Here is a 201,884-nt window from a genome sequence, read left to right on the forward strand (position 1 = left end):
TTTTATATTGTATTTTGAAATATTTCATTTGATTATCGATGAACCAATTATGCAAATTATATAAATACACATAAAGAATAATAAGTAAATACTTGCATAATAAATGCAACAAAATTGTAAGCAAATATATTCTAAAATAATAAAACATAAGACATTTTATATGTATTAATATTACATCAATTACAATATCAAAAAACTTTTTGCACACAATTTCTAAAAATGTTCCTAAATTTATCATATTATTGTCAAAAAATGATATATTAAAATGAGTTCATGTAGCAATTCAAAGTAGGTGTTTTATAAATATAATTTAAATACCTTATTATATATATTTGTTTGCAATTTCTTATAGAAATCTTTTATTATATGCCATATATATAGGCAGCAATGATCTAGCTCTCACTAAGATTTGCCAAGAGAACTTTACTCCAAACATGATATTCAGGTATTCAAGCCAGCTCTTAAGGGCCGAAGTTTATTCCCTCTTTTTGTTAAACTCACCTTATTGAGGCTTTTTTATAGTTACGCACTTTGAGTAAATCTTAGTTTACCACGCAGCTAATCTACCCACTTAGGGCGTTTTATTTATGCACAGTGTATGGAAAAAAGCAAGCAAACTGACAGCAGCTCCAAGGGTAGCTGTCGGATTTTTTCTTCGTTTGCTTGTTGTCGCATCTACGATAGAGAGCGAGAGCGAGAGAGGGAGAGAAAGAGAGAGCGAGAGAGATAGAGATAGAGAGACAGATCTGATGCCCTGTCAGCCCTTTGTGACCTGCTTGTGGGTCGGCACTTTAACTATTTATCTGCCAGACGGCAACTGCAAATTGAAGGCTGTGTTGTTGCCGCGTCCCCGTAAACAAATCAGTCCCTTTAACTGTTTATCTTAGCAAGGATGCAAATTGAAAATTGTATCTGAGAGCCTAATCGACTGGCTACCACCCACTGAGTGATTTGTAATCGTAGCTTGTAGCTAGTAACTAGTAGCTAGTAACTGCCGCTTGTGCTTATGCTCCTTCTCTGCCTTATCTGCTGCTGCTTCCTGCGCCCACACCTGGTTCACTGGATTGGATGGCTTTTTTAACGCCTCGTTGCTTGGCGACGCCTTTGTGGCAGGACAGTGAAGAAGAATAGAAGAGCGGGACCGCCCGTCGACAAGTAAAATGCTGCTCGTTGTTCTTGCGCAGAGTTGACATGCTCACCGACGACTAGTTTCTAAACTTTTCTTGCCCATTGTTCAAAAGTTTGTGCTGGCGAATTCAGAGATTAGTCTTCCACTTGGCTAAATTTGCAGCAGTGGGCTAAAGTTATGGCCATGGCAGGCACCGTCGCCTGTTATGGCAGAAAGCAAGCGACCAGTCGACCAGTCGACCAGCGATACCTGCGCAGTACTCTCCCCAACCCCCCGTTTTCTCACAGTGTCTCACTCTGCCTCTATGTCTGTGTCTGCCTGTGCCGGGCTTTGCCTTTGGGCCTTGCCTGTATTTGTGTCACTTTATTTGTATTAATGGCACTTGCGCATCCTGCGGCGTGGTTACAATAAGTAATATGATCGAGTGCCGAATGGGGCAACACGCAATGCGCCGTGTCCTGGAATTCGCTACCAGCCAGCCAACAATCCCACAATCCCCTCTCTCCCCTCTCTCGCTCGCCCGCCCTCCCAACTACCTGGCGCTGGTTTTATCAGTTGGCGATTGCATCGCCTTTGCATTGTGCAGCGAGCTGGACCAGACAACGAAATGAATTTTTAGAAAATTGAAACTAAAGCAACAACGATTGGCGAATACACTGCAAGAAGCTCTATACATATATTGATTACAAAATAAAATTCGTTTTATTTTTACAGTTTCATTTAGCTTTGAATTCATTTTAATATGTTTTTAACTTTTATACAGACCTGAAGACGAATCGAAACAGGATCCGAAATACATTGGAGTATATACTAAATAAGACACACTTGATCTGGATCCAGCATAAAACCTATTTAAATTGTAAAAAGCGCTCACAAACCAATAAACAATCTTTAAATTCATATTTGGTCTAGTAATAAATGCTACATTTATAAATACTAACAACTCTAAAAATAATAATAATAATAACAATAATATTAATCACAGCCATGATCACAACATATCAATTTAAGTAACATTTAACTCTTACCATATCCATAAAAATGGAAATATGCCATCGCATTCTGCTGTGAATAGTTCATACGCCCCATCGGCACAAAGTACCACGAATACCACCATCGAAAATTGCTAACGATGCCCAAGCAATGGATTCAAAGTGCCAGCTGGTAACTGTGACTGCAACTGCTCCTGCTCCTGCTCCTGCGACTGCAACAGGATCTGTGCACAAAGGGGTACAGCCGTTGTTGGATAAGGTAGAACGGCAGTCGAGCGCAAGGGATTAAACACTCTAGATTTTATTAGATAAAGGCGAGTGAGCAGCAAACGAACAAAACGTTGTTGTTTTCATTCCTATTGCCCCGCTTCTTATGCCCATTTCGACTTCCTTTTCCATTTCCACTGCCACTCCCCCTACACTGCACTTATATAATAAATTTGCTGACAAATGCAGGTAGAAAGTTTTGTCAGCCAGAGTTGAGAGCGTGGCATTACTTGTCGAGGCTATCGAAAAGCCCACAGGCTAATTGCAAACTTTAAGCCTGCTCGTATGTCGTCCCTAATGCCAATTGATTCGACACGGATACATTTGCATTAAGTTGTCCGGCATTTCGGGGACAGTTGATTAGACATCATTATCTGGCTTTAATGCAGACACGAATGTCACATTGTCTTGTGCTATGTTGTGTTGTGTTGTGCAGGGATCCCGGGTGGATGGAAAGCATCGTTTGCTCAATTTCCTGTCTTGTTTGTGCCTGCATAATATTTTCAGTTAAGTGCGTCAGTTGTGAGAACAAGTGGCTTGAGCTAGTTTTGTTATTGAAATGAGCGATTCTCATATGCAGTGAAAGCGACTTACATTCATAGAGACAAGTGCAGATAGCTACATACACACACATACACACACATACACACACACGCACACACACAGATTTATACACGACCAACACTTGCACGCATGCATAAGTAAACAAACATAAACATTTGCTCCAGCACGCTGGTTATAAAATGGCATAACAAGCAACAGCCACAAATGCAAAAACAAGTATAACAAGGATCCCAAAAAAGGGCACTACCATCGTATACCCTGGAAATCGAAATTGGAATACGCTTGCTTAGAAAACATAACACACTCTTAAGAATATAAAGCGAAAATTAAGAAGTCGCAAGTGTACCCTTAAATTTTTACCAAAAAAAGTAATTATTATAATTACCAAGTTTCAAAACATAAACTTTGATTATTTTTGTAGACTACAAAACATTGATGTGCTACAGGTGCACAAAAGCTAACTTAATTACACATTAATTTAAGTAATTGTACAAACAAGCTTAACAAATAAAACATGACAACAATCAAGTAAATAATTTCATTGCTCGACATAAGTTGCGATGTCAAACACTCCAGAGGTTACTCTGGTGAGGACACGCTTAGCCTTTTCTGAACCGAATTCATTTTGGACTTCTTAAATAGTATTCGAGGTCGTATTATTCTAGCAAAGACAAAAAACATATTTCTGGTAAACAATTCAAATAAATAAACAGAAAAAATCGCTATTGGTTTTTTGTAATGTGTCGACAAGTTTGCCTTTATGCAGCCATTGTACTGAAAGGGTTAAATGCAATAAATATTGTTACATAATTTATCTCGCTTATCATTTAAACCACCCGCATGCACAGCCAAAATAATATATAGGATATCAGGACCGCAACAAATTCTGCAGCTGCATTTTGCTAAAGCTCCTGCTGTTGGTATTTGGCGTTGCTGCTGGGGCTGCGGCTGCGGCTGCGGCTGTGGCTGTGGCTGCCATCATCTTTGTCTTATTACAGCAGCTCTACTTTTGTGAACCGTTGTTCGCACCTTAACGAGCTGTTGCGAGTTGCACGAATCTTCTACGCGGCAGCAACAACTCGAAAATAAAGGAAACCTAACACGATCTTTTCTTTTTGGCTGGGCATGCAATTAAATTGCAAGTTGCGCATTTCGAGGTTGGCGTTCAGCAATTGACAAGCTGCCACTTGAAGGTTGACATGTAACACGTATACTAAATTCACAGACATATGCATACATACACACACACACACACACACACTCACACAGAGAAATACAGTTGAGTGCACATGCAATCAATTAAATTCGTTGTAAATTCACTGGCTTATCTGCCGTAATCAATCTTAATTTTCCACTTGACATGCAGCGCCGAGGCAAAGGCAACAGAAAACTTGCTACCCCCGATATGCCCGCACACGCACCCGCACCCGCACCCACACCCTCCCCTCTTGGCGCTACAGCACCTTCGAGACGTTCGCATACTCCCTTACTTACTTACTTACATATTTGGCTCACATTACGTATACGCAATGCGAACGCTTTACGCATTTTAAATCAAAATGCATTTCCGCTTGACCCACAAAAAGTACACAAAATTCAATTTATTGGCAAAGTAAAAGCATCGAGGCACCTTTAATTCACTGTGGTAAGAGAGTATGCTGAATCCGTTGTGCAATCTGCCACTGCATTGTGCAACATTCTGTATTGAGCTGCACGAAATATGTATATGCCACAAACAGAAATGTTCTGAGTATTATTCAAAGAAATGTTCTCCTTTCATGGAGGTAGATATAATAAGTAGTTCGAGCTCATTTTTTTAATTTTCAGTTTTGTTTAGGTAAATGTGTTTTGTTATTAATAAATTATTTCAATAAATAAATAAAATAAATATAATAGACTTCACGTAAAGTTATGAGTTGCGGGCCATATTGAAGACACCATTACTTCAAGACCTAAGCTCAAGTTCTAATTATTTGCATACAAATATTAGGCATATATATTCACATTTACAGTTATGCTAAGTAAATATTATACAAAACACAGATGCAACATTTGAATATAGTCCGCAATTTCTTGGGCACTAGTTCAAATATGACTTCATGCATTCAACGTTGATATGAGCGCAATAATCGCTTATGCAAATGAGGCCATTGAATCCTTTGCTGAGCTAAGCAAGGGATATGTTATTGCAATTTGTCTAGTTAGTGCTAGCGTTGACCGCTGCACACTTATCACACACATACAAGCACACATGTCTACTGTTACCGGTAGTATTACTTAATATGTGTAAATTGTGTGGCATCAACTATTATGCATCGTATGTTATCTGTAGCTATCAGAACTACTGTTCCATCTTCAGCTTGCAACATGCTAATGCACACCCTGCCTTCTACACTGAGAGAATATGCATTTCAGTTTTAGGAAACAACGACAAAATAAATTATAAATTCTTGAGAAGCTGAGGGATCTATTAACACAGCCTCACTTATGAATTTAAGTCAACAATTTGATTTTTGGAATCTTCCTTGAATGGGAAACGATCAATAAAGAAATAAATGTTCATTTGAAATTGTTGCTGCTGATTTTTGAAAATATTGGTGTTTCAGTGTACTACTTACGCTGCTGCATACTTCAGTAACTTTGCCTGCCCGCCAGGTCATGCCTTGAACAATTTATCATTTGAGCATGACGCACGCACAACGAATACGCACACACACCAACACACACACCAATATACACACACACACACAGTTATACACACCAGTGCGTTTTGCCATTGAGCTCATCAGAGTTTGCCGCAGGCTAGGGAATTTACCATGCAGTTTATGTTTGCCACAAGATCTATTACAGGAAATTCACATATGCCGAGTACGCAATGGCATGTTGAGGCGTTGGCCAGCCACGCCCCTTCACACCCCCTTCAACACAATCGAGCGGGGTTGGAGGTGGAAGGCGCACAAATTGCTGTTTGTGGGCATGGCCGCATGCGGCACATCTAAATCGAGCAACAAAACAAAACTTGATTATTTTGTGCGGTCTGTGCGGTCTGAGGTCAGAGTGTTGAACGTGGAGCGTGAGCGTTGATGGGTTGAGGTTAAGGTTTTCCGACCTCGATGCATAGCCAATGCATTAAATATTGCAAGCCCGAAAGCCGCACACTTAACAAATATGACGCCTGCGAATTATGAATGCAGCAGCATTTGGCTCCTTGCACACTACTCTGCTTAGTTTATTGATCGGCCGAGCTTAGTTTAATATCTCGGGCCGCCCAACAATCCAATCGTTTTCTATAAATGTAATTATGCATCTATAAGTAATTATTTTGAATGAATATGCATTTGTATATATATATAATAAAAATATGTATCACATATTATGTTGATCAAATTCTTTGTGCAGCAATAAGAAGAATGAAATAGATATGTTAATTACTTCCAGATCTCTGTCAATTTTATTATTAATTAATTTGTTTTAAGTTATAAAACATAATTTAAATATATAATTATACATACGATCATTTTTTTAGATCATTCACAACAAATAGTCGGAACTATTAAATAAATTGCTTAATGAAAGGAGGGAGTAACTAAATCTTATTGTTTTTCAAATTATAATTACTTCTTTAAGCTCTATTTTTTGGTTTTAATACATGTACATATTTAAAACAACTAGCTTGTGTACAACAATCTGCATATAAATTTCATTTGAAATAACTTTAATTACTATTAGTGCTGCCAACTAAACACAAACAAAGAGCACAATCAACAACAGCAACAACATCAGCAATATCACTTGGCAATTAACTGGGTAACAGGACGCTGGGCGGTTTAGGCTGGAGGCGTGGTAAGTGTGGGGAAGGGGATAGGGTTTGCAGGGAATGACACCCTCAAAATCAGCTCTCAATATAATGCGGCGGAAGCTTTTGTGAAATCCTTACGTCCAACTTTTTAATACGAAAACTTTTGCCGAGTTTAGTATAAAGGCAACAGCACCAACATGGACAACAACAAAAGCATTTGCAACAGTCACTTGGTGGACTTGTTGTGGGCAAACGACAGCCACAGCTGAAGCCAAAGACCCGGGTCCACTCGCCAGCATATTGCATGTCCTCAACTCCCGGCCACAATTCCAGCTCCAACTCCAGCTGCAGATCCCAACTGCAGGCGACCAAAGCCACTTGAGCAGCACAGAAAACTAACTTAATCTTGTTTACATTCTATGACGAGTTATGAAAATGAAAGGATTAAGCCAGCCACAAACAAACGCACCAACAAACCAAGCAACCAACCAACTAATACACACACACACACACACACACCTTATCACACACACACACACACCCAGTAAGACGTACACTGGGCTGCCACACATGCTTAAGCGTAGCTTGTACAAACAAAACTTACGCATGGAAAACGCTGGAAGAGAACAGTGCTAACAACAACAGCAGCAACAACAACAACAAGAGGCCAGAGTGTAATTTGGCAAGTTCAGAAGCCGAAGCCAATAATGCTCTAGGAAAGGCTTTCATTTCAATCTCTGCGGTAGCCAAGTGAAATCAGAGTCGAGCAACAGCTAACGATAATTCCAAACTAATAAAGATAAAAGAATATTGGTTGCCTGGAGCAAGTAGTTTGCTTATTTAAACTCGACTAGATATTCCACTTTTAGGACAATGCTTGCCAGAAATAGCAAATATATATCAAATTTCAAGGCTTAAAGCTTATTGAGGATACATCGTGCCAAATTATAATTATGTAAAGAATAATCGCCTGCAAGCAAAATTTGAAATCATAAATGAAAAGATTAAGATTATTTTGAAAAGATCTCATTCCAAATATCCAGCAGATGTATTTTGGCAGTTCGTTAAAATAATGGATGCCATCGTTCAGTAATTAGTCATATGTGAGTCGTAGCTGGAACTCCACGAACTTCTCGGTTGATCAAAGGCCAGCAACTGTACAAAATGCGATCCAATTTCCTGGCAAATTTTAACGTTGTTGCACGTTGTATATTTTTTGAGTGATGGCAGACTTGGCAGTATCGCGTTCAATGGGTTGAACCATGTTTAATGTTCTATATATAAATGTTTCTCAATGTGTTTTGTTTGATGAAACTGATGCTGAATTTAACTTTTACTATGCGAACTTTGTGAAGTATAATTCCAATACCAACATTGTTGACTTTATGAGTGTGTTTTAGCACACCCCATTTTGCTAGGGTATATAAGTAGCTAAAATCAACAGGACAAGTAAAGCCACATTTAACTGTAACTGTAAGTGTAACAGTGACTATAGCCACACCCAGTCACAGTTATTACCGCCTCCTTTTGTCCTTGCAAATTAGTTGCATTTGGAGTTTTATTTCTGGTTTAAGTTGCTACGCATTGTATTCATTTCATAAAAAGCCAAACGAATAACCACAACAACCCCCAAACCATAAACCCTAACTCCCAACCAAAGAATTCCACTGTGCACTGGGTGGCGCCACAGTTTTTACGTTTGTTTATACATTTCTCATTTGTGTGTCAGCCACAATGTTCCGTTAGCTCGGTTTGTTTATTTGTTTACCCTGTTGTCGCCGTCAGTTGTTTCCCCGTAATTTGGAGGTGTAAAAAATATTTAGCATTGCGGTCGTCGACACGTGCGCAGCGCATCCATCAATGCTGCTGCCTCGCAATCCAAAACAACAACCTCGCCCGCCCCCCAACTGCACAGCGACCACTGTCCACTTCAAATTTAATTTGCCCACCGTTGATAAACAGTCGGCGCTTTTGCAGAGGAGTGGCCTGATCGACCAGCGGCCACCATTCGCCTGACAACGTGCGAGGCATGTTTAAAATATCTGTGTGTGTGTGTGTGTGTGTGGTCAGATCCTGGTCCAAGTACTAACTAAAGTTCGTAAAAACTGCATATGAATATTGAATACGTTCCAGTGCATTTTTCAGCTAGCAAAGTCTATTTTTTGGCTCTATTATGGAAGCTGACATGCAACTTGTTTAAGTCTGCTTAGCGATGCCAAATTTTTCATGCAACTAAGTCTTCAGGCTTGCGCGGAACTCTGAATATTTGTAGCTGATTTTCAGAACTATTTCAATATCGAAACCAGGCAAATTATTTTCTTAAGCTTAATTTTTTACTGGCTTGTGCAATTATTCAAATACATTCAATAATTTGCAGTGTGCAGTGTCCAACTTTAAGTCATTAAAAATTGAACAGCTTAGCTGCAGCAGATTTGTAGGTAAATATAAAGTTTAGATCTAAGAAAATCGTAAGTATTTCCCTTTGAATTTTCATTTTGTTCACTACAAAATAAATAGCAACCAAGCCGATATATAAATTAGAATAATTGGCGTTTGTCTCATCATTTTTCCAAGTAAAACAAAAAGTATTAAAATAAATATTAACTTTTCTCTAACAAACTCACCAAAAGTCAAATTAATTTCATTATTAGTTAAAGATATTTAAGATGTTCCCGGGACCAGTTTGACTTTCTCATTCATATACAATTTGTAAAAGCTATTTCGTAATCTTGTTGATTCTTGCGATCTTTAATAATTTATTTTGAATTTCTGAAAATTAGTAAGTGACTTTTTGCATTATTCAGCTTTATGCAAAGCATATGCATAAATTGTAGTAAGTATTAATTGTTGTTAAATTAAATTTGCCACTTGGCAAGTGCAAAGAGGCACGCAAGGGCCACGTGTTGCATCTACGAGTCAAACAAGGGCATGCGGCATGTTTATGTTTATATCTATCCACTTGCCAATGGTGGTTGCTGTTGGACAAGTTTGTGGTTAATAAGGTTTGCAGATGAAACTATGATAAAATTGTATTTTATCTATAATAGTTAATTTGCTAGATGATAATAGTTAATTTGCTAGATGAAAAATATTAACTTATAGTATTTTAATAATAACAAATAAATTGATATATTTCGATTGTTCAAAGTGTTTAGCTAAAAAAATAAATTAAGTTTAATCCAAAAAACATGTCGGCCTTAATCTATGCAGTAAGTCGATCCTAAGATCATTATGTATTTATATAGTGGGAGTAAGAGAGGCGAAGTACTTTATACAGGTATAACAAATGTTTCATTGACCTAAAATTTGTGATTCAATAAAAAATGTAAATGAATTACCTGTGTATATGGAAATATGTCCATTAAAAATAGATGTGCGGCCGTTATGAAAATTGCGACAGTATCGTTGTTCACACATATATTCCGGATAAGCTGTACCAACTGCCAACAGCCACGCCCACACGGCCAGCATACCCTTTGCCCATTCTCGCCAGGCACATTTGCGGTTCATAATTTGCATGCCATTTTTGTTTGTTGATGGACAAAATCAACACAGACCACACCAACAAAAGCATCATACAGATAGGCAGTGTCGAGGCGGGAGGGTTCGACGCAAAGATACCTCGTGCGAGATCTTAAGGGTCTTTTTTTTATTCATGTGCTAAAAAAATGTATTTGAAATATATATGATAAAAAGGATTTATATTGTATATGCAATTTTTTATATATTAATCTGATTTAGTGATTATGATCGAATGTGCTTCATTCTGCATTTGAATAATCCTTTTTGTAGTTGTTTTTTAATGGGTGCTGGGTATTAAAAATGCAGTTTTCAACTTGAATTTAAATTAACATGCAAACGCGTTGACGGCAAATTATAATAAATAAATATACAAGTATACATAGACGGACATAAATGTTTAAGTGTGTATAAATATAAAGTATGCATTTGTGCATACATATATGCATGAACTTTATATAGACGATAAATATTGATTGTACGGTCACGTTAATTTCTGCCAATTATGACCTCTTCACACAAACACACTAACACTCAATCACACATATGGTCACACCTACTTGCACACACTTATGCTTTAACAAGTATTTATATGAGTGCACGAGGCACATGTGGCCAACTGACTGTCGAGCTTTTATTATTTGCTATATTATTATATATACATGCATATGTTCCGATAATTATCGAGCTGTTGCCAGCCAGATGTTCAAATGGCTACCGGGGGAAAACTTCTCAAACCGCTCGCAGATATCTTTTAAGTCAGTAGATTAATTAAAAGAAACATGAGTTTAAATATTAATTGTTATATTTAAATTAACGGAACTGTATACAAGTCATCGTAACTAATTGATTTAAGATCAGCTATGATATATTAAGAAACATTATCAGGAATGTATATATTATTAACTTTCTTCCAACCTCTGATCCTTTACGTAATTTTAGTTCGGGAATTATTAAAATTTATTTATAAAATTAAACTGTGGTAAGTGAATAAATACTATGTGCATTGAAATATTGATTTCCGAAGCATCAGAAATAATACATCTTTTTCAAAAGTCATAATTATTCCGATGCTATTTAAAAGTGTGAAACTGACAGAATCCCAACCCATCGATTCGCAACTCGGTGCGCTTTTTACCCATCTTCACTCTTTCCACTCTCTTGCAGCATTCAGTATGTTATCTTTAATGTGGCATATGTGAAGTAGTCTCTCTCGGTGTCTGTATCTTATGTGGCAAAAAGCTTGTTTTCGTATCTGGGCTGCGTTTCCGTAAGCTTTCCGTTGGCATCCGACTCTGGCAACGGGATGCTCTCGGCTTGCTTGGCTGGCAATTATGAAAGACAAAATATAAATAGCATTTTTAGCGCTCTGCTGCAACTTTCTTCTTCCAGCATAAACTTTGCCAAAAAAAAAAAAAAATAAATTTTAAAAATATATATATGTCAAAGTGAAATAGAAAATTAAGGAAACCTAAAAGGAGAAAGGAAGGGAAAATATAGTGTCTATAGATTTTGTGTACGTTGTAAGTTGGGTTACTTGGGGATGGTGGCGCCGTTTTGCAAATGACAAAAATTTTTTAGTGTAATTATCTTTTGAATAATTAAAGAAAAACGTTGGCAAAGCTTAACAAGAAGCAAAGACCTGCAAAAATAGCACAAAAAATTGTGCCAGCAACAGGACCAACACGAGGACGACAAAAACAACATACACCGACACTCACACACACACACACACACACACAGCATCAGGCGTGGTAGCTGATAACTAAAGCTGGAGTTGCTTGTGCCTTGCCCACCCACAGTCTGAACATATTTTTAAGTTTCTCGCATCTCCGCCGTGTCTCCTTTGCCCAACGCTTTAAGCCACCAGAGGGCCACGCCCAGTCACCCAGCCGCCCAGTCGCCCAGATGCCTGGCGTTCGAAGCACACGCTCTGTAATTTGCTTCAAGTTATGCTCATTATGCGCCAATTATTTATGTCAAATAAGAAAAAACGATGCCAAATTTGAATGTACCACGAAAAGCGCAAAGTTTTTGTAGGTCGATTGTAGAAGGGAACCCTAAGTGCAGGTGCATTTGTAAAGTGAAGCACTTGACAATGGATTTCATATTTAATATAATTAAAATATAAAAAATATACTATTTAATAAGATAGAAATATATTTTTAATTTACTTAAGACAATACTTACTTTTTCTATAAGGAAACCCAAAATGCAAGTGCTTAGTTAAAAAAATAGAACAAGAATTCGATACCTGAGTTAGTCAGCTTAGTTAAATATAAGAAAGGCTTCTATAATATTAAATAAAGAAATATCTTCAATTTATTTAAGCAATAATACCTCACATAAATGTATTGTTAGAGAATATAAATATATTCCTTCATTTTATGTATGCAGTAGTACTAAAAACTTAATCATTTTAGAATGTTTGGTAATAATATTCTATGTATGTTATCTGTATGATAAACTAAAAAAAATAAAAAATAAATGTTTTTTTTAGTAAATTGGAAAGCTTCTTTGCTGCAGATTTTAGCACGGCTAAAAATTAAAAACGGTCTTCACAGAAATACATGAATTACAGCATAATTTCCTTTAACTTAATAGCAACGGTTTAAAATTTCACACGATATAGTAGTTAAATTGAAAATATTAAAAAGAAAATAAATGCATATACACGAAATACTTGTAAAGAATTTCTGAAGCACTTCAAAGGAATTTCGCCAACTTATATCTGAGAAGTGTTTTAAGTGCTTAAGAAATGAAAGGATAGGAAACTTTGATGCTTGGTATGCTTAAAAGCTTAATACATATTTTCTTAATATTGCTCCTTCCACTGTTTATAGTTTGTGTTTAATTTCTCACTGAGTAAAATGGGTTAAGATGGGCATGGCATATCTTAGAGTCTGAGTTCGAGTCTGAGGAATTGCCGCCTGTCTCCAGTTACACTCCAGCAGCTGCTGTCGCTGTTTTTGGGTCCAGGCAGCCTGCAAGTTGATGCCTTCGCGCGGCCCTGTTGACATGCCATTACTGCAGCTAATTAGAGGAGCGACCCGGCAAGAGAAAAAGCGAGAAAGGGAGACAGAGCGAAAGAGAGAGAGAGAGAGAGAGCCAGTGCCGAATGAAGAGCGACACGCGACTGTAACTGTCTGGTGTTGTGTCGACCTGTTATGTGACATTGTTGACGCCTCGCACGTTACCGCGTTGCTCTGGGTGTGTCAGTCTCCCAGTCAGTTACCCTACCCTGTCAACTTCCTTCCACTTCCAGGTCTCATTTGTGCGGCATTTCCGGTACAATGGCGGCACACAATGGCGGGAAGCGCGCACTCGACTTGTTTGTTGGCGACATTTCGCTTTCCGACGCAACTAAATCATTTGTGGAGAAACTGTCGCCGTTGCCATCACCAGTCACATAGAGTCTAGAGTCCCATAGCCACTTAACCCCTTGGCCCACATCCCCTTGGTCCCAGCAGAAGCCCATGTCCCTGCTCTGTTGACTGCAATTGCAATTGTCTTTCTTTTCAAATAGTTTCGTGTGCTAGCCAGGAGCCAAAAGTTGTCACAGTTAATTCATGAGATTTCACGGTTTATCTCGCCGCGCTACTAAAAACCATTCCTCAACTCCCACCCACTCTCTCTCTTACACTCTCTCCCTCTCTCTCTCTCTCTCTCTCTCTCTCTCTCTCTCTTTATCTATATTTTTCTTTCTCTCTCGCCGTCTCTTGGTACTTCTATGTGTTGTTGTGCGTCTTTTCTGTGCTGCGCATAGTTCACAGTTAATTAGAAAACTATTCCGCGCTCGGCGCTTTGTCAACTTTTGAACTATCCACTCGACTCGACTAGACGCGAGTCGCGAAGTCAACTCGATAAAGGAGCATCGTTTAATTATATTTTACGAGAAAGTTATGTTTTTCCTTAATATATGCATAGAATTGGTCACTTTGTGCAGCGCGAGGCTTCAGCTTGCCTTTCTATGCGCTTTTTGCTGGCTTTGTTCACTTTTAACCATTCTTTCTGGTTTGTACTTTTCATTCAAAATATATGTGGAAAAGGGATTAAAGAGGATTCAAATATATCTCTCCAATTTTGTGAGGTGAATCTGGTGACACTGTGTTGCATCTAAAATTTGAGTAAGATCGTAATTTAATCAATTTTGATTGGGATCTCCACATGGATCTTAAGCTCGATTTACAGCCGGAAAACGATGGTTGAATGATCTATATCAATATGTTTCCTACTGTCAAAAATACGATTACGATTTAGGTAACTCTTCTTTTAATATTATATTGCCTTTTGAGTTCTTCACGTACATATTAAATTTGTTGTTGATAAGCAGTCTTCAGCAATTTGTGTTGAGTGCTTAAACTATTTACAAAACGCTTAAAAGTTGCCTGATTTAAAATAATCATATTTACATGATAGACTAAAAACTTGTTTTAAAACGCAGTCACGCCACTTGTACGTAATGCCCCCGTTTCACTTTGGGTATTTTATGAAACTTGAACAATTTGTAAACAAATTTTACACGCACTACACAGAGAGTCGCCCAATCAATTTTGTTGTTTGTCGCTTCAGCCGCAAAGTGTTTTCTGTTGCTTTTGTTGTTGTTGTTGTTGTTGTTTATTTCAAGTTGGAATTTATTGCATGCAGCAACTGATTTGATTAGAAACGCCCAATGCTGGTTCGCAGGCCATTCCTGTCCACCGCGCTCGCTCCGCTCAGATCTGATGTGCCCATTGGCTTAGCCATCAGTATAACGCTTTTGAGGGCCGCCTGCCCAAAAGCAATCTCTTAATTTGTTTACAAGCTTTGCTTTTGGCTTTCTATACCGTCCGTCCGTGCACCGTCCGTCTGTTCACCCCTCGCAACCGCCCAGCTGTGTGCTAGTTTTACCGCACTTCTGAAAACCTCAAAAAATATGTAAAAAGCCAAAGACTCGATGTCGACGTTGACTCGTTTGCAACATTTGCAGGCAACGTCGAGGCTGGCTGCGTCTGATAGAGATCTTGCTTTTATTTGTTACTTAGCATATTTTCACCTTGAGGGCAAACAATCTCCCACTAGACACAGGCACACCAACCCACACACACACACACACACACACACACACACACCTAGCGCCTGGCAGAGTAATAAATATTTTTTGCAGCGCTCTGCATGGGCGCCTTGGCTTAAAACATTTTCCTCGTTTTTTTTTTTTTGTTTTTTTTTTTTTTTAACCCACCGCAACGCAGCTAAGATTTTGCCCTCTCGATGCACTCGCAATGTGAGGCAAGGTACTATAACTTCAATGTGAGACTGGCAACAGTTTTTTTTAAAGCGGTAAATTGGATTTTCAAATATTTGAAATCAGTAGCTGATCGAGTCACAACTATTACAAAGACTTGATAGACTTAAGTTACAATTTTTTTTGTCAATAAATAAGCCTAAGAAATTAAAAAGACTATAGATATGTACTGGCAATTAGAAGCTAATCCTATTACTATAAAATATTATATAAATTGCATACTAAATTGTATTCAATTCATAAGCTAGAAATCTAATCCCATAAGTACTCAGTAATATTTTCTCAAAGCTCTTTTCTTGCTTTTCAAAAACTCCTCATCTGTCAGTACTTATATTAATGCGACAATTCTAACACTTGCGAGCAGCCCCACTCAATGCTATTTACAAGCATACAACCGTTTTCTTAAGCTCTGCACCCTAGGGTATTTACAGTCTTCTTTGCTTTAGAAAATGCTTATAGATAATATTTTGCTTATAAAATCGTGGGCCGTTCTTTTGGCACACAATATAGAAGTATCTTTAGAAAAATATATATATCTATTTTTATTTTTGTGCTTTTCATATAAGTATATTTATGTATATTTTGAATTGAAACCACCGAATACTCGTAAGCGGGGCGCACAGATAATCAGAAAGAGAGAGAGGACATCGTAGACACATAGAGAGAGCAGAGAGAGAGAGAGAGAGAGAGAGATAGATAGATAGAGAGTACTGTCAGCCATTTGTAAAAATATGAAAATTACCTTTAATATGAAAAGGCAGACAGAAAGTCAAACATTTTTTTCACATTGCCAGGCACTTCCATCTAGATAGGCCCTCTGCAGAGGGATATGCTGGACAGATAGCGAGGGGGGAGGGAGGGAGGAGGAGACACAGTCAGACAGACAGTGAGACAAGCAGGCGTTCTATTTTATTTTGCTTTATGCCTTTATATTCTGTTTTGTGTTTACATAAAAGTGAAGTGAGGCAGATTGCGCTCGAGTGCGTTAATCAGCGCTTCTGGGCAGGGATACGGACCACGGACACGGATAAGCACGCCGAACAGTGTGGGTAGTGCGGGCCAAAGGGGAGGCAGGAGGTGGCAGGTGGGACGCGCGTTTTAAATCAACTTCAGCTGGCAACTTTGGGTTGACTTTTTCTCTGTTGGTGTTGCTGTTTTGCTGCTGCTGCTGCTGCTGCTGTTGCTGTTGCTGTTGGTCAGGGTACTGACAAAACAGATTATACTGATTTCATGCTGGCAAAATCAAAAAATGAACGTGCGGCAATTTACATACTTAAGTTTAGCAGCACCCTCCACCACCCACCTGTCATGCCACGCGACCCTGCGGCACGGGATGCTCACGAATTTATTGGCCACATGTTTTGTGCTACCTTCGTGAGTTGTACAATTTGCCTTTTGACAATATGTATAAGCATTATACAGAATTTCGTTTTGGTTTTTCTTCTTTTTTCCTTTTTTTTTGTGGAGGGGTTTGAGATTACAAGGAATTTCCGGGGATTCCATTTTAATTGAATTTCTTTCGGCTGTTTGTTGTCATTGTTGTTGCTGTTGTTGTTGTTGTTGTTGTTATAGCTACTTTGCATTTTAGTATTTTGTGTACCCCACCGACAGATAATTAAAATGACCGTAGGCGAGTCGACAACAAAAAAAAATCGTAGCATAAATTTTGAGGCTGTGAAAAAGTTATATTTTTCTTGTCGATTGTTTTGATTGTTGAGCGCAACGAACTGACTGTTTACACTCGATAATTTTCATAATAAGGCGCAAGCAAAGCAACATTAATAATCACATTATAAGAAGCCGTTCCCCTGCCAGCTGCCACCCCGCAGCAGCAGCAGTTCCTCAAGTGGAGCAAGAAGATGGAGGAGAAAAACGAATGAATGAACGAATAAGAGTTACTGCCAAGGAGACCGAGTTACATTAGAACACTTAAACACTTTGCTGCGCCGAATGCATTTTACCAGCAGCAAACAGCATCAGCAGCAGCAACAGCAGCAGCAGCAGCAGCACGGGAAATGATTGCTTACCTCACTCTTTCCACACCCCGACACAGTCCTCCTTTCACTCCAATCGGCTTCTGTAGCTTTTTGTCTGAATTGCTGTTATTCGAGGCACAATCCAGAAATCAATTTCTCGGCGTTTCAAGTTACGTTTCGTTATGTCCTTTTGCCCATGAATGGATCAATATTAATTTGATTTTCATGAAATTTTAGCACATTTTTTACGAAACATATTAATAAGCGTAATTGGAAGAAAAATTCATTTTCTTTAATGACAAAAAAATTGTAGCTTTGAATAAATTCATTAATTCTGGGTAAAAAGATAAGCCAACAAAACGAAGACATATTAATAACCTCTTATTAATTTTTAAACTTGATTAGCATTTAATGAAGCTTTTATAATTAAATTAGTTATTATATTTACAATATGACTCCACATCATTTTATATTTAGATATTTAAATATTGTCATAGAAATATATATTATCCGAAAAAAAAACACAAATTTACTGCTTATTAGTGCGAAAAAAAAGAAAAAGAAATTGCGTTTTAATTTACTTTTGCAGTATTTTCATTATGTAGAATTCTTTTATTTATTTATTTATTTTATAAATGGAAACATTTTGTTAACAAGGCAAAAATTGTATAAGATTTGATTCAGTCAAAATAACTATTTAAATTATGATTATTCGTCTAAATATGATACAATTTTCATGGTATTTTTCAAGATGATTTTATATTTTTTTAGTTTTAAAAATATCTATTGTATTTTTAAAGTGTGTTTAAGTATATATTTAAAAAGAATTAAGCTCGATGTTTATGCCCACATATCTCAAACATTATCTCAAACTCCAAATTGAAAGTTTTAATAGCTTTTGTAATTTCGGGAACAGTTGCCAAGGAACATGTATATGAGAGCTGCAGTTGGTTCTGTCTCTGTGTGTGCACTGCAGATTTCTTGTATACTCAGCATGTCTACTGACTTGTCAGTGTACATGTACGCGTGTGTGTGTGTGTGTGTGTGTGTGTGTATGTGCTGCTATATGCACTCTTGTTATTTTTATTGTAACTCTGATTCGCGCTTTATTGCATTATAATTGAATCTTGAAGCGCACAACTAACGCAGGAAACGTTGCCTGACTGCCCGCCTCATCCGTTTCTCATTTTGTCGCCCCCCGCTGCCCCCGTTTGCCCCACTTCGATGATGCCTTGCGGCAGCTGCTATCCCCGCCGTTTCGCTTGCCCACAGCTGCTGCACTTAATGCCAAGTGTTTAAAAAGAAAAAAAAATGAAAGAAACGAAGTAATATTTACTTACCACCCCGCCCCTTACCCCTTTCACTCTTTGCCCAGCTCATCGCCTGCTGCCAGCTGGCCATCTATCCGAGCAGCGAGTCATTGCACCACCCACCGTTCAGCATTCACAATTCACCATTACCATTCACCATTCAACCCGTCCTCATCGCAGTCTCCGTCCCTGCCCCGCTCGCTGTTCACCGCTCATTTTGCTCATTGCCAGCGAAATGCAATAAAAATTGTTTTCCCATAGACGGCGACGAGCTGGCTAAGCAAATGTTGTTGGAAATGAGCTATAAAAACGGGAAATTGTATTTTACAGTAAATTTTGTGCTGCACACAAACTAGCTAAAGTCCTCGATGCCACCACATTCCTTCCCCTGCACCTGCCCCTTTCCCATGCCCCTCCACACTATGGGCGTTCCTCCACTTGCACGTCAACGCCTTTCAGCCTTTCATGGGGCTGTCGCAGATAATCCGTTGCTGAGTTGGCTTGTCTTGACTTGGCTTGACATTGGCTTTGAGTCGACGTTCCCTTCCGTTCTCGTCCCCACCCCTCTATTGGCCACTGCCTATCTAGTCTGAGCCAGCTCGCCCTTGTTTTGGTCTCGGCTACGTCTAACGTGGCTTATAAGCTGCCAATATTAAAATGATGACAAGTTTACTGCAAGAAAGAAAATGGAAGGGAAGGGAAGGGGCACTGGCAGCATATACAAAAATGCAATTCATGGCAAAACTGATGTCGCCGAATGCGGCTTTATTTTTTCTTGACTCGCTGTACACAAAATTGAAGCAATGCGAATACTAAATTATTTCCTTGCTTGCCTCAAATGATAAGGGATGAGAGAGAGAGAGAGTCAGAGAAAGAGATAGAGAGAGAGAGTGAGAGAGAGAGAGAAAGAGATGAAGAAATGGCCACGACAAATTGGCCAACTCAATACAGTTGCATTCAGATAGATAGAAATTCTTTAGCATGAATTTGCAATATAATATGATAAATATTTTGTTCGAGTTCAATAAGTCAAGAAAGGTTTTTTGAGCTATGCCAAAAATCAAATACAAAAATTAAATATAAGATATTTGATTTTACGCAAAAGTCTCTAAAGCCAAATATTACTCGGAGTCCTGGTTTTAGTTTAGTTTAATTGACTAAGCTTTAGCAGTCTACGAAATAAAGAATGGAGAAATATAGGACTTAACTAAGACACGATTTAAATATATATTTTCTTAAGACGCTTGAGGATGTTGATCCTTACACTATGAACATTTTTATTGTATTAATAAACTTTTTTTTATCCATTCAGACAAAATATTTGTTATACCGAAGGACCAAATTTTGAAGGAAACTCCTCCGATCTGTCAATGGGCAAATTGAAATTGTAGTAAAAAGTTAATAAATATTAAAAACCTGCTATAAACATAAAACAAAAGCTGGCAAGTGTCTTCAAGTAGTTTGTTTAGCTCCAGTTCATGTTTGTTGACTCTCCTAAATCGTTGATATGTGAAAAAAATGTTGTACCTTTATTTGAATTCCACAACATCAAATACCTTTTGCTCCACTTGCCACAATGGCAAGCCCCATTTTGCAGCCCTGGCTGAGTGAGACGAAAAAAAAAACATAAATAACTTTGCAGTGTTTGTGCCATTTTGGTTGCCACATTTGAATAAAATATGAATAAAAACCGAAATGCATTTAGTTGGGAAAAAGACCAAGAAGGGATTGAGGGTTTGGCGGGTACTTGGAAAGCATCAGTTGTGCATAGGGTTGGGCACATCATTCGTTTAACTCCAGAGTTGCCTCTGTTCCTGCCCCCCTCCCCACACCGCACCGTTTCGGCCAGTTTGTCACCTTTTCGCATTTGAAAAAGTCTCCTCCTTTTCGCTCTCGCATATAGATACGATAATATTTGCATTCAGTTGTGCCTGAAGTCAGCCTTGATGCAGTAGCTTCTTGAGAAAAAGAAATGTTTATTTTTACAGAGGGTCTTATAATTTTGTCTCCAATTGTGTAACACTTTGCAGCACTTCCTTGAAGACACACAGTACCTTACTACTATCCCATGAAGAACATTTCTTAGTTAGAAGGGTTACCATATTTTGGCTGAAAAAAAATCCCAATCAATCATTGAAATAAATATTGCACTATTTTACATTTTAATAACACAAAATGATTTATTAAATCCTTTATTTTTTTTTTTCTATAAATTAAAATTATAAACTTAACGGCTATCAATTAGTTTTCTATAATTTATTTCGCAACTTTAATTAAAAATTTTTTTTTTAACAATCGACTAGTTTTGTCTACATTAAGTAAATAAATATAAACACGTTGGACTCCCTTCTGCAAAGGGTATTTAATCTACAACATGTCAAAGTTTTCTGTTGATCCTTGTTTTTATTTTGTCGTCAAAATGTCAGCGGCAACGGTGGCATAGATGTCCTGGTTATCCTGGGTGTCCTGGTTCTCCCCGTCTGGAGTTCGGTCCTGTGCAGCGTTCGCTTGGCTTAATTTTGGGCTACAGAAATGTGCATAAAAAATCGGCGGCGAATTTGCAATTTGAATTCGACTGTGTTTGCTGTCAGTCCTGCTGCGACGACTCCTGCTCCTGTTCCTGCTCCTGCTAGTGTGCCTCTGTCGCCTTTATTGGGCCCAGAACATGAATTGAGCTTCGCTCTGCTCTCTGCCCTTCCATCTCTCTCTCCCTCTCTCTATATATCTGTCTCTATCTGTCTCTATCTCTCACTCTTTGCCTGCTCCATTTTGGCAGCGTCTTGACAGCCAGTCAGGCGGCTATTTAGGAAGTAATTTTCGCGCTTTCATCGCAACTTCTTTTTTCTTATTTTTTCTTCTCATTTTTTTTTGGTTTTGTGCTTGTCTGTTTATCTGCCTGTCTTTGGCTGCTTTTTGGGCACGTTATTCACGTTAGCCCTGCTATTTGAGCGACTTCCTGCTGCACGCGCCTTTAATGCATTTTTTAAAAGCCAAATGCGCAAATTGAATGCGTCTCATCCCGACATTTCTGCGGTATTCTGGCTAGCTTCTGGCGCACGTCCGCTACCCAGGACACTTCCCAGTATGCCAGTAGTAACCATATTTGTGGCTTGGCCGCAGGACGACACGCAGGCATAATTTCTGCACGCTGCACTCAGGCCTAATGAATATTTCAACAGTAATACTCTCTCTCGTCCGTATACAAATACATAATACACATGCTTTACTCATACTCATCCTCATACTCAGACTCATCCCCAAACTCATCCTCTTTCTCATACATGTGTGTGGATATAGTTCCTTACTGACTGTAGCATCAGTTAAATGTCAAAACTTTGACTTTTTTTTTGCCTCTGAAGTTTAATGATGAAAGTGACGCAGTGACACGAAAACTAAATGCTCTAAATATAACATTTAAAAGAAACAACTAATTCCCCTACCCATTTTCCAAAAAAATCATTTGCGCATTTGTAACCACATTTTGTGGTTGGTATTTAGTTTGGTGTGTTCTTTATTAAGTTTAATTTTTAATTTTCTTAACTTGGCAAAATATTTATAAGAACAACTTTTATCGTATAACAACTTTGAGTTGGTTTTCATTATTTGTTTGCATTTAATTAGATATATAGAATATATGTTCATAATCAGCATAAAAACAATTAATAAAATAAAATAAAATACAATTATTAAAAGTCAGACTACCATATAATATAGTTTCGTTTATATATAGTTTAGTTTATTTTTAATGAAATTTAGATGACAGCAGGCAGACTTCGTCAAAGTGTCTAAACTTCTTTATATAATGGAAAATAATATAGTAATTGCCAAGAGTATGTAACTTAGACCAAAATATATATAGAAATATATATTTTCGATTTGTTCTCGTATTTCATTTGCTTGACGCCAACTTGTAATTAAAATTGCATCCCACGTCAAAAGATGCCCCTGCGTTGGAGTGCTCAGAACAACTGACCCAAAACGAACTCTTTCGCCGCTACTCGAACAACGAATCTCCCCAAGCCCGCCCTTTAATACTCAGCTCTCCCACCCCCTCAAAGCACCCCAGTGACTGGCAACCACAATTTAATCTCTGTGGCATTATGCACCAGCCTCCCCCCACTGCATCCCTTCCCCAAAAATGCTCAATTCACTGAAGAACTGTATGTCTTGAAACCTGCTCAGAGGTCTTTCCCATCGTCTTCTTCTGCCCCAATCCCCTCATTATCACTGTGTGTGTGCGTGTGTGTGTATTATTTTTTTTCTGTGCTCCTTTGTGTTTGTTAATAAACTCGCAGGCAGACTAAATTCAAATTACGCACACATCTTAAGAGAAGGCAACTGAGATGGAGATGGAGACGGACATGGAGATGGCGATGGCGATGACGATGAAGATGGAGATGGAGACTGGGACATAGACGAATACGACGACGCCGACAGTCATTTCACTTATAGGCGGCTCATTATGTCAGGTCTATATTCATATACGCCTCATCCTCCCCCGCCCACATCGCTGCCACCACCACATTTGCCGTATGCGTGAGTGCGTTCGAGAAGCTGCTGCGAGTGGAGCTTCGACTGGATGACTCCGCCTTTTGACTTGGCCCTGTCGTAACATTTCATCTTTATTTCGGCATTATTCCCATGGCAGCGCTTATTGTTTTGCCGTGAAAATGGCAACAGCAACAGCAACGGCAACGGCTACGTCAATGGCAACAAATTAGAAGCGTGCTCAACGCCCGAAACGAACTTAGCAGCAAGCAGCCAGTTGGCCTAGTCTAATTGGGAATAGTAAGCAGTCCGTTCTCTGGGATTTCTAGAGTGCCCTGCCAAACTCCAATTAACAAATGGACACAGGAGTAAGGTAAGCCCACTATGTCCAGAAACTGTACAATTCCCACTACTTTTGGAATGTTTTCGAATGAATTAAGTTATAAAACTGCAATATATCTTAAGATTCCTGAAATTTGAAAACTGAAGTCAGCCAACTTAGGGGATATGCCATTTTTCATCTGGTATTACATTAGCTTTATTTATTTTATTATTAAGCTTGTGGAATGAGGAGCATTAGCCAAAACCCAACAATAATCATCGTTGCGGTTATGTTAATGGTATGTGTCCCAGCTAAAAACCATGATATACATGTATGTATGTATTTTTAGCAAATTTCGTTCCCACTTTCTTGTGGAAGCCATTAATCTAATATCACAACCAATTAAAAGACAAGCAACGCATTGGTTCAAATGGTGCGTGACACAGCTAACTGAGCAGTGTTGCATAATTTACAAACAAAGTAATATAAAAATATCTGAGTAACATTTTTAAAGACATGTATTGTCCTTAAAACTTTAGTTACTTTCGATAAATTATGCTGTTATAACGATTTACGCAGAAAAAACTTTAAGGACTAACAACCATTTTCGATTAGTTAAAGCTCCTGCCTGCTTCTCAGCTTTGCATAGGGTTAATAAAATAATCATTATTATATGCGCAATAAGCAATATATATAATAATAATAATAAAATAAAAGTAATTTGCGAAGCTTGAACAAAATATGAACATTTTTGAATTTAGATCATTTATTAAAATTTGATAAATTTGTTCAATTTTAATTTCTCTAGGATCACCCGAATTGAAGCTTGTATAAAACCAGTATAATAAAAGCCTGTAAAAAAACTTAATTTGAATTTAAAGATTCCCAACAAATCTACAAGGACATCCATTTAAAATACATATTTGTGTTTCATTGCTTTCTTTCTTGTTTATTATTCAGTATAGGCAACGTAATCAAAGGATTCAGCTTTACATAAATTCATCATACAACAGTTGAAACAGTTTTGTTTTTTTTTCCTATTTTTCTTTCATTATTTTTAGTTTATGCATTCCGTTCTGCTTACAATCATTTTGGTATATCCATCAGCCAATTTCTTAACGTTTCGCCAACTATGCAGTTGTGCCTTCAGGCTCGTTTTAAAAGAAAGAAAATGAAATTCTTTGCTTAAACGTTGCAAAATGTGTGTCTTGCGTGTATTGTCAAGTATAAACGGATTAACTGTTGTGGGCACCAGCTCCTGCTACTTCTTGATTCCCCAGACATTGTTGCTGGGCACCGGGACGCGACGCTGACCGGACTCGCGGGCCAGGACATCCATGACGCTAGTGGCGGGCAACCAGCACTGAATACAAAATTAATTACAATCTATTAATTATTTTAAATGGCTTGCTTGTGTGTTACTTACGCGTTCCTTGTGCGCGGTGGCGACCACGTTGCGATTGGGCTCCTTGTCGTAGGAGACGGACTCAACGCCAAACACTTCGCACAGCTCGTGCACCATTTGACGCTTCTCGCGATTCATCGTGGGGAACGAGTGACTGCGCGACTTTTGCTTGCTCTCCTTGGCCAGCTTGACCAGATCGCTGAGCGTTTCGTAGACGCTCTTGGTTAGTACCGGATTGCGTTTGGCAAAGCCGCGCAAGAATTCCGAGTACTTCGTCAGCGACTTCAGCTGCGACTCCGGATTCCGAGACTGCAGTCCAATGGCCAAGCGGCGATTGCGCTCCAGCAGACGACACTCCTCATTGCAGTCCAAACTGTAATGGAACGAGTGGGTTATCAGTATATATATATACATTATACATCAGGCACGATTTGAATTGCAAATAAATTTTTGTTTTTGCTTTAAAAAAATAGCAAAGACTATATACATATATATATATATATAGCGATATATAAAAGGGTATCTCTCTAGTCTTTTCTAACCTTTGATAGCCAATTATATATGTATTTTATGTGTGAACTTACGTTTTGTTGGATTTGTTGTTTTTGGTGGGTGCAAGTATTTCGCTGAGCTCCATGTAATTGCCGCGCGACATCTCCGCCATGGAGGAGGCCAGCTGGGCGGTGGCAATGCGACTGTGCTCCCGGGCAAGTTCCTGGCAGCTGCGGCTCTGCTTGCGATTGCCGCACTCGCACTGCACCTCGACGAGCTCCTTGCACGGCGTCTCTGGACAGGCGCCATCGTGGCAGACAGCGGCACACTTGTGGCCGCACAACAGACGAGGCTTGGTACAGCTCTGACGGCACAGCTCGCCCGGCTGCGGACACTCGCCCTCGTGGCACGGCCGTATGCATTTATGGCGGCCACACGCGAGCGGCTTGGCGCAGGGAAAGCCACAGCTGAAGCTGGCCTGCGAGCAGGGTATCGTCTTGCGCTGCTCGTGATTGCCGTGGCACCACTTCGTGGTGAACATCATGCAGGGCGGGCAGCTGGCCGCCGCATGGCAACTGTGCTGCGGCACATGCTCGCAGCCGTGGGTGCGCGAACAGGGCCGTTTGCAGGGCGGCCGTTTGGTGCCACACGGCACCGGTGGATATATCACTTCGGCGCCGCACTCACAGTAGAGCTCCTCGAAGCTGCTGCGATAGCAGGGCGGACAATTGCCCCGATGGCAGGGCTGATCGCACTTGTGTTTGCCGCAGCTCAGTGTTCGGTTGCAGGGCAGCGGGCAGGCATGGTCGATGTCGATGCAACATTCCGCGTTGCATTTGTGCTTTCCACAGCTGCGTTTCTTCGTGCAACGGCGCTTGCAGCGTGCATCATCCGCCCGGGTCGATAGCTGGCGGCACTTGATCAGCTGATCCATGTGGCCGCAACGGCATTTGACGGCCGTCTGTTTGGGGCACGGCGGACACTGCCCCAAATGGCATTTGCTGGCGCACTGATGCGGATGCGCCGGCTTGCCACAGCGCAGCGTCTTGCTGCACGCGCCCTCGCACGTCGGCACCGGGTCCAGACAGCTGCTGCGCTGCGTCGGAGGCACTGCCAACTTGCCACAGGGGCAACTGGTGATCTGCTGCGGACTCAGCTTGCAGGGACGACAGGCGCCGGCGTGGCACGAATCCTTGCACTTGTGATTGCCGCAGGGCAACGGCTTGCCGCAGCACTCCTTGCACGAATAGCTGCGCCTATCCTGACTCTCCTTGGTGCAGAGCACCTCGCGCTGCTGCTTGCCACAGTGGCAGTGTTGCTCCACCTGTTCCGCACACGGCTCACATTTGCCCGCATGGCACAACTGCTGGCAACGATGCTCGGCGCAGTTGAGTGGCTTGTCGCAGGTGGCCTCGCACTGCAGTTGCTGCTTCATGGCGCACTGCATCAGCTTGGAAGTGCGTCCGCAGCCACAGCTGCGCAACACGTTCGCCTGGCACGGCGGACACGGGCCCGGATGACAGAGCAGGGTGCACGCATGACTGCAGCCCTCAACGCGACAGCAGAGTTCGCCGCAAGTATGGGCCAGCTCGTTACGTGTGAGCGGCGGATTCTTCAGCTTGCCACAGAAGCAGAGATATTCGCGCGGCAACTCTTGCAGCACATTCTGGCAGGCTGGACAGCGCCAGCCCTCCGCCGACTTGGAACTGCTAGCCCAGGTGATGGTGCACTTGAGATGCAGCACATGATAGCAGTTCTGGCACGACCATGTGCCATGATGCGCCTTGATCTGCTCCACGCACACTAAGCACTCCAGTCGACGTTGCTCGATGTCACGCATCAGCTTCTCCCGCTGCGACAGCTTCTCATTGTCGGGCGCTCGGCGAGGGGAGACTTGGTGTGGCAGTTGCTTCTCGGGCGAGGGCTGCGCACTGTCGTTGCTGTTGCTGGTGTCCAGTTCGTCAGCGGCGCGCGGATAGCCATTGATGCGATCACGATTGCGATTCCAGTCGTCGCGTCTTTTGTTGCTGCGATGATTGTCATAGCGCTGCTGCTTCTGCGGCTTCTTGCCACGTTCATAGCGATCCTCGTGGCGATCTTCGCGATAGTCCTGGCGTCGCTGCTGCTGCCGAGTATTATTGCCGCCAGCCAGCGGCTTCGCCAAGCCTCGTTGAGCATTGCTGCTAGCTGCCTCATGTGGCGTCTGCTGTGTTGTGGCAGTGTTGCTGTTGTTGCTATTATTATTATTATTGCTATTACTGCTGCTGCTGTTGGTTTTGCTCGTCGACAGGCTGAGCTTGGCGAAGTTGGGCACAAATTCGGGTGCCGTCGCCTGCAGCTTGGAAGCGCTAAAATCGAAAGCGGCGCCGGCGGCAGCAGGCGCAGCAAATGGATTATTGCCAAAAGCTGAGTACAAATTGGGACAATTTTGGCCAGCGCCATCGCCATTCTGGTAGCCGAAAATAGGCGCCGCATATTGCTGCAACATGAAGCGTAATTAGAAACAATTCAAATGTAATTAATTTAAATATCCTTGCAGAAATTTGACAGACCAAAATTCTAATATTTTACTTAATAATTTTTTAAATGCCACTATTTTATGGATAGGTTAGATAATTATTTGTATTTTAATTAAATAATTGGAATTGCGTGCAACTCTTGCACAGAATTGTTAAATTTTAAAATATTTATTTAAAAAAAAACTGACACACTTTCACAGTCCCTTTTTCCAAACTGACTTTAAGGAGAACATATTGATATGGACACGTCTGTTCTGACTGATCATTTTCCACTTTAAAAAACTGCAAAGGTATTTAAAAGAAATCATGAGGGGATTCACTTACGCCGACGCCAAAGCTGGAGTTGTTGGCAGCGCTACCGCTGCTGCTGGCGGGCGTGAGGCCAAAGGCACCGCCGCTGCCGACGCCGCCGCTGCTGTAGCCAAGATTGGAGCTGTGTAAATTATGCTGCGTGATGAACTGATTGAAGTTAACATAGTTGTTGTTGTTGTTACTCTGCCCATTGCAGTCAGCGACTGAGGCAGCGATAGAGGCAGCGGCGACTGAGTCATTATGAGCTGCTGCTCCATTTGTTAGCTGCTGTTGCTGCGTTGGCGGCTGCTGCTGCTGCTGTTGTAGCTGCTGTTGTTGTTGCTGCTGTTGCCAATATTCGGCCATGGCAAAGGCTTGATTTGCGCTTTGCTCGGCGTCTGGCAGCGTGTTTCTCTTCCCTTCTCTTCCCTTCTCTTCTCTTCTATCCTCTTCTTTTCGTTTCTTTTCTTTTCTTTTAGCTGTTCCTACCACGCTGGCGAAAAGTTGATCCGATTTGTTTCGTGTGTTTGTTGTGTGTGCGCCTGCAAGTGAATGCGATGTGAATTTTCAGAGATGAATGCGTTAGTCACATTCAATATTTGGATTTCACAATAAATAATAATTACCTGAATTTTGTTAATTTGTCCCCGCTCGAAAATGAAAAAAAACAACAACTGCACGGCACACTTAGCGCGTGTGTGCGAATGTGACGGCTATATGTGTGGTGTGAGTGTTGCTGACGTGCAATGTTAACTTTCACAGGTATTATCACGCAAGTAACGAGTCATCCTCTGTTAAGTGTGGAGTAAGTCTATTTACCTTGGCGAGTGAGATATATGAATTGGTGGAGTGGGCCGCTAGCGTGGTTAGCTCTCTGTTATGGGCTGTTAACAGAGTCAAATTCTATTAGTCTTGCATATTAAACTATGTGGTAAGCGTTTTATCGATGGGTTATGTGCCTATCGATATTTTCAATAGAACAATGTAATACAGCCATGTGCGCGCTTTTTGAATAAATGCAAATGTAATTGGATTAACATTTTTATTGTATTCTGATTAATTAAATATCCTTCGTATACAGATAGATGGCGACAATCATGCCATATAGGCCCAGCACCTCCGCAAATATAAGAATGAGAATCATGCCGATAAACAGTCGGGGCTGCTGAGCCGTATTTCGAACTCCGACGTCGCCCACAATGCCGATCGCATAGCCGGATGCCAATCCACAAAAACCCACCGACAATCCGGCCGCTAGATGCACATATCCCTTGATCACCGAGTACGTCTCGGCCGAGTCCAAAATGCCAGCGATTAGCACCGACACAACCAGTCCGTAAATGGCAATGATGCCCGCCATGACAACGGGTATAATCGACTTCATGATGAGCTCCGGGCGCATCACGGCAGTTGCGGCTATCCCAGTACCGGAGACAGCCGTTCCATAAGCGGCGCCAATCGAAGAGAACACTATAGAGGCGACCACGCCCATAACACCGTAGAATGGGCCGTATGCTGGAAAATAGATGAGCTCATTGATTTCATTCTTCAGCGAGTCCTTTCCGGTCTTCTCAACTGTCATTGCATTTGCTATTATTATTATTTTATTAGATCTTTTTTTTTCGTAAATATGTTTCTTTTATTTAACTTAAATCACATACAAATGCAAAGATAACTTTATATTTATAGACTACATTTCCAATTTATGTACAGGGTGTGCTACGTTTTCGATAAATCTGATTGAAACATGATATATATATATATATTTATTATTATTTTAAATCACAAAATTATATACTAACAAACAAAGTTGATTCTAATAACCAAAATGCAAATCTTGTTTCAAGAATTATTCAGTTTTTATATGGAACGGAAAATCTTAATTAAGAATATGAGTTTGAAAATGTAGATGGAAAATCGTGGATTAAGAATATTAATTTTTAATTTTAAATATTTTTAAAACATCTGAATAACAATTTTAAATAAACAGAGTAAACGGACTCAATATAATAATATATTCTTAGCTTAAGATCTTAGTTAACGTCTTCACTTTGAATAAGTTGTCTATAAAAATATGTGTTTGATTTAAAGTAGCTGTTGGGTTAATTCTAGTACATCATTTAATACTCATGCTTGGACATGCACCTCACTCCTCTGTAATCCCCGTAAGGTTAATCTCTGGCAGATCTCCCATTCAGATCGCTTGGAATGTTCTCAAATTGCTGAGGAGCGTTTGCTGGGCCGGCGGAAAAGTGATTGCGGCTGCAACAGGAGCAAATGTTGCCGGTGGCATAACAAAACTTGCAGCTGTTGGCAACGCCAGCGATTGTTGCTGCTGTTGTGGTTGCTGCAGCTGCTGCTGCTTGTGTGGCATCGGGAATGGCTGAGCGCCGTCTAGCGGTCGGTATTGGCACTTCTTGGCATGGGTGCGCATATTGCTGGACTGGGTAAAGGCCTGATTGCAATTGGGATGTGGACAGACGTACGGCTTGCAGCCAGTGTGATAATTGAGATGAGTCTTCAGGTGATGCTTCTTGGTGAATGCCTTGGGGCACAGCGGGCAGCTAAATGGCTTAATGCCCGAGTGCAGCCGATGATGGAGCGTCATATTGCTGCGATCCGCAAAGGACTTGCCACAAACGGAGCACTGATACGGCTTCTCGCCGCTGTGCGTGCGCATGTGCTGCTTAAGCAGCATCTTGCGGGAGAATCGCTTGCCGCATTCGGCACACTTGTGCGGCTTGACGCCCGTGTGGATGCGTACGTGCATGTTGAAGGCGACACGCTGATTGAAGGACTTCGGACAGTAGGGACACTCGTACTCCTTTCGGTTGCGATGGATCTTCATGTGGCTGCTCAGATAGCCCTTATCGTTGAAGGTCTTGCCGCACTCCGGACACTCGGCAGCAAACTCCTTCGTGCCACGATGCACAGACAGATGATATTTATAGTTGCGCAGTTGCGAGAATCCTTTGCCACAATCCGAGCACTCGTAGCGCGGCGATTTGTGCGTCTTCTCGTGCGCCTGCAAGGACATAGGGAAAGACGAAAGGAAAGCGATATTTATATTTATATTTATATGGATATTTTCATAATGATGCAAGCCTAAGTTTATTATCTAAGGGATTTCTTAGCTTAATTAAATAAGAGATAATTATAAAATGTACATATCTTAATTACAATATTCTCATTGGTTTCATAGGTTATTAAATGTAAGATTCCTAATATTACCGATTATTAAGTATTACTTCAAAATTTAATATTCGTATTATGCTTTATTATTGCATTTTTTCTAAATCCAATGTTATTTATTACTATTTTTCAATTGTTATAAACTTAATTATTTCAAATTTTATCTTTTCTTTTTATTGTTTTCATTTACGTATTTTAATTCAGCAGAGCTTTTAATTTGCAGCTTCCAATAGATACAGTATCTGATTACCGATCCAAACAGCCTTATGAAGATAATATTGTCTACTCTTCTGGCTAAGTGGAAGAAAGAGATGAAAACTGTGACTGCCTATTGGCTGGCGGCCATTTTGTACAGCCGCGCTCTCAACTGCGCTCTCTTTCTAATGCTACACTTGTGTGTGTGTTTGTGTTCGTGTTGCTCTCTGTGGCTGGCAGCCTGCACCCATGCGTAAAACCAGTTCTCATCTCGCTTCTGTTTTGGGCGCCACCATTTTTAACGATCTTCAGCTACCTTCGGCTACCTTATCAGCATTTGCATAAGCAGCTAAGCCCCCTTCTCTCTCTTTCCGTCTCTCTCTCTCTCTCTCTCTCTCTCTCTCTTTGCCTCATTCTGTCTCTTAAGAGTTTATGTGACTCAAGCTCCGCCTGTTTACTTTGGACTCCGCCCATAAAATGCCTTGCTTTGGACCACAATAAAAACATGTTTGCATTGAAACTTGTTAAATATATTTGAAATAAAAAGCTGCCTTTTGCCGATTATCGAGTGCCTTTGACTATATGTATCATATTTATTGTCATTGAAGGCACTATAAGGGTCGAATTACCTTACTGAGAGTTAAATACTTCATGTATTTAAATAGTAATTGTTATGTTATGTTAACTAAATATATTGTTAAACGATTTTGAGCAACTTTCATTTATTTTTTTAAGTCATTGTGTTCGGCTAAAAATTTATAAGTGAGCGGTTTTTTCTTATGTTTTTTTCTGTGCAAATCTGATATAGAAAATTTTTTAAATATTTTTAATAAAATTTGAATAATTCAAGCGTATTTGTGTAGATCAGTTTGAAGAGTATTTTCAAGATGCTCTACTCAATTAAATCACAATGAATTTGAGGTATTTCCAATTTAATTTCTTATGAGTTTGTTAACTCATGTATCTGAATGAACTTTCTGATCTTAATTGAGTGATTTGTCAACTACAAACATATTTTAGTCATTGGTCAGGACGACTAGATCAATTTGTTCATTATTCTCTGTTTGTAGACCAACAAATCTTTTACTTTTGAAGCTTTCGTTACAATAATGTAGGCTTATTTACAGCCTATGCTACCAATTTAATAATAAATAAGAAACCAAAACAGACTGAAATATATAATAATAAAATAATATATCATATAGCTTCCATTTTAACAATCAGTCTGCTTATATCATATATCATTTTCTTATCTTCGTATCATATTAAATTGTGATTTGTAAATTTCTTTCTTCTCTTTTGGTGTCCTTTGGTCTACAATTTAAGGATCTAAATTCATATGTATAGATGACTTTTTGTATTTCTCAATTCTAACCATATAATTATATAACATAGAAAGTCCGTTAGGTCTTTGGGATATCTCATCTGAAGTTAAGTCTTATACATCCGATTTTCTTACACCTTTCCCCTAAAAGATGGAGAAGGACCCCTTACGCTGCACCCTTGTCTGCAGATATCTATTCCATCTCTCGATCACACCTGAAGTGCTTCACTTGCCAACACCTTTCAACTCAACGCCTTTCAACTCACCTGCAGTGTTTCGGAGCATCCAAAGACCTTGTCGCAGATGTGACACTTGTAGCTGATCTCCTCAGCCGTCGTTGTGTTGTTGTTGTTGTTGGCAACTAAATTGGGTAGTGCTGGTGTTGTTGTTGCTGATGTCATTGTTGTTGTTGCTGTCGTGCTCAGATTCAGATTGGTCACCGTGGTGAATGAGATGTTGGTGGTGCTGCTGTCTGCCCGGCCGAGCCTCGAACTGCTCGCACTGCTGACCGAAGAAGCCGCCGGCGAAATCAATGGCGTCGGCTTGTAGCCCGCTCCAAATTGCCTATAGTAGTCCAGGCATTCCACGCAATCCGCACGGGTGCAGACACTGGGTGCACTCGGTTTGGCCCGTGTCGAACTTTGTCCGTTGATCACATAGGGGGCAAAGTAACGCTTCTGCTGCTGATGGTGATGCTGCTGGTGTTGCTGCTGCTGTTGGTGTTGCTGATAGGGCGATGTGGGTGGCGTTGTGAAGCCGGCGGCAGCTGCTGCTGCCGCATAGGCAGGCAGCAAGTGTGGAAAGAACTGTGCATAGAATTTGGTTGCACTGGCCATGGCCAGCAAATCCGGTGGCAACATGGCATAGCCATAGCTTGCCGTTGCATTTTGAAAGGACTGCACTGCCTGAGGCTGCTGTTGACTGCTCTTCGAGAGATCGAGAATGTTGCCAGCTGCAGCACTCGCTGCTGTCTTCTTCTTCGCTGGAGTATCCTTGCCAACGTTGCCAAGGATGCGGCTGATGCTAAAATCCGTAACTTGCTGAGGCGCCTCTGCTGGGGCAGGAGATGCGGCGAGATCGTAGCTGCGTTGCAGCATCGCATGCTTAAAGCCCATGCCACTGCTGCTTCTTCTTCGTGCTGTTGTTGTGGTGTGCGTTGCGGGTGCGTTGCTCATAGACCTAACTGTTGTTTGTGTGGACAACTGTCGCGTTGCGCGTCGAAACACGAAATGTGAGCCAACAAGTGCTGCCAACGGCCCACAACGTCTTTCGGCCAACAGTTTAGCTACAGCATTTAATTGGTCAAGAAACGGGTTTTTTTCGAGCTGCGATCTCAGCACTTCTCTCTCTCTCTCTTTCTCTCTCGTGAGAGAGACTCTTGCTCGCTCTCTGCAGGGATGCGGAGCCAATTAAGCCGCCCTGGCTGTCAGAGTCGCGCCTCCAATTACGAGCGAACCTGCTGGCCAGGAGAACTATTTGGTAGTAGTAGCATTTAACTAGTCACATCTATCATAACGTTTATCAGCAAACATCTTGGCTCATTCTCTCTTCCCATCTCTCTCTCTCTCTCGCTCTCTCTGCCCCGACTGTCTTTCTCTCTGAGTGTATCTTGCTCTAACTCAGATTCCAGCAACTTGGGGAGATTTCTTTGTGTGCGTTGTTTTTGTAATTAATTGCGGTAATAAAATGTGCGCATCGTTAAATTTTCAAAATGTATTTCTTCTTTTATTCTTCAAGCTGTTGTTGTTGTTCGTTGTTTGTTGTTTGTTGTTATTGTGTTGGGCATGTGTGAATCTTACGCTTAAGCACATCCATATCACCTGGACCCCCTTAAAGGCGCTTGCCTGTAGCTCAGCTCATTATGGGCTTGTTAAGGGAGTGAGAGAGTAGGGAAGCAGGGAATGGGAGGAGGTAGAGGCACAGAGAACTAGGCAACAATGACATAATCAGTTGTCCAGGCTTATGTAATGGCCCCAGCAGGAGCTACTGTGCGTGGCAGTTCAGGTTAGACTAATCGTAACTAAGATTTGAAATTTATAGTTTTGGATAGACTGTAGAATGTTACCTCAAGAATTTCCTAGATGTTTGGTTTGGTTAGCTTCGACGATTGTTGGCCAATAAAGTCAGCTCACTTAGGCCAGAACTGAACTAATTCATTTACCTAACTCTAGGTGCAAAACAACGAGATTCAAATTGATTCCAACCCGAAGCTTTAATAAATTTCTCATAATCCTAGATTTGATAGATTGGCTAGAAAGGATCTTCCCAGGGTACTTAATCTCTTACAGGCTAGTGCTCGTCAGAAGCAGAAGAAGTATTCCGGAGAGTCTTCTTCATCCATCTATTTGCAACTTCTGCCGAAATCATGAATAGATGAATAATAATATAAAAATAAGAAGGAACTCGTTTATTATCAAAGTTCAGATTTTTCTTTATAATTTAATGAAATTCAGAATATATGTATATATTCAACATGACCGTTATCGGACTGATCTTGCTATGGAATAAAAGATAATTTTTCTGAACCAACTACTTGAGAATTAATTGTCACATTTTCACCTTGCTTTTGTTTAAGTCCGGCAACTATTTAGGCAACTGTTGCAAGTTACTCAACAGGCTGCAGTCCATATATATAATATATATATATATATATACATATATCCAGCTTAGCATCGGTCTGCATAGCATCAGTAGCGCCCATAAAAATTTGCAAAACAAAACGCCCAACTTGATTTGTATGAAACGAAAGGCACATAAATCTTAAGGACATACAAACAAAATTCAAGGAACCGCTCGATATATTTGTATGTATAAATGTAAATGAAGTGGTGTACATTTACAGCGAGAGAGAGAGAGAGGGTGAGAGAGAGCGAGGAAGAGCAGCCAATTGCAGAGCATCCAATTAGAGTAGAGCTAGCAGGTCTTCCATCGAATGGAAGCAGATCTCGTACACGATTTGTCTGGGCTCACTTACAAAGCGATCCAAATCGGTGACCAACGGTGGCAGTTGAACGTTAACCGATCTGAGGCGATCCTAGACTGATGGATGGGATTGTGCTGTCGACAAGCGTGAGTGAGTGCCCTGATCTGCATAAATTATAATTATCTAAACGAAAACTATGTGCTTCCACGCGAGAGGCGAGTGCAGAGAATGAAACGAAAACTTGTTCATTTATTTCGTGGAATTCCGCACACACAATGATGATCATTTACATATGCGAGCGAAAGAAACTTTAAATTTTAATTACACTCACTAAATCATCGAGACGACCCAAGCCAAGGTTCTCCAGTTGTTGTATTTTTTGGTCGCATGACTAATGTTTATTAGCTGCTAATGGTTTGTTTTACAAAAGCTACGTGGCTCGTTCCGAGCCTGAAGCCGGCCGAGCCTGGAGTATGGAGTATGGAGGATGGAGTCTGGAGTCGCCCCAACACACACAGAGACAAGACAACAAACTGTTTCACCCGTTGACATTTTGACAAATTCCCAGCTGCTCACTACCGTCATTTCGGGGGGGTTAACGGAAAGGGGAGGGTTGCCTCAAACGGGGCTCCAATGTAAGCTGATACCTATCTCAGATGCTTATTTCTTTTCGTGTGTGCGAGTGTGCGTGCGAGTGTGTGTGTGAGTGTGTGTGTGTCTGCCTTACTGCCATCATCCTTCTCGCTCGCTCTCTCCTTGTTCTTTATGCTGTTCTGCGTTCACACTATTAATTTTCCGCTCGTTTTTCGCCTCACCTGTGTTGTTGGGTTTGATGTGGTCATTGTCATCGCTGCTGCTGCTGCTGCTCCTCCTCTTCTTCTTGCTGTTGCTGTTGTTTTTGTTGTTGTAGATCCATGGGGTGGTCGGCATTTATCAGATTTTGTGTGCGCTTAAACTCTTTTCACTTTGTTTGAACCTTTAATGTGATGTGTTATCGGTTAATGATCAGCCGTTGCCAAGTGATTTTATGTCAGCGGGTGATCACCGATCACCCATTCGCTTGTATTGTTCTTCTTTTGTTCTCTGTCTCTCTCTCTCTCTCTTCCTCTCCCTCTCTCTCGCTGTCTTTTGGATTTTAATGTGTAGCTTGACAAATGTGCTGATTTGCGAAAAGGCTTTTGAACGTGGTTGCCTTTAATTTAATGGGCAGCTTTCAGCATTAACCAGAATACCTTGACGATTATTATGCAAAGAAAGCCCGAAAGAAATATAAGGCTATTATATTTACACTATTCATAAAATCACATATTCCGACCTTAGAGATTGGTTTTAAACAGAACTCTATTATTCTCACATATATTTCGATATAATTTTAAAAATAACGAAACAACTTGCATTGCAATGTAATACAAAGAAGTCTGAACAATTTTAAAAATAACATCTAATCATTTTAAGATATATTTCACATGAATATTATATTTTATTTTTCTATTTCCTGGAAAAAAAAACGATCTTTTAATAATATGTCTTTACTTAAAGACAATATTTAATCTTTACGCTGTGTTTAGTGTCAGCTGTGTGATAGATGCGATCTTCATTTAAAAGATTTCGATTAAAAGATCTTAATTTAGTTTACTCTTCCAGCGGAGAACTTCAAATGGCTGCCACTTTCCCAAAACGGTAAAGTGGCATTCCTTAAAACCCATGCAAATTCCCCAAACGCCCACAACAGGCAAACAGATTTCTATGTTGTTGTCAACACTGCCATAAAACATAAAAATAATCAAAACATACATCACCCTGCAAGTTCGAAGTGTATCTGGCAATGCGTGCGGAACCATTTAGGAGGTGTTATACTATTGTGTGTGACGTATAATTTATACACATCTAAAAGAAAAAATACAGACAAAGACACGTGAACATTAACATACCGACCAAACAAAGCGATATTCATAAATTATATGGATTTATATATATATATACAGTTTCAACTATATATAGGTGTGTGTATAGTATGCTCGGCGAGTCATGTTGTAGATCACAATCATTTCAATTAATTCGAATATAAAATACGAAAATACGCTCGAAATGAGGCAGACGGACGGCTTCGCAAAATCAACGGAGTGCTCAAATATATCAAATTTCAATATAAATGAGCCACAAGCATAAATCAAGAGGAACCTCCCAAAGACAGAAACGATCCACGTTCCGACCGAACGAAAGTGTATAAAAACACACACGCACAACGCACTGAAATGGACCGAACACCAAACACAGAAACCGACCCGTCTAAACTAAATTTTAATGCGTCCTAAAAGCAACACCCAACATTTAACGATCTGACGAATAGCTGTCAATTCTTCCACTACTTCATGCCACGCAACCTGCCTTCCCTTCAACACTCAACACGCTCGCCAAGCAACTTTCTTTGCCTGTAAAATGTGATTTATTTTATTTTTACAATTCCACCAAAAAAAAAAACAAAAATAAATAATACTAACATTAATTCGACGTTAATTATGCTAATGAAAACACATTTAGAATGCAAGAATTAAAATCAAATTTTTCAATTTAAATTCGATCGCATCGCATGGACCATTTTTATCGAAAAACACATTTCATTGGAATCGCGAGCGACACACTGAACACATGCGAGTGCAAGAGAGCTGGCATGCGAGTTAGGATCTTGTTTGCTTATTGAGAAATTTAATGGAGCGCCCCATAAATCCCCCACATACAATGTATGTTAAGATGTCGACAAACGTATGCAAGGTTTTTAGTATTCCAGTTGTGATTGTTGTTGTTGTTGTTGGTGCTCTTGTTGCTTGTGCGCCAGAAAATGAGCGATTAACTACAAATTTTTATTTACATAAAACCTCATGCAGCACTGGAAAAAATCGTAGTTTCTGACAAAAGTTTGTAAATATTAAGTGAGTTGCAATTTTAGATTGTAAACGTAATTTCTGAGCACAACTATAAAGTCTTAGTCACATAATATTTCTCTTAAGTCACATCTGACCTACAAAATGTATACCTCTGTCTAAACCCGACGAGGAAACTAGCTAAAATTATATATAATTAATTTATAAAATAATCGTAGCTTTAGAATTAATTAATGAAATGGGAAAGAACAGCCTTAGGATACTTAGCGGTCTATCGACAGGACACTGTACACTAAGAAGTCACCTAACTAAACTAGGTACATATAGTAGCGATCTGTGCAGGTTTTGTGAAAGAGAGGAGGAATCCTCGATGCACATCCTAGCAGAATGTGTCGCCTTAACTAGGAGAAGACGCAGCATCCTAGGGGTGCATGTTTTGAATTGCAGAAGCATAGAAGACCTCAACCCAACAAAGATCGTCACATTCGTGCGGGAGCTGAGGCTGATGGGAGAGCTATAGGCTCAGAAGGGGCACAATAGATCACAATAGATCGCTGTGCAGTTTCCCCCAATGATAATAATAATAATAATTGTAATAATAATAACAATAATAACTAATGCAATAGCTTATAAGTCTCAAATTTGTAGCGCTCCGATGAATAAATAAATAAATATGGAATTATATATTCAATTAAATTTGAAATAATGTCAATCGAGATGGAGGAAGACAAAAAAATTATATTTCCAAGCAATTTTTGTTCAATTTATTCATATATTTCATTGATTCATTCTACATATATTTATTTTCTTTATTGATTTTATTTATTAATAGTTTTTAATTTTTATCATTTGTGTTTAAATTTGTAAGTATTTGACAACACATATCAATTGTTCTCAGTGTATTACATCTGATGTGTCGACGTAACGTCTCTTGAATACTTATGAAGCAAGGTAAGGCAAAGCAAGGTAAAAGGCTACCCAAAACTTTTTGCTTTGCGACACTTGAATCGTTTTAATGCTCGGCACATTTAAATGCGCTACGTTCTCATTAAGATCTTGTATGAACATTGAGTATATATGTTTGTTTATATGAGCCAGCTGTTTGTTTGTCCTCCTGCCTGCTGCTGTTGCTGCTGCAGCTGCTGAGCAAAATCAATCAAATTTAATGATGTGGTGACTTGGCATGCCCCTGCCCCCGACTCCAACTCTTCAGTGGAGCTACACATTAAGTGATGCTTTTGGTGTCGGTTTATTGTCTTACGTGTTGACTTTGAAGATGCCGCCTGAGCGAACTCGCAAATTTGCATAATTTTATTATGAGTTCTTTCTCTCTATCTGCATGTGTGTGGCAACTATTTGGGTGGCTCAATCGCGATAAGATGTATGGCCATTTCTAGGCGATTTATGGATTTTGTATTGTCATACACCGGGAAGTTTTTGATGCCGTTGTCTCCCTAACATTTCTGAGTAATACGCTCGTTCCCCTTTATCTCCTTCCCCACATTTACGGGTATCCCAAATAGATGCTCTCATCTAGATGAAATACAGAATTTTCACACAATTAAGGCCAGATTGTATTTTTCATTCATAACAAACTTTTACGATCGGATTTTACGAGTTGCTGCCTGTAAAAGGATGCTCTGTGTGCACTGTGTGATCTTCACTTACCAATTTTCACTTTCTTTCGTCTGCTAATCGGCGCTCATAAATCTTTAGAGGAACCCATTTGGCTTTTTCATAACTTTTCATTTAATAAACTCTAGCGACCGTCGGCCAAGCCACATACTTACCAGCAAATCCCAAGCGGCCAGTTAACTAATTATCTAAATGACAATTATTATTAAAGTGCGAGTGTAGAGGAGCATAAAACAAACAAAAAAAAACAGTTCCTCAAGACATGACACAATGGCCCACAATTATCGCAAATGACCATAATTATTATCAACAGATTATAAAAAAAATAGTAGTAAATGGCAGTAAAAGGATCATAAAAAGACTGTCTTCTCAGTAGTATCGGATATGTCTTTAATGATGCCCAGGAAGTGCACACACTCGGAAAAGCAAAAGAAAAAAAAGAGTCAAGTTTGTATTGTCTGTAAGAGGTAGTTTAAGTGTAAGCACAAACCAAAATTAATTGAAATTGCAGCGTACACTCGAAAAAAAATTGTTATACAGCAGAACAAAATTTGAAGAACTTTAATTTAAAAACTGAATTTTCATTTAATTAAATAATATGCTCAGAAAAATACATTGAAATAAAAGTGGAAATTTGGTAAATGTTGAAAGTCCTTAAGAACACTGAAGTTATTAAATTGCATGTTAATTTAAATATATTTTATTTATTATTAATTTTGATGAGTAAGTAAGTCAAAAATCGCCAAGTTTTATATTACTTTTATTCTTTTCTTTATCACAATAATATATTTATTTAACCTGACCTTATATATGCTTATATATATGTAAAGAAACCAAACTTAGTAAATATTAAAGAAATAAGCCCAAGTCATTTTGCACACCTAAAAGAAAAACAACTTTTTAAGCAATTATATACGAGCTGTGTTATTTTGAAGTTCCACTGCGATGGCAGCTTAGCCTTGCCAAGTGATTGACGTGAAAATGCTTAAAGTTTACCTTAAAACAATGATAGAAATGTTGCTTGGATGTGCGCTGTATTTGGTTGGGATTAGAGTTGGGCACAGTCAGGTTGAAGCGGACCAACCAACACCTGTCTTCCATTGCGGCGGCGTTTGGTTGTTGTTAGCTTGTTCATTAAAAGCTCGGCTTCTGTGTAAAACATTTTTTAATAAATATTATAAAATGGGAGCTGCACAAAAACCAAAATCGTTCACGAGAAAAACAATTAAACTAAACAAAGAAAAAACCAGAGCTACGCAGTTAAAGACCCTAAAAAATGTCAACTGCCGCTCACCGCTCAACTGGCAACGGGCAACCGGCGACCGGCAATAGTTGGGAGTCTGTGGCCTGGGTGCCACATCGGCTACACAGACCTAGAAATCTCGCATCTCGGGGCACACACATTTTTCCAGCGGCGGTCCCAACTCTTGTCGGCTGTCATAAAACAATTAAGTTTAATTTTGTCACCGTGCCCAGTGGACCAGTGGCCCCCAGCTGAGCCCATGGCTCAAATCAGCGAGGCTGTGAGGCATCAGGCTCCGTGTGCTGCACGTAATTAACGCATGCTTTTTAGTTGTCCGCTGTCGCTGTCGCTGTCACTGTTGCTGTTGGTTAATTGTGCACCTGTTGCCGCCTTTTCTGTCCATTGAAGTCACATAGACAACAAATTGCATGCCACAGATGCCCAGAACTGCTTGCGAAATCGGCTAATGGGTTTTACTTGAATTTTTATGCAGCCCAAAGACAATGCAATATTTTAATCTATTTATAGAGATTTTAAGTGACGATTTCACTATTCAGCTACTCAGTACGAATACTTTAATATCTTTTTTAATCAAGCTCATTTTCTTTTAAATATCTTGTGAGTTTTTGCAATTAAATCTTTTGCTTTTTCATATTTATTCACTATTTCTTTCGATCTCATTTGTTAATAGTATTTGAAACTGAAATCCTTTAGCAATATATAATGCGGTTTCGATCATGAATGTGAGCTAATGGAAGTCACAAGTTGTGCTATAATTTTTATAGCTATGCCAAGTCTATTGATATCCAAAATGACCACAATTCCACAACACTTCCAACTGACCCACGCTTTGCATGATTGAAACCTGAAAATCTGGGGAATTCGAGCTTAATACAGATGGTAGCTTTAGTTCCGGCTACTCATGCGGCTCATCTTAAATAACTAAGTCAAACAAATTGAATCATAAAACACAGCACTCGAATATGGTGCTAATTATACGTCACTCGGGCTCCAGAAAACCCCAACTCAACAACGAAACCGCATTGTCTACAAACAGACCATGGGCTATGTTTATGAGAAAGAAAGAGACAGAGAGATAGAGAGAGAGGGAGACAGAGAGAGGAGGGGCTATAACAGCACCCACAACAAACGGTAGCCTCTTCGATCAAATGAAATATTGCTACACAATATACGTTTTGTGGTCTTTTTTATGGTCACGCTAATGAAAATATCTGGCAAGTGGTGAAAGGGGGGAGGGGATGGGAGTGTGCTGCCAATACAACGCATTGTTGAGCCAACTAAGTCCGCTGGGGCTGTAAAACATAAATAAATAAATTCAAGACTCGTGACATTTGTAAATTGTTTTAGCAAATCAATAAACCCAATTTCACGGCTAGCACTTCAATCGCATCGCGGCGAGTTATGTGATAATTGACAACTAATTGCGCAAGTCCATTCTCCAACCCGCCAGACATACCCAGGACAGGAGCCGCTGACGTTCGTCCATCATCAACAATTTCTTGCCCTTTACCTTTACCTTTATTTTTTTATTTTTTTTTTGTCTGTTCCGCATTTTTGCGCAGGCGCCCGCGTTTTATTGCGTCGCGTTGCGGTTCGGGTTTGGATTCTCCCCAGTTGCTGGCCGTCGCCTCTTTGATTGATGGCGAAAATGTAACCGTCACTGGTTACATGTGGCTGCTGACTACTGACTACTGGCTGGAGAACTCACCTGGGTACTGCTCTGGTCACACACAGACGAACGGTGGTCCATTCCGGATGTGGTGTGCCGTGAGGATGTTGACGTTTAACTGTTTGTCGCTAATTGGCCGATTTTTGCTTTATCCTACCTTTTGACAAATGACAAACCATCCAATGAGATATTGTCGTACATTTAACTGGCATTTGAACACCGACCGCAAGTCTAATAAACGCTCTGTGGTGGGGCCAACTATTATCCAGTTGCACTTCCTATATTCCACATAGCGGTAAAAGAGGTAAAACTGCATTTTGTAAATTCCAAAAACTCTCTTATCTGAATGCTTATCGATGGAAATTGTGGGTCACATTATGCAATAGAAATATACAAGCAAATGTATGTTATAAATAAGTTTAATTAACTAAATTTTCAATTATATAATAAATATGTATAAAAATAAAGAATATGAATATTATGTGTTCAATTAATATACGATCAAATTTGTATGTTCTCCTTATTTCAAGTATTCAAATGTTGTTCGAAATTCGACTGCCAAATGAAAACTGACAGCAAACATTTGTTCAAAGACAAATCATGACTGTACCCATGCCTGTAAGCAAATGGGTATTTGGTATTATAGCATTAATAATCCACTGATTTATGTATCCATTCCCACAACTGGAAACGACTTTTCAAACGCTGTGAGTAAAATGGAACTTGTTTGACTTAAAGTCTAAAAAGCTAGAATAAAGAATGCTTTTATGTGTAATTAAAGTTAATTGAATTAAATAGTCACACACAAAAACCCCACCATAGAAAAAGCAAATACTCACATTGATAAGTACAAGTCAAGACCTGTTCTTAGCTCTAAATAGTTGAACACTCATCTAGCGACAATTTATGATACACTTTTCGTTTACATTTTGCTTTATACTCTTTTCGAGGTACTATTATTTCAATACAAAATATATCACAAATATAAAAATAAAAAGAAAATGTTTTTAATTTATATTAATAGTAGTTCATGCAATAACTCTTGTTTAATAATATTTATTTATAATAAATAGTTGATTTCACAATTTTTACCTTTTCATATCCTTTACTAATAATTTTAATTTTATTTTGTCGATTTTATTCAATTTATTGTGAAAATGTGAGTGAGAATTGAAATAAAATTAATAGAAACTAAAATTTATTTAGCAGCTTGCAAATAAGGGTAGTTAATATTCGTCAGATAAGCACTAAAACTGTTGTTTCTGGTTATTATTATTTTGTGTGGCATTCGTATAACCAAAACGTCTGTTTAGCTGAGTTAAGATCTTCATTTGAAAAGCGCACGCTGAAAATTGTTAGCAATTTTGATGAAAATAATTGGCCAGATGTGAGCTGTGGGCGACAGCCGGTGGGACGATGCTACGATGGGGCGATTGGACGATGACGATCCAATTAAGGCGGCGACAAAATGCGTACGTGTTCATAAATATTGTCAATTAGCGGTGCTTGAGCCCAACGATGGCAGCCGAACGGCTAATTGCGAACGAACCTTGGCTAACAAACAAACATACGCACAAACACACAGGAACAACAAGTTACGCAACGTTGATCAGAGCCACAGGTCGAAGCGACTTCGACAGCGACTCATCAATGGATGGATGGGGATTGAGTTACATTTACGAGCTCCAGTTGTGGCACAGTTTGCCCCGTTGGCGGCAGTTTGATTGATCAAACGGTGACAATATGGCACTTACGGGTGCGATCAACCAGCAACAGCTGCTCCCCCTCTCAGCCTCCCCCTCCTCACCCTCTCTGCCACTCTGCGTCTCGCTCATTATTTTATAAAGCGTGCGGACTGCATAGCAAAGCGTTGCCATTACCAGCATGCCGCTTGATTAGACCAGAGCATGTCGTCTTCCCTCAAGTGGCCAAGTGGCCACTCTTTGCAATTTTGATGGTCTCCTTAATTCACAGGCATTTTCCATTGGGTGTCGTTTTGTTATTGTGTAATCCTTTAGTTAATTAAATTAATTAAATGAGCGCATTGGCACTTCAGGGATTTCGACAGCGTGTGAGTTATATATGTGCAGAGTGCATAAAGTGGTCAGCACTTCTACTATTGTTGTTGGGCTAAAAAGTTAAGAGATTTCTCTAGATTTAGTTGCTTTCAAGTCGTTGAATTTCAGGCAATTCTCTTATGTGTTCATTTAAGAGAATACCTCAAATGCAAAAGATATTGAGCAATATTACAATCGACATGAAATTAGTTCTAGATAGTAGATAGGATAAGGGATTGCGTAAGCTTCCTTTTGGATGATTATAGGAAGCATTTTTTCATCTTATCATACGAACGGGCTAAATAAAACTCAAAGTACAATTTTATTAAAAATACTTTAACATTTTTTTAAAATCGAAACCCTTCGTTGAAAAACATAGTGAAAGTTAAATTTTAATGAAAAACCCAGCGGCAAGCTGAGTATCACTTTTATATAAACTATATTTTAAACGTAAGTTGTTTGTTGGTTAAGGGATGCGATGATATATAAAATATAGTAACGAAAAAATGTAATAAAGCTTTTTTAGTTTACTTAATGTGGACTAAAAACATTACAGTGTTTTAAAGGGATTTCAACAAATAAAAATTTAGTGTAGGTTTATCTCGTCTTTTAAAAACAACAGATTTCGTTGTTGCTGATTAATACCAGTAGTAGTTTATATACTGGCTGACCTTAATAACGTGGACCTGATCAAATCTGCTGGTTTCATTTGCTGGGCAGCAACTAATTGTTGCCTAATTAGAGCACACCCAAGACGCCAAGACACTTGGATCTCTAGGCCAAATCTTGGGGAGCGGCAACAAGTTCAAATCACGCAGAGCTTCCGTTTAATTTGCTTACACGAGTAACGTATCGATCTCTTTTGGCCGACAATGTGAACCTGGGCCTGGGAACGGGTGCCCTAAGTACATTTCGTTTGAAATTCAATTAAAAGATCTCATTTGACCTTTAAACGTTTCATTCTCGAACGGTAGACACAATCCACAGGTGGCACATTAAAGCGATTTCTCAGCTACTTTTCGGCTACTGCATGGGCATGGACAGGCAGTCAGTCAGTCAGTTTGTCGGTTTTATGATCGCTGCGGATGAACGAAAATTTAAATTATAAAGCAATTAAAGAGCACAAATAACCAAAAAAAAAAAAAAAAACAAATAAGACAATCGAGAAAGAACTTATAAGAATATTAGATACCCTTTATTTAACTTGAAAATAGATTTACTTTTTCTATTTGTTGTCTGATCTACCAGAAATGCTACTTACTTCCTTTAAAATTACAGTGGAGCAAATGTGTATTTTTGTTCAACTGGTCTATGTGTGTATATAAAGACTCTGTAACAAATCTGTTGATTTTGGAGCTCAAGAAGATCTCAAATGGGTGCTCTGACCACTGAGAGACTTTTCTACGATTTTGTATACCTTTTTCATAAGCTGTTAATGGGTACAGGATATTAAAATACAACAAACAAAGGCAACAATTGCCGTCGAAACGGCAACTTGTATGGCCGAGCTCGCATGGGGTGGGGTGGTTGGTTAGGAAGGTAATTAAATGTAATTAATTTTCACATGCCACAAAATTAAATGCATTTAAATCCGATCTCAAATGCGGAGAGTGTGAGCTTTATAAATAGCGAATGGCTTAATGGCCCGACGTTTGTTAAATGCGATTTAAAAAGTTTCATTAAATTAAAAAACAAAGCAACAACAATAATAAGATAAACGATCCGTGTATGAGCAATATAACAACAACAGTAAGAAAGAAAGAGTTATTGCAATTTTAATTTTTAATTTTTATTTCAAGTTGACTATGACGACAGGTGAATAAACCATGGGTCAAGACGGCCAACAAACGATGAGCAAAAGCAAAAATTACTTTAAAACAGCATTTGGGCCATTTACCGTTGCGCCCTCGAGGCGTGGCCATGTTTCATTTTTGAGGGCAACATTCGTTGAAAGTTTGCTGTTGCTGTTGCTGTTGTTGTGTTTGCTACTGAAGCTAATGCTATAGCTTTAGCTGATGCTGATGCTGTGGCTCTGTACGATCACCATCATTGCTATCTCACTCGCTCGCTTAATGACCACAAAATTCAACGGAAAAAATGGCGTTTAACTGTAACTGGGCAATGTGAAACATTTTCGGGTCAGGTGCTGCCAACGAGATTTCACCAAACAGCCAACGCCCCACAGTTTTCATTATCTTACGGTAATATCGCTCATAAAGCTCTGACTTTAGTTGCTTTTGATGTTTCATCATCAGCACCATCATTATCATCATCATGATCATGAGCATGATGATGATCATTTGGTCAGCCTTCGGTCATCATGTGCTGATCTCTAGACCCATATGTATGTACATTCATATAGCAACGTCAGCTCGTTATGGTTTCCTACATGGCTTGTCATTGCTTTGTTGGCCTGCTTGGTAATATCTACACGGTCGCCTTTTGCTGTTTCTTTATTTTATTTTTGGTGTTACTTTTCGTTTGGTTATTGCGCAGATTTATCTTAGAGTTTGCTCTTTTGATTGGCCCGTTGTGTATAGTTTTTATTTTTATTTGTGTATAGTTTTTTTTTCTTTTCTTTTTATTGCCGGTCGTTTGTTTTTGGTGGGTCAACCGTTTGTTGCAATTTCCGGTGAACTTAAAATGAATTTGCCATTTGTGTCGGCTTAAATCAAATTAAATACAGAGCCGCTGGGAGAACGTAAAGCTTTGGCATTTAAGTCAAAGCAATACGAACTTTTGAAAGGCAGCAATTGTAAAAGTATTATTGGAATAGTTACTAGTCATATAGGACCGTAATGGTTCCTTATAATTTTAAATGGCATTTCTTGAGTGGAAATTCGCCTTCACTTTTTGTAATATTAGTAATACTAAACTTCACATTGATATATACGAATGTGAAAGTCTCTATAGATTTTTAAAAATTATATATATTTTATAAGCACATACTTTAAAAACTGAAATTTAAACATAACTTTGCTTTCTGAGTTCAGTACCCAGAGCAAAAGTAAATCTATTGATGGCTCTGATGTGTCTTGGACCTGATGTAAAATTCCGATGCACAAACGGACAACTATTTTTAATTATCAACTCAAGGAGATAGAACTGTGAATAACGACAACTTATAAAAATGAGGCATTGTACGTTGAAGCATCCATGGGTCAAGGATAATTACTGTGGGCCAGTTGAAAGTTTTCCAGGCCGTAGCAGCAACATGGAATTGATTACACACGCATTACGGCAACGGTTTAATCATTACGTTTAAATCTAATAGAGCATTCATCGTATCGTAGTACGAGTGCATATGTCTGAACAAGTGTTTATTTATTATCTACTTGCTGTTTTTATTATTTTTGTGCAACAACATTTCTCATTTTGTTTTATAGTCAAGCAGAATATGCTTCAGGTGGGGTGGGGAGGTGAATGCGAACACAGGGGTCAAACTTGCACACTTGAAGCACTCTCATCAACAGGAACATCAACAGCAACAGCAACACATGTCATTGTTACAGGTGAGTTGTCCGCCTGCCTGCTGATTTAAATATGTTGATAACACAACGCAAGTCTCTGCTGCTGCCCGTTGAGTGCCAGGCAATGCCCCCAGATCCAGTCACAGTGCCCGATCCCAGCTCCGGGCTGATTCCACTTTGAGCGCCTAACCAAACACACTCCGCACGTACCGCTAATTAGCTCGCGCTTTAAAGCCCCCAACAGCCAGGCGGGCAAGCGCACGAGTCGACGTCCATTAAAAAAAAAATACATATATATATATATATATATATATCTGTATATGTAGTGGTAAGTACAATGCACATTACGGGATGAGTTAGTGCGTCCACTGAGTGGTTGACTCAATGGCATGCTTGTTCTATCTGTGACAGATTCGTGCCACATGCGCTGTTAATTTTGGTTTTAAAAACTTTTGGAGAATAATCTATGATCATTGGCAGACAATAAATAAACACGTTAAATAGACTAAAAAGTGACTACATGAAAATTCGGATATTTTGGGTACTGAGAGCATCTTTTACAACGAAAAGAATCCCCACATAAGCTGAAATTTACTTTTAACAGCACTGCCAGCTGCATCTATAATGTACTTTTGTTACTCAGCACTCATTTTAATGCGTAAAATACCATATATACCCGCCGGTAAATGTATTTGTGTGACAAACTAAAATTTTCATCATGTTCTGAAAAGATTTTATTTATGCTGTGTGCTTTGGAATCTATTACCAGGAACTATAAGAAAGATTGTCAATAAAACGCATTTCTGGCCTTTTCCAAAATGATTAAATATCTTGAGGTGATGGAATTATGATTCTTTAGGGATATTTAACATAATTCAAATTAAACTAATAATGAATTGTTACTATTAATTTCAAGAAAAAAATGTTTAAATTGTTTATTAAGAATATTCATAATTGTAATTTTATAATTTATTTTAAATGACATTGTAACTTGCGTATTAAATAACAAGTGTATACTTGAAGCATAAATAAGAAAAAGTTAAAAATTGATAAAAAAGCAATATTAAAAAATATCATTACTCGATTTGAATCATTTATTTATATTTCTTGCTTTCTTTATATGTAATTTTATCTTAAATTGTATTTTCATTTCATATACAAATAATAATATCGTCTTCCATAGACACATTTCTTATGATCCAATTTCCTGTTCATCGTTATTCGACTTGAATCACCAATGCTTCAACAATATCTCGATTTTACTTTAGCTTGGAATTTTATTTAAAAGTTTTCCCTAGTCTTAGCCTCGTTGATTACTCATTCATTATAACTTTATTTAAGCTAAAGAATTTCATTTTCATGTGTAATGCGTACTTATTAAAACCTATTTTGTAATTCTGTCATATCTTTGTAGTATTAGCGCCTCCCCAAAATATACTACTGTTTCCTGAGTTGATTAGCTGTTCTGTAAGATAAATACCCAGCCGAAAAGAAGACCACATAAAAAAGTTGTTTCAAGTATTTTGTCAAATATATTACTTAATTATTTTTTTTTTCGTTTCCAACACAAAGTCATATATAATTTTAATTATTTTGTATTTTTTGTAAATTTCTCGTTGACACTTAAATGCTAAATATTATGTACAAATATCCATCGGTAGAGTTTTGTGTGTGTTTGTGTGTGTGTGTGGTTGTCCTTTTGTATGTGTACAGCCTAAATATTATAAATACTCGTGATTTGCTCAAGCAGTAAACAAATTAAAAATAGTTATACAAAGCAAATATGCAACATTTTTTACTGTATTCGAATTCTTGTAAATATAGTTTTATTTCCATTTTGAAGCGAGTGCGTCGATTTATCCTTGTAACATTTCGGACTAATTCTCTCCTCTCACTTTGTCTGTCTTTTGTAAATATTTATATAGATGGAAGGAACAATGGACGACATATGCGAACACAGTTTGTCGTTGTATAAGTGAGTGTGTGTGTGTGTGTGTGTGTGTGTGTGTGTGTGTGTGTCTGTCTCTGAATTTCTTAAAATACGAAAGACTACTGCAATGGGTGCCGAAACTGAATTGTGAAAAGCGTGCTTTTAATAATGATTAGCATTAGGAATCATATTAAACTAAGAAAATACTCATTGCAGCTTACTGTTAAGTACGTATGTCATTATTTTAAATATCAGTAATACGTAATCACTTACTGGCAACATAAATGCAAAACGTAACATCAACTTTTAACAAATTGCTTTTTTTCTTTTGATTTTGTTGATAATTTTTTAGCTCTACGCTAATAACATTAACTACTCAAAAAACATTTAACGACTAAAACGCTAAACAAAATTCGTTTTATATTTCATTTGACTAACATTTATGCGATTTGCGAGTTTGATGAAGACAACATTTGAAGCGACTCAAGTCACTTGCCGATTTGTGATTGGGATTGTGATTTTAGCCATTTAATGAAGTATTTTTGTTTTTGGTTTTTTTCATTTTCGGTAATTAGTTGTTATTGTGAGTGAGTATTACTAAATATGTATAGGTTATTTAGTTGCTTCCAACTCTGGACAAGACACACATTCAGCAAATTGCTCATATCATCAATTAAGGTTATGGTTCTGTTTAGTTTTCTTTATATAAAGATCATTTAAAACTGGACCAGATGAGGTTGTGCATAGAAAAAACTATTTACAATGTGCGCTGGGGTTAGATACGTTTATGTTTTAGTTTTTTTTTTTTTGTTGCTTTGAGTTAAGTTTAGTTATCCGTGTGATAATGCTGCTGTTGCTGTTGTTGTTGCTGTTGCTGCTGCTGTTGCTGCTGTTGATGATGATACAGAGAAGAAGTAGCTTGTGCCGATGAGGTCGATGTTGTTGCTGTTGTTGCAGCCTTGATCGCTGGCATTATATCCTCAATTTGAATTAGGTGTTCGATGGGTATTAAGGATAATTCACCGCCCACGGGCTGGGGCATGGGCAGCTTAGCCAGAGCCTGAATAATGCAAAGAAATTAAGTATAGGGTATATTGAAGTCGTGTCAAATCATCTCGTCTACCTTGGCGTGCTCGACGGCAATTGTCGCCGCCTTTTCAGCCTCGCGCTGTCTTCGCTCCTTCAGCTTGAGTGAGAATATGGCCACAGAGCGTGCACTTTTGACCAGCTTCTGTTTAAGCCGCGATTTCTTGGCCGCCAATTCAGCAGCTGTAAGGCAAATATTTGTCAAATTAATTAAAAGTTTTTTCTGTTTGCCCAATTTGTTGGACTCACCCTTTGTCTCGTCGTCTGCACTGCCGGATGCAGCCGAAGTGGATGCAGTGACTGCAGCAGCAGCTGCTTGTGCCTGTTCCTGCTCTCGTTCCCGTTCCCGTTCTCGTTCCCGTTCTCGTTCCTCCTTCGCCAGCTTCTGCTGCTGCTTGTGTGATGAGCCTGATGAGGAATTCGATAGAGCGCCCACGCTGGGTCGAGACTGTGAATTGCTGATGCCGCTGCCGCTGGCTGTGGGGCCGGCGCCGCTAGGACTAAAAACGCTGCCCCCGCCGCCCGATGAGGATGATGATGAGGCAACAATATGATGTTGTTGTTGTTGCTGCTGCTGCTGGGAGGCTGGCGGTGTCGCCAACATCAAGCTGCTTGTTGCGCCCGTCTTAAGCGCCACATTGCTCCACGAGGGCGCTGGCTTTAAAATATCGGTGTTATCTGCTGCACTGCTGCCGAGTTCCTTGTGATTGGATATTGGGAGGATGTACAGAATTAAGTTAATCGACCTGCTTATTATCTGTATGCAAACTACGCACAAACACACACTTAAAGCTTGTTACATGCACATGTTAATAATGAGTTTGTGGGTGTGTTTGAAGCCAGCGTGAAATTGGTTATACATATGTGTGAGATCAAGCAATTGCCATGCCAAGAAGTTTGAGCCTTTAAGATGATTGTTATTAAGTACATTTCAGTTGCCTCAAAAGATCTTAACTACGTACAGAACGCAGCCTCAATTGCAACGCAAACATTTTAATTGAATACATTGAGAATATTATAGATCAATATATGTATATGTATATCTATATATGGTGGGTATATCAAAACCCCCATCGAGCACACATCGATTAACACATATTTAATAGGGGTTTATGTCAGTTATCTCTCGACTACCTTGGCAATACAATCTATGCTTCTATGCAGGCTCGTATTATCGTTGACCTTTAAGCGGGACATCCATTCAGGTCCGTGGAGTTTAATCTGTAGTTTATCCTTTAAACAGGAGAATGATGTTAGAGTAGCTTCTGGATTGTTTTGATTAAGTGTATGCACTGTTTAATGTATTATCTATATAGCCTATACAATGAATATAGTTCAAACGTTTTTAAGTTTTATTTTTCATTTTTTGTGTAAATTTTTCCATCCAGTTGAAAATCGAAGTTAAATTAAATTATGCAAAATTTTGAAAAATTATTTAAATTATTAATATTTCATAACCTGTACCCATTGCAAATATTCAATAAGAGTCAAGGTTGGAAGGAAACATTTTCGCCGTTCATTTTTGTATTTTTTAAATGTTTTTCCGGTTTTTTATTTATATGTTTTGTGCATTTACCATTCATTCTAAGATCGACAAAAATAGAATAGGTGATCTTTTAGCGGAATAGCTCAGTTTTAATGTAGAGGTGTGACGTAAATTTGGCAAAATTTTAAAAATTAAAAGTCTACGAAACTACTCACAGAGGATGCCACAAATGTTGTACTTGGTATTTTGTGGTAAACGTGTCATAGTAGTACCTACTAGCTAGGTTTGTATTTAAGCACCAAGGGTTTCAACTACACAGTAATGTTCAATCAGTATGTCGACTTTTTTATGTTTGTGTTTATATATCTAGAGAAATTATGAAATACAAATGTTGATCTATGTCTTACGCTCATCTGCAATTGTGTTGCACTCTCCGCGGATATTTTACGCGTCTTGTTGTACGGCGGAATCTCAGGGATTTTAGATGTTTGTTGGTGCTGTTGTTGTTGCTGCTGCTGCTGCTGTTGCTGGTGGGCTGACTGTTGTTGTAGTTGTTGAAGTTGCAACTGACGCATCGAGGCACGCTGTGGACTGCTGCCTGTGCTGCTGCCAGTGTGATCGGCCGAATCACTAGATTTCTTACGGAACGGCGGTATATCTTGTATAAGCATCGATTGCATTCGCATCTGAGCGTAGCTGGCAGCGGCAGAGTTTAGAGCTAGTGTGCTAGCTGAAGCGCTGTAAAGTGCCATATGAGCAAGCGAGACATAAAATAGATCAAAATAGAGTGTGAATTTGTTTAAAATGTTGGAGAAAAGTAGCGGGTATTCCAGTGATCGAATTAACTCTTTCATTCGATTTCTTAAGCTCCGGCATATTTTTGAAAGTTTTTAATTGTGAAAGTCATTAAAAATATTTAGCGAGCTTTTGTTACAATATTTTACAATTCAAAAATGAACAAAACTTTAGTTATTCGATTTGCTGGAAAACCGCTACTTGTCATAATATTTACATTATATTAAGAAAAAAAAGATATATATAGATAGAAGCGACTTGTAAAGTTAGCGAGCTGTGCCAATCGGAGAAAAGTTTTACATCACAAATTTTGAATTTCGGAAAGCGAAAAGAACAACAACACACAGCAAAAACGAGAACAAATATCGGTTTTATATTCAGATACATGTGTACATATGCCCAAATGTGTACAATATATACAAATGTCTGTATATACAGTGTTTGAATTTACTACCACCATAGCAGAAAGAGCAATCACGTCAGCTCTCTACTATTGCTCCATTCAGTAAAAGTAAAGCGCAAAAATTAAAAAATGGAGAGTAGCATTTTCAAAAACACTGTGTTTTCTAAGTACTGCAACTATAGATTGGTATAGACTAGATTTACCCGCTTAGCAGCTGTTGTTGTTGCATTCTTTGGCTGTGAGATGACAGAGCGCTCAAATTGCGCACCGAACATCCAAGAAATGGCGGTATTTCCGGTATGAAGAATAGCGATTTTTGTCTACAACTTTTACAAGCACTGCACAAGATTTTTTATTGGGAAAAATATAAATGCAATTTGTGTGGGCAAAGTAAATATACATATAAGTAATAAAAAACAGTGCCCATTATTAAATAAATTAAATAAGAATGAGAATATTTACATAAACAAGACTTGTTGGAAATTATTACGAGAACTTTGAACGTGCCTCCGAGGTGCACATATGTGAGTATGATTGTGTGAGTGTGGCATGTGTGTGTGCTTATGTATTTAGTGTGTGTGTGTGTGTGTGTGTGTGTGTGTGTTGTTACTTAATTGAGTTGGCGTGTGCAAAATAACTTAGGCTGTCCTATATTAATATTTTATATAGTAATTTGCTGCCTCACCCATTCCCATCCAGATGCAAGCTGGTCAGCGAGGCGCCACCGTGCGGCGGCGTCGATTCATGCAGCGGACGTATGAGTATTGTGCTCGTCTGCAATATTTAAATAAAATGTGTAAATTAATCACTTTCATTTTAAATTGATGCATACGCTTAACACGCACCTGCGATGGTGGCGAATCCGGCGAGGAGTCGCGACTCTCATAAATATTAACATCCGCCTCGATGCTACTCCGCCCATAGCTGGCAGCCAACTCGTGGCCATAAAGCAGCATATTCTCGGCCAGCTGACTCTCCATGGACTGATCGTGTGTGGTGTTCGAGCCCCCCGTGCCCTCTTGCTCCGGCTGAGTGGATGTGGTTGATGGCGGTGTCGGCGGGGTAGGACGTGGCGAGGTGCCCTTGCATTGCATCTCACGACGACAGTGCTCGGCCCGAGCTATCTCCGCTGCCAGCCAGGAGGGCAGCTCCGGCAGCAGCCATGTCAACGCCTGCCGCAGTCCCAGCATGATGTGCTGTGAACAAAAAAGAAAAACAGGAAACAATGGCTATTTTAGGCAATCCAAACACTTATAATATCCTCTGGCTAATGCGTAGATTCCAGAGATCACACTTACCTCCAGTGTAACTATCAATATAATAGTCTGTGCAGTTGACAGACCGGGCCACAGGCGAGACACCTGACCGGACAAACCAATCAGCGCACAGTTCACAATTACCGCGGCCAGCGACAGGATACTCAACGCATTCTGCCAGGTGCCAATGTTGGCCACACGCTGCCCAAATGGACGCTGGTGCACATGGGCCAGCTTGAATGCGTCCGACCGTATCTCCATTAGGTTGTTTATGAGCGCACAAATGCCAGCCAGGGGAAATGCAGCCGAGAAGAGGACCACGTAACCCATCTGCACCAGCATCTCTAAATGATCCGAGAAGGTGCCATCGTACTGCAAAACACAAAACATCACTTTCAATATACACGTAGTTTCCAATAGAATAAATTATAAGAATCTAAGAATCTAACTTATGCTAAAATGGTATGCTTTTTATTGTATACGTAAAATAGACAATTAGCTATTTAGATTGACTCAAAACTACGTCTATTTTCATACATATGCAACGTTTTTAACTCAAATTACATTTATTTGGCACGTGTTAAAGAAACCATTTCGAATATTATATTTTATCACAATTTATTTATTTGATTCTCAGCCAACTTCCATTTGAACTAAAAATTTGCTTTTTATCTAAAGTGTTTTTGGCATTGTTGAAGAAACCATTTTGAATTTTTTATTTTCGTTAATGTTTTTAACAGATTTACTGATTTGTTAATATTTTTCTATAGCACTAACCTTATAAAATGAGCTCTCAATCTCAGCCTGGCCAATGTTGCGTTTGCTTGTCGCATGCTGCTGCTGCTGATGCTGCTGCTGTTGCTCCTCCTGTTGGCCCTGCGTTGTGGACGTGGCAGCAGCTGCATCATCCTTAAGTTTCTGCTCGGCGGTGGCCAGTTCATCTGCCAGACTGCGGTTCACAGTCTGTGTGGGACTGAGGGCGCCCCACATATTGAAGCTCAGTTTGGCCAGCTTCCATTGCTCCAAGAAATAGGGAATGGCCGATTCGCGTAAGTTGCCAATGATTTGGCGAGAGATTAGCAGGCCAGCAAGTTGCTGAAAAAGTGCAGAGAGTTTAAATAATGGTAATCAAATGCATAAAATATGTTGGGCAAACCTCTTTAAGCTTATCCTCATCGCGCAAATAAAAGGCAATGTAGAAGAGCGATAGAAACGAGTTGACAAATTGAAAGAGGGCCACTTTAGCAATCAAATGGTTCTCATACTTCGATTGCAGTCGATAATTTTCTGTGGAGCATATAAATGTTTATAGATTAATTATCCAAAGCTGTTGTTCGATTATGTCTCACCTCGATCGTTAAGCCAAACTGCCAATTTGAAATATGCCTCATCCATCAAGGTAATAGCACCAGCCAAAAGCACTTTGGGTATCACACTCAGACAGCACAGAACACTCTCCTCCGGCAACTTGGAGTCCCACCAATCCTAGAACGCACAAAAACAAAAACAAATAAAATTAATGAGTGCATATTTACACAAATTAACTGATATAATATACAGAAATTAGAGAAAGAGAGTGGTAATAAAGAAGTGGCAACTTGTCAATCGAGCACATTAACCAAACATAGTTTTTCTGGCTGCCCCCAACACTAGCTATTTAATAGCATTTGATTTTGCCAGCAAGTCAATTACTATACACGCACTTCATTTACTACATTGCAGCTCTGATTACATTAAGATATTTCCGGTGTGAAGTGGTTGAATAAAAGCCCACAGTGATGGGGGAGTTGAATGGTTATTAAACGTTTTGTGTACAATGGCTGAGAACTCAAACTGGCATATGCAGTCTCTGGAGTAAACTCGAAGCATTTAAGGGATATTTTAATTTCAAACCAAAATCAAACAATTACCAGACTATGAAATACCTCCTAACTCGCAAACAGCAGCCTTCTGAATTGATCTAATTACCAATTTTTTTGACTTATCCCTAATCCTTACTAGAAATATTTTACTTTTGTATTAATTTCATTGTATATAATTTGTTTATTGTAACTTCCATTTTAATTTTTTTAATACCTTTATTAAAAATTGTGGAGTTTTAATAAAAAGTCATATTTATTTCTGAATAGCAGAGACTAAAATACCATAATTTGGTATGGACACCATACTTTATCAAATATTCCATAATTTTTTTTCCATAATTAATTTTAGGTGATAAAAGATTACTTTCATGCATTTCATTGAATAGCATAGCACAATTTTAAGTTTTTTTTTATTCTCTCAGCATGCCAAAAATATTCCTTTGTTTAAAATGTATTCATGCCATAGGAATATGCCGCGCAGCCTGCCACTTTTGCTGGGTATTGTAACAACAATAAACTCATTGCCTACCAGCAGGCGCCCATTTTGTGGCACACAATAACAAAAGCAGTTTGCGCTTTTTAATCTGCCACTGCTGCAGCGAGAGTCTGTGTGTTTGTATATATATATACGTGTGTGTGGGTCCCTTTTGTGTTATTGCATCATTTTCAACTTAATTAGCAGCTTGTGTTGGGCTAAGGTAGTCGGCTCAACTGCAAGCTGAATTTCATCATTTCCGCAACTCGTTGGCATAAGCAGCACAGCGTTAAGAACAGGATATTATGAATGATTATGATTGCATAGTGTTTGCAGCATTATAATTATGGGGCATATGGGATTAACTAACATTGTACGCGAAAACAGCTATTGTTTAGCCAAATATTACTGTGTTCAATCAGAATATATATATTTTTTTCTGTATCTATATCTGTAAGATTTTGAATAAAGAAATAAACATATACAATGTATAAATTTGTATTTTTTGAAGAACATATAATAATCAAATAATTAACTATGGCTTAAAACCCCTTTTAATTTGATTTGATGAATTTGTATTTTTCAATTTGTTTTAGTTTAATTTAAAATATACTGTGTAAAACATTTAAAATTAAGGTAAAGTTTCATATTTCTTAAATTTAAAAATCTTTATGATGCCTTAAAAATGTTTATCCTTGCAAATAAAGTAAAATGCTTAGTCATTTTTATTGTAATAATTTTTTTATAGGTGCTTTTGATGTGCTACTATATATATATATATATATATATATTATATATTATATTTTAAGCTCTTGCCATTAGAAGCTCAAGAGCGGCGCACTAAAACTAGAAGCACAATTTAGTTAGCTTGACTTGACACGAGTACTTAACTCTTTTACTACACTGAGCAATTGACTGACTTGCTGAACGTGACACATAAACACCGACACACACATACACAAACACAAACACATACACAAGCACACACACATACACAAACACACACACACACATACACAAACACACACGAGCGCAGCAGTCTGCTCTGTCACATGTAAGCGCTTTTAAACCAAAATGCATTGTTTGTGTTCCAGTTTTTAGGTTCTCTTTTAATACCCTGAACTCCTTAAAAATGAGTAAAACGGGTATAATGGTTTTGTGCATGAGTACGTAAAAGGCAGAAGGAAACATCTGCCACATCATATATATTCTTGATCAATATCAGCAGCCGAATACAAATGGCAATTTCCGCCTGTCCGTCTGCATCAACATGCCAATCTCGCAGACTTCAACTGTGGAATATGCTATATATATATTATATCTTATACCCACTGCAGACAAAGCTTATTTAATTCTTATCGATAATTGCCCTCGTTTCGCGAATACTACATGAAATGTTATTCATCAGGCGAAAGCATTTCTTGTCAGTTAGTTTTACTTTTGTAGTCTCCAGTAACTGTGCCGGGGAAAAATAGTTAATTTGACAATAAAACCGCATTAAAAAACAATTATATTCAGGGTATATATTAGTCGAGCTCACTCGAAAACAGCATTCTTATTTAGTTCTATTAAGACGGGGTATACGCAGTGCATAAAAGAATGCATGAGACAAGACAGCAGCATAATAATGTCATTGTCAGATTATGGATAGTCCGAGTTGGTCGGATTTAGTACTTGAACTAACGGGAAATGAAATGCATCCACAAAGTGATAGCTCCATTACACAATTCAGTAATTGTTAATAACGCAATTTCTATTCAGTCTGCTCTACAGACAGAAGCGAACTTATGTAAGACCAACGAGATTTAAATCAGAAGAGGATAAGTTGAAGCACTAATTGTGATAAAACAATTTGAGCACAACCTTGTCTGTTTCATTGTTATTAAGCAGCTTAAACAATTTGTGATACAGTCTCGGTTACCCAAGGATTTTCAACAATGATAGTAAAACTATACATAAGCCGGCCAAAATATTGATATAAAACAATGTGTTACATTGAAAATGTTGCTTGGTTTCTACTAAAGAGATTTGTTCTTTTGAGTGTCTTTAATTGTTTCATTGTTAGAAATTGCTCCTAAATTAGGAGGTGGAAATGGGGGGATGCCTAAATAATTGCTATACCACTTTGTTGGCATTACCTTTTGTTGTAGCTGTGCCTATTGTTGATTCTTGTTGTCGGTTGTTTCTATTCTTAGTATTCAATCATGCGTAAAATATGGCGAGTGTCAAGCAAGGCGTTGCCCATTTTATCAATGTACGCTTTTGGTTTCTATTTCGCTTTTCTTTCGGCCTCCTTAACTTTGGGACTCCCACTGAAAACTGTAACAATGCCAACGCCGCTGGCCACTTTCGGAGCATTTTAATCAACGCCAGTTAAGAATTCTCTTTCGACATTTTGGTTGTGTGTATGTGTATTTGCCTTAAAAAGTTCCAATGTAAATTGTTGGCCAAAAGGCATTGCAGAAATGCGCCGCGAGTGCGTATGGATAAAGTTTTAATTAAAACTCGCACAGCCAAGCACAAGTTGAAAGCGACGAAGCTTCTTGTTTTTAACTCACTTGCAGTAAGTTGTTCAGCACTAACGTGTTACGTGAAACTTTCACCTTTTATTATATAACTCAATAGTTTATCGTTCATTTTAAATTATTTTTTTGTACATTCGTTTGATTTAATACTTAATACCTAATCTAAAAAGGCTTTAACTCAGTTCATAGATAATAAATTATTTCAAATACATTAAAAAATAATTGTAAACATCTATTTTAAATCGATTAAATAAAATTAAATAATCTTAACTATTTTAAAAAAAAACTTTAAGCGATTAAGACTTGGTATATTTATTTACGATTCCATTTTTAAATCTACAAAAAATCAGTTCTTTATCTAATAATAACCACAAACATCACAGTGCTTGAAAGACAGACTGACATGAATAAGATGACTTATCAATTGATACCTTATGAAGATGCTAACAAGTCGATTGGTATTATACAGGACGCCCTTCTTATCGTAGCTCAAAAGAGTTTTAGATTCAGATTTAAGAAAAAATTACAATTCGCCCCTCACACCTTTTATGAAAAGCAGGGTATGCCTTTGGTATTGTTGCGAGTGGTGAGTGGTAAGTACGAGACATGGATGATATGATAGCTAGTTTTATAGATCGTCGAAGTGTGAGCATAAAAAATACATTTATATATATATACTAGTACGAGTAATTATAATAATAAAAGTTAAAAATGAATAAAAACCTTGTGCAAATTATACATGCATTGAGCAATTCCTTTATCGGGTATGTTATGATGATCCAGCCAATCCTGCGGAAAAGAAACAACAAACAAACGAAGAAAGAACGGAAAGAAGGAAAATAATTCAATGAGGCGTGATGTATGATAAATAACGTTTTCATTTCATTTGACTTTGTTGTATTTGTATTTGCCTTTGCACTGCAAACGAAACGTAAAATCAACAAAAATAAAAGGAAAAAGAAAACGAGCCAAAAAAGAAAGAAAAACAAAGAGGTGCGCATAAGAAAGCCAAATGCAGCAGAGCAAGCGTCAACCGGAAAATGAGCGTGAATGGTGGGTGTGCGAGTGTGTGTGTGTGTGTGTGTGTGTGTGTGTCTGTGTGTGTGTGTGTGTGGCAGTTAATGTGTCTACGTGCTTGTGGAAGTGTGCGTGTGCTCTAATGAGTGTGAAGCGCAACAACAGCAGCAGCAACGGCAACAACAAGCACGCTAACGAATTGCGAATGGATACCCCTAAGCAAATTGATAAACACACCTCACACACACATTAAAAGGCGTTAAACTTAACACACACACACACACACAGAGACACACACACTCGTTTCTCAAATTATGACAGACATCGTGGGAATTTCGGATGGGTTTGGGTATCATTTGTCATAAAAAACCATATTAATTATACGCACTGTGTGATAATCATGCAATTCCCCAAGGGAATACTAAATTTGTAATACGCTTGCCATTAGATTTAGCATATGGACTGTTACTTGATGATGATGTTACCCGATACTTGAAGTAAGTCTATTGACCTTAATTTGAAGCTAGCTCCAAACTTGAACATTGTTAAGAACATATTTATGAGTACAGGTCGAAAAGTGAATCTCTTTAGTTCCAAAATTGAATAATTCATATATATAATCATGAAGCCTGTACATCAATCATCTAATAGATTTCTCTAAGCAAAAAAATTAAAACAAATAATAACTCAATTATAAGTATGATATTTTGAATTAATTGACTACTGCAGAGCAACGTCATAGGAATTCCATTATATAATGAAGGATTATAATGAAAATGTTCTCCAAAATACATTTATCTAATTTCTGAACATAAACTTAAATATTTAATTTCATTTTTAATATTGTTTCTATATAGATTTTTGTATTTTTCTGTGTTGACTGATAATAATCAACATGAAATTAATAAATTCAGAACTTCAGAGCCATAACATCATCAACAAGTAAATACGTTCGAATTGAGGTCTTAATTTATTTAATCGTTGGCATTAAAAACAAAGTTACCGAAAATGTAAACATGCTAAAAATAAAAGAACAAACTTGTCTCTCTTCTTTGCAGGGACACACAGTAGTCAATAAACCAAAGATGTTGCTAATTTGAACTCACCTGGAATCGCAGCATGAGAAACATCACAGCAAACACCACGCAGAGGCAGAGTCCAATCACTGGAAAACTGACCAAATAACGAAAGGCACGACGCTGCCAGGCGGGTGCCTCTTTGGGCTCTAATCGACCCGTCACATTGTTCTCCTCCAGCGGACCCTGTTCACAATAAACAGCAGATTGAAATGTTAGCCAAGTTAATCAGAATTGAGTGTCGATGGGGGACTACTCACTTTATAGAGCGGCCTGGGCGGTTCGAGTAGCTCTGGGGGCGTGGATAATGTGCCCCAACGAAAGGCCAACTCCACGGAGTACCGCTTCCATGCCTCCAAATACAGCGACGCCCAGGCTACATTAAACAGCGAGAACAGCACATGGCCCATATCCTGAGCGGTTTGGCCCTTGCCCCACAGTATGCAGTAGAGTATGGTGCCAAAGACAGCCGGCACGCCCAGAGCACAAGTGTAGTGGCCCAGCCAGGCAAAGTAGAGCGCGACCTTAACGCCAAAGTATGCGGCAATATCATCTGAAAATCGCACAGAACACATATCTAGTAAAAAAAGATATATCTTACGGGGCTGACATGGAAATCTCGCAAATGTATCTTTGGTTGCCTAAAGCTCTTTAGTATTTCAATAATTAATTATTTAACACCTTCATGTAGCTACAAATTTATTCTTTTTTAGAATTTAGATGAATATTACAGTTCATTATTCATTGCCAGCATGCTCAAGTAGAGTATTTCTAAGAATATTTTGGGGCTCCAATAAAGCTTAACAACTTGCGGAGCAAGAAATGTATAAAGCTTAAACTTTTCTTTTAGGCCTTCAGTCAATCTTATCTCTAATTGGGTAACCTTTGCAGAATAAATGTAAAAAATTCAAAAATCGTCCAAAAGTCTCGAGAGATTTGTATGCCAACCCAAATCAATTTGTGAATTAATGTAGAAGTGCAGACACTCACCGAGCGGCTGTGGGGCAAAGATCCGCTTGACCCAATGCGTTTGCAGCTGTGTCAGTGAGCGTGTCTCGTGCAGCGGAAAAACCTGTGTGATTAGACCCGACTCCTGCCAAGCGGCCACAATGCTCTGACCCTCGGCGACAGCGGCGCGTCCCTGCAGTGCATCAATATCGCTGCAGCCGGCGCGTAGTCCCTGCAACACCTGCAACACCAGCCACTGGCGCTCCTGTGAGGTGAACAATGCCGTGCTGCCCACATCGCCACGCAGCTGCTGGAAGCAGTGGCTCTCACGGGTGGTAAACTCACGCAGTGCCCCGCCCAGATCTGGACGCAAGCGTTTCGGCAGGCGGGCTTCCTCAGCGGCTTTGAAGAGGCTGCAAGAAATTCATTTTCTTGAAATTATATCTATACTATGTGCAACATACAAAGTAAAGTTGACAAAGTAATTTTGCATTACTTACACATTAACTGGCGCACTGACATAGAAGGCATTGCGTCTGGAACTCTCGTGCGCCTTAACTTGAACTAGGAGACCCAGACCGGCTGGTGGCTGACATCGTATGCGGGCCAGAAGCCAGCGAAGCGCCTCATCTGGCGCATCCTCGGGGAACTCAATGACCACATCGCATTGTGTCGGTATTTTGTTGAGCCAAAGGCGACGCGGCGTCATCAAATGACCAGCGTAGGGCACTTTGCGGCGTAGGTGGCGGGAAGCTTCAAATACAAATTCAGAATCAATATTTTTAGACAAAAACCAAAAGCATTTTAAATTTTAGAAGTGGATTAAAGTGTCGATTAAAGTGTTGCATTGATTAATTTACTATAATCTCTCCTAATTAGAATTGTTGAACTAACTTCGATGATTAAATCGGAACAATCAATTTTGACATTTATTAGTTACTCAGAAAAATAAGTAATACTAATTAGTAAGAATAAAGTAAAAATTCCGAAGAGTACTTAGCTGAAATTGTTTTTGTATAGATTCTAATTTATCTTTATGGACCTTGTAATTGGGAACACATATACAATATCTATATTCAAGCATTTTAAAGAGTTTTAGTAAGATATTATCAATTTTTTCAAGCAGAGCTAAATGACAACAAATGCAGAAGAATCTTAAGCTTGGGTTCTAACAGAATCAGCACATTTAAAACGATCAAATGGTTTACCATTAGGAAAATAGTTATTTAAAAAGATTTAAGATATATTTAAGATATAAGATATAATAAATTTAATTGGCAAACTATACATTCGCTTAGCCAATTTCAATGCATATAGAGTCTAACCAATTTCATGCCATGGAAAATTTGAAACCGCATAGAAAATGAAAAAATAAATGCAAATTTACGTATACATATATTTCTTTTTCTATTTTCTGCAGGTTTTTTTCCGTCATTTGCACATAAATTTTGTAGATGTTGTTTTTGGGCCGAATGCATATTTATGGTCTGCTGTCGACGGAGGATAAAAAAGACGGCAAAGCTGACAATGCCATCCGCTGGCGGAGAAGAATTATGGAGTCAGCAAGGAAAATTGGCGCTAACACAAACTGCTCGTAGAGCAAGTATCAAAAATTCCATAAGACCATCAGGTACAGATGCAGATACACAATAAAGCTGCAGATACAGATATATAAATATACGTTGGATATTTAAAATATTTCAACAGTTTAGCTAGTTTATAAAGGTATATAAACTTTTTTTGTGATATCAGGTTAGTTTGAGTGAGACAGAAAGAGAGAGAGAGAAAGAGAGAGAGAGAGAAAGAGAGAGAAAGCGAATAAGGTAGAAGCCAGTTAACACCATCTGTGCATTTGTTCTGATAAATGGCTTGTATGAGAGAAATCTCTTACAAGCAACAAATGCGAAAATCACTTTTAATTATTTATGGCAAAGCTCTCGAGATTATGTGCCAAGCAACGGTTAGCATCCACCTGACGTACTTAGTTCAAATGCAGCACAAAAAGCCGCAAAACCTGCAGCTTTATGTTGCAAAATTGTGTTGCATAACCAACAGTCAGATACATGAAAAGGAATAGCGCGCTGCAAACAAACAAGCAAACACAAGGGTAAATGACAAACCGTAAAAATTTACCACAACTTTTAATTAGAGGTGGTGGCAACCTGCAGCAATGACAAAACGACAACAAAACAAACACAAAAACTGGGCAGGAAACTTGAATACTGCCGCCCACTCAGGAAAATGTGAAAAGCGATGATAAGAACACACACAAAAAGAAAACAGCACAAAAATTGACTAATGACAGGAGCCAAAGTCGCAACACGCAAATGCCAAATACTATAGTGAAGAAAGGTGACTTTAGGCCTCTGATATCTGCACGACCATTTGGCCGATACACGAGGCCGCAATTAATTATGAAGGTAAGTCAAGGACTGCTCTGCTACTGATAGCAAACGGGCAACTTGCAATTCTCCTTCAATTCCCTTATCAGCAGCCATTATTGTACATTAAACTAATGGCTAATGCAAGTTACACGTTCTGATTTCTATGCCGCCACTTTTTATGGTTTATTTTTATATGAGAAACAAGTAAAATACATAATTAATTGGCAATTATTCTTAGATTAGGTTGCCTTTAAAATGGAAAATTCAATTAGAAGAGCTTTCATTTAAAACTTTTACCCCAACGGAAATCTGCACAAAAACGAGCCCAAAATAAGCCCAACATAAAAGATTAAAACCTTATTAAAGGCCGGCGGCAGTCAGTTAATGTAAACTTCCATCTCAATTGCAACATTGCAGATATTTATACAACAAACTGAGAAATAGATTAAAATATTTTACAAAAGGACTTTGCCGCTAATATCTAAATATATTTATAGCTCATTAGGCAAGCCTAGAGAGAGCGTGAGAGAGAACTGGAGAGAGGGAGAGAGAGGGGCGAGAGAGAGTGCTTATTTATGTTCACAAAATCTGTAGCTTGGCAATTAATTCCATAAATAAAATCGGATGCACAGACAGATTAACAGATATACATATATATATATATTTATTTATCTTTTTGTGTATAGAATGTGTAATGCCAGTTGGCAAATAAGTACGAGATGGAAATTGTATAATTTTATTGCTAGCAGCATAACAAATGAGCTGTAAATTTGTGGTGTAAGCCAGTGCGCAAATTGTTGATGCAAATTTTAGCCAATAAATCCCCAAACATACCATTTTAATATGCTGTTCGCATAGGGTCCCGTAACCCATAGGGAGCCACCATTTCATTGGCGACACGAGCCACACGCTTCGCGCATAAAATCCAGACAATGAATAAAGGCATCACACACCACACACACACACACACCACACACACACAAGCACACCTAAGGCCATATCCCTTGGAAAGGAGCATACGCATAGTAAATAGTGAGATACTTTATTGCATATCCTGCGACGGTATAATACAGGGCTTAAAGGGCAAAACGGCTTTAAGCTGCCCAAGCATATGGTAATGGGATTAGGCAATATGCATAAATGTTTCATGGGTTGGCCAATTGAATAGTTTCATAAGATATAATTCCTTACTACTGCTCAGAACGTAGCAGTTAATTAAATACAAACAAAGAAGATTATGCGGTCTTTAAACATTTGCAGTCCGGAGTATAAATTTCACTATAAATATTTATTTATATTTATATTGATATTTATATGCTATATGATTTAGTAATGAGATCCGGCCATATCTGGTATATAAGCTGAAAACATAAATATTTAAAGTTTTCTAAAGAAAGTTTCAGAACTAATGATCTATTGTAGATTGCATAGAAACAGACAGACGGACGGAGGAACATGGGTATTGGTGCTAATCAAGAATATATAATAATAATATATTAATTTATTTATCTACTTTTTTACTTATAAATTTCGTAATTTATTTTATGTAATTAACATTTACTAAAGTGCATTTGTTTTGCTATTAGCAGAATAGCTTGAACCTAATTAAACTATAAATTAATTAAACTTTAATAAAACTATGAATTCAATAAGAAGAATAAAGAAAGAGTAATTTGAAATGGATCAATACTGATTAGGAGACCAATGCATTGTTATATAATTGAATCTAGTAAAACATATCCAATACAAAAACTGCACAATTCATTAAGCTACAGTCATTACCAGGTACAATTGAAATTTCGTGCTGCTGTTAAATCAGCACCAGCTGGATCTGTCCTACATCACAAATAGGAAAAAGTGGGAAAAAATGCGAGCTGAAAGCTGTGTCCTGAATAGTTAATGAAATCATTGAAGCAGAAGCCCTCCCGGCTGGCAATCGGGAGTGAGCATCGTAATTTGTAAGACTTACGTAACCCCGAAAGCCAGCGATTAACCAGGAGCCCAAGCACCACCCAACCCACCCAGAAAGGCCAGCAAATGACTCAAATTTAATCAGTTGCTACAGCAACAATCAACTTCGGTTCCTGTAATTGCGTGAGTCGTGAGCACATTATAGCTACTTGAGACCGTTTATGTTTTAATTAGACTGTGTTGATGACATTGACAAGCAGCCAAAATGGGCAAAAGAAACTCATTAGAAATCGTGCACTTAACGCAATGTGGCCCCAAATGCGTTTAATTGAAATCAAATTATGTTAAGACTGGATTTCGTGTAGTGACACAAGAATTAATAAACGTTTTTCTCCTTTTTCTTTGACATTTATTGATCTTAGATAAGATGACTTGACAACATGAAGTTAAATTCAGTTGCCTATAAAGTGTAGCCATCGGAATAAACTTATTCTACACAACAGCACATTTAGGCCAGTATAGACATATGACATTCACCTCTGGGGCACGTGACAATTATACAAAAATTCCAGAACAATGTCGCCACTAAAGAGGAAATATGTGAAATATATTTACTGCTGACGTTTTATGGGACATGACTGTAACGACGATCAGTAAGCAAATAACAGCTAATCGATAACAATGCGTTTGCAACTCTGACATCACAGCAACCGTGCGTAGCGAATCTGATTAAGGGATAATTCAATTAATTGAAAGAAATAAATACTTCGAACAGTGCAAAGTAGGTTCAGGCCAATTAATTATATATTATAAAATTGCTTTTATAATCTGTGATTTTCGTGTATAGGCGACAGAGTCTTCCCAAAACGTGGCGACTACCAAAACAATTAAATTGTGATTGCCCTCGTTGCTGCACAGATTGCATTCTCTAACAGAAATGAATATTGCAACATACATGTTAAGTACAACCCATAAAATGAATATCATGAAATGATGGAAATACTTCATTCGAGCTCCTCGCTAAGCCTCATTAAGATGGTCACATCAGGTATTCAAATATCAACTGTGTCTGGGCCAAGCCAGATAAATTCAGCTGTCGTCAAAAATTATACAGTGATATTCATATTCATTGGCAACACTCAAGTACACTATTCAGAGCTTAACATTTATGACATTCCATTCTCATATTTATCATTGAAAAGACACTGGATAGTCCGCATATGAGTTTGTAAGCTTCTTATAACAGCCAGTTCTTAATAGAATGTGTAATCTTTAACCAACCAATTATGCATTATATGGCAGTTAAAGAGACTAAACTACATTCCCGACATCCACAAATGTGCCACAAATTCAACGATCCACACACACATTCACGCCCACCGAGACTCTCAGAGTATGATGTTGAATACTCGACATTGTCAGCCTTAACTGTCGCTCTATTCTGTTCCTCTGTACTGTCCCATACACAAATGTAATTAATTTTTGCTGACCAAGCATTAGTCCTTGCTGGTCTTCGTTGTTTACTGTATAGAACTGTGGGTGTATACCCACAAGAGTCGTGAAGTGCAGGTTACTGTCGAAGGTAGCCTAGACACACAATGAGGGAATTACACATTAATCTTTTGTAGAGTTCAGTGCATCAATAAAAATGTGCCATTAAAGGCCAACTATGCTGATGGTGGTAGGTCACAGGCACAGGACTCCGCTTGACTGGACAGTCGACATCAATTTGCCAATCGGCTTTATGAGGCCCCCGTGTAAAGAATGTCGTAAAGGATTGTTTCGGTATTTATTTAATATATATTTAATAGGTTCTTGCTATCATTTAAAGGACTTACGGCAATGGATGAGTACCCACAGAATACATATTTAATGCTCCCAGTTAGTTCCATGGCTCAAGACTACTCAAGAATAACATAATACTAAAAGTTAAATTTTAAGATAATTTCAAAATTTCTTAATAATTTATTCCTTTCCACCAGACGACAACTCTTTGTGCTTTTACCATGCTGCCATTTAAAAACATCAGTCTGGATTTCAGCTAAATCCTTTAAATATTTTATGTCCTCCCCACTGCCAATTTTAACTGTTCGCAATCAGCTCACTTGCCAATAACATTTTCTAGCTTAAAATTCCCCAAGCAGGAGAAAACTTTGCCGCCGTTCACCCGACAATTTTGCATTTTATGCAAAGAATATTCATCCACGTTCAACGCTCTGACAACTAATACCACTCAAAGTGTCAAAGTGCCCAGCAGTTAGACACCAGATACTGAAGAGTGTAGTGGGAGTAAGGGTGGAAGGTCATCATACATTTGAAAGAGATGGTGGCGGCTCTTGAGCAAACGCTGTCTATTTATTGATTGAATCTGAATATATAATTGAAGTGCACAATTGAAAATCAAAGTGAAAGCAACGATGATGTCTAAGTCTCGGAGAAAATAATTCAAAAAGGACATAAATTCAATTTATGATAATGACCCAACTATAAATATATTTAGTGCAAGAGATTTACCAATATTATGATGCTAAGATTTGAGCAACAAATATTTTACTTATTTATTTATCAGAAAGATGTTTAATAAGTAAAGTATATCGTAGCAATAAAAACAAGAACTTTGGACAGCCAGTACTGGATGTTAATTGAAAAAATACTGTGTTAAGATTTTTAAATAATTTAATAAGATTATTATTTGCCATCTAATCTATTAATTAATTTGTATTCATGTACATCTGTATACAAAGTGACTATGTTTCAATTTGAATATTTGAATAGCTAGTTTGGCTTTTTAAGGTTAATTACATTTTTAAAGTAATTCCAAAGGAATAAGAATTCAAATACATAGTAAACCCCAAATACAAACTAAACTTCAGACCTTTTGGTAACGCGGAGTTGAGATATATGTGGCTCGATGTTTTAATTTTGGAATAAACATTTTAAGCAATTAAAAATTAAACAATCCCGTCAGTAAATCTGGCAGAGTATTGAGCCAAGACAGATGGAAAGCGCTCAACAGAAATGTCAAACGATGCTGAACTGAAGTCCACCCCAAGAGCGCTTGAAAAGCTTAATGAGCGTTGACGTCAGCAGATTGCAAAAGTTGTTGCAATAAGCAAGCAGGCACTGCCGCAGGGGCAGGGGGCAGCTAAGTCGGTGCATTTGAGCTATACTAGCTATAGTAAAGCACAAAGGCAGGCTGCTTGCAAAAAACTTAAACGACTTTGGCAGCAGTTCTTTTCATTACGGCTGGCAGAAATATCAAAAGAATGGTTGGGTAAATAAATGAGAAAGATATAAACTCTATAAAAGGACACTTGAGCATTGAACTTGAATTTGAAATAAATTATTAATTCAAATAATCTATATGGAATTGAATTTTGGTGTTTTTCTATTCGATTCTTTGATTTTTAAATAACGAACTCAAACTTTTGCCAAGCAATCTTAAGAATAAAATTATAAAGTTCATTTTCATCATCAAGTCGAATAGAAGCAGCTGTTAGCTTGAAAAATATATTAATAATAAGCAAAAAAAGTCAGTTGTTAATAAAGTTAAACGGTTTATAACAGGGATAAATTTAAACATGCATTTTATTTCCTAGGAATCAAATATTTCATCATATCCCTATCAAATGCAATAATCAATCAAGCCGCATAAATACTGTCAATTGATTGGAATCACAAATTGTGTCATATCTCTATTAAATGCAGTAATCACTAAGCCTCTGGCAGAGATACTGTCAATTGATTCATCTATCGCCACATAATTCGTTGATTTGGTTGCTCGCTAAGCGTGTACAAGTACAGTTATGTTTGTCAACTGTTCACAAAGTTGGCTTTTTGGCTACAGCCTGTCATGAAAGACTAACAGCCACTTAACTGTCAGTTTTCGCCTATGTAAAACAGAACGCAAAGCATTTGAGTGACGCGCCAAGCGTTGCCTACTTTTCACATAGCTGTCACATTAAGTATACGCACAACAAAACGTATACGCCGCAGGGACGCGTGTCTATGCGTGTGCGTGTGTGTGTGTGTGGTCGTTGAACCACAAGTTTGTCGGCTCAGTCGTCAACGCGTCTTGTTCTGCACACCTTAAGGCATAATAACGCCAAATTAAATTGATGTTTATATAATTTGTTTAAGGCAAGTTAAAATATAAGAGACTGAAACTTTTGTTGATTTCATGTTTAATTCGATTAAAATGCCAAAGCTCGCAACTAAATAATCTTCGACACACACACACACACACACACGCACACCTACAAACTCTCTCTTCCTCTCCTGCTGCTTCATGCATGTCCTTGGCTCGTGCGCTGTCTGTTGTTTCCTGTTGGCATCGCCCTTGCACTAAGTGGATTTTCATTATACAGAAAATATAGGGCAAGATTTATTATTTAATTTGCGCGCATAATTTGTAATTATGTCTCAACATTTACTTAACCTGACAGCTCAACCTGCTGCACGGTTCTCCGTCCCAACTCAGCCAACAATGGCATTATGCCCATTAGCACGTCAGCGTGTTTAAACAGCGATAAGATCGGAAATACATGAACGACAAAACAAGATTTTCAGTTGGCCTTAATTGAGATTATAAGTTATATAATATTGAGAGGTTCACGGATTATTAAAATTATGTATATTCGATATTAAGCCAAACTTAAATTGAAAATACTGTCAACATCGAAAACGTATGTGTTTATTAGGCTTTTAATCGAATTTCCCCAATAATATTTATCTTATTTTATATTAATGAATAGCTGTCGCTTACGCAATAAACATAAATCACAGCTGTGACATATTCTTTGGGAGTGTTATTAAATGAAAAACTGGAAATTATGTTGCTTGAATAATGAATAATAACGAATAATGTCAATTTTTTTTTTAAATAGGTAAACAGTGGTGTGTAAAACATAGATAGACAAAGCATTAAGAGCCTACAATGTTGTCTCAAAGTAGAGTAAGAGAAGTACTGGCAGGCTTCTAAGTGAGGTAGACGTAGCAAAATAATACTAAGCAGATATGACATGAAATGTAAAACTGTCTGTCAGAATGTGAGTAAAAACTAGAATAATAACAGACATCCTGACAAGACATTGCATCTACACAAGCTAAAAATGGTGGAGGATGTTGCGTGTAGTCTCTGAAGTTGACGAGACCCCACAACATATTCTAGCAGATTGCCCAGCCAAAAGTAGACTGAGATACGCTTGTACCCTAAATGCCAGTAAAAGGAGGACCAAGTGCAAGCAGTGCAATGATCAATAACTTTAACTCAATTAAAAGGGAGAGACTCAGTACAGTCTTTACTGTAATAACAAGCAAATCGAACCGAGTCTATAAATTACGACAAATATTAAAATATACACATTAACATCAATCTTTCTCTGGGCATCTGCTTTATCTGTATATCCTATCTTCATATCCTACCATCTGAGAACACTAGAGATAGACAACTCTTTTACACTTTGTCTAGCAGCCAGCTCAATTACCAAGCCTCCTTAATTGCTTTTACAAGCCATTCAACACAGCTTCCCCAAAATGGAGCAAATTGTTAGGCTCACAGTTATGAGCTTGTAAGCAGCTCCCACATACAGCAAACGAGACAAAAACAACAACAACAATAACGTGATTGATTGCCACTTTTAATGGCCACTCAGAGTGACAACAGTAACAAAAACAGCAACAACAACAACAATGAAAGGAGCTGAACAGCAGTAAAATTAGTTGACCGGATAGAAAAGTTATGTTGAGGCCCAGCCACAAAACTGCTGTACGCAAATCACATTTAGGCCTCATTAGTGTGCCACACGTACAACATGGCCACTCCAAGACCGCCTCTCCGGAAATGGCACTGCTGGAAGGTTCGACAGTTAAATCTGTGCGGTCAATGCTACAGGCATTTGAATATCTCATAATTTGCGTGGCTTCTCGTCGCAGCAACGATAAAGGATGCTCCAGATTGGATGATTTGTTGGCGGATAACGAGTCTAGCTGGCTGTAGTCAAGCTTAACATGCAATACATACACACACACACACCTCATACAAGGATGTACACAATTGATTTGCTGACACTCGTACATGTGTGAAGGCAGCTAGGCTATGTGCAAACATTAGGAGAAAGCAAAGCAACTGAGTGTAAAGGGATATGTTTTGACTACGGGGAACAAAGTGACTGAAGTACACGCAACAGCAAACAGCACTTAAGGACCAGTCTCCTAAGTATGTACATATGTATATTCGTACACATTGGTGCAATTGTACAGTGGAGACAAATTAAAAAAAATACTTAACATTTTTAATAAAAATGCAGTAGAGTTGCATTACAGCTTGATTCCATCATTAGCATTACTTACATTCGCAGTGCATTTCAGAAATTCTCACTGATTATTTTGTATATTTTGCGATTATTTTTCGAATTTTCAATTAATGTTATGAAAAGCGACAGCAGTTGATTTATCAAGAAAGGCAATCGATTGTTTTTTAATTTTATTTTAATTGATTAAAATTTAATGCTGAAAGCAAAATAGAAAAGAAAACTCTCTTTTTGTGTATTTGTTGAATATTTTTATTTAGTTAGTCCGTTCAACAATTAATAAACCACGCTTCATAATCAGATAAAAAAAAACTATTTTTCTATTTACAGAGTAACCATTTTTATTACAAAAGTAAATTTAGTTATTATTATAAAATTAAATTATAAGCAAAAAAGTTAATAGTGAGATAAAAGAGTTTTTTTACAAATTGTCTTTTTCCTTATTCGTTGAAATTCAAGATTATAAATCATTTCTATCCATTGTATAAAAATCGCATTAAAACTATCCGTCAACGGAGTGTGTAAACATTATGACATGTTCTTGTTTTATGGGTGTCTACTTGAAAATTGATTTCATGCAACACAAATTAATTTAAGAATTTAACGTTCTTTAGTATCGATTCAAAAGTGGGTGACATCAATTGCAATCCGGCTGATGGGAAATGATAAGCTGCATGCGCAAATGTATGGTATGAAATTTGTCAGAAAAAGCGACCAAAATTCAATTGAATTAATGGTATGGACCACAAGGACAATCATGATGATAATAATGATGATGATGATGATGATGGTGACAACGTCAACGCTGTCGCGTGGAGTGTATGATGAATGTCAAAGCATTTTGCAGTGCAAGGAGGCGTATCGAGTGTGCGGTTGTGGCAATGCCATTTTTACGTCTTGCTCAGCGCAAGTAAAATATAACAAAATAAATTAAATTGATAGCCTGCTATTAGGAGCAAAGTGCACAGCTTGTAATCAATTTTAATTTTTAACATAAACATTTAGACGACTGACATCACTCCATTTCTCAAACTTAATTAAATACCCAGAAAGTGCCATCTTAATTTGAAGACTATGAAAGCAAAAAATATTAGACTTAATGATTAAATATAACTGTACGTGCTTTAATAAAGAACATTTGGGCAGGCAAAAATACTTGATGCTAATATCTATACAATTAATCAGACTTGAACAACAAAATCAAAATATGTGAATAGAAATTAAAGCCAGAATTCGAAAGCTCTCTAGCTCCTATAGTCTTCGATTTTGACACATTCACTAGACTGACAAACAAACTGAAAATATATATTTTTATGAGAAGATGCCTTCATCTGCCTGTTGAATACATTCACACACACACCCTTTTCACATATTTCCAATGATTTCAGGGTATGGTAACTAAAAATTCCCTGGGCTTGGATATACTTTAAGATGTAACAGCTTTGCCCTTTCGCATTGATTTTTCCATTTGCCCCAACATTGCAAGTGCAATTGAGGCGCCACATTGAGTGGTGAGGGGTAAGAAGTTGCCAGTTTTTGGCTGACTGCCAAGACTAAAAACGAGGCACATGCTGCCTTGTATTCATATACCACTTCAGGGCATATCTGTTTCTTTTCTTTTTTCCTTTCTTGTTTTTATTATTTTTTTATTTTTGTTTTGTTTTTGGCAATTTTCGGGCCAACTGCAATGGATGTGGACGGCCATGTGGGAGGGGCAACATGTGGAGAACGCAGCAACGGTAACTTCCTTTGGTACTTTCTTTTGTCCGCCGGACATGGGCATGCATATAAGGACAACAACATGAATATGCCCATGGAAAATGCAGATTGATCGTCGTAGATTGGATTGCAGCCACAACAACAAGCAGAACAAAAGATTATTTTTACTTTACTTGAAATAAAATGGGGTTAGGCTGATTCTCAGCTCTGCAGTGGTTTACTTGAGCCACATACCCAAATAGTTTGAGGGCACCCAATTAACATATGAATAGATGAACAGATAGCTGAATAAATGAAAATTTGGGGCACACGAGGGTGCAACAAAAATACTTACAAGAAATGAATACCCCATAACAGTCGAATTTTAATAGTAAAACAATTAAGAAAGTAACAACTATAGGTTAATTTATTTTATATAATATTACATATTTTTTAAAAATTAAAAATTGGATGAGCCTAACTTGTAAATCTCGCAAAGCGTACTTTTGTATTTTACGTATTTCCTTCGTTTATCTTCTGTTTTTGACTGTTTTAGCTATAAGTAGTGCTGGTGAAAATATTCAAAAATATATATATTTAACTTTATAGTTTTTAATAATAGCCAAAAGTTCCCTTTTGCTAGTTCATTTTATAGTTAGATGTATTATATTGAAAGTTATTTAAAACCCAAGGATGTAAAATTACTTTTATTGAGCTGTTTCTCTTGGAAATATTATAATAAAAAATTACAAAATAAATCCAATAAATGAATAATATATATTCTAAGCAACTTTAAGGTTAAATAAAAATTGAGTTACATGCGCGGATTGCATTTGCTGTAATGGTAATCAGTGGGGAATTCAAACAGGACACATGCACACTCGAAAAGGGTCGACATAATCCAATTACCAGCCAATTAGAAGTGTTAGCCAAAGCACACACAGACACACTAATAGCCATTTAATAGGGGATATGCTGTTTGCTAGTGAAAAAGAAACCTGCTTTCAGGATGCACGTTTGAACAACTAATTACAAACAAGTATTAAAATACATATAACATACATATATAACATATAACATAGTCATACAATAAAAAATAGTAATAGAAAAGAATTATATTAAAATGTTCTTCTTTTATGTGCCGGTTCTTCACACAGAATAAATGGAAATTTTTATGCTATACTTGTTTTGATAATTAATTGAAAAAAAAGATATAAAAACACTCTTTAAAAATATATAAAAATGAAAATGCATGTCGCAACAAAATATAATATTAATATTAGCCAACATTTTATGCATCGTTAAATATTAATTGTAGTCTGACTAGTCTGAACTAAAAACTGTTGATTGAAGTTGTTGGTATTTTAAAGCTGTCTCTAATTATATGAGCACCACTGTATATACGAATGTATGTATTTCTTTACATATTGAACACAAGCTAAACGGAAATTAAGCTGCACTCAATGCCACAAACTGATGCTGCTGATGAAGATGATCCCGATGATGATTTAAGCGGGAAACGCATTTGAGCTCGTTATGATTATCATATATTGCATATGTGTGGGTCGAGAATGGATATGAAAACAATATTACAGCTACGAACAGTTTATTGAGCACCTGAGTGAGCAGATTGACACAGTAACTGCCAGGGAAAAAGTTTTGTACATCAAATTTCACAGTAGCTAAGCAAGAAAAAAGAAGAATAAAAAGAGGACCACAGAACACAGGGAGCAGCTGCAGACTAACCACAGACTAAATTTGGATAGGCATTTGCATATCTTAAATATTTTACCGGTTCCTTGTAGCTTGTGGGCAACAACGAGCAAAACTTTTTATTGACTACACAGTTGCGGTCTTTGTTTAAATATTTTCATCAAATTGAGTTGAGCAAAGACATTTTACCTGAGCGCTGCGTGTGGGTGTAGATATATACATATAATATAAATCAAATTTAAATTAAATTATATATTTACATGTCTGTGAAATCCTAAATGAAATCTTAAATAATATAATAATATAAGCATTAAAAAAGCTAATTTTGCAATTTTGTTTACGCATATAATTTATAGATCAATTTACCACATAATTAAAAAAATACAACCATTGGTTTTCATATAGACACAACTTATTATTTTAAAATTATATTTCCTGAATAATAAGGTAAGTCAAAAGTATGACCATTTTCGAAAAGTCAGATCTTTGAAAGTAAGTTGCCCAAATAAAGATTCATTCTAAGCCATTCCACATATTTTCCAACTTCATGGGTAGTTTCAATTGGCAATCAATATGAGATGGATTTTATATGTACATTTTTAATATGAAATTATGCAAAGTTCTCGTCTGATTTGATAACTGATAAGAAATTGACTTTATCAGACAGGTGAAAAGCAAACAGCTTTTTTAAAAAGTTACCCATGCCAAAGTGAATCATTGGCTTCATTTGCATTATTTGCGACCTTGGCTACATTTTTAAGTTTGTCAGAGTTTTGCTTTTCATACATTTAACATATTTTCATAAGCGAAAAGACGATTATGTACGCTTCATAATGAAGGAATGTCTGCGAATTATTTATGTATGTGAATGCGAGCTGAAAGCCGAACTCCCTCAGCATGGAAAAATATTTGCATACAAAATTTTGTCTGGCATTTGCTGGCTGAGACTGGGTGAAGGAAAAATCGTTTAGCTATGGAAATTTTTGCATTTTAAATATTTTGTTAGTATTCGTAATCAGGTCTAGGGCAAAAATCACACAAAATGTGCAATGGGGAAACAAAGCAATTTATTGAAGTTAATGTTTAAATGAGACTTGACTAGATTCTAAGCTTTAGACTGCATTTTGCAGAGTCCAAATTCTGATCACAATCTAATTGCTTAAATATTTATTATAATATTAACTATTCATTTTGTTGGCTGCAACAGCAAAGAAATTTAATTGATTATGAATTGTTAACATGTTTGAATTTGGAGCCCTGCGTGGCTTTATATAAATATCTTATTGCTAGTCTTAATTACATATCCACATTATGTTAGCTTATCGATCGGTTTTAGTTATTCTCGTTGTGAGAAAGTTTAGCAAGTGGCTTCAAACCTTTAATAAACAAAGTGTTGTTGAAAATACTAAGCTCCGGCTTCAATTTCAAATATATTAAATAAAGTTTATAACGTGTAAATAACTTGTTATTATTAATTGGAAAATAAAGCTATCAGAAAGCTAATAGCGCAAACACATTTTTTTATATATTAGAAACTTCAGCTAGAAAGTAGACTATCATATACCTGACCTTTTTTTAAGAATATAGAATGTTCGTTTAGAACAAAGAAACAACATGAAAGGACACCAAATTCAGATGGGTATTTTCTTTACTTTGGCTGTAACCCAAAGGTTGAAATATAAATCGAGACGACGTCAAGTGCAAACATTTTGTTTTGACTCGTAAAAAGGGCAACAAATATGAGAGCACTAAAAAGGAAATATGTTGCGCATATGTACAAAAAAAATAGATTACATGTTATATGTATGTGTCTTACATATGTGTGTGTGTCTGTGTGTGCACCTTGTTGCCATTAATCAAAACCAAAGGGCGTCTATATAAACATGGCTTATGCGCAATTTGTCATATTTTGGCTGGCAGTCAAGTGAAAGTGACCCAAAGTGAAATTTAAAATTTAAAAAAATAAACTCCAAAACAAGTTTATACAAGTCTGAATCCATAAAGAAAGTCTTTAAATCATAGCTCTGTCAAAAATGTCAAATATGATCCCTAATCTTAAAAAAAAAAAGTATTATAATCAAGTTTTATCATTGTTCGCAATAAATCAGACTTAAAAATTTATAGAGCAATCACTGAAATGTAATAAAAACAAAAATAAACTCAATTATACAGCAAAGTAATTGAAGAAATCAAGAGCTGCAGACAAATAAGCTATTATATAATATATAGATAATAACAGAAAGAAATGATTGGCAGACATCGTACAAATGCAATCAGAAATAAGGCCAAGAGTTTAGCGATAATAATGGAGGAGCTCAAAAGCAATCTATAGAGCGACCATTCCCCAGCCCGCAGCCATAAATGCCTGTGGGCGACGCCTCGATTGATGACTAGGACGGCTGACAACACAAACAATCAACATAAGGGCAAAAGTAAACAAGCGATAGTTGGACAATCAACCAGACAGGGGTCGGGGGACGGGGGACGGGGTACCGCAATGACAGTGATGGCAAATGGAGTTCATGTTAATCAGAACGAAAAGTAGAACACGGAATGGACTACTGGTTAGAGAAGTCCTTTAAAGGCAGCAGACATCATGGCAGCCATAAAATCGATAAAATCCTCCCACCACACACTTTTCAAACACCCACGTTTGCCCAATTCCAAGCCAAAACTTTGAATATTTCACGCCACGTCGACGCACGCGATGCAATTCCTTTTCCTCGACAGGCGAGTAAAGCTTAAAGGGCAGGCCCACCTTTTTTAAAATTCCGCACACTTCCGAAAATAGCATCCAAGATATACAGAATATATAAAGTACTCAAAATATATACATACACTCGTAAATCGCATTGAAAACTAGTTACTTGATTTTTAGAAATAATTTCTACATATACAAAAAAAATTCTTAAATATTAATAGGCTTTTTTCGAACTTTCAGAAATATTAAAATTACAAAATAGTAATAAAGTTAGCTCTGTCTAATGCTATATTGGAGTTTAACTTAAAGGGAAGTCCCTCCACGAACGAAGGGTCTCGGCTTAAAATCTCTGTAAAATTATTCATTTTTCAAATTCAATTTAAAAACTTTCTAAACTGTTTGTAAATGTAAGCAACAAAAAACTAATATTCAAGTTATGTGTACAAATACAAAAAAAGCACCATGAAAATTATATTTATTATTTGTCACGATTTTTTTTATTAGTGTACAATACTGGCAGAAAAAACTGATATTTATTAAAAAGCGCTTCTGTCTTTGTTATCGGAGCTTTGCTTTAATGTTTTATACCACAGAAAAGGCTGTTGTGCTAATGAATGAATAGAATGAAGCCCATTTTTGGCAAAAAGAAAATTAAAAAATATCATTTTCGGTACACAATCCTTAGCATTTGATTATTATTATTATTTAATTTATTTAATATTCAAATAATTAAGTTTGTTTCATTAGCAAACAGTGCGTAAATTTTACATTTAAGATATAATGGCAGTGTCTATATGAAAATTAAAAATAAAAATAAGACTAAGAGAAAGCTTGAACCCAAGTCTTAAAACTATGAGTTTGGATGTTGTATGTGTGTTTGTATGTACATAGAATTCTTGCCCAGTTCGGGATTATTGGATGTGGGTGTTGTCTTTAGCAAGGATGGTGATGATTCCACTTCACAGGTTTCACCGGTTGCGAAGCCAGGGTAGGGGTAAGCAAGTAGATACTACCGAAGATTGTGTTCCACATTCAGATAGTATTCTATATGCGACTTCAGAGATCGAATTTACCGATTGAAATTTAGAATCGGAATCGAAGTAAGTATATAAATCCAGCTTTCTTTCAAGAATTAATTGATAGTTGAACTGAAATTAGTTCCGAAACAAAGTAGAAAAATAACACTTGTTTTTCATAATTATTCACGTTCATATCGGAATCTTTACCAACATTTTTATGCTTTTCTTATTCGTATCACCATTGGAATCGGATCGAAAATTCGTTTCGGCTTGACACCCTGTCCACAATACCTATTATTTTAATTCTTACACATTTTGATCATTAGTGAATGTGCTTACCAATGATGGTTACCAATATTTGAACAACTAGATGACTATGCAAATAAGCGATAGGGACGACAGTCGAACACGCACAGCGACTACGAACAAAAAAAAAACCACCCTAATTTCCAGCACTCATTTAGTTAAAGCCGCGTAGTAATATAATATAATGGCCAACCCTTAAGCCGGCACAACTTCAGCCAAGTCGTAAATTTCATATGGGCAATTCAAAGCAAAGATATTGTATTCGTATGACACAAACAGAAAACAAAAACTGGCGAAGCAGTCACAACCTTGACCCATAAAAGGCAAATGAAATTAATTAACTAACTGTCAGTGAGCGGGGAAAAATAACATTGGAACTAGAGCTAATCAAACGTCTGACGAAGCTACTTTAATAGGGCGTAAATCAATTAATATGGGAGCCGCCAAGTGGTAAAAGTGCATCTGGAATGCACCCATTAGACGTAAGGATGCCAGGATGCCAGGTTATCAAGCGAAGAGGCGACGACGCACATAAATTATTCAAAGGCAGCTTTCAGTGGCAACTTTCGTGTGGCGACGACAGCCACTGCTGCAACACAATGGGGCAGGCAGACGGCTACGGCACAAAAGCAGCAGAAAGAATAGCAGATGAGGCTGCAGAGCACAGTTGGCTTTATTTGTCCAACATTCTGACAGCAACAACTGCAATCAAGCCGACAGACAGATAGAGTAAAGGAAGCCCGTCAATCTAAAAACCATTTTAGGGTAATTTGATAGTTGCTGCAGAAGCCCAAAGCAAACACAAGGAAAAGAATATTCTCAGCGGCATGCCAAAGTTAAAATATCCTCGCTGACCTGTTCACATTCAAATTGCATTGTCAATTTCAAAGTCAACCGGTCGAACCTGTGACTACATGATGCTGATTAGATGAATTTTGAAGCTCATTACTACACTCAGAAAAAAGATCATACAGCATATTATTATTTAGCAGCTATATTTATCAAACGAAAGGTTTTGTCTTTCCTTTTCTTCATTTTAGAGTACTTTTTATTCAACATTATAAAAAAATTATGTAATTTACAGATTGTTTTTTTTATATGTGTATACAAAATTAGAATATTTGCTTTTTTTGTTACTTATATTCTATTTAAACATTAGTACTGTGAGCTAACTCTAAGCAGCTAATTTCAATAATAATTGCTTAACACACTAATTAATCAGTTAAATCAACAATAAATTAATATAAAGAATTATGAATATCTCGAACTTGACTGTTGAAAAGCTTAAAGCTTTGACTGGTTCAATAAACTTAAGCCTCATTAGAGTCCATCAAGTCCCCAATAATAATTGCTTTACAATCTTATAAGTCAATTAAGTGAAGCAGGCAAATTTTTCAAATTAAATATCTCGAAATTTGCTATTAAAAGTTAAAGCTTTCTAAGCTCTAAATCCTTCGATAAGCTTTAGCCTCGTTTGAATAAAAAGCCTGCCGGCAATTCGGTCGTGGTTAAATTTAAGTAATATTAAACCATTTTGCAATTGCCAACTGTGAATGGGATTGCCCAAAAGTTATTGACAATTCAGGTGGCAAATAGCTACGCCTATGCTTTTAGTTGCTTTGGCAATTGAATGCATAAAATTCGATAGGGCCAAAAGTCGTTTTATGTTTACAAACAATTTTCATCTACTTTGAAGACAAACAGACAACACACATATGTATATAAAGAGAGTACATTATATGTCTTCTATATATGTACATTTATCTATATGGCTTACCGTTCTCAATGGTCTCCTTGGCACAGGATATTATTTTGCCTTTGCGTCGTCGCAAATTCGATTCGAAATTGTTATCCTCGCTGAAGTCATCGTCTCGTGCCGCAGCTTCTGCGCCCGTTGGAAGAGTGGATCCTCCCTCGTTATTGCCGGTTATTGTTGTTGTAGACTCTGGCACATCCTCAGAGGACTGACGCTCAGCATATCCTCGGCCTCCCGCACCGCTGCCGTGCATTAAACTATCGAAACTTTGGCTCATTGTGTGCCAAAATAAAAAAAATCGGATTTTCTTTTTTTGCTTTGCTTCTTTTATTTGAAAGTGTTTTGCTTTCCGTTTGTTTTCGGTTCACTTTAGTTATTAGTTTTGTTGATAAATTGCTTTTTTAAAAATACTTAGAAATGCATTGTTAAATTACGTCGTAAAATCGGAAGCCTGCGAAATGCAATTATTTATTGAACTATTATTTTTAACTATCACTGATATCAAATTATTAATCAATAATTGTAAAATATATAACAATAATAATAACAACATTTGAAGAAATATGTCAATTAAAAAATAGCGATTCCAATTACTCATTTCCAACAAATAAAATTTTTAAATATTATATTACTCAGTAATAATAAAATATACAATAATAATAATACAAATTAACGATTTTGATAAAAATGTAATGTAAAAAAATAGCGATTCAAATTACTCATTTCCAACAAAAAATAAATAAAAATAATAATACAATAATACTCAGTAATAATAACAATAGTAAAAAAAATACTAACTTTAACAACAAATTTCACGTAAAAAGGGGCAATTCCAATTACTCATTTCCAACAACTAAAAAGAAAAATAATAAAACTATGAAAATGGTAGAGTTTTGCCGGCCAGTCAGGCAGTGGTTTGATTTGACGGGGGTAATAGTGGATCCTTAAGACCAGCACACACACCCCCAAACCACCCCTTCCTCATCATCCCCACGAAACGGGTTCAATGTGCGTGGGCGTCACAATTTTTTCTTTCATCTTTTTTTGCTGAGCTAGTTGCTTGCTTTGTTTTTATTTGTCTGCAGTTCTGAGCCGCGTTAAAACAGTAGCAGCCAAGCAATAACAACAACAACAACAACTGGATTCACTGAAAGAGCGTCGACTTATTTCATAATCGCTAAGTAGCGATTTAGGTTAGGCCAATTCCACAAAACATGCGATTAACACATCATATTTAATTTGTAAGGCATACTTTTGAGCGCGTCAACGTTAAATGAACGCATGTGCCAAATTGGATAATTTAAATTCAATTAAAATATTTAATACCCCAAAAATGGTTATAACAATTAATTAATTGCGTACTCGATTCGAAAGCGTTTGCACATTGGAAAATGCCGTCAGAGACTAAAATGTCACGCAAGTGTTCAACTGAGTGCAGACGAAGTTCAACATAGCTGCCGAGAGAGCGTGGTGAGTTTCTCATTTATCGATTTTGTAGTGCGCGTGTGCGTGCGTGTGTTAAGCGACAAAAACACTAAAACGTTACACTTTTTGTTTCTTGTTGTTTGTTGTTTTCATACGCTCCTTTCGAAACTTGCTGCGTAGCATGGCTGAACTGAGCTGAGCTGAGCAGAGCGTCGCGTTAAGGGAGCGGTGCAGGACAAGAAACAGCATGCTGGCAGGCAGGCAGGCAGGCAGGCTTGCAAAAAGCCGGCAGATAATGACGCAGAGAGCAGAAACAGAAAGAGCAGAGCAACACACAAACGCACAATAAAAATGGCAAGCATTTGAATTGCAGACGGCAGTTAAAAGAGCAGAAAGATGATTCTGTTTTTAAAGGTTATTTGTTTCTTTTTCTGCTTAAGCCTAATTATAGAGACATTAAATGCTAATCAGAGAAGTGCAACAACAACTCTGTATTTTCCACATCTTAATGAAAACAAACTGCAATCAGAAAAATTTGCATTGCATTTCTTTCTTTACAAATTGATAATGTCATAGATTTTTTTGATTTATTAATAATTGATATTGATTATTGATAATAATTAAACAAAATTCAATTACGTTTATGGAAAGTAAAAGTTGGAATGCATTGCATTGCATTGCAAAAGAAATATGGAAATATGGACGCATATATTCGAATTTAATCACTCCAACTCTCCTCTTTCTCCAAATTATCTGCAATTGCGGCACAAGACTACGGACAAAAAGAGGGCAAGAAGCAGTTATGTAAACAACTATCGATTACCAAATACAGTAGTCGCTCGAGAAGAAGAATCAATGATTGAAATAACAATAGTATGCTTAAAAGTTCATAATATTTATAAACTTATTTCATAGTTTTGAAAAAAAAAAAAACCAGTCTCTTGAAATTGAGTTTTCCAATTTCTGTAAGTTCTACTAATCGAGCGACCATTGTAATTATTTATATATATTTTCAATAAACTTACATTAGCGCGAACATCAACGCCGCCAACTGGGAGTCGGAATAGCTGCCGCCGCCGCCCATTTCCTGTAGGAAATCTGGTACCACTTGAGAGGAGCCCTGCAAGACTTTTATTAAATCGGCGGCAATGCCACGATCTTGATTGGGATCAAAGAAGGAGGTGGCACGACCCCTATTGCCCACACGTCCGGTGCGTCCAATGCGATGCACATAATCATCCACAGTCTTTGGCATGTCATAGTTAATCACATGCTTAACATTCTTTATATCTGGTGGAGTGGTGGAGATACAACAATAAGTTGGTGCATTTATATTGGATTAGAGAATACAATGTGAACTAACCAAGACCACGGGCAGCCACCGAGGTGGCAATGAGCACCTTCATGTGGCCAGTCTTGAAGTCGCGCAAGGCCTGCTCACGCTGACTCTGCAGACGATCGCCATGGATGGAGGTGGTCGGGAACTTCGTTTCCGACAGGATCGAGGCGAGAAAATCAGCGCCACGCTTTGTCTCCACAAAGACAATGGTGCCATCGGCGCCCTCTTGTAATATATCCTAAAAAAAAAAACAAAACAAAACTCAAATATATTAGTTTATAGAAATTAAAATAAAGCAAAAGTAAGAGATTATAACATGATATATAACAAAAAATTGGCAGCAGATCGTGTATGTATATTCTTTACTATCATTTACATAAAAACACATAATTTCTCAAAAATAATAATGAATTTGCATTCAATTGGAAGAAAAAAAAAAACAACTCAATGGTCTGTCTAATTATATGTATTAGCAGATCGAAACAGACAGCTAAATTATATTGCTGCTATAGGAACAATAGTTCGAAAGACGAGTTCTAAATTCTGATCTCCAAACAGACATAGACATCCATGTCACCTATGGCAAACAGCAAACATGTTAAGTATCAAATTATTATCACAAAATAAATATTTAAGATTTTATCTTGAAGTCTGAACTAAACTAAACATATAAATATAGAAATAGGGGATTATTGCGATAATAGTTTGAGCCGGAATACAGAAAAAAAAAACCGGAAGAGTAATAAATTCAATGAATTTAGTCCTACCATTAGCTTGGAGCGTTTGTCAAATTTCTTGAGCTCGTGAAAGGTCTGCTGGACATCGGAGCAAGCACCGCCGACAACGCCAATGGCGACGAATATGTAATTGTTTAGAAATTCACCGGCCATGCGCTGTATCTCCTCCGGGAATGTGGCGGAGAACATAAGAGTCTGATGTTCCGGACGCATCGTCTGATGTTGCATAATCTTGCGCATACTATCCGCAAAGCCCATGTCCAGCATGCGATCGGCCTCGTCAAGGACGACGAAGCGCGTCGCCTCGAACGTGATGAATGTGCGGTCCACAAAGTCGAGCAGGCGACCCGGTGTGGCAATCAGCAGATGGCAGCCTTTGGTGATGCACTCGTTTTGATATTTAACTGAAGTGCCGCCGTAAACGATGCTTATCTTCAGATATGAGGTGAACGCAAACTTTCTGGCCTCGTGGAAGATCTGGATAGCGAGCTCACGAGTCGGTGACACAATCACCGCCTGCGGCTTACCTATCTCCACGTTGTCAACCTCGTCCAGCAGTTTGCAGATCATCGGCAGCAGAAAGGCGGCCGTTTTGCCCGAGCCAGTCTGGGCACAGGCCATCAGATCACGTCCCTCGCTAATCACAGGCATTGACACCTTCTGAATCGGCGTGGGCACTTTGTAGCCCGACTTGATCACATTGTTCAGCACAATGCTACGCAATTGGGCGCCCTCAAAGCTTCTAATCGGCTTCGGAACATTATCGCCAGTCACCTGCACAAGAAATTTGTTACTGTAACCGCTATTGGATTTAGTTGTTATGCGCTCACCTTAATAGGGATATTATCGTACTTTGAGAAGTTGATGCCCGATGAAATGGCGGTGCTAAACATCTCGGTCTCATCGTTGGTCGGTTCAGGCGGTATATAGAACTCCCTTGCTTTTTTCTCACCATTCTCGCCGCCGTCATCATTGTGGTTATTGTTCAAATCGTTATCGTCGCAACGGTGACGTTCACCACCCTTAAAGCCATCGTTGCGTCCTCCACCACGACGGTGATCACCTGTTGGATTTGGACTCGAGATATGAGATAGAATATAAAAAAATAATGTTTCAAAAGTGTCTAGCTCCTAAAGTGTCTAGATTCTAATTTTTTCCATTTTTTTATATCCACTTAAATTTTTTGGGTTTGGAATTATACTCCAACATACAAGCAACAGAAATATGTAATTCAAAATTGATTTCAACACAATACACAGTTTAAGACAGTTAAGACTCCATAACAATCACAATCGATATAAAATGCGACAAAAATAATTTATTATTATAATATGTATGAGATGAGATATATAAATAAACGCAAAAATTCATTGAAATAAATGTACATAAAAGTGTAACATAAAATTAAAATATAATTTTAACAAATTCACATTTAGTTAACAGTTCTTGAAACTATTTTTCATATATATAAATTCACAAAAATAAATATTCCATAAAATTTCAAGTATTCCAGATAAATGCTTTCTACAAAAATTAGTTGGATACACAAATCTCTAAAAATATGAGAATCAAAGGGAATTAAATGATTAAATTTAAATTATTAGATTGAAACATTTTAAGCATATATTTAAACTAATATTGTTAGTAGCTGCGAGAATTATTTTTTAAAGAAATTAATTCTGACGTGAAATATATTCCAAAGCATTGGCAGCTGGTTCAAATTCATGTTTTCTATAAAATATTATAAATTATAATTATATAGAAGTTATGGAAACAGAAGAAAATACAAATTATTATAATTATTCATTGAAATCATTAAAAAAAATCATGTTATTCTCCAATTATGTTTAAATCGATTACAAATTATTAAAAAAAAAAAACACTTTAAAACTTGTTTTCAAAAGTTACATTAAAGTTATTGGATTGAAAGATACTAATACTACTACAATACTAAATCAAATATTGATGGCAAAAACTATTTATAAAAGAAATCAATTCCGCAGAGAAAGATATCCCATAAGGTGCCATAAGGCACGTGGTTCGAATAAATGTTTTCTACAAATTATAGATTAAGAAACTATGGAAAACTGAAGAATATACAAAATATTTTTTATACTTAAGTAGACAATTAATATTTAATAATGCTAAGTTTCTAAATATGAGAAAAAAGTCGATTAAAAACTAAAATAAAAAAGAAAAATTAAATCGATTTTAAAAGTATTTCAACCAGAGGTAAGCTTAAAGAAGCGATGCAAATCGAGCATCAGCGCTAAGACTAACAATGTTGGCCGCCTTCAAATCGAGCAGCACTCGAAATGCAATTGCCGCCTCCATGCGAGTCTTGATAAAGTCATTGGAACGCATGTCTACTGTTGGCTGCATGATGATGGCAGCCATCAGGTCATGGATGACGCGTCGCTTCATCTCGGGCATATTCAATATAATTTGCGGATCATACGTATATTGGGCAGGCATTGAACGAAATTGAGTGTTGCTCTCCTCCGTATTGCTATTATTTGAATCGTCTTCGGTGTTATCATGATTGCAACAATTGCGTTGGCGATCTTCCTGCTGCTGCTCATCGCTTAGTTGCTTCTGGTGGTCGACCATCAGTCGCAGCATGTGCTTGTGCTGCACTATATAGCTGAGATCTTCCGATAAGCGATTAGATTGATCAATAATCTGCTGCTGCTGTTGCTGTGTCTGCTGCAACAGCTGTTCCTCCTCCTCCATCGAGCTGGGCTGACCAACGTTTGTGGTTGTTATTATTGGTGAATTTTGAAATTCGATGGGCGTAGTATTTGCTGCTGGTTGCGCGGCGAGATGGTACTGAGCTGCCATTCCTGGTTGGTAAATGTATTCAATTGACGTCACTATGGGCCTTTCCGGTAGCTCATTTGGGCTCATCATGGGCAATGCTACAACTGATTCCCTCATTTGTGTCGCCTCTGGTACATCTTCGACTACGGCGGCCGTCGCTTGTTGCATTAGTGTTGGTGGCTCTGCCTGTTCCCAGGCGGTCTGGAAAAGATTGGACAAAAATTCGATCGCAATTTCATCATTGCTCGGTGGCTCGGTAGCCTCTATGTGCTCGAGAGTAGTCCGTGCTGTTGCTGCCGCTCCTTCGGCTTCTGCTGTTGCTCCCCCACCTGCCGCTCGACGTCTGCGTCGACGTCTGCGACCTGGTTGCTGCTCGGCATAATTTGGAATTGCTTCGCGTGGTCGAAAAATAGAGGCCCAATCACGCGGCAAGGGTGGAAGAATTATTGATGCTGTTCCAATTGCATCTTCCTGTAACTCTTGGATCAAGTCAGGCATACGTCCCATTGTCGGAGTCCCGGCACCTTGTCGCTGCAGTTGGTGCGGCTCCTCATCGATGGCCGGCAATTGGATGCGATACGATGTCAGTGGCGTCGATGCCTGCAGCGCACGTGACCTCCACATCAGCGACATAGATACATTGTGTTCCAGAGCACTTTGCTCATCTGATGCCGTAATTGGCATTGGCATTGAAATTGGCATTGGTCCATTGGGCTCCGCATCCGGTGACAATGGTGGCAGCGGCGGCATTGTAGCCATCCGGAAATCTTCGTCTGTTAAATTGTGTTCCTGATTACCGGCAGACGTTAGCGGCATCGATGGTAGGCTGTAAATTGTGTGAGTGTTATGTGAGTGTTCTGTGAGTGTTCTGTGAGTGTTTTGCGAGTGTTTTGTGAGTGTTCTGTGAGTGTTTTGTGACAATTGTCGTCATCAGCAGAGAGAATCGGGAAAAGCAAAGGTTTCCAATTAGTTAATAAAAAAACAAGTTTGATGAGTCAAGCTTTTATGCAGTTTTATCGATTTAGAGACGGGAGTGGGAGTGGCTTGAAATATACATCGATACATGAAGGCGGTTCCAGTTTGATTACTTGAGCTCAAAAACTGTGATAGGCATTATCGATTTTCAGGTTCTTTCACGAAGATCGCCAACAAGACTCTAGCTTTAAAATGCAACAGTTATATACAGTTCTCGTCGATTGGCGCTTATTGATTATATTGATTTTCTAGCTCACAGACATGTGCATATTCAGCGAATTGCATAAAATTCAGAAAGATATCGAATAATTTAACATGGGCCAAGGCCATTACTAGACGGATGAGGATGACAGGTAGAGTGTAATAATAATATTTAATAAGATCAAGGAAAAAATTAACAATTATATAGCCAGCCATATCGATATCGACGGTCTCAGGACTACATTACAAATGCTCTTAAGTCAGAAATGAACTTGAAAGGATTAAAAACAACTTCATCATTATTTGCGATAAGTGATACCCAAGCAAACATATTGATTGACTGAAAGATTGCACATGATTGATTGATTTTGATTGAAGCTTCACAGCAAGTCAAAAGCGAATATAACTCATTTGTTGTATATAGTAGCTGCTTATCAATGTTTCGAATAAGTGTCAAAATAAAATTAATAAGTTTAAACAAAACGTGTTTGTATTTGTGGTGTGTGTGAACAAAAAAAAAAGAAAGTGCCAACAAATCGAATGCCGGCAACAGAAGACGCCTCATAAGGTAAGATAGATGAGTTAGGGAGTAGAGATATGATTATAGGGCATATATATATATATAGAGGGACAGTTGTGCATACTCATCACTGGTGTTGTGTTGCCTGTTGCCGAGAGCAGGTGTGATATTGTCGGCATTGATGCTATTCAGTGGCGTTGCAGCAGCTCCAACACTGGCATTCGAGTTAAACGGCAACATCCTCGGCTTATCTGGTGTAATCTGGCGCAGTGGATTTTGGAACAAGCTGCTTGTTGCCTGATGCTGCTCCTGCTGCTGTTGCTCTTGCCTATCGACTGTTGCCAGAAATGATAATTCCATTGCTTGTGGTTGTCTGGCACACAACAACAAATCCGCCAATCCGCTGGTGTTAGGCAATTGCAACTCTTGGTGTAGTTCACTGACCATATAAGGGCGCATTCCACGCATTTCGTGCAAACGCATAAAATTCTCGGATAGAAAACGTACCGGAAATTGTTGTTGCTCTCGTGGAGTTGCTGTTGGTGTTTCCATTGAAGGTGTCATCACAATGCCACCATTTAGCACATAATTATTAGCCGCAGTTCTCACCAGATTTAGAATACGTTCAACATTTGCTATTATTGGCGGCGATAAGTCATCATTAAAAGCTTCTCTTTGATGTCGTATTGAAATTCTCGATATTTTTGTTCCTGTTGCTGTTGTTGTTTTTGGTGTTGTTGTTGTTGCTGTTGTTGCTGTTGTAGTTGTGTTTGTTGTCAGTTCTGGGCCTGGCACCACACATGTGTCATTAGTGAAGCGTAGTTGTCGAGGTGAGTCGAGTCGCTGGATTTGCGCATGTGCCTGCTGCAGTTCACCATCAATCTCGGCGAGAAATTGATTCATCTCTGCCAAGACACGATCCGAGCTATCAACAGCCTGTCGCATTGCCGTCAACCTTTGCTGACGCTGCTTACGGTCCGTCTCCATTTGTGACTCCCACTCGCTGGTCACCAGCTGATGAAAGGAGGTCATCAGATAGTCGCGTTGTTCCCGCAACTTGACCAGCGGCTGCTCGCACATTTTATGGGGGTCGTCAAGTTGCTCAACAAATGCCAGCACTGTTTCCGCATCGTGGCTCTTCGGCACTCGCAGTCCGCAGCATTGTAGCTGTTGTAGCACTGCTCACTCGCGTCGTTGTTAAATAATTGTGTGTGGGACGGGGGGAGGGCGATACAAGAAGTAGAACGACATACACTCACATATATACTTATAGTTACATGGCATGCAGAGGAGGAGCTGAACAGTACATGGCACAATGTACAATATACAAACAATAAAGTTGACCCTCGTCCTTGATTACAACTTAAGATTAACTACAAAACAACATATAAACTAAAACGTTATTTCGATTGCTTAACAATTTCAAATCTGATTTTAGTTTCCGGAACTTGATGGAAAAGCGAAGGATTAGATATGTACCCTCCTAGAGCTAGACCAAAGTCCATCTGCTCACGTCTAAATTGTATTCCTATTTATAAAATACTACGTTTTTGATCATTTATCAAAATGCTCAAGATTTTATTACTTTTCTGCTTTCGAAATTTCTCCAATGACGTGTAAATAGATTATTTTTTATTAATGAAAGCTTACCGTTCTCTTTGATGTCACCCCTGCCACCTTCATCATCGTCGCGACGTCCGCGATAGCCACCGCCTTCTCCTCCACCACGGCGTCCACGATAGCCACCACCACCGCCATCTCCTCCGTCATTCTCACGACGGCCGCGATGAAAGCCACCGCCACTGCCATCTCCTCCGTCATCGCGAGGTTCGCGATACCCACCGCCGCCAACTGTGGCTTCTTCTGCTTCGTCAAGATGTCCACCAACTAGGTTGCCATCACCATCGATCTGTGGTTCAAAATCGTTTGTAGGCGACTCAAGCTAACAAACTACGTTAATTAAATTATAGCTTACCTCATTTTCAAAGTCAGACATGGTGTTCCCGTAATTAGGTGTTTACTGCAAATAGGAAAACGAATGTGTGAAAATCGGTACACTAAAAAGCATTTTAGTGCTTACAAATTTAAAAAATAACGCTTAAGCAGCAACTCTGGCAGTGCACTAAAAACAGTGCCATTCGCAGCGAACGGCCAAAAGACGCAAAACGAGCACGAGCACGCACGCATGTTAATTTTGCGGCGCAACAACTCTGTTAATGCGAAAAACGTGAGTTGCTCTGTTCTGTGTATGTATACACAGCATGCTTGCCTGCTTGTGCTTGGTTTTTTCGCCTTGCCTTCTCTGGTAGTAGAACACATGTGCGCTTGAGTAGTATATGTATATGTATATGTATATGTGCATGTTTGTGTGTAGCAGCCAAAGCAGAAACGCAGAAAATTAAGGTTAGAGCGCAGCCAGGCAACCACACGACGAAAAAATAGCAAAAAGCAAAGACTAAAAAAAAAAACGTATTTCTATTCCCACTCACACGCACGCACGCATACACTCGCTCATACACACACACACACACACGCACGCATACACCAACAAAAATACAGGCGCAGCAGCAGCGACGAAAACACACGAGTTTTTTTTCTGACAGAAACTCTGTGAAATTCTGTGTGTGATTTTCGCATAGAAACCGTCGTGTGTGGAAAAATCAATTTGGTAAATAAATTGTTGTAAAAAGAGGCGGAGGAGCAGCAGCAGCAGCAACATGGATAGTGCCGGTAAAAATCGTTATGAACTTTTGTTCATGGAAGACGATGTTAGCGATCCATTAGATAATCTTGTCGCGGCCAAGAAGAAGCAGCAGCCAGCGACGGTCGCCGCAGCAGCGGCAGCGACCACAAAAACGGCGCCAACTGCAAAGGTACCAAAAGCGGCAGCAGCAGCCACAACCACGAAGAAGCCAAATCAAGCCGAAAAGGAAAACAAACCAGGTGCGCTCAACAAGAATGATGGCAAGAAAAATAGTGCAACTGGCGGTGGCAACAACAATGACAAATTCAACAACAACAAGCAAGGTGGGGCTGCTGTCGCTGCGCGCAATGCTGGCGGAGCCGCTGCTGGCAAAACACGTGAAACTGGTCAAGGGCAGCAGCAGCAGCAACAACAACAACGCAATGTCAATTTTCGTCAACAGAACGTTGGCGGCGGTAGCAGCGGTGGGGAGGTAACGCGCGAGCAGCGCAACAATCGCCGCAACGTGCGCGAAAATGGCGCTCCAGGTGGCAACTCTGGCAACGCTGCCGATGGCAATCCTCGACCATATCGCAACACAGGCGGCAGCGGCGGCGGCTTTGGCAATAACGGTGATCGTCCACCGCGTCAGAATCGCAATTTTGAGGGAGGCAATCGCAAACGTGAATTTGATCGTCAATCTGGCTCAGACAAAACTGGTGAGTATATATATAACGAGATATACCCTAACCCCAAAAACAACTGGCTAAGCAATAACAAAAATAAATAACTTTTACAAATGCTGTTGAAATTTACATTCTCTAAATGATATCGAGAAAACATTAAAAAAAAAAAAACAGGCAAAAACGAGGCACAAACTAAATTAAACGCACATTTCTATTTTTCTCAATATGTTGTATAGAAATATGTTTAAAAATAGTTTGCTTCTTCTTCAGAGCCACCCCCCTCCCACCGGCCCCCCCATTTTATGTATATATATATATGTATGTGTGTGTGGAGGCCCACTCAGTTTTCCACGCCATGGAACAACATTATTATGATGATAATGACGGAGGGCACATTGTGTATGAGTGTATGTATGTATAAGTGTGTGTGTGTGTGTCTGTTCCGATTACTACTTATCTATAATTCTTGTGTGGTTACCAAGAAAGCCACAAAAGTTTCAAAGTTGCAGTAGATATTTCTTTTTAACTTGAAAAACACTCACGCCAAAAACGTATTTTGCATTCGAGATCTTTCGAAAATTCCCTCAAACTGTATGCATAAAAAAGCGTACATTTTCAATTGATAACATTAAAGTCTTCTCGATATCTAAATCTTAACTTGCACAATCTACGAAAACTGATTAGTTTCATTTGCAACTTACCTTTGTGGGTTGCCCGAAAATAAAGTTACAAGATTTTTCTTTTGTTGCCGTAAGAATAATCAAAATGTAAGTAATTTTTTTTCTGTTGCAATTCGCATATAGTTAAAACTGTCAAAGTTTTAGTTGTTGTGCGTCTTCTGAAAAAGTAGGCTGAAATATGGATAAAAATTTAGAACTGCATTAAATATGTATATATAACAATTAAAACGAATAATTAATTAAAATATTAAAAATGCAAACACAGGTGTTAAGGCTGTTGACAAACGCGACGGAGCTGGCGCCCACAACTGGGGATCCGTTAAGGAGGCCATCGATGATGTGAACAAGAGCAGCGAGGCCGGCGGTGGCGAGACAAATGCGACTAACAACAACAATACTACTACTACTGAGGGTGGCAACAAGGCCGACGAATCTGGAAATGAGCAATCGGGCGAGCAGCAGCCACCGGCAGAGGAGGAGACCAAAGAGCTGACCCTGGATGAATGGAAAGCGCAGCAGCAACAGCGCATTAAGCCCAAGTTCAACATACGCAAAGCGGGCGAAGGTGGGTACAAATAGAAGATTTAAGAGAGATCAATTTGAGTAATCACACAATCTGGCAATGCTTTCTTTCAGGCGAGGACACATCGCAATGGAAGAAAATGATTGTGCTGAACAACACCAAGAAGAAGGAGAACGAAAGCGAAGAGGAACTTGAATACGATCCTGCCATGTATCCGCAGCGCGTTGGCCGCCAGCAGCGCGTCCTTGACATTCAATTCAATTTCAATGATGGTCGTCGCGGCGGCGGTGGTGGTTTCGGTGGACGCGGACGTGGCGGACCCCGTGGTGGTGGTGGCGGACCACGCAACGAGGGCAATCGCGGACAACAAGGTGGTGGACAACAAGGCGGCGGCGGCAGCGGTGGTGGCGCCACCCATGCCAATGCCGAAGGTGGCAGCAATGCTGTTGGCGGCGGTGGACCATCCGTTCGTGCCGAGGGCGGCAATCGGCCGCCAATTGAGCGTCGTGGAATGGGCGGTGGCATCGGTGGTGGACATGCTGGCAAGCGTTTTGGCAATGAGCGGCAACAGAATGCTGCACCCAAGGTCAACGATGAACGCCAATTCCCCACGCTCGCCTAAGCAGACAGAGGAAAAAGGATAGATGGGGGAGAAGGGATGAGGAGGGGCGCTTCGCTGCTGCTGCTGTTTGTTGCAGGCGCCGGGAAGTGCATTCAATTTTAGAGTTTGGTGTCTGTATTAGAAGAGGAATCAGGTTACCAATATCACCCACACACAAGCATACTCACACCCACACATCAATTGAGAACTGTAAGCGGTTGCAGCGCAGCCAAAGCCAAAAGCAACAAAAACAAAATTCAACAACAATAACAGACAACATTAAAAAAAAAAGCAGATGGCAAATGAGAAAATAATAATTATAAACATACATATAATAAATAATATTAAAAAAAGATAACGAGAGAAAAACAAAAAAAAACCAAACTGTAAATCTAAGCAAAGCAATTTAGAGCAAAAAACATAAAAGAAAAAAAACTGAAGAGCAAAGTTTCTATTTCTAAAAAATAACACATTGTAAAAATTTGTTGGTTCTCTCTTTTAATTTCTTCCTTCATTTACTATCTTAACAAGTCAATCAAGTCATTTAAAATCACACACATATACAAATATATATGTACATATACATATAAACATAAAAAAATTACAGTCCGCTAGTGACAAAATGAGATATCAGAAATATAAAATCAAAAAAAAAACATCACGAACTGTGGCCTGAGTTTCTCATTTATGGAGGCAGTTTTTAAAAGAGCATTTTCATTAACTACACACACTCACACACACACGCATACTAAACTTACATATATTTTTGTTGAACATTTTTATATGCATAGCCTCATATAAAAATTGATTTTTTTTAATTTTTACTGTGTTACAATTGTATTTTAAAAATTAATAAATGAACAAAAGGAAAAAACAACAAAAAAAATGTATACACAAAGGCAAAAAACTCAGTAGAGAAGAAAAATACAAAAGGAATATTAAGTGTTGAAATCTTGTAATTGTGTTTCTTACAAAAAAAAAAACTATATATATATAATAAATATATATACATATATCGCTTTGATGCAAACTCTATTACATTAATTATAAAGCAAATTATGTGCATCATTTATAATAAATTTAATCGCAACACACACACACAAACACACACACACACTGAAAAAGAAACAATTTAAATTTAAGCCTTATTAAAAAAGAGAAATAAAAAATTTAAATTAACTATTGGAGCAAAAATATATATATGAAAACCTTAATAAGTAGAGTTATACAAACACACACACACAGGCGCGACTTATGATAAAATCAGTTGGGAAAATAGCTTACAAAAAATACAAACGAGAAATATTCAGCAGTAATTCAAGAAAACCAAAATCCTGTAAGACCTGTAAAATTAAATGCTTTTACAATTAAATATGTATATTATATACAAACATACATAAGTATGAGTAAAAACGTTGGTATTGATGAACAAACAAAACTTATATGAAATGGCAAAAAAAATTTTACGACTAAACACTTAGAAAAGAACAAATCCAAAAACAAAACAAACGGGATAAAAAAAAAAAACAAATACAAGATACATTTTTTGACTAATATTGTATTGTATTTTGACCCCAAAGAATGGAACAAAACAAACCCAATTCAACAAAACGTTGGGCAAAAAATCGTTTAAAACAAGGAAAAAAAATATTTAAAATAAAAAAAAATTATTTGATAAAAATAAAAAAAACACACAAAAACTTTCTAGTCGTGTTTCATTTAGAGAATAATAGTACTATAATTAATTGGCCAATTAGCCATCATTTTATCTAATTTTCTTTTTTATGAGTTTGATCCATATACCAAATTAACTTTTAATTTTACTATCCAGGTGATTTCTATAAGAAAACGACGCAGTCTACTTTTCAAACATATTTTTATAAAATATTTAAATATCTGAATGCATACAAGTATAATTCACAGTTTTAGAGGCACATTTAGGAGTCAAATTCATTAAAATTCTAAATGGGCCATTATTGTATTGTATATATGTAATCATATACACATAAATATCTACATATATAAACAACTTTCTTATATGCACATGCATCCACATCCTAAAATATTAATTTGGCCGCCTATTTTTTGACTTTTGGCACAAGCCAGTGTGACCGCCGTAGAAATTCCCAAATTGTACATAAAATATACTAAAATGTTATAATCGGCATTTAACATAATATGAAAATGCTGTTGAAATCAAAACAATAGAATAAAATAGAAAAATTAAACCAAGTTTCTTGAAATGTTGATGAAAATAATAAAGACAATTTAAAACAAACATTTTATATATATAATATTTTCACAACATGCTTATTTAAAATGAACTGTTAAAATTGCTACGACAGATATACGGATAAATTTAAATCTATAACCTTGCAGTCTTTGACATTAAGTTCATATAGTATTAAGATCTGTTTTTAGTTTATCGCTAGTTTTATTTATGAAAACGACTGAGCACAAGAAAAACGAAACAAAATTTGTCAATGAGCAACACAAAATACAAAAAGAAGGTAAAAATAATTGCATTTTTAACATTTGATACACTGGCTATTAAGATTTTGGGTCACTTTTCGAAAATGGAATGTTTTTATTTAAAATTGCTGTTATTGTTTGTCACTCGCCTTTAAATGTGTTATATCGGCACTTCTTACACTAAAAGCCGTAAGCTCGATGACTGAAAAATCGGAATGAAAGAGTTACAAAATTACGAAAGAATGGAACAGAAAAGAATCGAGGAACATTTTCGTTTTGCAGTGATTCCAGGGTTGTCACTTATTATCGTTACATACTAAATTAAAATTTTGCAGCAAACACAGCCAATTGGTGGGTCTGCTGACAATCCTAAAGTTTAACGGTGAATTGCAAGTCGGAAGCGACGCGAAAAGTGGGGAAAAAAGGATATGAAGAGATCTCATCGAAAACTCATTTGTGAACTGCATTTTATGAAGTGAAATGCACATTATTATACACACATACATACTCATTAATTAACGTATTAAGTGCACATATATACTTTTACATTTATCTATTCACACTGCAAGCTCTTTAAATTAGCTTTGATTAAATTGATTAAAAATGAAGTGATTTTAGTTCACATCGCACAAGAACACTTTGTCTACTCACCGAAAAGGCAACTGTTAATTATTATTTTCCGAAAAAACACGAGAAAAGTCGAATTAAGTAACAAACTTCGCTACACTCGACGTTTAAAACACAACGTGGTTAATGACTACCGGTAAATGTCAGAGCGTGTTAATGTGACCGTAGGCTTGAGCAGCAAAAATACACAAAATGTTAAACGCCAAATGACACTGTTGCGTTAAGAATCATTAACTAGAACTAGATCCAGAACTGAACGACGCAACTCTTGGGAATACATAAAAGAAAAATTAGTAAACAACATTTATTGGAGGGAAATCAATGTAATAGTCCATTTATGCCAAATATATTCTAGTAACCGCCTAAAACTCAAAATCAAAACGTACTCAAAAGTCAGCAAACATAACCTCTGTGTTCTCTCACTGTTCCCCACTCAGCGAGCGGCTGTCAAAATGAGCGTCGAGGACGAAGTGTTCCGCATCCAAAAGAAAATCGGCAAAATATCCACGTCCAGCGATGGAGCCGTGAGTAAAATAATGAAATAGATCAATTGAAATGAATAATTTTGTGTGTTTATTTTGTATAGGGACAGGAGCAGGCGCTGGACTTGCTGAAAGCGCTGCAAACGCTGAACATTAATCTGGAGATATTGACAAAGACGCGCATCGGGATGACGGTGAATGAGCTGCGGAAGAGCAGCAAAGATGACGAGGTCATCGCACTGGCCAAGACGCTCATCAAGAACTGGAAGCGATTCCTGGCTAGCCCAGCGCCACCCGCCGCCGCCGGTAACCAAACGCCCAAAGAGAGCGGAGGTACCGCCGCCAAGGAGAGTGGAGGCGCCTCGAACAAGGAGAGTGGCGGCGCCGCCAGCAACAACAATAAATCCTCAAGTGCCGGCAAATCAAATTCATTGGCCAACAAGGAGAAATCATCGAGTGGCAGCAACTCCTCATCAACGGTAAAGGATAAGCGTGAGGAGAAAAAATCCTCATCGTCATCGTCGTCGACGTCATCGTCGTCGGCATCCTCGGCACAGACCACATTCCCATCGGGTGGCGGTGGTGGCATGAAAGATGCAGTGCGTCTCAAATGCCGCGAAATGTTGGCGACGGCCCTAAAGATGGGCGAGGTGCCCGACGGCTGTGCGGAACCGGAGGAAATGGCCGCCGAACTGGAGGATGCCATCTACATGGAGTTCAAGAATACGGATATGAAGTACAAGAATCGGATTCGATCGCGTGTCGCCAATCTGAAGGATCCAAAGAATCCCGGGCTGCGCGGCAATTTCATGTGCGGTGCCGTCTCTGCCAAGCAGCTAGCCAAAATGACGCCCGAGGAGATGGCCAGCGATGAGATGAAGAAGCTCCGGGAGAAGTTCGTCAAGGAAGCGATCAACGATGCCCAACTAGCCACAGTGCAAGGCACCAAGACCGATCTCCTAAAGTGTGGCAAGTGCAAAAAGCGCAACTGCACCTACAACCAGCTCCAGACCAGATCCGCCGACGAACCGATGACCACCTTCGTCATGTGCAACGAGTGCGGCAATCGTTGGAAATTCTGCTAAAAAAGAAGGAAAAAGAAAAACTATTCCCCTTTATCCCATCCACACAAGCAAACACACACACACATTTAAGCAATACATTTTGTATTTGTATACATGCATTCACACACTGACCACCTAAATTACAAATAAATTTCAATAATAAAACGAAAAGAAAAATAGAAAAAAAAATGTTTCATCTCATCAGTTTCTGATAAAGTTGCTGTTGTTGTTGTTTTTGTGCCACTGTAAGCTGGTACAGTATGCACGCACAACAGTGTTGCCAACTACTCGCAATATATTTAGAACTACAAAAGTGCAATTAAAATGTAGTAACTAAAATATATATAATTTGGTGCCAATTAATTGTTATTTCAAATAGTTTTTGTTTTTTTTTGTTTTAATATAAAATAAAGAATTTTGATTATTACAATTTGTTACTTTTAAGAAGTTGGCAGTTCCCATAATGAAATCACCTGCGTGACGTCAGAAACAATGGTAGTTAAGAGTTTGGTCACATTTTGCCAGAAGTAGTGTGATTTGAACGCATTCGGTCACACTGCCGGCAGTCCACAATTTTTGCTTGCGACGATCGGTTGTGTTCGGCTGTTATTTTGGTTGTTGAGGTAACTACCGTTAAAAGAAGCAGTGAGAAAAAGAAAAAAAATCAAACCAGCTAGCAACAAATTAGCCTGTTTAGTTTGCCAACCGCCAATGTGTACTTAACGGCTGACGCGTCTCCAAAGTGGCAAAATAATTAATGTTCAAGTTAAAAGTCCAAACGGCCATTGTCAGTTAACCTGTTGCGCGCTGCACTCGATGGTGCGTGACCTATTTATGTAACCTGTTTTTAAATAATATACCGCTTCAGTCTCGCTCCCAAGCTACAAGTTTCGGGACTTGGACTGGAACTTGAACTGGAACCGAAACTGAGACGGGGCTGAGACTGGGACTTGAACTGACTGGATGCGAGCAAAGTGTTAATCAAATGTTAGCAGCTAAATTGAATGCCGCAAAAAAGTGTATTTATTATCGAGCGCTGTTAAAAAAGTCAAAAACACTCTGCTAACTAGAAAAATGAGTGCATTCACCCTGCAAGCCACCATCTGTCTGTGTGTGTGTGAAACTAGAAAAGTGCGCTGAAAATCTAATAAGAGAATCATCGTTAGCCAAGGGCGTAGTTATTTTTTGTTTGAAAGGGTCACAAGTGAAACTGACACCCTTCTTTTTTATTATTATTATTTTTATTTATTGCTTTGTGTGTGTGTGTGTCAACAGATGAGCTGAAACGTGGCTGCATTGTGGCTAAAACCTCTCTGACCAAATAATGTTTAGCTACGCTTCAGGTTTCGTTGTCTAGAACGGTACTAATACACACACATACAAGCGCACCTGTTAAAGAGAGAACGAGAGGGAGAGAGAGAAAGAGAGAGAGAGAGAGCGAGCGTTATTTGTGGAGAGCGGCTCAAATTGCATTCATATTCCCCCTCTCTCTCTCTCTCGCTCTCTCTCCCTGTATTCGGCCTGTTCGCACACATTCAATTCATAGACAGAGATAAAAAAGCCTTGAGCTTGCGCTTGAGCCGCTGTTAGAATTCTATTCAGCAATAGAAACAACACTTGTTCAGCCGGTTTGTTGCACAACGGGATATTTTGTAGCTTTTGCTGCAGCCAAAGAACCCTTTTCAATAAAAGCTTCACATTGTGTCTGTGTGTGTGTGTGTTTTTTTTTTGCGTCTGTTAACATAGTTATTGTTGTTGTTGTGCAGCTTTCGCGACTTTTCAGCCGCAGACGCAGCCAAAGCGACGGCGACTTTCTGTTTGTTTGGTGAAACTTTTTTTAAGGTCGGCATCGGCATGATAATAAAAAATAAATAAAAAAAGAAGCTGAAAAAACAACAACAAACTGAAAACTGAACGCGCTCAGTTTATATCTATGATATTTAAGAAGATTTTAAAAGAGCAGCTAAAAGTGCTCTCTTAACACACACACACAAAGGCGCTCTCTTAATGTCAAAGTGGAAGAAGACGAAGAAGAAGAAAAAAGGAAATCATTTATGAAATATGCAGATACATAGATATTATATTTAACGCGTAATTTACGTGGCAACGCTGCACGAACTTTCACTAATGACTCTAGGTGAACTCTCACATACACACAACGCGCACACACACACGCGCACACACACACACAAGGCACACATACAGTTGCACGTGCGAAAATGCGTCGATCCAAATTCGCAAACAGATTTGTGCAGATTTAACTGATGTTTAATTTTTGCATGGCTGTTGTCTCAAATGTCCAAACAGACAGAAATCTCCAATTGGAACGTGCCTAAAATGAGTAATCCAGACATCAGCTGTAATGATGATAATGTTAATTTTTAACATTTTGTTGATTTTTGGTCGCTGCTTATCAGCGCTGTTTACTGATAACATTATTAGGCAACACGTATTTTAAATACGATTGGGCAGAACTCTAACTAATTACACTCATTCTCTCTCTCGCTCTTATTATAACGTGTGTGTGTGTGTTTGTGTTTGTGTGTAGATGGGGGAAGGGGGTGCTGTTGGGTGCATTGTATTTTGATCGACAGAGCGGAACCACGCTGTTAAATGTGCTTATATATCTGTATATACATATATCTAAATAGAAGCATATATATATATATATGTATGTGTTGTGTGTGTTTGTGTGTGTGCTGCTTTTGTTGTTCCGTCTGTCTGCAATTACACACTTACATACACACATACATACACACACAAATTACATATGTGCTTGTATCTTAGTTGCCAGAGACGCCTCCAACTTGGTTAGCTAAACGCATGCAACAGATTTTATTTTCTCATACAATCAAATTGATACCCTTAAATAATACAAATATTATTTGTAAATATATTTAAATAATTTATTATTTACAGCAATCACTTGAGAACTCAAATTGAGTATTTATGTCCTGTATATTATTTACAGGCGATATGCAATTTCAAATGATTTCAAAATATCTAATTCCAAACAATTCGAAAAACTTTCAGTTAATAGTAATAAGTTCGATATGTGAATTCGTTTTCGACTATAATTTGGCTGTGATCTGAATGCAGTTTGTGCAATCGTTCAATAATATGTCAATTTATATTATATTTCAATTGGAAAGCACTGCCTTTAAAACTGTAGCTTTTATTGCTATCGAAAATCGATTTATATCGACATTAGCGAAACGGTGGCAGTTATCGATAAAATCGAATAATTTTTACATATATTCTACATTCTAAATTTTTTCAATGGATTTATGGTATAAGAATCGGAATCAAAATTAGAAAATGCCTGATTCCTATAATATATATGTTATACACTATTATACTCTATATAACAATTTAATTTAATTTATAACAATTTCAATAACAAAGAAAAAGAGTTTCTTCCATCCATTTTCCGATCGATTTATCGCTCAGCTTTCTATGTATCTGTTCTCTGATTTGAAGTCCTCGAATACAATTTTGATAAATAAATAATGAGTATACTAAATATAAATATTAAAAACATTAAGTATGAATTGACTTAAGATACCCCTTGTGCGATTGCTTGACATGGTAATGCTTTCCATATGCATTTGGGCCAAAAAAAATTTCTATGGCCTAATCGAAGCTCTCAGTTCGCCGTATAAGCAATGAAAGTAAATATTTTCAATGAAAACAAATTGCAAAATGAGAAGAAAACAAAAACATTTCATTTGCATAACAAACGCAATGTTGAACCAAGTTCTGATTGGAAGGCACAAAAAAAAAATTGAGGTATTAACAATAGTTATTAAAAGTGAAATTGTGCGTTTGCCTTTTTTTGCATGTGAAAAGGTTTTTGGCTTTGTTTTCGATTCGGTATTCGAATCAATGAAGTTTTTGGTGTTGGATTTTAAATTTTGGTTTCCGCTTAACAGCAACGAAAGTACAAAAAAAGAAAAAGAAAAAAGAAACAGACACAATGACGAACTTGTCGCAGTAAAGTGTTAAATGGTTGCCAAAAAAAAAAGAAGAAAAATAAATGAGGAAATGGGGAGCTGAAGACGATAACAAACAAACAAAAGGAGATGGCGACAACTTGTAGATTCTTTCCATTTACCGTAAACTTCACCTTAATTTTTTTCTCCACTTCTTTTTTAATAGTTGTTTTCTACAGCCGGTTTTAAGCGCCTGCAGCAACATGTTGATGTTGATGTTGATAATGTTGTTGTTGTTGTTGCTGCTGCTATTGCTGCTGCTGTTTGCTTGTTGTGACTTATAAAGAGCGTCTACTCTTCTTCTTATTCTCCCTCAACAGCTTGACGAGCCTTGATATTGGATGCCAGAGAGCCAGGAACAGTAAATGAAGGAGGACGAATATGGTGATTGTAACACGTGTAAGTAAAGAGCACATCCGATAAGCGTAAAAGAACGAGAGAGAGCGTAAGAGAGAACTAGTTATATATATGTATGTATGTAAATTATGCATATATGCATGCGATCTCTTGCGAGAGCCATGAACACTTTGTAGCGATAAAAAACGCCGATCGGAAGTTCACACACGTTTATAAATATATATATATATATATATATATGTGTATATATATGTATGTATGTATCGTCTTGCTGAATACCCTGTATACTCTTCCATAAGGTATAATAAACTTGCAGAATTTTACACCATTTTTATTCTTGAATATTATTACTTTTGAGTATAACACAATTAGCACTTATCAATAATTTCATTTATTACTAATTTTCACAATTCTTCTTCAGTTTTTGATTATCAATTAGCACTGAAATGACTTAAGAATATACAAATAATATTCAATATCCAATGAGTATCTGTCGGTTGGGCACTCTAACTTCTTCTACTCATACATTGAATCATTGAAATGTATGTGTGGATAGCTCCCATGTCTCGTATATCTATCTGGGGTCTGTCCCTGGTGGGTTTTTTTTTTTTTTTTGTGTTACGCTCAACTGATTCTTACACACCAAAAAAAGACAACAACAAAAAGCAACGCAAAGCTTTATGGCAGTCGTGAAAACGTCCATGGCAACCCCATGACTCGTAAACTGGAATGTCAAATTGTAACCACTTGTTTTCCCATTCACACACACACACACAATTGCATTTGACAGGGTGACTACATCTGGATAGAACCCGCATCGGGACGGGAATTCGATGTGGCCATTGGAGCACGTGTCATCTCCGCGGAGGGTCGTCGCATCCAGGTGCGAGACGATGATGGCGACGAAGTGTGGCTGGCGCCAGAGCGTCGCATCAAGGCGATGCATGCCTCATCCGTACAGGGTGTCGAGGATATGATATCGCTGGGTGATCTGCACGAGGCGGGCATCTTACGTAATCTGCTCATACGTTACAAGGAGAATCTGATATATGTACGTAAACTTGGAATAAATAAATTTGTAATTAAAGTATTTGCATTTGAAAGTATTTTTGCAATTCAACTCAACACAGAGGAAAACTATCTTTAAATTACATACTTTTAAAAATATTTATTTGAGTTTTTGCTTAAAACTTAAAGTCTACAGCATTTCCAACGTATACTTTTAAATAACTATTTATTTTATTATATTTTTAAAGCACATTAAATTGACTTCATCTCTCCAATAAAGATGATGTAAAACTCATGATTATTGCGAAATTTTACCAGCCATTTAATAATGTAAATTGAAGTCTGACTGCTTAGTTAAATACCATCTATTTTTTGTATAGAATTTATAAGGGTTACTTTCATTTGCACATTTAGACGTACACTGGGTCCATATTGGTCGCCGTCAATCCGTATCAGATACTGCCCATCTATACGGGTGATCAGATCAAGCTGTACAAGGAGCGCAAAATTGGTGAGCTGCCGCCGCACATTTTTGCAATTGGGGACAATGCGTATGCGCATATGAAACGCTATCGCCAGGATCAGTGCATTGTGATATCTGGCGAATCGGGCGCTGGCAAAACGGAGAGCACAAAACTGATTTTGCAATATTTGGCTGCGATCAGCGGCAAGCACTCGTGGATCGAGCAGCAAATCCTGGAGGCGAATCCCATTTTAGAGGCCTTCGGCAATGCAAAAACGATACGCAACGATAACTCATCGCGGTAATTAAACTGACAGCTATTTTTCTAGCAGCTAATTCAAATAATTTCTAATTTATTCCATTGCAGTTTTGGCAAATACATTGATATACACTTCAGCGCCAATGGGGTGATCGAGGGCGCCAAGATCGAGCAATATCTGTTGGAGAAGTCGCGCATTGTGTCGCAGAATCACAGCGAGCGCAATTATCATGTCTTCTACTGCATACTGGCAGGCCTGTCCGCCGATGAGAAGAGTCGTCTCGACCTGGGCGCAGCTGCCGACTACAAGTGAGTTCGGTTGAAATCTGTTTTTCCTGAGTTTAGTTTTAAACATTCTTCTCTGATCTTAACTTTTTCGAATTGGCCGCATATACCTTATGGGACTGGAGACATGTTCTTCTGTCCCTTACACACTTTTGCTTAACTTCATTTTACCCTTTTTATAATTTGATAGTTTTTTCTGTTCAAGCCATCTGCTAATGACTGGTTTTCCACTGGTATTTCACAGTGTATTCCGTAGTCGGTTCTCACTTATTTTTGTGAAAAGTGGATGGTTTGAAAGAAGTTGCTTAACACAAAATTGAAAATAGAAAACAAATTTCTTATTTTGCTGCTGTTAGATATGAAAATACGAAATTTTGAGTTGTGTTTAGCCAAGGAAAACTTCGATTATGCTTCTTCATATTTATTATCTTTACTTAATCCTTTCATTTCACATAAATATTAATTATTATTCGAGTTTAAATCTTTTGGTATACAAAAAATAAATTCAGTTTAGCTAAAATTGTACTAATAAATATGTAAATAAATATTTATCAAAATTGTTCTACAGATACTTGACTGGCGGGAATAGCATAACGTGTGAGGGACGTGACGATGCCGCTGAATTCTCTGATATACGATCGGCGATGAAGGTGTTGCTCTTCTCGGATCAGGAGATTTGGGAGATAATCAAGCTGCTGGCGGCGCTATTGCATTGCGGCAATATTAAATATAAGGCGACCGTTGTCGATAATTTGGATGCAACGGAAATACCGGAGCACATCAATGTGGAGCGTGTCGCCGGACTGCTCGGCCTGCCCATACAGCCGCTGATCGATGCTTTGACACGTCGCACACTGTTCGCCCATGGTGAGACTGTCGTCTCGACACTGTCCCGCGATCAGTCTGTCGATGTGCGCGACGCATTCGTCAAGGGCATCTATGGGCGTTTGTTTGTGCATATTGTGCGTAAAATCAATACGGCCATATTTAAGCCGAGAGCGACATCCCGCAATGCGATCGGTGTGCTGGATATCTTTGGGTTTGAGAACTTTGATCAGAATAGCTTTGAGCAGTTCTGCATCAACTATGCGAACGAGAATCTGCAGCAGTTCTTTGTGCAGCACATCTTCAAGCTGGAGCAGGAGGAATACAATCACGAGGCAATCAACTGGCAGCACATTGAGTTTGTCGACAATCAAGATGCACTCGATTTGATAGCCATCAAGCAGCTAAATATAATGGCACTGATCGATGAGGAGGCACGCTTCCCCAAGGGCACCGACCAGACAATGCTCGCCAAGCTGCACAAGACGCACGGCGCGCACAAGAACTATCTGAAGCCAAAATCGGATATCAATACCAGTTTCGGACTCAATCATTTTGCCGGTGTCGTTTTCTACGATACACGCGGCTTTCTCGACAAGAATCGCGACACATTCAGTCCGGATTTATTGCATTTGGTTAGCCAGAGTGGCAATAAGTTCTTGCGTCAAATCTTTGCCCAGGACATTGAGATGGGTGCGGAGACGCGCAAACGCACCCCAACACTCTCGACACAATTCCGCAAGAGTCTCGACGCACTGATGAAGACGCTGAGCAGCTGCCAGCCGTTCTTTATACGCTGCATCAAGCCCAACGAGCTGAAGAAACCGATGATGTTTGATCGTGGTCTATGCTGTCGGCAGCTGCGCTACTCCGGCATGATGGAGACCATACGGATACGACGTGCCGGCTATCCAATACGTCATGGCTTTCGTGAGTTTGTCGAACGATATCGTTTCCTCATTGCCGGTGTGCCGCCGGCACATCGCACCGATTGCTTGGCGGCCACAACTCGCATTTGCGCAATGGTCTTGGGCAAATCCGATTATCAGCTGGGCCACACCAAGGTCTTTCTAAAGGATGCCCACGATCTGTATTTGGAGCAAGAGCGCGATCGTGTCCTCACACGCAAAATCCTAATACTGCAGCGCAGCATACGCGGCTGGGTGTACAGGCGTCGCTATCTGCGTCTCCGTGCCGCCGCCATCAGTGTGCAGCGCGTGTGGAAGGGCTATGCGCAACGCAAGCGTTATCGCAGCATGCGTGTGGGCTATATGCGGCTGCAGGCGCTCATCCGATCGCGTGTCCTCTCGCATCGCTTTCGCCATTTGCGCGGCCATATTGTGGGGCTGCAGGCGCACGCGCGTGGCTATTTGGTGCGCCGTGAATACGGCCACAAGATGTGGGCGGTGATCAAGATACAGTCGCATGTGCGACGCATGATCGCTGTGCGGCGTTATCGCAAACTGCGGCTGGAGCATAAACAGTTTGCCGAAGTGTTGCAGCTGCGCAAACTGGAGGAGCAGGAGCTGTTGCATCGCGGCAATAAGCATGCCCGTGAAATTGCCGAACAGCATTATCGGGATCGTTTGCATGAGCTGGAGCGACGGGAGCTGCAGGAACAGCTGGAGGATAGACGGCGTGTCGAGGTCAAAATGAATATTATTAATGATGCGGCCAGAAAACAGGAGGAGCCCGTCGACGATGGCAAACTGGTGGAGGCCATGTTCGATTTTCTGCCCGATTCTAGCAGTGATGCACCGACACCACATGGCGGACGTGAGACGTCCGTATTTAATGATTTGCCGCATGCACAGGCCGTTAATCAGGAGGATATCATTGCGCCGATGCACATCTCGGAGGATGAGGAGGATCTATCCGAATATAAATTTCAAAAATTTGCGGCCACCTATTTTCAGGGCAATGTCAATCATCAGTATGCCAAGAAGGCGCTGAAGCATCCACTGTTGCCGCTCCATACACAAGGCGATCAGCTGGCCGCCCAGGCGCTCTGGATAACCATATTACGTTTCACTGGCGATATGCAGGAGCCCAAATATCACACCATGGATCGCATGGACACCACATCCGTCATGTCGAAGGTGACGGCAACGCTCGGACGCAATTTCATCCGGAGCAAGGTGAGTTCAAACTCCAAATAAAAGAAAATACAAACGGCAAGTGTAAAATAATAAACAAATTGACTTTGGTACGACTTTGATATAGGAATTCCAGGAGGCTCAACTGATGGGTCTCGACCCAGAGGCGTTTCTCAAGCAAAAGCCGCGCTCGATACGCCACAAGCTCGTCTCGTTGACGCTGAAGCGAAAGAACAAACTGGGCGAGGATGTTCGACGGCGACTGCAGGATGATGAGTACACCGCCGATAGCTATCAGTCGTGGCTGCAATCGCGTCCGACATCGAATCTGGAGAAGCTGCACTTCATCATTGGCCATGGCATATTGCGGGCAGAGTTGCGCGACGAGATCTACTGCCAGATATGCAAGCAGCTAACAAATAATCCATTAAAATCATCGCATGCCCGCGGCTGGATATTGTTATCGCTGTGCGTCGGCTGCTTTGCCCCATCGGAGAAGTTTGTCAATTATCTGAGGGCATTCATTCGAGAGGGGCCGCCCGGCTATGCGCCGTATTGTGAGGAGCGTCTGAAGCGTACATTCAACAATGGTACACGGAATCAGCCGCCGTCATGGCTGGAATTGCAGGCGACCAAATCGAAGAAGCCCATTATGCTGCCCATCACATTTATGGATGGCAATACGAAAACGTTGCTGGCTGATTCGGCGACAACGGCTCGCGAATTGTGCAATCAGCTATCGGATAAGATAACGCTCAAGGATCAATTTGGCTTCTCGCTATATATTGCGCTATTCGATAAGGTTAGCTCGCTGGGCAGCGGCGGTGATCATGTGATGGATGCGATATCACAGTGTGAACAATATGCGAAGGAGCAAGGCGCCCAGGAGCGCAATGCACCGTGGCGTCTCTTCTTTCGTAAGGAGATATTTGCGCCATGGCATGAGCCAACCAACGATCAAGTGGCCACAAATCTCATCTATCAGCAGGTTGTGCGTGGCGTTAAATTCGGCGAGTATCGTTGCGACAAGGAGGAGGATCTGGCCATGATAGCGGCCCAACAATATTTTATCGAATACGGCACGGATATGTCCATGGAGCGATTGTTTACGCTGTTGCCCAACTTTATACCCGACTTCTGTCTCAGCGGCATCGATAAGGCCATCGAGCGATGGGCAGCTCTTGTTCTGCAGGCGTACAAGAAGTCCTATTATGTGAAGGATAAGATAGCACCGCTCAAGATCAAAGAGGACATTGTCAGCTATGCCAAATATAAGTGGCCGCTGCTCTTCTCACGCTTCTATGAAGCGTATCGCAATTCGGGTCCTAATTTGCCCAAGAACGATGTCATCATAGCAGTCAATTGGACGGGCGTTTACGTTGTGGACGATCAGGAGCAGGTGCTGCTCGAGCTCAGCTTTCCGGAGATTACAGCCGTTTCCAGCCAGAAGACCAACAAAGTGTTCACCCAGACATTTAGCCTGTCCACGGTACGTGGCGAGGAGTTCACATTCCAAAGTCCCAATGCGGAGGATATACGTGACCTGGTCGTCTACTTTTTGGATGGCCTAAAGAAACGGTAAGTGGCATCCCAAGCCGATCCACATTAATTTGAATTTTGAGCTTGTGATATTTATGTGTGGAGTGTGTATAATCCGCTAATCTATATTTACAATTTTGCAGATCAAAATATGTGATTGCCCTGCAGGATTATCGTGCGCCGTCGGACGGCACAAGTTTTCTATCATTTTTTAAGGGCGATCTGATCATACTGGAGGATGAATCATGCGGCGAATCGGTGCTGAACAATGGCTGGTGCATTGGACGCTGCGATAGGTCGCAGGAACGCGGCGATTTTCCCGCCGAAACGGTGTATGTGTTGCCAACGTTGAGTAAACCGCCTCAGGACATATTGGCCTTGTTTAACATTGAGGAGGCGCATCATGGCCGGCGCCTCAGCATGGCATCCAATGGAGGCGCTGTAGAGCCGCGCGATCGTCCGCACACGCTCATGGAATATGCCCTGGATCATTTCCGTTTGCCGCCCAAGCGCACCATGTCCAAGACACTGACGCTCAGCTCAAAACGCAGCGAGGAATTGTGGCGGTATGCGAGGGATCCGATTAAGGCACCGCTGCTGCGCAAGCTGCAGAGCAAAGAGGAGCTGGTCGAGGAGGCGTGCTTCGCCTTTGCTGCCATACTTAAATATATGGGCGATCTGCCATCGAAGCGTCCGCGCATGGGCAATGAGATAACCGATCACATCTTCGACGGTCCGCTCAAGCATGAGATATTGCGAGACGAGATCTATTGCCAGCTGATGAAGCAGCTAACTGACAATCGCAATCGAATGTCCGAGGAGCGTGGCTGGGAGCTGATGTGGCTGGCTACGGGTCTGTTTGCCTGCTCGCAGGGCCTGCTCAAGGAGCTGTTAATGTTTCTACGGACGCGTCGTCATCCCATCTCACAGGATTCAATGCATCGTTTGCAAAAGACCATACGGCATGGACAGCGCAAATATCCGCCGCATCAAGTGGAGGTCGAGGCCATACAGCACAAGACAACGCAAATCTTTCACAAGGTCTACTTTCCGGACGACACTGACGAAGCGTTCGAAGTGGACTCGTCCACGCGGGCCAAGGACTTTTGCAACAACATCTCGCAGCGCCTTTCGCTGCGCACAAGCGAAGGCTTCTCGCTCTTTGTGAAGATCGCCGATAAGGTCATTTCAGTGCCGGAGGGCGATTTCTTCTTTGACTTTGTCCGCCATCTGACCGACTGGATAAAGAAGGCGCGACCGATACGCGACGGCGCCAATCCGCAGTTCACCTATCAGGTGTTCTTCATGAAGAAACTGTGGACGAATACGGTGCCAGGCAAGGATCGCAATGCCGATCTCATCTTTCACTATCACCAGGAGCTGCCCAAGCTATTGCGCGGCTATCACAAATGCTCTCGCGAGGAGGCCGCCAAGCTGGCCGCTCTCGTCTTTCGCGTTCGCTTTGGCGAGAATAAACAGGAGCTGCAGGCCATACCGTAAGTGTTGCAATGTCCAATCTTCAATTGTTCATCTTGTATACATTAAACATTATCGTTGTTATCCCATTGTCCCATTATCACATTCAGGCAAATGCTGCGCGAGCTGATACCGTCTGACATTATGAAGATGCAGAGCACAAGCGAATGGAAGCGTTCCATTGTTGCATCTTATAATCAGGATGGTGGCATGACCTCCGAGGATGCCAAAGTGGCATTTCTGAAGATCGTATACAGGTGTGTGTGTTTGTGTTTGGAAGTCTGCGTGCGCAAGTGTAATTAATTTTGTTCTACTTTCAAATCTACATATGTATATAAATAGATGGCCAACCTTTGGCTCTGCATTCTTTGAGGTGAAGCAAACCACCGAGCCAAACTATCCGGAAATGCTGCTTATTGCCATTAACAAGCATGGCGTGAGTCTCATACATCCAGTAACAAAGGTAAGTCAAACAATGTGCATATTATATATATATATATATATATATATATCACAATTAATGCCATTGCAGGATATACTGGTTACGCATCCTTTTACGCGCATCTCAAACTGGTCATCGGGCAACACGTATTTCCACATGACCATCGGGAATCTGGTGCGTGGCTCGAAGCTGCTGTGCGAGACATCGCTGGGTTATAAGATGGACGATCTGCTGACATCATATATATCGTTAATGCTGACCAATATGAACAAGAATCGAACCATACGAGCCAACTAGTAAACATATCTACATATATATATAAACGGACACACACACACACACACACACATATACTTATAATTATAAAATATAAATGCAATAATTATATAACTAGTACTCATAGTTAATTACCTATTGTGCATTCCACGACCACACCGCTCTCCCCCCACCCCGCACGGTTACCCTTCCCCAACCATTTTCATATTTATATTATGCCTTTCTTTTGTAAAAATTCGCAAACTTTTGTTTTTAGTATTTTATGGCACATTCCGTTTATTTAAATTATTAATTAAACACGTCAATTAGAAAGTCTTACATATGAGTAAATAATTGTATAACTTTCTGTATATCTCAACTGCATATCTGTACTGATGACTTTTTGTATCAAATACATAGAAATGTTCAATTATTTAATAAATTATATATATACTTATATAAAATGTTTATTTTCAACTATCGTATTAACTCTTTTCGAATCATTTGTAGAATATCTGTTGTGTTTTTTTCTTTTTCTTTTTTTACCGATTAATGTGAAATCAATGAATAAATGACAAAATGAAAAAACCCAAATCCAAATAGTGTTTTTTTTTTAAATTAACTTCTTACTGATTAAATGTTGGTTTTATCAAGATAAACTGATTTATGAACTGGTGTATAGCAATTCACATTGTATTTTTATAATACAGACAACTCAAACATATGTATCTTTATGTGTACAAGTACGAATGTTTTCTAAAGCAATTTTCAAAGTCGGACATTCTCGGATTGCGCACTTTTAGTTCTTTGTTTAAAATTTATAGCACCTTACATTTTTTGCTGGGAGACACTGTAGATTGTTTTCTCAACCTGTCCGCAATATCTTGCATAGAAGGTCGTTTATCGCAATCTTTATCCCAGCACTCCCGTATCAGTTGCCGAATGTCTTTGGGGATTGCAGCATCAATAGGGGGCCGCAGATCTATACAAAAAATGATTATTATTGAACTGTATGTATTAAGATGTACATACCCTCCGTATCAATTTTTTTTAAGAGTTCGGTAAGTCTAATTTCTTTGATAATATCTTCGTATGGCATCTTACGCATGAAAACTTCCCAGATTGTAATGCCAAAGCTGTACACATCACATTTCTCATCATATTTCTTGCCATTTAAAACCTGTGCGTTTGTAAATCGTTATAAGTAACAAAATTTATACGATAATATGGAGATATAGTTACCTCGGGTGCCATATAAATTGCAGTGCCCACATAGCTTGTCATGTTGGTTTTCACATTTCGCATAAGGCCATAATCACATATTTTCAAAGTCTTTCTGTCACCGTCTAGTAACATATTGGAGGGTTTAACGTCCCGATGAATGTAGCCTCTCACTGAATGCGCACGAAGATAAGCCAATGCCTAGAACCAAAAATAGAACATTAATCACCATTATTTTGCTCCCCACTACATATAAATGTATGTAGGTATAAATTTATGTATATATACCTGCGCTCCCTGGCATAACCACCCAATGCCCTCCGCATAGCTGTATGGGATGCTGGTCTTATGCATAAGATGCCACAAGGATCCACCAGCCATATACTCCATTACCAAGTAGGTGTTGCCTTCGAAAGTCGAATAACCAAACAATTTGACGCAGTTCTCATGACCATTGACCATTTCCTGATACGTGGCCTCTTTCCGAATTGCTTCCTCCTTGTCAATGTGCCCTATTAGTTGTTTAATAGCCACCTTCTCGCCCATATATTTTCCACTGTAGACAACTCCAAAGCCACCCTCTCCAATTTTATCCTAAAATGTCATTCGTTTTAATTGAAAGACTTATAAGACAAAACTACTTACTTCATCCATGATAAGTTCATCATACTGGATTATCTGCATTTCTAGTCAGTATAATAATTTACCAAAGAACAGAAATATATAAAATATAGAACACGTTTTCACGCCAGTGACTAATCCAGCACGTAAAAGAAAAATGAATTCAAAAGTGTTATCTATCAAAAGTGAGCGGTGATCGCCACTGGTTCCGATAGGCAAAATGTAACATAACTTAATCAAAGAATTTGGAATCTGGAAAATGTAGTATTTCATTGCATATATTTTAATCAATAGTATTTAAGCCTAGTTCAGATCGACAACAAGTTTGCGTCTGTGAAAAATTAATTTAATTCATTAAATGAAAAAAATTGTGCCAAGATCGAAAAAAAAATTACCTAATATTGAACAAAATATATATGGTATTTTTATTCTGTTGAAAAATGTAAGTCAAATGAAAACAACAAATTTAATGCAGAAAATGTAATAATTTTTAATTATTTATTAAATAATAATATATTGCAGCTTCTCATTGAATTAACCCCCGCACACTTCCGGCGATTTGCGGTGGTATTTTATGTCACTATCTATAATATATAGTATTCAAATATGTTTATGTATTATTTCTTATACTAGATAACGTGAAATTTATGAAAAATTAAATGATGAATAATAATGGACATCGAACGGCCGTTGCCAATATTTGATATTTTTGGCTTTAATAATGTACAGTCAAATGTGTTTTTCTGTTCTTTATTTGTTTTTAAGCCACTCAATGGACATTGCACCAAAATTGTAATACTTTGTTTGGTGCAGACAAAAAAAAGTATATGCTCCAAGTTTCAAATCAATAAGGGTGTGAAGAATATTGAGCTCACAAGGACGGAAAGGCAGCGAGATGGATATTGTACTCTGATACCGAAGGCTTAAGATAAAATTCTACTTGCCGCTTGCGTATCAAAATAATTCGGCATTACCGAATAATTCTCATTTCAGCAAGTCATTTCAGAACAAGTTTATTTTGTTTTTATCAATAACTTTATCGATTTCCGATTGGAATTTTTAAGGTTCATTTACACATAACATTCCCTGACATATTATTGATCAACTGCATAAATTTCATTAAGATCGGATATAGTTATATTATATTCTTAATTCTTCTATTACTCGCTTTTCTATCAGTAGGCGCAATGAAGGACGAAGGACGCTGTGCCGTATAGTGATTCCAACCATTTGTAATCAAGTGTCCTTTAAAGCTGTAATGCAATTTTCTGATATCACTCATGTCTGGTCGTTCAGCTGCAAGAGTTACAATTTTGAAAATACTTGTGTTAGAATGCGGACAGTTTTCGCACTTCCACCGATTTTTTCTAGCAACAATTTAAGGCGATGTTTTATACCAAGCAAGAAGTTATGCAGTGAGTAATCCGACAGTAAATATGTTGATTTTCCATCCATAACAATGCCGTATATTTTTACAGTGTGTTCGTTTTTCTGTAATGATGGGCGTATCAACAGCTCGATAACTTGATTCTCGAATAGCGAGTTTAAAATGCATTGTTCTGTGATCAATTTAAATTGATTTTATTTCAGCTAAATCTTTACAAAGCCACGTTGCACTGAAGGTCTCGCCAAAGGCACCTTCTCCGACTTTCTGCGGCATCCATAAGTAAATATAAAATTAATCTTACATAAAGTACAATATGATACAGATATGATATGATAATACCTCGTGTATCCCAATGTTTTCCCAGTCAACAACGACTCCGGTATCAGCTCTTTAGACTTTTAGTAATTTTGAAGTCTGCAATTTAAGCGAACCAGTAATTATACGAACTTCAATCATTTAGTTTCGTTTTACTTAATTATCCTTGATGTGGCATAAGCAATTCTCTTATCTGGATCAGAACGCAAACAATTTTCATTTAATTTTTTTTATTGGATCGTCGTCGAAGAATTAGTTGCAAACACACAGTGCCGGGCATTAACCGGGATTTTTTAACCGAAATATACGGTTAAAATGCAGTCCCGGGGCAAGTAAGAAGGGCCCTTAACAGCAACCGATCACGTGTTGGTTTAAATATTACTCTCTTATTAACTGTACCATGTAGAAACAAGGAATCAATACGGAACCAAATACCGCGAATACATTTAAAGAAATTCATAATCTTTACCGGAACATTCTGTACACACTTTGTACTTTAATACCTGCTATTACACCGAGAGTGATGGTAGAACAACTTCTTGCGGGTCATCATCTCCCAAATCTGTATGTTGAGAAAAGATGAGAATTAGAAAGGTAATTGCATTGAAAGTTATTGCTAGTTGCGGACTGGCAATACGGAAAATAATGGAAAGGCTACACAAAGTTGGAAACCACCAGATTAGCCCACATTAAATAATTTAGTAAAAATAATTAAAATATTCAGAGGTTCCTCGTATTTGAAGAATCTTCATAGGAGATTCCTAAAATCTACCATCCATTTAGTAACTATAGCTTTAAAATTTTAAGCGATATACACCCAAATCTATATGCTGTCTGATGCGTCCATAGATGAATACATATTCCAGGTTTCAAGTCTCCAGCGAAAAGTGTATGATGAAGTTGAGAAAAGAAGAAGGAAGTATAAAGTGCATAAATATATATTCTTCATTAGCTTAGTCTCTTAGTTCCTCCTTAGAGAACAATTTAGCCGTTTATTATATAAATAAATTAAGTTAAATTTTTATATAAGCAGATGCAATTCGGTGTCTATAACCGTTTTCAAGGCTAAGATAGAATTTCCTTGTGGTTATTATCACATTTCAACACATTTAGAGAGAAGTACCGAAATGTTGAGATTAAAATGAAAAATTGCAAGTTGCTATAACAAAACCAGACGGGTTGGAAAACATTTCATGTTTTTGAAGATATTTGTAGAGCTTGAAAGCAATTGGATAAATTATATATATGTGTTTTTATTAATATAATAAAGCGTTTGATAGTTGGACTATAATTGCATGCAAACCCTTTAGACTCCCACACAACCGGCTGGCGATTCCCACGCATTGTGTGGCTAGAATTTTTAAAGCGTGTGAAAATCGGCAGCCGGCTTAAAAGTCAAGACTCCGATTTTTTTTAAAAGATAATTTGTGCAGTGGGAGCTCCTGAGAACTTTTTGAAAATATTCACTCCCCCTCTTTCACCCATGGAGTGTAACGACCACAATTACCAAGACACCCAACACAAGTCACCTGTCCAACCAGACACAGCGAGGGACAAGAATTATGCTCTCGAAATTGTGAATGTTCATTAAAAATGCAACTAATTTCAAATTCAGCTTCTTATAAGATGCGGCCTTAAGAAGTCGCAGTTCCAATTACAAAACTTGGTGGTGGTTTTCTTCTTCTTGTTGTTTTTACTACTCTGACCCCTCTGGTTTTGCGCATCTTGCACGCAACGCAAAAGGCGACGACGCCGCCAAGTTTGTCGTTTGTGTCTTTCGTTTGCCATCTAAATATTCCCATCAACTTGGGGGTGAGTTGCACTTGTTGCTTGCCTGCTTCGCTGACTCTGATAAGACTTAAGTCTCAGCCTCACAAATTCTAATAACAAAAAAAAACCCTCTCAGAGCATTCATGTCGGTTGTGCTGAACTAGAAAACGCCCTGTAATCAATGTTTGTAGAATAAATGTGATGAAATATATAAATATATATTACATTTAAACGTTTTCTCTGCTCTTTTTCATTTAAAGGTACATTTTTTAAAAAGATTTTTGTGTTTTTTTTAACTGGTTTGCTATTCAGTTTTGTTGTTTTGTTGAATTCTTCAATTTTATTATTTTACAAGTTTTAGAGCTTGAATATAAAGTTTGTTATAAGCAACGTTTATATTTGTATTAATAAAGCCCTCAATAACCTATATAAAAATATATAACCTATATATACATTATATAGTTCATTATATACTTCAAATGGTAGTTTTTCAGTTTATTTTTAAATTAAATTAAAATTTTCTTTTAGTCAATCTAGAAAAAAATCATATTTTATAGAAATAATTTTACCTTATTAAAATTTTAGAAATGTCTTATACAAATTGCATAAAACAGTATATGAACACGTTGTTAAATGACCGTGCATATATTTTAAGTAAGTTTAGCACAAATTAATGCCAGCTTTAGCCAATTTTATGGATGTAGGGTATCAAGAGAAATTCTCAAGTTCGACGCTGTCATTAGTTTGGCAATCCAAACGGAAGCGCTATAATTAATGCAAAGCTGCGATTGTTAATTTGTAAATCTGTAAAACAACAATAACAGCAGTCTGACAAATAATGCATAAATATTAAACAAAGATAGTTAAAAACGAAAAAAAAAGAAAAACAGTTCACAGCTTTGGCAGCTTGCTGTCGCCGCTTTTTGGGGCTGTGTGAATATTCTGTTCCTTTAGCTCCAAACGGAAACAATGCGGCATACATATATGTATATGGTATACATATATCTTGACTTTGCGTTTTTCGTAATGGCAACTAAAAATTCAAATCGACCAACCAACTGTAATTAAAGTTGGAGAGGCAGCCCACCGTGGGAAGTACTGCACTTGTTTTGTTTTGTCTCAAAATTTTTCACACGACATGGCAACATTTTCTCATGCCGATTTAAATGGACTATTCGCCTTGACAAGGGGTTGGTGGTGGGTGAGAGTTTCGTCTTCTTCTTTTCCAGCAGGTAGGTCATTTAAAGTCAAGAAAAAGTAAATGTTAAAAATCATACTAAAATTATGGTCTGACATATTTTGTATTTATTTACGTTTAGTGTTTATCTTAGGCTTAAAAAACTTTTGCTTATTCTGTTATCTTACAAAATTATACGATCATACATACATGAATACATATATATGTATATATATATATATATATATATATATATATATATATAGTCTAGGGCTGCACTTCTGTCCTCACTCACCTCAAGTGAATTCAGCTTGAACATTTTTTAAATCTGTCAATTTACCAGATAGTTTGCCATGAATTGTAGCTTTATGAAGTGGAATGTTTTACAAGATATTTGGCCAACTTTTGCAAAATATACATATAAATTTATATTTATTTATATATATATGTGATTCACTTAAGGCAGGGGTACACATAGGCCACAGCACACACATTAAATGTTCCATATACTATATACATATTCAACTAGATAACTAGAGTTATAGTTAAATTTTTTTAATGTCAGTGAGCTCTTTCGAGTTATGTACAATTATGTCTTGGATTTATACATCTATTGGTACTGGCTAGCACTAAGAAAAGAAATATTGGTCAACTTGGAATTGGGATTCGTTTTGTTCGCCTCGCATTTAGCGAGTTGGCTTCTACAAAAAATGCGTGTTGGGTGAGATTTGGGTGTATGTTTAGAATAATGCACATCTTACAAACTAAGGATGTAGTATGTTCAAACTAAATATGTGCTAGAAGAGCTTTAAATTACTTGGCATAAATAAATGTATGTGGAATTGCAAATAAAAGCCATAATGCCGCACTCAAGACAAGCCGCTCCCATGACTATTCCATTGCACTTCCGAGATGGAGGGCAGTGTTTGATGCGACTGCTGCTGTTGCAAGCTCTGCTGTAAACTGGAACCGCTTGCTGGCGAGTTGCTGTTGTTGTTGTTGTTGCTATTATTGTTATTATTACTATTATTGTTGTTGCTGATGCTTGTGATGTTGTTGTTGTTGTGACGCGTACGCATTACATCCTCAGCCTGATTACAATGCGACCGCGGCCCCGGCTCAGGCGTATAGGTGAATGTGAGGCCAGTAGCATAAATGATGCCATCATTACGCACCAGCGATATTGGCACCTGCGTTGGCTGACGCACCTGTACCAAATTGAGCAACAAAGTTAAACACACTTTTGCACAGAACGTATATCGGTGTCCAACAACTCACCCAGAGCCATTCGCCGCGAAACTGTGAGATTTCGGGCACCACACAGAGCAGCGTTTCCGTGCATCGATACATGGTCTCCGCTTCGACATCGCCAAACCATACCTGTAAATGTGGCGTAAAATTATCGCCACTCAGCTCCAGCATGGCCACATCACCGCCTCCATTCAGATTCAGTGAGTTCACAATCGGCACTGGTGTAACCGGTGAGCTAAAGATATATCTGATTAATAATAAAAGGTTATTATTTGTAATTTCTTGGGGCACTTACGCAACGGGTCCCATGCCCTCGTAGAACTGATATTCGGCTTTGTCCGTCGATATGATTGTCCAGCAGGCACCATCGTTGATCATTTCCTTGTTGGGCTCCTTGGGACAGGGTGTGGCCTGAAACTGTATGATCTTCTCTTGTGACAGGCACAAGTACATGCGATCCGTGTCCTTCATGTAAAAGGCACACTTGTGCAGCTGCGAGACCGGATCATCGGCCTCCAGCAGTGCCATCTGCTTGTCCACCTTTCGTATGATTAGGCGCGGGAGTGCCATGCCCGTTACGGAGCACACCAGCTTAACGGTGGCGCCATAGTGTATATAACCATCGCGCACTTGAAACTCCTCCGACTCCGATTCGTTGTCGTCGAGCAGATGTATCGTGAAGGCGCCCCATTGTGTCGATGAAGCATGAAAATGTCCATTCTCCACATGCAGATAACGGGTGGATACGGTTTGGGAGCGCAGGCGATTGAAGAGGGCGACATTTGTGCCGCTGGCTATGCACAGATCAGCGTTCTTCAGCGATTGCTTCTTTTTGGACGGCTTCGAGATGACTTTAATGCGCTTGGAGTTGAAAACGCCAATGTCGTGGCCATTGCCATAGAACATTTTCACCGATAGCATGAAATGCTTGCGCTTATCCGAATCGGATATGAAGAGCGTCTTTGCGGCACAATACTGCTTCCCATTGAGATCCAGCTGCTGCATATCCTGATCGCTGCTGCCAATGCCAATGAATGCGCACAATTGTGCCCCCTGCTCGCCCTCGCCCTGCTGCAGCATCTCCTCGTACCGTCGCCGCCAGCCGCTGCCAAATAGATAGATGCAGGGCGGTGGGCAAAAGAAACGCTTCTCATTGCCATATGATTTCTGGGCAACCTGAAAGTAAAGTAAAGTATTATGTACTCAAATTGATATATACTAATAATAATAATAATAATAATTAGAAATAATCATTGCATCGATTATCGACAACAGATAAATCGTAACAAATTGTAACCGCAGCAGGGCAGCTGTTAAATTTTCATATAATTAATTTCAATTATTTTATTGTGGCCGCCGTTTGCTTAATTTGCGTGCACTCAAGTGTGAAGGATGCGATGCCTGGACGGCGGCCGCCGCTTGAAGATAGCCGCGACAAACCGCAGCGAACGCCCCACTGGAGCTGGAGCAGCAATTGGCAATTGGAATTGGAATTGTGAACGGAGCCCACACATTGATTGATCTATAATGCCACATGTCTCAACATACAAAATGTATATAAAATTACATATTCGATGTGCAGCACATACATTTGTACATTTGCATTAAACATGGAAAATTTATTTAAATATATATTTATAAATTTATAAACTATTTTTAAAATTGTATAAGGTAGGTTTAATTTTGTTTATTTTTTAATTGAATTTGGAATCTTATTCATTTGCGAATTTCGATTTGTGTAGCATTTTATTAAACCTGCTAATACTTAAAATTAGTTTAATTCAAAATAAATCAATTTTTTAATTGTTTATAATTTTGGAAATATATTTTTAATGACCTCTATTTATATGTTAATTAGGTTTTTACTGGCTCCAGGACAAGGGTTATATTTAATTTTTTTTTTTATAGAGTTAATTGATTCAATACATATTGGAGAATAAAAAACATATTAAAAAAAAACCGACATTTACATATATCCTTGCAGATATAATAATAATAATTTATTTCAGCAACGTTGTTTTGCCAAAAACCATATTGCGAACGAGATTGCTGTAATATGATATACTCGTACTATTCCGATTAATATGCACCACAAGTATCATAAGAGTTTGCCAAGGATATCAGCGAAAATATAGCAAATTTTTCGACAGCTATAACAGGATATATTGGGGCAATAATGTGAAAAGTGTGCAGCTTAAGCGATTCAAGAACTAAAAATATATACTTGATGTCCTTTGCTACAAGTGCTGAATGTTGTTGAAATACACCGCAGCAGTATTTCGATATAAATATTTGAGCGCCTTCATTAAAATTTGAGTGTTTTATAGTTGTCGACAATAGATGACACACATATATATATACATATATATTTATATTGATTGATTGTCGATTAAATATATTTCTTGTTATTTTGCTGTTAGTTGATGTGTGTTTATAGTTTACCTTGGCGTGCAGTATAACGATGACCATATCGTTGCGTTCTCGCATGTATTTCTCCATGGCATCGCGCGTCAGCTTCTTCTCCTCGATGTGAGACCGGTATGGACCTGGACCTGGGACAGCAACCGGCAGCATGGATAGCTGCATTTGTTGTTGTTGTTGTTGCTGCTGCTGTTGTTGTTGTTGTTGATGGTGCACTTGTAGCTGTTGCTGTTGTTGTTGCTGTGGCGGCGGCGCACTGCCCAGTCCAAAGTGCGGCATATCCTGACTGTGACTGTGTCCGTGCAGCTGACTGCTGAGCTCTAAGGAGTTGATATTGTTATTGCTTGCTGCTGCTGCTGCGACTGCGTTCTCGTAGACAATGGCGGGCGGTGCGGCGGCAACGGCGTTTAAATTAAATTGGCTGTAGCTCTTCATTTATGCACATGCTGTTTAAATGCATAGGCGCTGTTTATTTTTCTGTTTTCTGATTTCAATTTTGTTTTTTTTTTTTATTATTTGGCAATTTGTTTAACACTTTGGCACTTCTTCTTGTCCCGCTTGTAGTTTGTGTGTGTGTGTATTTTATTTGAAGTCTTTGTATCCTGGCACACAGCAGAAGAGAAGAGCACAACACGCAGCAGCAGCTGTCGTTTCTCACGGATTCGCTTGCGATGTTGATGTTTTGAGTGTGTTTTTCTTTTTTTTCGGTCCGTCAGAGTGTCCGGCTGGCCACTATTAACATGTGCAGATTGGGGAACGCGACTGCGAATACGACTGAAGCGCGCTGCGGCTAGCTGTTGTTTAAACTGGCAACTAAACTCTGCTAACCGATTTATAAAATAAATAAAACCAAACCGACCGACCCCACTAGCAGCAGCTACCAAACAAACTAGGGTTGTTGTTATCATATCGATATGACCAGCTATGCAACTATCGATGTTTTATTTTGTGCCAAACGATATATTTGCATGGAAAGACTATAGAAGATAACATTGCCACACTCAACTTCGATAGTTCAAGTGACGTCGGTCGGAAATCTGCACTGGTAATTCAACACAAGATTTGTGCTAATTATTTAAAGGTGTTATTCAATATATTTAACATATTTTCATGTCTGTCTTCTTCAAAATTTAACGCATTGGGCAAACTCATGAAATGATTTTGTGGGTAGGTGAATTCTGAATCTGGCATCGCCAAGTAAGTTGGCAGCTCGCAATCAGTTTAAAATCGAGTTGGCAGTCAACTGCACACTGTGTGCGTGCGCTTTAAAATTGTTAAGAAATTCTAGAATCAACTGCAGTAATGGAACAATTCAAAGACTTGCAAAAGTCTCTGTACATATGGACTGACAGCGGTGAGCTGGACAAGCGCGTCCAAACAATAAAAGAAGCCACCGGCGGCGAGGTGGCTGTTGAAAATGTCCATCGCCTTTCGTTTTGTAAGTTTCGTTTTAGGGCGAAGAGTGAGTCAGCATGTTAATTACCAATTGCTCGCATTTTAGCCTCCTACGCCAACTCTAGCTTCGACCTGATTGTGATCGAATGCGCCCAGTTGACCGACAATTACGTAAAACTGCTGCACATGCTGAAGCCAAGCGGCAAACTCCATCTAATTGCCTACATAGGGACCCCAGCGAGTCTGTTGCAGGAAATCAAGTTGTCCGGTTTCATTAATTGCGGCGAGGATACCGCAGCCAATACACTGACTGCCGAGAAGCCTGGCTACGAGACGGGCTCCGCGGCCCGATTGTCTTTTGCAAAGAAAGCAGCTGGCGTCAATGTATGGAAGATCAGCGGCGACGATGAGGAGCTTATCGACGAGGAGGATCTGCTCGATGAGGCGGACAAACAAAAACCAGATCCGTCCGGTCTGCGTGTCTGCAGCACCACTGGCAAGCGTAAGGCGTGCAAAAACTGCTCCTGCGGCCTGGCCGAGGAGCTCGAAAGTGAGAGGACAACCAGTTCGGCGAACACCGAGAACGCTAAATCCAGTTGTGGCAATGTATGTGTGACGTCTTTCTTTAATACTCTACTATCTAACCAATTACCATCGAAAATGTCAAGATAACCTTTACCAGTGCCAAATGATAAGGTTATAAAATCACCATATATATGCTTCTTCTCAGTTCTAAACATATTTGGAAAAATCTTTAAGAAAAACTACAATTCATCTAGAAGTTTTTCAAAAGCATTTCATTGTGCTTGTTGCATAATTAAAATAGGAGCAGTACGATTTCGATCAGCTAGTTTTTGTTATGTGGAAGAATTAGAATTAATTACAAAATCAAATGAAATCTAAATCAAAATTCAAGCGACCCACGTTAAATTTAGATGCTGTATCTCATGTATCTTGTTTGTTTTATGTATTTGCAGTGCTATTTGGGCGATGCGTTCAGATGCTCGACTTGTCCCTATCTGGGCATGCCGGCCTTCAAGCCGGGCGAGAAGGTTCAGCTGGCTAACAATCTGCTGAAATCGGATATTTAGATTAGAGAACACACAATAATCACGCAAACCGGATAGACTTTTACACTTTTATTGGGGGTGAAAATAATAGTTTCATATATGTAAATAGCAAATGCATTAAAAACAATAAATTGCGCACAATTAACGCCTCACAGTTCGCATGGTGTGCCCCGGACAAGATCACGATTCTTGCCAGTCAATATGCGATAGTTGACGGCCGCGTGATCCAGCTCCTTGTACAGATACGTGGGCATTCTATCGGACAGCACCCAGAGGGAGCCGGTGGTGTCCATTTTCAGGTCATTGGGAAATATCAAAGTGTGCGAATCGGAATCGATTAGTCCCTGTGTATCGGCCATATACGGACGCTTCACATTCCAGCAGGCGATGGCATCCTTGTTGACCTGCGTATAGAATAATACGCCTGTCTCCTTGTCGTACACCTCGGCCGTTGACTGTCCGTTCATGCCGCGATCGCCGACGAGCTTGAAATCATAATAGGATTCGCCGCCATTCACATGACTCTGGTTTTGCAGAACCCGATTGGAGACCTTAAACTCTTTGGTACTGGCCAGTGCATGGAAATAGATGTCCTTGGTGTTATCGGGCTGCAATGGGCCAACGGCCATGCCGAAAACACCATCGGTCCACTGGAAATTGACGCCGCCAACATTAAAGTCACCTTGCAGCGGATCAAAGTGGAAATAGTTGTGCTTGACGCGATACGACTTATTGTCGCGCAGGGAATAGACAACCACACCATAGGCACCCAGATCTGGCACATAGGCAAACGCATCATTGCACTGATCCCGCTCCACATCGACAATCTGAAATATGTATATATATATATATGGAGATATGTAAGAAATGCAACTCAATTGTGTAAGCCAAATAAACGCACTATGTTCGCATAGAAAGTGTCCTCCTTGCTCTGATCGGCGGGTATGGCATAGCGAAGCAGTAGCCGATCGGTTTTCAGATCGAACACCAATATGGAACTGGGCGTTATCTGCTTGGGATTGCCCAGAATGTCGGCGAGTCCGGTGTCCAGCACCCACAGGCGATCGCAGCTATCGACATGAATGCGGAACGTGGATATTATGGTTGCATTATCCATTAGCTGTACGCTCTCATCCTTTGCTTTATCCGCATCCAGGCGGCCACCGGCGGGTGTTTTGTGGTCTTGAGGCTTCACATCAATTGGCAGCTTGTTGGCCTCCCAGCTGGGATAGGGACGCAGCTTTGGTGATTTCTCCGTGGTCGACAGATCAATGTAGTTCAATGTCGCCGCAACGCCAGCCTTCCATCTATGCATGAGATGGGGAATTGATATAAAGGATTTTATACAGTTGCTTATATGTAAGCTAGTCTATCAGCTTTGTCAATTGTCTGGCTTTAAACCGGAACTTATCGGTCTCGCTCCGATCACTATATATCATATAGCTAGCTGCCTTTTTTTTCTACAAAAGTAACCAGTTTTGAGTATTGTTTCGCTTCTAGCAAGCAAACATCGAATTCATAACAGACGGACCACTATACCATATAATAAATATAATAGATGACTCAAAAATCGAGTTATAGCCAGTGATTAATTTAAAAACATATGTAAATAAATAATTCAATAAGTCGGAACTTTGGTGGACTTATTTCTGTCAGCACCGATATTAATAAAGTTCATCTATTATTTTGACAGGTAAATTACCAAGCATCAATGACGTCATACATTTGATGTCGCTTTGAAATAGCCGAAATTCAGATTTAAATATTTTGCAACAAGTAAAACGTAAATAAGATTATTAAAAAATAAAATTGATATATGGATTCTTGGGTAGTTTTCCATGTAACTGTTTTGTCAAGGCATTAATCCATTGGTTGTCAAATTTGAATAACAGTAATTAAAAATTATAATTTAATTGTGCACTGAGAGCGAAAGAGAGCAACGCCCGTGAATAACCATTGATTAACCGGTTTTACTCTTGGCTACAATGGGTTTTTCGCAAGCCCCGCTTACACTATTCAAAATAATTAACTACGAAATTGTCGAAGCCAATTGCAATTTTTGGCTGCTGCTGCCTCGTCGCCTTACCTTGGCACAGTGACAAAGAGTTTGTTTTCCCACCGCTCCAAGCCGAGCGGCAGATTGTTCCCCTCAATGTAGTGGCCGGTGCGTTTGGCATCCGCTTCGGCCTCGGCGCTGGGCCAGTCGAAGGTCAGCTGCTTCCACGAGAATCGTTCCTCCAGTTTGGCATCAATGGTTAAGCAGCAGCAGCAGCTGATAAGGCACAAAGCCAATAATTTAATTGAGCGCATATTGTTATTTGATCTCTTTCCGTTACTATAACACCGTTCGTTCCGTTCGAGCTGAGCTCGTCTACTGCTTGACTTGAGCTTTGTTCGAAGCTTAATATGCTGACGAAAGCTAAAAGCTTTGAAAAGCTTTCACAGGGCAAACGGCGAAGCTCCAGGCAGCTGTTTTTTTTTTCTGTGGGTGGTCAGCTAAATTAGCATAGCCGGAAGGGAAAAACGGTCAGGTATAAATACAATGTTATGGAGCGCTTAAAAAAAAATGTATATATTTACTGCATTTATTTATCATCCACTGATTGAAAGTTCGGCGCAGAGACCATTTGGGATGTGAGTATGCAGCGAATCCAATTGCAAACTAGTTTACGGCTTAAACAAGTTGGAAACATGGAAAACTACGAGTAAAAGTTAACAGAAAGCCGGTTCCGCTGTATCTGTTAAATGTGTTAAGCTCCAATCGAAGCGTCAACATTCTAGCTATAGCTTTTGTGATTATAGCTGTAGCTAGGCGACTTTCAATTCTACTCATAACTGTTGGGCAATTAGGCCATTATAGGTGCAAGCGGCAGCTAATCGAATTGGAATAGGTTCATTGAATTAAAGCGGAATGCACTCGTGCATGTCACTCGAAAAATTTAAATGCTAATTATAAAAAAGACAACAAATTCATTAAAAATAAACTAAATTATTCAGGAGCAAAGAGAGGAGTTAATAATTCCATAAATCAGTGTTTAAGACTAATGTTAATCTCGCATATAAAGTTATATGCATATGGATGAGTTTAAGGGTGCCGGTTTCAAAGCTATGTAAATTGTTACAAAAACGAGATTTGGTGTTCTCATTTTTATGCCACACAATTAAATATGTTCTGTTTTTTTTTTTGGTTTATTCAGTAAAATTCTCATATTCCGTTAATTAGACTTTAAATTAATTCGTTAATGTTACTTTCATAAGAACATACCGAGTTTTTTTTTTGCTTCATATTGCTACATTTTTTTTACCTTTTTTGTTTTTCGTTTTTCGACTTCATTAACAATATGTTTTGGGAAATCAATTTGAATCTGGTTTATTTACTCGTATTTATACAACAATTAGCTTTGCTAAAGTGTTACTTAATTTACCTATTTACTTCTCTCGGTTGTGGGTTGTAGATTAGTTTAGTTATTAGTTGTGGTTGTGATTTTGACAAGAAAGCAAAAAGAACGGAATTACTTAATTAAACATTTGACTTTTTTCATTTTTTTCTTCTGCTTTTTTGTTTTTGTTGAATAAAAGTTGCAATTGTCGCTTAGTTGTTAGCTTAACACGCTATATACAATATAAGTACATGTTTTAAGTTACATCTACCCTAACAGCATTCCCTATATGAATTACAATCCAATTAAACTACAAATTCCAACGATCCTTAACAATATCAATGTGTTTGTTTGTTTGTTTTTGTTTTTATTTGTATTTTTATTTTCCGTCATGTTTTATTTACTAGAGATGTCATTTTTGCAATGTGTAAATTTACTTATGTCCTTCATCCATTCATTATAGATTTATATTTAAATATGTAGCTGTGTACATGTATGCTATGAATATATGTTTAAGTATGTCTGTATGTGTGTGTGTGTGTGCGAGTGAGTGAGTGTGTGTGTATAGTTTTATTTCATTTAACGGCTTAGATTTTAAAGTCTTTCATTTCGTAGGAATTTGATGTTGTCTTTGTGTTTTTATTACTTCATCTTTATAGCACTTTTCGTGATGGATTAGAGTGATTGAATTTAAAAATGGTTTGAATTCGATTTATTATATAAATGTAAGTGTACGAGAATGCTCTTCAATAGTTTTTAAGTTTTCGTTTTCGTTTACATTAGTTTTTTATTTTTATTTCTGTTTTTTGTTGTTGTGATTTTCCTCATTTTAATCATTTCAATTCCTATTTAAATAACGACGCATTTGGTTCACAATATGCACTATTTTCCGTTTGTTTTGCTTTGTGTATATATGTCTGTATATATTTATAATTTTATAAATGCAATTTTAGAACTTACAGTGTGTTCAAAAATTTTCCTTTGCTTTCAAATGTATCTCTCATCATTTGTATAACAGTACATAAAAAATTAAAATGTTGCTTGAGCACGTAAGCCCCCGGCCCATACCCCCACAAAATATAATAATACATATACATATTATATATATTAACTTTTGATACTACACTAGACTATGCTATGTTTATTATTTATCTAAGATTTGCTATGCTTTCCATTCGATTTGTGCTACTTACGACTCACAGAAATTTAAACTATTAAAACATTACTTTCGAGTGCATAATATATATGTATGTATGTATGTATGTGTGTTTGTATGTGTGTAAGTATGAGAAGTATTGGACATGACTCCAAAAATGTATACACACACGTACACACTCGGTCTATACAAAATCTAACACTAACTTAGGCTAAACTACGTGTTAAAGAGGCCAAACTTTATAGGAGTCTGGTACTGGAGTCTAGGAGCTCGTATTGCCACGGCATTGGTCAGGATCCGAGTCCTGGGTTAAACGAAATAAAGTGAGATAAAACTAAATATATATGAAATGGGAAAGGCCGCCTTGGGAAAACATTTCTGTGTTCGTGTCTGTGTGTGTGCTTTAGCTTTAGGAGATAGAGCTGAGCAAAATAGGTTTATGGAAAATACTCGTTATACAAGAAGAACATATGTACTAACACAACAATTTGTTTTGCTTTTCATTTTAAAAATTACGAACTTTAACATGATTTCTTTCATAATTTGCTATTTGTTTTTCTTCATAATGACTTGAGTATGTGTGGTTTTTGTGTTCAACTTTAAAGCCTAACATTTTTGTTTAGTTCACATTCTAATTTTGTTTATTAATTAATTGTAGTAAGTTAAAAGTATTTCGTTTTATTAATTTAAGTACTTGCTAAACACGTTTAAGGTACAATACATATTTCAGTTAATCTACAAAATTGCTGCTACCAATTCTCGTATTTAGCTCAGCTTAAAGTTGATACAAAGTTTATTAAGTACATACAATATTTATTAAGTTTTTATTTAGCATAATCATTTTTGTATAATTCACCTATCACGCAAAGGAAATTGACAAGTTTTTTCATGTACGGTGCTCATGAGTATCTGAAAGAAAATCAATTTTGTGAATTTCGTCAATTAAATGTATAAATATTTTCAAATCAGAACAATTCACTTTTAGATAAGTTGACAGCCCTAAGCGATATGCTTTCAATGGATCGATAACGATTCGCAGTGAGTATCGAGATTTTAGCGATGATCGTTTGTTCTATTGTGATCGCATACCTTAGCGGCAAAAAACAATCGATGAGAATGTGTATGTTATGGCTGTGTTACGGCTCTGTTAAATGTAAGGACCGTTACTGTGCAGATGAGTGCGCGTTTTCGTGCTTATGAAAATAAAAGATACATTTTGAGTACAGACAAATTCCTTTGAAAAACAAAAAACATTTGAGTAAACACATAAATGGAAATAACCTTTTAACTCCAAAATGCTCAATCGAATTTCTCAATGCCCGCAAAAATTGCTAAAATCTCTAATAAAAATAAATAGTTTGGGTTAAATGAATACACTATAAAAGGCTTAGAGCAACAAATGTTGCTCTATATCTATGCTAACGGACGAACTCACCTTGTGTGATTGCGAGTGAGGCCACAGGCGTCGTATGCGCAGAGGTGTTTGCGTTAATGATAGAAGCAGTCTGCTGCTGGACTGCCAGCGAAGTTGTTGCTGTGCCGACGGCACCGGCCCCAGATGCTCCATTCAGTTCTGTGCTTTTGGTGTTGACATCCCGCTCGACCAGTCGTTGCCGTAGAACTCGTATCTTTTCTTCTTTCTGTTCAGTGAATAAAACAAAAATATAATAAGAGGTGCAACTTATATTACCTTCTTATACAATTGCAGAGAATATTGCAATTTAGCCTATTCATATATTGATAGGGACTATCTTTGTTTTTGGGTGAACTAATCTCTTAGGTAATAATATGTTTAGTTTTATGTGAGACTCGATGGAATCGGACCACTGAATGATATACAGCTGCCATAGAAAATATCTGTCAAAAGATGACTTCTTATTTGAATAACTTTTTGCTCAATATTTACACATGTTCTTATCAGTTTCAGAAATCGAAATTTCTAAATTTTGAATTATGGTCTGCAAAGGTGTGTTCTTCCTTGTTACCTGTGTTATCAATCGTTGTAGTTCCTCGTTTTCGGTTACTAGTTTTTGATAGCGTTCCTCATCCTCCTTCGATATGGCCGAGTCCGGATTGTACTTTGATTCGGCCTTATCCTTTGGATGTCGTATGACCTCAATGACCTAAGATCAATTGATATATTAGTACAAGCTCTATGATATGATATGAGACTTATGCATTTACCTTTGGCACAAATATCAGCAGCATGCTTAGGAAACAACAGAATATCACAGCTAGTGCAACAAAGGCGAAAGACGCGTCCTGCTGCGATGCAATGACCATGCCCACCGGCGCCGTTATCAGGCAGAGCACAACCACATTATAGATGCTCATGCCCACATAGCGTGAGTCATTGATCTGTTTGACTTTAATGGAACGCGTCTCGTATGCCAAGAACAGTCCGAATACAAGTATTAGACCCTTCACGCCATAAACGAGTCCTGAAAGAACGAAACGAACATAACACTATTAAACCAAAATAAACACAAATACTTCTGAGTATATAAAATCTATATCAATAGCTAATTTATTTAAAACAAATTTTAAATTGAATTTACTTAAAATTTTTCCGATATTATTAAATTTATAAAATGATAAAGTTTAAGCTGTTAAAATTACGTGAACATCAGTTAACACATGTCCTTCATAAGATAGTTACTCAAGTTGTATTTACTATATAGAAATGTATTTTGATTCATACCTAACCACATGGAATTGCGTTCACTTTCACAATGCTCAAGCTCTGGACGTATTTTAATATCATCAGTTGTAGATACTGGATCTTCGAGTGGGAATGTTTCGAGTATACGCTGCAGCGGATCAAAGATCTGCCAAGACAGTAATATCACTAAATCTATTGATAAGAGCCCCGAAACCATGGTGTATAGCTTCCAAGGTTCCACTTTTTTCTGTAGAAAACATGAAAGATACTCGAAATAATTTTTGAACCGGATTAAGAGAGATTGGATGAGAGATTGTTACCTTTGGGTCAGTTTTCGCTTTTGTTGTAAATCGATGCACACGCCAGACTTTGCTGAACATAGCACCATATGCTAGTGTAAAACCGGTGGATAATAGCCAAGCTCGTGCCTGACAAATCTGTGTGAAATTAATATAAATATATATATATATGTATATATATATTGCAGAAGAATTATATATATAAGCATTTAATACCTTTGGATATTCGTCCGGACTGACAAAGCGTCCGTCCATTCCCAGTAAGATGACTGATATAAGGCAGATGATGACGCCAATTAGCATGATGGTATTGCAAACAGGATGTGAGGATTGTATTACTCTAGGAAAGACATAACGCACATTTAAATCTTGCTACAGATTTGTGTATTTTTATTATGGGTCACTTTTAGTTACTCACCTTCTATGCTTGTTCCATATGTTGAAGATGATCAGAGCAAAGGCCACGAAAATGCCGCAGCTGGAGATTGTGCACATGCAGACGAATAACGGTAAAGATACAGTGCGAAGCACATGGGTAACAATTGTTCGATCCTGCGGCACCTGATTTTTGAAAGAAAGTTAAACACCAAAATGATTCGCAATTAGCAATGAGCCCAGCAAAAATAATTAACGATTCTTTGTGTAAAATATGTTGGAGCATAATAATTTTATATATTGAATAGAGAAACTGTTGCATATGCATTTATTTTCGACAATCTATAACTAATACTGAAAGTGGTTTGATATTTCGTAAAGATTTACGAATCTATTAAGTAAAAACTACATATATGTACATATATGTATATACAGCTCTCACATTTCAGATAGAGTACGTACTCGCCCTATTATACATTAATCCCCTGATTTTTATCCAAAATCGAATTTGTCTTTTTGATTCGAATATAGAAGTGAACCTGCCCGACATGTGAATGAGAGTGTCCTATATTAAATGCCCACATTTTGCAGTTGAAGCGATTATTTTCATTCAGCTGCAGATGTTTTATTTTGAGTGCCACTAGGCGATTCATATCGCTTTTGCCTTGAAATGTGATTTTCTCATTGTACAATTTGATATCGGTAAACTGATCCGCATCAACGTATCTCGTTTTAAAAGCCGGCTCCGGATAGTACTCAACTACGGCACGCTTATTTGGCCAAGATGTGCACGTTAACCAAATGCGATCCTTACGCTCCGTCTCATTTACTCTAATTCTTAGCAACATATCGAGGCTTGCATAATCATTATGAGCTAACTTATCTCTAATCACGTCTTCGCTATGCTTATATGGTTTTGTGTGAAAGCCAAGCAAACGATTGACTTTGAGGAAAACACACGGCTGCTGCGTATCATAGCCAAAATTATTGTCCTCCTGGCAGGGCCCAAAGCGTTTAATTTGACCTTTTGCACGGCCGTGTTTTAACAGAAAATCATGTAGTTTCTTGCGCATGGTCTGGATATCTGTGGCATTATCTGGATTATATTCAATCAGTTTGTGGGCGGGCTTTGTGCCGACTGGTGCAAAACTTAGATATGGCTGCGACATTTTAATCACTGGTGTTGCCATGTTAAGCCGATCCGCTAGATGGTGAAACATTGTCATGTTAACGGTAAGAAAAAATAGTAAGAAACCGGCAAGATAAATTGCCAGGCAGCGCCAATTTTTGGCCTGGCGCGAAAAGTATTTGTTCTGAATACCATCGTATACCATCCTTTGCCAAGGTCTAGTAAATGGAAAATGATATTCGCAATCTGGATAATATCGTCGATGTTGGCCTTCCAGCGTATAATTCTCTCCATTTTGTGGCATTCTCACAATACCCTTGTACTCAGTCTGTTGGGACTCTCGATTTAGCATTAATAACTCATCAGTCTCAACGATCATATTGATTCGCACTGGTTGCTCGCTCTTTATGTTCTTTTTATGTTTCCGACGCGCAGAAGTAGCTACATCTCGACTGGGTGCTGGACTCTCGGATCTGGAATCTTTGTTATATTTATTGAATGAGGTTTGAGAGTTTTTTGGTTTTGCACTGCCCGTTGGCGTCTCATCGTTGGACGACATGTTGAAAGAATTCTTTTTTCTTAATTCCGTTTAAATCGTGCTGCTTCTAAGTTAAATTACAATACGAATATGGAAATGCCTATTATGTTTACCTTGCCACCAATCCATTGCTCCGTATTTAGCCAGGTTAGATTATCCAGCTGGGTGTCGTAATAGCCGAGCTTCTCGTATTTTCCCTTCACCATTTGTTCGATTTGTGTTAGCGCAATACGATCACCCTGTGAGCTGAATGCAACAACGCCCTGTAAATATATATATATATATATATATATATACCTTATATTGTTTTATATGACATCAACATGATTTGCTTTGATCTTACCGATACGCCCAAGAACTGTGTTGAATTCATGGCCGAATAGATATCATCGGCGATTTCTTTGTCCGTATAGGTGAAATCTCGTAGCGATTTCTTGCGTGATGTTAAACGTTCCATTGTCTTGTTGAATGCCAATGCTACGCTCCAGACAGCATCATAGGCCAGCGGCGCCTCCTGATAGCCCTCGGGATAGCGATCGTGATTAATGTCATAGCCCTCCTCGATTAGTGCATGATTCAGTCGATGTCTGTTTGCAAATATATGATTAATAATGTAATTTGAAGAGCTAAGTATTTGAATTGTGCTTACCGAAACTCTTCAGCCGTCATTCCGGATATTGTTGTCTGATTGTTTTGATTCCACATGAGCGCCTCTGTGGTTAAATGGCCCTCGGCAGCTATACGCATTTGCTCCACTGTGCAGGTAATGCCCTCGTTCTCCAGATTCGCCTCATACCAATTGTCCTCGTACCAGCCTGTCCATTGAGTTCATTAAAGTTTTTAGATTATATATCTTAATACTATTAGTTATTATCATTCATTCTAAATTTGTTTTGCCATTTTTAATTGAACTGCTCTTTTAGTCCTTACGCATTTTCTAACTAACTACTAAAATTTATAAATAAAAAGGATAAGGAAAAATATAAAAGTTTGTTAAAGCTTTTCCTATATGCGTAAAAAAAAGGAAGAATATTTAAAAATTATTTTTAAATAAAATATTATTGGCATTTTTTGGGCTATTCTTGAAAATGATAGGTCATATTTATTTCTAATTGTAGCTCAACAGTAACTCTTTTTAGAATTTCGAAATGATGACTGTGTTTGAGGATAAGAAAAACATTACCAATAAAGAACCAGACATGGGCACGTCCATAGAGCTGCTGTTTGTACATCTCGCAGAGAACCCGTCTCGCTGCTACCACATAGAAGAGTCCCACAATAATCCGGGCATCCTGGCGTCTTAAATTGCGTACGGCGTCTGTTGGATCGGATAGAAATGATTGTCTAGTTACGATTTCGACGCCAGCCTCCATACAGCGATTTTCGAGATCTTCCACAGTCTACAAAGTGAATAAGTGCATTATTTGAAATGGGGATTTTGTGGGATTACGAATAGAGTAATGCGTACCGATATGAATACCTCCTCGGCCTGCTGTAGAATGGCCACGCGAGACCAGCCGAACTTCTTCATCAGTTTGATGCGCGTTGGATTGTGCACTGTGGCCGAGGGATGTGTGCGAAATAGTGTTGGAAAACGCTTGCGATCCGATAAAGCTGGACTTGAAGCGCCATAACATAGCTACAGTGAGACCAAATCCAATTAAATAAATGCATATTCATACATTATTATGATATATTTTATGTTTTCCACTTTGCTTACCACAATTAAGTTCCACATTTTGGCTGCCTCTGCCACAGTGGTGCACACAGTGCTGCAACCCGCAAGTAGCATCAACTTTTGTGGCTTATTATATAGTAGATTGTACATCACACTGGCGCCCAAACCGGGCTCGCACTGTACCATGAAATGAGAAAGTGAATTATAAACGTGTACAAAAGCCATTTGGCAAACGGCATGACCCAGTTTGTCTACTGCCAGCAAACGACTCTTCAATGCTGGTTTACATAATAATATTAAGATATTGTTAGCAACGTAAATCTTGCCACAAAATACGCATTAGTCAGCCTAAAGACTCTATATTAAACTAATATGTATTGATTGGTAAGCTTTTTTCGGAAACACACAAAATTAAACTTCATTAATAGATTACATTTTCTGGTTTCGTAATGTTTTAGTAATCTTTACAAACATTATATAACAAAGGAAATGCGATACAAGTATGAATAATAAAAAATGTAAGAATATTGTTTGTAATTTGCTTTTAATTATACCAACAATAAACTATATATTAAATGGAATGAATCATATTAAGTAATTTATGCAGTTATCGAGAAGGTGACTTTTAAAGGATATACAAAACGTACTTAAATTAAAAATTTAAGTTTTAGGCCTTAAAATAATTTGGACTTTATTTGGATTGAAATACAATTCAACATTTCAAGTATCTGATGATATAGAAAGCCGTTTACATTCGTTCATAGACTTCTGTATCTTTGTGATACAACTACTTTGATGAAAGTTGAAATATTACTTCGTATCGAACAAATATATTGTTTAGCTGTGATAAGAACAACGGTTGAAGAATAAGTTTCTGAGCAGGCTGACTAAAATTCTACTTTTTTAAATATTGGAACAAATATATAAATTTCAGATTACCGTAAGAAATAACTGCCATTGGACATAGCATTCGAAAGCTGACTTATTGTTTGAACAATTTTTTTGCTGCCTAGAAAATAATCTTTCGATTGAACAAGATTTTAAATTTAAGAAGTTGAGCGCAGGATTTTTTCAAAGATAGAATGAAACTGCAAGTTTCGCAATTAAAAAGTAATTTAAAATATTATAACGAGTCAAGTTTTCAGTTATTACTTATCTTTCAATGAATAATTAATGTGCTTAGATGAATTGCCGGGCGTTTGTCAGTATCAACTGGTACTCATAAAGCATGCACTCATTTGCATTCACTTCATGATGATTCATTAATTTTTGCCTCTAATGAAAAACTCATTTACGCTTTGTTTAAGTTGACTTTGCGTGTAAACAACTTTTGTAATTGCTTGGCTTCGTGTCCAGTCGCATTGTTTTCTCTTTTATATATACATATTTTGTTTTTTTTTTTTTGTTTTTGTGTTTAGTCTTTTATATTTTCCTGTACAGGGCATTACCAGTTGTAATATTGCAGTATATAAATCCGGGGCTCACCGCATTATGAGCGCACTTATTTAATCGTTTCGGTGTGTGTGCGAGCGCCTTTCTAGGGACAATTCACACATCAAAGTAGGTCAAGCAAGAGGCAAAGGCAAAGGCAACTGCAAAAGCAAATCCAAAGCCAGCGGCAAGAATTGCGTGCGACCTCTGCCTCTGCCTCTGCCTCTGCCTCTGTAGCTTGTTGCCATTTTGTCATGAGATAGATGATAATGATGGGCATGTGGCACGTAGGTGGTGCATAGAGATGTCAACTAATTATGCAGCATTTAACGGAAGCTGTTTGCCTAAGCCAGCGACGCTCACCAGCATAGTCCCCAGTTGTTAGTTGGAGTCCATGTTCTCAAACTGAACTCAATTCAAGCTGCTCTCAACACGCTCCCCATATACCATAAAAATGTATACACACACATGTGCAGGCATGAGTGTGCCTGGTCAGGTTTATCTGTCAGCCTTGAATGGAAATAAACTCAAATGATGGTCTGAGCGCGACAAAGTGACCTCATTCAAAACTCAAAACAAGTTGTTAAGTTTCGCTCACTTAAAACTAATGAGCTACGCCTATAAATAGACACTACTTCAGATACAGACAAACATCTACACGCACAGTAAATGGAAATGTAACTGTAACTGTGTCTGTAACTGTAAATGTAAATGTAACTGTAACTGTAAATGGAAGTCTAGGGTTAGTCCTTTCCCTTTCTAAATTCATAAGTATAACAGCTCGGTCGCCAGGAGCATTGATAAAATTTCGTGCGAGCCTGCGACTAGCCATTAATTATGACATATGACATTTATGCGAGTAAATAAACATACATATACATATATACACATATATCGTCAAATTATTGTGGCATTCCCAAAATCATTTTCACCCAAATGCAAACCGATTTGAGGAACTTAAAAACTGTTTTCAAAAGTAGAGGCAACTTACAGAAAATAATCGGATAATTTTTAATACGAATTAAATGAAACAACAAGTTCATATATATTCATATATATATTATGGATATAGTTTTTTTATGCCATTATAAATTAGTGTAAAATAAAAAAAATTGAAAATATTATTGAATGTAATTGAATTCGCCCATAAATTGTTAAAATTACTTTAAGAAATTCTGCATGGCTGAAAATTAGTGTCAATAGTGCCAAATTGCAGAGAAATATTAAAGGTAAAAATATATGAAGTGAATGAAGGAATGAAGACATGAAGACAAATGCCGACTGGATTCAAATTATATTATATAGATAAAATATTATAACGCAATATTTAAGATAGCAAAAAAGATATATATTAAAATATATATTGTAAAAAGAGTTCACAAAATAATAAACAATTTGAGTCTATGTTTTATAAGAATAATAATAAAATACACTGAAATATGCTGTAAATAATATATATGATAAAATCCTATACAAACAGCACAGAATAAATAATTCTACTCTCGGAATGCATGCAAGAATAAGTTTTAATCGTGTGTCATGAATTCGATTGAGAATGTTCCATATTCAAAGCAATGCCAAATGAAGGACACATCTTTAAGATTCAAGATACAATTCTTATTTGAACTTATTTCTTATATCAGCACAACCAAGCAATACATATGAGTTTTAGGTTGAGTATTAAATAAACCATATTCAGATTTATTAGGAGACTTAATGAAAATGGAATGCGTTGATAACAATAAAAAGTTGTTCGAAATTGAGTTGAAATTGATTTGAAGAACAGTTACGACTAATACCCTTTATGCGCAATATAACAAAAGCATAATAAAACGCTACTGTGTGTCACCCCCTAGAGAAATATGCTAATGAATGCCAAGTTACACCCCCACACCCACCCCAACCCCCGAAACAACGTAGCAACCGACGAAAGCGACAAAACGAAAAACGCTCGCAAAAACAAAACGCAAAAGCGAAACAAAATAAGTGGCACCCAAGGGGTCGAAACTAGTCGCACTTACAACAACGTACGACGTATCAACGTATCAACGTAGTTACTGGGTTGCTGGTACGGGCTGTTACTGGCTGCTACAGTATCATGCCTCTCTGTCTGTCTGTCTGTCTGACTGTCTGGGTCAGCTTATCATATAAATAGTGACATTTGATACTGAACGTGTATGAACGAATATGAACTCACCTCGCTGTCATTGCTGTGCAGGATGAGCTTGAAGCCTGGCAGCAGATTTGGCTCCTTGTTGACATCATCCAATGCCAGTCTTGCTGCCGGCATGCACGCCTGCCCACCCTGCCATCCTCCCTTGCCGGCAATTGGAAATATGCCGCCAATGTGCAGCTCATCCGGTTTGCCGGCCTCGCTGCCCTCCAGCTGCGGTGTGCCGATCAAACAAAGCAAAAATATCCAAAACGTAACAGCACCATCACTTGTCATATCCTGCAGAAAAATGTTCAAATGTGATTACCGCATCACAAATCCAAATTTCATATACAAATACAAATACAAATACAAATAGAAAATCAAACAAAACGACAAAAAGGCGAAACGGCGAAACGGCGACACGGGAAACGGATAACGGGAAATGAGAAACCGAAACGTGCCTTAAGCACCGTTTTATGTGTCCAGCGCAATTTTTTTTATGACTCGCTTTGGTTATGTTTTTAGCCAACGCGAGCAATTTTCCACACTCCTCGCTTGAAAGGTTGGGCCTCATTCGAAACGTTCATGTTTCCACCAGATTTGTTGTCATCCTTATTCGTTTAAGTCCTGTACAAGGATATCTGTGTTCGTTTGCCGTGCTAAGATATGCAACTGTGTTAGCACATTTCATATTAACTAAGGTATAATTTGAACTTGACTAATACAAATTTGCATCTTAGTAAATAATAAATGCCTTTTAGTATGTCTAAATTCAGAAGTAGAAGTCAATCACTATCGAGATGATTAACATTTGTAAACTAAGCATTTTTAATGTGATCTTAATTTAATTCATTTGTAATTTCTCAATATTCTTTCATAAATATTTTAATTGACTATTCTGTTTGTTTAGTTTTCAAATTAATGCTGTATCTAGTGTCAACATTTACGTCTCTGCCGGAGGCTGCATAAAATGTTTTATTGCAAATAACTTAATAGCAAGTATTTTAAGCAAGATTGAAATCTTTTAAAGTCAGAGCTCGACACAGGTACAAATTATCTGCAGTGTTATAGAATATCACATATTGTTTGTATATGTGTGTAAGCACTTAAGCTAGATTGATTTATATGCAAGCAAGCTTGTTCAAAGTTTAGTAGAAGTTCCTTGAAAGTGACAGCACCGCAAAACATTCTTTTCTTTAGAAATTGACGTACGTGATAGCAAGCAAATGACTGCTAGAACCTATTGACCCAAATCAATTTGAACATTTTAAATAGATTCAGGTGTAACCGAAAATGTTTTGTAACTCAAGTGCCATTAAACATAGATTCATATCTATATATTTTTTTTTTAATATACTATTACCATGAACTCCAACTATGAATATAATGAAAATATACTGCGTTGTACAATTATTTTGAATAAATTCGTCGAATCAAAAAGTATTCTATTCAACAATCTTGGCAGCCACGTTTTATTCGATTATGTTTATCTATTTTCTACTATTTTCTACTATTTTCTACTGTCTTTTCTTTTCTTTTGCTGCCGTTATGCTCTAGTTTATTTAAAGGTCAACGTAAGTAAAGACAAAATTTGGTTTGCCCTTAAATAGTTCTGATTTGATTGCCAGTATACTATTTTCGTGTTGATGTAGAAGCTTTTAAGCTCTTGTTCAACTGACAGTTGTGACAACAAATAAATAAATAATTAGATTCTATTTCGTTTTCACATATTTTTCTTTCCCTTTGTGTCTTGTGCACGCTCTTCTCCCCACATTCTCCCCACATTTAGCAAGGTCATTTTGTTTGGCGTTTCGTTTTTATAGCTTTAACCTCAGCGCAGGCACCGCACTACACAATCAGCTCGTTCTAAACTTCAGACAAACGATTGCTTATGAGAACCAAAAAAAAAAAATAAAACGAAAAAAAGCAGAATAACTGTTTTTTCCACAGTCGGCTGCTGTCGATTCAGTTTTGCGAGGCTACGCTCATTGTGCGCTCGTCTGCGTGTGTGCGTCTCCGTGTGTGTGCGTGTGTCTGTGTGTTCGAGGTAGATACAGATAGGCGTACAAATACGCGTGTAGGAAATATAAGCGTTGTGGTTATTGAATGACAGTGCGCTCAAAGGTAGGCAACATTAATTTGCACGGCTCGAGTTCAATGCTTGCCCTCAAATGTAGGCAATACTTTTTTGCACAGCTCGAGTTCAATGCCTGCCCTCAAATGTAGGCAACATAATTTAGCTGCGCATTCAAAGTCTTCTTTCTGTTGTTCTCCATTCATAACTGCTGCAGCGAGAAAGAGCGACAACGAGAAGAGAGAGAAAGAGAGAGAGAGAGAGAGAGAAAGAGGGGAGTTTGAAGTGTGTTGTCGAGTGTACAAAGCGTGACAGCACATATTATTGTAACAGACACAGAGACAGATACCTGCCCACAAATGTAGGCAGTATTTGTTATGCGCAGCATTTAACGCGTGCCTCCAAAAGCAGGCAGCATATTAATTTGCGTGACGATTATCGCCACTGCTGCGACTAAAGCGTTCATCAAGCAGCAATCTGTGGCAGCCGCATCACTGTGACACCTTTCGCGAAAAAGGGAGCGAGTTGCTGTTTTTGCTGCTGTTGTTGTTGTTGCTATTTTGTGCCTGGCTGGCTGCTGGTGGGCAACTTCCGCTGACCTAGTTTCAGGCCCACACACACGCGTTAAATAATTACGCGAGCAGTGCGCGTATGTGTAGACTGTGAGACCGCTTTTTTGCCACTTAACCACTTCAGTGCACCAACCAACCAAACCAGCCAGGCTCATCCGCAATCCACCCCTGCCCCGCCCGTCTGCCCCATGCTTCACATCAGTCCACTTTACAGTTAAGTTGATTTCGTATTTCAGTTACTTACTTTGCGTATGCCGTACAAAAATGTGATGCGATTTGGTTGATTGCTGCTGATGCTGCCTGGGCCGGCGCTTCGATTGTTTCATAAGACACTGACTAAAACTGTTTTGGGGCCAATACTCAATGTTTGTTGTTGCTGCGTTGCTGTTGTTGTTGTTGTAGTTGTTGTTGCTGCTGCTGTTGTTGTTGTTGTTGTTGTATTGTTTGATGACTGCGCATTACAATCGATAATCCCATGCACAAATGCAGCTCAGCGCAACGGCATTCGCGCAAATCCATTTTAATGAAATGCCGTAAGCCGCACAGATTATCCCTTAAATGCTGATTATTTGTTTCTCTAGCACAATTTGTTGCTGCTGCTGCTGCACTTCAAAATAACACAACAACAACAGCCGAAAAGGCGTGGAGCTTTACAAAAAAAAAAAAAAATAAAAGAAAAGAAAAGAATAAAACTAAAAGCTTTAAATAGAATTTTTAATTTTTATCAGCTGCGTTTTTTTAATCCACTTTCTTCAGACTTTTTTTCTTCAGCCTTTACTCTTGCTTTGAGCTGTATTTCTTTTTTTTTTCTTCACGTTGGTCTTAGTTGTATTTTGTATATAATATTTGTTATATGCTTCGATTTTTTTTTTTGTTTAACTTTTTCAGTGAATCTGCACGTGTTTAGCAAACATTTTGTAATTTATCGTACACACGCACACACAAACACAAACATTTGGTTGTAATAGGCTTGGCTTGTTTTATACACAAAATTTTTGTAAAAAACTTTTTCGCATTGTATTTGGGGGCGAGGCGCGCTGCTTTGTGTTCGGTGCGTTCCACATGTATCCGACGACTGGAACTCCATGACTGACATTCGCACACACCGACGACATTGGCTTGAGCTAGCGCCAAACACAGAAAACAGGCAGTCAGCCAGCCAGCCAGCCAGGCAGAGTGAGCTTTTTCTTTTCTGAGCACAAGCTTTTCGTATGGAGCGACTGGAAAGCGTCGCTGCCTGATGTCTGCTGCCTGCTGCATGCTGCCTGATGTCTACCGCCTGCCTTCCAGCTGGGCAAATGCGTGAGTGTTGGTAAAGTTTGATTTTTAGTGGGCGCGAAGTTGATAACTGTCAATTGTGTGTGTGCACCGTAATTATGACTTAAGGCCACTCTTGGCCACACGACGCCAAGCATTGGCCGGCATTTTGCGCTCTTGGCTTAAGTTGAGTTTTTCAAATGGCCGCAAAAAATAAAAAAAAAAAAACAAAAAAAATAAAACAAATAATAATAAAAAAAAGGCATTGAAAAAAAAATGTTGTACAGCCAAGGACGATTGGCTTCAGCTTATGGCCAATGTCAGGCGGTGTTTGTTTTGAAAGCGAAAGCCATTATTATTGGCCTGGCCTGGCCTGCCCTGGGCCTGGCATTGCATGCCAAAGTTTTTGGGGTCGTAATACAGTCAAACATGCAAACACGCACGGGGGCCACACAAATGCTGCCGCTGCCAGGCACACACACGAACATGGGGCAAGGTGAGGTCCTTGTCATTTAACTCACTTGCCGAGTTGACCTTTTGTCGTGTGTGCAATTTACAACAAAAACAAAAACACAAAAAAACAGCAACAGCAACAACAACGACGACGACGACGACAGCGAACGGAGACGGAACAATATGAAAACAAGAAAACAACTTTATGGGTTGCCAGCTAATACCCGCAAATGCCACGCCTTGAGCCAAAACGAAAAGGACCCTCAAATCGGTCGGATCTCACCCTGTGCGCGGCCACTTGAATGTTTGGCGAGCTTATCAAGGCTCAAACTTATTGAATTTTAAATCAATACATTTCCGGCTAAGCCAATTATTTTACCTAATTGCACTGAATAAATCATGGCCAGTTGCGCAACTACAGTGCACACATTTACTATATAAATAAACGCACACAAATGCACTGCAAGTAAATTACGAAAATTGAATTCAATTCCAAAATACATATCAGCATAGCAAATAAATAAAATTGCTAATCAAGCCATGCATTATTTAGATTAAATATTTTGAAGAGTCAGATTCAAGCTTATTTGCCAGATTGCATTTGCAAAAGTAAACTATTTCTGCAGAGGGCATTACAATGCTGGCGAAGAGTTTGTAACGTTTATATATGTATATATATAAATGACTGTCTCTAGCTATGCAAACTAGTTTTGAAACTATCTGGATGCATTTTTGGCATTTATTCGTGTTTTTACTGCTGGCAGTTCATTGCTCGCAGCTGAGGAACATTCGGTCGACAGACTCCACTCTTTCAATGCGTAATATTTAGTTCACAGTCGCAATAAATTGTTTAGAACTTATAAAAACATAACAATATTTCGAAATCGAGATTAAAATTTAAATGTCAGCAGATTAACTTAAAAATGTAAGCTATAATTATTGTTTCAGACATTGTTCATTTCATTGTTTCTATTTGGTAAATTGTATTTTTTTTGTAGAGATTTCGCACTATGAAAGGATATGAAGAAAGCCAAAGTTGAGCTATTCATGGTCTGCTTAGAGTATGAGAACTAGGAACTTAAAAGGATTTTGTGTGTTTGTACATTATTTTAAAATTATTGTAGATGAAAATACTTTGCTCAAATATAGATTGAGTGTGCTCTTTGAAACTTAAATTACTTCGGGCGGAACTTTGGAAATTCGACCCGGACATGGGAGAAAACTGTGGAAAACAGATGTACAAAACTTTCGTTTACCCCGCCCACTTGAAAGAACAACAAATTTTCGTTTGATTGGTTTTAAGCTCAGTTTCAAATAGTTATCTATTGAACACATTATTAGAAGTTCAAACAAAGTTCAGTCAGTGGGCCAGAAATAAATAGTAAAATTAGAATCATAGCTTGAAGGGGGTAAATTTAATTCATTTAATTTTTACTTATGATATCATAACTCTTAGAATAACTCATTTGGTTATTGATAATTTTCGGGAATTTGCTGTTATTGTTGTTGTTGTTGTTGCGTATGTCCATCATTCATATCAATCATGAATAGAACGAATCACTCATGAGCATTGGCAGGCAAAGTTCAAGTTGTCTTTTGGTCAAGAAGCACAAAAGATTAACATGCGCTCAGCTCGAATCGGCTTATTCTTCTAGTCCTTGTACACACACACACACACACACACACACACAATCGCATATCTTTTTAAATTGTTGCACGCCTCTTGCCAGCACAGCGCCCCCTTGAGCGCTCACCCTGGGGGCAATCCTTGTTAAGAGTTTAGCATAGCGTAAGGGGGCCAATGCGGGGTGTACACACGGGTAGGGAGGAAGGGGCTTTGGCGGTACAACAAAGGCAAATGCCTGGCATGCGTTTTTCACATTGTTCCATGCGGTTGAATAAACACAAGCCGTTACAAACACACACAATCACTTATGCATTTTATGAGCTGCACACACACACACACACAGAGACACTTTTTCGCTCGCTTGCCTCGACAGGCTTACAAAATAAACATTGCGGTATGTATTTTGTTTGTACACGCTGCGTATACGTAATGTAAGGCCACTCTTTTTGCCTACCCACCTGGCTGACTGTCAGTGGCCAACGACACACACAAAGGATATATAACTACACATACACACACACTCACATACACATTCATACACACACACACACACTGCACGTCACGTAGTCTATGCAGCAGAGCTCAGCAGCCCGTCAAACCATTGTGGCAAAATGATTTAACCCGTATCCCGCTTGCTGTCAACTATAGTTAAGCTATCTTTTTCTTCATGGAAGATATTAACTTAAAAAACTCAAAGCTCAAAAAGAGCAGAACTCCATTAACCTAATCAAAAGGTAAAAATCTAAATTCAAGAACTTTTCTCAAGTCCATTCACTACATTGAAAATTATTGCTTTGCATATAAAATGTTTCTTTTAACACTAATTTGCATCTCTTATTGGTGGAATTTGTTAATGTTAAATGTTCAACGCTTTAACTTTTTTTTTATTAATAATTTGTGATTATAGTAATTTTTGATTTTAAAATATACAAATTTTAAGCTTGAAATAATTTTATTTGCATTTTTTTTTTAATTTTCTTCGAGGGAGGCGAAAACTTAATTTACTCGTTTCGAATTGCAGACAAATTCCATCAAAGTTTATGAAATACCAAAATGTGTTGTTATTAACAGCTTGAGCTTTTCATTTCGGTGAAAATGTTGATGTGTGTGGTTAGCAGTTGGGTTAAAAGTGAACTAATTTGCATAGACCGCATGGAACAATGCGCAGCCAGCTGCACGAGAAGGTAACAAAAAGATTCATTAGGGCCAATCAGTGCAAAGCGCGTCGGGCCGAGGGGTAGCAGGTGGCAGGGCGGCAAGAAGGGGGTTGAACACGCTGCGACACGAGTCGAGGCGAGTCCGCTACGTATGTATATGTGTGTGTGTGTGTGTGAGTGTATTTGTAAACAGTTTTGTTGTTTGCCTTCTAAATACGCACGTTCTACTTTAAACAAAGCGTGGCTCACACAAACACACACAAGCAAGCACACACACGTGCTGGTCTGTTGTAAACAACTTACGTGTTTGGGCATATATATATATATATATATATATATGTGTGTGTGCGTGTGTGTGTGTGTGTGTGTGCAAAACAAATTTCAACTTTACGCCCAAAGTTTATTTTTATGAGCAAAACTTTAAATAATGAAATTATCTGACAAGAACTTGAAGATGGGCAAAGCATAACACAAAGAGCAACAAACGGACGGAGAGACAACGGCAGAGAGAGAGATAGAGAGAGAGAGACAGAGAGAGCGAGAGAGAAAGAGAGCGTGTGCAAAAAGGAGCAGAGCCAGAGCAAGAGAAAGTTATGCGTCTGTGTGAGATCTTTGTCTCTATCTCTCTCACATACATACAGACATATAAAAGTTTATGTTTCGCTGGCTTTGCCAAAAAAAAGAGCCAATCATTGGGCGTAACTTATGCCTTAATTTTCCCAAATACTCCCATCATTTGTACCTACGCGTTGCGTTACCAAATATTTATTTACACTTGAGCTATAATAATTCATTGATGCATTGAATGCCAGGCACAGGCTCGCACACTTGCTTTAATCGGTCTTGGGCACGACCCGGCAACGTAAGCGTCAGGACTAACCTTTGCCCGTTGTCCTTCAACGGCGCCGTCGCTGTGAAAGCAACAGCTGTGCGCGCTCTCTCACGCTCGCTCTCCCTCTTTCCCTCTCTTTCTCTCGCTTTCCCTCTCTCTCTCTCGCTCTCTCTCTTTCTCTCTCTACACATTCCTTGTCCTTCCACAGAGCTTTCGACTTCCAGTTTCGAATTCGTTGGCAGAAAGCTTCGTTATCAAAGCTGCACAACGTCAAGAGAATTTTGAAGGTATTGTCAAAATTGAGAGGGTTGCACGACAAATTCCTCTTTCTTAAGAAAACTACAACAATTGTACATGGAAACTAATAAGGCAGAGCCAAAATAAGATTGATAAAAGCGTTTATCAAGATAAGTATATATTTATTTTTGTTGACAAATGGTAGTAAAGGATATTTTTTGAATCAGGCAATTTTTGTTTTTCTTAATGCATAATCTTAAGGAACATCTTAAGGAAAACCATGACCAACATAGTATTCTAAACAAGAAAGAACGGTTAGGCACGCCGGAGATCATATAATATAAAAGAGTTAAATCGCTGTCCTGAAAATATTCCTATAAATCAAATATCCGGACCGATGGTTTGTATATATATAATAAATATATATATATAGTATTACGATTCTAATCTTTTGTCAAGGTGTAAGTTGGGCTACGATAAATGATTACAAAAAAAGGAATTATATAAGAACTCATCTTTCAACTGATTAATCATTTACGAGCTATGTGATATAGTAGTCCAATGTCAAAAATTTAATATTTGTATGTTATGAGCACAATAATACATTTATTGTGTAAGTTTGATTTGGATAAAGAATAATAATATTTTTTTTATAAAAACGCATCTTTTATATGATCATATATATATATATGGATAGATCCGTCTCCGACATATGTACTGCATGCTGCTCAAAGACGGATATGTGCCAAGTTAAATCAGTATTACTTGGAGCAACACTTTGCATAGAAACAGACGGACAAAAAAAGATCAGAATTTGTAGAAATAATCTTGAAACTACAATTCTTGTTTTCCCAAATTTTTTATATCAACGTTAAAAGCTTCTTAATAAATACACTTTTCAACTTAACAAAAAAAATGTTTTGATCATGCAAAGTATGTTGTAAAGAAATTGTTTAAGAATCAGTTATTTGAACAAAATTTAAGCAATTGGGGATGTCTATATATGTTTATCTATATTATAAGATATGCGTAGATTTGAATGGAGCATCAGTCATTGAACTCGAAGATCGGCTTGCCATTGGCGTCCCAGCTATTTTTGCACTTCTTGAAGGCACAAACCAGATAAAGTGCTGCAAAATATATTTGAGGAGAATAGGTTAAAACGTGGCAGTGATGGTGAAAATTTCAGTGACCGTTCAAAGTACAACATTTAGAATACATAAAATTAATGAGATGAATAATGTTTTAACAAAAGTTTTTTAAAAATAAGAATTTCGAATTCAAAGCATCTAAATTGAATTATAATTAATAATAATAGTTGAATTACAAATTGAATTATAAATGTCTGCAAATTGTAATTATCGAGCGATCACTGTACCTAGACTTATACTCACTTGTTGCCTCCCATTCGGATTTGGAAAGCGTGCCCAATGGTCGGCCGCGCTGTGCACCAAATGCCTTTGCAACATGCTTAAACTGCTCATCGTTGGCACAACGATTGGCCTGGACAGACTCCAGGCCAGACATGCGCTGGAGCAGCTGGCGGCCCTGGGGCATCGTCTCCTTGTAATAATCGGCAAATGTGCTGCGCCGGATCAGCTGCAGGCCGTGCTTGCGACCCAGTTTAACCAGCGTGGGGAAATGCACCAGAAACTCGGGACAGTCGACAACGCCCTCCAGATGAAACTGATACTTGGCACCGAACAGCGGCGGCGCCTCTGTCATCATATCGTCCTCAAACTCAATGCTGTAGACATCATTGCCAAAACGCCGGGCATCGGGGCCGGCAGCTTTCAATCTCCTCATGATCTCATATGCATCCGGTATGGTGGCTATAAAATAGCCACCCGGTTCCAGGCACTCGGCGGCATTGCGCATCATGCAGTCGGCCTGGCTGAGGGACTCGAAGCAGTAGTGGAACGCAAACTGGCACGACACCAAATTCAGTTGCAGCGAGGCATCCTTGTAACGTTCGCGCAGACGCACCATTGTCGAATCGCAAGCAAAGAATTCGGCAGTGAATTTGTGGCCATATTTCGATTTCTCAGCACGCTGCAGTATATCCTGATAGCGACGCTGGCATTGCTCCACCGACACATCCGCAATGTCAGTGCATATCAGATGCGAAATGAGCGCCTTGTCCCACTTGAGCAGATCGCCCCCCTTCCCACAGCACATGTCCAGCACACGGAGAGCATCGCCGACGCGCTTCTGATTCTTAATTAACGCCATATACTCATTGATCAGCTGGCTCTTGATCCAGTTGTTGAAGTTGCGCATAAAATAGATTTTCGACTTGTGTCGCTCCCTCCGCCCGGCCTCCTTCAGCTCGTTGTAATGATGAGCCACCACATGTGTGTTGGCAGCACCGCTGCCCTCAGGTTCTGCATCAGCTTCTGCGTCAGCCTCTGCGTCTCTATCAGGCTGGACATTTGCTGCAAGTGATTGGTCTCTTTTTCTTGTGACATTGTCTTCGCTCTCCTCGTCGTCGGATAGTTTAGCTCGTGCATAATCTTCATCCGCTGAATTTGTTTCAAATTGTATGCTCATTTCTTTTACTTGTACGAAATGCGATTAAATGCGTCCGCCGCTTAATTGTGAAAAGTCTGGCCGCGGCACTGTCCAAACAGCTGTTTATAAATCATTGTCTTGCTTATCGATAACACAACTCTGCACGATTGTTGAACAATAAATACACGGCTCATTTAGATGAGCCGAGAGAAAATGTGACGTCAGTGGAAACAGCAGGCATTCGCGTGAGTAACCTTTTCCCACACACCTGTTTCGCATGTGGTAAAAGGAAGAATTTAAATGCATATTCGAGCATTAAATAGCGTTCTTTTCAAGCATTTCTTTAAAAATAAATACAACAGACGCAGCATGGCCTGCAGCAGATACGAGTATGTTAAAGGCTACGAACAGGACGACAGAATCTTGCCAAATGTGTGGATTGTGATACGCATCGATGGCAAAAAGTTTCACAAATTTGCCAATACGCACAAATTTGAAAAACCCAACGATGAAAATGGTAAAGTATACCAAATTAATCACAAATAAAATGTAATAAGATGCTTATTCCAACGAGTGCAGCGCTACATGTGATGAATGTCGCTGGCATTGGCGTAATGCAGGAGTTCCGGGATATTGTGCTGGGCTATGGCCAGAGCGATGAGTACTCATTTGTGTTCCGCAAGGATACGGATGCATTTAAGCGACGCGCTGCCAAACTGTTAACGTATGTGACGAGCCTCTTTTCCACCAGCTATGTGATGAGTTGGCCCAAGTGGATGCAACAGCCACTGGCCTATGCGCCCTGTTTCGATGGCAGGATCATCCTCTATCCATCGGACGAGAATCTGCGCGATTATCTTAGCTGGCGCCAGGCAGATGTGCATGTCAACAATCTGTACAATACGGCCTTTTGGAAACTGGTGCTTGAGTCCGGCCTGAGCAATCAGCAGGCCGAGCAGCGGCTGCGTGGCACACTCTCCGCCGATAAGAATGAGCTGCTATATCAGCAGTTTGGCATCAACTACAACAATATGCCGGCCATGTATCGCAAGGGCACCATTCTGCTGCGCAAGCGTGTGCTCCAGTTTGGGCAGGATGAACAGGATAAGGGCAGGCAGGCAATAGTACCACTGCATGAGGATCTGATTGGCGCTGAATTCTGGCGGAAGCACCCAGAAATTCTGGGCAAATATGTGCCGGGCAAGCAGCAGTTATTGGATGAGAAAAGTTTACCCAAATTGCTGGAGCAGCAGCTGACGGATCACATGGAGGAGAAGGCCAGAATCAGCTGAGGGTTTTTTTTTTTTACTTATGACAATAGTTTAATTAGAATTACTACAAAATTACATTACGCCCAAATGAAAATTGAGCCCGTTGAACTATATATCGATCAGTAGTCATCGTCGTCATCATCATCGTCATCCTCACTGGGTTTGCTCACAGAGCTGCCCTCTGGCTTCAGCTGCTGCTGATGTTGTTGATTTTGGGGTCGCTGTTGGATTAGGGCATTACTCTGTTGGACGGCTGCTGCCTGCATGCTCATCCATTGTTGTTGCTCCTCGCGTGCTTGCTCTTCACGTGCGCGGGCAAAAAGCTCCTGTTGCTGGCGCAGCAGCTCCTCCTCGGGAATGCCCAAATTCTCCAGGCGTGTACTTTGGCGTCGTCGTTTCGCAGCGACCTCTTTGCAATCGTTGAGCACCGCCTCCGCTTCCTGTTTGTAGTCGTGGAAGTCGAGGCGATCGAGTGCCTCGAGCACATGCTCAGCATTGATTGTCTTCTTGCTGCGCTCATTGCATACCTCGTTCGCCTCGGAGCTGATCAGGTGGATGAATTCGGAGCAGCAGTTGAGGATCAGTTCCCGACTTTCGTTCGCAACGCGCACCGTGGGCACCAGTTCTTTGATTATTTTGTTGATGCTGGCGCGTGGCAGTGTTAGCTCATCGTCCTCGGCACTGGGCGGCAGCAGCTCCTCTTGGGGATTTGACATTGCGCGCACGAAAACGTAAACAAAACGCAAGAAACGAAACGAAAATAATAAACAACGATGCTGCTAGGGCTGATCAACCAATAGCGATATATCGATGAGCACACTTACTTTGTAAATATCGGTATTTTATGCGATGTTTAAAGCACACCCAGCAGCTGCTGTTAAGTTTTGTAGTGATAGTAAACGCCAAAAACAATCGATAGACATAATTTGTTAATTGCAAAGTAAACAAACATTATAATATTGCAAAAGTTATTTAGCATTATGGGCGATTTTGATTCGGATGATGAAAACTCACAGGTGGAGAAACTGCGCAACGTGAAGGTGCCGCGCGGCATGTTTGTCAGCGGCTGGGATGACGACGCCGACGAACTCATCGAGGAGGACAAAAATCCACAGGGTAAAAAGTTGACTTTAAATAATTTAAATAATAACTAAATATTGTAATTGTAGCTAGCCTCGATCGCATGATATTATGGGCAGTCAACGAGAATCGCATCAGCGAGGTGCGTGAAATACTCCAGCTGGATGCGGACATGGTGAATGCCAGGGACAACGATGGATATTCTCCACTGCATCGCGCCTGCTACAACAATTTCGTGGACATAGCCAGGCTGCTGCTGCAGCATCAGGCAAATCCTAATGCACGCACAGAGCTCGGCTGGACACCGTTGCATTCTGCCTGCAAGTGGAACAATGCCGACTGCGCCCAGCTGCTGCTGCAATTTGGCGCCGACATTAATGCCGAATCCGATGGCCAACAAACACCGTTGCACATCACGGCGACTGTTTCCAATTGCCGCAATACGGCAACTGTGCTGCTCATGGACCGGAATATTAAGGCACGCAAGGAGAACAACTCGGAGGAGACAGCAGATGTCATTGCTCGTCGCACCGGCCTGAGCTATGTAATCTTTGAGATCGGCCACGAGGCCTTCGACTGTGCGACTGGACTGATTGATTAGTTGACAAGTCTTTTGTTTTTCGCATTTAATAATAATACTTAATGTTAGTTAAATTATTGCGGTTCCCATTTGCTCAACTGGCTGGCGCTGGGGTGCGCAAAAAGTGTTCGTAGAATGACTTTGTATAGTTGACCATCTCGTCCTGCATGGCTGCGGGCACAAAGTAAGGATTGCCCTGTCCACCCTCAATGCTGCCCTTTGCCGTATATCGCATATAGCTGGACACAGTTGTCTCCGGCGGCAGCACAGCCCCATCCTCGATAACACAGCAATCCTTCAAAGTGCAGCGACGACCCTAAGAAATTAAATGACGATTAATAATTTGGATGTCTGTAGAAACTGGTTACACTCACAATAATGGCATTCTTGCCAATGTAGACAAAGGAGCCAATTATGGCCGCCGAGACGACGGCGCCCTCGCCAATGAAAACATGATCGCCAATGTGCATGGGAAAGAAGGCGATGCCTTTGCTGAATTGCTTGTAGGGCGGTCTTATTACAGAATTTTTGCTTATCACACAATATCGGCCCGTACGCACATTGGCCAGATCGCCACGAATGATGGCGCCACTCTGCACAATCACCTTGCCGTTGAGCACAATGTTCTGGGAGCCACAGAGAACGGTTTGACGGCTCACCTTGTTCCCGGAGGCCTGTAAACAAATAAGTGGAAAGTGAATCAGTGATGAGGTCATTGCATGCAATTAGTAGCAAAGCGACTAGAGAATAAGAGTATTTGACACTACGCACCGTTTCCACATATTCATCTTTGCTGTAATACGTGTCTACAATTTCCATTATAATAATAATAATTTTAATTATAAATCGAATTTCTTTATTTCTGTCAATTTAGCTGCTGTTTTCAGCTCAGCTGTTTCGATAATTATGCTATCGATTCTTATGTTGGCATTTGGCGCTGCCAACTACGTTTGGCTAACCTGCTGCTGCTAACAAAAAGCTGACTGCTGTATGACCCTGTGCAATTGCATTGCACAAATTTCATATGCATTTCTGCATATTTAAATTAGTAATTGCTCAGTTAATTAGGCGCAATCTATTGCTTGCTTATTGCTTACTTTGTGGTTATTATATGCGGGTGCTCTTCGCAATTGCAGGTGTTTAGCCCATGTTAACCCTGAACTTTGCATGCGGTTGGCAACCGTCAGCGTTGATTGGACCAACAATTATGCTGTACATTCTAGTTGTTGTTGTTGTTGCTGTTAGCTACAGCTGCTGCAATTTGATTAGATCGTCTCTTAATAATAATGCAAAGTAGAAGAATGCATATAAAAACAACTGACTGCTGAATTGACCACAGTTCTGTGCTGCAATTGTACACTAGTTATTACACTTATTATACATTCTTACATTTGGTACACTTTTATTTTAATGGTACACTTTTCACAATTTTTTAATTTTGGATATTTTGTTTTATTATTTTTTATATTATCATATATTATTATTTTTATTATTTATATTATCAACTTTTTATATATTTGTATCTTATCAAAACTAAATTACGACATAATATTTTGCAGTTGTTTAAAAAGAAAATCGTTCTTCTCATAAGAAGATTTTTAGTGGAAAAAATGCTTTAATTTGTGTTGTTTTTTATAGTGATGTTAAAGTTATTTGAAGGCACATACAAATTGGTGCACTTTAATAACATTGAAATTTTGTTTTAAGAAATATCATACAAAACTATTTAGTATATTTTCAATTAAATTGTTATTTTTTTTATAATCGGGTCTGCCCGGCTTGTTGGTGGGTTGGCCTTCGACTCGGGCTCGGCACGCTCGAGTGCCCAAGGGCCTCCTCCTCTTGGCCACATTCGCTAATTGGCAGGCAGGCAGGCAGCCTTTAATGTCTGGTTCTGTGCATGCACAGAACACTCATAACCATATTTATGGTAATTCATTATTATGATGTGCCCAACTCAACTAATACTACATACAACTTATTGTTTGTTGCGCATGCGGCTAGCATGTAAATGAATTTGTAGCTTTCCATTTTTGTTTCAAGCCATTAGATATTCAACTTGGTCGACCTTACCAATAATTCATTTGACCAAATGGTCAGTTGACCATCTGAACTTTTTGGCCAATTTATTACAAAGAAAAAAACGAAAAACACCAAGCAATTACCAACTGAAATTGAAACTAAATCTTGGCAATCTTTGTAGAAAAGCCGCCAGTTGAAGGCTTTGGGGTGTTGCACCTTTAGCCTAAGGTTAATAAACTTCAACTTGAAACCACCAACTAAAGGTTAGAAGATCTGCTAATGTTCAGTTATTAATTGAAAAATGTATACGCAGCAACAACAGCAGTTAAAGCACATGCAATACAAACAAGCAAACAAACAAATAATTGAACAAATGATCAAACAAACAATCAAATGATTCAAATTTGTTTGTCGCTCAATTCAGTTGTTGTTTTTTTGCGATGTTAAGTAAAGAATTTCATATATATTCATATTTCATTTATTGTATATATATTGTATGTTTGTTCATATTTTATATAACAAAATTTTTGTACACAAAAAAGATTTATTGAAAATGAATAAATTACTTAATTTAAATATGTCATGTAAAATTCCAAGAATTTTTAAGTAATGAAATTTATAGAAATGTCAAAGGCTGGTAAAATATTTGAATTTAATTTAATTAATTTATTTTAGTACCCATTTTTTGTTTATCAAAGACAAAAATAAATACACATATTAATTAAGACAATATTTAACATGTAATAAGATAATAACATAATAGTGGAAAGCGAGAGAGAGAGAGATATTGATACTAATATATACAACAAGGAAAAAGACAAACAGAGAATGAGTAACTTAGATGAAATATTAGTTAAATCAGAATTTCACTCTTCTTTCAACTTTATTCAATGTTATATTAAGACCAATTGTGGCTCATCGACAGCTCATGGGTTTAACAATACAAAATCAATAGTTGTTATATGGCTGCCACACGCTGACCTTGACCATGCCGTACCAAGCATTGATAGATGAGAATCTCCATCTGGTGGCATCTATGTAAATATTTACAATGCTACCTCATCGATGGCCTTGATGATAGTGCTGGTTTTTGTTGTTATTGCTTTTGTTGCCGGTGCTGCTGATATTCATATTATTGAATGCCCAAAAAGCTAATCAAGATTTAAATACACGCAGTGCACATCCGCCTGGGCAGACCGTCCAATTCTTACAATCTCACGATCTGTTTGCCAGATTGTTATTATTATTATTGTTGTTGTTGTTGTAGCGAGCGTGTGCGTAGCTTCAGTTTGTTTATTGTTATTGTTTTAGTTGTTGATTTTGAGCGTTTTAATCGTTTCTCAAGTTGTGGTGAGGCGAAAACTCAAGTGCGCCCAGGGGCGAATAAAATACAATAAAAAAAATTCCAGAAATGAAATAAGCACATAATTAATAAAGACGGCAAGTGAAACAATGCTTTAGAGATATCTTTATATATAACGACATCAGCCGATGTCGTTTTGCGAACAAATCAATTTTATTTTACGTAATTGCAATTAAAAATTTAGAAAAATGTTTCATTGAATTCTATTGCGCACAAGGTGAGGTGGGAAAGTGGTCGGGAGGAGGGGGGGGGGATGGGGAAGGGGCGGACGAGGCAGACAACAATTGCATAATATTTTCACTTTTTTGCATGCAAGCAAACAAGTTTTTTGCTCAAGTCTTTTGTTTCAATGCAGCAGCGAAATTCAATAAATCGTCGATGTTATTGACAGAAGCCAATTGTCCGAATATTGACTTGGCATAAGAAAAACAGCAGCAGATAGAGCTCTTCATGATTCGTAGGAAATATTTAAAGGCTTTAAGATTTACAAAATTATAAAAGTTATTACTAAAATGTTTCAGTAGAGTTGAAAGTTGAAAAAATTGTAATTGCTGATGCCTTTAACAATTGCTTAATTTAGTTCTGTATTGTGCAAAATGTAAAGTGATAATATCAAATTTAATTAAGGAAAATGCAAGCTATCTTTCACTATGTAAAATAGACTCTGTGTATTATTTTTTTATATTGTTCCAAATTGTGTTTATATATAATTATTTAAGGAACTGTGTACCTGAACATTTGGCATGCTAATTGAAATCAACGTTTTATGCCAGTTTGTGTTATGAAACGAACTAATAAACTAGATTAGCAACTGGTAATCACATAACTCCATCATGGCCACATTTCCGACGCCCCACAAGTGCCACACAATTTCAAAGCTCAGAGGGGGCAATTAGCCGAGAACCTCCCAAGTTGCGTGCCGCTTGTCACAATCAACAAAAGTCAACAGCGAATGAAAAACATAAAAAAATAAACAAAAAGAGTGAAGCGAGTGAATATTAAAAATTAATTAAACAAAAAGTTGCTACTAATGTAAGAAACAATATAAAACACATTTAGCGTGCACTTGACCTTGGTCGGGCGTTGAGCGACCAGGCAAAACAAGCGCAAACAAAACCAAAACAAGAAGGGAAAGTCAACCGCCGAACAGCGAATCATGCATACTCTAAGACACATTTGAAAATCGCCTCAGATTTGCAAAATATCATTTAAGAATATAGTTTTTGAATTCACTTAATTAAATTTGCGATTTTCCTTTTAATTTTTATAATAAATATATATAATTTATATTATTATAATACTATTGTTTGTGTGCTAGTTAACAATTGACATTAATTGGTTTTACTTCGTTTTATATTTAATAATAAAAAACATTGAAATATATTAAATAAAAAAATATCCCAAAGAATTTTGATTGACTGCTTCCACATTTTTTATGTGAACATCAAAACTATATTAAGAACTTCAAGAAAATAAATGGTTATTTGTGGATATTCTTAGTAATTAATATATATATTAATTTATTACTGTTTACTACATAAAAGTAATGCTAAAAATAAATAAATATTTAAAATATGCTTAAAATATCCTCGTCAATTCTATACAGACTTCAATTAAGCCTAACAACATTTATTAGCTATGTTTATAAGCGTATTATTGTGTAGCATAAAGAGCATGCTCTTTGGGACGGCCAGTCTCAAGGGGTACATGCGATGGTGGGGAAGTGATGGTGGTAGTGGGAGGGGGGCACAAGATTGTAGACTGTCCTCGTCGCATGCATGCCGCGTAATTCGCTGGCAATAACAGTTGATTTTGATTTCGATTTTGATTTCGATTGCCAGTTTTATTTACTGTCGCTACTTGAACTTCATGAATTTAATGTGTGCGTAGTAGTCGACAATATTTAACGAGCTGGGGCCCAAGGCGATCTCGACACGACGCCGCTTACATCGCGTATACGTAATCATTTATATATTTATGACGTGGCACGTTGCGTGTAATTGACATTCGCACCGATTACTTCCTTATTCGGTGGCCGCAACTGACGCATAGGCTGATCAACTTTGTTGGTTTGGTTTTGTTTTTGTTTTAGTTTTTACGTTTTTCGGCAAAAAAAACTCGAAACTAGCAATCTATATTTTGGCTTGGAGTTCGCTTAACTAAAAATATATATATATTATATTGAATTATTCTTTTTAATATTTCTTACAAATGTTGAAGGGTTATATTTTTCATTATTTTGTAAGTGGATATATCAGCTGTTGTGTAGTAACCTAAACTCGAAAAACCACTGTATTCTTTCAAATCATACCCCTTCTTTTTTATTTTAGTTTAATTCGCTGAATATATAGTAAAGTTCAAATAAATCATATACACAATTGAAATCTTTGAATTGCTAAATTAAATTAAAATAATTATCAGTTATTCCAGCCATAACTGCTCTAAGATTCTTATCGTTTTTCAAGTTAGTTCCTATATTATTATAAAACGTAGATTGGGAATAAATTGACCCATTGATAATAAATATGGTTCGCTAGTCGAAGCTCGTTGACCTTCATCAAATTTTTTCTGCCCTCGCTTAAAGCGCACGGAATGAGCAAAGAAATCTCATGAATATTTAATAGATAGTAATTTTTATGTTCGTAGTGCTCTTATCCGAGTGATATCGGAAGACACGCGTCGTATTGCAAAATTGTTTTCCAATTAAGCACCCACAATGGGCAAGTAACTAACAACTTCCTAGCCAAATGCGGTGCACACTTTGGGCCAACCTTCGGGCCAGTTGGCCATAATAAGCCGGGCCAATGCTCCACATAAATGGTAGCTATTTTATGAGCTACCAACCGAAGCAAGTGTGTGTCTGCGTGTGTGTGTCTGAGAGTGTGTTTTTATTATAAAACCTGACACATTTGCAACTTCATTGTCAATCATTGTCAATCAGATATTCGGCCACCCAGGCAACCACAAACATCATTTCGACAATGACACTGAGAGCGCCAAAGAAACCTTTAAAGTTCACTCAACTTCATAACTCAAGAGATTTAATTGATGTAGATATTGGGCTTATTTAGCACATACATAAAACAGTTGACAACTTATACCCTGGGATAATTAAAAATCTACCATTGATAGATAAAAATGAACTCAAATACAATTTCCTCATTATCGTAAATTATAAAATAAAGCCTACTTTTTTGTGGGCTTATTAATATATTTTGAAAATTTAATTATGTTAGCTAAAAATAGTTCTAAATTATACAAATAATATGTCATCTTGTTTGCAGCAATTTCGAAAATGCTGTAACAATAAATATTATTCAACACCACGAATATATATTTCACTCTTCTTATAAATGCTCACAGGGTAACTGCTAATCAATCAATTGCGACTGGCCAATTCTAATTTGTTAATTAATGCTTATCAAAGTCGTTGAAATGGCCAAGGCAAGGAAGTCAAAACTTTAACCTATTTAATCTTACAATTTGCAATGGGTTCAATTGACGGCCTGCCAAAACAGAAACGAGACCCTGCCCAAAAAAAAAAAAAATTGCGAAACACCCTCTTCGTCTCGCCATTTCCAACTCGAGGCTGTTCATCAGTCTTGCCCCTGGCATACAAATGCCAAAAAACAAAAAAAAAATAACAAATACTATTTTCAGGTTCAAAACTATTAGCGTCCGCTTGCAAAGGCGATAAACCGATCAAAATTGGAACAATCTGCATGCGCGTTAAACAAATGAAATAATCAATAAACAATTGACTCGCTTTAGTGTTGTTGTTTTTGTTGTCGTGTGTCGATAGTTGATTTTTTGTTTCATTTTGCTTTAATACACTTGCCAAGAGTTGTAAAATTGTTTATATTTTTTTTATGGACTATCTTAAAAACATTAATTATGCTTTTATATATATGTAAGTTCTTTTGCATATTGTAACAAAGTGCAGATAACATTTTCCATAGATATTTTATAAATATTTTTCTCTTTCGCCTCTTATTTTTTAATTTATAAGTCAACCTTAAAATTGATTCCAACTTGTTTAGGTAAATATGTCATTAGTTCATTTTGATCATCATTTGTCATCGAATATAGGTAATCAAATCTGCAAGGGTATTAAAACTTCGTCAGTTTCTAGTTAACAGTTATATGCCATTTGTTGTTGTTTTTGTTTCTGTTTTTTATGACAGCTGACAACTGTTGCCTACCGTTTTATACACGATGTAGTTTTTTTTTCTTCTTTTGTTTGCTTTTTGGGGCCACTTGTCTGTCTGTAGGTTTGGGGCTTCTATCGATCGATTCGCATTCGCATTCGCATTCGTCGATGCCGCATGCAAAGTCAGCCTCGGGGCATGGTTAGTGGCAATAATGTTTTAATTAGCAGTGCGAAACACGGACTGGAGCTGAGGTCGCCTCAGCTGAGTTAATTCTAAAAGGCGGCCACGCCCCGTTGAGCAGCACATTATGATACGTACACGGCTATTTTCATTATTACTATTATAATAATTATAATCAGCCAGTTGGATGTGCATTCAATTCAAGTCTCACACAATAGCTCTGCGCATTTATTATTAGTTTTAATTTGTAGTTGTGCGACGTTAAGCGCGCACATTAACAATAAACCAAATGAAAGGAAAATCTTAACTAACAGCCGCCGCACAGCAGTCTAATGGAACGCCTCAGTGCGCAGTTACTCATCTGCACCCCCCACCCATCACACTGTTGTTATACTAGTGATGAATGCGTGACACGAGATTCTAACAATGAAAACTCAATTAATCGTTCCATAAAAACCTTTGTTCAATTATTTGAAATTCCACTATAATATAATTTTGTAATATTTTTCTATTTATTTATTTAATGTGGACTAAAATCAGTTCACAATTTTTAATTTTATATATTTTTCGAAACTTCTTGGAAATTGCAAAACGAAAATTAATAAATTCATTTTTGATTTGCAAAACGAAAATTAATAAATTCATTTTTGATTTAATTTGAGTATTCAATATTATAATAATTTATACTCTGTTTTTGAATTAAACTTTTAGAAGTATGTCATTTCTTCTCTCTTGAACAGAATCATTCTATTTAGGGACATCAAATCAATTATCTAATCTTAAATCAAATTTACACATTCAAGATTATTATTTCTTTTGTAATATAGAATATGAGAAATCGCTTTGAAATTGCTGAGTATAAATCATGTTTAAATGAATAATTAACAAACTTTGGTTAAATATGTAAATAAAACTGTTTTTCATTGGGTCAAGGTCAATTGTGTTTTTGTTTTTTTATATATTCCTAAATATTTCGAAACCTGTCGAAAAAAAACACTCGAAAAACAGATTTAAAATGTAAATATATCTTTCTAATATTAGAATCTTAAGAAGAACAAGTTTTTTACGTTGCTAAATAGAACAAACCAAAAAACGACAATATTTTTAGTTAATCAGTATAAAAACACGCGCTCATCGCTAATGGCAACCATAGAAATCTCGTATATATTGTCATTGTTTGGTTCTGTGAAGATCTCCAGCTTGCAATGCAATAATACAATCGTTAGTTAGTTCTTGAACCCGGGGGCTTGAACGGAGCACACAGCCATAACTAATCTGTGCTACTCGATTCGTATATTTGTGTAGAATCTTGACATGAGGAAGCCATTTGGGTCGCTTTTGTGTAATGGCGGTAATTAGTGGAGTCATATTAAATGGCATTAGTGCGAGGGAGATGGCATTTCTGATCATTAAATATATACAAATTGTGAAGATGTGGAGATTAGAATTCACACCAGCTGTTGGGTAGTTGGGGGATCTGAAATACATCCCGCGAGCTATAATTACTTGACGAGAATAAACCTTGAACAACGATAAGGGAAATATTTATAGCTAGTAATTATGATTTTTTATAGAAACTCAAAGCCTAAAAATACATAATATATTTTATTAAAGATGCGAGCTGTTATTTTCTGTGCCTAAGGCACTTTTATATTTGTAAAAACTATTTTTAGATTGCGGATTTAGCTTGTATATTTTTTGTAAAGAGCATCTTCTCTGTTTTTTATTCTGACAGAATTTACAGATTGAAAATTCTACAGATCATACCGGTTCCATTCGATTCTCAGACTCGACTGCGCAGCTAAAATATATTTCTTTTTATGTATCTTGCTATTTTATACAAAATCAGCAATATGCCAATCAATAAATACCTAAAGTCATTACATTATATTTGCATATATATCGATAACACTCATTTCAGATCACTTATAAAACATTAACACAATCACCAACTTCTTCGCATGGTTATTATTATTTTCATTACAATTACACGTTGCCCTTCCCCAAGTGCCCCGGTGTCCGGTTCGACATTCACCTTGAACTTGAGTAAAGTGCATTCGTCACTCCGAAATATAATTAAGTGGCTTGATTCCCTTTCCCTTTTGTTTCCAGTGCTCTGTTTCTTTGATTCGCAGCTGTTGTTGCTGAGTTGTGTGTGTGTGTGTTTCATTCAGTTGAGCTTCTGGATATAAGTTGTCTGAGTCAGTCGGAACAGTTGGCGCGTGTGATGAATGCTGAAATTAAACACGTATCTTAATTTGTATACGCATTGTATATTCCATATCTCGTTTTTTGGCTATTAGTTTTGGGTTCGGTCCGGTGGACCAACGACCGTCCTCGGCAGGTTTTGTGCGGATTCCCAGTTACCAAAACACTGGCGACACTTCTCTGTTTTTTTATCGGCTTATATTAAAGTCCGGGTGCAGATTTTGCGTAGCTCAGAAGTTTCTTTTTTATTTAATGTTTGCTTAATTAATTTGATTTGATTTGATTTATGCACATAACAACAATAACAATTTTAGCAATTTTTATAAAAGGGCATTCTGCGGTTAAGTTGCTTTTGCATCAATCCAATAAACTGGGCCCAGCTCCCATCCAGTTCGTCCAGTCACTCCATTTGCGCTTCTGCTTCTGCTGAGTCAGTCACTGACCGTCACGACCTTGTGCGCCAATTTAGTTAAATTATATTTTGTGGTAGCAGCTGCTAACTTCTTTTTTAATTTTTATTTCTTTTTTTTTGGACTTGGGCTGCCGTCTTTTATTATTGATTATTGGAGTTCAATAAGTTTTATGCTGTCTCAAGGTGATAATTTGGCATGAAAATGGTGCTAGAACAAAAGACTTAGGCAACGAACTTGACGCCATCCATTCGCTACTTTTATGATGGGCACATTTAGTTCTTGTCTTCCAATTTAAGTTATTAATATAAATTCTGTAGAGCACGGCTATAAATTGAGTTAGCTGACATCTGTATATAATCAGATTCTATTTTAAGATGCACAATCAGCGATAGTCAGCTTAAAATAAAATCATTTAACAGAAATTATCAGCTGATAAAGATTTGTTTATTTACATATTTTATTATTATTATTACTTTAAAATAAATTAATAAATATAAATAATATACTTCAAGTAAATATAAAACCAATAAATAAAATAGAAATATATCACTTTACCTAGAGCCAGCGAAAAAATCATATATTAAATTATAAAAAAGAGGTCATCAAACAGTAAACAATAAGCAAAATTATTAAATTATGATAAAATTAAAAAAAAAAAATTTGATTTTGGAAATTAAGAATTTGTCTCAAGTAATGTATTGTATTGTATTGAATTACAAATACTATAAATATTTTAAGATCGATATATAAAAACTGATAATTAAAGCCTTAATGTCAATGCTTTTAGCTTTTTTAATTAACACATATATTTGCTCATCTTAAATACATGTATATGTGGGATCAGCAACTACTCATAGACTAAAGCTATCATAGTAGTTAATGCACTATACGATTTGTGTGTTTTATGGCTAATTTGGCACATCATAAAAATTGCATCACACAGCTCGACTATAGTGGCTGTTCTGGCTGCTTTCGTGTTTGCCTGCCAAATTTGTGATTGTTGTCAAGATCTTTAACGACTTATGTACATACATCCATCTATAGATCCGAGCACAGATTAAAGAATACTGTTTTGGCGGCGTTGCACGGTAGTCGGCACTAAAAATTCAAATAGTAAATTAAATATTAATTACATGCAATACACACATGCAGCGGTCATTTCGATGCTAATTCAATTAGCAGCCATCTACGACTTATGAACGAAAGTCATCGTTATTTATTTATTAACTTTTTTAAAAATTTTTTAATGTGACAGCTGCTGGGCGATGTTTTTCTTTGTATTTGTATTTTATTTATTTTTAATTAATTGCAAATTTTTGCCTTGCTTATAAAGTTTTGTATTGAGTGTAAGGTCGTCGCCTCAAAGTGAGCGAGTTTTTCTAGCTGTCACCCAAATGGTTAAATAGGCTGGCAAGGTCCAAGCACCAGGAGCAGCCCTCGTGTCTGGTCCAGTTTTTATTTGTAATTTTTTTCTCTAGTATAAGGCTAGATCATAAATTCACACTCACTTTGGATGGCTGCAGTGCTGAAAGCTTTTTGAGTTGCCAAAAGCTTTTGGCACCGCTCTCCACAAAATTGGATCTCTCGTGCTCGTGCTGGTATTCGCTCTCTGCGCGTGTTTTGTCTTGCGCTCAACGCTTAACGACACTCAGTTAGCCAACGACAGGCGTTCGATGCGGACGCGAACCGAGCAAGTAAAAACGGCAACGTGACGCGAACGCTGTGCACAGGCGCAGCCAACAGTTACGTATTACGTACAACATTAACAGAGTGCTTTTTTCGCCATGCGTTGGTCGTAAAGCTAAATTTCAAATAGCAAATACAAAATAGCCAATAAACTTGCAGCAAAATTCGGTAAACAAAACTAGAAAAAGCTTGCTTTTATCTAAAACAAACAAAAAATCGACTGCAATATAACGGTACAACAAACTGTGCTCCTCTTTCTAGTTATTTGTATTTATGTCTTCCACTTCGTCTCCGTTTTTTCGTTTTTCGCTCTGGGTTTTTGGTTAACATAAATGCCTCATATTAAATTAAATAAATGTGCGTGAAAATTATTGGGCACAAAAATGTGTGCAATGGCAATTAACAGCAATAAAATAAAATATATGTATAATCGGTGCTAACAAAAAAGTTGTGCAAATTGTTCGTCTAATAATATATGTATAATCGGTGCTAACAAAAAAGTTGTGCAAATTGTTCGTCTAATAATGTCAAAAATAAATACAAAAATTCATTGAAGTGTATTTTGTAATTGTTGCTGCTCTTTTGTAATTTTGCTTGCACAAGTTTATAGTGTATTATTTAATTTTTATAAATTGTAATAAAAAATGTAACTAAAAATCGTACTGCTTACGAAAATAATAAAAATGCAGTAACGATTCGTAATTTATTTATTTATTCTTAAACAATGCATCAAACCTGTCAAGAATTATAAAATTAAAAACTTATACAAATAAAAGGAATAAACGCGAGAATTTTTAAGCTACTGGTTCCCTCTCTCTCTCCCGCTTATACAATTGTAAACTTTACATGAATTTTTTTCGTATGCACGTTTTCCCTCTGCCTTTGTGTCATTGTCGCTTACTCAACGCGCGTTCATTTGTTTATTTTGAGAGGCGGTGGGGGAGGGACGCGTCTGCGTTTTGTGTACTTTACCGTTTTGTTTTTTGGCTCTCTCTTTGTGCATATGTTTATAAAGAGCTTGCCGACAGACGCGCATTTCTGTTGTTGTTGTTGTTTTTTGTTTTCTTCACTTTACGTTATTTCGAGGTGTAATTTTCGGTTACTTCATCTGGTGTTTATTTCCTATATGCTGCGATCGCACATGTAACTGTAACTGACCCACGCCAAAACTGACCAGCGCAAAAAGTGCAGCAAAGCGAAAAGCCAAAAACTATCCGTACAACCAACAAAAATCGCACAAAAAGCCGGTTGAAGGCGACTCTTACATATTTACACGCACCAGCGCTCATTGAACACACACATACAGCAACAGCAATAGCAACGACAAAAACAACATAAAGAAACAAGCAGCAAACAGAAAGCAAAAGCAGCACGACACAAAAACCTGTAACGCTGGCAGCGACGTCGACAGACATTTGCACTACGTCGCGTTGATTATGTCAATTTCATGTTTACTTCATTTCCTCAACCATAAGAGCGGCAGCAGCCAGAAGGGGAGAGCAAACAGTAATTTCACTTTCGTTGGACTTGAAAAGCTGCAGCGCTACGAGAGTGTGAGGGAGAGCGACACAGGTTGGCTATCAACTGCATTGGAAGCTGCTGCTGCTGCTGTTGGTGTCTTACTGGGGCGTTGCTGATGCTTTTTTGTTGTTGTTTTTTCGCTTTTGCTTTGCTCTGGCGTCGCATAGTTTCGGTTTCATTTTGTAACTGTAATGCTTGTGGCATTGTTGTAGTTGTAGTCTGCTGTTTGACAGACGCATGCAAAGCTTTTTTTTGTTGGTTTCTTTGTTAAGTCGTTGTGTAGTAAATAACGTAATAACGTAATGTGCTTTACGATTTCCACATGCAATGCGCCGACGCGTTTAACGTTTTGGTGCCAAGTCCAGCGTCGACGTCAGCAGCCGAGCAATTGCATTGTTGTGGTTGTTGTTGCTGTTATTGTTGTTGTTGGGCAATCAAGTTAATAATAACAGCTCCTGCAGCAACTATGCGAAGGTCAGCAGCAGCAGCAACAACCACAACAACAACAACAACAACAAATTAGGCGCCCCAATAAGATTTTTGATTTCAAGTTTTTACATATGTTTCGTTTATGTTTTGCAAATAATATTTTCGTGCTTTGCTCGCTGTCAGTCTGTGAAAATTCTAATTATAAATGAAACAATTTATTACCGGGTTTTAAAAATAAAATGCACTTTATGTGTAAAGTCAGGCGGCGCTGGCTACAAATCAAACCGGTTTACAGCACCACCATAAACAGCACCAACAACAATAATAGCCATTCGGTGGGTGCAACAAAAACAACAACCAAAAAACAACAACAAATTTTAACGAATCAAATAAAATGTTTTCAAATCTTAAATAGGAAAAATATATATAAAAAAGACGGTGCTTTCGCAAACATATGTTAAAAGCTGTGAAAACAATGAGTTAAACTTACAAAAAATAAAATAAAAAATAAATATATAAAAAAATTATTAAAGAAATATGAGCACAACAAATGAATAATTTTGTATGCATCATTTTGCAATTTGTGTTACTCTCCCCTGTGTGTGTTTACACATGTGTTTGTCCGTGTGTGTGTGTGTGAAGTGCTTCATTAATCAAATTTAATCAATTAATCAATTTTTAATAATAAATGCTAATTTTATTGGTCATTGCTTAGCGGCTGCTGCTTTTTTAAACTGCACTCAAAATTGAACGACATTCTAAATTGGATTTAAAAACAACAATTTAAACAAAACTAACAAGCAGAAACAAAATTATATGCAGTTTTTTTTTTTGACAAGTTTGGTAAGTGAATTTTGCTAATATTTAATAAACTAAGCCAGATTAGCAATATATTATTTTTCACATGATACATTTATTAAGCCAAGAGTAGCCTAAAACTAAGTAAGAACAATTAAATGTTGCTTGGCATAGAATTCATATAATTCTTTTCCTAAATGTCATTCAGTCAAGATATTGCTTCATTAAATCTCTCTTGCGGTATACACAGGCACTGATTACCCCTTGGGCCATGTTGACTTTCACAAAGCCAGAACTTGTATTCACTGCTTGGGAAAAACCCCGTTGCGCAGATACACTTAAATACACTTCAATAATGCCCAAAGACTGACTTCACTCACTTACATCCGCGTGCCAATGTGTTTCAACACATAGCGTATGCGCAATTCTAATTTGGTATACCCTGTACAGTCCTTGGGTAATAGGGTGTGATACAAAAATCTCTATGAATTTGTTTTAAGTATTTGACAAATTTTTTTCTCAAATATCTTCTTTTATTTTTAATGGTCTAACAAAGTGAATTAATTAAATAAATAAATATAAATAAAAATAGATATTGTATACATATATTTGTGTGCTCTAACAACCTTACAACAAACAACTGATATGGAAATTTGTAACAGATCTTTGTAAGTTAACCGCTTCTTAAACTTCCATAGATTTCAATCTTAACTCTGAATAAAGTCTTTTTTTTTTAATATTTATAGCAGTCAAAAGAACTTAAGCTTATTTAAATACAAATTTATTATATATATACAATAACATAACGAAATTCGATTTTTTTTAAAACTTGAACTTGAACCGGCTAGCTACACAAATTAGTATTTGACTCTTTTGACTTTGTCTGTGACTTTCTCTAACTACCATCTTAAAAGTTTTGGCTTAGCAACATAATTAACACGCTGTCGGTTCCCTCTTTCTAACTTAAGCTTAAGTTTGGCTTCGTACTTTAATATACTGAATTTGAATATGTTTTATTTGTTTCATATCCAATAAATAGCATTTGAGAAACTTTAATTTGTTTGGTCTTTAAGCTTTAAATTTAATACAAGTTTGTTGAATCTTTAGTATCGTTTTCTTAGACATCTGGTTTATTGAATTTAACGAAACAACGCCTTGTCGTTAACATTTTAATGGCTCTAATGCGATAAACTTAAAAACCGGTTTGTTAAAACTCGATTATCTTCAAGTTTCAGTTAGTCAGCTGTTGCAGGTTATAAACCTACTAATCAGCTTTTCAATGCACGCGTTGTGGTTAGGGTATTTACATATTCGTCACGCTAAGGCTATTATTAATTTTCAGTTATTTTATTTGATCGACACTTAATTATAACTTTTGACTACGTCATTTGAGCAACAGCTGACGATTATTTCCATTTGTTTCTGTTGTTGCTCACCCCCTCCCCCGGCGAGTTTTGTTTTGTTTCGAATCCGGTTCTAAATCTTAAGTATTTCTGGTTTTTTTTATTTTCATTTTTTTCTAACCCGAATCTCTAATTTTTAACAAGTTGTGTCGAGTGCTGAAAATCAAATTCCTTTGTTCAACTTCTTATTTTTTTTGCTAGCTTGTTTAATTAATGTTTTTATTTTTTTAGGTTTTATCTGCACACTTCCGGTTAGGTGGGGGTATTTAAATCAGTCTAAGTTTTGGGTTGCTCGCTGTTTATCCAACTAATTAAGCGCTCGGTTCGGTTGCATTGAGCTGCCTTCTGCTGGCTGCCATTTGCCAGCTGCCAGTTGTCTGCTGCCTGCCTGCCTGCCACTTGTCTATAATTCAGTCTCACAGTCTTCATTTCGGCATCTGGAGCGCAAACGCTTAGTCACGAACCGAACCTAACTGAACTGAACCGATTCGCAAAATTGCAAACCTACTTGGCAGCTGCAAACTGGCAGCTAGCATCTTTGTCTTATGCATACTCTTTCTATAATAAATATCAAACCTTCTTTTCTTAAATATATCTTGACGATAAAGGAGTTCCTTTAGGTATTGAACTAAAAACTGATAAAAATCATACTAATACGTTAGCCAACTGACATATTGCCGTAAACTTATCAGTATTTAAGGATGAAATTATTTATTTTAATATATTATATAGCATGTATCAGTATTTAAGGATAAAAGTATTTATTTTATTATATTATATAGCATGTATGTCTATTGCAAGAGTATTTAAAGTTCGGCATCACACATGAAACTGTTCTTTCAGTTTCATTTATAATATAATCATTTTTTTCGAAAAGTAGTTAATCGTCTCTGCCCACGATGAGCTCGGTTGCGTTTCATTAGTTTTTGGTATTGGCTTAACTAAGCATCGTTTTCCAAGCACGCATATGAAGTATGCAAATATAAATATTTATATATTTTATTTTTATTTTAATTGAGTCTCACAGCCATCAAATAATATTGCGAAAATCTGCGCAGACATTTCAATTCATGTAGTATTTTTTTGTTTAACATTTTTTTTTTTCAGATACCGCCTGCATATATTACATATATATATATATAAATCTAGCATGAAGGGCTGGTTCGACGCATTTCGAGACGATGGCGGTCCAACGCTTTATTCCTTCTCAAATCGCACACCCGTCACCGGCGATGTGTCTATTGTGGCCGTATCTGTTCTATTTGCCACATTCTATGTGGCATTTCTGGTCATATTTCCGGGTGTACGAAAGCAGGTGAGTTTAATAAATTTGAACGAGTTATGCCCGAATTATTACTTTTTATTGTGCATTTCAGTACAAATTAATTGATCAGAATTTAGATTTAATAAATCTACTTGACAGCTGGTTTGAAAACTGTGAATATCAGTTTGTAACCGTTGACCAGAAAAAAATGTTGCAGATACAGTCAAAGCCGGCATTCGTGTACTACTTGATTTTAGAAAATTGTAATTTCTAAGCGACTACATTAATTGAATTAATCGCACTAATTGCTTTATTTATTAAACCTGTTCTGCAGGAAATTCACTCAAGTTTTTAACTGTCTGAACTTTTTTGGACCTATAAGAAACTTGGCTATATCAACTACTGATTCCTCCAACCAGTTAATATGCTTATGTCAAGGATTTTAAGCATTGTTAAAAAGTTGAGCTTTACAATGTTAAAAGAACCTGTTCTAAACGCTCGTATAGCATTTGTATGTGCTCGCTTAATGCTTCTATTTCACTTATCAAATTACGTTTTAATTAACTTGGTAATGGTATCTTGGGCTAGTCTAGTCTCTGGATTGTGGAACGTGTTTCTAGTTGAGTTCTCACGCTGCTGCCGCTTTGTCTGCGTCTCGTTATTAGACTGTAATCAACTGTAATCATAATCGCCGGCACGTATTCAATAGATGTCAGATATAAATCTATAACCGGTTTGTTGGGCGCGCCCTTTTTCCCCCTCTCTCTCTCTCTCTCTCTCTCTTTCTCTCTGTCTCTCACACACATATACAGTCTCTTTCTCTCTGTCAGTTATTGAGCCACCTAGCTTGGCCAATTGAGTGGCTTATTCAATTAGCGCACAACGTCTTTGGCCATAACTGGCTTTATAATACTTACGTCTTATATAATTGGAATTACCAATTGACTACACACACACACACACAAATGCAGTGCCAAGGCAAACAAATAAGTTAAGCATATCATTATAATCATCCATCATAATTTATTTAAATTTACATTTCAATTTCATTTTCAATTCACAGAAGTTCACAACATTCTCAACGGTCACACTCAGCCTCTTTGTGGGTCTAGTCATACTGAGTGAGTACCCGCTGGCCTTATACATATAAATATATATACTATTTGCATAGTGCCATAAGATTTTAATTCGTTTTCGTTTTCGTTCTCAACTTGCAGTCACCCGATTGGGCTCCGCGTGGCATGTGGCACATGCAACCATCATTGCACCATACAAAGCCTTCTCACGTGAGAAGCTGCCCGCCCGCATTGGCACCCACATTGGCCTCATGCACGTCAATGTAACACTCACAGGTGAGTTCACAGCTGAATATTTTTATTTTTTAATTATATATTTATATATATTATATTTGCGCGCGCACTTTGATTGCTTCAGTTATCTGATCGATTTATCTAATCGTTTTGGACAATGTATGAAACAGACGCATCTCCGACCCCATAATAACTCTATGATTTTTGACTTTGACACATATTTGTAATTATATATATTTATTTTATGTTGTTAACTTTCTGAACTGAACTCTTTTTGAGTTTCTCGTAGTTGTTGAATCATACATCCGTATATAAAGCAACTGCAACAATTAAAGTAACAACAACAACAACAACAACCCCTATCTTACGACTTCCAAGCGATCCGCCCTCTTTTCGTGCTGTTGATTGAAAAGCGGTTTTGGCCCGTTGACTGTTTTATGATTATGCATCTACATAATATCAAAAAGAGTTTTTTTTATGTCTGCTTTGCTGAGGCTGCTGCTGCAGTTGTTGTTGTTGTCGTGCCCCTTTGCCAGCTGATGCCAAGCGGAAGATAAGCGACTCCAAAGAGCGGCTTGAAAATGTCGCAAGCTTCAGCGATTGAGCAATTTTCGTTAAAGATTTTGATCGGCAGTCAAAAAGATTTTAATTAAATTTTCGGTTAGGGAATCGAGCAACTGAGTTGCAGTTGCAGTTTGGCCTTTTGTCTGGGGCCGGCTAATTGATTTGCCTCTGTGGAAGTCGTAAAAACAATGAATGTATGTGTGTATTTAAAACAGACTTTATCTATTGGGGAGGTGAGTGACGTCAGCAGTGCGCCTTTTGAATTTGTGTGCTGTTTGGCCAAGTGGCAAATGGCAAGTCAAGCTGCATGTCACGATTCCCTCACAGACAATACCAATAACAACAAAGAGCAAACAACTACCAACAACAACCACAACAATCGAATGAAATGCCACTCAACACCTGCGGAAATATTCGTACAAGTGACTGCTGACGCGCTGCCTCTCAACTGTGTCTATACTTAGACACAAATACACACACACACACATGTATATTATTATATATATATATAAACATATATGTATATGTATGTACTACATAGTACTCAATACGTACTCGTATTTGTTTGTTTGCTTCCCTCACTCAATCGCACATTTGTTCATTCATTCATTGATGCATGCACTCGACACGGCAAAACAAAAAATAAAAAAAGCAAGCAAGAAATTACAATAGAAAAGGTGAAATGTGCTTGCGTTGTTCGAGCTGCCGCAGTAAATCAATTGAAATGCCAAGCCAGTCGAGGCATTCGGTGTAATCCTAGCCAAATGTTACACCAACAAGTCAGCCAAGAGCTGCCACAGCTTAAACTTCACTTATAACAATAAACTTACGGACATAATGTGCAGTTGTTCAGTTAACCGAATCCTAAATGCGCTATTCAACTTTTGACATGGATCTGAATATCTCATAAGGATATAGTTTAGTTGCTACTGTTATGCATATATATAATAAAAAATATATATATATTTATACAGCTGTGATCAAAATAATAGTCGTGAATAAAAACAAATACATACAAAATGCATTCATATGTTTGCATAATATGATTGCTTAAGATGGCTTACAAATTCGATATTTAAAAGATATTTAAAGTATAAAGCATAATTGTAAAATTGTATTTTAAACGTTTGAAATCAAAAATTAGACGAATACCAACTTTACACGAATTCGGTTGGACTCTTTTGCATTTACTCTTAACTGCTTGTCTGTGTTTTTTTTTACGCGAGACGAAAAGCTCTTTGGCTCATAACTGCAAGCAATCTGGCTGGCTAGCGATTATGTCGGTTACCATATTGGCTTTTGGCTATTACAGACATTACCCCTATCCCCTGCTCCTAACAACGAGCTCCTCTTCGCTCTTTGATGTTTCAGTAGCAGTTTTACAAACTGACGCTGCCAAAACTGCTTCATGTTCATTTGAAATTGCTTCAACGATTTCCATTGTTGTTGCGCTCGTTGTAGCTTTTGTTGCTGTTGATGTTGTGTTTATGTGTGTGTGTGTGTGTGTGTACGGTGTACTTGTGGGCGTGTGTCAGTTTGTGGGCGTTGCTTGCCAAAAGGGTAAACATAGTTGCTTAAATTGACTGGCAAAAGGCACCAAAATCTGATGATGTATTTTTTTTTCGTAGTTTTTATCATATTTTGCTGTATACCTTTTTGGAATATTTGAATATGATAATTACGTGTGTCAATTTGTGGCAGGATGATTGTATTGAGTAGTTCAGCATAGACCAACACTGACAACTTAATTGTTACCCCTCGATTTGAATTCAAATTCAAACTTGTAATTGAAGCGTTTTGAGTCAATGTCAAATCAACGTTTTTATTCACACCAAATATCAAATGTCTTGGGTGTAATAATTGGGACTGCTGCTCAATCACTATTATTACCATTATAATAATCACTATACGAATAATGATGATGATAATTATTACGCTATTGTTAATGATGATGATGATGTTGTTGGTATTTATAATGATTGTGCGGCCAATTTGTTTGGCACTTTGCCAAAAGTTTTATTTCAAACTGCACTCTATGCTATTTGTTCATGATATTGAAGCTCCATGGTTATACCATATATAATTGCATTGCACTTCGTGCTGGGCGTGTGTCACGCTCCATATGTTGCCACTTTTAGCGGCATTCATTTTGTTAGGGGGAGTCTCAGCACTCGAATTTAATAGCGCACCTGGCTTTAATGCTGCTGCTGCTGCTGTGGCTGCAATCAGGCGCCGGGGAATTTATCAGACCTTATATAGCCAGCCAGCTATTGGTATTGCGCTGTGTGATGCCAAACACCAATCAAATGACTAAGCAAACAAGTTTATATATTTTTTTATTTGAACCCAAGCTGATAAATTACAATGCATTAAAATGTGCAATGGACGTTGGCTGATGTTAATGAAACTTTATGCAACTTTGATTGAAGTCAATTTAAAAATAAAATACTGCTGTACTAAAGATTTTATAATTAAAAAATAAAAGATTCTTTTAAAGTATTTTTCTATAAAATTGTTATCTTAATTGTCAGGTCTTTTAACTATTTGCCGTTGAATTTATATCTTTTTAGTTTGTTTCACGTAAATTGAATTAAAATGAACAATAAATATGACCCATATATCAAGCTTTTTTAAAATAATTTATAACATATTTAATAAACTAAAAGATATATATATATATATATATATATATATATATATATATATATATATATATATGTGATTAAAGCTTACTTTTAGGACTTAAGAGAGCAATAAGTCGAGGTTTTGGAATAAATATAATATATTTATATTTAAATTATATTATTAAGTTGATTTATATGGCAATTGATTAAATGGAAGTAACCCTTTGTATGGAAGTTGTTATGATCTTTGGTTTTTGCTCTTTTACTGATTAAACAAAATTTATCCGACTAATTTGCAATACACTTTTTTCGTTACGTTTATACAATTACGAGACACTACCTACAGCTGGACCACGCCCACTTAACGTGTGTCCACCTGAAATCTATTTTAAATTATTCAAATTTAGTGTTCACAAATTTATTTGTGTATTGCATTTATTTCGACATTTTGTAAACTTATTTTTGATATGCGTCAAGCTCTATTTGCGAGTTTGTATTGTGATTTTGTGATTTTGGACATGCGACACTCGAAAGTTGTCAAAATGATGACAGATGCGGAACATTCATTTATTTCTACACACAACGGTGTGACGGGTTAAACAATTTTAGTGTTTGTTGTTGGTGTGTCGTGTGCCTTTTGATATATTGTCAAAATGATTATTAATTCATATTTGCCGCTGCTGCCAAATTATGTGAATTGCGAGTGAAATACGGCACCGCTTACCTCTCTGCCCCCTCTGTGTTCCTTTCCAAAACCATTTGCTTGTCACTTTGCGTGGCTGAAATCAGCATAATCATCACTTAAAATTATGAAAAGTCATAGCTTAAAAAAATAGACATATATTTATTCAACCTTTTTGTTACTAAGCGTACGTCATTGTTGTCATTGTTATTGTTGTTGTACTGTACTTAAGCGCGAGCTGCTTCGTTGTCTGTGCTTTAAGCATCAAGTAGGAAAATATTCATTTTATTGCCGCAGATATAGTAATTTTTTTTTTGTTATCCTACTTAATGTTGTCTTGTTATTCTTATTGTTGTGACTGTCGTTATTCTCTTTATTTTGTTGTATTATCTGTTTAATTTTTGTACGCTCAAGTTTCAGGAAGTTTTTTTATTCGTATTTGGGATTTTTAATTTGTTAATGATAATGATTCAAGTATACGAGATGACGTTGTTCTTTTCATCATAGAAGGGAATTTACTGCATGTTCTCAAAAGTGAAGACGAATTTTGCCACAGTAAAAAATCTTAAGAATTCTCTATTAGTGATAAAGGTGAGAAGCGAATTAACTTTATCTAGATATTTGTAAAAAATCTTAATTAATGTGAAAAATTAATTATAAAAATAGCATATATTAAAAGATTAGATTAGACAAAATAATTTTGGCTCTCTACTTACAACGTATTAAATATTACAATTTAGTTAAGATTACTAAATTATCAATTTAAGAAATGTATACGTCGCAAGAATTCTAGAATTGAATTAGTAGAGGGGATAAAGGTAAATAATGATCTTGAGATATTATCTAAATGTCAATATTCTAAATAACAAAATATGAAATGCTTGAATTATGAATTAAAAAAATATATTCGTTAAGACTTAGGCACAATTTAATATATTATCACACCTTTTCTCAAATTTAACACAATACGAGTATATACGAAGATTGAATCACTCTGCGCTAAAATTTTAGCATATTGCGCTGATAAATTTGAAAAATGTTCAGAAATTCCCACGGGCTGAAGAGTGTATTTTCCCACACGACTCATACTGGCGTATGAGTAATCAGCTTATAAAACGTCTCAAATTTATGCCCAATATTTAATACAGACCGAAATGAGCTTACGAATTAATTGAGTATCAACATGTGAATGGCATACGCCGAAGTTCAATAGTTTTTTTATTTGCCATATAGGTATATTATTTTTTTCTTGTTCCCATTGACAATTACATAAATTGTCAAATCAGCAGCTCCAAAAATGTTAACGACACTTTAAAAATGGCCTTAAACTCGGCACAAGGTTGAGCTTCAAACACGAAAAAAATGCGTCCAAAGAGGAAAAACCAAAAAAAGAATGAATTAAAATCGAATCGGAACAAGAATGCGTTGAGTGTCTATGCAGCGTATGCGATCGATCATAAAAAGTCATTAAACTGTTGACTTGATATGATTTCCCAGTTGGTGGCTGATTGAAAATCAACACATTTGTTTTGTGTCTTTTGTTTACGCATGTGTTTTGTGCGTGGAACCGGTTCAATTTGCTGAGCGATTTAGAATGCTTATTATTGGCTCGTAGGCTGCGGATTAAAGCTTTGATAATGCAGATATTGATCAGTTATGAAGGGCAAGTCAATAATATAGCGAATGTGAAAGGTATATAAGAAAGGCTACGGATACCGTTTGGAAAGAGTTTGTAATAAGTAAAGAAAAGAAACGGATTGCTCGACTTGGTGTTACTCTATAGATCCAGTTCCAGAGTAACACCAATTTATTCGATTTCAGAACAAAATTCGCTCTTTCACGGATATCTTTTCGATAAATTCTATTACTGCTACTACACAAGCAAGCGATGGTGAAGCTATCGTCTATGCTAATCTCTTCCGTATAGTGCTCAAATATTATTTCCACGGTTTTGTGAACAATTAAGTTACTATTACAAATCTTGGCCACTCGTGAGCTGTTTGCATCTCTTAGTATGATTTTCTGTGTGTGTTTCAATAATACCCCTTAGCCCTTATTTCTTATAATACATGTATTTCCATCACGTAGTTATGGAAAATATTGTACAACTAAATGGAGAGCATTGACCCATTTAATGCAATAATGAACAAATATTATATATTTCTATACAATATCTTTGTGCTTTTTATAGCATATTAAAAAAAAGTCATGTTGTACATAGGAGTTAAGAGAAGCGTATGCATTTAAAATGGGTATTTTAATTCAAATGTTAAGTAATAGCTAAAAAAAAAACTAAAAAAGTTAAAGTAAGTAAGCAAAGTCTCGAGGGACGGAGAGAGAGACGGACTGCAGGTATCCAAAGCAAAGAATTGAGTAATAGCTGTCGTTTTCATTTCAATCAAACAAAATTTACATACTTTAACGACAATTTTAACTTTCTTACTTTCAAGCTATTATTAAATTTAAAAATTGCTACAAAAATATTGAATCACATTCTTTTTTTTATTTATTATCGAATTTTCTTTCACTAAATTTGAATTAATCATGTGTTGCACAACACACAATGAGACTGAAATCTAAGCGGCTGCAGCCTCTTGACAAGCATCCAATTCAACGGTTCATTTGACAGGCGCCCAGGCCACAACGCCTTGCAACTACTTAGTAGTAGCAACAACAACAATTTTCAACACTTTGCCTCAAGAGCAACAGCAATAACAAATTGTGCAACCTTCGCAGTTATTTAATGCAATTGAAAAATCACTTCCTGTCGCAGCCGGAAATTGTTGCAGCTGCTGCAAATGCGTCAAAGTGACGGCCACGCGGCGTATGCGTAACGTATGTGTGCGCAATGCACACCGCTCCTCCTCCTCCTTCTCCTTGCAGCCCACGTTGCACGCTGTTCGCACTTGCAATTCATTGTCAATGGCTCGACGTTAACGCGAGCTAACCTTACATAACTGCAGCAACAACAACAACAACAACAACTATTACTAAACACCAAGTCAAGTCAAGAGTGAGCGGCTCTTAAACTGCAACAACAGCAACAACAGCAAAATCGCATAATCAATTGCAGTCGGTGGGCAACAAAAATAACAAAAACAAAATCAGCAACTGTTTGCATATTTTGTTAACATTCGTCAACATTTTCCGGTTTACCACACAGCACACGCGCTTTTGGGCCCGCTGCCAATCTTGTATGTGTGTCTCTGCGTGTATCTATTGCGAGGGTCAATGCGCAAGTTCTAGGAACTCAACAAATATTGTGATTATATATCTATATTACTGCTTTTAAAATTGGTTTTATTTTTTAATACATTTTAAGGAAAATAAAGATTTAAGCTTTTCGAATACATAAAAGTGAAAATTCGATCGTTTGAAATATGTAAACTTAGGAATAACTCAATCTTAATTTTCCAGTTGAAAGTTGAAGAAATCTATAAAAAATAATAGCATAATAACATCAACAGTATATTTACCCATTCAAATATTATTATTATTATTATTTAACGCAATTAATTAATAAACTAATTAAGCCATCCTCTTAACTATGTTTTCATTTTGATATTTTTTCAACTAACTAGTTTGGCACACAATTTGCATAATTTATCGACATTATTTTTGTTTGCTTTGTACGACCAAACAACTTGAGCAAAAAGATTCCGCATTTGCGAGGCGCTCCTCTACAAAATCAAGCACTCAATAGTCGTTCAAAATATTTATCAAATTTGCAACGCTTATATATTTTATATCAGCAAATGCGAAAGACATAATTTAAATGCGACCTTTCAGAGCGACATATTTAATATTTTTGTTGCTCCTCAAAACCTACGCTTTTCTCATTCTCATCCGATATTGGTATTAATTCTGATAGCATTTTAGCTTATGCAAACCATTAATCTTCTTGTTTCTAATTTTCGGCTTGATTTTGTTGTTTGTGTTAATTTTTTAACAGTTAAATAGGGTCTGCTTCATCAAAAGCTAGCATGATATATTATTATTGAGTTTGTTGTTTCGTTTCTTATTCGCAGCGATGGCGCGCATGTTGCCAAAGTGTCTGCCACCGACTGGCAAAATATGCACAAAAAGACAAACTTAAAACAACACAAACAAAGAATGATCCAAGAAAAAAATAAAATAAAATAAAATAAAAAAAGCAACAATGAATAACAAACATAGGCATGATGAGAGACGATCTCTTTTGGCGGCGTTTTAAAGTAAAAGGCAGGGAATTCTTCTTCTTTTTTTTTATTATTTGAAAGTCAACAAGAAAACGTAAGAGAATGCTTCATTGGGCATGAATACCGTAGAAAATATATATAAAAGATGACTCAAGTGAGTTCAAAGCAAGAATTCGCGTTAATCTTAGTCATATATGCAAAGTAGGTTTGCATCTAAATATGACAAAATTATGAAGTAAATTTCCATTCATTTTAATTGTGTCAATCACAATTTGGAATTAAATTGGGAACTACTTAATTTGAACACAAAGTCAAATAACACTTCCACAAACATTCTGATCATGGGTTTCTCTCTTCTTCAATTTGCCTCTTAATGTTATTTATTTGTTTTTAAATATACAATGGTTGGAATTTACCATTATTTTAAATGCTTATACTTCCGTCAAATCTACATTGATTTGACATTTTGTTGTTTCGAATTGTTTATCATGGTTATCTTCCTTCTCAGCTTTGCGTCCATATTTAATTTTAATTTAAAATTTATATTGAATTGTAAAGTTTTTTTTTGAAAGAATGAAGTAATCGAAACGGAGAAATGCATTGTAAAATATAGGAAGGGACTTTATTTTAATATCGAATATTTATTTCACTTCAAATATTATTTAACAATGGAACAAGAGATACCAACGAAGTAAGTTCGATTTAGTGTATCTGCAAATTGACTCCACTCGAGAGTTATACTAAAAGGAACTGTTAAAATTCTAAATGTTATTATGGCTCACTGTTAGCCACTGAATGTTATTTTTACATCAACATAACATAAGCTTATGAATTGGATGTAGATGTAGAAATGTTATTGTGACTTAACAGGCCATGCAATAGGGTACTGTTATAGATTTAATTACACCACTGTTAACTGCTAAACGTTATTAACTTAACATCAACATAATATTAATTTGTTCACTCTCGATCCATATTTCACAGCCATTCCGATTGGTAACTGGACACCGCCTGATATTGACTACAACGAACGATTCACTTGGGAGGGCGCCAACGATATGAGCGCTAACTATCGACTGGCCTTACAGCGGGGTCTGCCCTTCCCCATTCTCACCGTGGCCGAGTATTTTAGTCTGGGCCGCGAAGGTTTCTCCTGGGGTGGTCAATATCGCGCCGCCGGCTATTTTGCCAGCATTATGCTGTGGGCCTCGCTGGCCTCCTGGCTGCTGATGAACCTGCTGCTGCTGGCGGTGCCGCGCTACGGCGCCTACCTCAAAGCCCTAACCGGTGCCCTGCTTGTCTGCACCGCCATTGGCTACCACTGCCTGTTGCCACAGCGACCGCTCTGCATATTCCTAGAAGGTGGTCGCCTCGAGTTCCACTTTGGCTGGTGCTACTGGCTGGTCCTTGTCGCGGGTGAGTTAATGGGATGAAATGGCCATGTTATAAATATACCAAGCTGATATGGAGTCGTCTTTAATGTCATATATATTCGATTTGTTTTCTGTTCTAATAGGTATTCTGTGTTTTATTGTCGGCGTGCTGATCTCGATAATTGACCTGGTGTGGCCGCACACGTTCTCCACAGTGCTGGAGGTGTATTATGGTACACCCTACGATCGCCACGTTATCCTGGAAGAGTCAAGCGATGTGCGCTATCGCAAGCCGCGCAATAGTCGCGGCTTGGAGGATCCACCCGGATTGGGATCACGGATTTTGCGACGCCTCAGCTCCAAGGCGCGCGACATGCAGGGCGGCACAGTGCCGCGTCGTGGCAGTCCCGCTGGCGTCTCGAGCAGCGGCGTCGAGAATAAGGCCTTCCAGGGCGATGCGCCCAAGAGTCCGTGGCGTCATCCCTTCCGCCGTTCGCAACAGCTACAGCAACAGCCTCAACATTCGCAATCGCACACGTTGCGCAATGCACATTCGCAGCTGCAACTGCATCAGCAGCAGACACAGCAGCCGCACCAGCATCATCATCAGCAGCAGCTGCAGTTTGTGGGCGGCGGCGGTCCGATTGTGACGCATCCCATGCATCACATGCAGCGCACCCTGTCGCAGGACTCCGGCTCCAGTATTGCCTCGGCGACGGTCCAAATTTCGCCGTTGCATAAACATGCGATGGCTCGAATGTTGCCGTGAGTTAAATACACACATATCAAAGTGTAAATATTAAATTGACTCTTTATTTTTGCATAGTAATCCGCCAGTGGAACGCATACGCGACATGGATCACTGGTAGAGATCAGCGTCTGCGTGGCAGTAATGAAAGCCTTGAGGGCTTCCCAGTGAATTCTTGACAATTCAGCAAACTCTTATTGACAACAACAAGCAAACAAACAAACCAACAAAAACAAAAAAAGAATGCTACAAAACAATTTGTGATAATTTTTTAATTTAAAAAAAGAAAAATACGAAAGAGAACTTAAATTTGTTTTTAAAATAATTGACATCATCGCGTAATTTACCTGACGTACTTATACAAATTTGCTAAATGTAATTCACTTAAGTTAATTAAATTATTTTAAATGTTTAAGTTAAACAAAATTTGTTGTAAACTGTGACGTCATGTTCTCACTTGTGATACGATTAATCTACCACACGACGAACACAGATTAGGGTGATCATTTTAGATATTGATTTGAATTAATTCTATTTAATCCTAATATGAATTCCATGCCAGTTTATGTAACGATTAGCTTAACGATCTATTGTATAATGCGTATAAGCTATGTTTTTTTTTAAGCTGTGACGATGTTCTAAATATATATTGCAACAAGTGCAACAATTCCGGACTTTATCTGAATATAATCCAACAAATAAATTTGCATCTATAATATTTAACAAGGAATACGTTTTGGTTAAGTTGAATTGATTCCTCTGTTTTGAATTTCAGACTGAACCAATTTGGGAAAATGTTCATATTTTTATCACTGTTAGATGCAGAGGGGGTTTTTGAGGCAAGCATGAAACTTCGAATCTCGGCCTCTAAGGCAGACGCCAGCTAATCTTTTGCATAGCAGTAAAGATTGAAAATTTCATTACTTTTCCCCTTTTCAGAAATACTTGTAAAGATTTATATTTTTGGAAAATAAAAAGGACTTACCAATTTTTAGAATTATTTTATTGTATATTAAGAAATTATTTCTAAAACCTAGAACATTTTTCTAAGAGTAAGTTTTTTTTTTGTTGAAGCTTGTAGATTTCAAAGATCTTAAAAACTGGAAAGTTATTGTGACTAGAGAAATAAAAAGATATTCTTAATAACGGTCAATCAATGCAAATCTCCCCATTTCTCTCTCTTTCTCTCTCTCTCTCTCTCTCTGTCTTTGTCTCTTGGAGAAGAGCAGCATGATTTCGTGCAGAATTTGGCTCTCCGACGTGTTTCGAATTTTCTGGGTATATAAATCAATTATGTTTAAGCGTGTGCAAATAAATAAAAGCAAATAAAATGTACTTCATATGCACAACTATAAATAGACAGTTATATTGCCAGAGACACACAAACACACACACACATATATATATATATATACATCTACAGCTTTGCTGGTTTTGCACGCTTTTTGCTTTAGACTCAGAAATCAAGATTTATGACATTTTTATTATAAAAACGAGCGTCGTTTGTTGTGGGCGGCTGTAAAAATAATATGCAGGACTAAAAAAGAGAGTGGCAGACAGCTGCAGCAGCAGCAGCAGCAGGGTAGGGAAGGGAAGGGAGTCGAGGGGTAGGTAGGTATTCCCTGCTGACTTCAAAAATATGCAGCCAGGCGCATCATGGCATTATTGCGAAAACGAAATGGAGGCTGAGAAAGTCGACTCCTTCGGCTCCGGTTGCTGAGCTGATGCAACGCCGCATGCAACGGAAGGCGCATAATTCAAACAAAACAGCAGGCCAGGCATTAGTCGGTGGCCGGGGGTTGATAAGGGGGCGAGGGGCAGACGGATTGGGGTTTGGGGGTTGTGTTTGTACTTATTGTTGTTGGCAGTTAGCATTCGGCATTTGGAATGCTGAAATCTGAGTGCAGGACCTTTGGGCGCGTTTTTGATATAAACAAATTGCAGCGCCTCTTATTTATGATATTTATTTATTTATTTTTGTTTTTTTGTTTTTTTTTTTATGTTCTTGCTGCTGGCTGTTGTTATGGGATTCTGTCGTTTTGTCGTTTGTTCTGTTATTTGCCAACAACTGCTGCACTTTTTGGCCCGTTTGTTGTTTCTGATTGTTGTTGTTGTTGTTCTCGTCAGCTTCAATAAATCTGTTGAAAAATATGCCAAAAATAAGAAAAAAATATATTTATTTTTATATTTATTCCTTTTGCGCTTTAGAACTGAAGTGGAGACTCACATTTTTGATTTCAAGTATCGCGTTTTCTACTTATTTATTTTAATTACTAAATAATAGACAAATTTATTTTAATTGCGATCCATATTATAAGCTGATAATAAAGTTGTGCAAAGGTGTGTAACAGGCAGAAGAAGAAGAAAGCATTGAAACAAAATATTGTAAATATTTTTTATTTTTCAAATTTAAATTAAAAATAATATGTAATATTTTGTTTTAATTTTGTATTTTTCTGTTACGACTAATAGTAGTCGGCATCAAGTTTATTTAATTTTCAACGAGATATTATCAGCTGGACTGATAAGTCTCGGTTCAGTGCATCTCCCAGTCGAGCTATCTCGACTAGAACATTCCAATTAATTTCTATGTAGAAGAACAAAGATCGATAAGATCTATAAGTGCACATCGATAAACACACAGATATCCCATATCTTAAATGCTTGAATCGAAACCAAAACCAGAAAAACCAAATTTAGTTGATTTTAAATATTATGAGATTACTGTTAATGTTGCTTAGGAGATGGTTGATAAATCCCGTACAACATTATTTTATTCAGTCAGACTTTGGGTTACTTTCTGAGTCCCATTAAGAATACGGCATCAATTTGCATCGATCACTTGACTGGCAATATGTCCAAAGGCGAAAGGAAAAAGCGAGACAAGAAAGGGACAAGAAATAATAAATAAATGGGAGATAAGCAAAAGAAGTACAGAATAAAAAGGCGAATGTCATGGAAAATAAGATAAATTTCAAAGGCAGCTGCGCTAACGAGCGTCTTCTTCTTCTTCTCTTTCTTAGCAGCAGCTGACGAGTTGGACGAGTGAAGAGTAAGAACCAGGGGAGGGTGGAGGGGAGGAGGGAGGTTTAGTGCAAGCTGCAATTTTTTGCCTTGTTTAGCATTGTTGTCGAAATTCTGCTGAGTAATGCGAGAGCGAGAGAGGGAGATTGGCTGGTGAAAAGTTGACGGCACTTTTGGCTTTTCGCTTAATACAAATGAAAATGGATGAGCTACTAAATGTTGCCGGCGTTGTTGCATGCAGCGCATTGACTGCATCAAATGAAATGCGACTTGCTGCAAACAAACTAACAAGCAAGCAACCGCCCACTTCCCCTCACTTAACCTGCTTAACCTCCTCCATCTTTCTTAGCTGTAAATTGTCTTTTGCATTCTGCTTTCCAGCTTGCTGTGTGCTTGTCCATTCCCGAGACTCTCTCCCCCCCGCACACCCCTAACATCATGTGTTTGCCATTGTTTTTATGCCATTTATTTATTTAAGTCAATTTTGTTGAGTGTGTTTGAGCATTTTGTTGCAATTCGTTTTCACAGCTACTTTCTTTGGAATACCCTGTAATTGACGCAATATTGGCGTGTGTCTGTTTCGCTTAATGTCTTATGGGTTTTTAGCTGGAATGCAGGGAATATTCGTAAAAATACTAATAAGAATAATAATGATAATAATAATAAAAATAATGACAATTATATATAATTTTAATAATAATAATATTAATAACAATAGTAATAGTCTTACTAATTCTAACAATGATAATAATAGTATTAATATTAGTAAATTTAATTCCAAAACAGGGTATTCGGCAGCCGGGCAATCTCAGTAACATAATTTATAGTTTGAGTTTGTTTTATTTGTTGTTGCCATTTCTTCTTTTTAGCAGCTTCTTTGACAAACTTGATGACAATTTGTACTTTGAGTGATTGCATTGACTGCTTGGAGAGTGACAGAGAGAGTGAGAGCAAGGCAATAAGCAGCTCACTTGATGGACGTACACACACACACACATAGACACGCACACATGCATGCATTGATACATGTGATTGTGTAATATGTCAGCAAATGCAAATATTTATGCATTTGAGTGTGTGTGTGTGTGTGTGTTCAGTGTTGAGCAATATTCTAGTTAATTGCACAACAATTGAGTGGAAGCCACTTTGGAAGCATATCCCAGTTAATATGCGAGTCGTGTTGGAAGCAACAATCAATGAATAATGTGCAGATTTTAAAATATAAATCTGACAAACATGTTAAATAATATTATAAATATAATATAATATACTATATGTAGTCAATGTGTATTAAACTAAAACTATTATGATTGAAAATATATAATTATTAAACAATGAATTATTATATTTTACTTGTTATTTTTTATTAATATTGCAATATAAACATAATTGTTGAGTTATTTAACAGCACTTGTTAACATATCCATAACCGAGACACAAACCATTTATACCTATTTGAAGTACTCTCTTATACATGCAAAACTCACAAGTAGGTGGCGCTAATGGTGTCTCTTTAGCAGCGCAACAAGCGCGAATAGAAGAAATATCTCTTTCTCACTCTTTTTCGATATTATTGAAAATATATCAAAGCACCGATCAGCCTAAATAAATAACTATATAAATTGTTTTAATTAAAATATATTATGTCTTATCTCTGTTTGCGCTACTCTTATATGATGCTCTTATATTCCAATGTTTACATAATTTTTGCGAATTTCCGTTATTTGATTTTCAGCTGATTGATCTCCTGTTGCTGCTGCTGTTGTTCTGTTAAAAAGCCGAAAGCTTTCGCTGCTCACAGCTCTCTCTCTCTCTCTCTTCCTCTCGTGCTGCACTCATTCGTATTCAGCAAAGCAAAATGCTCGGCTTCGACTTCGTTTTCGTTTTCGTGTCTCGATTGCCATCGTCGTTGTCCTTCGTGTAGCGTCGCTGCCTGGCGAATGGCAAACGAAGCGTTCGCTGAGCATTGCAGCTTTAGTTGAAGCTCAGCCGTCGGAGTGTTTTGTACATATGCAAAAATGCAGACGCTTGCCTCGCGCACAAATCGCGTTCGGTAATTCGGCGAAACGACGTTAAATGCTTAAATCAAGTCAAAATAGAATCAAACAGAATTCGTATCGATTTCAACAAATACAAAGTGTTAAATAAAGCACAAAACTCAGAGCAGCTAACACAAAAAAATAAAAAATAAAAACCACTATGTTGTTAAACAAAACACATATAAAAAGCGACTGACAAAATTTTGCGATTTCGATTTCGATTTTCAAGTTTAAAACGCGCGTGGTGAACAAACGCTAAGAACGGTGAATGTGTGCGTTGAGCGCTTTTTTTCTACGCATTGCTTGAGTATTTCTAACGCCCTCTGTTGACGGTTGGAGTAAAGTCAAAAAGTCGCAGCGCCTCCTCTCCCCTCTCCCCTGTGTCCCTTTGTTCCTCTGTCCCTTTCCCCGCAACACACACACAGTGGTTTTAATTGCTTTGCTCTCCTTTTTTGGCATACATTAGACGTGTACACAACAACAACAGCAACAACAACAACAGCAACTATTGCAAGTGATTTTAGTGACTTGCAAGTGTTTGTGTGTGTCTGTGTGTCAGTTAGTGTGTTTGTGTGTGTGCTCGTTGGTCACGTGGCCAAAATGTTGCTTGTGGTCATGTTTTGTGAACACCCAAACCACTGTGCGTGACACAGTTCAGCAAAAACAACCAAAAACAACTAAAACAAAATATAATAAAAACAACAACAACAACAAATTAAGGATTATCACTGTGACCAGGTCAAAAACTCACAATTTGTTCGCCAGGTGAGTTTTTTTTTCTACTCTTATTCTTCCACTTCTTCTTCTTCTTTAAAGCGTCGCTTTTATTATTTTTCCAGTAGTCGTAAAATTCTTGCGGTTTTAAGCTCTTGTCTCGCTGCGCCAGTCCCCCAGTCTCCCCACCCCAGCCTCCTTCTTCCAAAGTTACCCCCAGCACTCCTCCCCCACCCGCTCTTGCTCGCGTCGATTGCCGTAACTTAAAATGCGGCAACTGACTACCAGAAAGTTGGCAAAACTTTTGCCTAAAGTTTATTTTGTTGTTTTATTATTTGTTTTTTTTTCTCCCATTTTTTGTTTCTGTTTTTGTCCTCTACACTTCTGCTGGCCAGTGTTTGGCAAGACGAAACGGGCAAATTTCTTGGCTTCAAACATTATTCAAATACCCTTTTGCTAACCATTATTATTATCTACTCAGTTTAAAAACTAGAAAAATCTTTTGGATCGGTTTGATTTATTCAACAGGGGTTTCTTCTGGTCGCCGACTATTTTTTGGTATTTGGTATATATATTTTAATGATGATAATATTAATTAACTTGGTCGTCAAACTTTGACACTTTTTAACCTTTCTATAGGCCTGGTTAAGCATTAAATAATCCTGTTTTTATTATTAATCCATAAAATAACATAAATCTGGGAAATTTTCGGAAGCATTAGCTATAATAAATTAAACATAAATAACTTCAGAAATGTTGCAATTTCATCTCTTTTTTCTCTGTCTCGTTCTCTCTCTCTCTCTCTCTCTCTCTCTCTCTCTCTTCTTAACGTTTAATTCACTGTTATCTTTAGTATTTTATGGCGAGTGTTTTTTATTTTCTGGTTTCGCCAATCTTTGGAACAATTGTTGAACCATTTTGGCATTTTATATATTTTGTTATATTTAATTTTTATATTACATATTCGAATTATAATCAATGTGTAATTTTTAGTGTTCCAAATTTATTTTTTAAATTTTACATTTCATATTCTTTGTTTATTTATTTTAGGGTAACTGTAATTTCCGTACTTTGGAATTACGGCTTTTTACCTGCAATCTGACATCACCAGCAAGAAACACGTCAATTCAGTGATTTATGTTTATTTCCAAAATTACCTCTATTAAATTATTAAGTCATTACAAAAAAATACATCAAATTGTTTGTTTATGAACGCTATTAAATTATAATGTCATTACAAAATATTATGTTTGTGAACTTTAATTAGAATATTAAATTTATTATTATATTATTATTTAAAAAAAAGGAAAAATAATATTTGTGAACTGTATTCAGACCATATTATAAAATTAAAGCAATTATCATGAATTAAAAAGAAAACAATGTTGGTTTTTGTGTTTTGGGTTTCAATTTAAAATAAATATTACAACTTATAAAACATTGTTTTTATTATTTTGAATCCATGCTTGAATTTTCTTGCCCAACTTTTGTTGCCGACTCTTTTAAGGTATCCAAAAATTTGTGGAGCGTGGCAGCTGTGCCAACAGATGCCCATTCTGTATCTGCTGTTAGCTGTTAGCTGTTAGCCTTGCCTTACTTTGCGCATAGTTAAAGTTAATGTAAATAAATTAGTTAAATAAATAGAAAAGACAACAGCAGCAACAGCAGCAGTAGCAGCAGAAGTCTGCTCAAAAATTTGACAATTGAAATATGCAAATGAGGCTAAAGCTAAAAAGCAGTTGGACAGTTTGTTGGATACAAATGGCCAAGTATCCAGACAGTCAACCAATTGGCCAAAGCACGCACGAACAGGCCAAAAACATGAGCGCATGTTGCACAGCGCAGAGGAGGGCAGGATGGAAGGAATGGAGATTGGGGGTTGAGAGCTGAGTGGGGTGGGGTGGGGTGGGGTGGTTTAGATACAGTTACAAAATTCGTATGCTGCATTTTTGATAAGCCGCTTGTGTCGCCAAATGTCCACAAAATTTTGACAATTTACCCCTCCCCCATTACACACACACACACATATACACACGACTTAAGCCCGCTCCCTGGGGAGGCAAGTTGTGGAGTGGAGGAAGGGGAAGGGGGAGGGGGAGGGGGGTTGGGTTGATTGTGGTGCGTTTTGCGTGATGTGTGCCAAACAATTGTTGAAATTTATAGCGAAAAGCCAATTATGCCTGGCAGCTGATACAACAGACAGCTAGTTGAGGGTTGCCAAAGGATTTTCGAACTGAAAATGAGGAGTTGTATATATATATATATATATGTATGTATACCTATATGTATATGTTTGTCATTGGCTTATCGGAGTGCTGAGCAAACTGAAAAACCAATTTGCGTGAGTTCGTACTTCAAAAAGGGCATTAAGCAACAAAACGCATAAACAAAAGTTGCGTATACGCAGCGTTAACCGTTGACGGGTTAATGTGATTTTAATGTACTTTTTAGAACACCCGCCCAACACCCACAACACCCTCTACCCAGCAGCAATTCTTGTGTGTGTTTTTATGTGTGCATACTCTGGATATTTGTGGTGTGTCTGTGTGTGTGTGTTTGCTGGTGTGTGTGTGTGTGTGTGTACATTACTCTATCAAAGTTTGCCGCAATTTCATATTAATGCTGGATTGTGCATTCATTTTTTGCTCCCCTTTTAATAACCTTTGCAAATATGAAGTCATATTTGAATAGCAGTGAGAAGTGAGAAAAAGAGATTCGTTTCTGTATTTGCTCCATATTTAATTTATATTCCATTAGTTTCAGTATAGAAATTGAAGTTTGCAAAGCACGAAATTAGTTTGGGCATATTTTTTAGTCGGAGAATAAAATAATATTTATGTTAGATAAATTTAAATTTGTAAGACTTACAATTCCGCTTTAACTGCATTTATTTTAATTTTATTTTGTGAAATTAGTTAACATTGATACAAAGAAATTACAAATAAATACTAATTAAGATTAAAATATATTTTGTATATTTTTAAATTCAGTTTTGATTCCACAAATTAAGCAAAATGATGTAACTAAGCTTCGGACACATTATTTCTATATAACTAAATCAAATGCGTCTTATGATATATATTTAATATCATCAGGAAACCATAATCTTTGTTTTTTATTGCGACCTCATTTGATATGAAAGGAATTAAAATTGTGTTTAGCTGGCCAGGAAAATATAATAAAAAGAAACCTAACTGCAAATATAATCAAAATGATCTCTTGACAGAACAAAAAACCCGCAACAAACACAACAAATCCGAGGGCGGCGAAGAGACAGGTGTTTTTGGTGTTTGCGTGCTGTGTATAAATATATATATATATATATGTGCGTGTGTGTGTGTGTGTGTTGTTGCCTCAACAACAATGGTGGACATAATATTGTTCGCTTTTGAAATCAATCTTACTAATGACAGACAGCCAGTCAGGCAGGCAGTCAGGCAGGCAACAACAGTAACCGAGGTGTGGGGCAGGTGGCGAGTGTAAGGGGTGGGTTGGGGGCGGTACTTGGCGGGGTAGAGTAGTGGCTGTAGACACGTGCGCTTGCGTTTTTACGCTCAAGTATCTGGCACTTGTAACGGTAATCGATCTGAGCAACACCCACAACAACAACAACAACAACAAGAAGAGTAGCATGAGTTGGCGAAAAACATAACAACTACAACAATAAGGGGAAAAATCAGCAAACAACAAACAAAAGCAAAAATCCGTCAGGCCACATTAAACTTGAGCAGTCTGTGCAGTGAATTATATATATATATATATATATATATATTATTTTATTTTTATATTTTACAAAGCTTGCCTCCATTTCAGAAAATGCCAATAAACAGAGCACTTCAGCTGCAATTGGGTTGAATTCAATTGTTATTGTGCTGAAATTTTTAATACTCGTTTCAATTTTATAACATAAAGTGTGAGTTATAAAAGCGCGAAAATATCAACACAGTTTCAATAATTGTTTGTACAACAAATATTTGTTGGGCACGTTGTGAATACTTCTCCATTTTCCTGATATTGGATGGAAACAACCGGGTCCAACCGGATGCGTTAATAAATTTTACAATGTTCATTAGTCCCAGATTGGCCAACTGAGTTAGTTGGTTTAGAAGGGCTGCATCCCATGGTTAATCTTAATCGCTTAGAGAGATTGTTCTACTAGCTCATCCTTGCAACTTCAGCAGAAGTCTTCATAGGGGACTTTCAGTCAATTGTCATGAGTGCCGACTAATTAATGGCCAGCTAAAACGCGTGTGAACTATTAACTGTTTGTGCTTATTTCCGGCCAGGTTTGGCGTGCTTTAAGACAGCGCGGGCTGCACTGCACAATTTGTTAGTTGAAATGCATTACTTATGCTGTTTGCATATATATCATATACAAACTTTAGGCTAGCTCAACCCAGAGACTTCTGATTTCCATTATGCTTATTGGGAAGTAGGGGTACTGTAATGCCTTATTTTTGTCTGCAGAGATTTGCGACACAAGCTGTCTAATTTCGAGTTTGTTCATATCGTGCGAACAAATTTCATAAATTAATAATTATTAATAGCCGTTAAAGTTCTGTGTACTTCAATTAGTATTCGTGTGCCTTTTTCCTACTCCTCACAGTCTAACTCTCTCATTCCCATATCCAAATATACTCTTTCTAAATTATTAAATAATTAACGTTTTACATTTTTGGGACTGGCTTTTTTCTTTGGGCCATTTTTCATTTTCATTCTCCGTTACACTCTTAAATGTTAATTTGAATATTCCTTTTTAATTTCAAACCATTTAATTTGAAACTTTATATTTAATTTTACATTAATTGGTACAATTTTTATTTTTTAAAGTCTTTTAAAATGTTGTTTTATTTATTATCTAACTAAAAACAGTCCACAGTTTAAAAAAAAGGTAATAAAAATATATAATTTAATTTGAAACATTGTATTAATCTCTAATATTAAATTCTGTGCTGTTAGTTGTAAATTTAAGAAGCAGAATAAAGATTTTATCAGTTTCAAATTTACTCTTAATGCTTAATATGTATTTGATTGGTATAAAATACATTTTTGATTGAAAGTAGTGAAATAAGTAACAAAATAAGAAAAATATTTATACAAAAAAAATGTATAAAAATATAAGTTAAAGTTAGAAAAATTCAGTGTCTGCACACGCTTTGAAGAGACTAAGAGACTCGGGCTCTTTTGGCCATAATGTAACAAATGTAATTTGCCACAGTCATCAGTTTACCGTTACTTTTATATGACACTAGCACATTTCAGTTACTTGATCCGTTGGGTTGTTTGTTCTCCTGTGTGCTTCTGTGCCTCAATGTTTCTTGTGCATTTAGCACATTTGCAGGGACGAGCGCCTGTTATATTAACGAAATGAAACATTATGCTTCCGAATCTACTCATTGGGTGCCCCTTTTATGAGGTAAGTTTGTTCAACTGGAACTGCTGCTCGGTTGAGAGAGGCGGGAAAGTGTGGCGTGTTCGGGGAGTGCGGAGAGTGTTGCCCACAGCTTGGAATTCATCTCGTATTTTGGCTTATCTGCAAGTTTGATGGATCCTTATCCTTTTGGCCTGTCGCTCGGTTTTGGGGCTGCCTGCCCCCCGTTTGCCACCCATTTGCCCACCGTTTGCCTCTGCTTGCTTATGTATTTTTATTATTATGCTTCTCTCTTTCGCTCGCTCTTTCTACTTAATGTTTGTGCTGTGTTGCTTTGCTGCATTTATATAGATATATATATATATATGTATTTTTTTTTGGTTTTTGTATTTGTATTTTTGTGTGTCTGTGTGTGTGTGTTTTTATTATGGCAGCAGATACACGCAGTATATTTATTGTGCTTGTATTTTCGTTTTGGCCATTCTGCGTCTCTGTCTCTGTCTCTGCCTGTATCACTATCTCTTTCTGCTTCTTGTCTTCAGCTGTGGCATTTATTTATATTCGTTTCCTGTGTTTTCGCCGTTTCTCGTTGTCGGCGCATTTATAAATATAAATGAGTTTTGCTCGATGAAGGTTAAATTGAAATTTACTTTGTGCACAGCAATGGGTTCCTTTTAAAGAAGCTGCCACGACACGCATTCATATTAATATGTGTGTGTGTGTGTGTGTGTGTGTGTGTGTGTGTAGGTGTATGTGTGTGGGTGAGTGCCGCATGATGGAAACCTGCTGAAAACTTTTAGACCTCTGCATTTCCGCTTTTATGACTTTCCCCTCTGCTCACACTCAGAATCTTCCACTCTCTCTCTCTTCATTTCTCTCTCTTTCTTACTCTTTCTTTTTTGTGGTTTCATTTTAATTTTGATAAGAAAATGCGGCACATCCCTTTTTCCAGCGACTGCTGTGGCTTCTTCGTCTTCTTTATCATTTTCTGGGTGTGAAAAGTTTGTTTGCCTGGCTGCTTTTTGTTTGGCCTCATCATTTGTCAAAAAAGGCAAAACGAATTCTTCAAATTGAATATTTGCATAAGTTTATTGAAACAGGCAGACAGACAAACTCTTGGCTAACCTCATATTAAATCATGATTGCGGCAGCGGGGAAGTTAGCTGCTGATGGGTGGATGGGGAAGGGGTGCAACTCTCATTCTGTGTGGCATCTGTTTGATTTGCTGTACTCGATACCCAAAGCTTTCCTCTGATTGATTCCATTCGTTACGTTTTTATTTATATTTTTATTATTTAATTGAATATTCCGATAAGTGATTTTGCTTCAAACAATTTGGGGGAGAGAGAAATTTGGAAAGAGAATCTGAAAGTTGAGTTTAAACAGATTCAAAGAGTAACTAGAATCCAAGTCCTGATCAAAGTCTGTTGCACATATTTATATTAATGATAATATTATACATAATAAATATGTTATCTGATATTATATTAGGGCTCGTAAAGGCGTTTTGCAACCTTTCAACTATTTATATTTATACTTAAATTAATAGTTGTGGTAAATTATTATGAGTTATTTCCCTTAATAGATTTCCCTTTATAAATGTGAATCTGCCCACTTTTGCTGGCTGTCATTTTGCATGTTTATGCGATATTTGGTTGCATAATAAAAACGCTTTCATATCATTTGGCCAAGACCGCGATTGCTCAAACATACTTACAATAAGTAAGGTCAATAAATAAGCCAGTACTCATCCAATAGCAATTGCTTACCCCTCCCATAGGAACATTAGCTGAATGGATATGTGTCTGTGATGCATGTGTGTGATGTATGTGTGTGATGCATGTGTGTGATGTATGTGTGTTTACAGCATATGTATAAAGTCGGCGGCTTAAGCGCTGGCTATAAGTCAAGCTTGCGTCCAGATTGTGCAGTGTCCACGGTTCGAATGGGACGATAAATCTCATCGACACTAAAAATCAGATATGCGTTATAAGTCCAGACACCATGCGGCAAGTTATGCCAAGGGGAGTAAAGTGGTGCAGGAATGGAGGGGTAGACTGGTGGTTGTAATGCCATTTATATGTCGCCATTAATGTCGTGTTATGAAAGTAATTTTCTTAAATTCGCATATTAAACGTTTTGGCCATTAATAATGGGCAGCCACCGAGAGAAGTTGTAGAAGGGCAGAGTGTGTGTGTGTATGGTAGCAATAATAAAAGCAGCAAAGTGGAAGGAGCTGAAGAGGGAGAGAGAAGCGAAAATAACAAACATGAAAATGCTGTGCATGTTCCAAATGATCGCTTCAATAACCACAAAAACCATAAGAAACAGCCAGAAACGAGCCAGCAGCGAGTGAATGAATAAATGAATAACGCCCCTAGAATGATGTTACCAAACTGCATGGATGCCATGATGGACTACAAAACAGGGCAGACACACACACACACACACACCGCCGCTTTAGCACATGATAAAAATTTATTTAGACCAAATAGAAAAGAATGAGACTAGCGGGAATAATAAACTACAACTGAGTTGTGCTTCAGCTTTAGCCTCTGTTTCTGCTTCTGCTGCTGCTTCTGCTTTAGCTTCAGCTTCGGTTGAGTTAAGTTTTTGGCGAGCAGCAGGAAATGCCGTGGCAGATATTGACGGGCCATTGTCCAGAGTAGAGTGGTAATACAAAACAACCACACACACACAAACACACACACATACACAGTCATGTATGTGCATAGCATATGAGTGCATGTCAGTTGCGATTCTTAGATTAGAGTCCTTCCCAGAAGCTGACTGACTGACGTCCTGGGTTTGCCTTCATGCAATAAAATGTGTCTGTCAAATGTTGCCTATTTTCATTTCACTTTATGCCTTGTGGGTCAACGCAAAGGGTAGAACAGGATTAATGCATGTGCTGCTTAAGTTTTGCATAGCAAATAAGAAATAGTTTACATTTCTTGCATTAATTTTTGATACAAATATACATTTGAATATCTAAATATTTCAGTTAGTTATCCCCACGCAAAAACCCTAAATAATTATATTATTTCTTAATTCAAATACTAAATTTTATGTTTAATTTGTAGAAGTTTAATTTTTCTAGTTTTCTGTGTCGATTGATTTTATTGGAAATTAAATAAATAAATAAAAAAATGCTCTTTTTTTCTAGAAAGTATTTCTCTGATCTTACTATCTATTTAATATCTCTTGTAATATTTTATGCAAGATCTCTATGTTTTTGTGCGTTGGTTTAAAGGGCATCTACAGATCGTTCATAGCCATTGGTGCAGTAATTTTGCATTGCTCTGGACGTGGTCCCCTTTCCTGTTGCTGTTTGAATGTTTGTCTATTGGTCGTTGGGTCTGCTGGTCGCTCGCTCGGCCGACGTTTCCGTTTCCGGCGCCTGTACGCCATGTTGATTTTGCCTGGCTTTTTTTTTTGCTGCTGCTGCTGCTGCTGCTGTTGTTGCTGTGTTTGTTTTGTGCTTTTTGTGTGTTTGTTCTCTGGGTTAATGTGCGCACTCGACTGTGCGCAAATTGCTCAAGTGTTGCTGAAGTTGTCCATTCAGTTTTTTTTTTTTTTATCCTCATATTGTGCGATATTTAAAAACCTAAACAAATTTCTCATAATTGCCGTCGCACCATTAGTTTTATCATCATCATCATTATTATTATTATCATTATTATCTGGGGCATTATTATTGTTCTCACATTGTCACCTTCCCATTGTTCGCCATTGCCTTCGCTTATCTGCCGGCCATTTGGTCGCTTATTGCGATGTCTTACATTGTTATCATTATTAACGCCTCCCCCTACACCCATCATTCCCGACGCTTCTATTCGCCATATCACAAACCCAACCCCAACTCAACCCCAATATCAACATCCTTACATCCCCACCCCATTCTATTTCAGTGACGACACTCGGCGGGCACGTTGACAAAACGACAATAGAAACAGAAGTGGCAGCAACTAAAAAACCCGTTTTGAGCGTTTCGAATTCGAGATGCTCTTTGGGTCAACAGATAAATGGGGGTTTTAATCTACTTCATTTGTTTAATTTTTTAAAGGCATTTGCCATTTGCTATCCTTGAATATAATTTAAATTCACAAATCTCCTAAAAAATAATCAATTATCTGGTCTAAAATTGGTTCTAATTTGTGTTGAATTTAACAAAATGTATGCCTCATCTGATACTTCAAATATTTTAAGTTGTAATTCATTTAAATACTTTAACTTATAGTTTTTCTTTAACATTCTGCACCTCTTGGCAAGCTCGTATGGCCTGAAGCTGTTAGAGTAAGCGAAAGATAGAAAAAAAGGTCAGGTAAAACTTAAAATTGCCCATGTTGCGTTTCTATTGATTTGCCGGCGACTTTTCTTATTTCTTTGCCTTCTGCCAGCCATCCAGCCATCCAGCCACACAACTCATTCAGAATTTTATCTTTTTGCCTAGACTGTGAACCTTTTGGCCCCTTTGGCGTCAGATGTATCTGTTGCAAGCTGCTTTTGGTATCAGCTTTTGTGTATATTTATTAGCGCTACCTTTCTCTTGTCAACATTTCTTTTACCTTTCTTTACATTTACCTTTAACTTTACCTTTTACATTTCCTCTTTCTATTTTTGTTGTTGTCATATTTGTTGTCAGCTTCATTTTGTATTTCCAAATCATCATTATTATTTGCATCTGAGCATTTTTATAGATTCCTCTTTTTTTTTTGTCCTATCTCAAAAAAGATATGAAGTGCGTTTTGCCTTTACTTCACGAATTTTTGTCTCTTCTTATGCTGATTGAAAATGTGTAAATAGAGTATAATGAAGTTGTGCAAAAGTGTGTTTCAAGCAGAGGGAAACATCTTCGAAAATATAAGATAAATATCGGATAGCAATAAAATCATAAATGTTAAAGATTGAACTATCTCATCGGGTCTGTAGATATCTTGACTTAATATTGATCAACTGTCAGATCTGTTGAGGTAGCAGTAAGAAATACGCAGATTTTGTAGGGTGTTTGCTTGAATATCTCAGAAATATGTAGATACATGGGTATCTCGCAGTCGAGCACCATTTGCACTTGTCTTTTTGTTGTGTCGTGTGCCAAATTTTGTACCTTAATTTTTATGTTAGTTATTTTCATATTCTTTTTTTTTATTCTGGATATTTTTTGTGGACACATTCACAGCATCCCCTTAGAATTTCCTTAGCTAACGGCAACATTTTTTATCGAACGATGGCAATCTACTGGTGTTGGTGGGGGCTGAAGGGAGTTAAGGGACTCGCCGGAAATTGTAAATTTTTGTTTGTTGCCACTGCCGCTGCTGCTGTTGCTGCTGCTGCGTCGTAGCTTTATCTGTGTAGCTGCGACTGTAGAATTGTGAATGGCATTGAATTCCATACAAAGAGCTGCTGCTTCTACTGCTGCTGCTGCTGCTGCTGCTGCTGCTGCTGCTGCTGCTGCTGCTGCTGCTGCCGCTGCTGCTGCTGCTGACTGCTGACTGCGAGTTTTAAGTTACATTGAATACTCGCAAACCCCTGTGGAAATATCGCTGAGCTTATTGTGTGCGTTGGATATGGAAACGACGAGTGAAATTCACTGTGCACATCACTCAATGGTAAACTGAATTCGGCGCAACTTGGATATAACAAATGTCTATAAGGTTCGGCTCAATTGTGATAGAAATGTCTGGCATGGGAAATTATGAATATTTGATGTTGACGTAGCAAACGATGTGACAATGTTTTTTAACTGCTCCTTCACTATTGATATTGGAATTTCATGTTGTATATAAATTGATTGATTTTGACAATTGATTTGCGATACATTCCAATATTTTGCTACCAAAATGGTTTATTTTTAGGTTAGTCGAGAGCCTAGAACAAGTCTTAATGAACCATAAATTTGTTATGCCAAATGCTCATGCATAAAAAATTATATTTATTAAAGAACAATTTTCCAATAAAATGCCTTCAGATTTAAAATATTGGTTCTTATTTATTTTAATTTAAAGTTAAATATTTAATTTGATTAAACATTAAATGTCAATTCTTTTTTTTGTCACATTCAGCTTCCAATTTGCCTCTGCTGTGATGAATTTCTGAGTTAGATGCAAAATTCAGAATACTTTTCTAGCATAAGCCGCAATTGGATTTTTATCTACTATCTGGCCGTATATGCCAGCTGAGACACATCACTTTTATCAAGCTATAAATAAATAATTAGACCTTTGACATACACTTTCCAAGACATGAACAAAAAGCTGATAGCCTCTTGGAATAGGAATG

At 37.9% G+C, this 201,884-nt stretch overlaps 21 protein-coding genes across 23 annotated transcripts; 7 read left to right on the forward strand and 14 right to left on the reverse strand.

The window, feature by feature from the left end:
- Positions 1-24,583: 24,583 nt before the first annotated feature.
- LOC6561723 (protein shuttle craft) lies at positions 24,584-29,102 on the reverse strand. The gene is made up of 5 exons (XM_001987946.3): positions 28,984-29,102; positions 28,391-28,899; positions 25,640-28,026; positions 25,077-25,428; positions 24,584-25,013 (listed from the first exon to the last, which is right to left on the reverse strand). The coding sequence occupies exons 2-5, from the start codon at positions 28,721-28,723 to the stop codon at positions 24,912-24,914; spliced, it is 3,174 nt and encodes a 1,057-aa protein (XP_001987982.1). The 5' UTR covers positions 28,724-28,899; positions 28,984-29,102; the 3' UTR covers positions 24,584-24,911.
- Positions 29,103-29,385: 283 nt separating this feature from the next.
- LOC6561819 (V-type proton ATPase 16 kDa proteolipid subunit) lies at positions 29,386-29,978 on the reverse strand. The gene has a single exon (XM_001987945.2). The coding sequence runs from the start codon at positions 29,937-29,939 to the stop codon at positions 29,418-29,420; it is 522 nt and encodes a 173-aa protein (XP_001987981.1). The 5' UTR covers positions 29,940-29,978; the 3' UTR covers positions 29,386-29,417.
- Positions 29,979-30,551: 573 nt separating this feature from the next.
- On the reverse strand, positions 30,552-34,243 carry LOC6562642 (zinc finger protein 79). The gene is made up of 2 exons (XM_001987944.1): positions 33,335-34,243; positions 30,552-31,382 (listed from the first exon to the last, which is right to left on the reverse strand). The coding sequence occupies exons 1-2, from the start codon at positions 34,241-34,243 to the stop codon at positions 30,552-30,554; spliced, it is 1,740 nt and encodes a 579-aa protein (XP_001987980.1).
- A 16,515-nt stretch (positions 34,244-50,758) lies between these two features.
- LOC6562208 (anoctamin-8) lies at positions 50,759-85,032 on the reverse strand. 2 transcript variants are annotated; one of them, XM_032736556.2, is made up of 18 exons: positions 84,953-84,988; positions 83,648-84,077; positions 64,328-64,580; positions 63,870-64,240; positions 63,140-63,432; positions 62,910-63,065; positions 57,274-57,409; positions 57,081-57,211; positions 56,702-57,019; positions 55,967-56,296; positions 55,514-55,864; positions 55,354-55,442; positions 54,872-55,006; positions 53,878-54,208; positions 53,119-53,217; positions 52,234-52,684; positions 52,022-52,167; positions 50,759-51,958 (listed from the first exon to the last, which is right to left on the reverse strand). In XM_032736556.2, the coding sequence occupies exons 2-18, from the start codon at positions 83,901-83,903 to the stop codon at positions 51,725-51,727; spliced, it is 4,080 nt and encodes a 1,359-aa protein (XP_032592447.2). In that variant the 5' UTR covers positions 83,904-84,077; positions 84,953-84,988; the 3' UTR covers positions 50,759-51,724. The 2 variants fall into 2 exon arrangements, with proteins under 2 accessions (XP_032592447.2, XP_032592446.2); XM_032736555.2 differs by lacking the exons at positions 53,119-53,217; positions 54,872-55,006; positions 84,953-84,988 and adding an exon at positions 84,989-85,032.
- A 569-nt stretch (positions 85,033-85,601) lies between these two features.
- On the reverse strand, positions 85,602-100,054 carry LOC116805337 (ATP-dependent RNA helicase vasa). Its single transcript, XM_032736635.1, has 9 exons — positions 99,940-100,054; positions 95,714-95,863; positions 93,619-93,663; positions 93,294-93,552; positions 87,958-88,190; positions 87,158-87,901; positions 86,415-86,628; positions 86,077-86,341; positions 85,602-85,823 (listed from the first exon to the last, which is right to left on the reverse strand). Exons 3-9 carry the CDS (start codon positions 93,637-93,639, stop codon positions 85,622-85,624), a joined length of 1,938 nt encoding a protein of 645 aa, XP_032592526.1. The 5' UTR covers positions 93,640-93,663; positions 95,714-95,863; positions 99,940-100,054; the 3' UTR covers positions 85,602-85,621.
- Positions 89,302-91,049, reverse strand: LOC116805338 (sister chromatid cohesion protein solo). The gene has a single exon (XM_032736636.2). The coding sequence runs from the start codon at positions 90,761-90,763 to the stop codon at positions 89,366-89,368; it is 1,398 nt and encodes a 465-aa protein (XP_032592527.1). The 5' UTR covers positions 90,764-91,049; the 3' UTR covers positions 89,302-89,365.
- On the forward strand, positions 93,968-98,478 carry LOC6562207 (RNA-binding protein cabeza). Its single transcript, XM_001987942.3, has 4 exons — positions 93,968-94,046; positions 94,203-95,045; positions 95,958-96,257; positions 96,329-98,478. Exons 2-4 carry the CDS (start codon positions 94,361-94,363, stop codon positions 96,835-96,837), a joined length of 1,494 nt encoding a protein of 497 aa, XP_001987978.1. The 5' UTR covers positions 93,968-94,046; positions 94,203-94,360; the 3' UTR covers positions 96,838-98,478.
- A 103-nt stretch (positions 100,055-100,157) lies between the features above and the next one.
- On the forward strand, positions 100,158-101,496 carry LOC6562904 (transcription elongation factor S-II). The gene is made up of 3 exons (XM_001987941.3): positions 100,158-100,238; positions 100,353-100,439; positions 100,502-101,496. The coding sequence occupies exons 2-3, from the start codon at positions 100,368-100,370 to the stop codon at positions 101,480-101,482; spliced, it is 1,053 nt and encodes a 350-aa protein (XP_001987977.1). The 5' UTR covers positions 100,158-100,238; positions 100,353-100,367; the 3' UTR covers positions 101,483-101,496.
- Positions 101,497-102,030: 534 nt separating this feature from the next.
- On the forward strand, positions 102,031-114,727 carry LOC6562853 (myosin-VIIa). Its single transcript, XM_001987940.3, has 11 exons — positions 102,031-102,084; positions 105,774-105,852; positions 106,601-106,861; positions 107,233-107,582; positions 107,649-107,849; positions 108,394-110,788; positions 110,874-112,324; positions 112,429-113,781; positions 113,872-114,018; positions 114,104-114,224; positions 114,294-114,727. The coding sequence occupies exons 2-11, from the start codon at positions 105,835-105,837 to the stop codon at positions 114,498-114,500; spliced, it is 6,504 nt and encodes a 2,167-aa protein (XP_001987976.1). The 5' UTR covers positions 102,031-102,084; positions 105,774-105,834; the 3' UTR covers positions 114,501-114,727.
- Positions 114,728-115,099: 372 nt separating this feature from the next.
- Positions 115,100-116,464, reverse strand: LOC6562852 (mitogen-activated protein kinase kinase kinase 7). The gene is made up of 5 exons (XM_001987939.2): positions 116,325-116,464; positions 115,968-116,273; positions 115,701-115,880; positions 115,491-115,638; positions 115,100-115,440 (listed from the first exon to the last, which is right to left on the reverse strand). The coding sequence occupies exons 1-5, from the start codon at positions 116,361-116,363 to the stop codon at positions 115,277-115,279; spliced, it is 837 nt and encodes a 278-aa protein (XP_001987975.1). The 5' UTR covers positions 116,364-116,464; the 3' UTR covers positions 115,100-115,276.
- Positions 116,465-121,191: 4,727 nt separating this feature from the next.
- Positions 121,192-125,462, reverse strand: LOC6561879 (suppressor of hairless protein). The gene is made up of 4 exons (XM_001987938.3): positions 124,643-125,462; positions 122,496-123,376; positions 122,228-122,435; positions 121,192-122,157 (listed from the first exon to the last, which is right to left on the reverse strand). Exons 1-4 carry the CDS (start codon positions 125,054-125,056, stop codon positions 121,819-121,821), a joined length of 1,842 nt encoding a protein of 613 aa, XP_001987974.1. The 5' UTR covers positions 125,057-125,462; the 3' UTR covers positions 121,192-121,818.
- Positions 125,463-125,844: 382 nt separating this feature from the next.
- LOC6562919 (anamorsin homolog) lies at positions 125,845-127,231 on the forward strand. Its single transcript, XM_001987937.2, has 3 exons — positions 125,845-126,059; positions 126,123-126,622; positions 126,994-127,231. Exons 1-3 carry the CDS (start codon positions 125,924-125,926, stop codon positions 127,105-127,107), a joined length of 750 nt encoding a protein of 249 aa, XP_001987973.1. The 5' UTR covers positions 125,845-125,923; the 3' UTR covers positions 127,108-127,231.
- LOC6561948 (protein yellow) lies at positions 127,141-129,461 on the reverse strand. The gene is made up of 3 exons (XM_001987936.2): positions 129,173-129,461; positions 127,988-128,393; positions 127,141-127,913 (listed from the first exon to the last, which is right to left on the reverse strand). The coding sequence occupies exons 1-3, from the start codon at positions 129,394-129,396 to the stop codon at positions 127,236-127,238; spliced, it is 1,308 nt and encodes a 435-aa protein (XP_001987972.1). The 5' UTR covers positions 129,397-129,461; the 3' UTR covers positions 127,141-127,235.
- Positions 129,462-131,271: 1,810 nt separating this feature from the next.
- On the reverse strand, positions 131,272-145,154 carry LOC6561947 (gamma-aminobutyric acid type B receptor subunit 1). Of its 2 annotated transcripts, XM_001987935.2 has the most exons (17): positions 144,780-145,154; positions 141,932-142,186; positions 138,346-138,480; positions 138,094-138,264; positions 137,809-138,025; positions 137,275-137,440; positions 136,969-137,212; positions 136,739-136,888; positions 135,002-135,144; positions 134,800-134,923; positions 134,605-134,721; positions 134,324-134,531; positions 133,807-134,063; positions 133,608-133,745; positions 133,058-133,262; positions 132,904-132,962; positions 131,272-132,531 (listed from the first exon to the last, which is right to left on the reverse strand). In XM_001987935.2, exons 2-16 carry the CDS (start codon positions 142,181-142,183, stop codon positions 132,922-132,924), a joined length of 2,568 nt encoding a protein of 855 aa, XP_001987971.1. In that variant the 5' UTR covers positions 142,184-142,186; positions 144,780-145,154; the 3' UTR covers positions 131,272-132,531; positions 132,904-132,921. The 2 variants fall into 2 exon arrangements, with proteins under 2 accessions (XP_001987971.1, XP_043070573.1); XM_043214638.1 differs by lacking the exon at positions 132,904-132,962.
- LOC116805324 (sodium/potassium-transporting ATPase subunit beta-1) lies at positions 135,397-136,716 on the reverse strand. Its single transcript, XM_032736552.1, has one exon. It carries the CDS (start codon positions 136,644-136,646, stop codon positions 135,429-135,431), a length of 1,218 nt encoding a protein of 405 aa, XP_032592443.1. The 5' UTR covers positions 136,647-136,716; the 3' UTR covers positions 135,397-135,428.
- A 5,798-nt stretch (positions 145,155-150,952) lies between the features above and the next one.
- LOC6561979 (mRNA cap guanine-N7 methyltransferase) lies at positions 150,953-152,697 on the reverse strand. The gene is made up of 2 exons (XM_001987934.3): positions 151,493-152,697; positions 150,953-151,228 (listed from the first exon to the last, which is right to left on the reverse strand). The coding sequence occupies exons 1-2, from the start codon at positions 152,646-152,648 to the stop codon at positions 151,146-151,148; spliced, it is 1,239 nt and encodes a 412-aa protein (XP_001987970.1). The 5' UTR covers positions 152,649-152,697; the 3' UTR covers positions 150,953-151,145.
- A 181-nt stretch (positions 152,698-152,878) lies between these two features.
- On the forward strand, positions 152,879-153,973 carry LOC6561978 (probable tRNA(His) guanylyltransferase). Its single transcript, XM_001987933.3, has 2 exons — positions 152,879-153,126; positions 153,189-153,973. Exons 1-2 carry the CDS (start codon positions 152,910-152,912, stop codon positions 153,899-153,901), a joined length of 930 nt encoding a protein of 309 aa, XP_001987969.2. The 5' UTR covers positions 152,879-152,909; the 3' UTR covers positions 153,902-153,973.
- LOC6561771 (protein Dr1) lies at positions 153,894-154,648 on the reverse strand. The gene has a single exon (XM_001987932.3). The coding sequence runs from the start codon at positions 154,594-154,596 to the stop codon at positions 154,000-154,002; it is 597 nt and encodes a 198-aa protein (XP_001987968.1). The 5' UTR covers positions 154,597-154,648; the 3' UTR covers positions 153,894-153,999.
- Positions 154,649-154,771: 123 nt separating this feature from the next.
- On the forward strand, positions 154,772-155,614 carry LOC6561770 (ankyrin repeat domain-containing protein 49). The gene is made up of 2 exons (XM_001987931.2): positions 154,772-154,996; positions 155,050-155,614. Exons 1-2 carry the CDS (start codon positions 154,861-154,863, stop codon positions 155,559-155,561), a joined length of 648 nt encoding a protein of 215 aa, XP_001987967.1. The 5' UTR covers positions 154,772-154,860; the 3' UTR covers positions 155,562-155,614.
- LOC6561573 (dynactin subunit 5) lies at positions 155,570-156,398 on the reverse strand. Its single transcript, XM_001987930.3, has 3 exons — positions 156,312-156,398; positions 155,915-156,214; positions 155,570-155,856 (listed from the first exon to the last, which is right to left on the reverse strand). The coding sequence occupies exons 1-3, from the start codon at positions 156,357-156,359 to the stop codon at positions 155,635-155,637; spliced, it is 570 nt and encodes a 189-aa protein (XP_001987966.1). The 5' UTR covers positions 156,360-156,398; the 3' UTR covers positions 155,570-155,634.
- An 11,139-nt stretch (positions 156,399-167,537) lies between these two features.
- LOC6561572 (dual oxidase maturation factor 1) lies at positions 167,538-185,180 on the forward strand. The gene is made up of 8 exons (XM_001987929.3): positions 167,538-167,731; positions 170,229-170,356; positions 172,822-173,029; positions 174,042-174,099; positions 174,196-174,330; positions 183,321-183,752; positions 183,853-184,474; positions 184,536-185,180. The coding sequence occupies exons 3-8, from the start codon at positions 172,865-172,867 to the stop codon at positions 184,576-184,578; spliced, it is 1,455 nt and encodes a 484-aa protein (XP_001987965.1). The 5' UTR covers positions 167,538-167,731; positions 170,229-170,356; positions 172,822-172,864; the 3' UTR covers positions 184,579-185,180.
- The last annotated feature ends 16,704 nt before the right edge of the window (positions 185,181-201,884 follow it).

The sequence above is a fragment of the Drosophila grimshawi genome, unplaced genomic scaffold, assembly GCF_018153295.1.
Source record: "Drosophila grimshawi isolate 15287-2541.00 unplaced genomic scaffold, ASM1815329v1 contig_1377, whole genome shotgun sequence".
Classification (NCBI taxonomy): domain Eukaryota; kingdom Metazoa; phylum Arthropoda; class Insecta; order Diptera; family Drosophilidae; genus Drosophila; species Drosophila grimshawi.

Bases quoted from the DNA above. Each gene is read 5' to 3' on its own strand.
- LOC6562853 (XM_001987940.3), top strand. The intron at 110,789-110,873 runs GTGAGTTCAAAC...ACTTTGATATAG, and splicing joins GCAATTTCATCCGGAGCAAG to GAATTCCAGGAGGCTCAACT. The intron at 114,225-114,293 runs GTAAGTCAAACA...ATGCCATTGCAG, and splicing joins TCATACATCCAGTAACAAAG to GATATACTGGTTACGCATCC.
- LOC6562207 (XM_001987942.3), top strand. From the start codon at position 94,361: ATGGATAGTGCCGGTAAAAATCGTTATGAACTTTTGTTCATGGAAGAC. The intron at 95,046-95,957 runs GTGAGTATATAT...ATGCAAACACAG, and splicing joins ATCTGGCTCAGACAAAACTG to GTGTTAAGGCTGTTGACAAA. The intron at 96,258-96,328 runs GTGGGTACAAAT...GCTTTCTTTCAG, and splicing joins CATACGCAAAGCGGGCGAAG to GCGAGGACACATCGCAATGG.
- LOC116805324 (XM_032736552.1), bottom strand. From the start codon at position 136,646: ATGTCGTCCAACGATGAGACGCCAACGGGCAGTGCAAAACCAAAAAAC.
- LOC6561770 (XM_001987931.2), top strand. From the start codon at position 154,861: ATGGGCGATTTTGATTCGGATGATGAAAACTCACAGGTGGAGAAACTG. The intron at 154,997-155,049 runs GTAAAAAGTTGA...TTGTAATTGTAG, and splicing joins GGAGGACAAAAATCCACAGG to CTAGCCTCGATCGCATGATA.
- LOC116805338 (XM_032736636.2), bottom strand. From the start codon at position 90,763: ATGCCGCTAACGTCTGCCGGTAATCAGGAACACAATTTAACAGACGAA.
- LOC6561879 (XM_001987938.3), bottom strand. From the start codon at position 125,056: ATGAAGAGCTACAGCCAATTTAATTTAAACGCCGTTGCCGCCGCACCG. The intron at 123,377-124,642 runs GTAAACTATAAA...CTTTACTTTCAG, and splicing joins TCGTTATACTGCACGCCAAG to GTTGCCCAGAAATCATATGG. The intron at 122,158-122,227 runs GTGAGTTGTTGG...AATTTGGTACAG, and splicing joins TTCGCGGCGAATGGCTCTGG to GTGCGTCAGCCAACGCAGGT.
- LOC116805337 (XM_032736635.1), bottom strand. From the start codon at position 93,639: ATGTCTGACTTTGAAAATGAG. The intron at 93,553-93,618 runs GTAAGCTATAAT...TTTGAACCACAG, and splicing joins TGTCTGACTTTGAAAATGAG to ATCGATGGTGATGGCAACCT. The intron at 87,902-87,957 runs GTGAGCGCATAA...TTTCTTGTGCAG, and splicing joins ACGATAATATCCCTATTAAG to GTGACTGGCGATAATGTTCC.
- LOC6562642 (XM_001987944.1), bottom strand. From the start codon at position 34,243: ATGAGCAACGCACCCGCAACGCACACCACAACAACAGCACGAAGAAGA. The intron at 31,383-33,334 runs GTGAGTTGAAAG...ATGTCCTTGCAG, and splicing joins GATGCTCCGAAACACTGCAG to GCGCACGAGAAGACGCACAA.
- LOC6562919 (XM_001987937.2), top strand. From the start codon at position 125,924: ATGGAACAATTCAAAGACTTGCAAAAGTCTCTGTACATATGGACTGAC. The intron at 126,060-126,122 runs GTAAGTTTCGTT...CTCGCATTTTAG, and splicing joins TGTCCATCGCCTTTCGTTTT to CCTCCTACGCCAACTCTAGC. The intron at 126,623-126,993 runs GTATGTGTGACG...ATGTATTTGCAG, and splicing joins CTAAATCCAGTTGTGGCAAT to TGCTATTTGGGCGATGCGTT.
- LOC6561947 (XM_001987935.2), bottom strand. From the start codon at position 142,183: ATGACAAGTGATGGTGCTGTTACGTTTTGGATATTTTTGCTTTGTTTG. The intron at 136,889-136,968 runs GTAAGATCAAAG...ATATATTTACAG, and splicing joins CACAGTTCTTGGGCGTATCG to GGCGTTGTTGCATTCAGCTC. The intron at 134,532-134,604 runs GTAACAATCTCT...TGTTTTCTACAG, and splicing joins AAGCGAAAACTGACCCAAAG to AAAAAAGTGGAACCTTGGAA.
- LOC6561572 (XM_001987929.3), top strand. From the start codon at position 172,865: ATGAAGGGCTGGTTCGACGCATTTCGAGACGATGGCGGTCCAACGCTT. The intron at 174,100-174,195 runs GTGAGTACCCGC...CTCAACTTGCAG, and splicing joins TGTGGGTCTAGTCATACTGA to TCACCCGATTGGGCTCCGCG. The intron at 174,331-183,320 runs GTGAGTTCACAG...CATATTTCACAG, and splicing joins CGTCAATGTAACACTCACAG to CCATTCCGATTGGTAACTGG.
- LOC6562904 (XM_001987941.3), top strand. From the start codon at position 100,368: ATGAGCGTCGAGGACGAAGTGTTCCGCATCCAAAAGAAAATCGGCAAA. The intron at 100,440-100,501 runs GTGAGTAAAATA...TATTTTGTATAG, and splicing joins CCACGTCCAGCGATGGAGCC to GGACAGGAGCAGGCGCTGGA.
- LOC6562852 (XM_001987939.2), bottom strand. From the start codon at position 116,363: ATGCAGATAATCCAGTATGATGAACTTATCATGGATGAA. The intron at 115,881-115,967 runs GTATATATACAT...TTTTGGTTCTAG, and splicing joins GGTTATGCCAGGGAGCGCAG to GCATTGGCTTATCTTCGTGC. The intron at 115,639-115,700 runs GTAACTATATCT...ACAAACGCACAG, and splicing joins CAATTTATATGGCACCCGAG to GTTTTAAATGGCAAGAAATA.
- LOC6562208 (XM_032736556.2), bottom strand. From the start codon at position 83,903: ATGAGCCAAAGTTTCGATAGTTTAATGCACGGCAGCGGTGCGGGAGGC. The intron at 63,433-63,869 runs GTGAGTGTCTGC...TGCGATTTTCAG, and splicing joins CTTTGCCCCACAGCCGCTCG to ATGATATTGCCGCATACTTT. The intron at 63,066-63,139 runs GTGAGTAGTCCC...TATTGTGAACAG, and splicing joins CGCCCAGGCCGCTCTATAAA to GGTCCGCTGGAGGAGAACAA.
- LOC6561979 (XM_001987934.3), bottom strand. From the start codon at position 152,648: ATGAGCATACAATTTGAAACAAATTCAGCGGATGAAGATTATGCACGA. The intron at 151,229-151,492 runs GTGAGTATAAGT...TATATTTTGCAG, and splicing joins ATCCGAATGGGAGGCAACAA to CACTTTATCTGGTTTGTGCC.
- LOC6561771 (XM_001987932.3), bottom strand. From the start codon at position 154,596: ATGTCAAATCCCCAAGAGGAGCTGCTGCCGCCCAGTGCCGAGGACGAT.
- LOC6561723 (XM_001987946.3), bottom strand. From the start codon at position 28,723: ATGGCCGAATATTGGCAACAGCAGCAACAACAACAGCAGCTACAACAG. The intron at 28,027-28,390 runs GTAAGTGAATCC...TTCATGTTGCAG, and splicing joins ACTCCAGCTTTGGCGTCGGC to CAATATGCGGCGCCTATTTT. The intron at 25,014-25,076 runs GTAAGTAACACA...TTTTGTATTCAG, and splicing joins CCACCGCGCACAAGGAACGC to TGCTGGTTGCCCGCCACTAG.
- LOC6561573 (XM_001987930.3), bottom strand. From the start codon at position 156,359: ATGGAAATTGTAGACACGTATTACAGCAAAGATGAATATGTGGAAACG. The intron at 156,215-156,311 runs GTGCGTAGTGTC...ATTTGTTTACAG, and splicing joins AAGATGAATATGTGGAAACG to GCCTCCGGGAACAAGGTGAG. The intron at 155,857-155,914 runs GTGAGTGTAACC...TTAATTTCTTAG, and splicing joins TTGGCAAGAATGCCATTATT to GGTCGTCGCTGCACTTTGAA.
- LOC6561819 (XM_001987945.2), bottom strand. From the start codon at position 29,939: ATGACAGTTGAGAAGACCGGAAAGGACTCGCTGAAGAATGAAATCAAT.
- LOC6561978 (XM_001987933.3), top strand. From the start codon at position 152,910: ATGCATATTCGAGCATTAAATAGCGTTCTTTTCAAGCATTTCTTTAAA. The intron at 153,127-153,188 runs GTAAAGTATACC...CAACGAGTGCAG, and splicing joins AAAACCCAACGATGAAAATG to CGCTACATGTGATGAATGTC.
- LOC6561948 (XM_001987936.2), bottom strand. From the start codon at position 129,396: ATGCGCTCAATTAAATTATTGGCTTTGTGCCTTATCAGCTGCTGCTGC. The intron at 128,394-129,172 runs GTAAGGCGACGA...TCTCATGCATAG, and splicing joins CTCTTTGTCACTGTGCCAAG to ATGGAAGGCTGGCGTTGCGG. The intron at 127,914-127,987 runs GTGCGTTTATTT...TACATATTTCAG, and splicing joins ACACTTTCTATGCGAACATA to ATTGTCGATGTGGAGCGGGA.